General features: G+C 60.8%; 15 protein-coding genes and 2 long non-coding RNA genes across 41 annotated transcripts in view; 8 read left to right on the top strand and 9 right to left on the bottom strand.

The window, feature by feature from the left end:
• FZR1 (fizzy and cell division cycle 20 related 1) overlaps window positions 1-8025 on the top strand; it is an 18290-nt gene extending 10265 nt beyond the window's left edge. For 4 of the 5 annotated variants that reach the window (XM_039247567.1, XM_039247568.1, XM_039247569.1 and 1 more), the window contains 13 exons: window positions 304-426; window positions 1496-1621; window positions 1709-1772; window positions 1870-1997; window positions 2456-2538; window positions 2892-3075; window positions 3607-3672; window positions 4216-4318; window positions 4417-4601; window positions 4738-4971; window positions 5494-5598; window positions 6077-6178; window positions 6502-8025. In XM_039247567.1, the coding sequence (XP_039103498.1) occupies window positions 358-426; window positions 1496-1621; window positions 1709-1772; window positions 1870-1997; window positions 2456-2538; window positions 2892-3075; window positions 3607-3672; window positions 4216-4318; window positions 4417-4601; window positions 4738-4971; window positions 5494-5598; window positions 6077-6178; window positions 6502-6543 (1491 nt within the window). In that variant the 5' untranslated portion in view covers window positions 304-357 and the 3' untranslated portion in view covers window positions 6544-8025. The remainder of the gene's footprint in view (window positions 1-303; window positions 427-1495; window positions 1622-1708; window positions 1773-1869; window positions 1998-2455; window positions 2539-2891; window positions 3076-3606; window positions 3673-4215; window positions 4319-4416; window positions 4602-4737; window positions 4972-5493; window positions 5599-6076; window positions 6179-6501) is intronic. The other variant, XM_039247571.1, reaches the window with a different exon arrangement.
• Window positions 8026-9765: 1740 nt separating this feature from the next.
• CUNH19orf71 (chromosome unknown C19orf71 homolog) lies at window positions 9766-12680 on the top strand. The gene is made up of 4 exons (XM_039247538.1): window positions 9766-10045; window positions 11807-12045; window positions 12128-12235; window positions 12325-12680. The coding sequence occupies exons 1-4, from the start codon at window positions 9954-9956 to the stop codon at window positions 12498-12500; spliced, it is 615 nt and encodes a 204-aa protein (XP_039103469.1). The 5' UTR covers window positions 9766-9953; the 3' UTR covers window positions 12501-12680.
• A 19-nt stretch (window positions 12681-12699) lies between these two features.
• On the bottom strand, window positions 12700-21700 carry MFSD12 (major facilitator superfamily domain containing 12). The gene is made up of 10 exons (XM_039247535.1): window positions 21300-21700; window positions 17068-17278; window positions 15555-15693; window positions 15283-15465; window positions 15035-15127; window positions 14847-14939; window positions 14282-14452; window positions 14114-14208; window positions 13185-13315; window positions 12700-13089 (listed from the first exon to the last, which is right to left on the bottom strand). The coding sequence occupies exons 1-10, from the start codon at window positions 21595-21597 to the stop codon at window positions 13067-13069; spliced, it is 1437 nt and encodes a 478-aa protein (XP_039103466.1). The 5' UTR covers window positions 21598-21700; the 3' UTR covers window positions 12700-13066.
• Window positions 21701-27349: 5649 nt separating this feature from the next.
• On the bottom strand, window positions 27350-29436 carry LOC120242056. 2 transcript variants are annotated; one of them, XR_005531009.1, is made up of 4 exons: window positions 28711-29436; window positions 27935-28096; window positions 27607-27731; window positions 27350-27531 (listed from the first exon to the last, which is right to left on the bottom strand). It is a non-coding gene; the product is annotated as an uncharacterized LOC120242056 (long non-coding RNA). The 2 variants fall into 2 exon arrangements; XR_005531008.1 differs by having other exon boundaries at window positions 27350-27509; window positions 28711-29435.
• A 495-nt stretch (window positions 29437-29931) lies between these two features.
• On the top strand, window positions 29932-35197 carry HMG20B (high mobility group 20B). 2 transcript variants are annotated; one of them, XM_039247536.1, is made up of 10 exons: window positions 29932-29993; window positions 30276-30331; window positions 30679-30787; window positions 31306-31509; window positions 32096-32216; window positions 32544-32590; window positions 32826-32898; window positions 33161-33376; window positions 33851-33983; window positions 34516-35197. In XM_039247536.1, the coding sequence occupies exons 2-10, from the start codon at window positions 30294-30296 to the stop codon at window positions 34526-34528; spliced, it is 954 nt and encodes a 317-aa protein (XP_039103467.1). In that variant the 5' UTR covers window positions 29932-29993; window positions 30276-30293; the 3' UTR covers window positions 34529-35197. The 2 variants fall into 2 exon arrangements, with proteins under 2 accessions (XP_039103467.1, XP_039103468.1); XM_039247537.1 differs by lacking the exon at window positions 29932-29993 and adding an exon at window positions 30016-30085.
• A 3327-nt stretch (window positions 35198-38524) lies between these two features.
• GIPC3 (GIPC PDZ domain containing family member 3) lies at window positions 38525-42235 on the top strand. The gene is made up of 6 exons (XM_039247635.1): window positions 38525-38749; window positions 39512-39697; window positions 39835-40015; window positions 41424-41536; window positions 41810-41891; window positions 42019-42235. The coding sequence occupies exons 1-6, from the start codon at window positions 38525-38527 to the stop codon at window positions 42168-42170; spliced, it is 939 nt and encodes a 312-aa protein (XP_039103566.1). The 3' UTR covers window positions 42171-42235.
• Window positions 42236-46286: 4051 nt separating this feature from the next.
• Window positions 46287-58332, bottom strand: TBXA2R (thromboxane A2 receptor). Of its 5 annotated transcripts, XM_039247621.1 has the most exons (4): window positions 56872-58332; window positions 55900-56150; window positions 51475-52355; window positions 46287-46962 (listed from the first exon to the last, which is right to left on the bottom strand). In XM_039247621.1, exons 3-4 carry the CDS (start codon window positions 52258-52260, stop codon window positions 46717-46719), a joined length of 1032 nt encoding a protein of 343 aa, XP_039103552.1. In that variant the 5' UTR covers window positions 52261-52355; window positions 55900-56150; window positions 56872-58332; the 3' UTR covers window positions 46287-46716. The 5 variants fall into 5 exon arrangements, with proteins under 5 accessions (XP_039103552.1, XP_039103553.1, XP_039103551.1 ...); XM_039247622.1 differs by lacking the exon at window positions 55900-56150; XM_039247620.1 differs by lacking the exon at window positions 56872-58332 and having other exon boundaries at window positions 55900-56569.
• A 2718-nt stretch (window positions 58333-61050) lies between these two features.
• Window positions 61051-74557, bottom strand: CACTIN (cactin, spliceosome C complex subunit). The gene is made up of 10 exons (XM_039247637.1): window positions 74385-74557; window positions 71610-72081; window positions 69192-69287; window positions 68539-68684; window positions 67240-67402; window positions 67023-67137; window positions 63502-63694; window positions 62883-63005; window positions 62492-62775; window positions 61051-62293 (listed from the first exon to the last, which is right to left on the bottom strand). Exons 1-10 carry the CDS (start codon window positions 74543-74545, stop codon window positions 61803-61805), a joined length of 2244 nt encoding a protein of 747 aa, XP_039103568.1. The 5' UTR covers window positions 74546-74557; the 3' UTR covers window positions 61051-61802.
• Window positions 74558-76237: 1680 nt separating this feature from the next.
• On the bottom strand, window positions 76238-124369 carry PIP5K1C (phosphatidylinositol-4-phosphate 5-kinase type 1 gamma). 10 transcript variants are annotated; one of them, XM_039247510.1, is made up of 19 exons: window positions 124226-124369; window positions 103874-103905; window positions 102440-102532; window positions 101541-101671; window positions 100644-100761; window positions 96623-96775; window positions 94613-94912; window positions 93805-94010; window positions 92329-92412; window positions 90872-90920; window positions 89195-89279; window positions 88258-88431; window positions 87394-87532; window positions 87185-87217; window positions 86014-86118; window positions 82941-83061; window positions 81764-81841; window positions 79170-79250; window positions 76238-79064 (listed from the first exon to the last, which is right to left on the bottom strand). In XM_039247510.1, the coding sequence occupies exons 1-19, from the start codon at window positions 124317-124319 to the stop codon at window positions 79062-79064; spliced, it is 2079 nt and encodes a 692-aa protein (XP_039103441.1). In that variant the 5' UTR covers window positions 124320-124369; the 3' UTR covers window positions 76238-79061. The 10 variants fall into 10 exon arrangements, with proteins under 10 accessions (XP_039103441.1, XP_039103443.1, XP_039103444.1 ...); XM_039247512.1 differs by having other exon boundaries at window positions 88270-88431; XM_039247513.1 differs by lacking the exon at window positions 81764-81841.
• Window positions 115564-116372, top strand: LOC120242043. The gene is made up of 2 exons (XR_005531005.1): window positions 115564-115884; window positions 116114-116372. It is a non-coding gene; the product is annotated as an uncharacterized LOC120242043 (long non-coding RNA).
• Window positions 124370-128437: 4068 nt separating the features above from the next.
• TJP3 (tight junction protein 3) lies at window positions 128438-155912 on the top strand. 3 transcript variants are annotated; one of them, XM_039247491.1, is made up of 21 exons: window positions 128438-128588; window positions 140393-140449; window positions 140554-140663; window positions 141862-141964; window positions 142194-142518; window positions 143031-143134; window positions 144285-144444; window positions 144668-144776; window positions 147235-147293; window positions 147528-147594; window positions 147784-147940; window positions 148166-148274; window positions 148358-148595; window positions 148684-148895; window positions 150928-151023; window positions 153228-153298; window positions 153618-153828; window positions 153901-154001; window positions 154208-154483; window positions 155232-155278; window positions 155683-155912. In XM_039247491.1, exons 2-21 carry the CDS (start codon window positions 140402-140404, stop codon window positions 155783-155785), a joined length of 2706 nt encoding a protein of 901 aa, XP_039103422.1. In that variant the 5' UTR covers window positions 128438-128588; window positions 140393-140401; the 3' UTR covers window positions 155786-155912. The 3 variants fall into 3 exon arrangements, with proteins under 3 accessions (XP_039103422.1, XP_039103421.1, XP_039103423.1); XM_039247490.1 differs by lacking the exon at window positions 128438-128588 and adding an exon at window positions 136250-136401; XM_039247492.1 differs by lacking the exon at window positions 128438-128588 and adding an exon at window positions 137265-137652.
• Window positions 155913-156003: 91 nt separating this feature from the next.
• APBA3 (amyloid beta precursor protein binding family A member 3) lies at window positions 156004-163105 on the bottom strand. Its single transcript, XM_039247493.1, has 11 exons — window positions 162698-163105; window positions 161542-162131; window positions 161414-161453; window positions 158583-158728; window positions 158328-158414; window positions 158079-158240; window positions 157514-157693; window positions 157215-157427; window positions 156535-156654; window positions 156301-156441; window positions 156004-156202 (listed from the first exon to the last, which is right to left on the bottom strand). Exons 2-11 carry the CDS (start codon window positions 162115-162117, stop codon window positions 156131-156133), a joined length of 1737 nt encoding a protein of 578 aa, XP_039103424.1. The 5' UTR covers window positions 162118-162131; window positions 162698-163105; the 3' UTR covers window positions 156004-156130.
• A 534-nt stretch (window positions 163106-163639) lies between these two features.
• Window positions 163640-167039, top strand: MRPL54 (mitochondrial ribosomal protein L54). Its single transcript, XM_039247498.1, has 3 exons — window positions 163640-163784; window positions 164830-164995; window positions 165592-167039. Exons 1-3 carry the CDS (start codon window positions 163667-163669, stop codon window positions 165722-165724), a joined length of 417 nt encoding a protein of 138 aa, XP_039103429.1. The 5' UTR covers window positions 163640-163666; the 3' UTR covers window positions 165725-167039.
• A 1157-nt stretch (window positions 167040-168196) lies between these two features.
• On the bottom strand, window positions 168197-169481 carry RAX2 (retina and anterior neural fold homeobox 2). Its single transcript, XM_039247506.1, has 2 exons — window positions 169266-169481; window positions 168197-168535 (listed from the first exon to the last, which is right to left on the bottom strand). Exons 1-2 carry the CDS (start codon window positions 169479-169481, stop codon window positions 168197-168199), a joined length of 555 nt encoding a protein of 184 aa, XP_039103437.1.
• A 2983-nt stretch (window positions 169482-172464) lies between these two features.
• On the bottom strand, window positions 172465-179089 carry MATK (megakaryocyte-associated tyrosine kinase). Its single transcript, XM_039247588.1, has 14 exons — window positions 178983-179089; window positions 178400-178510; window positions 177615-177674; window positions 177208-177321; window positions 176993-177108; window positions 176697-176916; window positions 176132-176225; window positions 174830-174895; window positions 174030-174129; window positions 173869-173953; window positions 173709-173782; window positions 173353-173548; window positions 172984-173070; window positions 172465-172890 (listed from the first exon to the last, which is right to left on the bottom strand). Exons 2-14 carry the CDS (start codon window positions 178403-178405, stop codon window positions 172651-172653), a joined length of 1458 nt encoding a protein of 485 aa, XP_039103519.1. The 5' UTR covers window positions 178406-178510; window positions 178983-179089; the 3' UTR covers window positions 172465-172650.
• An 11485-nt stretch (window positions 179090-190574) lies between these two features.
• On the bottom strand, window positions 190575-231125 carry ZFR2 (zinc finger RNA binding protein 2). The gene is made up of 19 exons (XM_039247619.1): window positions 231067-231125; window positions 213381-213594; window positions 212300-212414; window positions 211653-211850; window positions 211335-211561; window positions 208771-208953; window positions 206835-206994; window positions 205611-205762; window positions 204410-204529; window positions 202822-202961; window positions 201881-202013; window positions 201307-201497; window positions 198656-198827; window positions 196215-196353; window positions 194381-194478; window positions 193943-194038; window positions 192612-192723; window positions 192338-192435; window positions 190575-191671 (listed from the first exon to the last, which is right to left on the bottom strand). Exons 1-19 carry the CDS (start codon window positions 231117-231119, stop codon window positions 191489-191491), a joined length of 2784 nt encoding a protein of 927 aa, XP_039103550.1. The 5' UTR covers window positions 231120-231125; the 3' UTR covers window positions 190575-191488.
• A 6950-nt stretch (window positions 231126-238075) lies between these two features.
• ATCAY (ATCAY kinesin light chain interacting caytaxin) lies at window positions 238076-268607 on the top strand. Of its 4 annotated transcripts, none has more exons than XM_039247642.1 (14): window positions 238078-238158; window positions 239823-239946; window positions 240492-240608; window positions 251479-251537; window positions 254133-254354; window positions 255621-255806; window positions 256057-256159; window positions 257190-257321; window positions 257730-257816; window positions 261007-261105; window positions 261738-261773; window positions 263137-263208; window positions 265759-265825; window positions 266379-268607. In XM_039247642.1, the coding sequence occupies exons 2-14, from the start codon at window positions 239852-239854 to the stop codon at window positions 266391-266393; spliced, it is 1290 nt and encodes a 429-aa protein (XP_039103573.1). In that variant the 5' UTR covers window positions 238078-238158; window positions 239823-239851; the 3' UTR covers window positions 266394-268607. The 4 variants fall into 4 exon arrangements, with proteins under 4 accessions (XP_039103576.1, XP_039103573.1, XP_039103574.1 ...); XM_039247643.1 differs by lacking the exon at window positions 265759-265825 and adding an exon at window positions 264521-264553; XM_039247645.1 differs by lacking the exon at window positions 239823-239946 and having other exon boundaries at window positions 238076-238158.
• Window positions 268608-269149: the final 542 nt, after the last annotated feature.

Raw genomic sequence — 269149 nt, 5'->3', positions numbered from 1 at the left:
GGGCGGCTTGTGGCTCTGGAGAGTCTGAGGGCAGGAAGGCAACGTGACGGGGTGCATGGATTGGAGGGGTGGACGGAGGCCGAGGGCCCTGGCAGAAGGTCCTTCAGAAAGCGGCCCTGGTCCCCTCCCTGTCACGTCTGCCTGTGGCTTCCCCAGCCTATGGGGTGTCCCCGGCCCCCCACCCTGGCTCCTGGGAAGGAGCGGGGGGGACTTGGCCATCACCGTGGAGTTTCCTGTGGTCGCTGGGCAGTGGAGGGGGCTGCTGACCACGGGCACTAACCCCTCCTGCCCTTCCTGCCCCAGGCTGACCTGAGCCGGCTGACCTTGGCCGGTGGGCCACGCCCGCCCTGCGTCACCATGGACCAGGACTATGAGCGGCGCCTCCTCCGGCAGATCGTCGTTCAGAACGAGAACACAATGCCCTGCGTGAGTACCGGGTGCCCTGCCCCAGCAAGCGGGGGTAGGTCAGCCTCCTGAGTGCAGGGGTGCTGGGCTGGTAAGAAGCATGTCCTCCCCCGGGCCTCTTGCTCAGCAGTGGCTCGGCCACACGCCACAGAGGCCTTCCTTGGGCCTCCTGCCGCGGGGCCACAGGGACCATCAGCTCCCAGGCCGCTGCTTCCAGTTTCCAGACAAGGAGCTGAAGGGCCCAGGGTCTCAGACCTGTGGGCGGGCCTGACCCGGCAGGGCCGTGGTGGCGGCTTGAGGTGGCCCTGTCCTCATCTGCGGAGCTCGGCAGAGTTTGAGGAGGCCTCCTGCCTGGACCCCCCCCCCCTCCCTGCAGCCACGCTGTCATCCTGGGGGCCCCGTTGGGGAGGCGGTGTGGCAGGCAGGCCTTGGCTTCCCGTCCCCTCCCCTGTGTGTCAGAGTCTCTGACACTCAGGGCACCAGGCGTGGATTTGGGGCCCATCCCACCCTGGCGGCCTCATCTTAACCGGATCACGCCTGCAAAGGTGGTGTCCAATGAGGTCCTGTCCCAGGTGCTGGGGCGGGGGGGGGAGGTGCAGCCCCTAGCAGATCCCTTAGAGAGAACGGACCCCCCCTGGGCTGGTTTTCTGGGAGCAGTGCCCCCCCATCCACGCGCCAGCTCCGGGGAGGGAGCCGTGCATCTGCGGGAGACTGTCCTTGCCTGATGGAGACGGGGCCCGCGGGGCAGCAGGGTCTCCTGCCCATCTGGGGTGGCTTAGATGTCAGCAAAGCCCTGTTATGGGCGCCTGTGCTCTGGGGCTCTGCCGTTCTCCAGCGGGTCGCCTCCCCGGCTCGGGGGACAAAGTGAGGCCCCACATGGGCGCTGCCAGCAGCGTTCGGCTCACTCGTCAAAACGCTTCACTTCTGCTGTCCGTGTTTCTAAAACGGATCCGCCGGTTCAGCGGCCAGAGGACAAGTGCAAAGAGGGGGGATGGGTCTGGCCTCAGGGTCTGAGAGGGGAGGCCGGGCTCGGCATTTCCATACTGGGGGGCTCTGAGGCACCAACCACCCCCCCACACCGTCATTCCAGGTCGCGGAGATGCGGCGAACCCTGACGCCCGCCAACTCCCCCGTGTCCTCCCCCAGCAAGCACGGGGACCGCTTCATCCCCTCGAGAGCCGGCGCCAATTGGAGCGTGAACTTCCATAGGATCAATGTGAGGGGCCGCCCAGGGGCCGGGGGGGGGGGGGTGTGGGCAGGTGGCCCCAGCTGACCCTGCCCCCTTTCTGCCCCTCGCCCTCAGGAGAATGAGAAGTCTCCCAGCCAAAATCGGAAAGCCAAGGACGCCACATCAGACAATGGCAAAGGTCAGGGGTCACGCGCCGTCCAGCCCCTCGCCCCTCTGCCCCCATGCAGCCCTCCCACCCCCCTAGACCCCCGCCTCACAGAGCCTGCCGCCTGCAGACGGCCTGGCCTACTCCGCCCTGCTGAAGAACGAGCTGCTGGGAGCCGGCATCGAGAAGGTGCAGGACCCGCAGACGGAAGACCGCAGGCTGCAGCCGTCCACGCCCGAGAAGAAGGGCCTGTTCACGGTGAGCCGCTCTCCCTGCCGGCACGCCCTCCTCCGGGCTGCCCGGCTTGACTTGGCTCCCGCGGCCCGTGCTCGTCCTCGGAGCCGCCGAACCCCAGGCCTCGACCCGGGCCTTTGCTCTCCTGGTGCCCCGAAGGCACGTGTCGGGTGCACGGTCCTGGGGCCGGGGCAGCCACAGGGCAGCGTCGGGAAGAGCCCGGCTTGGGTCCGCCAGGAGGCTGGTGGCCGTGGGTGGGGGAGGCCGGCACCGGGCGGTCGCCGTCCAGAGGAGGCCTCAGGTTTGAGCCTCGATTTGCTTCTCTGGATCCCTGGGACCCAGGCCATGTGTCTAGCCCGAGCTCCTCCCCCTGCACCCTGGCCTGGCCACCAGCAGCATGGGACTCCAAGGCCTCGGGCGTGAGGTCCCCGGGCGGGGGGCTGCGGCTCTGCTCAGCCGGTGTCCCCGTCCCCTGCCTGCAGTATTCCCTCAGCACCAAGCGCTCCAGCCCCGACGACGGCAACGATGTGTCTCCCTACTCCTTGTCCCCCGTCAGCAACAAGAGGTGAGTCTGGGGGCCGCGGCGGGCGGGCAGGCGGCACCTGGGAGTCTTGGTTAGTCCCAGCACTGTGCGCAGGGCACAGAGGTGGCTCGGGGACCTTCCTCAGTGGGGACCCACTGCAGGCTCTGTGGCGTGGAGCCCAGACAGGGGAGTCGAGGCGGGCTCCCCAGAGGAGGTGGCGGGCAGAGGGCATGGTGTGGCTGTCAGAGCTCAAGGCGGCCAGACGGCCCGCGGTCACCACCCACAGCTGTGGGGTCACGTGGGTGGCAGGAGGCGGGGCAGGATGAGCAAGAGACCAGGAGGGGGAGCCCATAGGTCACACCAACAGCACTCCGCGTGGTGGGCTCTCCCCACAGCCAGAAGCTACTGCGGTCGCCGCGGAAACCCACCCGCAAGATCTCCAAGATCCCCTTCAAGGTCCTGGACGCGCCAGAGCTGCAGGACGACTTCTACCTGAACCTGGTGGACTGGTCGTCCCTCAACGTGCTCAGCGTGGGGCTGGGGACCTGCGTGTACCTGTGGAGCGCCTGCACCAGCCAGGTGGCTCCCGCGAGCAAGCGCCTGGGGGTCGGGGGCCTCCGGGACCGGGTAGCACCCTGCTGCACCCCCTGCGGCCTCCCCTCGGTGTGCACGCTGGCCCGGGCCCCTCCCTGCCATGGGCCTCAGCCTCTGCTCGTGTCGGCTGGAGGGGACAGCTGTCCAGGCCTGGCCTGGGGATCGCCCTGAGGGCCACCTCCTTGGTGGCAGTCGTCAGCACCCACCCCGCTAGTAAATCTGTCAGGAGCTGCCGGGGTTCGAGGCCTGCTCTTGGCGGTGGGCAGGTTCCATGGGGACAAGCGAAGGCCCTCAGGGGGAGGGCCACGGCGGGGAGGGGCACCCGCGCTCCGGCCCCAGCTCTGTGTGGTCAGGCGTCCCCATGGTGCTGTGTCCCCTCCTGGCCCGCCGCCCCTAGGCACCCTGGCCACGTTGCCCTGGTGTTCGTACGCCATGAACGGGTGCTTGGGTGGGGGGACGGGCGCGCCGACAGGTGGGTGTGTGCGTGTGCACACTGACCGCTTCCCGTTTCCCCAGGTGACCCGGCTCTGCGACCTTTCAGTGGAAGGGGACTCAGTGACCTCCGTGGGCTGGTCTGAACGGGTCAGTGTGTGGGCCCCATCCTCAGGCCAGGCAGGGTCGGCACAGGGGAGATGTGACCCAGTCTTGCTGGCAGGGGCCCGCCCCAGGGTTGAGGGGCCCGCCCCAGGGTTGAGGGACCCGCCCCAGGGTTGAGGGACCCGCCCCAGGGTTGAGGGACCCTCGGGGACCCAGAGGAGCCGGCAGCCGGCCTGGAGGTCACTTGTCTAGGCTCCAGGAGTTCCATCTGCACCCCTGCCTGTTCCCAACCTGTAAAGATGGTCACAGTGGCCCCGGGTCAGGCTAGGTCCCCTGCACAGCCCTCCCCGCCCCCATAGCTGGCGCCGCAGCCGCAGGGGGAAACGCACAGAGGTACAGCGTGTGTGTCCCACTGGATTTTGACAAGCTGGTATGCTCCTGTGACCGCTCCCCCAGAAAGTCCCAAGGCAGGGTGTCCTTTCAGGTCAGAGACCTGTAAAGAAAGGGCCCCAAGGCCCTGCAGTGAGGGGGGGGCGGTGCCTGTGCCCAGGCCTGACGCCTGCCCCTCCTCCGTGTGCTCGGTTCTAGGGGACCTTGGTGGCCGTTGGCACGCACAAGGGCTTTGTGCAGATCTGGGATGCAGCCGCGGGAAAGAAGCTGTCCACGCTGGAAGGCCACACGGCCCGCGTTGGTGAGGAGCCACTGCATCCGGGGGGGGCGGGGGGGGGGAAATGGGCATGGTTCCCTGGGGGCCGGGCCTCAGCCTCGCTCCCCTTGCCTGGCCTCCAGGGGCGTTGGCCTGGAACGCTGACCAGCTGTCCTCCGGGAGCCGGGACCGCATGATCCTGCAGAGGGACATCCGGACCCCGCCCCTGCAGTCGGAGCGGCGGCTGCAGGGCCACCGGCAGGAGGTGTGCGGGCTCAAGTGGTCCACGGACCACCAGCTTCTCGCCTCGGGGGGCAACGACAACAAGGTAGGCGCCGGGGCCCTCGCCATCCTGGCCTCGGCTCCGAGTGGGGGCCACCGGGCTCAGAGTGGGGGCCACCGAGCTCTTCCGGGGGCGGGGGGGGAGGGGCTGTGCTCGGGGCCTCACGGCCACTGCCCCGCAGCTGCTGGTCTGGAACCACTCGAGCCTGAGTCCCGTGCAGCAGTACACGGAGCACCTGGCGGCCGTCAAGGCCATTGCCTGGTCCCCGCACCAGCACGGGCTGCTGGCGTCCGGCGGTGGCACGGCCGACCGCTGCATCCGCTTCTGGAACACGCTGACAGGGCAGCCACTGCAGTGCATCGACACGGGCTCCCAGGTGTGCAACCTTGCCTGGTCCAAGCACGCCAACGAGCTGGTGAGTGCGGGCACGGGGCTGCCTCCTCCCTAGACGGCCTTTGGGGCCCCTCCATGGAGAGCCGGGGGCAGAGGAGCCCGGGCGTGCGGGCAGGAGGTGTGGGCCAGGAGCTCGGGCCCGGCGGGGGCTTCCCGTGGGCCCTGAGGTTTAGCCAGACCCCCAGCGCCCCCATCCCCCACCCCTCGCCCCCCTCGCCCCCCTCGCCCCCCTCGCCCCCCTCGCCCCCCTCATCTTGTGAACCAGATGTGCCTGGAGGTGCCCGTCCTTGACCCAGGCACCCACGCACCCACGCCCAGCGCTCACCTGAGAGGCTCCCAGGGCCGTGGGACATTGTGCATCCGACTCAGCCCCGTCACCAGTCAGAGCACAGGGAGCACAGGCTGTCACCTGTGGCCTCTGTACCTTGCTTGTTTGGCGAGTCTGAGATGCAGGCTCGGGTGTCCTGGCATCAGAGAGCTGTCCTCTGAGCCCTGGGCCGGAGAAGGGGGGCCTGGGTTCCGACGGTGTCCTCTGCACCCCCAGGTGAGCACACACGGCTACTCGCAGAACCAGATCCTGGTGTGGAAGTACCCGTCCCTGACCCAGGTGGCAAAGCTGACCGGGCACTCGTACAGGGTCCTGTACCTGGTGAGCCCGCCCCGCCCCCGCTGCTGGGAGAAGTGCCCCTGACGGTACCCCACCCGGTGCCCCGGACACACAGTGTGCAGCCCTGGGTTGGGGCCCCCGGCCTGGGCGCGCAGGCGTCTGCAAAGGCGTTTGTGTTCCTGCACCCAGCCGGCCGTCTGCAGACGCACACGGTGGGAAACCTTGGTGGATCAGGGTCTGGGCACACGGGGGACCCCTGAGCTTCTCCCCGCACCACTGTTTGCCTAGTGTCGGAGAAAGGAGCTCCATCTCCAGATGTGCTCGTTTTTTTTCTTTCCAGAAAAAAATGTTTTGTGCTTAAACCGGCATTCTCTTTGTGCCGTCGGGGGGGGGGTTCCCCATGTTTCACAAGCGCGCCCTGGCCCTCCCCACCCCAGCCAGCGTTCCGCACTGCAGGTCTGTCCATGTGGGGGGCTGCCTGTGGGCCATATGGACAGTGGGGGTTCGTCTCCTTCCACAGGCCATGTCCCCCGATGGAGAGGCCATTGTCACTGGTGCTGGGGATGAAACCCTGAGGTTCTGGAACGTCTTTAGCAAAACCCGTTCGACAAAGGTAAAGTGGGTCGGTATCAGTGCCAGCTGCTCCCCCACGCGCGTCCCCCCAGCCTGTCCGGGGGCCCTCCCGCCGCCCCCAGACCCTGTTGGCCCTCATCTCCCCGGGAGGCTCCTGCGGGATGCCCGCAGCCGCCCCTCTGCTGCGTCGCCACACACACACCCCACCCCCGCCACGCGGCACGAGGCGCTCAGAGCCCAGCCGCCCCACGCACCTCAGGGTGCTGGCGAAGGTGCCTGCGCAGGCTCCTGTGGCCCCAGGCCTCCTGTCCCCCCCCCCCCCCCCCGGGGTGGAACTTCCTTGGCTCAGTGGCCCCTCCGTGTGCCCCGCAGGAGTCCGTGTCCGTGCTCAACCTCTTCACACGGATCCGGTAAACCCCCGGGCCTCGCTGTCCGCGTCAGAAGAGCACCGTCCCTCCTCGACGTGCACGGACCCTCCCCTCTCGCACACGGTCCCCAGAGGACGCAGCCAGGGGGGCGGGGAGTCGGGCTTGGAGAGACCCCGAAGATTCTCATTAAAGCCTGATTGCGAACCCTGGCGGCCGGTGTTTGGGGCAGGGGCGTGGCCGGGCGCCAGCAGGACAGGGGACCCGGCGGGACCACCTGTTCGGCCGCTCTGCTCGGAGCTCGACAGACGCTTCCTGGGACCCAGCCTGCTTCTGTCCATCACCGCGTTGTCGTCGTCGGACCTGCATGCCCTTCCCAGAAGCACGTGCTCGCCGCCGCCGCCCTTGCCTGCAGGACACACGTCCGGACGCCAGGCCGGTCAGCTGGGGCTGCACGGACAGCTGAGGTCGGCCCGAGGGTCAGAGGGACACGTCCAGGCGTCTCTGCAGCCAGCTCTGCGGCGCGGGGCGCAGCGTCCGGGGCAGGCTCTGCGCCCAAGAAGGCCGTCACCAGTGGACTTGCTGTTTGAGGAAGACGAGTCAGGTCCATTTGTTGTGTTGTGCCCACCCTAGCCCTCCACTGTCTTTGTCACTGATGGGTCGCAGCCCAGCCTTCTCCCCAGGCAGGACTTAGGCTCTTACAGCTTGCTGGGCAGCCAGTCGGGGGGACCCAAGGGCTGCATGGACCTTGAGGGCTCAGTCCTCCTCCCCACACCCCCAGGCCACCCCGGGGGTCTTGTCCGTCTGCTACATTGGCCGTGGGGCAGCCGGGGGAGCAGACACCGCGAGGGCCTCCTGAGGGTCCCCACCCAATTCCTGGTCCTCTGCTCTGTCCGCAGCTGCCCGTGGGCCCGTCCTCTCCTGCCCAGGGAGGAAAGAGGGCCTGGATGTGGCCCCAGGACCTGAACAGCAGTCCCCTCCCCCTCCGCAGATTGGCGGGGGGTGGAGGGGAGGGGGCTGTGTGCCAGGCGGAGCAGGTCTGGGCTGGGGGAGCCGCACAGATGCCCTCAGGTCCCGGTGGCCTTGCCTCCCTTCCACAGGCTGTGTGTGCACGTGTATATATGTACTCGTGGCTTTTGTTCGGATTTGCGTGTGTGTTTCTGTAGATGGGTCCCAGGATAGTTTAAGGGTGGTGGGGGAGGAGCAGAGCTGAGCCACTCCCGTGGGGATGTCCGGCTCCCCGTCAGCTGAGCCTGCCTGGCTCAGGGAAGGGACGGGCCAGGGACAGTGTACATAGATGTGTGTTTTCGTTGGTCAAGTTCTTATTTTTGTTTGTTTTTCTAAGAAAACCCTGACTCTGTCATGCTGTCGCCTTGGGCAGCTGCCCGCCAGAGCCCAGGGGCCGCCTGGGAGCCGGGACGGGTGGGGGGTGCCCGGTGCGGCCTGCGGGACTCGAGGGCGGGGGCCGAGCGCGTCCTGTTTCTTGTCCACTGCAGCATCGTTGTCATTAAACTGGTTGTGGGTTCACGCACAGCTGGGGCTGCCTGTCCGTCTCTCTGGTCACGTGCCCAGGGCCGCAGGTCCACCCAAATATCACAAACGGGCACAGACGACTCGCCCTGGGCGAGCTGGCTGTTCACGGCCCTGAATTCATGGTCCCCGGGGCAGAGGACACGGGTGTAGGCAGCCCGCGGGGGGGAAGAGGCACCCCCTCCTGGTTGCCGTTGGGAGAAAGGAGAGGAGCCGGAGGCCGTGGTCTGTGCCTGCATGGAGGGAAGGAGGGAGGGAGGGAGGGAGGGAGGGGCAGAGGAACAGAGCAGCACCGTGGGACTGGCGGTGCAGCGCCCACACGACAGCTCTGGGGTGGGGCACGTGCCTGGGTCACCTCCACCTGGCAGGTGGGGAAACTGAGGCGAGTGCAGAACGTCACCCACCCAGGGTCTCGTGCGGCGGGTGGGGGAGGGGGAAGGGCGGGGATGCCTGGCGAGATTTGTTTGCCCATCCTCGATCCTCAGATGTAGCTTTTTCGATTACAGGGAAGGGATTTAGTAGTGGTGGTGGATGAGGTGCGGGGGGCGGGGGGCTGCTGCAGGCGAGGACGGGGGCTGCCAGTGAGGGAGGCATCAGGAGCGGGGGCAGAGGACTCCGCAGGGACTGTGGAAGAGAAAGACCTGGAAGTGGCAGAGGGCAGCAGGAGGTCTTGGGGCCGGAGCGGGGGCAGGACCGGGCAGGTCAGGAGGCCCCAGGGGTCTCAGAGGGAAGGGTGAGCCCCCCTGCAGCCAGCACAGCACCCAGGCCCCTCCCTCTGGGTGAGGAGCCCCATCTGGGGCCGTGGGGTCTGGGGCCGTGGGGACGGGAGAGAGCAGACCATGGGCTGTGGCAAGAGTGGGGTGGAGCAGTGAGAAGCCCATGTGGCCATGACTCGGCCTTGGAAAATGTCACCTTTGAACCCAAGGCCTGGTAGGAGCGTGGTGTTTGATCAAGGTCACGGAGAGCAGGGGGCACCCAGGTGGAGCTGGTGCTCAGGGCAGAGGGCACAGTCCCCCCACAGGCTCTGGAGCAGATGGGAGGACGTGCGGGGCTACGGGAGGTGGGAGCCCAGGGTGTGCGCCGGGGCACTGAGGCCGGAGGAGGCGGGGGCGAGGGGCAGGTGGAGCCTGGAGGGTTCGTTACGTTGGCAGCAGCAGTGGTGGTAAAAGGCGCGCTGTGTACAGCTGACCATCTCGGAGCGTTTATCAGTGACTTAGTACATTCACGTGGTTGTGCTGCTACCGTGTTAGTTCCAGAACATTCCATCACCCCAAAAGGAAACCCGTCCCCATCAGCTGTCACTCCCTGTCCCCTCCCCAGCCCCCGGCCCCCACAAACCCCCTTCCTGTCTGTGGATGTGCTTGTTCTGGACGTTTCACATAAACGGAATCACACCCCGTGTGGCCTCTCATGTCTGGTTCCCTCCCTGAGCATCATGTGTTCAGGGTCCGTCCGCGGGGCGGCGGGTGTGGGCGCCTCGCTGCTGCTTACGGCCTAGGGACGTGTGCATGCATGGAGCACCATGGTCTGTGTCTGTCGTGCCGTTGAGGACGGGGCACCGAGCTGTGCACACACGTGTGAGGGTCTCACTCTGAGGGAGTCAGAAGCAGAGGGACAGGGTGGGGGGTGAAGAGGAGGGGCTGGGAATGTGGGGGCCCAGAGAGGAGGGGGGGGCCCAGAGGTGGGGGGTCCCAGAGGTGGGGGGCTGGGTTTAGGGCTGCCACTTCACTCATGGCCCAACCCCCAAGGCTTGTGCCTGCCCTTTGCCTGGTCCTCCCCCTCCTGGCAGCCCTCAGCTGGCTGGGAGGGAGCTGTCTGGACAGGGGCCAGTGCTGGCCAGTACCGTTGCCGGGACACCAAGGTGGCCTTTGTTGCTGTCAACAATGGCCCCACAGGCCTTCTGGGAGCCCTGGGGACCCAGAGGCAGACATGCAGACCCTGTGGTTGCAGCGACAGGAGGCTGCCAGGCCCTATGTCCCCCAGGGGACCCTGGAAGTGGCCTTCCCAGCACCTCTTTACAGGTGAGTGCGCGCCTCGCCTGGGATTGGGTTTGGTTTCTTTTCAATGTCATTGATTTTTGAGTAAAGGCATGCTGGTGCTGTTCCCCCCCCCCTCCCCCGCTGCCCCCATCTCCTCTCCCCTTCCTACCCTGGCTCCTCCCCCCATCTCCTCTCTCCCCTTCCTACCCCAGCTGCCCTTCATCTCCTCCTCCCTCCCCCCATCCTACCCTGGCTCCTCCCCCATTCCCCCCCCCCCCAGAGCAGGGAACATGTGGGAACCACAGGTCGGAGGCGCACGCGCAGCAGGCAGACCTAGCCGGGCGTCTCTAGGAGTTTCCTGCAGCTGCTCTGCCAAAACCAGGGGCTTAGACAATAGATGAATACCCCCCATACCCGCTGTTCTGGAAACCAGAAGTCCAGCTCCAAGGGGTTAGTGGGGCTGGTCCCTTCAGGGCCTGAGGGAGACTCTGTGCCACCCCTTCTCGTGCCTTCCTGGCAGTCCTTGGCACCCCTCGAGGACGCGCCACCCCAATCTCTGCCCTTTCGTCACATAGCCTTCGCCGTGTCCAACCCCCTCCTCCCAAGGACACCAGGCGCTCCCCCAGGGCTCCCCCCCCCCCCCACGGCCTCAGCTTTACAGTTGTGTCTGCTGAGACGCCTTTTCCAAATAGGGTTCTGTTCCCAGATTGCAGGGGGGTGTGGGTGACCCGGAGGAGGGCTGGGAACTGCACCAGAAAGGGGGACTGTGCGTGTGGCTTTAGGGACACAGCGCGTGACACAGCGTGAGGGGGCGGGTCCCCGGGTGTGTGCACAGGGCCAGCAAGGGCCAGCGCCCGCGCCCGCGCTGCAGGGGGGAGGCGGGGGCCAGGCGCTCGCACGCTGTCCTGTGAGGTGGCAGGAAGGCTCCGTGCTTTAGACCCAGGAGGCCTCCATCTGAGTTCTCGAGCTACACCGGGCACCCTTCACTTGTTTGTTAAATTGACGGATGCTTGATGTGAACATACGTGTCATTACTTTAGACCATTTTCGTGGCATTTTACAAATCACACACGTCTTACGGTTCAGACAAGTTTGTTTCAGAGGGTAGGGCGCGCAAGATGGTCTGGAAACCCCCTCGGGGGAGCGGCAAACCCCGTCTGTCGGTTTCCTGCGCCAGATGTTCCAGAACCTATCAGGTCAATCCCTCTTCGGGAGACACGGGGGTTCTGTGATCGGATGAACTGGAGCCGCGTGCAGGCGCGGGGAGGAGCCTGCCGGGGGCGGCCCGGAGGTCAGAGCCCCTGCTCCTGCCGCGTAGGAATGGCCATCGAGGCCTCTGCTCAGTTTGGCAGCTTTGGGGTGTTTTCTTCTGCTTTTACTGTTAACTGCGCCACGCTGAGGCTGTTTCTTACACCACCCTCTGCTACCCCAGGGCCTTTGTGCGTCCATCTAGCTCGGTGCTGCGGCCTCCTTAGAGAAGCCGTCCAAATGCCCAGCCCTGGACAGGCTCTGGCCCCAGAGGCCTCCCGGAGCAGGAGCCCCCCCCCCGACGCCACCCCGCATCCCCAGGGGACGGACGAGGGGAGCTGAAACAGGACAAGGCTTAGTGAGGGCTCTGGACGCTAGAGGGGAGGGGCCACGAAGGGCCGGCCTCCCGCTCTGCATGCCCAGGGTGGGGGTGGGGCCCAGGCCCAGGCCCCCTCCACGCTGGCCACACGTGGTGGAGGGCAGAAAGGCCCATTCCAGAGGGGCCGGAGGGCGGGGGTGGTCGCGGGCTCAGCCTCTCTCCCCTTCCCCCCTCAGCGATGACTACCTGTCCCTGGAGGGGCCCCGCTGGACACCGGCCATCAAGCAGGCAACGCGCTGGAAGTACACGCCCCTGGGGCGCGACGCGGCCGGCCAGCTGGGGTACACGGGCCTGACCAACGTGGACCCCCGCGAAACCTGGTACATGCTCCCGCGGGCCCCGGACAGCCCCTACCGCGAGGCCCACGCCCGCTGGCACGGCTGCCACGGCCACCGGGAGCGAAGCCTGCCAGCTGGTGAGTGCTGGGCCCTGGCGAGGCCGGGCCACTCGCCGGGGGAGGCCGAGGCCGGCGCTGACCTCCTCCCCTGCCCCTGCAGCCTACGCCCAGCGCCTCCGGGAGACGGCCTGGTACGACCCCGTCATGCCTGTGGAGCACAGGGCGCCCGCGGTGTGGAAAGACAGAGCCATCCAGGGCAGGGAGTACGGTGAGGGCCGGGGGCTCAGGGACACGAAGCTGCCCCGGGGCCGGACAGCCGGGGACGGGAGGTGACCTGGGTGTCCCCTGCCCCCGCAGTGGTCGACAGGCACCGACACGGCATGGAGCCACCGTGGCGGTCGGACCACGTGCCATACCTGTCGGTGCCACAGCGGCCGCGCCACACTGCCCAGGACTTCCGGCGCTGGAGCCTGGAGGCCTACTGCCCCTCCACCGGCCAGCGGGCCCCGCCCGCACCCCTGCCCACGCGCTGAGAAAGGCCCTGCCACCGCACGCCCCTCCCCACCATGTCTCTCTCCACTTCCGGAGCCCTGGGTGGCCAGACAGCCAGATAAAGGGAGCTACTGAGACCCTGGTGACCAAAACTCTGGGACCGAGGCAGACAGTCGGGGGAGGGGCGCCAGCTGTCCCCTCCCCTCCCTGGGCTCCAGGCACATAGCTGAGGCCATAGTCTTCACCGCTGGGTGGCTTTTTATTCATGATCAGCAGTGGCCTGGGCACAGGGTGTGGGACTCGGGTCCCCCCTCCACCCCTCAAGCCTGAGACTCCCATCAGGCCCAGGAATGACACACTTCATCCAGAGACCAGGCAGCACCTAGGAAACCCCGACCAAGCCTGGGGTGTGGGGTGAGCTGGGCGCACTCCTGGACCACGCGGCCAAGCTCAGTGTCGGGGCTGCTGACCGCCCTGCCCTCACCTGCCACCCTCACAGCCAGGTGAGGGTGGGGGGCAGGGGTGGGTGTTGCAGGGGGGAACACGGAGAGCTCGGCCTGGCCTGTAGAGTTCATGTGCACGGGACAGCAACCGTGGGGGGCGCGTGTCAGGCTTGGGCTCCAGGGTCCCCTGCAAGGGAAGGGGGAGTCAGTCTGAGAGGCCGGGGCCTGTGGGCAGGCGTGGGGGCAGCTGGTGGGCAGGGCTGGGGCGCAGCCACAACTCACAGCTGCGCAGGCGAATGGGCCAGACGAGGAGACTGCACAGGCAGAGGGTGGCGGCCACGCCCACGCCGCCGGTCACAGCCACCATCACCCAGCGGTAGAAGACGATGCAGGCCCGGCAGCAGAGCTCCAGGCTGGGGGCGGGGCAGAAGGGGGGGGCAGCCGTCCGTCAGGGCCCTCGGGCTCAGCTGCTGCGTGGCCAAACCCGGGGGTCACCCCTACCCCCACTCTGCCTCCCGCGGGTCCAGCCTCACCCTCACCTGCCCGGCCCCTCCTCCTGCTCGTGCCCACAGCAGCCACCAGAGGGCTCCCGCCGGCCTTGGCGCCCCGGGCCCTGCCCCCCTCCGTTACCTGCCCCAGCCACCCAGGCCTCCTCGGTTGTTCGTCCAACACGCCGGGCCTAAAGCCTCTGCTCCGTGGTTCCTCCCCCTTTACCCGCGATTCCCGGACACACAGCAAGTCTCAGGTCCAGGGTCACCTCCTCAAGGAAGCCCACCCTGACCTCTTGCCCAAGTCAGGCCCTCACAAGTGGTGTTTTCTACACACGTTGCATGGGTTTGGGTCACGCAGCTATGTGCTCATTAAAGTGGCTGGTGTTGCCCTCCGGTCCCTGAGGACAGAGGAACCGACCGCCTTTGTTCCCAGACCCCAGGCTTCTGCGAGGCTCAAGCTCAGTCAGTGGTCTAGAACCATCTGGGCCTGGAACCTGAGGTTCGAAGCTCTGGACCCAAATTCTGCTTTGCCCCAGCCCTGCCCCCTCCCCGGGCGCATCTGGGTGCTGTGTCCTCCTCGGCGCACAGCCGACTCCGCGCTTGTTTACAAGTCAGCCAGGCGACCTCACCCATGTGCTGCCCCCTGTCCAGGCTGAGCCCCCACACCCGGCGCCCCCACACCCAGCGCGTGTACCAAGTGAGGAAGCGAGCAGCACTCACGAGCAGGGATGCAGGCTCTGGATGGCCATGACCGCCAGCCCGTTGGCCACCTTATCCGAGAAGCTCATGGCACCGTACACGAAGGCCCCGCTGTGCTGGGGACACAGGCAGGGAGGTCACCCCTGCAGCCCGGGCCGACCCCCGCCCGGCCCAGACCCTCAGCCTTACCGTGTGGGGGCCGATGAGGTCGGCCGTCATGGCCAGCGAGGTGACGAGGATGGTGGCACAGCCCGCACCCAGCAGCACGGCGGCCGCATACACGGCCACGCCCAACGTGTCTGCCAGCGCCACCCAGGCCGCGAAGGCCAGGATCACCAGGAGGCCCGTGAAGTAGGTCAGCTGCGGAGGAGCGGGCCCAGGTCAGGGCCCCCCACCCCGTCTCCCCCGCGGGCCAGCCGCAGCCACTGGGGGGGGCCATCCCCCTGGAGCCCGTGCTGTGGAGCCACGGCCGCACCAAGTCCAATAAAGTTAAATAGAGTAAGACGTTCAGTCCCTCCGTCGTGCTGGCCAGAGTTCAAGGGCTCCACACCACCCCCGGCTGCTGCCCTGGTGGCCCAGCATTCCAGAGCTGCTCCAAAGCCGGGGCTCTAGAACTCCATTCCCAGACACCTCCCACCTCCGCGGCGTGGGTGCCGTGGTCCGGAGTCCCCCCCCCCCCCCCCCCGCCCCGAGCTCGCAGCTGTGGGGTCCTTCCCTTCCTCCACCCACACCCCCCACCATCCTGCCCACTCACGTTCCTCCCGATGCACTTGTTCACCGGCTTCATGAGGAAGGACGAGCAGAAACCGCTGACGTACATCACCAGCGGGATGGTGGCGATGAACTTCTGTAGGGGCAGAGCGCGCGCGGGCACGTCAGGCGCGGGCACGTCGGGCGCGGGCACGTCGGGCGCGGCCCCGGCCGCCCGCCGGCCCCACTCACCTTGGGCAGGCTGAGCGAGTAGGTGAGGTACATGGCTATGTACGTCTGGGACAGGTTCACAACGAGCCTCGTGCTCATGTACAGCAGGCCCACCTGTGGGACGGCCGGCCGGCAGGCAGGCTCTGGTCAGAAGGGCCCTCCCTGCCTCCCCCTCCCCCCACCCCCACCATGAGCCATCTGCAGGGCAGCCCGAGACAGAGAAGTCTGCCCGGGATGTAGGATGGCGCATCGCCCCCCCCCACACACACCTGATAGAAGGCCGGCTCCCGCAGCCAGTGCTTCCAGAGCAGCAGGGGCTGGGCGGTGCGGGGGGCCAGCAGCGGGCTGTGCTCATCCGGCTCCTCCGCCCGGGGCCGGCGCCCCTCCCTCGTGCCCAGGTGGAACAGCAGCGAGAAGACGGCTCCCACCCCGACCACTAGCAGGGACAGGTTCTGGAGGCCAGGCGGGGCCGGGGTCAGCCCGCGCCCCGGGCTCAGGCCCCCACACACACACCGCACCCCCACACCCCCACCCAACTCACCCGGAACACCTGCACGTCCTGGACCCCCAGCTGGTCCTGGACGTCCGGGGCCCCGTCCGTGTGGGGGGCGCCCTGCAGGCGGAGCAGCACCCAGGCGGCCCCGTACACGGTGATGTTGGCCACCACGGTGAAGGCGTACCTGGCGGGAGGCAGGCGAGGTTCAGCGTGGTGGCCTGGGGGGGGGGGGGGGCTCAGCCACCAGATGTCAGACAGCCCCAGGACAGCCCTCCCTCCCCGTGATCCAACAGGTTACAATGACCCACGGGTCCACCCTGACATCCGGGGTACCGGGACCGGGCAGGGGGTGCGGGGGGCTGGAGGCGCTCGGAAGCTGGGGTTCTGGGACTCTGCTGTGACAGGGCCAGGGCTCCCCGGCCCAGAAGCACCCAGGTTTGCTCCTGCTCGCAGCCCTGGAGCAGTCCCTCCAGGGGGTGAGTAGAGGGAGGCAGAGCCTCTGGATCTCACACCAGGACTCGGTTTCCCTTTCTGAAAGCGAGAACCACGCCCCCAGAGACCACAGTGAGGGCACAAGGCTGCTGGTAAAGCACCTGCAGGCAGAAGGCGCCCCATAGCCCGGCCTCCGCCCAACCCAGCCTGCCAGCAGGGCCCGCGGCGGGGGGGGGGGGGGGGGGGGGGGGGGGGGGATTGCACAACCCCGAGCTTGGGCGCCACGATGCGGAAGTCAGAGGTAGGGTTGGTGGGGGGCGAGGCAAGGCCCTCCTGAAGGTGCAGGAGGGGCGCACGCTTAGTGGGCACCTGCGTGAGCCAGCGCCCCCCCCCCCGAGGCTCCTGCCACAGGGGCCGCCGCCCCCTGACCAGCCCCTCTGCCCAGCGCACGCTCGCCCTACCCTCTCCCTGCTGCACACGGGCCATGCGGGCGGGCTCTGCGCCAACCCCAGCCTTGCCATGACGATTAAAGACCATGCAGCAAAGGGCCTAGACCTGTGTGCACACAGCAAGCACTGCATAAATGCCCCCACTGTCATATCCGGGGGAGCCTCTTTCAGTGCCTCAAGCAGCCACCAGAGAGGGCCAGCGCCCGCCGTAGCCACGTGCGGCAGGCGGGATTCCGCGTCGCCCAGGATGTCCCACAGGCTGGTCCCGTCCTCTAAACCCTCCCCTCGGGGAGGGGGTGGGGGACCATCAATAAGCGCCATCACTCCCACTGTTTCCATAAAAGTGACAAAGCGGTTCTGCAGATATCGGTAACAGAGATTATCCTGGGTGAGCCAGGCCTAATCAGGAGACCCTTGGAAAAACCCAAGCCTCAGATGGGACCCCAGCCCCAGCCAGCGCCTCGACAGGGGGGGGGGGGGGTCCAGATAGACCGTGGAGCATAAAGTACAGCTGAGCAGCCAGACCCGTCGCCCGCAGAACCCACGCGGTGGCGGTGTCCGAGGCCGTTCAGGCCGCAACAGCGGACGCGTGCGCCGTCTCCCAGGCGGGCCAGCTGGGGCTGCGGGACCCAGGGCCACACAGCCGGGCAGAGCCCGACGCGGACGGGGCCCCGTACCTGAGGGCCGTGAGCTCCACCTTCTCGTGGTCGCTGGTCGCGAGCTCGGGGACGAGGCTGAGGTGGGCGACCTGGGTGGCAGCCCAGCCGAACTGGAAGACCACGACGAAGGGCCCGTAGTACAGGAGGGCGGCCCACTCGGGGGTGCGGCCCCCGCAGCCCAGGCACGCGCTGAAGATGAAGGGGAAGGAGAGCAGGACACAGACGGTGCCTGAGGGCGGGCGGAAAGCGAGGGTCACACCACGGCGCTTGCCTAGGGCCACCCGCTCCCCGGGGTGCGACCCGCGGGGGCATGACCTAGGCCCAGAGGAGCCCCCCCAAGTCATACGGCGGGGTCGGAGTCAGCGGCCCGGCGCCTCCGGGTTAAGGGTTCCCAGGACTAATGGGGAAACCGAGGCAGAGGGGCCCGAGGTCGTGCAGCCCGAGAGGACAGCAGGGCCAGGCCTCCACCTGCAAGTTCAGCTTACCCCCCCCCCCCCCGGTGTCCAGCAGGGAAACAGGCCCATGAGGTCATGTGCTATAGCGAGTAGGGGGGCAGGGCCGGGATCTCCCCACACCAGCCTTGGGCTCCCCGGGGCTGCTCCCTTGGTGACAGGTGGCGAAAGAGAGGAGCCGGAGGTCACGCGGCAGGTTGAAAGGGCGCCGTGGGGGGTCGCCTGGAGCACTGCCCACCAGACACGCCACTTATGGCCACACATCCCCTTCCTGCTCGCCTGGCAAGACCTTCTCCCCAGCTCCTACCACGTGGCCCGCGGGGCTACCAGCGGTCAGGAGGCCAGGGGACGCCGGGCGAGGCCACACTGGGCCCTGCCCTCCCTGAGCCCCCGTGTCCCCATCAGCCCATGAGAAGGCCGCTTCCTGGGAAAAACCCAAAACTCAGAACAAGCCCATGTTCCCAAGTGGAGCCAACAGGCCCTGCGGGACCTGCCCTGCCCCCTCCTCCCTGTCCCAACAGGCTCCATCCCTGCCCCAGGGCCTTTGCACGGCTTGTGCTGCTGCCTGGAATGCTATTCCCCTCCTGTCCCAGCAAGGCTGAGTCCTCTCCGCCCCACTCAAACCCCGCATCCTCAGAAAAGCTCTCCCTGGTCCCCGCCCCGACACCGGCCGTCTGGACACGGCTTCCTTCTCACGTGCCTCAGCACGCACACGGATGCTGTCGTCTCTGCTGGCTTCCTGCCTGCCTCCCCCGCCAAACCGGGAGCGTGGGCAGCAGGTCTCTCTGGGTCACTTGTGCGGCCCTGGGCCACCAGCATGGAGCCTGTCACAGATTTTTTGAATGACTAATAACAGCGCCTTCTATGTACAGCTTGAAGGGGTGGGTGTTACCACCATCCCCCTTTGCCAGGCGGGGACACAGGCCCGTCGCGGGAGCCGCAGAGCCGAGAACCTGGCCTGCTGGGCGCCCCGGCCACTCCCGCCCTCTGGCTCAGGGCCCTCGCCCCCACCTCCCTCCTTGGTGGGCCCAGCCGCTCCCCTCCCCTCCCCTCCCCGAGGCTCTGGACCTCACGCCCCAGACCCGGGGCCCCGTGATGGGCTGCGGTCCCAGGATGGGGAAATGAAACCAAAACCACCTTCCTTTGCTATTTCTCTGGAACGGGCGCCTGGGAGGGGCCTCCTGAGCTGCTCCTGGGGGCCCCGGGCACAAACTGTACAGTCGGGTCAGAAGAATGTGCTGCCCTGGCCGGAGTCCACCCTGCAGCCGGCTGGGCCGGGTTAACCTTTGCCTCCACGAGGCTGCCTGGCCACGGGGCCTTGGGCAAATGGCTTTGGGCCTCAGTTTCCAGAAAGTGGAGATCACAAGAATACTTGCCTCATGAAGTCAGCGTGAGCTAACGTGCATGGGGCGCCCGGGGGGGCTCGGTCAGTTACGCGTCCGACTTCGGCTCAGGTCATGATCTCGCAGTTCAGGGGTTCGAGCCTCACTCAGGGTGGGCTCTGTGCTGACAGCTCGGAGCCTGGAGCGGCTTCAGATTCTGGGTCTCCCTCTCTCTCTGCCCCTCCCCCTCCCCCACCACTGCGTTCTGCATTCTGTCTCTCTCAAAAATGTTAAAAAAATTAAAATAGGGGCGCCTGGGTGGCTTAGTCAGTTAAGTGTCCGACTTTCACTTAGGTCATGATCTCGCGGTTCGTGGGTTCGAGCTCCGCATCGGGCTCTGTGCTGACTGCCAGCTCGGAGCCTGGAGCCTGTTTCAGAGTCTGTGACTCCTTCTCTCTCTGACCCTCCCCTGCTCACGCTGTCTCTGTCTCTCTCTCCTAGAAATAAATAAAACATTTAAAAAAAACTTTATAAAAAAAATTAAAATAAATAAAAAGATCAACGTGCAAAACCTGCCTCGGGAGCTTTAAAATTGGTATGTCACAGATGCACAGCTATCTCAACCGGCTGGAAAGCACGCACGCACGAACACGAACACACACACACACACACACACACACACACACACACTCCTATTCATCCTTCAAACCCCCAAAGCTAATGTCCCTTCCTTCAGAGCTCTGCTTCTCCCTTATGAAACCCAGTCCGCCCACACGCCCCAGCCCGGACCCCACAGCGAATCCCACGTCTGGCGCTCTCGCCTCTCGGGGCTGGGGGAAGCCAGAGGGCTTGTTCAGGGAAAAAGTGAATCCATCACCACCACCCACAGGCTCAGCGGCAAAAAATAGAGAAGTGGGAACTGTCACCAAGGTGGCTTTCACTCAGGTCCCCTTATCAGGCCTCAGGAGGAGCTGCCTCAGCTTCCTCTCTCCTCACATCCTCCCGGGTCTCCCCCCACCCTCCCCCTGCGGTGAAGGGGTGCAGGTGGCGGCCCGCAGCCCCCAGGCATGTTGCACATGAACACAGGGCCTTCAGCTCTTTATGTACAAAGGTGCCTAACCTTTGCTGGGGGGCCGCCGATTCTTCCTCTGGGCTCAGGGGGGAGCTTCGTGGAACCCCAGGCCTCCCACCGACGGAGGGGTCTCAGAGCTTTTAGACACGCGGCGTCCGCCGCCAGGGATACCTTCCCACGGCTGGCTCCGTCTCCCCAGGGGTGTCTCCCCTGTCGGCCCCAGGGAGAAGCCCCCCCCCACATCTGTCACCTGGCAGGCCTAGGAACTCTCTCGTTTGCTCGTTGAGGAGTAACCTGAACAAAACCGTATCTAAGGCTCTGGGCTCAGCTCCGTAAGCGATGGGCACCTCAGCCCGAAGAGGGGCACCTGTGTCCCCGTGGAGCCGAGCACAGGTCTGCAGGAGCCTCCTGTGTCCCCTGCTTCCCTCCCCGACTGCTACAGTCTAAGGTGACCCAGGAACAGCCGGCTGCTTGCAGATCTGCTGCACCTTGCAAAAAACAACAGGGCACTCAAAAGGGCCCGGGGCAAGTCACTGCCTCCCGGGTCACTGTTCCCAAGGGCAAGGAGGCAGCAGCCCGCCCCTCCTCACTTCCAGAAAGCTGCCGCCCAGAATTCACAGGACTGGGTGGGACTCCTGTTGCTGCCTCCTGAAATGCCCCGCGGGCCGAAGGCCCAGGACGGAAGGGCAGACAGCTCGGGGGCTAATCTTCAGGCCCAGGGGCCGTGGAGGCAGCCGAGGGACCGAGGGACGCTGGGAGGCAGGCCTTATCAGGGGTGTGCACCAGGCAGGACACCGCAGCTCCGGGCGCCCGCGCCCCCCCCCACACACACACAGGTGCTCCTGGCAGCTCCTCCGAACACAGGCCACCACCCTGCTGGCCCCGCGGACCCCAGCCCCCTCAGCCAGACAGTCACAGAGCCCTGACTCTTTGGTCTAACCTGCCCCCAAGTCTCTGCTCCGGGGACAGCACCCTCAAGCGTGCCAAGCCCCAGGTTGCCCGAGATGGGGCAGAGGACCGGCAGGAAGGCGCTGGAGACGCGGACAGACGGCTGCTCTGGGCAGCCTGACCCACACCCACGCGGACTTACAGACAGAGAAGCCAGACCAGGCCGACCAAGGAGGCGGCACCAGGCAGTCAGGGCGTTCAGGGTGCCCATGGGGGTCAGACAGAAAGACAAAGGGAAGTGACACTGGAGGGTCACATGGGTGGTCAGATGGCTGACAGAAGAAGTACAGGGCAGTTAAGCAGCCCGATGGGGAGGCTCGTGGATGGGGCAAAGTACAGGGCAGCTGCACACAGGAGGCTCAGGCCTAGGAGGGCGGCTGGGGCCCTGGGGCGGGCAGTCGGACGGGGGAGGCTCCAGCCGGCGGGCAGTCAGGTGGAGGCTCAGCCGAGACTTACCGACCAGATGCCAAGACTTCCGAGGGCCGAAGCGGGCGCAGCGGCCGGCGGCGTGGTCGGCCTCATAGCCCACGAGGGGCGTGCACAGCCCGTCGGCCACCTGGCCGAGCAGCAGCAGCAGCCCCGCGCCGCGGGAGCTGTAGGCGCGCACCGAGTGCAGGTAGAGCAGCAGGTAGGTGAACCACATGGACGCGCACAGGTCGTTGAGGAAGTGGCCCACGGCGTAGCTCAGCCGAGCGGCCAGCGACAGCGGCCGCGGGGGCGCCCCCGCTCCGGCCGCCGGGGGCCCCGGGCCCATGGCCGCGCCCCGGACTCCGGCAGGGCGGTCGGGCGCGCGGCACACGCCCCGCTCTCCCCGCGCCGCCGCCCAAGTCCGCCCCGCCGAGCGTGCCTGCGGCCGCCGAGCCCCCAAGCCCAAAATTAAGGCCTGGGAGGGGCGGGGCGAGGGATACTGGCGGCCGCCTCCACCAATCGAGGCCGCTCGCCAGGGCCAGGCAGCCAATAACCGGAGGGAGGGGCGTGGCCTCGGGGCTAGTTCGGCCTCCGGGCCCGGCCCCGACGAGGCGAGAAGGTCCTAGCGCCGGACGGTTCCCCTGCGGGTTAGAGGGACCTCCGCGGACGTGGGCGGCGACACAGGAGCGCCCAGACCCAGACACCGGCCTTCAGGCCCGCGCCAGCCCAGCCTGCCGCATACGAGGCCTACCGTGTGGGCCGGGCGGGGCTGGGCCGGGGCGCCAGAGGTGGGCGGGGGGCGCAGGGGATGCGGGAGCATTCTGAGTCTGAGTTCGCTCCTCCTTGGGGTCCGCTGACTTCTCGGCCCGGAGAGACCCAATCGGACGCGGAGAGGACTCATTAGTTCTAATTAATTAGTTATTTAAGGATAATAATGGGGATAATCATCATAATAAACACCAGCTGGTATTTAATGAGCGCCGGCTGTGCCAAATGGCCCACGTGGGTTTTCTCACCCAAGCCTGGGGGGAAGCGGAGCGAGTGTCTCCCATTTCACGGCCACAAACAGGCCCAGAGAGCGGAGAGGGTGTGCCCGGGGGCGCAGGGGGTCAGGTGCCTGCGAGGCCTGTGATCACAGTCCCTCCCCACCCTCCTCCACGGCCCTCGCACGACTGGGTCCCCACGCAAGCAGTTTCGAGTTCCCCCAAGTCTTGGGTGCAGGCGTCCCCCACGCCCCCAGCCCCCCCCCCCAGCAGCGGTTGAACACCTGCACTTTGGAGCCATAAACCCCACTCCCTCCTGGCTGTTACTCTGGCTGTTACAGCCTTTAACTTTGGGGGAGCCTCAGTCTCCCCAGCTCTGGAATGGGTATAATGCCCATTAAAAGTGATATGGGGGAGGGGTGCCTGGGTGGTTCAGTCCAGTAAGCTTCATCTCACGTCATGATCTCCGGTCCTTGGGTTCAAGCCCCGCTTCAGGCTCTGTGCTAACAGCTGAGAGCCTCGACCCTGATTCAGATTCTGTGTCTGCCTTGAGAGGCAGAGAGAGAGGGGAAGAGAGAGGGGGTGTGTGAGCGGGGGAGGTGCAGAGAGAGAGGGAGACACAATCTTAAGCAGGCTCCAGGCTGAGCTGTCAGCATGGGAAGTGGGGCTCAAAACCACGAGCCCTGAGATCATGACCTGAGCTGAAGTCAGAGGCTTAACCGACTGAGCCACCCAGGCGACCCTAAAAAAATTTTTTAAGTGATATAGGAGGGCCTGGCTAGCTGAGTTGGTAGAGAATGTGACTCTTGACCTCAGGGTCATGAGGTGCAGTCCCACACTGGGTGTAGAGATTACTTAAAATAAAACATTTTTTAAAAGTGATATCATGGTTAGCTCTTAGTCCCAGAAAGTCGACTCATCACCCCTTCCACCCGTCATTATACTGTACCCTGGGCTGCCCTGCATCATAACCATGACACCTGCTCTCCATCACCACCACACCCCGCCCCCACTGTAGCTGGGACTCCACTGAATCCCCACGAAGGCAGGGGGAGCACTATGTTATCTCCAGTAATGCCCGGCACATAATAGGAGCGCAAGAAACATCTGTCCACGGGGGGCCTGGTGGCTCAGCCGGTTAAGCATCCGACTTCAGCTCAGGTCAGGTTCTCACAGTTCGTGGGTCGAGCCCCGAGTGCTCTGTGCTGACAGCTCAGAGCCTGGAGCCTGCTTCGGATTCTGTGTCTCCCTCTCTCTCTGCCGCTTCCCCTCCCTCACCACTGCGTTCTGTCTCTCTATCTCTCTCAAAAATAAATTTTAAAAAAAACTTAAAAAAAAAATTATCTGTCCAATGATCAGTGGGCACGCATCGGCAGAGATTCGGAAGTGCAGACAGAAACTGGGAAACAGACCAGACCCCGCCGGAACCCACTGACAAGCCCAAGACTCAGGCAGCCAAAGGGGTCCCCACCCAGACCCCCACACTGCTGCAGACTGCCCACCGCAGTACCCACGTTTTTAGGAAAAGGAGCCTGAGAAATGGGTTCGGATGGGGCAATGGGGACTCAAGAGATAACCTAGCAGGGAGCCCAGAGATAAGAGGTCACTGCCTTGGAGGAGATAAACCGATAAGGAGAGACAAGAATCTGAATTCTTTCCTTCCTGCGGCTCGCACGCTCCCTTTCTGTTTCTCTGGGGCCGGGGTTGGGGGTGGAGGAAAGATGACTTGATATTCTTGCCTCAGCTTTACAGGACTTTTCAGAATACTCGCCTGAGCTTTTCAAATATTTGTTAAGTTTTGATTTATTTAAGTAATCTCTCCCGCCAACCCAACATGGGGCTCAAACTCACGATCAAGAGTGTCTTGCTCTAGGGACTGAGCCCGCGGCCTCCCCACTACGAGCCTCCCTCGGGGATCTTGCTGTGCCTCTTGCGGTGTCTTACGGGGAAACAGACAGAAGTCCTGGCCAGAGGGCACAGCGCAGCTCCAGGATCCCAGCTGGGCTCCTCGTGATCTCTGGCATCTTTGTGTTCTTTATTCACTGGCCTCGGGAGGGCCCACCTGAAGACACCCTTCCCAGCCTCCCGCTGGGTCAGGAGCCCACAGAGATGCTCCCGGCAGCCCTTGCAGCAGATGCTCCACGGACAGCAGGGGCTGGGGGTGGGGGTGAAGGACCATCAAATGTCCGGGTTTTCCTCCAAGGGGGCCAGCCGGGACTGCCTGGCCTGGACTGGGAGTGGGGGGAGACAGGGAGGCCGACCCGACAGGGAGCTGCCTCTGAGTGGGTCATTCGCTCCTTGTTTGTTCATTCATGCTTTCGTGGGCTCCTTCATTCAGTGAGTCTGGCCTCATGCTGAGCAATGCTGGCGCCCCAGAGATTCTTTTTTTTTAATGTTTAATTTATTTCTGAGAAAGAGAGAGAGACAGTGTGAAGAGGGGACGGTCAGAGAGAGAGAGGGAGACACAGAATCTGAAGCAGCTCCAGGCTCTGAGCTGTCAGCACAGAGCCCGACACGGGGCTCGAACTCATGACCTGAGCGGAAGTCGGATGCTTAACCGACTGAGTCCCCCGGGCGCCCCTGGAGCCCCAGAGATTCTGACGTCCTTGGTCTGAAGGGGGAGAGAGGTGCAGGGCTGCGGGAATCACACAAAGGCGGGCTGACTGAATGGCAGGTGGAGTCTAGACTTTACCTCCAGGCCCATGGGGAGCCACACAGGGTTCTGAGAGGAGGTGGGAGGGTGGAGACAGGAAGCGGCCCCAGCTGTAGGGGTTGGAAACCGGGGCAGGGCACACATGCCCCTCCCCCCCAAGTAAGAGCAGGAGTCAGATTTGCAGGGAAGATCAGAGAAGGTCTTGGCAAGGGGGAGGACGGAGGGTGAAGGCCCTGCCCTCAGGATGGGGCAGAGACACACTTGGGGTCAGGAGAGATCCAGCTTTGATGTCCCCCGAGCAGCCCCAGCTGCCCCCCAGCTCCAGCTGGAGATTGGATGTCCGGGGCCCCAGTGGGAAGAGGGGTTTGCTTTGATCTTCCCTCAGACCCAGCCCACTGGGAGTGGGGGTGGGGGAGGCGAGGCGGAGGGGAGAGGTGGCCCGAAGGGGAGAGAAGCCATCAGGAACTTCCTTCCATCCCAGGGTGGCTCTGGGGGGCCAGGCAGCCTCAGGCGAGCCCCCCCTCCCCCGCCTCGGTATCCCTTTTTGTAATGGGCCTGACAGTAGCCCATAGGGGGCACCAGATCATGCTTTGGGTGGGGGGCTGTCCGGAGCGTCGCAGCACAGGAGCAGACTCCCGCCCCCTCCAGGTTGGTACAACCAAAACTGTTTCTAGGCATCACCCAGTGTCCCCTGGGGGGCTCGCTTACCCTGGGTGGCAACCACTCACTGTGCTAGAAAATTCTCTGCAGCAGGGGTCTGACGCTGCATGGACAAAACCAGCCACAACTGTCAGTAACGCTGACCGGGCGGCCTGGTTCTGCAGGAAAACATTAGTCCAACTCCTTAAACCCGTACAAGGACCTCCTGAGGGTAGACTCAGTTATCCCACTTCGCAGAGGCGCAGACTGAGGCTCAGAGAGTTTGTAAATTGCTCAAGTCACACACGAATGGCTCAGGGCCACCTCCCTGCCCTGAGCATCTGAGGGTCCAGCAGCAGCACAGGGGGAGGGGTGGCGTGCCCCCTCCTCAGAGGTTTGAGACCCCAGCCCCCACACCCCTTCTTTCGAGCAGCTGTGACCTGTGTGTCCTCAGCCCTTCCTCACCCTTCACTCCCCTCCCCCGCCCCGTGTTAAATTTGTCTCTAAAAAAAGCCGGAGGAGGGCTGGGATGTCCTGAGAGAGCGCTAACCACCTTCTCGATTCTTCTGTGTCTTCCTACATACCCTGGAAAAGCAGTCCACGGGCCCCAGACAGCGGCCAGGGCTGCCACAGCACCGTGGTCACACCACCATTAGAAACAAGATGTGGCTTCGCGTTTGTACAGAAACACACACGTGTACGTGTGTGTGTTGTGCTTGGCATTGTGTCTCACCCCCCCCCAGACACAAATTAACGGGTGGGAGTCCTGGCTCCCCAGGACCCTGGAGCCCGGTGTGGATGTAGGGTCGTCACAGCCATTTGGCTTTCAGACAATGTCACACTGCTATCGTCCAGTATTGACCCCCTGAAGAGGGGACTCCGGGCACAGACACACAGGGAGAAGCCAAGTGAAGCTGAAAGCAGAGAGATCAGGGTGGCGCCTGATAAGCCAGGGACACCAAGGGTGGCCAGTGACTCCCCCCCCCCCAGCTGGGAGACCTGGCATAGGCTCCCTCAGGGCCTGAGAGGGAACCAGGTCCCATCAAGTCCTTGACGTTGGACTTCCAGGCCCCAGAAAGGTGAGGTGATATGTTAGCAGTAGTTTAAGGCCCTGGTTTGTTTAAGGCCCAGGTAGTTTGCTGGTGGGAACCCTAGAAAACGATCACTGTGTGTGCGTGTGCGCGTGCATGCGTGTGTGTGTCTGTGTGTGCGTGTGTGTAGGAAGAGTTTTAGTAAGAAGTGTAACAAGCTGACACTGGGGATTGTGGGGGGCTGTGGCGGCCCTCACCACACAGACTTTACCTTTGTACAAACAGAGCGGATTTCCACATCATTTACATCATCAGATTAATTTCAAAAACAAAGAAGCTGAAGCGTCCTTAATGGATCTCACATTTCCAGGTCTGCCAATTGGGATTCTATCCTCGGCTTCCAACGATGCAAATTTCCCAGTGAAATGCAGAAATGAACACAAAGAAACGAAAGCACAAAACTCATGACTTTAGACAGCTGTGGTTGTTTTCCTGCGAGCTAGGAATTGAGGGACCTTAACGTTGCTAAGAAAGAGCGGGGGGGGGGGGGGCGCCTGCCTGGTTCCCTCAGTGGAGCTGCGATGGGGGTCGTGAGTTCAAGCCCCATGTTGGGTGTGGAGGCTACTTAAAAAACAAAACAAAACCCGATTTATAATTTTGGGGCTGAAAGGATCTGCTCTTGTATAAATGCATGAAGGATGTAAAGTCAATTAGGATAAATGCTGCTAATTGTCTCCGTCGCTTGTTCGGGGGTGTGGGTGTGTATGGATGGCATGAAATGAACTGAATCCATTGCAGTCTGAAGACGCTTTTATATTTTTCTAGAACATGTCCATGCCACGAGATGTCTTCCTCGATGCCAGGGTGCTGCAAATTGCTTTCAGAATTGACCTCAAAACACTGCATTTCTTTTCTATGTACCAGGAGACCCCCTGATCTCTCCAGGTGGTACCTTGGGAGTGGGTAGACAGTTTCTTAGGCAACGCCTTGTCAATCAAGCCAAGGGGGCGGGGCTTGGAGGGCGGGACTTCCAGCGTGGACTTTCTTACCTGGATTGTTTTTACCCGAGCGGCGAGCAGCAAGGGGGCCCCACCAAGCAGCAGCAGGGGCTGGATGGAATCCGGGTCTGACAGGGTTCCGGGGCACGCTCGTCTTCCTCACCCCTCGGCTGCCTCTTAGGAAAACGGGTTTATTGCGATTTAATTCACATGCCATATAATGCATCCATTTAAAGTGTGCAGTTCCGTAGTTTTTAGTGTATTTATAGCTATGCAGCCAGCACCGCGGTCTAATTTTAGAACATTTTGATCACCCGCGAGGAAACTCCGTGCCCATTAGCAGTCTCCCCCCGTTCCCCCTCCCCGGGCAATCACTCACTTCCTGTCTCTGGATTTTCCCCTTAGGGACACTGCGTGTGAATGGAGCCACACACTTGTGGTCTTTTGGGACTGGCACCTTTCACCGAGCATCGTGTTTTCAAAGTTCACCCTTGTCCTTGCGTGAATCAGCAGTTTATTCCTTTTTATGGCAACTCGTATTCTATTGGATGAAGGGACCGCATTTTGTCTACCGATTCATCAGTTGATGGGCATCTGGCTTGTTTCTACTTTTCCGCTGCTGCGAACACTCGTGTACACGGTTCTGTGTGGACGTGTGTTTTCGATTCTCTTGGGCGGATCCCTACGAATGGCACTTCCGGATTGCATGGGAACTTGACTGTGTTCACTCCTTTGTGTGTTCCACAAATACGTATCGGGCAGCCCAGAGGGGCATTGGTGTTGGAAGTGTTAAAAATCACATGACCCTAAAGATCCACTTAGGTCAAGTCACCAACGTGGGGCTTCATACCTAACCCAATAGCAGTTTCAGCTGCCTCCCAGAAATGTTAAGTCTGAAAGGGTCAGCCAGGAACTTTCTCATAAGCACCGAGTGGGTAATTGGTCTCCAGGGCCCTCTCCACCTCAAAGAATGAGATAATCTGCATAATAAGACCCCCTGCTTAGGGAAAGTGACCTCGCAGGGGACAATCTTTTCTTTTCTTTTGCTAAGAACTTCCTTGCCCCGCCCTCCTTCCCATATAAACCCTCCATTTGTACAACTCTTTGGAGCTCCCCTCTGCTTGCTAGATGGGGTGCTGCCCCGGTAGCGAAGACCTTAATAAAGCCAATTAGATCTTCAAATTCATTCAGGTAAGTTTTTGTCCTTTAGGGGCTCCCGGCTGGCTCCATCGTAGAGCGTGTGACTCTTGATCACCAGGTGGTGAATTCGAGCCCTGCCCTGTGGGCGGAGATTACTTAAATAAATAAAGATTTAAAATGTTTATTTTGTCGTTGTTCTCTATCAGAGGAAACAAACATGTGGAGAGAACATAAGACAGGGTGTGCCGGGGAAATCTCATTGAGAAGGTGACATTTTAGCAAAGACCTGAAGGAGATCAAGCAGTGAGTCAGGCAGATAACGTGGAGGAAGGGCACACCAGTGCAAAGGCCCAGAGGTGGGAATGAGTGAAACGGACACATCTGCGTTGGAGGAGCATCAAGGAGGCGAACGGAGGAGGGAGATGAGGGCAGGGAGGTGATGTGGGCATGGGGTATGAGATCTAACAGGACGTGGGGCACAACCAGTCACCCCAACCGTCATCCTGGAGCAGGGCAGTCCCAGGCAGACCATAAGACCGCGCTACCACCCGGGGGTCCCCAAAATCCCAGAGCAGAGCCTCCTGCCCCTCCACCTTAAGGAGGTTCTTGCAGCCTTCCGGTCCCGGCCTCCTGGTCCAAAACATCGTGCAAGGTCCCCATTGCACAAGAGGGAAAGCCGAGTCCCCGGAAGGTGGGGAGAGCAGCCCCTTCTGGCTCAGGGCTGGAGGAGGCACCGAAGTTCAGTGAATGGAAAGCTAACTTGCCCTCCAGGTTTGCAAGACACTAAGAACAGGTCTCACCTAGTCCAGAGGCAGGGGGCTGCCTGGAAGGACCTTAACTCTTTCCCTAGCAACCTGCCGCTGTCTCCATGACAACTAGGGAGGGGCCCGATCTGGCCCAGCCGGTCCCGGGATCCCGCAGGGGCGGGGAGTCTCGCCTTCACCGGGAGAGGAGGAACCCGAGCCGCACCTACTAGCCCTTTAAGGGGCTCCGCCCGGCGAGGCCTCAGAGCGCCCTGATTGGCCCCGAGAGCGGCCGAGCGCAGCCGAACTTGACGCACCCGCCCGCAGCCTTTCCTCTCTACCTCCCACGCGGCCCAGCGGCTACCCCAGCCAATCGCAGAGCGGCGCGCCAACCCTCATCTGCATGGTCACACCCCAGGGAAAGACTGCACCCAATCCGACAACTCGAAGAGGCCGTATTAGCATGTCTGGGGCGGGGCGAGCGGCAGGGGCGGGCTCGGGGCGGTTGGTTGGAGCGTCGCAGCTGCGGAGAGGTCCGGGAAAGTTTCTTTGGAGGTGAAAACAGCCGCGGAACTCGGGGCCCTGCGAGGGGGTGGGGGCGCGGGGCTCCTGGGATCGGGGAGAGGCCCCTCCCGGACTGGAGGACGGTAGGCCCGGCCCTTCCGGGGGACTATCGCCCAACAAAGGATCCCCGGGGCGCCCGCCCTCGAGGGCCTCCCCGCCCCTGGATCCGGCCCCCTCCAAACACCCCGGGCCCGGCATTCCGGGGGGCTCCCCCGCCGGGCCACTGTCGGCGGCTCGGGCGCCCCTCACTCGGCCCACGCGTCTGCCTTCCAGGTGGGGCCGGGAGCGGCCATGTCCCACGGCTCCAAGCAGCCCGGCGCGGCCGCCGCGTGAGTGCGACATCCCCTCCCCCAGTCCACTCGGGGCTGCAGCCCAGCCCCCGCCCGCCCTGTCGGAACTCCTCGACCCCTGCCCCCCAGGGTCTTGACTCCCCTCAACACACACCCGGGGCAGGACCTCCCCCCTTGGGTCCCCGCCGGCCTCTTCCCCCACCACTGCCACTCCCTGGCCCAGCCCCTTCCAGAGGTCCTTGTCTCCTCTCTTGTGTTCCTGCCCAGCCCCGCGACTAATGACCCCGTTGGACCCCTGCTCCCAGGACTCAAGCCCCCTCAGTGCCAGCTCCGCGGTCGGGGGTGGAGGTGAGGGTGGGGGTGACCCCCGCGTCTCGTGGATCCAGGCCGGCGGGGGGCAAGGCTCCGGGACAGCATGGGGGCTTCGTGGTGGCTGTCAAGCAAGAGCGCGGCGAGGGCCCCCGGGCCGGCGAGAAGGGGTCCCACGAGGAGGAGGTGAGAGTCCCTACACAGGGGTGGGGGAGGCCCTGGGTCTCGCCCACGGCCTGGAAGCTCCACCCTGAGCCAGATTTGAATTCGCTGTGGCTCCGCCCACAGCCCAGATTTTCCTCCGGGAGCTGAGACCCCGCCCCATGCCACGCCCCCAAGGGTATCCTCGGTTCCTAGGTCCGGACCCCGCCCATCGCTCAACTCGGCTCCGCCCACTGCCCTGTGGGAGGCACCTTCCCATTGTCCTATGGGCCTTTGCTCCAGTACAGAAGCCACGCCCAGCCCAGAGACCACACCCACAAGCCCGCCCCATCCCGGGGCCAAACCCCGCTGCAGATGCCACGTGCCCAGGACCTCCGATCCCTCACTCGTGGTCGGCGTCCCCCTGACCCTAACCCCCACCCCCCTCCCGACCCTTCACCAGGCCGTACCTCCGGGCCCTCGCTCTTGGATAGGCCCCGCCCAGCCCTCTAGCCCTGCCCCAGCCCTCCAGACCCCTCCCAACGCGCGGTGCGGTTCTGCAGCCGGTGAAGAAGCGCGGGTGGCCCAAGGGCAAGAAGCGGAAGAAGATCCTACCAAATGGGCCCAAGGCCCCGGTCACCGGTTACGTGCGCTTCTTGAACGAGCGGCGCGAGCAGATCCGCACCCGCCACCCGGATCTGCCCTTTCCCGAGATCACCAAGATGCTGGGTGCCGAGTGGAGCAAGCTGCAGCCTGCAGAGAAGCAGGTGGGGACGGAGGGGGGCGGCGGAGGGCTGGCCCGGGACCACTGACCTTAACCCCGACCCACTGGACACTTTTCTGAAGCCGCATCCCCCACAGGACAGACTGCGGAGGGCCCTTGCTTCTGCCTGAGAGCTGACCACCCTTGAGCTCTCCCCCCAGCATGCTGAAGCAAGGAGGGGAGGGTGGCAAGAAGCGATGTAAAGTTAATAACCTGGATGCGTGTAAAGAAGGGGTGGGGGCTGGAGTCTTATGTGATACGTTCCGTTTTCAAATTCTGACACTTAACTGAAAATTGCAACAACATCACGGGAACAAAAAACACCACTGGTTTGCACCCTCTAAGTGAGATTCCGACAAGCAGAATGGGTGCAGGAGGGCCCTCCAGCCCACAGACGGGAGCCTGCGGTCAGACAGCAGGGAGTGGCTTATAAAGGCAGGAGTTTGGGGAGGTGGGAGGTCCCTGAGCAGCCGGCTTTCCCCTCGAAGGGCAGGCAGTAGGGAGCTGTGGGCAGGTTGGGCATGGTGAGCTCGGTGATGGAGGGGGGGTGTGGCCCTGGGCCGGACCGAGCCTTCCGCCGCCCCCTCCAGCGGTACCTGGATGAGGCCGAACGGGAGAAGCAGCAGTACATGAAGGAGCTGCGCGCGTACCAGCAGTCCGAAGCCTACAAGATGTGCACAGAGAAGATTCAGGAAAAGAAAATCAAGAAAGGTGGGAAGGGACCCAGCCCCTCAGGCAGCTGGGTCCGGGCTCTGAGTCAGGTGACCCGGGCAGACCGACCCGCCCTCCATGGGACTCACAGCCCCATGAAGATGAGAGACCCCCCTAACCAGACAGCTGTGAGTGAACAGGGTCCGCCGATGCGGACATGGGGGCACACAGACACTGGGGAGCCTAGGCAGGAGCCTGTCCCAGGATGAGTGGGCTAACTAGTGGGGGGAAGGGTATTCCAGGCAGGGGGAACGGCACTTGCCAAGCAATGTGCGGGGTCAGAAGAGACCAGCCAGGCTGATCCTGCCCTCCTCCCTCCCTCACTAGAAGACTCGGGCTCTGGGCTCATGAATACCCTCTTGAATGGACACAAGGTAAGTGCCCCTCCTCCAAGGACAGTGGCTGGGCGAGAAAGGTCTGGAGGGCTTTAGACGCCTGGGTGAGCCAGAACCAACTCTCACCGGAGGAAGCGAGTGGCCTCCTCCAGGCCACAAGCGGAGGTGGGGGAGCCGCATCGTGGGGATGTTGTTAAAAGGACTTCGACCCAGATCGCCAGAGGGGTTTTGGCTGCCCTCCCCCCCAAATCGTCACCTTGTCCTGTCATCCCAGGGTGGGGACTGTGATGGCTTCTCCACCTTCGACGTCCCCATTTTCACTGAAGAGTTCTTGGACCAAAACAAAGGTGAGCACCGATCAGGGGTTCTTGGGGAGGCGGGTGCTGGGAGAGGGGGCGGGCGGGCAAAGGCGGGAGGTGGCCGCCGGGGGGATCTACCTCTCCAAGCCGAGGTGCCCACGACCCGCACCCCCCTCCCCCGGAGCTGGGGCGTGGGGCTGGAGGCAGAGCAGTGGCAGACGGCCTGGCAGGGGGACACAGCTGGGGCACAGGCCGGGCAGAGGGAAGGGAGGGCGCGCCAAGGCTCTGATCCGGCTCCCCCACGCCGCAGCGCGGGAGGCAGAGCTGCGGCGCCTGCGCAAGATGAACGTGGCCTTCGAGGAGCAGAACGCCGTGCTGCAGAGGCACACGCAGAGCATGAGCAGCGCGCGCGAGCGCCTGGAGCAGGAGCTGGCGCTGGAGGAGCGGCGGACGCTGGCGCTGCAGCAGCAGCTCCAGGCGGTGCGCCAGGCGCTCACCGCCAGCTTCGCCTCGCTGCCCGTGCCGGGTGCGGAGGCCCCGCCCCGGCCCCGGCCCCGCCCTTTATCCTCCGAGCCCCGCCCCGCTGGCTCCACCCCCAGCTGCTGCGAGCCTGGAGCCCCGCCCCCTGCCGTCCGACTCCCGGCTGCGAATGACCCCTCCCCTCCCAGAGCCCTGCGCCCGCCTGCCCTGCCCCCCACCCGCTCCTCCCCGGCTTTCTACGCTCCGGCCTGAGCTGACCTCCGCCACCTCCTCGCCCATTTGCCCCCGTATCCCCCACCACGACCTCGCGCTCACCACTTTCCATTCCCGCAGCCGACCTTGACTCTGCTGAGTCTAGACGTCTTGGTTCTCCCACCCGACCCCACTGACGCGCCGCGCCTTTGGCCCCCTCCCCGGGACCCTGCCCTTGCAGACCCCCGCTCTCTGACCTCTGCTTCTGAGGATCCCCGCCTTCGTGGCCTGCCGCGCTGGGCTCGCGTGACCGGCCCCTTCTCTCCAGGCACGGGCGAGACGCCCACTCTCGGCACCCTGGACTTCTACATGGCTCGGCTGCACGGCGCCATCGAGCGCGACCCCGCCCAGCACGAGAAGCTAATCGTCCGCATCAAGGAGATCCTGGCCCAGGTCGCCAGGTGTGTGGCGGGGCGAGTCCCCGGGCTCTGCTCAGCCCAGGGGGGGCGGCCCGCGCTGGGCTTGGGGGGCTGCCTGGGGCTAGACTTGCCTTGGCGGGTCCCATGGAAAGGACTGGATTTCACTCTCCAACGTGGCTCCCGGAGTCTGTGGGCGCTTCCGGGTGGGATCCGGCTGTGGGTTCTTACTCCGAGGCCACCGCCCACAAGGGATCTACCAGGTGGGGCCTATTCGTTGCAGGGGCCAGCGGCCCGACCACTGGGGGGCGCTGAGGAGACCCGGTAGCTAGGTGGATATACCCGTCCCCCTTGACCGGTGAGATCCAACGCAGGGAGGAGGGGGGCGGGGACTAGAACTTCCTACAGCTGCTCGCTGGGTGGATTAGGTGCGATCGACCCCAGACCCCCACCGTGGCCTCTGTTTGGAAGAGCCGGGAGTTGGTCGCTGGCCTGTAGTGACTCCCCAGGATGGGCATCAGGGCTGGCAAACGACGAGGGTCTCCATGACGGGTCCCCCTCCTCTCTTCTGTCACAGTGAGCACCTATGAGGGTGTCCGCCGCCCCATGGATCCAGAAAAGACCAAGCTCCGGTCGCGGCCCCTTCTCCACCCCATGGAGGAGGATTGGGGGTCCACCCTTTGGGGCCATGCCTAATCCTGCACCTTGGGGGCTCCAGCCCCCCTCAAATTAAATTTCTACAGCATCCCTCTAGCTTTCAACTTCCCCAGCACCCCGAGCCCAGAAAAACCACCTGCTGTATGAGGCCGGTCTAGAACCCACAACCCCGAGGCCCAGCAAGGCCTGCTCCCCCTGCACATTACACTACAGGGACATGGGGACACCACACGTGGGCCGCGCGGCCCAGGACATGGGGGCCCCCCAGCAGCGTGCACACCCCATGTGGGGAGGGGTGTCCCTGCTGCACCGCATCTTGAGGACCGAGCCCCGGGACACAGGAGAGAGGAAAACCCACCGCCGACACATCGGGACTCCCAGCAGGGGCTCCCCACAAGTGCCCCCTCACAGGCACGCAGCAGGGACAAGCTTACACTTGGGGCGGGGCCCCCTGCCTGTCCCCCTAGATTCCTGCAGCCCAGCTCTGGGGAGGCTGGTACTGAGCAACCCTCCCTCATCCAGCTGAGGGACCCTTGTGAAGGCAGCCTCCGCCTTTGCTCAATCGGGACTTTTTAAATAAAAAAAAAAAAGTGGAATTTAAATTCTAGGTTTGTGACTCTTTGGGGGGGAGGGCAGAGGTGGGCTAGAAGACGTGGCCCCCAAGATGGCCCTGCGGGGTGTTCCAGACCTGCCCTCCGCCAGCTGTGGCAACCACTAACCCACTTAACCGTCTGGATTTGCCTGTCTGGACGCTGCTTGTGCATGGGGTCACATGCTCTGTGGCCTTTTAGGTCTGGTCCCCTCCCCGAGCGCCCACAGGCCAGTGGGTGTCGATGCCTTGTTCCTCGTGGCGGCTGAGTAACACCCCAGTGTGTGGATGGACCCCACGTTTAAACATTCGCCCGCTGGTGGACATTCTGGGTGTTTCCACCTTTTGGCCACTGTGAATCCAGCCGTGACCGTGTGCGTACAGGTGTTTGAACACCTGCCCGGGGCCTGGGGCTTCTCCCCGGGGGTGGAATTGCCCGCTCCCGCGGTGCCGCCGCGCTTCACTCTCTGCAGGATCCTCTCCGAGACTTTTCGCCTAACGGAATATTTAAGACATCTTAAAACTTTGGGAGGATAATTTGACCAACACCCGAATCATGGATCGAATCATGTTCCCTCAAAAGATACGCTGGAGCCCTAACCCCCGTCCTCAGAATGTGACCTTATTTGGAAATAGGGTTGTTGCAGCAGATATAATTAGTCAGGATGAGGTCACCCTGGACGGGGGGGGGGGGGGGACCCTGGTCCAATATGACTGGTGTCCGTATAAGAAGATGAAGATGCGGACACAGGCTCAGGAGACAGCCACGTGACCACAGGGGCAGAAAGGGGGAAATTACAAGCTGCCAAAAAGCACTATGAAGCGCTGGCCACCCCCAGAAGCTGGGGTGCCAGGGAGGCTCCACTGGGGTCTGCGGGCACCGGGGGAGAGCGCGGTCCTTGCCCATAAGCTGATGTCACACTTTGAGCCCCAGAACCGAGAGAGCAAATCCCTGTTGTTTTAAGCCTCCCAGCGCGTGGTGCTTTGTCATGGTGGCCCCGGGAGACTGTCACAGCCAGATACTGTCACCTCCCCTCCCCAGGCCCCTCATCCCACCTCTTCCTTGGCACAGGTAGCCCCACCCCAAACATGGAGTTTACCAGTTGGCTCTTTCTCTCCTTTTAGCCCATAAGTATGTCTTCCTAAAATAGTTCTTGATGGGGGGCAGGGTGGGTGTCTTCGGTTTTTAAAGGCTTTAAAGTGTGCAATTCTGTGGTTTCTCGTGTGTTTACAAAGTTGTGCAATCATAAACATGCTCTAACTGGAAAACACTTCCGTCACCCCGAAGAAACCCCGGGGCGTCTGGGTGGCTCAGCGGGTTAAATGTCGGACTTCGGCTCAGGTCACGATCTCACCGTCTGTGGGTTCGAGCCCCGCGTCGAGCTCTGTGCTGACAGTTCGGAGCCTGGAGCTGCTTCCGATTCTGTGTCTTCCTCTCTCTCTCTGCACCTCCCCTGCTCACGCTCTGTCTCTTAAAAAAATAAACATTAAGAAAAAGAAAACCTGCACCTTCAGCACACACACCCCCCCCCCCCCACCGCAGCCCTTGGCAGAAACGAGTCCACATTCTGTCTGTGGATTTGTCTCTTGTGGTCATTTCACATAAATGGGATCACACACTATGTGGCCTTTTGTGTCCAGTTCTCACTAAGCATTGTTTTTCTTTCTTTCTTTCTTTCTTTCTTTCTTTCTTTCTTTCTTTCTTTCTTTCTTTCTTTCTTTCTTTCTTTCTTTCTTTCTTTCTTTCTCTTTCTTTCTTTCTTTCTTTCTTTCTTTCTTTCTTCCTTCTTTCTTTTAATTTTTTAAAATGTTTTATTTAAAAAAATGTTTATGTTTATTTTTTAGAGAAAGAGAGAGGGGGAGGGACAGAGAGAGAGGGAGACACAGAATCTAAAACAGGCTCCAGGCTCCGAGCTGTCAGCACAGAGACAGACGCAACTCATGAACCGTGAGATCATGTCCTGAGCCGAAGTCAACGCTTAACCAAAGGAGCCACCCAGGTGCCCCTATATTTTTTTAAATGTTTGTTTATTTTGAGGGGGGAGGGACAGAGAGAGAAAGAGAGAGAGAGAGAGAGAGAGAGAGTCCCAAGCAGGCTCTGCACCACCAGCAGCAGAGCCCAACCTGGGGGTTGAATCTATGAACCCTGAGACCATGACCTGAGCTGAAATCAAGAGTCAGATGCTTAACTGACTGACCCACCAGATGCCCCTCCCCCACTGCTTATTATAAGAGCCAAAATTCTTGTTGGATGCCTGCTCCCTGCCCCCGCCAGCCTCCTTCCCTTCCTTCCTTTCTGTTTATTTTTGAGAGAAAGAGAGTGAGTGAGGGAAGGACAGAGATGAGGACATACAGTCCGAAGCAGGCGCCACACTGGCAGCAGACAGCGTCACGTGCGGCTCAAACGCAGCAACTGTGGGATCATGACTTGAACCAAAGTCAGATGCTTAACTGACTGAGTCCCCAGGTGTCCCTCTTCCCCCCCTTTTTCATCTGTAAACTGGAGGTCCATTCATTTCCTCACCAAAGACTGCCTGAGGGCCTGCTGTGTGCCGGGCACTGGGCACCGGGATTTAGCTGGGGAAAAAAGAGATCAGAGCCCCTGACCTCCCGTAGCTGACCTTCCCGCTGTGGGGACAGCCAGCTGGTATATCAGTCAGGTAGTACTCAGCACCAGGGAGAAGGATCTGGGGAAAGAGATTGAGAGGTGGAAGGAGAGGCAGTATTTGACCAAGCAGCGGAGGGAGGTGAGGGAGGGAACCAGCGGATGACTGAGAGACGGCACTCTAGGCAGAAGGAACAGCATGTGCAAAGGCCCTGGGGCAGGACGGAGCCCCGCATTACAGGAAAGGCGAGGGCCCCGTTTGGCTGCTGCAGAGCGAGGAGGGGGGAGATGGGAGGAGAGGAGGGCAGGAAAGGGTTGGGATAGGTCCTGCGGGCTTTGTGGGCCTCTGGAAGGACCTGCGCTTTCCCCCCGGGGTGGGGAGGACTGAGCACTGGGGGCGGCGGCGGAGCAGAGACAGGAGGTGGCTGAGATTCTCCTGGGGTTTGTCTTCCCACCTTGTAGGTTTGTTGCAAGACAGCTGTTTTCGTCCTCGTTGGTGATCCCGGTCCTCCCCCCACCCCCCCAGGGCGCAGCTGGCCCTGGCAGCGCCCAGACACCTGGGGCCGCCCCCACCCCCACCCCGCACCCCGCGGTGTCGCCTTCCCGGGAGGCTCGGATTCCCGGATCCCCTTACCCCAGCGGCTCGGCTGACAGCCCCGGGCCGGGGGAGGGGAGGCTGCAGGAAGCGGCGGATCCGGCGGCGGCTGTGGCCCGGGCGGCCGAGCTCCTCCGGCCATGGAGAGCGCAGCGGCCCCCGCGGCCCAGGGCACCGAGGCCGCGCGCCCGCCCGCGCCCCCGCCCTCGCCCGCGGAGCCCCCCGCCGCGCCCCGCGCCCGCCCGCGCCTCGTCTTCCGCACGCAGCTGGCGCACGGCAGCCCCACGGGCAAGATCGAGGGCTTCACCAACGTCCGCGAGCTCTACGCCAAGATCGCCGAGGCCTTCGGGATCGCGCCCACGGAGGTGAGGACCCCGGAGCCCCCGCGCCAGGGGCCCACCCACCTGACCGGGTGCGGGGGGACGAGGGGCGTAGAGGTGGAGCCTGGACCCCCGGAGTGGAGGCCCCGGGTCCCCCCCCCTTCCCTGATGGAGGGGATCCGATCACCAGGTCTCAGAGACGCATCTCTCTGGTCCTGGGGCGCCCAGGCTCCAGAGACCGTCTTAACCCGCCCTGCGCAGAAGATGCGCATATCTTAGGGTTAGTGGCTGCTTGGACTGTTCAGGAGCCGCGGGACCAGCCAGGAGGGATCCCAGCCTCGGGTGGACGCCCGTGTGGTCCCTGGGCTGGTTGGGGCGGGGGTGGGGGGCGGGAGGGGGTGCTGGGGCTCCAGGCAGCCCCTTTCCAGGTGAGAAGTAGGAGGCCTCCGGGTTCAGGGGCGCGGCTGCGGGGCGGGGTGGCTCGTAGCCCCCAGGGGGCGCCCGCAGATGAAGAATCGCCTGAAAAAGTTGGTCTGGGGTGTCAGGGCACCAACGGGGTAAAACTGAAAGTTTAGGGGTGAAGGAGGGGGTCTCTTCCTGCCCACAGTCTGTCACCCCATTCTGAGGGCCCCACGCCCTGCCCTCTCCCATGGACTGGGATCCTGGTGGCTGGGCCATTAGACTAGTTGCGTGCCTCTTTGTGCCTCGGTTTCCCTCTCAGGCTCCTGAGGGCACCCCCTCCCCTGGTCTGCACAGAGGGCGAGAAGCACTGTCATTAATCCTGGGGTTCCCCTCCCCTCGGGACAGATCCTATTCTGCACCCTAAACAGCCACAAAGTGGACATGCAGAAACTTCTGGGCGGCCAGATCGGGCTGGAGGACTTCATCTTTGCCCACGTGCGTGGCGAGACCAAGGAGGTGGAGGTCACTAAGACGGAAGATGCCCTGGGGCTGACCATCACGGACAACGGGGCCGGCTACGCCTTCATTAAGGTGCCCACGCAGGGAGGGTGACTGCCCGGGCGCTCCGGGACCTGGGATGAGCCACCGCCCCTCTCTGGTCTCACTGGGCTCTGGGGAGCTGCCTGGGGGGGGGGGGTGGCCCCCTGAGTGACTCTGGGTCCCCGCAGAGGATCAAGGAAGGCAGCATCATCAACCGGGTCCAGGCCGTGTGCGTGGGCGACAGCATCGAGGCCATCAACGACCACTCCATCGTGGGCTGCCGTCACTACGAGGTGGCCAAGATGCTCCGGGAGCTGCCCAAGTCACAGCCCTTCACCCTGCGCCTGGTGCAGCCGAAGAGAGCCTTCGGTGAGGCCCCGGGGCCGGGGGCGGGCGGTGCTGAGGGGCACGTCCAGAACCGTGCTGTCTGGATGCCCAGTACAGTGAAGGACGGGGGCCTCTGGTGACATGACAGGGAGCTTCCGGCACTGTGTCAGGCATAGGTGGACATTTTCTAGATTGTCACAGCCAGCCCAGGGATGGGGGAGGGGGTGGGAAGGTCGGGATGGGGCAAAGAGGTGTCTGGACCTATGCTTTTAAAATTTTTTTTTAACATTTATTCATTTTTGAGAGAGATAAAATACGAGCGGGGGAGGGGCAGAGAGAGGGAGACAGAATCGGAAGCAGCTCCAGGCTCTGAGCAGTCAGCTGGGACTCGAACAAACAATGAGATCATGACTCAAGCCGAAGTCGGACACTCAACCGACTGAGCCCCCAGGGCCCCCTGGACCTATTTTGTAACCTGGCTGGGAGCTTTCAACCTACTGCCTTTGGGCTCTGGTTCTAGAGAATGTTCTAAGTGAATTCTAGAATGGTGCATGCGACCCGGCCACGCGTCAGAGTGTCTCAGCCTGAGCACTGTGATGTTTGGGCCAGGTCATTCTCTGCGACGGGGCCGTCTTGGGCACCGTACAGTGTTCCACCCAGCAGATGCCGATGGCAACGCCAGTGTCACCTGGGGGGAAGCAGCCGCCCCGCTACCAGGCTGAGACCCTCTGCTCTGGAATGTAGACCATCCTGTTTAGGACTTTCTCAAGGACAGAACTGGCATGTCAGTTTCCATCCCGGCACCATCTTATTTCATCATGGGCTGCCCCCCCACCTTTTTTTAATGTTTATTTTTGAGAGAAAGAGCATGAGCAGGGGAGGGACAGAGAGAGAGAGAGGGAGGGAGAGGGGATCCCAAGCAGGCTCTGCACTGTCAGCGCAGAGCCTGACACAGGGGTCGATCCCATGAATTGCAAGATCATGACCTGAGCCGAGATCAAGGGCTGGACGCTAGGGGCCCCCCGGGAGGCTCAGTCGGTTAAACTTCTGACCCTGGTATTGGATCAGGTCGTAATCTCACAGTTTCATGAGTTCGGGCCCTGTCTCGGGCTCTGCAGTGAGATTCTCTGTCTCCTCCTTCTCTGCCCATCCCCCAATTGCACTGCCTCTCTCTCTGTCTCTCTCTCTGTCTCTCTGTCTCTCAAAATAAATAAACTTAGAAAAGAAAAAAAGTCAGATGCTTAGCCGGCTGAGTCACCCAGGCGCCCCTAGAGAGAGTCTTTTTTAAAAAGAGGAGCGATGGGGCGTCTGGCCTGCTCGGTCAGTGGAGCAGACGACTCGGTCTTGGGGTCATGAGTGTGAGCCCCATGCTCGCCGGACAGATTTATTTAAAAGGCTCGGCTGGTCGCTTCGGGTCGAGCCTTGGAACAAACGCCCCTCCCCCACGCAGATATGATTGGCCAGCGGAGCAGGAGCACCAAATGCCCTGTGGACGCGAAAGTGACGAGCGGGAGAGAGACCTTGCGGCTCCGTTCTGGGGGGGCCGCCACCGTGGAGGAGGTGGTGAGTGCGGGGGCGGGAGTCTGCAGGGGCTCGTGCACCGAGCACCCCGCTGACTCAGTGCGGCCTCGGGTAAGACCCTCCCCGTCCAGCCGGGTCCCCCACCTGCAAGATAGCTCCTGGCCGTGAGGCAGGAAGGCAGTGGCGGCCGGAGCCCCCACTCCTGGGAAGCCCCACTCTGCTCCCCCCGAGGGGCGGGGCCGTGGGGGGGCTGGGCGGGAAGGACCCCAGGCTTCTGACCCTCTGCCGCGCTCCTCTGTCCCCGCCCCGCCGCAGCCCACCGAATTTGAGGAGGAGGCGACCCGGAGGGTGGATGACCTGCTGGAGAGCTACATGGGGATTCGGGACCCTGAGCTGGGTAAGGGGCCAGGGTAAGCTGGGTGGACCCCGGGGGGAGGGCAGCCCCCAGGGAGGGGGCAGGGGCCCCAGGGGCATGTGGGGCCCAGGGAGCACCTCACCCACCTCCCCTCCGCTTTGGCCCCCAGCGTCCACCATGGTGGACACGGCCAAGAAGACGCTGAGCGTCCAGGAGTTTGCGCACCGTTTAGATTCCGTCTTGGGCGAGTTCGCCTTCCCGGACGAGTTTGTGGTGGAGGTGTGGGCCGCCATCGGCGAGGCCAGGGAGGCCTGTGGCTAGTCTGCCCCGGGGCCAAGCGCGGCCCCAGCCCCCAGCCCAGCCCCCTGCCCCCGCCCTCCCGGCCAGTTCCCGGAGCCCAGCCCTGCACCAGACCCGAGGCCCAGCCCCGCTCCAGAGCCCCGGCCAGCTCTGCGTCCGACTTCACCTCGAGAACCCACACCAACTTTAAGACCCATCCCAGCTCTGAGGCCAAGCCCCAGTGTAGACTCCAGGCCAGCTCTGAGGCTGGGCGCATCTCTAGAACCCAATCCACTTCTGAGACCCTACCCAGCTCAAAAACCCAGTCCCCCTCCAGGGCCCAGGCCAGCTCTGAGACCCAGCCCAGGTCCGAGGTCAAGCCTGGATCCAGAACCAAGCTCAGCCCTGAGACCCAGCCTAGCTCCAAAGTCCAGCCCTTTTCTAGAACCCAGGACAGCTCTGAAGCTAAGCCAAGATCTGAAATCAAGTCAAGTTCTGGAGCCCAGATAAGTTTCAAGACACAGCCGAGCCCTGAGATCAGCCCCATTTCTGGAAGCCAGCCCAGATCTATGACCCAACCCTGCCCTAAAACTCGACCAGACTCTGGAACTGAAGACAAGCCCATGACTCAGCCCAACCTAGACGCCCAATCGAGTCCAGGATCTCCCATTAGTTCCGGAGCCCAGGTCAGACTTAAGAAACAGCCCAGCCACAGCCACACCGGCCCAGGATTGGACGATGGCCCCCAAACCCAACTCTGCTCACGAGCCCAGATGCAAGCTGAGCTTCGGTCCAGACCCGGACCCCAGCCCTACTCTAACACCCAACTGCACTTAAGTCCCCACCCCCATCCTGGGGCCCAGTCCAGTTCCAGTGATGAGTCCAGCTCAGAGACTGAGCCCAGTTCTAGATCCCGACCGACTGCTACAACCAGGACCATCTCCAGAACTCACAGAAGCTCTGGAACCCCGTCCACCTCTGAGGCAAGGCCTGCGTCCAGAGCTCCGCTCGATGCCGAGCCCCGCTCTCACGGCCGAACGCACACCAGCTCGAGACTACCGTCAAACTCTGGGACCCAGACCAACTGCAAAGCCTGGGCAATTTCCGGAGCTCAGTCCAGCTCAGGCACACCACCCAGCTCTGGAACTCAGCTCAGTTCTGGAACACAGAGTGGGTCTGAGATCCCATCCGGCACCCAAATGCAGTGTGTTGCCGAGGCCCCCCTAAGTCCCAGAATCCAGCTAAACCCTGGAGTCCTCTCTAGCCCTGGGACCCAGACCAACTCAGCAACAGACTTACTAAACTCCACAAATCTGGCTAGTGCTGAGAGCAGACCTAGCTCCAGAACCCAGACTGGTCCAGGTGCTCAGTCAACCTCTGGGACTCAGCTCATCTCAGAAACCCTGCCAAGTTCTAGATACCAGCTCCAAGCCACAGCCCAAGGCAGCTCTGGTATTGAGCTGAACTTTGAGAAGCAGACTAGCTCTGGAACTCAGCTCATCTCTAGAGCCCAGCCCAGCTCTGGAACCCAGCCCACCTCCAGGATTCAGTTCAGCTCTGAGACCCAGCCCAACTCTGAAGCCCAGAGCAGCTCAAGAACCCAGCCTCTTTCTGGAACCCAACCAAGCTCTAGAACCCTGATCAGTTCTGGAACCCAGCTCAGCTCTGAGACCCAGCTCACTTCAGAGAGCCAGCCCAGTGTAAGAATTCAGCCTGGCTCTGGAGCCCAGTCTGGCTCCAGGATACAGTTCAGCCCTGAGACCCAGGCCAACTCTGAAACCCAGAGCAGTTCAAGAATTCAGCCCAGCTCTGGAGCTTACCTTAGTTCTAGAACCCGGCCTGTTTCTGGAACCCAACCCAGCTCCAGAACCCAGATCAGTTCTGGAACCCAGCTCAGCTCCAAGACCCAGCCCAGCTCTGGAAGCCAGAGCAGTGCAAGAATTCAACCCAGCTCTAGAGCGCAGCTCAGCCCCAGAACTCAGTCTAGCTCTGAGACCTGGCTCAGTGCTGCGATTCAGCTCAGCCCTGAAACCCAGCTCCGCTCTAGAACCAAGCTCAGTCCTAGGATTCAGTTCAACTTTGAGACACAGCCCAGCTCTGGAAGCCAGACCAGTTCAAGAACACAGCCCAGCTCTGGAACTCACTTCAGTTCTAGAACCCAGCCTGCTTCTGGAAACCAACTCAACTCCAGAACCCTAACCAGTTCTGGAACCCAGTTCAGCTCTGAGACCCAGTCTGCCTCAGAGAACCAGCCCAGTGCAAGAATTCAGCCCAGCTCTGGAGCCCAGCTCAGCTCTGGACCCCAGTCCAGACCCAGGATTCAGTTCAGCCCCGAGACCCAGGCCAACTCTGAAACCCAGATCAGTTCAAGAACTCAGCCCAGCTCTGGAACTTGCCTTCATTCTAGAACCCAGCCTGGTTCTGAAACCCAACCCAGCTCTAGAACTCAGACCAGTTCTGGAAGCCAGCTCAGCTCTGAGACCCAGAGCAGTTCAGGAACTCAGCCCAGCTCTGGAACTTGCCGTAGTTCGAGAACCCAGCCTGTTTCTGGAACCCAATCCAGCTCCAGAATTCAGACCAGCTCAAAGATCCAGCTCAGCTCTAAAAGTGGGCTCCACCCACAGATGCCTGGCCTTGACCTTAGAACCCAGGCTGATCTCACACGCTCAGCCCAACATCAGCTTCCAGGCCTGCACCCCAGAGCCCTGACTCTGGCCCCGAGCACAGTCTCTAGGCCTCAGCCCCAGCCCCATGATGGGGTACATGGAGCCCAGGCCGACATTGGCCTGAGCCAATGCCCACCAACTGCCTACGTGGCCCCTCAGCCACAGATCCCCTTGGCCGCCCGGAAACCAGCCCTCTTCCCCACGCCTCGGCTAGAACCCCAGGAGTCCGCCCCACCCACCACATCTGCCACCCCTTGTTCTGCTTCCGGGGAGCCCCTCCTGCGTTCCCAGCCCCCTGAATCCCTGACTCAGGGGCCAGCCCCCTCCCCCATGCTCAAGGAGTCAGAACCCCTCCCCCACCAAGGGGAGCTGTAGTTGGAGGATGACACTTGTGGCCTCCATGGTCCCCCCCATCCCGTCTCCTGCCCCTCCCAGCCTGGGTCCCCTGGAGGCAGCAGGTGACCTCATTCCCCCAGCAGGTTGCAGGGAGGGGGATGGGTGGTAGGGAGAGTGGAAACGGGGGCTTTAGTTTCACAGGCTCGGAGAGGTGTAAGCAGATCCCAGGGCTGTGGAGTGGAAAGCTGGGGGGGTGGGGGCTGCAGGCAGGAGGTGGAGACATGGGGAGCCGGAGGGTAACTCTGTCCTCATGTACCTCGAGGGCTCATGGGAAATAAAGGCACCTCCCACCCCTGAAGCTGGGCGTGTCATTTTTGGGGCGAGTTTGTGGGAAGGCAGAGGAAGGAACAGACACGAGAGGTTAGGGGGCTGACATGGCCCCACTGGGTGCAGCTTGAGCACCTACTATGTGCCAAGCCCTTTGCCCAGCGCTAACCAGGCGTGAGCTCTGGTAGCTGCAACCACGGGGTGCTCGGTAAAGGCTCAGCCGTCCGTTCCTTCCGCGGGTGTTTATTGAGCACTTGCTGTGGGCCAAGTGCCCTCTGTTCAAGGCCCTGGCGTCTGAAGCGGTGCTTGACCCGCTTCCGCTCTATGAGGGACTGAGCCCTGTTTGGGATGCCTCAGTCCTGCGTGTCTCCTCTCTCTTCCTCACCTGCAAATGGGTTTAATACCAGAACCCCAGGGACTGTAGGGGGATGACAGGAGGCCTGATCTACAAAGTGCTTAGTAAAGACTCAATAAAGGAGGTGAGGAGGGGCGCCTGGGGGGCTCAGTCCGTTAAGCGTCCGACTTCAGCTCAGGTCATGATCTCACGGTTCGTGGGTTCGAGCCCCGCGTCGGGCTCCGTGCTGACTGCCAGCTCAGAGCCTGGAGCCTGTTTCAGAGTCTGTGTCTCCCTCTCTCTCTGACCCTCCCCTGCTCACGCTGTCTCTCTCTCAAAAATAAAGAAAAAAAAACATTAAAAAAAAAGGAGGTGAGGAGTCAGAACTGGGCTCCCTCCTCCCACCCCTCCCGCGCACCCCAGCTCTGCCCAGGCTGCCGCCCTTCTATGGTTGAAGACTGATGCCATCTGGCCCCAGAGGGAAATAAAGCCGGCTGGTGGGGCTAAGATATATTTCGGCAAGGGGAGGGGGCGTCTTGCCTGTTCATATTTTCCAAACACAGCTTCTTCGGGTCGAGGCGTCAAAGGGAATCAACTGTACCCCAGTAAGCAGGTCACAGTCAGGGGCCCAAGAGTCCCCCCTTTCCAGAGGATTTCTGGAAGTGGAGGCTGCCAAGTCTGATTTCCTCAGACCCCCCCCCCCCCGCATGCCCGCCCACCCTTCCTGGGAGGGGGAGGGGGAGGGGCAAGGGGCTCAGGGAGGAGTCAGGGGGTCCCCAGGGCTGATGGAGGGCAGGGAGCCCGCCCTCCTGCCGGTCACGTGTCGGTCCCTCCGACGCCCCAGCTCCGTGACCCCCGGGGAGGACAGAGGTTCCGTGAGGGACACACGCTGGCTCGGCGCCCTGTCCGCCCGGCGCCCTCGGCCCTACTGCCCCGTGGGCCTCCGGGTGAGCTGGGGCTGCAGGGACAGCGACCTGGGCCGGGCGCTGAGGCGAGGGTGGAGGCGCCGGATCACGGCCCGGCGGAACAGGATGTACACCCAGGGGTCCAGGATCTGGTTCCAGGTGGCCACGCGCAGGTAGATGAGCAGCTGTTGCTCTGTGGCTCGGGACAGCTGTCCCGTCGGGCTCATGGCGGGCGGGCTGCGCAGCACCGTCTGGGCGATGAACACCTGCCGAGGGCGAGGGTCAGAGCGTTAGGGCCCCGCCACCGCCGGCCCCGCCCCTCGCCCGCAGGGGGCGCCCCTGAGACCAAGTGCGGTTCTGTCCCGCTTTGCTGTGTGACCTTGGGGGAGCTGCCTGACCCCTCTGGGCTGCAGGTGATGGAGCCAGAAAACAGCATGCTCTCCTGCCTCTGACCTGGGCACAGTTAAAATCGGTGGGAAAGGAGACCTTCGGAAACACTTCATAACTTACACAAAATGTATAATATAAAATTGTACTATAACATTGCACATTAAATACTTAATTTTTTAAGTTTATTAATTTATTTGGAGAGAGAGAGAGAGAGCGCCAGGGAGAAGCAGAGAGAGAGAATCCCAAGTAGGCTCTGCTCTGTCAGCACAGAGCCCAACACAGGGCTCAAAACTCACGAACCAGGAGATCATGACCTGAGTCAAAACCAAGAGTGCTTAACGTCTGAGCCCCCCAGGCACCCCTAAATACTTAATTTTTGTATCATATATTTATGTTAAAGTTTATATTTCATATTATTATATTTTTATAATTATTTTATGACACAACTTTATACTAAATAATTCTATATTAAATATTTATATTAAATCATTTAAGCATATTTTATTACTATTGACATTTATGCTTAACATTACATAATATATCATATAGGCTATTTACAAATATATAATACAATTAATAATTAATGTTAATTATAATATAGCATTTAAAATTATATATTGCAAGTATAATTATATAACTATAATTGATATAATTACATATAAATTATAATTCAATAACAATGTAATAATTATAGTGTACACTATATTTTGTAACTATAATGAAAATGTATATGATGTGAAGCATAATTATAATTCATATTGTGTTAAATTACTACATTAAAATAAACTATTATATTGAAATTATATTATTACTGGGGAGCCCGGCTGGCTCAATCTTAAGAGCATGTGACTCTTGATCTCAGGGTTGTGAATTCGAGCCCCAAGTTGTGTGCAGAGATTAGTTAAAAATAAAATCTTGAGGGGCACCTGGGTGGCTTAGTCGGTTAAGCGTCCGACTTTCGCTCAGGTCATGATCTCACGGTTCGTGGGTTCGAGCCCCGCGTCGGGCTCTGTGCTGACAGCTCAGAGCCTGGAGCTGCTTCGGATTCTGTGTCTCGTTCTCTCTCTGCCCCTCCCCTGCTCACGCTGCCTCTCTCTCTCTCTCTCTCTCCTAGAAATAAATAAAACATTAAAAAAATAAAAAAAAAATTTGATTTAAAAAAATAAATAAAAATAAAAATAAAATCTTGGGGTACATGGGGGGCTCAGTCAGTTAAGCCTCCCGCTTCAGGTCATGATGTCACCGTTCCTGAGTTTGAGCCCCGCGTTGGGCTCCATGCTGTCAGTGAGGACCCTGCCTGGGATTCTCTCTGTCTCCCTCTCTCTCTGGCCCTCCCCTGCTTATACTCTTTGTCTGTCTCAAAATAAATAAATAAACTTTCAAAAACAAAATAATAAAATAAAATCTTTTAAAAAATAAAATCTTTAAAACTTACATTAGGGGCACCTGGGTGGCTCAGTCGGTTAAGCGTCCGACTTTCACTTAGGTCATGATCTCGTGGTTCGTGGGTTCGAGCCCTGCGTCGGGCTCTGTGCTGACTGCCGGCTCAGAGCCTGGAGCCTGTTTCAGTCTGTGACTCCCTCTCTCTCTGACCCTCCCCTGCTCATGCTGTCTCTCTCTCTCTCTCAGAAATAAATAAAACATTAAAAAAAAAAAAGTTAAAAAAAAAACTTACATTAATATTGTCTCCTGAGCACCTAGTGTGTTCCGGGCGATGCTGAGGACAGACCGACCAGGTCCCTCGGCCGGCACAGCGTGGGGGTGACGCGGAGCCGCGGCGGAGGAGGTGTGAGGCCCGTGGAGCCCGGAGGGGGCGCCCGAGCTGCCCCAGGGGCGGTGCGCGGCCGGCAAGCGGGCCCCCCGGGGCGTCTGCAGGGCGCCGTGGGCCTGTCTTCTGGGGCGCCGGGGACCCGGGGGGCTTTAGAGCGGGCGTTGGCCGCGGGCCGGATCTGCCCTTCCACGTCTTTCTGTCTTATTTTGTTTGCTTTGTTTATTTGTCGGGTTTTGTTGTTTTGTTGAGAACGTGTTTACGTGTGTAAATAGTGGGAGAAAAAACAAAAAGGAGCATATTTGTGGCACGTGACAATGACACGAAATTCGAATCTCGGCGTCCACGGATGGAGTCCTGGGGGCGCAAGCCACGTGCATTCGTGTCCACGTTGCCTTCACGCTCGTCGACAGAGCCGAGGCTGTGACAGAGATCGTGTCTAGAGTATTTACCATGTGGCCCTTTATGGAAAAGTTTGCCCGCAAGGGTGACTTGGGAATTGTTTAATGATGCAGGGATTCTACCCGGGACGCCTCCCCCCTTCGGGCTAGCCAGCGAACTCCTATTCACGCTTCAAAGCCCCAGCTCCGATGACTCAGGGCAGGACGGAGCTCATTCTGGGTGTTCCAAGAGACTGGAGGCTGGAGGGCAGGGAGGAGAACGGAAGGGGGCGTGAGTCTGCTGGAGGCCGAGGCCAAGCCGAAGCCGAAGCCAAAGCGTGTGTTCCTCAGCGGGGTTCCAAGGAGGCTGGAGGAACCAGTTCCTGGGGTGGGTCCCAGCCACAGGCACCTATGGGTTCCCCCAGGACTGCCAGCTACAGGGCTGCGCTCCGGCTGACAGATGTGCCCTGGTCCTGTCGCCCCCACGCCCGTCTCGTGGATCTGAGGACATGTGTGTTCTCCAGTATCATCCTTACTACGCACTGGGTGGCACCTGAGTCAGGTCCCGGCCCCCTCTGCCCGCAGTCCTCCAGGGCTTCCCCCTCCCTGGGGTAGAAGCCCAATTTCTCCCCTCAGCCCCCAAGGCCCTCCATGACCTGTGCCCCCCCCCCCACTCTGTTCCAACCACACAGGCCTCCTGGCTGTTCCTCCAACACACTAGGCAGGGTCATGCCTCAGGGCCTTTGCATGGGCTGTGCCCTCTGCCTGGAATGCTTTTGCCCTCAGATCTCCACACAGTTTACACCTCCACCATCTTTGCTCAAATGTCACCTCCACCAAGAGGTCCCTGATCCGGATCTGCCCTCCAGCCTGCAATCTCTTGGGACAGACACCCAGAACGGGCCCTGCCCTGCTCTGAACCCTTGAGCCGGGCTCTGAAGCATGGGTAGGAGTTTAACTGCTAGATAAAAACCAGGAAGCGTCAGAGGTAGAATCTCCGTGAATCATTAAATGACTCCTGAGTCCCCTTTGGTGACAAACTTTTTTTTTCTTTTTTTCTTTCTGTGACAGACTTTTTCTTAAAGGGCCGTACAGTAAGTATCTGAAACGCGGTCTCTGTCACAGCTAAGCCCTCTCGCGTGAAAGCTACATGAACCTAACGGGTGCGGCCGTGTTCCAGCAGGGCTTTATTTCTGGATGCGGAAGTGTGGACGCCGTGGCATTTGCGCGCGTCACAAAATATGCGTCTTCGTACCTTTTCTCTAACCATTCACATATGTGAGACATTCTCAGCAAAACAAAACAAACACCAACGCAAAAGAACAAATTCGCAATCTTTCCGTTTGCAGATTTTTGGGTTTTTTTTTTTAAGATTTTTATTTTTAAGTAATTTCTACACCCAACGTGGGGCTTGAACTCACAATCCTGAGATCAGAAATCGCGCACTCGCCGACGGGGGGGAGCAGTCTAAGTTTACGGCCTGCCTGCCCCGCTGGCGAGAGCTCCCAGAAGCAAAGGATCCCTGCTGGGTCCTCCATGCCTCGAGCGGAGCCTGGAACACAGCAGTCACTCCGGACGTGTTTGTTGAAAGAACAAATGAGTGAGTGAGTCCACTGCACCTGACACCGAGGCTGGAGGAGGGGAGCCGGGGGCCACAGTCACGGCAAGTCCCTGTGGGACACGGGTGGGAAACCGAGGCTCTGACTTTAGATGCCAGACTTGTCCCGATAGAACAGAAATGGAAAGATAGCCACCCCGAACGGCACATTTACACCAATCAGTGGCAGGACTTGAGCCAACCTTCCCTGACTCGGAAAATCGGGGTAGGCCTGGGTTTCAGCCCAGAACTAGGCACAAAGTAGACTCAGGAAATGTTTGATGATTCAGTGAGACCACCTAGGATGTCTTCATTGGTTTTGTTTAGTAAGCAAACTCCTATTCATCCTTCAAAACCCCAGCTCCCATGCCCCTCCTCTGGGAGGCCTTCTCTGATACACCAGATAGAATCTCGGAGCCCCTCCCCGGGCATCCCAGTCCTGCCCCTGGTTTGGGGTTATCTGCGCCTTGCTCGTGAGCTTCTCGAGGCAGGACACCTGAACCCTGGGGTCTGTGACCACATTTTCTTGGGTGGGTGAGAACCTGGAGATTTAAATCCTTGTGGATGAACTGAAGCCCAGGCACCGGGAGCGGCAGGGACCCCGAGCAGACCCCTCCCCGACCACAGCCCGACGGCCACTCACCAGCAGCGGCATCCAGCAGATACTGGCCACCACCATGATGCCCGTGAGCTGAGCCATCATCTCGACCTCGCAGTCCCGTGGGCGCTGCTGGGCGGCCTCCTGCCCGTGGTAGACGTGGCACAGAGTGGCCACGCTGACGGTGTTGAGCAGGAAGGACAGTCCCACCGAGAAGCTGCCAAGGAGCGAGAACAGCAGGCCGAAGGCCACGTCCCCCGGCTGGGCGCCGAGCGTGAGGAAGCACCAGGAGCCGGGGTACTGCACCGTGTAGCGGCCCACGCCGAGCAGGGGCAGCAGGCCCAGCGCCAGCGCCGAGCCCCACACCAGCCCCACCGTGGCCCAGGCGCGGCGCTGGGAGGCGGCCGCGGGCCGCGAGAAGGGCCGGGTGATCCCCAGGTAGCGCTCCGAGGCCATGGCGGTGCCCAGCCACAGCGGGCAGAGGCCGAAGAAGACCATGATGACGCCCATGAACTGGCAGAGGCGGCAGCCGGGGTCCACGGCGCGCCAGTCGAAGAGGATAGCGTGCTGGGACACCACGATCACGCCGGTGACCAGCAGCCCCATGAAGTCGGTGAGGACCAGGCCGCAGAGGAAGGTGAGGAAGGAGGAGCGGGCGTGCGAGCCCCCCTGCCGCGCCCCCGCCAGCACGCTCAGGGCCAGCAGGTTGGACGCCAGGCCCACCAAGCAGAAGGAGGCGGCAAACCAGGGCGAGGCGATCAGCCGCCGCTCCTCCAGGGTGATGTTGGTCGGCCGGAAACAGGGCCCCGGAGAGCTGCCATTGGGCCACATGGCGCCAGAGTGGAGCGGAGAGGGTCACCACCCCATGGGGCCGAGGCTGCAGTGGGGACAGCTGGTGGGGACAGCCGGCGCAGGCTCAGGCACACCTGGGGGGGCAGACAGAAGATTTGCTGGTGAGTCACTCTGCACTTAAATCTGAGTGGGCCTGGCGAACTCCTACACAAGCTGCAATGCCCCAGCTCAAATGTCCCTCTTTTTTTTTAAATTTATTTTGAGAGAGAGAGAGGGAGAAAGAATCCCAAGCAGGCTCCGCTCTGTCAGCCCAGAGCCTGACACGGGGCCTGAAACCACCCACGGACGGTGAGATAATGACCTGAGCCTAAATCAAGAGTTGGACACTCAGCCGACTGAGCCACCACAGCGCCCCAGATAACCCCTCTTTGAAGAAACCTTCCCTGACTTCCCTCACTCTGGTACTGTTACTACTAGTGGTAGTGCTGCTCTCCCTCCCCCTCCTCCTCCCTCCTCCCCCTTCCTCCTCCCTCCTTCTTCCTCCCCCTCCCTCCTTCTTCCTCCCCCTCCCTCCTTCTTCCTCCCCCTCCCTCCTTCTTCCTCCCCCTCCCCCCTCCCCCTCCCTCCTCCCCCTCCCTCCTCCCCCTCCCTCCTCCCTCCTCCCTCCAACTCTCCTGCCCCAGTCGCCGTGACCCTCAAGGGCGAGGACCAGGCCTATCTCCTCTGTGGCCCCTGGAGACTAGTTAGGATTTTCCGGGTCTCAGAAGAGAACCAAGGGGCCCTGCGTTTGAACGGCCGCCCCGGGCACCCCCGGTGGGTGACTTCTTCTGCCCGGGCCCCACCGCCCCCTGCTCGCCACCCGTCCGAGCCTGTAGAACCAGGATGGACTTCAGCCACGGGGAGGCTGGACGCGCCCAAGGTGAGGACGGCGGCCGGAGGTGCCCGGTGCCGGCCGAGGTCGGCCTCTGGGCCACAGTCCGTGACGCGTGCACGGTGGGGGCCTCACACCTTCCACGCTCCGGGGTGATGCTTCTTCACACGTGTTGCAGTCGTGCGGATTCCCGCTCCCCCCGCCCCCCGTTTTCATGGCATTGTTTTTATAATTAGAAATAAGCCCAGAAATCCAGCTGCATTCTGGGAACAGAAACACAGCTCCAAGGGGTGACAGACTCCCTAGGGACGGGCTATAAATGGCAGTGAGAGGACCTGGCACTCGCTGTGGGGCCGGGGGACGACACTGGAGACCTCTGGGCCTGACTTCCGCGAGTGTGGACGAACAAGTACACCAGATGTGGGGACATCAAGTAGTCAAGTAGAAATGAAAGGATTGTTCAAAAAACGGCTCCCACTTCCCCAAAAGACGGGAAGTCTCCCTGTATGGGCAGCGGGGGTCCCCGGGGCGGGGCGGGGGGAGAGCAGGTGAAGGCGGGCAGACGAGAGAAGCCCAGAGATGCCAGGCAGGGAAAGCTCATAACGGTCCTACCATGATACCCATTTTGTAGAGGGGGCAAATGGAGGCACAGACATTAAATCTCCCGTCTGAGGTCCCACAGCCTGGCCTGAGTTGATCTGAAGTATAAATCCAGGTCTTGTTACATATAAATGATTCAAGGGCTTGTCAATCAGATGGGGGGTGTGCAATGGAGGTTTTCTTTAAGGGATAGAATTTTCTTTTTTTTTTAATTTTTAAATGTTTTATTTACTTTTGAGAGAGACAGGGTGCAAGCGGGGGAGGGGCAGAGAGAGGGAGACACAGAATCGGAAGCAGCTCCAGGCTCCGAGCTGTCAGCACAGAGCCCGACGCTGCGCTCAAACCAAAGAACCACGAGATCTTGACCTGAGCCAAAGTCGGACACTCAACCGACTGAGCCCCCAGGCGCCTCAAGAGAAAGAATTTTCTAAACCTCCGGTCAGAGCAGCCTAGAACCCGGGCTTTGCTGCGTACTCTCTCACTAACCCTGGTTTTGTGGCCCTTCCTGTAATGGGGCTGATGATGGGAATGAGTGAGTCTGCGAACAGGGCTCAGGGCCCTGTGGGTGTCCCCGGGGTGGTGGCCGGCCCGCCCTCCCCATCTGAATCGCCGTGCTGGCCCGGCCCCTCTGCTCAGCGACTCCTTATCGAGCCTCATAAATTACCCAGCTCCTGACAACCTCACGCAGCTTCCCTCCCGGGCCGAGCGCCAAGGCCCCCACCTCGGCCGTGGGGTGGGGCCTCCACTGGGAAAACTGAGGCCCGGGGAGAAGTGGGTCCAGCAGCACGACGGGGAGGGGAGGCTGGGGGGGGGGTCCTTTCCACGGTGACCCGCAACCTTCCCCTCCACGGCAGGGCAGGGGTGTGCGCTCTGCTCTCACAGATTTAGCCTGTCTTTGGATTCCCCTTGGGACGGGGCACTCTCTCCCTCCAGAGCTGGTATGCACTGTTTCTGGACATTCCTGGGACTTGCGCTGTGCCTGCGGCCACTGACCTAACCCCAGCCCAGAGCGGACACTGGCTGGGGGCCCCTCCCGCGTCCACAGCCCCAGCCCTGCGCGGGAGCTCAGGCGCGGCTGATCCAACTGCTGATTCACCCCGAGACCGCCTCACGCCTGCCATGGCTGGGACCAGACCTGTGACCTGGAGCACTTGGCTCCCGGGGGGGGGGGGGGGGGGGGGGGGGGGGGGGGGGGGGGGGGGCTGGAAACTGGCGCGACTCCCTCTGGCCACAGCCTCCGGTTTCCAGTCCCCTCGGGGACACGTGCAGGTGATAGCTGCTTTCTCGAGTTCCCCAGGCAGCCACGCCAGCCCAGCAGGGGCACCTGGCAAAGCCTCTCGTCCCCCCCAAGACTGGATGGGAGGGGATGGAAGGGCCCTCGCTCTGCAGGGACCTGTCCTCACCAGGGCGCGAGGCCCAGAATCAGCACAGTGTGGCCCGTGGGAGAATCCATCTTCCTCTCTGTGCCTCGTGGGAGGCATGAGCCTAGATTTGCTAGACTAGACAGATTCAGGATTCCATGGCCCAAGAGACGAGAGGTCTGGGCCCTGAAGGACCAGGGCTCTGGAATTCTAACAAGCTCCTGGCTCCAGAACCCACAAGGCCTCGAGTCTAGAATGCCAAGGGGCTGAGGTTCTAGAACTTTTTTAAAAATGTTTTTTAATTTATTTCTGAGAGAGAGAGAGACAGACAGACAGTGTGAGCAGGGGAAGGTCATAGAGAGAAGGAGACACAGAATCTAAAGCAGGCTCCAGGCTCTGAGCTGTCAGCACAGAGCCCGACACGGGGCTCAAACCTATGAACTGTGAGATCATGACCTGAGCCGAAGTCAGTTGCTTGACCAACTGAGCCACCCAGGCACCCCAAGGTTCTAGAACTTTGATGGGCATGTGGCTGGGTCCTGGATTCCAGAACCTCCGTCTCAGCTCCTGGCTCCTTCCTGGAGGACGGACGCTCAGCTGTGGTCAGCCCACCCGGGTGAGGCCCCCCGAGCCTGGGGCGCCAGCCCTCCCACGCCCAGCCCCCCACGGAATGCAGTCTCCGTTCCCAAGTCCGAGCCCCTCCTCTGCCTGTGGGTGGCTCTCCTCTCCGAAGAGCCAGCCATCTCTCAACACGACCCTCTTCCACTCGACACCTCACACCCTGGCTCGAGAGGCCGCCTGGCCCCACGCCCAGGCGCTCCCGGGCTCCGCGGGGGCGACGCTGACCTCTGACGGGCTCCCTGGAGTCCTGCGCTGGCGGTCAGCAGTGCCTCAGTGTCCCCCTCTGTGAAACCGGGACATGAGTCTCCTGCTGCCGTTCTGGCTGATTTCCGGGCCTGACCTGCTCCCCTCCGGCCTCCGCCTCAGCTGTGCCCCCGCCCGCTGAGCCTCCTGCGCTCCTGGGGCGGCCCCAGCACGTTTGCTAAGGGCTCTGAGGGCCATCTAGGTGACCAACAACGTCACCCTTTGCTGCCACACTGCAGGGACGAGTGTCACGCCAGGCCTGATGCAGACTCGCAGCCCCCGGGGGACCCCTCCGCAGACACAGGCCCTGCACACACACGTCGGTCCCCAGGCCTCCCCTGCCTCCCCTCACCATACCATGAGGCTTAATTTCCGGGAACTTTTCCTGTTTGTGACACCAACCCGGCCCCCACCCCAAAGGGTGTGAAGTGGGGCCTCCACAGTCAGCCCCTCTAGGTCTGAGCCCAGCTTCCGCCCTGACTGCTCCCCATGAGCTTCAGTTTCTGTCTCGGTACAGTGGGTGCCCTCCAAGGACGTGCCGGGAGAGGCCTGGGGGCCTTGGCTGTGGCTGAGGACGGGCACTGAGTTACAGCGACCGTACCGACGTGCGGTGAGACGGACCACGGCCTGAGCACACACATGGCACAGACACTGCTCGCCGCCTCGCCCAGCGCCTTGCACGACCCCCCTCACTCCCCCTCCCCGCTCCCCTGGCGGCACCACCGAAGGACCCTGAGCGCCCGCAGGCTCCCAGGGAAACACACATGCACACCCTGGGCCACAGCGGGCCAGACGGCAGGGACGCGAGGCACCCTCAGTCACAGACCTGGCCCCAGCAACGCCCCAGGACACCCAGCACCTGGCGGCCGGGGGACACACCCACGGCGGGGCGGGCCGCCGCAGGACACACGCGGGCCACTCACGCCCCGCCCCTAACCTGGCGGGCCGCCTCACCTGGACACGCTGCTGATCGGTGGCACGCGCTGGGGTCGCCCCTGTCGCACAGCCCCGAGGGCGGACGTGCGGGTGAAGGGCTCAGGCCGGGGAGGGCGGAGCGGGGAGCAGGGGGGCCGGGGCGCCCGGGGCAACCGAGTCAAGGCCGGGCGCGGGATGCACCGAGGACTCCGGCGCGGCCCCGTCTCCGCAGGGCACGGCTGGAGGACGCGGCGGCTCAGGACGCCGGGGTGCGCGAGGACCTCAGGGCTGCAGGAGGGGCGACGAGTCCTCCCCGCCTGGGAGCGGGGTCCGCGGGGGCTAAAAATAGCCCAGGACGGGGGCTCCGCGCAGCAGCCCGCGCCCTGCCGGTCCCTGCGTGTGTCTCCTGCGTCTCTTCCCGGCCCCTCCCCCTGGCGCTGGCCACGCCCCTCCGGCCTGGGCTGGCCGATGGGGGTCAGTGGGCGCCCCCCAGACGGCCGGGGACCCTGCTCGGCCCCCTGGGCGTAGGCACAGGGATGCGGTGGCCGGGGCCCTCTCGGGAGACTGTAGCCTGGGCCCGCCCCTAGCCAGGCCCCTCTGCGCTCCTGCCGCCAATCCTCACATTATTCACCATCTGGGCAGCACCCAAGATCGGGAGGGGCCGCCCCCCTACCCCAGGCCGAATCAGGCCCCGAGGGGCCCAGAGCTCTAAGTTCGTGAACCTGGTGGGGCTGGGTGGGCCTGGCACACAGTAGGTACCTAATCCACGCAGGGCCTGTTTGTTGGGGGGATCCTGCCGAGACAGGCTTTCCTGGAGCAGGTCGGTGGGCCGGGTGGGTCCTCACATTCCAGGGGAGGGGCCCGTGAGGACCAGGCCAGGAGGTGGCAGTGAAGCCAGAGCAGGGCCAGCCCCCGTGGGAGATGGAGGGGGAGGCCAGGAACAGCAAGCAGAGCTTGGCAGGGGGCTCCCAGGCAGGGTCCACTTCCTTGAAGACCCCCGGACCCAGGGCTCTGGGCCAGGGTCTCCGCAGCCACAAAGGCAGAGGGTGACCAGGCTGGAGGTACACTGTGCTAGTCAGTCTTTGGGGGGGCAGGGCGCCCGCGGGCTGGGGGATGGGCCTCGGGGCTGCGTGGAGGGGTCACCCTCGCTGGGCCCGCGTCAGGGCCCGGAGTGGGCCAGGACCGGCTGGTTTGGCCTTGACCCTGCCCCACCCAGAGCTTGGGTGTCTGGGAGCGAGGCCTGAGGTCGGGCTTGAGTGAGGACAACGGCTCCGCTGCTCTCCCACCATCCTTCCGGCCTCCAAGCCTTCACTCACACCCAGCAACCTTCCAGAAGGCCCCTCCCCTGCCCTATCCTATGGTCCGAGGCCAGAGGCAGTTAGCCCATTAACTCTAACTAATCCTCCTTGGTAGGGGGTCCCTGCCTGCTCTCCGACCTTCCCTCCGACCCTGCTCAAGTGCAATGCTGAGTCCCAGCCCATATGGCAGGACAACTTTGAGTCAGACCTGCCCTCAAGAATGCCCCCCCCACACGCCCAGCCCCCCAGCCCCGGCTGGAGAAAGATGGAGCTGGACACACACACAGCCTTCTGTGGTCAGGCAGGGCTTAGCGGAGCCCAGAGGTGAGCCAGGCAGGCGTTCTGAGGCGGGGAGGTGCGGGCTCTGGGGCTCTGTGGGATGAATAGGAGTTCCCCGGGTCTGAGAGACACGGTGGAGGCAGACACTCCCTGTTTAAAACTTCAGAGATGACAGCTCGAGGCTGCTGGGAACTGCAAGGCAAGCAGATGTGACGGAGAGGGTGCGGAGCGGGGCTAGAGGTGGCGGGGACTCAGGGAGGCTGTCCTCTCCCCACTTCCTCTGGCCCGAGATAACAAGGGCAGCGTCCCTTCTGGGAAACGGCCACAGCACGCGTCGGAGGAGGGCACTTAACTCGCATTTCGTCCGGGCCTCGTGGCAGCTCCTCAAGGCAGCGGGGAAGATGCTCCTTGTGAAGACGGGGAATCTGGGGCGCCGGGCTGGCTCCGTCGCTGGAGCGCGCAACTCTTGATCTCAGGGTTGTGAGTTCGAGCCCCACACTGGGTGTAGAGATGACATTGAAAAAAATCTTAAAAAAAAAAAAAAGACGGAAACTGAGGTGCGGAGGGAAGAAATGATGTGTCTACGGCCTCATGTGGGTGGGACGTGAACATGGGCTCCGGCTTCCACCACCTCCCATGCTCCCTCCCTGACCCCGCCCTGCTCAGCCAGGGAGGCCTGGGGGGAGCAGCAGTGGGAAGAGAGGCCAGGCTCAGGACGTGCCCCCCGTGGTTGTGGTTTCCGGTGGGGCCAGGAAGGGAGTGTCTATTCTTAGTGTCCACAGCCAAGGGCGGAAAAGGACCGGGTTGGGGGTGGGGGCAGCTTAACATGCTGGGTGGACCCCGGGCCAGGGTGGTGCCTCCTACCTGCCTGAAGGGTCTCCCTGACCCCCAAGAGGGGCCCTGTGCGGCTCACTCGTCAGCTGGGGCTCCCCAGGGCCCCGGGGAGGGTCCGGGTCCGAGGTTTGCGGTCAGCCCTGCTGTGACCCCACCCTGGGCTCACCTGCAGCCCCGCCCCGCCCAGCACCTAGGACCCTTTCCCGGGAAGCCTTCTGTGTTCCTTCTGGGGTTCCCCAGACCCACGGCCTGCCCCCGCCTCAGCCGGACTCCGGGGGGTGGGGCATGTCTGAGCCTGGCCCTCCTCCCCCCACCGGACTGGGGGCCTGGCTCCAAGCACGCACCTGGCGACTAGGGGTGGGGGGCATGGCCACTTTGTTCCCCCCCATGCAGCCGTCTCCCCCCGGGGTCGACCCCCACCGGGACTGCAGAGAGGGTGTGAGGACCTGGGACTCCCCGGGGAGCAGATGGAGAAACTGAGGCTGGGACACGGGCGGCGGGCTTCTCCAAGCTGCAGGAACCTGGACCCGGGTTCTGACCCCGAGCACCGCTCTCTGGTCTGAAGACGTGGTTTTGCTCCTCGTGAGCAGAGCCCTGCTGCGTGGAGCGGGGCGAGGCCCGGACACGCCTGCCACGGCACTTACCCATCCTGAGAGCAGGCGGTCAGCTGGCGCCAGAGCCTCCGGGGCCTGGCCCACTCAGCCCTGCTCCAGGGGCCTGTCCTGAGCTCGGGGACGGTGGCGCCGGCCAGGATCCACGGGTACCAACTGCTCGGATCCACAGGGGATTCTGAGGCTGCTCCGACCGCACAGTTGATCGGTGACGTCTGTCAAGGCCTCTGAAGGGGATGGACGTGCTCTGTGCGATGCCACGACTGGTGGCCTCACTGACCTAGACCACGGTCTGCGGCTCGGGGACACACTCCCTGCTGCGTCACAAGACCTGCTGCCCGGTGACCTTGTGTGAGGACATGGTTGGGAGCTCCCGGGGCCCGGGGAGGGCACCATGGGCACCGGGCCGGATGGTTGCCTGTCGTGAGGGCGCTCTGGGCACCATGAGGGTGGTTGTTGAACAGCATCCCTCCAACCCCACCCCAGTCCTAAGGACCACTGATGTCCCCAGACGTCCCTGTCACCCCTTGGGGCTTTGGAGGACAGCTACTCGTCCAGCACCTGCTCCTTATGGAGGGGGAGGGGCAGGAAGGCCTGAGGGCTTCAGGAAGCTTCCTGAGGGGCTACTGCTGACTAGTTCTCAGGATCGTGGCTATTTTTAAAGGGTCTTTCTCGGGGTGCCCGGGAGGCTCAGTCGGTTAAGCTTCCAACTCTGATTGCAGCTCAGGGCGTCTGGAGTCTGGGCCCCATCAAGCCCTGCGCCGACGGCTCAGAGCCTGCCTGGGCCTCGGTCTCCCTCTGCCCCTCCCCCGCTCGCTCTCAAAATAAATAAAACAAACGTTTAAGAAATAAGAAAGCAGGGGCGCTTGGGTGGCCTAGTCGGTTAAGCGTCCGACTTTCGCTCAGGTCATGATCTTGCGGTTCGTGGGTTCGGGCCCCGCGTCGGGCTCTGTGCTGACTGCCAGCTCGGAGCCTGGAGCCTGTTTCAGTCTGTGACTCCCTCTCTCTCTGACCCTCCCCTGCTCACGCTATCTCTCTCTCTCCTAGAAATAAATAAAAATATTAAAAAAAAAAAAAGAAATAAGAAAGCAAATAGATAAAAGGCCTCCTTGCTGTGATGTACGCCACCGGGGCTCCACGGATTAACGGACTGACGGCGGGGCCGCCGCTCTGCAGAGCTTCTGAGAATCTAGAAGTATTCTAAAATAAAGCGTTTATTAAAAAAACATGCAACTCCATGAATGGACGAATTAAGTGAAAATAAGATATTTCCCCACACCTAAAAAAAGTCATTTTAGAGAAACCACCTAAAATATTTCCAGATGGAGCAGGGCGCCTGGGTGGGCCGGCCGACGAGCCTGGGTGGGGTGGGGGTGGGGGGCCCTTACGAGGAAACGTCTCTTTGTAACAAAACGCTGGAAGCAACGTTTCTGGGGTGCCCCCATCCCCCCCAGCCCGCCACCCGGAGGCGCCGCACCTGTCGGGCCGCAGGGACGCGGGGGGCAGCTCCGTGGGGGCCGGGAGCCGATCTCCAGGAGCACAGCTGTCCCACCGTGGGCGGGGGGCACCCAGGCCAGATGGGGGCACCGCAGCTGCACGCGCAGAGGCCGGGCTCCCGGACCCGCTGGGGGACCAGAGCGCGGGTTTCCCCTGGGTCAGCCCTTCTGAGACGTCCTCGGACCACAGGCCAGCCCGGGAGAGGGCGTGGGGCTGGAGGGGGGGGTCCTGCCGCTGCCCTGCACTCAGTTTCCCGGCCCCCCCCAAAGCCTGGCACCCCAGCTCAAGGGGGGGGGCGCCGCGGGGCGGGGCTTGGGCCTCAGTGCCCCCGGGCCGTCCTGCACTCTCCCAGGCGGGTTCCCCGGGGCAGAGTGAGCAGAGTGAGCGCGGCCAGGCGGGGCCCGGGGCCCGGGGCGGGGGGGCGGCAGTCCGGGGTGAGGGCGCCCCGCCGTCACCGGCGGTAGCGGTAGCGCTTGAAGTGGAACCAGAGCTGGAAGATGCCGTTGGCGAACTGGCAGCGGAAGCCGTGGCGGTGGGAGTACTCCCACTCGCGGTTGACGATCTTGAAGGCGATGTCCTCGTACGGCGGCCCGGCGTGGAAGCGCAGCGTGGCGAAGTCCCTGTTGTCCGGGCGGGCCTCCAGGAAGTACTCGGGCGTGGAGCGCTTATCGATGAGGTCGGGGTAGAAGATGTTGAACTTGTAGCCCTGCACGATCTTGGGTGGCGGGTTGTCGAAGTCATAGTGCGTCTGGTTGTACTTGTTCCACTCGAAGCCCGTGTGCACGCGGTTGAAGAAGCGCGGCTTGCGCGGCCGGTACTTGTCGGCCCACAGGTAGGCCTTGCCCGCCAGCGGCATCTCCACGCTGAACTGCGCCTCGTCCTGGCCCATGCCCTCCTTGGCCCGGCGGAAGAAGATGTCCTCGGCGCTCTCGCTCGCGTCCCCTGCGGGCGGGCGGGGCGCGTCAGCCAGGCCCAGTCACCCCCACTGCCCTCCCCCCCCCGCCCTGGGGGAGTGCCCATGGCGCGGGGCCCCCGGGGCGAGGCTGCAGTGCCTGCCGGCTACAGGTGCGGCTGCGGCCCCGAGGGACCCTTCCAAGCCCGTGTGCAGGGCTGGGGCCACCCGAGGAGACGCGCCCTCACCTGTGACCTGCAGCTGCTGCCGGGACAGCTGCAGGCGCTGCAGGTCCTCGTCCGGCTCCAGCACGTGCGCGTCCAGCGGCAGCTCGTGCGCCGAGAGCAGCCGGGGGCTGTACTTGCCCGCGTCGTAGTCGTCCAGGCTCTGCTGGATCAGGTCCTCCTCCATGAGCACGGCCTCCCCGTCTGCCTCGCCCTCCGCCGGGGCTGCCACCTCGGCCTCTGGCTCCCCCGATCCCCCCTCGGAGGAGGGCCCGGGCGGGGTCGGAGCGGGGTCCTCAGGCTCCAGGCTGCGGGAGAGACAGAGACGTGCGGGGGCTGGGCGGGCTGCCCGGGGCGGGGGGGGGGGGCAAGAGGAGGGGGTACGAGGGGCGGCGTGGGGGAGCAGGCGGCCCACCTGTGGCCGGGGGATGGGGGCTCCTGCTTGAGGATGGGAAACAGCGGCTCGCTCTCCACGCCCTGCTCCTGCTTCAGCTTGTACAGCTTCTGCCGCAGCACGTCCTGGTGCCGCTCGCGGAGCCTGCAACGCAGCTGGCCGTCACCCCCTCGCCCAGGGCCCTGCCCCACGCCCCTTCTCGTGACCCGTTAGCTGGAGGACCTGGAGCCTGGGGGAGCATCAGGCCCCCCACCCAGGCCCGGGCTGTGGAGGACAGGGTGGGGCGGGTGTCTGGGTCCAGGGTCCAGGGTCGGGCAGTGAGGAAAACGGGACTCAAGGTCACAAACCCCGCTGGGGGGACCATTTCATGGAGGGGAAGGACAGGCGCCTGTACGGGGGACTTGTGTGCCTCATGAGCCACTGAGCTGGGCTGAACGGGACACAGGACGCTGGGTGGGGAGGAGAATAAACCTAGAGACGACTCTGCAGTTGGCAGCAGACACTTGTACACGGAAGGCGTGGGGTGGACAGAAGATGGGGGGGTGGGGGACAGGTGGCCTTGGGGCATGTGATGCTGGCGGACCCCTGCTCACTGCCCAGGCCCCTGGCCCGGGGGGCGGCACCCGGAACACCCGCTGACCTGGCGCGTGCCATGTGGGCGCGGAGCTGCTGCAGCAGGCTCTCCCAGTAGCCCATGTCCAGGTTGGGGCCCCCGGCCCGGATTTTGCCCTCGATGCCCTGGAAGATGACCTGCAGCTGGCTGTACGTCTTCCCCTTGAAGACCGACTGCACGTCGGAGCTGACCGAGGCGTTGACCCCTTCTCGCCGCTCGCCTGCAGGGGGTGCAGCGCATGGGCAGGGCTGGCAGGGGTCCTGACCCCCCCTTGGCCGGCTCGGCTCCTCCCTGGGCTCTGGTTCACCCCTGACTCTGGCTGGATCTTCCAACACCAAGGTGGCGCTGGGCCACAGACCCCAGTCAAGATGGTTCTGACTCAGTGGGGCTGGGGGCTGCCGGGCAGACATTTCCCAGCCTGGCGTGCCCGGTCTGCCAACCCCCACCCACACTGGAAGAGCGAGGAGGGATCAAACTCCTGACAGCCAGACTCTCAGGAATTCATAGTTTGCCCTGTTAGTCTCAGCTGTGTGATCTTGGGTAGGTGGTACACCCTCTCTGGACCTCAGTCTTCCCAAGTAAGGAGAGTAGCTCACTCCCCAGGCATTGAAGGAAATCCTGACACCGCCTGGAAGGCAAGCACACCCCCTCTCTGTCCTGCATCCGGCACTGGCTGGGGGCTGGCTGGGGGGGTAGGGACAAGCCCCCTGCTTCAGAATGAGAAGCCCCCGAGAGGAGGGCTGGATGCTGCCTGAGCCTCCTTGCTGCTCATCAAACACACCAAAACCCACCCCAGGGCCTTTGCACAAATATTGCTTTCCACCAGCAACATGCTCTTCCTTGTCCAGTCTGCCTCCCAGATCCCACCAGTGCTGAGCAAGAGAGTCCCATGGACCGGAAAGCCTTCCGGGACCACCAGGCTGCTCCCCTCGGCCTGCACACCTGACTGGCGGCTTCCCCAGGGCAGGGACCCTGCTGGGCCTCTGGCTGCTGCCTCCACAGTACGCCGGGCCTGCGAGAGCTCGGTGTGAAGCTTGTAGTGAGTGCAGGGGTGCAAGCAACATGCGCTCCCTGCCCGAACCGGCTTCTGACACCTCCACCACCGGGGACTGGCTCCCAGCGGAGCAGACAGGCTCACAAAGGGCCAGAGTCCCTCTGGGCAGCCACCGTGGGGCCCCGGAGTCAGCACCTGGACACTCGGCCCCTCCGCCAGGCACCTGGCCATCCCCAGGCAGCCCTCGTCTGATGGCACAGAAACGTCACGGGACCAAAGCTGCCCCCTGCGCGCTCGCACGGAGCGTGAGAACGTGCTCTGACGGGACGCGTGCAGACGTGTGGCGGACGACGGGGGTGTGGGAAGGGCTCCATTACTCTGGACCAGACCCCGTCAGGAGGGACGTGTGAGTTTATGTCGGAGATCTTCACGCGTGTCTAGAAAGCAGGCAGGAGGTGGTGCAGCTCAAACTATGAATTGAGAGGCAGCAGCACGTCAGCAAGAAGCAGGGATATTTGTGGGTTTTGTGGCCTGGACTCTGCTTTCGGCCTCTTTACGCACATGAGCACATCACGGGCTTCACGTGCAGGACGCATCACAGACGAGGGAGTGCCTCGTCCGAGGACGGGGGTGGGTACGTGGGGAGGGTGGGGTGTGAAATGGTTTCTACTCAAGGAGAGACGTCACAGCCCAGTACCGAGCGCCGGGCCCACTAGCGCACTGTCTGTGACGGCAGCTTGGGAGGGAAGGTGGCATCAAGGGGAGAAGCCACAGGGGATGGTCCGGGGGCTGCGGACACCCACCCTGTCGCGCATCCTCAACGTAGTGTCTTCTTAGTGAAGACAAAAGAAAAAGCCCAACTTAATTTAGAAAGACGACACCCGGCCCGCAAGGGTCTCTGGGAAGGATCTCGGAAATCACGCCGATAAGAGAAACAGAAACACAAGCTCATCTCTGAGGATGCCCGGAGCCAGCTGGGACCCCAGCCAGGACAGGGGAGGAGGGACAGTGGGCGGAGGAGCCTCTGCTGTCCCCGAGGGAAGGGACGTGGCCGCAGAAGGGGGCTGGGGACCGGGCGCAGGGGAACCATGGGAAGAAGACACCCAATGGGCAGTGCTCCATCCTCCGCAGCCGCGGGTCGGGGTCTTCCGTGTCCGGGGGACGCCCTGCCTCCGCCCCACCCCCGCCGGAGCAGAGCGAGGAAACGTTTCCTGAACTGCACGATGCCCGAGTGTCCTGGCTTCCTCCACAATTTACTGAGGACGTGTCCCACATGACGAGGGGACAAAGCATGAGAAAGGGGGACGTGGGGTAGTGACAAAGGGGCTCCAACACAGAGGGAGTGAGGAGGCAGTCAGTGTAGGGTGGAGGACACGGGGCACACGGGGTGGAGAAGGAGTCCCGTGGGGACCCTCTGAGGAGTCCGGCTGCCTCCCCAGTTCAGCTGGAGGCCTGGGGTGGCCGGTGCACCCGACACAGGGACCGGCTGATCGGCCTGGACTGCGCTCAGAGCCACACCTGGGCCGGTCAGGGCCCTTCGGCCCAGAATTCCACACCCATAGCCTGTCACCAAGGGAAGTCCCTCCGCGCATTTCCGAGAGCAAAGGATTTCCTTCTTTCTCCGGAAGTTACTACAGGATGTGCCGGCCCAGGGCTCAGAGGACCAGGGCTCAGAGAACGTGGAGAAACAAAGAAGCACTTAAAGAGATGATGAGGGGCCTTCCTCTTTCTAAGAGGAAATGACCTCCCCCACCCCAGCTGAGCAACAAGGGCATTTACGCGGGCCTGGGGGGAAGAGGGCCACTGTGGGGGCTGGCAGCCAACACCACAGCGACACAGGGTGACAATGGAGCCTGGTGACCCGCCCACGAGGCCCCTGGGGGTGGAGGGGGAAGGGGGGGGCGGTCGGTCATTAGCTTCTAGGACAGGGGTCTCAGCCGGGGCTGTGCTGTCCCCACATCTGTGGCTGTCACAACTGGGGGAGCTCCTGACGGTGAAGGGGTGGGGTCAGGGCTGCTGCTCAGTTCTCCCAGGTCCCCCCCACCCCCCGCTCTGCTCCACCGCGGGATCACCTCCCTGGACACTCTCTAGAGGGAAAGAAAGCGACTCAGAAAAGAACATGGGGTTCAACAGGCTGGGGCTCTAGGGGCCTCCCACACAGGCGGAGTCCTGCTCTCCCTCAAACACACCAGGCTTCTGACGAAAACCTGAGACCCAAACAAAACAGACTCCTGGTGGTACCACTACCAGGAAGCCAAGTGCTGCTAAGCCATCTTTGAAGGAAGTGGGGGAGGGGGGCTGCTGGCCTCCGAACCCCCCACGGCCCCCCCCAGGGCGAGCCCGGGGCCAGGACCCGCTGCTCCTGCTGCAGCCCGCCGCTGCCCCCTGGTGGCTCCTGGAGAGGCCTTGACAGCCGTGGAGACCTCAGATGGGGAAACCGAGGCGGGCAGAGAGCCTGAGGTGTCCTGGGAGGCCCCCCGACCCCGCTCCCAGATACGTGTCCCCAAGAGCACAGCGGGGGCTTTCGGTCAACCTGGCGCCAGCCCCGGGTTACCTGGGCCCTTGCCCGAGGCCTCCAGCTTGCGGAGCTTGGCGATCTCATCCTCCGTGATGGTGGTCATGTCCCGCCAGAAGTCAGCGTTCTTGCCCTGCTCCAGCTCCATGTACACCTGGGGCGGAAGTGCACAGGGGCGGGTGAAGGGGGGGACGTGCCAGGGGCCCAGGCGTTTGCGGCGAAGCGGCGGAGGGCGCCCCAGGGGCCCGGGCAGCACCTGTATGTCCTCCAGCAGGTCCTCCATGTCGGCCACGGTGAGCCCGTTGAGGAAGGTGTAGGGCTCGTGCATCTCCACGGCCAGGTCGTCGTCCTCGGCGCTGATGTATTTGGCCAGCAGATCGATGGGCTTGGCCCTCCCGTCCCGGATGCGGATCTTGGAGCTGCCGGGAGCAGGGAGGGGTCGTCAGAGCCCAGGATGCGCCCCTCCCGAAAACCCTGCTGGGTGGGGAAGGGCTCGTGTGGGAGCCAGGAGAAGAGCCTGGCCTGCAGTGGGTGGCAGACAAAGAGGTCTTCCCGGAAGAGGGGGCGTCAGGCAGCTGGAAGACATGGGCCCTGACGGAAGCAAGCGGGGCACCTGCGGAGCAGCAGGGGGGAGTGGGGCGGGGGCAGAGAGGACCACCTCCTCCCCGTGGACGACCTGCCCAGGGTGGAAGGTCTGAAGCATCAGTGCCACACCCGTGGGGACATATGTCAGGAACGGACACTGGTTCTAACCCAAGGGAGCCCCCGGGGCAGGCGCAGCTGGTGGGCGGCGGGACGGAGGGCTGGCAGCAGGCTCCTGGTGCACACGCGCCAGGCTGAGCCTCGGACACCGCCGTGCGGCTGCGGCTCCCCCACCCCGGGAACCCCGTGTTCCTGCCTACGCAGGGCTGAGGAGCACCCAGGCCTGGGGGCTGGCGGGTGCAGAGGGAGGGCCCCGGTCGGTATAGTGAGGGGCTCAGCACCCCGCTCGGCTCGTGGGGCAGGACGACGCGACACGGAGCAAGGACCACTGGGAGGTCGCCTCAGCACAGGGCTCAACGGGGGAGCCTGGGGGCACGGGGGGCGGGGTGCACAGCAGTGATGGACCGAGGGAGGAGTGATGGGGAGCGCGCAGCGGGGGGCAGGCAGGGGCTCCCCAAGGAGGCTGTGGGTGGAAATCTGAAGGGCAGGAGATTCCAAGCAGAGCAAAGGGCCTGTGCAAAGGCCTTGGGGGGAGGGGCCGCACACGCACCGCAGCTTGGCGGGGGGTGGGGGGGGTGCACACTGCAGCTTGGCGGGGGCGGGGGGGGAGCGCACCGTAGCTTGGCGGGGGCGGGGGAGGAGCGGGAGCGCACCGTAGCTTGGCGGGGGCGGGGGAGGAGCGGGAGCGCACCGTAGCTTGNAGCGCACCGTAGCTTGGCGGGGGCGGGGGAGGAGCGGGAGCGCACCGTAGCTTGGCGGGGGCGGGGGAGGAGCGGGAGCGCACCGTAGCTTGGCGGGGGCGGGGGGGGGGAACGCACCATAGCTTGGCGGGGGCGTGGGGGGGGGAGCGCACCGTAGCTTGGCCTGCTGCAGGTGGAAGTTGTCTTCCTGCTCCTCCCATGTCTTGAAGTGTTCGGCCTCCTTCTCCCGCTGCAGCATCTCCAGCTCCTGCTCGCGCATGGCCTTCTCCCGCTCCCGCTCCAGCCGCAGCTGCTTCACCTGGGGGCGCACGGAGGGCAGGGTGCTGGAAGCAGGCCCCGCTGGCTGGGGGTCTCTGGGGCCTGCCCAGCACCGTGTCGGGCCACGGGGTGCTCTGGCGTCAGGGGTGGGCCTGGCCCCAGCCCCGGACATGGACTGGCCGGGGAAGCCTGAGGCTGCAGACAGGCCTGGGCCAGGGGGCTTCTTCCTGCTGGAGGTGTGGCAGCCGGGGCCATGCTGGGCCCCTGAAGGAAGCTTCTGAGAGTAAAGCCCAGAAGCCAGCAGACCCGACAGGCGGAAGGCGACAGCCTGCTGGGGACACAGCCTGAACTCCTGGATCCAACTGTGCCTGAAGCCAGCCTCCCCTGAAGCTTCTGTGTACGTCAGTCCGGGCATCCCTTCACTGAAGCCATAGCGCGCAGGCCTCTAGCTCCTCACAGGGGAAGGTCCCCAGCCCTGCACAGGCCCCCGGCCCGCGCAGCTCCCCCACGCGCACAGGCCTCCTTCCCTGCGCCGAGGGCACCCCACCTTCTGCAGCTCCAGGCGATTGTCTTCCTGGATCCTCTTGTTCCGTTCCTTCAGCTCCTTCTCCTCCAGGTGGCTGATCCCCTTCTTTTCCAGGGCCTGGAAGGGCCAAGCACTCGGCACTGAGCAGAGCCGCCTCCCTCCCGCCTCCCCAGGCCGCGCCCACTAAGGGTCCCCTGTGCCAGCTCCACCAGGCCCAGGTGGGGACCCGCCAGGCCGCGCGGCGCCGCAGGATAGGGAGTGAGGCCATGGCCGTGGCCCCTGGGCTTCTGCTGAAACCGCAGCCTCCGCATGTGCAGGGGGGAGGTGGCCGCCCGCCCCCGGGGGCTCCCGAGTGCCCGTCACCCTGCACCTGCTGAGTGCCAGCTTGCTGGTGCCCGAGCCCCCCGCAGCTCTGACGCGGCCCCCGTGCTCAGGGACTCCCGGGGCAGCAGGCGACACGACAGATATCTCCTCCTGTGCCTCCCCTGCTGGGGGCGCTTGGGGCACAGGGGCTGCAGACCCCTCGAGGCCTCGACATCACAGTTACTGCCCGAGCCCGCACCTCCGGACGAGCGCGACCCCCGGCTCGAGGGCTGCGCCCCTGCACCGGTGCGGTGGCCTCCCCAGCCTCAGCCTGGGCCGCCGCAGGTGTTAGCGGTGACCGGACTCTTCGCCGCTATGGCCATGTGGACCGGCAGCCCAGAGCACAGACGTGGAGCCGGACAGCCCCAGTTCCAGTCACAGCTGTCGTTCCCGAGCGGGGGACCTCGGGGCGCCCCAGTGAGGGGAGTCGGCACGGGGACGCGCTGCAAACCATGCCGGGCACTCTGCCCGCCCGTGGCCCCGGGGCCCAGGGTACAAGCGTGTGGTGCCGCCCAAACTGCAGGCCTGTCCGGAGGCCCCAGCAGCTGAGCGGGGGCCGACCCCCCACCACTTATCATGGGGGGGCGGGCAATCCCCCCAGCTCAGCGAGGCTCCAAGAGACATTCTGAACCCTCAGGGAAATGCCTGGGCACATGCGCGTGCAAACCACGCCCAGCTCGTTGGTCTGACACTCGCTGAGTGCTGGCCGTGAGCCAGGCTCTGGGGACAGTGCTCGCCCTGTGTGGCTCACGGTCTGGCAGGAGGCACGCACTACAGATCAGCCCGCGTTCAGGTGTCTGCTTTGCGAAGAGACCTTTCTGGAACGGCTTGTTGTATTTTTTGATGAGAGAGCGCGAGTAGGGGAGGGGGTTGGCGGGGGAGGGAAAGAATCTCAAGCAAGCTCCACGCTCAGCGCAGAGCCCTCCTCCAGGCTTGAGGTCATGACTGTGAAGTCATGACCTGGATCAAAATCAGGACTTGGGCGCTCAACCAGCTAAGCTACCCAGGTGCCCCACAGCTTGGCTTATTTTACTTTTTAATGTTTGCTTATTTTATATCTGAGAAAAGGAGAGACACAGAGAGAGAGAAAGAATGATGCTCACGAGCTGGGGAGAGGCAGAGAGGGAGGGAGACGGAGGACAGCAGAGAGTTGGACGTGGGGCTTAAACTCACAAACCGTGACACTGTGACCTGAGCCAAAGTTAGATGCTCAACCAGCTGGGCCCCCCAGGTGCCCTAGACCGGCCGATTTTAAAGCCAGGGCACCCGGACATCTGGCTGCCCTCTCCCCCCGCCCCCCCGCGCTCTGCTCTCTACTCCACGGGCCCCCATGGGACCGCTGGCTCCACAGAGACCTGTGTCACTCCAGCTCGCGGACGCACGCCAGGGCCTACACGGCCTCCGGCACGAGCGGGTGCATGCAGCGTGTTTGCTGGTGAAGCGCTGGGAAGGGCGAGGCAGCACGGGGAGAGGGAGAGGGAGAGGGAGAGAGAGCGAGCGAGAGCGAGCGAGAGCGAGCAGGAGAGCATGCGCGCGCCTGCGCCTACGGGGCCGAGGGGGCCGGGCCAGCTGGGACCCTAAGGAAGGAGAAAGCAGCAGCCGCGGAAAGAGGCGGGAGACGGTGCCTGGAGCGCACGTGGTGAGCGGCAGACCCGCGGCATCTTACGGTGCACCCTGCTCGCGCCCCCCAGATCCTCGCCCCCTCACTCCCCCTGCAACGAATGGGTGCTGGGTGAGGGTTAAACCGGGTCCAAAAAGATCCATTGGCTTCCCAGCCCCGGAGCCGACCTGCAGAAACAGGGTCCCTGCAGGGTGACGGCTCAGACGAGGTCACGGGGCGTTAGGCTGGGCTCTAACCGATGACTGGTGTCCTCAGAAGACACAAAGGGAGACACAGAGGCGGGGGGCGGGGGGGATGCAGCCTCTGCAGCCAGGAGGGGGCACGGGAGGGGGCACAGGGCTTGGGTCACGTGCGCGAGACGGGACTGGCAGCTGAGGCACCGAGAACGAGGCGTCAGCAACGGGACCACGGGCGCGTAACTGGGGTCCCGCCTCGGGCGCCAGGGTCGCGCCCACCTTGTTCCAGATGAAAGTGCCCAGCAGGTTGTTGTCGCCGAAGGGGTTGTCGGTGTTGGTGTAGCCCATGTACTCCTCGCCCCAGCCCATCTTCTCACGCTTCTTCCGCTCCTTGGCCTCCTTCTTGGCCAGCCGCCGCGCCCGCTTCTCCTCGGGGGTCTCGAAGGCCTTCATCAGCTCCTCCTGCTGCTTCCGCTCCTCACGCAGCCGCAGCCGCTCCTGCAGGCTGTGCTGGTGGCTCAGGGCCGCCGCCGCCGCCCGCGGGCTCTGCGAGTGGTCGGGGGAGGCCGAGCTGCACGCCGAGGAGCCCGGGGACCAAGACCGCGTCCGCCGGCGGCGGCCCCGCTGCTGCTCCTGCCACTCCTCCTCGGAGTCAGACTGGGAGGAGCGGCCGCGGGAGCGCCACCGCGGGGGCGGCGGGCTCTGGCTCTGCCGCCGCGGCCGCTGCCACCGGTGTTCCTCCGAGGCTGACCTGGGGAGGGAACCCACAGAGGCCTGCTCACTGCCAGTCTTTCGTTTGACAGATGTTCACTGAGCATCTGCTACGTACGCCAGGCGCTGTTTTAGGTTCTGGGGACAGTGACCCCGATGGTCCCCCGCCTTTGGGAGGTTCGCATCAACAGAGAAACACGCAGCGTGACCCTAGATAGTGCTATGAGTCACAAAAAAGAGTGACTTCGCGGTAGGGGATGCAGCTCTGCGGGGGCAGCTCTGGAGGACGTCGGGGAGGAGGCTACAGGGAGAAAGTGATCTGGGCAGGAGGCACGGCAAGAGCAAAGTCCCTGGGCAGGGATTTACTCGGCGTGTTCGAGCAGCAGCGTGGAGGCTCGTGTGGCTGGGGAGGAGCGTGAACAGGGGAGTGAGGAGGGAAGTGAGGGCAGTGAGGCGGCTGCGTCCAGACGGCACAGGGGCGCTACGAGTAGGAACCAGAGGACCTGATCTGTCCGCGGCAACAAGAAGGAGCTCATGGGAGAGGGTGGTGTTTGCACTGGTCCCTCAAGATGCGCAAGAGGGACCTGGAGCAAGACGGGCGGGACTGAAGAGCCAGGGAAACACTGTGAGCAGGGGAGGGGGTGTGCGAGCCGTAGGGACAGATTCTTTAACGGTCAGGGCCTTTGCGCAGAGGAACAACCAAATCTCTTTATTTTGTTAGATGCTCCCCCTAATAAGCTCAGTCAGAAAGTCTACACGGTGGAAACCAATTTCTCTGGAGTCTGCGCATTTGATCAAATTTTCATGAACCACGTCGACTCGTGTTACAGATCTAGGATGGCTGATTCTGGTCATTCAAAAACCAGGAAACAGCAAGTGAAAGGTCTAGGGCACAACTCTGCCGTCCCGACTGCAAAAGCAGCCCCAGACAGACAGGAGAAAAGGGACACGGCTGGGTCCCAACACACCGTCACTTCTGCACCCCAAAACTTGCATGTGTTTGGAGATCTCACATGCTTGTCACATGTCATGAGATACTACTTTTGACTTTTTCTTTGCCATCTAAAAATGTAAAAACCAGGGTGCCTGGAGTGGCTCAGTTGGTTAGGTGTCCGACTGCAGCTCAGGTCACTATCTCACTGTCTGTGAGTTCGGGCCCCAGGTCGGGCTCTGGGCTCTGTGCTGACAGCTCAGAGCCTGGAGCTGCTTCGGATTCTGTGTGTGTGTGTCTCTTTCTGCTCCTCCCCTGCTCTCTCCCTCTCAAAAATAAACATTAAAAAAAATTAAAACGTAAAAACTATTCTTGGTTCACAGGCTATAGAGTTTGCCAGGCCCTGGTTTAAACCACCTTCGTTACTTCTGCTCTGCTGCCTATAACTTCTTGGGATTCCTGGGTGCAACAATCTTATGAGACTCACAAGAGAAAAACCACCTTCTCAAACGTAGAAGGGAATCAGCCGCGTCTGACTACAGTCACTCTGGCCACTGGGTGAACGGGCCAAAGGGATGGGACACAGGGTGTGCTCGGAGAGGCCCCATGGAGATCTTGAGGAAACTTGGGCCACAGTGGGGCAGGGACTGGCCTGAATGTCACAGGTCACACCCGGGAACCTAGGTCTGGAAGTTGGTCCCTGGCACCGTTCTCGTCCCTTGCTCTTGGAGGAGACTCCAGCCAAATCTGGACGGGGGTCCCATTTCCAAAAGAAAAGGGCTGCTGGCCGCAAGGAGCTGAGACCCAGGTCCTAGGAGTCAACCTCGTCCTGACACCTGTCATCAACAGTTCTCTGGTCTGACAACCACTTCTAAGAGCAAGTGTCGCCGCCCCTACTTATGAAATCCCTCTCCAATCTACCCATTTCCCCCACTGCGCCTCCCACTGCCTCGGTCTCTGACAGCCACCGCCGTCTGTTGCCTAGACAACCGCACCACCCTCCTCCTCCCTGTTGCCATTCCAGCCAATCTCCTCAGTCCCTTCTCCACGCGAAAACCCGAGGAGGAAGTTCCACCAAGTCCGACCACATCACAACCTTGCTCAAACTCCTCCCATGGCTCCCTATTTGCCTGGGTAACGGCCAAACCCGTCCGCACGGCACACAGAACTGCACGACCCGGTCTCCTCTTGCCGCCCCGACCTAGTCTCCTCGTCCCCTTGGCGCCTCGCCTCGCCCACTGCGCTCCGTATGTTCCCTCCGACCACCAGGTGCCCTGCCTGGAACGCCTCTCGCTTTCCCTTCGCTGCCTGATGAGCTGCGACTCGTACTCGACGTCCCCTTCTCCAGGAAGCCCTCTCGCACTAATCCGTGGGTCCCTGGCTCCCCAGCGCGGTTCACGCGGAGACCCCACCTGCGCTCCCGGCTCTGCCGCCTCCGCCTGCGCCGTACTTCGTCGTCCCGGCGCCGGCGGTTTCGCCGCCCATGGCTCCTGCTCCGACTTCGGCTCCGGCTCCGTTGCCTGCGGCCCCTGCGACCAGCCGACCGCGAGCGCGAGCGTGTGTCCCGACCCATCAGCTGAGACGGTGGCGGCAGCGCTGACACAAATATCCGGGGCCTGCGCCAGGGGCCTTCTTTCCCTGCGGCGCGCGCCTGGCTGCCCCGTCCGCGCCTGAGCCGGGAGATGGAAACCTGTCGCGCCGCCCCATCCCGCGGGGACGTCGATGCCCCGTAATCTCTCCACTGCCCTCAAAGGGGTCCGCGTGACGGACTCCCGCCGGACTTTCGTGCCCGGGGTTGGGGGCTCGCCCTTTAGGCAGTGCCAGGGGTAGCCCCACGTGGGTCCTCGCGCCTTGGTGGGGGGAGGGGGCTAGAGCTGTGGGCGGAGCCAGAGCGAACCAGGAACTGCACGTGGGGCGGGGCCTGGGGAGGCGGGACGAAGAACAATCGGCTCCGAGGGGAAGTGGACCGGCGTGGGCGGGGCCCCGAGGGCGGGATCGAGAGGAGGCGTGGCCTGGGGGCGGGTCCAAGGGGAGGCGAGCCGCGCTGTCGAGGTTTCTAGGCCGGTGCCGGCGCGAAGCTGCGAGGTCCTTGGTTGGGTCCAGACTGAAGGCGACGGACGGAAGCCAGGTCGGAGACTGAAAAGCCTTGAGGCCGGGCCGACCCTTGAGAGTGACCATCACGCTCCATCGCCCGTAATGAATACCTGTGTATTTTAAGGATTAAGTTAAAACACACACACACACACACACACACACACACACCCAGCAGGCAGGGCTGGAAGACCCTGAAGTCCCGTTCCAAGCTCCCCAGCCCACCCCAGAGGATGGTCCTTAATATTCTAGTTCTTCAAATGTTTATCGTAGAGGACAACTTCATGACCTCACCCTAAATGCCAGCTCTGTATGCTCTGCTTGGCACCAAGGCACAAAGTGGGGCTGGTGGCGGGGAGGACTTGCCAACCGCTTCTTGATAAGAAACCTGCTTGTCATGGGATCATGGGATGTGGGCTGAGGTGGGGGCGAGTCTGGCCTTGTGACTTTCAAAATGCAGATGTGTCTTTGACAATATCTGAATACTAACTTTTGAACGTGATGTGGTGGTGAGCACATTCCAGATCATCCCATCTTCAAGTCTAATTTACAAACAAGCTGTGTTGTTCTGTACCCTGACCTTATTTTTAAAAATTTTATTTATTTTTGAGAGAGAGAGAGGCAGAGCATGAGTGGAGGAGGGACAGAGAGAGACGGAGACGCAGAATCCAAAGCAGCTCCAGGCTCTAAGCTGTCAGCACAGAGCCGGACGCGGGGCTCGAACTCAGGAACCACAAGATCATGACCTGAGCCGAAGTGGGAGAGTTAACCGACTGAGCCACGCAGGTGCCCCTGCACCCTAATTTAAAAACCGACTTCCAAGGTCCTCCTTACACATGGGACCTTTCAAAGCAGCATTTCTCTGAGTGGGAATCCTGGGTAAGTATTTTCCCCATAAAAGGGGTCCATGTATTACTCAATTAGAGCAAGTCTGGCAGAACGAATACAAACTCTGGGGAGTGTTTGTTCTTTTGAGCTGGGCTGCACGGATGTCAGAAAGCTGTAAAAGTTTTCTGAACTGAACTGGAGCCCGAAGCAGACCATGGCTATTAAGGCATCCAGGTCCTGTTGTTATTTTAAATCTTACCAAGGCTTCTTTCTGCTCTCGTTCAAAGTCAGTCCTTAAGTTCCCAAGCAGACCACCGGCACACACAGAGGCAAAGAGAACGTGGGCTGATGCTTATTACCCGATTTATTAGAGAGATCTCTCCAACGTAAAAAGAAGGAGGGGTGGCGGGGACGGGGAGCGGGGGCCCGGGGCTGCATATGTTATTCGGGGCCAGCAGCGGCTGCACAGTTACAGAGATGCCCACGGCTCTGGGTTTGAGCTAGGCGGCATTCTGTGCCCGATGAGGCCGCGCTCCGGATTGTCACACACCAGACCACGGGGGCTGAGCACACGGAACCCCCTGAGAGAATTAAGACACACAAGGTTTGCAATTTTGTTGTTCTGAAATCAGTTCGACCATAAAAACGGGATGGGGGTGGGGGTGGGGCAGGCGATGCAACTGAGCCACCAGAGAAAAGGCGGTGGAGGGCGCTGGCCCACGGTGCGGTGCGGACCCAGGGGCTGCAGCGACAGTACCATGGCAAGGGACCCCACTGGAAGGGGAGTATTGCACTGAGCCAAGAGGTGGAGGCAGCGGGCGAGGGGGGTAGGACAGAGGCCGGCGAGGGCTCTCAGGAAGTTGCACCTTGTCAGTCTCAGGAAATGCCTTTCTTTTGCACAGTCAGCCAGCTGGCCAGCGCCCAGGCTCTCAGCTCTCAGGGACTACAGCCATCAGAGATGAGCCGGGAGGGGAGACAGGGTGTCACCACGAAGGAATTTAGATTTCTATGCTGGGAGGGGACAGCTGGCTGGGTCCAGAACCTTCCTCTGGGCAGGAGGGGCTGGGAAAGGCCATGAATTTGCTACACATTATAAAGTCTTGCCTTCCTGCCCCCCCAACCGGCCCGAAAAGAATAAGCAAACCCCTCCCACCGGCACAGTCTGCAGACCACGTTAGCATCCATGTGACAGTTCTTTGAAAAGGGACAAAGGATGCAACCAACACAAAACGGGTCTCCAAGGGGGTCTCAGGGACCTAACACAAAAATAGAGATGTCATGATATCCAGGAGGCTTGCAAACTTCTCTTGCAAGTCAGCATCCCAGCGGCGCCTCTGTTCTGTGGTTCAGGAAAGCCCAAAGGGGGACCAGCAGAGGCCCCCGCCTCACTCCTGAAGCTCCAGGTGGGCGCGGGCACCCTGGACACGGGGCACGCTGCTCCCGTCATCCCCGCGGAACTCTGATGCTGGCTTCTTGGTGACACAGCGGTCCTTGCTCGTCATCAAGGTCTGAGACGCACCTTCAGTTCTCTGCCTGCTCCGCTGCCATCCCCTTGGCGGGAAGGGGGAGGGACGGACTGGCCGCTCGCGGCATGCAGCCAGGACACCGACAGACGGATGCTGGGCTGAAATCCAGGTGAGGACGCTTCCCAGGGTCTGGACCAAGGCTTCTTGGGGAAGGGGGAGGGGACATGGTTTTGTTTCTCATCTGGGACGTTCACAGATGGGTTCTGATAGGTCCTCTGAGGGGTGTCTTTGCCCCAGGCTGCAGGCTGGCACGTCCCTGGCTGTCCCTGTGCCAGCAGCTGGGGGACAGTCCCCAGCGTGCAACCTGGTTCTCCAGGGAGGAGCGGCCAGCGGCCAGGCCAGCAGGCACCCTCTGGGTGCAAGGAGTGAGCAGGGTGAGGGTGCATGAGGGCCCGACACGGGGAGCCGTGGCATATGCAGCTCCCCAAGGGACTCGAAAAATCAAAACTCCTGGATCAGGGGGTTCTCCGCCAGGGAGGCAAGGGCTGGGAGGAATTCTTCCAGAAGGTGAGGCTTCAGCTCCAAGCCGGCTCCTGGCTCCCACATGAGCAGCCCAGTGGGCAGGGGGAAGCCACCGCACCGTGTCACCTCTCAAGAGGTGGGAGTGCATCTGTGTGGGGGCGGGACAGACCCTGCACTGCCGTCGGCTCCCCCGGCCACCTCTGGACACGGTGGGGTCTTTGAGGCCAGAAGGGACTGCCCCTGCTGAAAACGACAAGCTAAGAAAATTTTTGTTTTTCATGAAGAATTTCTTCTCTTCTCGTTTAACTCACAGACGCATTGCTGTCTTAACAAAAAAAAAAAAAAAACCACGCATCGCAGTCCTGGGGGTACTCGGCCTGGACAGCTGGGCAGCCTGACCTTGGGAGGGCTCCGGCTCAGGACGCGCTCTCTGGAAGTCCCACGGCCTGGGGGCCCGCGGTCTCCCTTCGCTCGGGCCCCTCTTCCAGATCCTGAGCAGGCCGCCTGGGGACCACCGGGAGCCCACAGTCCTGCGCTTCACCAGAGGGGCGGCAGCCCGGCCATTCTTGCTCATGGGTCACCTGGCAGGCGTCGTGGTGGGAAACAGATGTGGAGCGATTACAGGCATGGGGGGTGGAGAGCCGCCCCCGCCCACCGGTGGGCCTCCCCCAGGACGGATGGCCGGTGCCTGGCGGGACACCTGAGCCGGGAGGGCCTGCAGGCGCCAGCACCAGCGGGGGCCCCGTGGTCCCCCCTCCTCGGCACCCCGGCCCCGCGGAGAGGCGGAGCCTGGGAGCGTGGGCTTAGCTGGGGTGACCGGACCCCGCAGAGGGCTCCAGGTCCCGGAAGCCAACAGGCCTCGGTCCGACACGCATTCAAGCCCAGCAAAAAACCACAAGGTGCCGTGGGGGTGGTTTCTCTTCTTTTCCCATCGCGTCCTTTTTTTTTTTTCATCTTTTTCTAAAAAAAAAAATGCACACGTGTGCTGCCGTCTTTGTGCAAAGAGTTAAGGACCCAAAATAAATACATGATCGGACACTCGGGGAGGTTCACAGTCTCACAGGCGTAGGTAGTAGACGGGAGCTGGGGGCCGCGGAGCGAGGCCCGGCGGGCGGCGGCGCCTCCGGGGAGCAGCCGGGGCGGCAGCGAGCGCTCGGCTCTGGGTCGGTGACTGCATAGAAGTTACTGCGGAAGGCAAAGGTGCGGGTGAGGGCGCGGCGCCGGGACCCCGAGACGCCGGCCCCGCCCCCCGTCTGCGTCCCCGCCTGTCCCTGGGCCGCGCGCACTTACTGTGTCGCTCTCGCCGTCGGAGGCTGGGTGGCCCTGCGCATAGTGAAGCGGGGAGTACACCCAGCTCCTCTCGTCGGCGGGCTGCAGGGCGGGCGCGTGCAGGAAGGGCGCAGAGCAGGGTGCGAGAGAGGCGACAGGGAGGAAGGAAGAAACAGAAATAAAGGAGGCGGACCCCAACGCAGACGAGTAGGCGGCTCAGCCCGCGCTGTCCTCTCCCCGACAGGCCCCAGCCCCACCCGGACGGCCCCCTGGGCCCCTCGGGCGGCGGGGCTGAGCGGCGGCAATGCGGGTGGGCGGCAGGAAGAAGCGGTGCGGGTGGGGGGCGCGGGGAAGTGCAGGCAGGGCCCGGTGCAGGGGCGGGGCGTGGTCGGCTTGCTGTCCCCTCCCCTCCAGCTCGGCCCTCCCCTGGCACCCTCTCCTCCGTCCCCGCCCCGCACCTCGGTCCTGCCTGCTGTGCGGCCACAGGGGCCACCAGCTGGAGCAGGGCGCTGGACACCCTCCCCTGGGGGTCCCGGGTGATGCGGGCAGTCGGGGACACCGAGTGGAGCCCGTTTCCTCCTGCCCAACGCGTACAGATCAGCTGGCAGAGACCCGGGTGCGGGCCACCCGGACAGCAAGCAACACAGGCCCAGCCAGAGGGTGGGCTCTCCCGGCTGTGACGGGGGAGGGGGGCCGCCCCTCTGGGTCAGACTGGCGAGGAGGGCCCGTGTTCCTTCAGCACCCACACCTGTCCCTCCTGGGCCTGCTCCCTCCACAGGAATCCTCCCCACCCTGCAGCCCCCTGCTCCTTTCTCTTTCTCTTCCCTCCTGGGGACCCCCACCCCCATTCTTCGGCGCCTGTGGACCTACCCCCTTGCCACGCCTCTACTGGGAACACTGGGCCTGAGCACGCAACCTGCCCTGGCCACGCCCAAGTGGGCGTCCCCGGCCCCCCTAAACCCACGGGGCAGGGCACAAGCCAAGGCGCCCCCAGACCTGCCGCTCCTGGGTCAGGTCACCACAACCAGCCTCGCCTCTACACGGGTGGCTTGTTCAGAGCCTCGTGAAGGCCAGCGTGGGGCCTCTGTGCTCCGGGTGAGCCCCGGCCCTCCCGCCCCCCTCAGGGCCCCCACTTCTACCCACTCCCCCCGCCCCTCCTCCAGCCCTTGCTGCAGGACCTGCCCTCACAGGCGAGACCCCTGGGACCCGCCCAAGGCACGGCCCGCCGGGCGCCACGGTCAGCTCATTCTTGGTCAGCTCATTCTTGCCTCGGCACCGGCACCGGGCCCAGGGCCACACGCCGCCTGTGGGCGGGGCCTCTCTGGGGCGCGGGGGCGGGGCCTGCCTCGGGGTCTCCACGGACGCAGGACGCCAGGGTAGCCGCCCCCGTCTAGGGCAAGAACGTGGGCCAAGGGGGTTTCTGCCTGCACTCTGCAAAGAGCCTGCCTAGGGAAGGGAGGGGCGGTGGGCAGCAGGGCGCAGAGCCCCGTGGTGACCCCATTCAAGTGGAGCCAAGGCCACATCGTCCCGGGTACTGCAGGCCCTGGGGCCTGACGGTCGCCTAGCCCTCTCCTCCTGGGTGCCCCCCACTGGCTTCCGCTGTGCCCTCCGCGGAGCCCAGCCTTCCCTCCCCCACTTCCCCACTCCCAGCGCTTCTCTGTCAGGGTCAAGCCGTCTCCAGGCAGCCTCTGCAAATCACTCCCTGGGGGCCTCAGGGGCTGCCGTGTGTCCCCTGCTTAGATCACCGTAGGGGTGTGGCATCCCTGTCTCACAGCATGGCAGGAAGGCCTGGGGAAGCGGTTTCACTTCTTGGGTTTGCTTGGCAGTGCCAGGCACCCCGCGACGCTCAGGGGGAACCAGGGCTGGGGGTGTGAGCCTGTGAGGGGCCTCGTCTTGAGAACAGAAAGTCTTACTTCAGATACTCAACCCGTTCTGCCTGCCTGGAGTGCGGTGTGGTTCCGGGCAGGTTGCCTGGCCTCTCTGGGCCTCATTTATTGCTCATGAGGACAATTATCAGGCTCTGATGCTGGCACCGTCACCTGACGTCCACACAGCGCCCCAAGCACAGTAGGTAGAGGAGGGTCTCCGAGACACAGGGGAGGCGGGGGAGTCTGGACCCAGATTTTACGGAAACCGTGCCCTCTTGTGGGCTTCCTGGGGAGCTGAGGCCTTGGTCTCTCGCTGTGAAATGGGTATGGAAAGACCACCTCCTCCATCCTGCGGCTAAGGGCCTGGCTTTGCAGTCCCTTTGCTAACCTGTGTGACCACCCACTTCCGCAGGGCAAATGCCCCTTGGAGAGCCATGGGCAGCGAGGTCTGAATACGGGACAAGTGTCCACCAACCTGTCCCTGACTTGGGCGGGCTGGGGAGGGGGCAGAGGCGGCCAGGTCAGATGCAGACCCCACCACCTCGGCCAACTCCCCTTATCCCTGGCCGTGTGCCTGCAGGCCCAGTGGTGACATCACCAGGGGACACATGGCTGGCCTCAGTCAAGGTGCTTACTTCCCCAAGTCCCTTCTCAGAGGCCATGGGACAGCCAGGGCCTGTGGCTCCCCGCTGCCCAGGGCGGTGGGTCGGGGGCCGGGCTCCCTGGAGGCCTGCTGTGGTCACTTACAGTCCCTGAGGAGCTCAGCGTCACGGCCCGCAGTCGGCGATGCCGGGGGGAGTAAATCCAGTACCTCCCATCGGTGAACTGGGCGGGCCGGGCGAGCGGGGAGGAAGCAAACAGAGGACAGGATGAGGCAACAGGAATCCGGCGGGGAGGTGAGGCGGGGAGGGCGCTGGGCAGGGGCAGGTAAGCCGATGGCCAAGCGGGAGGTGAGGCTGGGGGTGGCAGGGTCCCGCTCTGGCCTGCACCTTCTCTGCTGCCCGCAGGGCCTGGCCGCCCACTCAGGTGTCAGGACCCAGACACGCCCGTGGGACACGGCCCCCGGGGCCGCCCCACACACACTGATACACAGAATGGGACACACACCAGGCCCCCAGAGATGGGGGGATGACGGCGGGTGTGGGGACGCACACACGGGGCCCCTGTTCCTACTCCGGGCCAGACAGAGGCCCCAAGCCAGAGAGCTGGGTGGTGGTAGCTAGCAGACAGAGGTGCAGCGGGCCCCCAGCTCACCGGCCCCAGGGGCGGAGATGAGATCACAGGTCTGGGAGGGGGACAGGCAGGCCCCTCCACTGCATCAGGCCATCCGGCCAGCCAGCACCCACCTCACCAGGCTCCCGGCCCAGCCAACCTGTCTGCCCGTGGGAGATGCAAGGGGAAGACGACCCCCAGCTCTGGAAGAGAGGTCCCGGGTCCCCGGGGGGGCAGGGCCCCTTCCTGCTCCGACAGACCTGCCTCCTCCAGGAGCCTGCCCCGCGCCACCATCCCCTTACGTCCCGAGAACAGGACCCGCCTGGCTGTGCCCACTGCCCAGCGGGAGAAAGGCCACACCGTCTGCAGCCCTTAGCATGGGGCTGCCCAGGACCGGGGGTGCCCATGGGGCTCAGAGCTCGAGGACCCCAGCTTCTGGGGAGATGCGGGAGCATGGCTAGGGCCTGGTGGTGGTCACGAGTCCTGGGGAGGAGGGACAGGGCAGTGCCCTGGACTTGGGGTGGCCTGGCATGGATGGAGCGGGGCAGGGTGCTCCCACAGCATGTGAGCATGTGGGTGTAAATGTGCGTGAGAGCACATGGGTGTGCAGGAGTGTGTGGAGGGGAGCGCGGACCAGTGGGCGCATGCCTGCGTCCACACGAGTGTGTGTCTGGTTGAGGGCCCGGCGACATCGGAGCCTCGGGGGACTTACAAAGTAGATGTCAGTGGCGGGTGTGTCCTCCTCATCCGAGGCCTGGCTGGCGGGCTCTGAGGCCTGGCTGGCCGTCTCTGCTTCGACAGCGGCAGAGGCACAGGCTGGGGAAGCCTCCACCCTGGGGACACAGGGACATGGGAGTCCTGGGGGCAGGGCCCTGGACGGTGCCCCCCTGGCCCTTCCCCTCCCCCGTGCGTCAGCACAGAGACAAGACTCAGGAAATCAAACAAAACCTCCCGCTACGGCTGAGGCCCCGGTGGTGAGCGGCCCTCCCGCAGACGGGTGGGCCCGGACCAGTCCTCTGCTCAAGGGCACACGTCAGTGGGCAGGCAGGTCCCGGCCTCCCCACTCGCTCCCTGTGCAACTCCGACGGTCCTTTCCCATCCGAGCCTCAGTTTCCTCATCTGTGGGGGAGGGACACCGGGCACCCAGCAAGTTGGTTCAGAACCTCTTTCTGATTTTCACTGAGCACTTCCTCTGGGCCAGGCCCTTCCAAGAACCTGCCTGAATTCACCCCATGACCCTCTGCCGGGGCAGGGGCTGCCCCTGTCCTGAGTTACAGACAGGAAACTGAGCTCCAGATGAAAGGTGAGGAGAATGACAAGCTCTGAGATGGGGGGGGGGGGCGGGGGCAGCACCTCTACCCTTGAGAGGTGGCTCTCCAGCCACGGGTGAGGATGGGCTGTTTGGGGGTAAAGACTACGAGACGTGTTATACTGTGAGAATTCAGTTAATGGGAAAAAGCCACTGTGTGCACACATGTATGCATACGTGTCAAATAAACTGTTTTGTTTTTTAAAGTTTACTTATTTTGAGAAACAGACTGAATGTGAGAGGTGGGAGGGGCAGAGAATCCCAGGCAGGCTCTGAGCCGTCCGAGCAGAGCCTGATGCAGGCAGGGCTCCATCTCACCAACCATGAGATCATGACTTGAGCGATCAAGAGCCTGACGCTCAACTGACTGAGTCCCCCAGGTGCCCCTCAAATAAACTCTGGACGGTAGGTGCGCCTGGGGGGTACAAGTGGTTGAGCATCCGACTTCGGCTCAGGTCATGATCTCACGCTTCCTGAGTTCGAGCCCCGTGTCGGGCTCTGTGCTGACAGCATGGAGCCTGGTGTCTGCTTTGGATTCTGTGTCTCCCTCTCTCTCTGACTCTCCCCGACTCATTCTCTGTCTCTCTTTCTCTCTCCCTTTTTCAAAAATAAACATTAAAAATTAAAAAAAAAAAAACAATAAAACAAAAAAAACCCAACCTCTTGGTGGCAAAGTGCAGCCTGGGAATGTGTGTGAATGCTAAGTAAGGTCTCTCGAAATGAAATGGAAATTTTAAAGAGCACGTAAAGCAGAAATCATGACAAAAACAATAAAAATTTGATAATGATGCAATTATAGAACCAAACACACCAAAGAGTAGAAACGAGTAAGGATGTAATACATCTGAATGCCACCAACCAATACGTGAGACAGAGTGGGCTCAGAACTTTCCAGCCCTTGGTCAAGAACACACGTTTCTCACACACGTCCACTGACATTAAAAAATGAATTCTGGGGGCGCCTGGGGGGCTCTGTCGGTTAAGCGTCCGACTTCGGCTCAGGTCATGTTCTCACGGTTCGTGGGTTCGAGTCCGGCGTCGGGCTCTGTGCTGACAACTCGGAGCCTGGAGCTGCTTCAGGTCTTGTCTCCCTCTCTCTCTGACCCTCCCCCGGTCACATATTTTCTTTCTCTCTCAAAAATAAATATTAAAAAAATTTTTTAATGAATTCTGGGGGCGCCTGGGTGGCTCAGTTGGTTAAGCGTACAACTTTGGCTCAGGCCACACACAACTCCTGAGTTCGAGCCCCATATGAGGCTCACTGCTGTCAGCACGGAACCTGCTTTAGATCCTCTGCCCCCCCAGCTTCTCTGCCCCTCCCCTGCTCGTACGTGCTCTCTCTCTCAAAAAAAAAAAAAAAATACACAGGACAAACAAAAATGGCTCAGAACCTTCCATCTCTTGACAGAGAACACTCATTTCCCTCACAAGTCCACCGTTATTAAAAAACAAATTCTGTGGGGGCCTGGGGGGCTCAGTCTGTTGAGCACCGACTTCGGCTCAGGTCATGGTCTCACGGTTCATGAGTTCGAGCCCCGCGTCGGGCTCACTGCTGTCCGTGCAGAACCTGTTTTGGATGCTCTGTCCCCCTGCCCCTCCCCCACTCGCATTCTTTCTCAAAAACAAACATTAAAAAAGATGAATTCTGTGTTTGACCATAAAGGCTAAGTTTATTTTTAAAATAAATACGGACATTTCAGTCCACTTTCAACTGAAAGCTGGGTAAGATCAGAAATAAGTACTGAAAATGTAAACAAAATAGTCTTCAAATGCTCCGAAACTGAGAGGCCCTCTTAAATAAACCTTGGAGCGGGATGTCTCCCGCCAGGCACCACGGGAGTGGGGACTGGATGGTTCTCTGGAGGCGTCTGGGGGGAGCGAATGGGGGCACATTTCTGGCCACAGGTGTCCACAGACACCAGCCCCGTGTCCTCTGGGGGCTGAGAGCCACTGCCTCAGTCCAGAGAGAACATGAGAAGTGAAATGACCCACTTCCTCCGCAGGCCAGTAGAGAAAAGCCGCTTCACGCGGAGCCCGGGGACCCGACAGCAGCCGGGGCTGTCCATGCAAGGCTGGGAGCGCCTCCTTATCAGAGAAACCGGGAGCCTGGACCCTCATGCACGGAAACAAACCAGGAGTTCAGGAATCACGCACATGACACGATGGGGAAAGCAGCCGAGTCCAATGTGGCTCCCTTGGGACCCGGAGCCCCACTCCTGCAGGCTCAGGGCTTGGAACCGGAGGGGCTGAGGAGGGATGATGGGGACCTGAGGCCCCGGAGGAGCCCCTGCGTGGACGGCCACCTTCCCGCTGCCCCTGCCCCATACCCTACATCCAGTGCCCCGTTCCTAGGCCCAGAATGTGGACTACATTACCCAGCCTGCCTTGTGGCCAGCTGGCCACGTTCAGCCAATAGGATCAGAGCAGGAGCCGCACGCCCGAATCCCAAAGACACAGTGGCCGGCTGGGGACTCACCCCGCATCCTCCTCCTTGGGGACCACGATCTCCACGCTGCACGCGGACTCCACCTGCACCGTGACCTGCTGCAGGTCCTCCTCCACGTGTGTCTCCTCCTGGGGCCTGGACGCAGTGGGACACGCACCTCACTCTCTCCCCTCACCAGAACCCTGCCCCCAGGGTGCCAGCCAAGGTCCAGGCCACATCCCCAGTCCCGCTGGGAAGCTGGGAGTCTCCGCGGGCTGCTGTCTCTGGTGCCACCTGACCAGCGCCCTGCACTGGCCCAGCTCAGCCCGCGGTCTGCAAGGGGGCGGGGGCTGTGTGTAACCCCAGTGCCAGCAGGGGAATAATGTGTGCCTGGTGGCCTGAATCCTGCCCACCGTTCTGGGGGCAACTGGGCCCTGGCCCGGAGCCTGGACTGGGAGTGGGGTGGCTCCAGGGGCTTCAAAGATCCAGGCCCCTGATGTAGACGGTCGGGTCAGAACATTCCGGCAGCCAGGAATGCACTCTCTCCGGAGAACAACCCCAGAGAGCAATATGGTTGTGCAGGTTGGAGAGGGAACTGCTTTCCACCAAATGTGCTTTATGCCCTAACTTTCCCCTGGCAGGAACAACTGACCCCAAACGAAGGAAAGCAAGCCCTGTGGTCATGTTGGCAAGATCAAACCAGTGGCACACAATCCAAGCTCCCCCTGAAGGCGGGCCAGGCGCTGCCAGGCGGAAGAGAAGGGGCGCAGCTCCACCGCTCACAGCCGTGTGCACAGGGAGGGCTGTGCGGGGGCACACACCCCTGCTCGTGTGAAGACTAAGGCAGAAACAGGCCGCACATTTGTTTTCTCATATGCTCATAAAACAGTTCTAGAAAGAGACAAGCCCGTGCAGGGGCTGCTCCCAGAGAAGGGAAGGGGCCCAGGGCACCGGGAGGCGTTTCACTAGATTCTCGTTTGTGCCCCTTAGAATGACGCATAGTTAATAGAAACAAGGATCAACACGCAGGTGCAGGGAAACGGGGCGGGGTGGGTGGAAAGGACGACAGAGTGGCTCGAGGCTGCAGTTCTAGACCCTAACTTAAACCTGTGTCCAGGCGAGCGGTCAGACAGGCGCACAGGCGCGGCTGCGGGTGGGAAAGCCGAGGGGAAGGGAGGGAAGGGGCGGGGCCGGGCGGGGGGCAGCTGGGGTCTCAGCTCACCGGCCATCCTGTCCCGAAGACTGGGTGCGCCGCCTGCAGAGAGACGCAAGCACGCAAGCAGGTGGAGCAGGCCGCCGCCCGCCCCGCCCCGCCCGTGGCCACGCCCCCGTCCCGAGTGGGGCCCCGCCCCCGCACGTGCCCCCGCCCCGCCCCGGGTGTGGCCGCGGCCCCGCCCCCGCCTCGCGGAGGGAGCCGCCCAGGCCCCTCACCGGTACCGTGGCTGCTCCGAGGTCTCCGAGGGAGATCGCTCCGGGATGGAGAGGGACGTGGAGGACAGGGTTGTGGCGATGGAGGCGGTGGTGGCCTCCTCAAAAGATGGCGGCGTGCAGGGCAGGAGGTCGGGCCGGCCTGTGGGGAGGGGGCTGTGGGCACCTGCGGGAGCCAGGCCCCCGGGGCAGTCCTTCCCGCCTCTGGCTCCACCTGCGGCTTCGCTCACCTTCCGCACCCGTGCCCCACCCCCACCTGCCACCCAACACTCCGTCCCTTCTCGGCAGCTTTAAAAGGGCAAATATATTTTATACCCCCCCGCCGCCCCCAATGGCTTCCAGGAGCCCACGACTCTGAAGTGCAAACCGCCCTCCAGGCCCACAGGTCCTGCTCAACCTGCCCAGTCTCTCACTCTGCTGTGACCACACAGGCCGCCTGCTGTTCCTCCGCTAGGCCCGCTGCTGCCCCAGGGCCTTCGCACAGGCAGTCTCTCCCTTCCTTGATGCTATTCCCCCAAGACTTCCTGTCTGGAATCTTTGACTCCTTAACCCTGTAAACTGGGAGGGACCTTCCAAAACACCAGGGCCAACCCCATCGGGTGCTTCATCCCTCTAGGTGTCTGCACACCTGGTGATGGGGTAGGTCACCTCTCCCGGTGGCACCTTCTTGTTCAGCTCTCCCTCCGCACTCCCCACATGGCTGCAGGTCTCAGGCTGGGCTGGGGCGGGGTGGCTGTCACCCAGGCCCCTGCCATCCAAGTGCCAGCTTGAGGGAACCTTTCCTCACACTGGGCTGCCTCCTGCATCCGCTCCCCTCTCCCAGCAGCGCCCTGATCTCTCCCGTCAGTGAGGCGCCCGTTCCCCCACCTGGCCGCTCACCTTCGTCCTCCAGCGTGGGGTAGCTGCGGGCCCCCCGGAGGTCATACTGTGCGTCTTCCCGCTCGCTGGGGATCTGGCTGGCCGAGAAGGCGGCCGTGGGCCCCAGGGGCTTGACGGCCAGCAACGCACCACGGCCCTTCTTGGACGGGGAGGATTTCAGGGCTGCGGAGAGAGGGGCGCTAGCGCTTAGGGCTGCCTGGGAGCCCCGGGGCAGGCCCCCCCAGCCCCCACCCGCAGTAACACCCCTGCCATCCGTTTCAAGCTCCTGACATCTCAGGACGCGGCGTGGCGGTGGCCCGATGAGCCAGCGCCAGGTGACCAGGCTGGGGCACGGCCCACACGGGCATGGCCTGGGCTGGGAGGGCAGGTCCCACGCAGGCCTTGGGCACAGACACTGAACACCTACTGTGTGCCAGGCCCCAGGCTAGACACTGGGGACACACAGTGACCAAGGCGGACAGGCATGCTGCCTTTTGGGGTGCAGGGGGGGCCTTCTGCGGGGGGAAGACACACAGGGAGAAATCCCCTTTCTGGGACGTGTACCGGGATCGGGGACCCGAGGCCCAGCTCAGACACCCAGGGGCAAGAGCCGCCTGTTTGTCCCGTGTCCTCCCGACAATGCCCAGTTCTGGCTGCCTCCGTGCTCACCAAGGCCGTGCTTCCGTGGTGACAGCATGAGAGGTCAAGCCCAGCTGCTGTGTGTGTACAGATGGGAAAACTGAGGCACGGAGTGGGGCATTGCCTGCTGGAGGTCCCCATGAGGGTGGTGCCCTGACTATCCTGTTCTGTGCACCAAGTCCCTGACCAAGGCCCAAGGATGACCCCGTGGCGGGAGGAGGCGCTGTGGGCCCTCTGGGCTCCTGGCCGCCCTACCCCCTTTCTGTACCCCCAGGGCCCCTCCTGCCCAAAGCGCCTGGGAGCTCACAGGAGTTCTTCCGGAAGACCGTGTTGCTCATGAACTTGAAGAAGCGCTCTGCGTAGAAGCTGGGCCGGTGCACAGAGACCGTGTCCTGGGAGAGAAACAGGCCCAAGGGCAGGAAGGCGTGAGTGCTGCCATCCCGCCAGGCCCCTCCCCCCAGCCCCGCAGGGCAGCCCAGGGCACACGCGGGTGGAGAGGGGGTGGGTCCCCAGCACGGGGTGGCAGGGAGACCCCTTCATCATCAACCCATCTGTATTTAAAATCCTTTGAAGCATGTGACTCGAACAGCTATTCAAAGAGGTAAACGAGGAAGTATCAGAATACAGAAACCGCAGCAATTCTCTAAAGCAGCATCGGCAAAGGGCAGCCGGACACCCTTTGTGGGTAACATTTGGTGGCGTGCAGCCACGCCTGTTGTGGGGACAGGTGGCCGCTGGCGTTCCTCGGTCCCAGTGCTTGTGTGGGTGATGCTGGGCACGCCGGGCTCCCCTCCAAGAGCAACAGGGAGGCTGGAGGCCACTACACTTGCCGGACTCAGGGGCAGAACTGCCGTCAGGGAGGGGACTCCTTTCTGCCCCCAGGGCCTGGCATCCCCGCCTCCCCTTGGTACTGCTGACATCACCTGAGCAGCACCCCTGCCCCCCCCATGCCAGGAGCTCCCTGGGGAGGGGGGGTGACCACAGAGGGGCCCAGACACGGCCCGGGGCCGCCTCCTCCTGGAATGAAACAGAACCCACAGGGACTCGTGGTGGGGACTGGCGACCTCCAGGGTGAAGGCCACATTCCCATCCTCGCTGCCACGAGGCGTGGCCCCAGGACCGTGTCCTGGAAGGTGGCAGGGGAGCCGAGGCAGGGACAGTCTCCACCTGGAGCATCTGTGGGAGGCAGCTACGCGGGTCATGCCCGGGAGTGTGCAGCGACATGGGCGGAGAAGCCGGCCCTGCACTCCACGGGCCACCCCACCTGCCCCAGGCTGCTCACACCCGTGCGACTACGCTGACCCACGTTTGGGCCCCCAGGAACTGAGCCAAACCCTGCTTTGGGGGTGACAAGTGGCCTCAGTAGGATTTGCAGTTCTCCTGGCTGCCATTGACTTTAAAATGTCACGGAAAGGCTTCCTGTCACCTGGACCCTCTTGAGGCACCTTCTGGAAGCTCCCATCTGGACCCCCCAAACACTCTCTGAGGGGTGTTTGGGGCCGGCTGGGATTTTGGGTTTTACAGACTGCACAAACACAGATAGCCCTTAGCACTTTAGTAACAACTGGTCTGAAGGGAGCCGTGGGAGCACAGGTGTACATCAAGGCCCCGGCCAGCTCGCCAGCACAGCTGGACTGGGGTGCCGGGGCTGCCGTCCAAGGTGCACCCTGTTTGGTCCCCAACAGTTGTCCTGCCCCATGGGTGTGGCCAGAACCCAAGCTCCCTCCATACTGCACATTTCCAGGACGTTCCTCTGCCCCTCACCAGCGGCTCAAACCCCCTTGCTGGACATCCTACAGCTAGCTGCCCGCACTCTCCCGTCCTGACCCTGACTCCTTGGGCTGCAACTGCCGGGTCACACGGCCGCCCCCACAGTGCACTGGCTCTGGGAAGGGGGCCTGTGCCTCTGGGCTCGGGCGCTCCAGCGCGTGGCTCCGGGCGGACCTCACGACTGTGGGCTGACGCAGGAAGGAACATCGCTCACCCCGTCGTGGACGAGCGCCTTCCAGGTGTGTTCCAGCTTCTTGATGAACCTGCAGAGACAACGAGGGGACAGAAGTGGCCGACACGGGGACACCTGTGGTCATCACGACTGGACGTGCTCCTGGCACCAAGTGGGCGGGAGAGCCCTGGCCTAGAGGAACGGAGCTGCCTCAGCCAGAGGCCCCCTCCCTCTGCCTGCCCCCCCTGGCCCCCTCCTCACCCACTGGCGGCTCTTACCGCTGCTACTCAGAGAGGAAGTGAAAAGGCCGCGGTGGGGGGCGTACAGCCAGCACGTCCCAGAGCGCGTCCTTCCTCTGTCGTCACGGCCTAGGCTGTGCCTGGGGCCTCTCTGCTGAAATCAGTGCCCTGCACTGTGGCTCTAACTAGATCACTGCACACCTGGGCTGGGGAGAACGGTGCCTCCTCCAGGCAGCCTTCCTGGATGCCCTCTAGTCTATGGGGTGGGGGGAGGGTCCCCCTTAGGACACCCCTAACCCAGGATGAGCTTCCGGTGCCTGACATGTGCTGGCCCACCCTCCTTGCCTCGACAGCCCTGCGGAAACCCGAGTTTGATGCTTCCAAAGCATCCCAGGGCGCCTGGCTGGCTCAGCCGGGTAAGCGTCCCACTCTCTACTTTGGCTCAGGTCATGATCTCACAGTCCATGAGTTAGAGCCTGTTACTGGACTCTGTGCTGACAGCGCGGCGCCTGCTTGGAACTCTCTCTCTGCCTCTTCCCTGCTCTCTCTCTCAAAATAAATTGAAAAACATTACGGCCTCCCACTCCTGCTCTAAATCTGGAGGGACGCCCCCAGGGACAGGCTGCGACCATCAGCATCCGACGGGCAGGAGCCGAGGTTCCTGCTTATGAAAGAGACAAGAAGAAATGACCCAGCGCCCAGTGGGCTTCCTGAGGGGCCGGGTGGGGAACGGGGACTGCCAAGCCCAGGGTCCCCCCTGTCCTGTCCCGACGGTGCATAAGGAACACATTCTACTCTCAGGAAAGAAAACAAGACATGCTCGCCCCCAAAACCTCACGCGGGACAGGCGCGGGGAACGGGTGGCCACACCCGGCTCTAAGCTGCGGGTTAGGCTTCGGTTCTGCGGCGCCAGAGACCACACGACACGTGGCCGCAGCCACGGTTACTTCCGCCCGTCTGAGCTGTCCCCAGACGCTGTGCTTTCTGGCTGCGGGGGTTTCTGTCCAGCGCACTTTAGCCGGACACCCGGCATACAGTCGATGCTCAACAGACAGGGCTGGACCAGCTGGCGACACCCCACACGCCCCACACCAGCCCCGAGCTCCATCTGACGTGGGTTCTCGCCTCGTTCCTCAAACAACCCGGAAGGTGGAACCGGCCTGTGGGGTCTGAATGCCTCCCTTACAGGCCCAGGGGCTGAGCAGCCAGAGGGAGCGATCCGGGCCGAGGAGGCCTGTGTGCAGGGGCGGGGGCACCCACCTGTAGGACTGCAGGATGTCAATGATGCCGATGTGCAGCAGCAGCCGCTCCCCGCGGCCGTTCACGGCGGGAATGCCGCCCATCCTGCCGAGAGAGACAGGGCCGGGGTCGTCAGCACCCCCACCAGCCGCCCCGCTGGGGGCGGGGCCCAGAGCCAGGGCGCGGGGAGGCTGAAGGAGCAGAGCCCACAGGCTCCGGCAGGTGGCAGCCCGGCTGGGGCCGCGCCGCTCTGCAGCCGCCTCAGACACGTCAGGCTGGAGGCCGGCAAGGGGTCCGGCCCCCACGCGACGGTGTGCACGCACACGCACGCCCTGGGCGGGGCCACCAGCACTTCTGGGTCCCGTCTGGGGAGTTAGTCACTTCACTCAGCCCCGGGCCCACACGCACCCGGCCCAGCACGTTAGTGAGGTCACACGATGCAGCGACTGTCCTCAAGTCCCCATTACCCCAGACCTGCCAGGCCCGGGGCCCCCAGGCTCCGCTCACTGCACTCCAAGCACTGCCCAGCTCACCTGTGCGCCCCATCATCCCCTGCCAGGCCTGGCACGGACCCTACAAACACCGAGACGGTGGAGGTCGGGCCAGCACGCCAGGCCTTTGGACACGCCCCCCCCCTTCGCTCCCCCACCCCACCGGGGCTCCTCCCCCATCTTCCCCAGCAGTGGGGCTCCCCCCGTCTCCCCAGCTGTGAGCCCCCATCTCCCCAGCTGAGCCCCCCATCTCCCCAGCTGTGAACCCCCTCCTCCCCAGCTGTGAGCCCCCCATCCTCCCCAGCTGTGAGCCCCCGGCTCCCTAGCTGACGCTGGGGGTTATGGCCCCTCCACGTGGGCCCCAGTGCTGGTTCCCTGAACGCTCGGCCTCGACCCCGTTTACAGAAGGGGTTCCCGCCGCGGACAGTCCTCCTCAAGCACTGGACAATGTCTGGAGACGTCTGTGGCCCTCACGACTGCGAGTGTCCTCGCACGGGGTGTAGGGAGCCAGTGCTCAGGAAGCCCCAGAGAACGACCTGGCCCAGTGTCCGTGGTGCCAGAGGACAGGGGGGACACCCCCAGGTGTGGCCCAGGCAGGGGGTGCGCCCCTCTCTGAGCCTGTGACCTCGTCCTCCACCGCAGGGGCTGTTCTCCCTGGGCTCTGGGTTCGGCGCCTGCTGTAAGTGTCGCCTCGGTCCCCAGCACTCAGCACTGCACGGCTTTGCCTCAGGCGGTAATTAGCGCCTTAACCCACTCTGGGCTCCGACGGGACGAGGGACGTATGTGTTCCCCACACGGACGGCGAACGCCCCGGGCATCACACACCCGGGGGGCTGTGCGTCCACCTGTGACCCTCACGGGACCGGCAGGCTGGCGCCCGGGTCCACAAACCAGGAACCGGCCGCAGACGGGCTTCTGGACTCATCTGCTCCCCATCTCTCGCCCTCGCGGCCAGCTCTCCCCGCCCGCCTCACTCCCGAGGGCCCCTCAGTCCCCGGCCACCTACGTGTCGTCCGACTCGATGGCCTCGCCGCGCGCGGCCCCGCCCTGGATGGACTCCATGGCCGTGGAGTAGAGAGCCTTCTGGCCCAGCGGCCGCTTCTCGTCCGCGGTGCTCTGGGCGCCCTGGGCCTGCCGCTCCCGCTCCTGCTGGTCGATGTTGTGCACGCCCAGCAGCAGGCTGTAGTCCATGATCTTGAAGCTCTCCAGCACCTGCCGGGGGCGGGGTCGGCAGGTCACGCCCCTGGCCCCCATCCCCAGATGCGGCCCCACGTGACCCCAGGCTGCGTCTCGGGTCTGTGACCGTTTGGTCCCCACAGCCACGCGGGGGGCCTGTCCTGACCCCCACTTCACAGACAGCCAGGAAACCAAGGGGGCGGGGGCAAGGGGCCAGGCCACGTGGGGGGCAATGGGACCTGGGGTGCGGCATCCACAGGGGGGCGGGGGGGGTTTCCGGAAACTCCGCACACAGTGTCTGCTCCTGGCTCCGAGGCCTCTGACACCTGGGCTCAGGGATGCCCCGGGGTGGGGGGTGGTCCTTGGGGGAGGTCTCGGGAGCCAGAGGTGGTGGGCCTTGGGGCCTCGGGCAGGCATGCCCCCCACTGGGCATCTGTGGCCTCATCTCTAGAGAAGCAGGCTGGAACCCCAAGGCCGCAGGGGGAGGAGGAGACCACACTGACGTGGAGGGAAAAGCAGGCTGTGGGCCTGGGGCTCACACTGCACTCGCTTCTACCAGCGTCCCCGTTTCATAGATGGGACAACTGAGGCCCAGGGAGGTGAGGGACCCCGGCCCGCCCTTGCCTGGGGCCCCTCACCAGGCAGTCCCGCTGCAGCGTCTTGACGAGGGCGGAGAAGGTGTCTGCGTCCAGCAGGAGCCCCTCGGGCATGTCCTGGATGAAATCCAGGTCCTTGTAGGTGGGGATACTCTTCTCCTTCTCCTTCTTGCTGGCCCGCCGCTTGTACGTGGAGCCCTTGAGGTCGAACTTGAGGTGCATCTTGACCACGCGCGGCAGGATGTTGTTCATGACCACCACACGGATGTTCTTGCCGCCCGACTGCACACAGTACAGCCCGTAGAACTTGGGCAGCAGCGTCCGCGGGTTCTGGTTGAGGTTCTGGGGGGCGGAGGAGGGGAGAGCGCCGTCGCCAGCGCGCTCTGAGCAGGACCACCCCTAGGAAGCCCTCCCTGACTACCCCCCGCCGGGCTGGCCCCACACTCTGACATTAGCCAGGTCCCACCAGACAAGGTGCTCTGGGTGTCAGGGCCCGGCTCCCCTCCGGGTCAGACCCTGGTCCCCACTGCCCCAGCCTGGGGTGACACAGGGTCACGCCTTCGAGGCATGGTCAGCACAAGGGTCGGCAAACTCTGGGTACAGGGCCAACTTCCACTCCCCGCTTATTCTCCCACGGCCAGCGGCAAGCCACGAATGGCTTTATGTTATTAAAAAGTTAGGGGGAAAAAGGAAAACACTATTTTGTGACATGTGAGAACAGCATGAAATTGACATTTCAGTGTAAGTAAATGAACTTTTCCGGGGAGCCTGCCCCTCACTCGGGGTCCATGGTGGCTTCCCTGTGGCGACAACATGGCTGAGCCACGGAGGCAGGGGCTGCCTGGCTCACAAGCCCCGGTGTTTTCTGGATGGTTCTTTACAGAGAGCTCGCCGACCCCCCGCGGTGGGAGCAGGGCCACCGGAGCCTCACACACACCAATGACTGATGCCCCGGGCGGGGAGGGGTCACAGTCCAAACAGAGCTGCCCAGAGAGGCCTGCTGCACCCATGCCAGGTGCCCACCGGGCACAGCGGGGGGGGGGTGGGCACTCTGACCCTGCCACCAGCCCTGCCGCTCCTGCTTCCACCCCCGCCCAGGCCGTGAGTCACAGGGAACGGGAACGGGAAGTGCCCTGGCAGCTGGTCCTCTGTGACACCCCAGCTGCTGGTCCGGCCCCCCTCCCCCACGCCTGAGTCACCAGCTACCAAGACACGAGCCACCAGCCATGATTTCTGGGATCCATGACTCAGGGATGCCAGTGGGGGGAGGGGAAAGGGAGCGAGGACTGCCCCCTCCGCCCCCACTCCTACTGCCCCCCATCCCCGGGGAAGGCCAGGAGGGCCTAGACGGCAACTCCTGCTTGCCGAGTGTGAGGGGACACGGGGGGACCCTGAAGGGGAGGCTCGGGACCCAGGCAGGCTTCCCATGGCCCGCCCAAGAGGGGCCTCCCAGACCCCCTCTGCCCGAGCTCTGCTCTTGGGACTTGCTCCGGACAGGACAGGAGACGAGCTAGGGGCAGGGTGGGCTCCTCACCAGGTAGTAGCGGGGGGTGGGGATGCGGGGTGGGGCTCCTCACTACGTACTAGCCGGGGGCGGGGCGGAGGCGGGGCTCCTCACACGTAGTGGCCGGGGGCGGGGCTGCGGGACGGGGCTCCTCCCACATAGTAGCCGGGGGCGGGCCGGGGGCGGGGCTGCGGGCCGGGGCTCCTCCCACATAGCAGCCGGGGGCGGACCGGGGCGGGGCTCCTCACCACGTAGTGGCCGGGGGCGGGGCTGCGGGACGGGGCTCCTCCCACATAGCAGCCGGGGGCGGGCCGGGGCGGGGCTCCTCACCACGTAGTGGCCGGGGGCGGGGCTGCGGGACGGGGCTCCTCCCACATAGTAGCCGGGGGCGGGCCGGGGGCGGGGCTGCGGGCCGGGGCTCCTCCCACATAGCAGCCGGGGGCGGACCGGGGCGGGGCTCCTCACCACGTAGTGGCCGGGGGCGGGGCTGCGGGACGGGGCTCCTCCCACATAGCAGCCGGGGGCGGGCCGGGGGCGGGGCTCCTCACCATGTAGTAGCCGGGTAACAGCTTCTGCAGGAACTCGGCCTCCTTGTGCATCACCGTCTTGATGATGAACTCGTCGTCGCTGGTGACATAGAAGAGGGAGCCGCTGGCGCCGGGGTTGGACAGCTCGATCAGTGGCTCGTTGCACAGCGAGTACTGGGGGGGCAGTGAGTGGGCAGGTGGGTCGCTGACGCCCCACACACCCAGTGTCTAGCGGACAGCTCTGGAACAGGTCACTGTCAGCTTCCTTTCACAGATGAAGAAATAGGCTCAGAGAGGGAGACCGGCACGCCTGAGGCCACACAGCAAGGAATCAAACCCCAGGCTAAGCCGCAGCCTGGGTGCCAATCTCCTAAGGCAAGGTCCCTCTCCTGTTAGTAACAGACACCCAGTCGTGCTAGGGTGTGCACCCATCTGGCCAAGACTCGCTGCCCAACCTTCCCCCACAGCTAGGTGACACTGCAACAGTCAACTCTGGCAACGAGCAGTCTGTAAAAGCTTCTGAATCCCTCATCGGGTGACACACGCTGGTGCCTCTCCCTCCTTCCCATCCTTCTCCCACCTGGAAAGCTGATGTGATGGCTGGAACCCCAGCAGCCACGCTGGACCACAAGACAACCTTTGGTATGGAAGCCACACACACAGGAACAGAGAGAAGAGCCTGTGTCTCTGGCGAGCAGCCCCCACCCTGGCCCCTGCACACCCTTCTCTTCCCTGTCTTCTCTTCCACGGACGTAGGCTTTTCCATGCTTGCTGCCCATCAGCCCCACACGTCCTCCCTACCAACAAGCCATAAATTCTGTGGCCCCACGGATTTTTAAGCATTTTTCTCACGAGGGTCCCTGGCACCCACGACAGGGCCCAGCACAAGGCAGGTGTCTGGTCCGTTAAGCAGGGAAGTGAGGCCCGCAGGCCGCTACCCCTAGGCCTCTCCAGTGAACGAGCCAATGAAGTGATTTTTGGGATTCAGGCTGTGTGGGTTGGGGGTCTGTCCCCTGCACCCCTAGAGTCCCGACTGAGCACCGCTGGTATACGGTAGGGGCGAGGCCACAGCTTGTCCCTGCTGGGCCACAGGGTAAACGCCGAGAGAACTCCTGCTGAATACCTGGGTGTAAGGACCCTAACCCAAGCCCCAGCAGTCAGCGCCCTGGCTGGACGACGACCCGGGGAAGCTGGGGCGGCCCCACCTGCCGTCTGGCCACGGCCAATCCCAGAACCAGCCGTGGTCCAGCAGGACGTGGTGCTGCGCAAACTACAGAGTGTGGCCCGGTGTCCCGGTGTCCCCGGTGTCCCAGGCTGGCCATGGTGGGACGGGCACCACCAGAGCGTGACTCCCCAGGGACCACAGGCGCCACCCTGAAAGGAGCCCACGGCCACAGCTACCGCCCCTACTCCTGTGACCTAGTGCCGACCACGGGGCCGAGAGCACCGCCTGGTACTGCCCGCTGCCCTGGTGCTGACCGGTCGGGTCACCTGGGGGGCGCAAAAGTTTCCCCCACTCCTGCACCTCAGGCCATGGAGCCGACAGCCCCTCCCAGGCCCCTCAGGGGGAAGGTGCTGGCAGAGTCCCCCACACGGTGACCGGCTCAGAAACGGCACAGGCTGCAGTGGGGCTGACGCAAGCCCGTCTATACGACAGGATGTGTGGACGTGTAGACGGCCGGAGGACAGGGTGCCCGAGACCCATCTGCACTGGGGGCGGGGGGTGACGGTGCCGGAGCCGTGTGGGGGCCCCACCCAGGGCTGTCAGCGGCCGGGAGCCAAGCCAACGGGCCTCCCGGCTGTGCTGACCAGAGGCAGCAAGAAGGCAGCTGGGGGTGGGGGGGCGGGGGGGGGAGGTCCCGTTTGCAGCCAGCAGGGCCCTCAGACCTGCGCTGCTCCGCCCACAGCCAGAAGGCACCAACACCCTTGGAAACACAGGCCCTGGATGCCCGTGCTCTCCCTCCTCACCCCTGCCTCACCCGGCCCTGCCACCTAAGGCAGCAGTGAGGGGCGTCCTGGGCCCCGAGAGCCCCCAGGAACAGGGAAACCCTGAGGTAGGAGAGGACAGTTCTGAGAGATGAGCGCCGAGGGGCGTGTGCGGCTTTCCGCAAAAGAAGTCTGTGAGCAGAGAAAGGTCTGGAACCAATGCCAATGGCAGCTGCCCTGAGGGAGCGGCCTAGGAGACGGCGTACAGGGCTCGGCCCAGCTGCCAAGGAGGAAGTGGTGGCACGCGCAGACTTCCCAACCAGGTGACCGCCGACCACTGGGACAGGGTCACGGGCAGACGGCCCCTGATGTGCCCCCTTCCCCCTCGGCGCCCCGGGAGGGTGTCTGTGGCCCGAGGCTGGCCGTCTGCAGCCCCCACCCCCACACGTGTCCCCTCTCCCCCCCTCCTCCCCCCTGCCATCCTGAGATGGGGACAGCCCAGGGCTCCCACAGGGATGGTGGGGGAGCACCCACGAAACTCAGGACCACCGGCAATTGCCACAGAAGTCTCTGGAGCCGAGGTGTGGGTGCCCACGGCCACGGGGTCCCGGGGGAAGAGCTGACAGGCAGGGGCGGGGCCTCTCGTCCAGGGGCCCGGGGCACCATCACTACAACGGAGCAGGTCTTCCCAAGGACGGAGGACATCTGCCGAGCACCCACTCGAGGCCGAGACCGGGCTGCGGCCAGCGCCCTGCGTCCGCTCTGCTTGTGTCCACACCCCGCCAGCCGACAGAGGCCACATGGCCACAGGCGTCCACTTCTCTCCCCAAGACCTAAAATCCAGGTCGCCCGGGCCGTTTCTACAGCAGCACCACCAGGCTGGCCTCGCCCCAGTAAGGCTGCGGGGCCACAGGGACCGTCATTACGGGGCCAGCGGGGGGAGGCACGTGGCAAGGGCCAGAGTCGCGGTCAGAGGCCCAGGCCTGGCCCCGGCAAGGGGCACCGTGACTGTGGGGCACCTGGACACACTCCTGGCCGGAGCAAATGCTGCTCCCTCTGGAGGACACAGAGTGGCTGAGGGCACAGCTTTCCCACAGACTAAGTGCCGAGGGGAGCGAGCGGCCAGGGACCCCCCGACACGCAGGGAGGCGAGTCGCTGCAGGTGAGAACCAGGGGGACTGGGGGTGCCGGGGGGACCGGGGCCCGAGCCCCAGCGACACCAGGCAGTGGCGATCACATGGAGTAGATGCAACAGCCATGGACGCGGTCTCGCACGGGGAGTCAGGCTTCCCGAACACAAAGTCGCAAAACAGCGAGCGGGCGGACTTCAGACAGACCAGCCAGACCTTTCGCAAGAGCAGACGGACCCACCCAGGTGAGGACCCCTGCGCACTCGAGCTCTAACTTCCAGGAGTCCTGATCCATCACTGTGAGATCGAAGGGTAACGCCTAGGTTCTGACTTTTCTAAACGTGTATTTATTTGAGAGAAAGAGACGGAGACAAAGAGAGACGGAGCACAAGCAGGGGAGAGGCAGACAGAGAGGGGGAGAGAGAGGATCCCAAGCTCCGTGCACGCAAGCGTGGAGTCTGACATGGGGCTCGAACTCACGAACCACAAGATCGCAACCTGAGCCGAGATCAAGAGTCGATGCTTAACCAACTGAGGCCCCCAGACATTCCAAGATTACTCTAACTGGAGAGACTAAAGCCACACCAGCACTGGAGGGGACGCTCAGCTGGTCCCCATGACCCACCTCCTCTAGAATGGAGGTGTGACCTGTGACGCGTCTCCAACCAACAGACGTAGCAAAGACGGCAGGACAGTCAGGTCCCTCACGCTCTGATCACGAGACCCGCAGGGAAGGAACGGACGCCCCAGATTGCGGACAGTGGGGTCCCGCCCACGTGGCAGTGGGCCTGGAGGCAGGCTGCCTCTCCTTCCGGTGCCCCAGGCTCTAGCCCCGCCCTCCACGGCAACCCTGGGCAAAGAACTGGGATGAAACGCGCGCGTGAAGTCCTGACCCACGGAAACCACGAGGTGACCGACAGGTGGCGCTGTGAGCCACCTGGCCTAGTGCAGCTTGTCACGCAGCAGCAGCTGACTGACGCTCTTACCAGGTAATCGTCCGGCCGGATCCCAAAGAGTTCCCGGAAGTAGCGGAAGGCGACAGGTGCATAGGTCTTGAACCTGAAGTCCTGGAAGTGGTGGGCGGGGGTGAGGTTGCTGCCTTCACTGCGGAGCAAGGAGAGAGGGGGGCTGTGAGGGACGGCGGCGGCCTCGTGGGTGCCTCCCCCACTCCCCCCACTCCCCCCACTCCCCAGCAGTGCGGACGCCCCAGACAGGAGCAGCGCCCTGGCCCCTGAGCTCCAAGGCCTTCTCCAGACAGCCAACCCAGACAACGGCGCGGAGCTCCCTGGGGGACAGAGAGCGGAGTGCCAGTACCTGACCGGGAGGGAGCCCACTGCCCAGCCTCTCCCGCAGCTATAGCTCTGGCCACACGACTGTGCTCAGCCAATGGGCCCTGAGTGGGGCAGAAACATGCCACTTCCCCATCCTGCCCTGCCTGGGGAGGATCATGTGCTCTCTTCCTGTGGCTGGTGGAATGCAGATGTGATGGCAGGATCTGAGGCAGCCACCTGAAACCCTGGGCTACAAAAACTGCCTATGAGGATGGCGGAACAGCTACAAGAACGCGGGACCCCAACACCGGGGAGCTGCCCGGCGGCCCTGGGTTGCCCATCAGTACTTTTCATGTGACAGAAAAGTAAACTTATGTCTCTTCCTGTTTCTTAAAATCAGTGCTGTGTTGCATCGCTCTGGGCAGCAAACTAACATCACAACCAAGACAGGGTCAGACCTTGAAGCCCAGAAGAAGCCAAGGGAGGCCGGTGCTGTTTCCAGCAGAGAAGGGCACTCAGAGAGCAGCAAGGCCGCTTTGCGTCCCTACCGCGTCTGCGCGCTGGGTGGGCATCCCAGGCGCCAGGCAGCCTCTGTGGTGCGGCCAGGCCTACCTGGGGAAGAAGATGCTCTCCACGACGTAGAAGTCCTGCATGAGCACGTCACGCTCTGGCTTGGAGCTCAGGTTGCCTACGGTGTAGCCGATGCCCAGCTGGATGGCCCCTTTCAGGGTGGAGGACGTGGTCTGCGGGGAGACCCAGCTGCATCAAGGCCCTTGGCTTCGGGGGCGGGGGGGAGGCTAAACAAGACGCCCCTCAGGGTGGCAGGATGGGGCGGCTGTGCAGCCTGCAGCTCGACCCTGGCACCCATCCCCATCATGGGGTCCCAGGGTGCCTGCCCCCCACTTGTCTGGGCCATTGCTGAGCTCACACAACCCCATGGCGAAGGGTGGCCTGGCTGAGACGCCAGTATCACCTCATGAGGCCCCCAGGCCTGTTTTCCATCAAGGTTCTAGAAGGTTCCAAGTTCTCAAACTGTCCCGATTCAGCAAGGGTCTATCTACCATCAAGATTTCCTTCTGGGGGGAACCTGCGTTTACAGAGTGACATCCTTTCACTTCCGTGACCCCGGACTGCTGCTACCCATGACGTGCACAGTCACGCTGGGCGAGCGACCCTACTGCTGTGCCTCGGTTTCCCCAGCCACAGTGGGGCATGTCAGGGGCTGCTGGGGACGAAGTCTGCCCACGCTGGAGCAGGAGGGGGTGGGAGTGAAAGCTCAGCCCGCTTCCCAGGGGAAGGGAGGAGAGCCACAGTCTCCCAGGGTCCCAGGAGGCTCCTGTGGCCGGGCAGGCGGTGCTGCAGCCGCAGGCGTGTCACCCGAAGCCTGTGATGGTGACAGCAGGTGAGGACCTCACTGGGATGGAGGGGCCGCACCCAGAGCATCTGTCTGCAACCCCTGTGTGGGGGCCCCCCCCACGCCGCCCCACTGCAACCAGCCGCGGGCAGAGAACCTTCTTGTAGGTGGTTTCGCCAGACGCGTCCACTCCCCGATGACCCAGCTTCTTCCCGTGGCCAGGGCCCAGCTGTCCAGTCATCGGCGGGGCCTGGAGAACAGGAAGCAGGAAGCATTAAGCAGCAGCATGGAGGCGCCACTGGGGCCAGAGAGCTCTGGAAATCCTGACCAGAGCGCCTGAGTCCCCGGCTGTCAAGCCGCATGCAGCAGAGGCTGGTGTGGACGGGCTCCAGGGCAGAGCAGGTGGCCTGTCCCTTGCAGGGGCCACATGAACGGTCTACCTCTGAACATCCAGGGGGCCCCGCCCAGACCAGACCTCCGGTTCCTCAGGAGCAGAACCCCAACCTCAGGGATTCCCCTGCCCTGCTGACGGGGGCGGGGGGGCTGGGTCATCCCCTAAGGGGCGTCTCATGCACTGTGAGCAGTGAGCAGCCTCACGCCGTCCTGACAACCACAGATGTCCTCAACGCCACACAGTGTCCTCTATCCCAGCCGAGACCCCTGGGCTGGAATGACTGTGAACCGGGGAGAAGTCCCACTGGCCTGGGGTCTGTGTGGGGACAGACAGGGCAGGAGAGACAAATTTGTGTGGGAGCCACCAGCACTGGCTCCAAGGGGGAGAATGGGGGAGGGGCAGGGGGGCTGCACTGTCACGGACGTTTCAGGACCATCTACTGTGTACCTGCCACCATCCGAACAGCCACGCAGCCCTCCGGCCCCCAGCTGGGGGCACTCAGACCAGCCCAACCCCCGTTGCCCCTCGGGGGTTCCCGGCAGCCTTCACTCCTGGGCCGGCTCCCGCGAGTTCCTCTCATTGGCCACCAGGGGGCGGGCCCTCCCCAGGAATCGGCGGCCTCGCCCCTGCTCTGCCCCCCTCGCTGACTCCCCACTGCCCCGTGGCCGCCAGGAGAGCCCTCCTCACAGGGGCCCCACGTGGCAGGTGGCATCGGGGGGACATGAGTGTCTGGCCCAGGAGGCTAGCGCAAGCGCAGAACGCCACGCCTGGGTGGTGCGCACAGGCCGCTTTCAGGACCAGGGACAGGGCCGACCCCCCACGGGGGCGGGGCGGGGGCAGGAGCGGCCACACCAGAGAACGCTCTCTGGAGACGCTGCACCAGCCATGTGGCCGCATCTGACCGCACAGCCCCCTCCGGGAGCTCCTCAAGGACCCACCTGGCCCGGCTTCCCACCGCTCCACGTCCCTGGCCCCCGGCCTCCGGTCCCTCTGTCCCTGGCTGTCCAGGCCGCGACCTCGCCCTTCCCTCCCCGGCAGCTCCCCCCCACCCCTCCGCCCCGAACCTCGGGGCGCTGTGCCTGCCACCTGCCTGCCCACGGGCCCAGGGAGGTGCAGCGAGTGGCCCCAGGCCGCACAGCAGGCCCGGGGCTGGTCTGCCTCCGGAGAAGTGGGTCAGCTGGGCCACAGGACACTCACCTCCGACGGGGCCATCTTCTTCTGGGCCAAGCCTGCAGAGAGAAGGGAGAGGCTTCAGCCGGAGACGGGGTGGCCCTCACCCCGGTTTCTCTGCCCTCGCTCAGGTCCCTGCGCCCCTGTGGAGGGAGAGCACCCCGGCCAGGAGCAGGGGTGTGGATGTCGACCCCGCACTGACCCCAAAGTCGTTGGGTCCTTGGCAGCAAATGGCCAAAAACCGCGGCCTCCCCCGCCGGCGGGAGCAGGGCTTAATCAGATCCTGGGTCCTGGGGCCGCGGAGGAATCAGGTGACCGGCTGGGCCAGGGGACGGGGCGGGAGCGGCTCCCTGGCCCGTTCACACTGCCCCCGGAAAAGAGGTGCTCGCCGTGGAGAGGCTCGCGGTGAGGGAGCCGGGGTTTTCATCGCTCGGGACCCTGCCCCCCAGCCCTGGCTCCCTGTGCAGGGCGGGCACTGGCCTGAGCCCTGGAGTCCTCACCCGCAAAGCACCTTCTGCTGAGAATTATCCGCTCAACAGGTATGGACGGCAGATACACCCCTGCCCCTACAGACGGTGGGCTCGGCAGGTGGGAGGGAGCCAAGGCCCTGAGGTCAGGGCCACCTGGGTTCCCGGGGGCCCAGTGTCCTCACGAGAGGGAGAGAGACGGGCGGACCCCATGCCGCAGGCCGGGATGTGGCACTTGTGGAGGCCGGAAAAGGCGGGAGAGGGTCTCTCTGGGGCCCCAGGGGGCGGGGACCAGCCCTGCCTGGGTTTCCCCGGGTGAGACCATCTTAAGCCTAGTGACCTCCAGAGTGGTTTTGGATCCAACTGTGGCGAACCGTCAGCCACAACAGAAACTCAACGCTGGGTACCTACGGTCAGGCCGGTAGCTGGCTTGGGTGACAGGGGAGGGGTCAGGTCAACAAGGGAGGACTTGAGCTTTCCCCCCAGGAAGGTGGGAGCCCTGGCGGGCTGTCGGCAGAGGGAGGGGACCTGACTCGGGTGCTCGTGGGCGCCCTCTGGTGGCCGCTGCAGGGAGGATGGACGGGGCAAGGGTGGAGGGGACTGAGCTGGTCCTTCAGGAGAAGATGGGCTGAACCAGGTGAAGGAGGCGGAGGGGGAGCAGGCAGATTTTGGACAGGTCTCAGGGGAGGACAGACGGGCTGTCCTCACTGCAGGCAGAGCGAAAAGCAGGGAATGCAGATGACTAAGGACTCTCGCTAAGCCGCTAACGGAAGGAACGAGTGGCCTCAGCTGAGACGGAGGGACGAGGCAGGACAGGTGTGGGGACAGTCGGGTGCAGCACGGCCGAGCGGAGTGTGAGACGCCCAGGAGCCCCCGCACAGAGACCTCCAGGATCAGCCGGACCCCAAGTCTGGAGCTCAGGGGGGTCTGGGCTGGAGGCACGGCTGTGCGGGTGTGCGGCCGAGACAGGGTTCCGGTGTCAAGAGTGGCTGAGGGCGCCTGGGGGCTCAGTCAGTTAAGCCTCCAACTTCAGCTCAGGTCATGATCTCACAGTTCGTGGGTTCGAGCCCCGCGTCGGGCTCTGTGCTGACAGCTCAGAGCCTGGAGCTGCTTCGGATTCTGTGTCTCGTTCTCTCTCTGCCCCTCCCCTGCTCACGCTGCCTCTATCTCTCAGAAATAAATAAAATATTAAAAAATTAAAAAAAAAAAGCAGTTGAGGCTGTGGATGGGGAGTGACTGTTAATGGGAATGGGGATTCCTTCAGCAGGATAAGAATGTTCTAGAATCAGTGGTGACTGGCACAACACTGTGAATACACAAAAAACGAAACCACGTGCTTCAAAGTCTGAATTTTATGGCATGAATTATACTTATTGCAAAAAGGAGACAGTGGCCGTGGGGCAAGCCCGGGTGAGCGGGTGGGTGACCAGTGTCCTCGTCCAGCGCCCAGGGCCACCACTGCGCGTGGCACATGCGTCAGAGGCGCTCCAGATGGGGACACGGAGGCTGGTGGGCGGCCGGCTGATGCCACGGTCACGGCTGCAGGGCCCAGCAGAGGACACCCCAGCAGAGTCAGAGCCGACAGACGGAGGCTGGGTCGCCTGCCCAAGGCCCCAGGTGCCCACCCGCAGACCCCCCAGCCTGGGTGCCCGGGCCCATCCTAAGGCTTGGCTAGAGGCAAGCAGGTCATAGAAGGTGCTAGAAAGCTGACATAATATTTTTGTTGGCCGCCCAACAGAACAATTCATGGTGTTACGTCCAGGGTGTGGGGGAAGGAGGAGGCGAGAGGGCAAGAAGCTGGCGGTAGACCAGGGCAGAACATTCTGGACTTCATCCTCTGCCGCTCCCAGGCCGAGCAGGCCCAACACGGAGGTCCCGGCCTCACCCCCGAATGGCTCCACCTGCTCCCCAGTTCTCCCGGCTCACTATCAGGGTCAGGGGCCTGCCCGGCCACGTCCACACCAGCCTCAGGGAGGAGGCCCCGTGGGGGGGGGTCCATCTGCCCCACCACGGCTCAGGCTCCGTGCCTCTGAGGACCCTCCCAAGTCCCCAGGGGGGGTGGCTGCTCACAGCAAGTCCCCTGCTGGAGGTCACGCGGCCCCGCCCTGTGCGGCCACCAGCCAGGCCGGTGGGACGACAGGCCACGATGTCGCTCCTCCCAGCCCAGGACGGGACCCACTCTCTTCTGAATGAGCCACCCCATTTTTGAGAAAATTAAGTTTTAAAAATAGCCTGGGGAGGGGGTGAGCGTGCCGTGCTGGGCCCAGGCCTGCCCCGGGACACAGCAGGGGGACACGGGACACAGCCGTGCCAGCCCCTGGGCGGGAGGCAGGGGGCACACTCGGGGCCCAGACTGTCGGGGCTGAGGCTGGGCTCTCCTGCTGTCCACCGCTGTGTGGCTTCAGCCGAGCCTCTCCACCTCTCTGAGCCGCTTTCCTGTGGTCTCGCAGCGCCTCCGTGGGTGCCCAAAGCTAGGGCAGCAGAGCTGGGCCCCCCTCCCCAGCCCGCCACCCAGCCCTACCACAGGACCCTGCCACAGGCCGCTCTGCTGGCTTCAGTGCGGGTGACCTCACAGCCACCCCAGGGCCCAGAGGAACAAAGGGAGCTCCTCGCGCCCTCAGGGGCTTCTCTCTGAGCCTGTTCCTCAGCCTGGAGAGGCCAAAGCCCATTCCTCCTGGCGTGCAGGGCCCACCGCCTATCAGCTGCTCCCTGCTCACGTGCTCCAGCTGGCCTCAGGGCCCCTGCCCTGGTCGTGTCTCTCCCCCCTCCCCCCTCCACACTGCACTGCGGGCCCCATCCTGCACACCCTGTCTTTTCCCTCCAGGCAACAATGACATCATATGTGCTCTTCGCAGGTGCCAGGGCCTCCCACCTCAGGGCCATGCCCGTGTGCGGGCTGACCAGGTCGGACACCACCCTCTCCCCTCCCCCCTGCCCACACCTGAGCTTCCACAGAGCCTCTTCTACGCATTTGTATGATGTGGAAACAAAAAGCTCAGGAAGGACCTTGGGCCCCTGGGACCCAGGGAGGACCCTGGTCACCTGTCTTTCAGCACAACCACCACCTGTGCCCTTAGAATCCACCCAAACTGTGCCCACTGACCCTGACCCTCCCAGCGCCGGGGCCACTGCAGCCCCCTCCACTGGGTCTTCCAGGCACTCGGCAGCCCCTGGTGCGCGTGTTACGTCTCCCCCACTACAGAGACCAGGTCCACTCAGTTACCCCGACAGACGCCTGCAGAGCTGAGTGCAGAGTCACCGCCGGGGAGGGCAGCGGGGGGCACAAGGCTGTCAGGGCTGCGCAAGGGCCTCCAGGGCGGGGCCGCTCCCAGGGCAAGGCTGCGTACACCCCGGTGGGGGGGGTGCTGGCGCCCCAGGACTCAGAGCGAGGGAGGAGGCCCGAGTACAAGCAGACGGGCAGCAGCCAAGAGCCAGGAGGTGGGGCCCAGCCGCGCACACGCTTCCCTGATGAGCCGGGGCGACCCGGCCCAGGCCCTGTGGGGAGGCGCGAACTCGGGGCGGGGGTGCCCCAGCCCGCAGGCTGGGCCCCGAGGGCGCTTACAGGCCACACTTGAAAATCCTCTCTCTGAATGGAAAGGCCCCGCAGCCGGTTCTCTGCAGCCACGTGCACAGAAGACACTGGATGACGTGGGGAAGGGTGGAAGCTTCTGGTTCTGCCCTCTGGGAGCCCTGAGCCCCAAGGTCCCGGCCGGGTCCCTGCCAGAGATCGGAGCCCCCCCGCCCCCCCAGTGAGGTGCGGAATCAGGGGCCGGGGCCGCAGGCAAACACACACGTGTGGGCTCGGGCCCAGGGCCTTTGGCAAAGGAACGGGAGGATCTGTTACCAGGGGCTTCTTTGCGGACGGAGAAGGGAGTTAGAACTTTAACTTCTCTTCTAAGTCCAACCTGAACTCGTTGCATTTAAAAAAGCATTAACTGGGGCGCCTGGGTGGCTTAGTCGGTTGAGCGTCCGACTTTCGCTTAGGTCATGATCTCGCGATTCGTGGGCTCGAGCCCCGCGTCGGGCTCTGTGCTGACTGCCAGCTCAGAGCCTGGAGCCTGTTTCAGAGTCTGTGACTCCCTCTCTTTCTGACCCTCCCCTGGTCACGCTGTCTCTCTCTCTCTCTCTCAAAAATAAATAAAACATTTTAAAAATTAAAAAAAAAAAAAACACTGCCCAAAGATATGCACCATCCAGAACCTTCTCCGGACTCCATTCCTTTCTGGCAGGCAGTGCTGTGAGGTGGGGGGGGGGGGGCTGAAGACGCTCCCAGGGCTGAAGTGAAGAACCCTACGGTCACATCTCAGAATCCAGAAAAGCATCCACTGTGGATTTCACTTCGCGTCCAAATGGCCCTAGAAACCAGAGCAACAAATAAACAGAAGCGGGGATTGGGGGGGGGGCACAGGCGGGGCAAAGGGCTGTAAGCGAAAACCCCCGAAAAACCCGCGGCAAACCGGCGGGGGCGCAGGGAGGGAGCCGGGGGGCAGCGGGGACGCTGGCTGGCACGGCAAGGACACAGAAAAGGAACGGACTTGGAAAGATGAAATTTCAGAAAACCCAAGAGCACCCCGACCAACGCCAGGACTGCGCGCAGCGGGGGCGCCGGGGCGGCGCGGGTGACCGTCTCGCGGGGGCGCGTCCCATGCTGGGCTCTGTGCTGACAGCGCGGGGCCTTCTTGGGACTCTCTCTCCCCCTCGGTCTCTGCCCCTCCGTGGCTCACACACTCGCTCTCTCTCTCAAAATAAATAAATGAACAAAAAAAAAAAAAAAGAAGAAGAACTAAACAGCGGAGCGGGCAGCCAGCGGCGTAACAAGGTCACGGGTCTTGGCCTGGAGAAGTGGGATCGGGGAGCCTCTGCCCTGTGCGCCCACCACCTGCTCTTCACAGGGCTCCGGCTTGAGGGGATTTTTATCCCTTAAACACAGGCGGCCCTCCAGGGGCACTAAAACCCCAGAGCGAGGGGGTGTGGGTGTGCGAGAGGGGGTGTGGGGGAGGGGGGATGAGGGGGAGGGAGGGGGGAGGGGCCATACATGGAACAGATGCAGCCACCGGGCAAGGGTAGAACCCAAGCAGTACCGAGCGAGTGACCACTGTCTGCTTCTTTCAACTTTTCAGTACAGTTGAAAAATTTGCTTTTTTAAAAAATGTTTTGGCGGCACCTGGGGGGCTCGGCGGAGCGTCTGACTTCGGCTCAGGTCATGGTCTCGCACTTTGTGGGTTCAAGTCCCACGTTGGGCTCTGTGCTGACAGCTCGGGGCCTGGAGCTGCTTCAGATTCTGTGGCTCCCCTGCCCCTCTCTGTCCCTTCCCTGCTCATGCTCTTTCTCATTCTCAAAAATTAAAATTTTTTTTTAATGTTTATTTCTGAGAGAGAGTGGGGGAGAGGGAGACAAAGGATCCCAAGCAAGCTCTGTGTTGAGCCCCGACACGGGGCTCAAACTCACAAACCATGAGATCATGACCTGAGCCAAGATCCCGAGTCTGATCCTCAACCGGCTGGGGCCCCAGCGCCCCTCAGCTGAAAATTTTCTGAATGCAATCTTTTTCCTCCAGGTTAAAGGTCAATCTTGCCCTCTGCCGCCACGTTTATGAGTGAGTCGGCCCCAGGAGTGCGCGTGCTTAGGCGGCACCGAGCGCCAGCGTGCCAGGAGCTGGGCTGCACGCACATGCACTCAACACACCTTTGAGGCAGCGGTTCCCACCTCACGGCCTTAGCACCCACCGTGCCCTCTGCCTCAAAGGCGCTGTCCCTACGCTGGCTCCTGTCCTCTGTCACTCAGCGGGTCTTGGCCTGAATACTGCCTCCTAGAGGGTCTGTCCCCAACATGCCGACTTGCCGCCTGGAGCAGTCCCCTGGCACCCGGACCCCTGCCCAGCCTCCACCTCGCCAAGTTCGTTGTTTTCAGGCCTCACGTCACTGAAGAGGACTGTCCTTACCAGCAGAGGGCACGCCGGGCCTGTGGGCGCCACGTCCCCACGCCCCCACCCAGTCCCCGCACGCGGGCGGCGGGAGCTGGGCGGGAGAGGCTGGGATGGACAGGGGGCGCGGATGTGGGGAAGAGCACGGAGCGACGACAGCCAGGACAAGGAGGTCCCCACTGCAAGCGGGAGGACGGGGAGGGCACGGAGCCCGGGGCGGGTCAGGCGGGCCCACCGCTGCGCCCGGCGCCCAGGGGAGGGACGCGGGATGTGGCCGGAGGCTCCCACGTGGGGAGCAGGACAGTGTCCACACGGGGCAGGTGCCCCGTCGACATCTCCTGTCAGGGACTGAAGGCGCAGACACCGCGGGACACGCTGCCCCGGCCGGGAGGGGCTGGGCTGGACCCCGGTCGCCTGGCCCCAGCGCACGCGGGACCCTCACGGCTCTGGCCCCGCAGCCGGGGGACAGCCCACCAGCGGGGCCCCCACAGGGGCAGGACCCAGGCAGCAGCTAAACTGCAAAATTCGGGCAAGTCTCAAACCAGGGCTTCGGGGTTAGCGAGACCCCGCTCTTCCCCTCGGACGGTTTTCCTCTCACGGTTCCGCGTGTCCTACTCTGAACCGCCGGGAACGGTGAGTCAGGGCAGGGACGGAATCACAGACTGCTCTTAGTGCCCACCTTCCCGAAGAACATTCCGTTCATTGTTCACTCATTCACTCGCTCACCCAAAGTCGGAGCACTTCCCGCGTGCTGGGCCCTGCTCCGGGGACGGGAGAGGTTTAGTAACAAAAGACTGGAAGCGCCCAGAAAAGCACAGCCTGATGTAACAGACACCAACGTGTCGGGCGCCTGGGGGGCTCAGTCGCTTAAGTGTCCCACTGGGTTTCGGTGCAGGTCGTGATCTCCTGGGCCGTGGGTTCAAGCCCCATGTCGGGCTCAGTGCCAACAGCACAGAGCCTGCTTGGGATCCTCTCTCTCCCTCTCTCTGCCCCTCCCCTGCAGCTCGCTCTCTCTCTCAAAAATAAACATTAAAAAATAACAAAATATTTCATAATAAAAACATTTACTGTATACCCCGTGTACTGCCGTCTTCTGTTTGCAGATCTTTGTCGGAAAAACCACAGGTGCGCACACCCCCCAGCGCTGGGCTGGCGCCCAGGAAGCACACCCCCAACCTTCTAACACTCCAGGGAGACTACCGTCCCTGGACCCACTTTACAGCTGAGGAGACTGAGGCTCAGAGGTCTGGGCAAGTTCAAGGTAGCTCAGCTGCAGGGGGTCCCTAGTCCCTGTAGACTCACTCTGCCCACAGGGCTGGCTGTCAGGTCGGCTCAAGGCAGCCCAAGCTGACCCGTCCTCACGGCAACTGGAAGCTTCCTCCCCTCTGGGTGGCTCTCCCTGACCCTCCAGGCTGCTCCTGAATGTGCCCCCAGCACCCAGCCACCTGTGTGAGCCCCCCACCCCCACGCCGGCAACTGGGCTCAAGGGCAGAGCTCCAGGCCACGCCCGTCTGCTGACCGACTTCTGCTGTGCGGCTCTCTCCGCCAGCACCAGCTTCGGTCGGTCCCGGCACAAGCAGCGGACACTCCGCCCAGGGTCACCCCTGCCTTCACGGGGACGGTGGGGGCGGGGGGGGGGTGGAACTGCTCCGCTCACAGGTTCGGACGCTGGGGCCCCAGGCTCGCCGTCCCAGACCAGCGCCTGCTGCCCGGCCTGTGGTCTCCCGTCTGGTCCTCCGCCGTCTGGGCTCCTTCACGGCTGGGGCCCTGGGCCCTCTCCCCACCTCCCCTCCCCTCTGCTCGGTAAGCGCCTTCCCCGTGCCCATCTTGGGACCTATAATTGTGAGTCTGACATCTCCTGACGGCCTCTCCCTGGGAAACCCACGCCACAGTGCCGCCTTCAGGAGTCTCCTGGCTCCACCGAGAGCCCCGCGGGGGAGGCCACTTCTCCCTGTCCCCCTCCATGACCCCCGCACCAGCTCCCAGGCACAGAGCAGGCCTCAGTGAGCATCAGCAGAGAAACCCTGGAGGGCTGCATGGAGGAGGCTGAGAGCAAGCACCCCCGGGAGCCTCAGGGGGAGAGCGAGGGGAACGTGGCTCTCACATGTTCCCTGAGCTGGCCATCTGAGGCAGGGTGAATGCCAGCAAGGCCACGACCCGTGGGGCTTCCCCCCGGCCCACCCTGAGCAATGCCTCTCATCTCACTTCTTCAGAGGGGGAAACTGAGGCTCAAAAAAGTGGTATTGGGGGTTTTGTGTTGAGACAGAAACCTAACTCACACTGTCGGAAGAACCCCGTATGTGAGGAAGAATATTTGTTAATACAACTCAGGGGCCAGTAAACTGTGCCCTGCAGACCAGACCCACCTCCTGTCTGTTGTGATTAAGTTTTATTGGCACAGAGCCACACCCGCCCCTTGTGAATCTCCGTGGTGGCTGCTGCACTACTATAACCGAACGCTTACATAGAGGCCCCCCGGCCCTTCACAGGACAAGCCTGCCCGGCCCCAACCTAACTGAAGAGGTAAAAGTGGGGCCGTGGGGGCTCGGTCTCCCGCCTGCCAGGGCTGCTGTCCTCCCCGTGACCCCCACCCTCAAGCCGGCGCCTGTGGGTCACGTGCCGAGGCCGCGTCCCCACCCAGGAGCCAGCAGCACTCTGCCCGGCTGTGGGGGGTGGGGGTTCCTCACGGGGACAGCAGGCAACTGCAGACCTCCCCTCGGGAAGGGCGGGGGAGGGGCGAGACCTGAAGACACAGGGGCAGGAGCACATCTGGGGGGGCAGCCCCTGCTGGCAGGTGCCCGACAGAAGATCACGTGCTGTCTCAGGGCCTGGGTGTGAGGTTTCTTGGCCCAGTTTTCTTCCCAAGTATATTTCTACTCCCCGGAAGCCAGGGCTGGGCTGCAGACACTGCACTTGAATTCTAAAACTCCAAGGGCCACCAGGCAGGCCGGTGCTGCTCGGCTAGAGGCGCCCTTGGCCCGGCTCCTGTCACTCATGGTAGGTGTGCACTGGCCAGGCGGCGGGGGGGGGGGGGGGGCAGGGGAGGCGGGGAGCCGGGGCTGGGCCTTCTCCCGACATGCCCATAACTTCCCGTGTGGGCCAGCGGCCCCGACAGGGCAGGTCTGGGCTCTCAGAATCCCCGGGGGCCGGAGCTGGCTGATACGGAGGCCTCAGGCCGGGCTCTGGGATTCCCAGGGACCCCCCGCACCTCGAGGTCACTCCGGGTCCGGCTCCCGCTGGTGCTGCACTCCACCCGGTGAGGCGAGGGCCGCGACCACCCCGCCTACAGAGGTCAGGAGGCTCTGCGGTCTCCGGGATGGCCCGCTGCAGCAGCCTGCGGGCATGATCCACGGGTCACGGCTGGGGTGGGAGCACGTGGCCTCTGACACAGGTCAGGCGCGGCCTTGGCCTGCCCTGGGGTCGCTCACCTGGGGAGAATCGGCCGTGTGGTGAGGAGGCCACCTGCCGGCAGACAGCAGCTTCTACAGCCCCAGCTGAGCCTTTGGATGAGGCGGGAGGCTCGACTGCAACCTCATCAGATACCCCACACCAGAACAGGCCACCCGTGGACTCCTGACCACAGACACCAGGAGGTAACAAATGCGAGCCGTTGTTTAAAGCTGCTATGTTTTGGGGTCTATGTCCACAGCAACAGCCATCTGATCTGCTTGGGGTTTCCACACGGCCGCTTAGAGTACAGAGAAGGACAGCGGGTGGGGGCTGTCAACCAGGATGGCCTCCCTGCCCTCCCCTTCCCCACCCCCTGCACTCCTGTCACACAGCTTCCTTGCTGTTCCCTACAGGCACCAGGCACAATCCTGCCCCAGGGCCCTTGCACATGCTTCTCTACCTGGGATGCTCTTCCCCATTTCACCGTTCAGGCCTGGATCAATCTCGGCCTCAGAGAGGCCTCCCTGCACCCCTGGTGAGGCCAGCTCCCTAACCCGTTCTCCGCCCCCCATCATAACTCCTGCCCCAGTCAGTTTCAACCTTCTATTTAATCCGCGGGTCCTCCAGTGGCTGCTCCCTTCGAGGCCCGGAGCCCCGTGAGGGCAGCACTCGCATCCTGCTCCACCACCACAGCCCGGGGGCCTGTGCTCACACCCATTGGCTGCAGCACCGGGACCCGCTCCCTTCTCCCTGGTGGTGACCCCGGGAGTCATGGTCAGGGGCCAGGGCACGAAGGGCATGGCTCAGGAGGCAGGTGGGAGGGAAGGGCCTTGGGGCACCACCTGCAGCACATCCCTAACCACTGAGCCACCGCTCCAACACCCCACTGGGCTCCAGGGACCGGCTAGGAAGCAGCAGGCATGTGGGCACAGTAACAAAGGGCTGGCATTTGCTGGGTCTGAACCACACCGTCTGACACATCCGACAGCCGTGCGAGGTGGGGGCCACGGCTCTGAGAGGCCAGGTCACCGGCCTGAGGCTCCCCAGGGAAAAGTGGAATGGACGCACATGACTCCGGGCAGCCAGGCCACAGGCTCACGGAGGGAAGGGGATGGGCAAGAGCCAGCCGTGCCAAAGGCAGCAGAGCCTCCCCGGAGGAAGGAAGAGCTGGTGCAAAGGCCCTGGGGCAGGACTGTGCCTGCAGAGTTGGGGAATCGGCACAGAGGACCAGTGGCCGGAACAGAGTAAGAAGAGATGAGGGTAGGGATGGGACAGGCCTTGTTGCCCCTGTCGCCGTGGGGACCCACGTGTGGCTGGCCTTCTCCAGGCCTTCCCAGCCTGGGGGCTTCCTGGAGGCAAGCCTGGGATCCACCCTGGTGGAGGCCAGGCCAGGGCTGGAGGCTGATCTAGGCGCTGAATGAACGCCCAAGCCGCCCATGCTGCTCTTGTCACGGGGGCAAAGGCCTCACTGCCCGGTGCCGGACGCTTCCTGGGCCCCTTCTGGGTTCTACCGGGCATGGGCTTCCCTGCGGGCCCGGCATACAGCGGGTGCTCAATAACGAGCCGATAAGCGGGTGGCATGGGTGACTAGTATGTATACAAGGGAGTATCATACAGCGTTTAAAAGAACCCAGCGGCTCTGAGCGACACCGTCAGCAGCTAAGAGCCAACCCAAACTTAATACGTGAAGATGTAAAACGCGGGAGGCGCCTGGGGACTCAGTCGGCTGAAGGGTCATCTGACTCTGGCTCAGGTAGTGATCTCATGGTTTGGGAGCTTGAGCCCCACCTCGGGTCACTGCTGTCAGCACAGAGCCTGGAGCTGCTTCAGACCTTCTGCCCCCCCACCCCCGCCCCTCCCCCACCCATGCACGCATGCGTGCTCTCTCCTTCTCTCTCAAAAATAAACAATGTAAAATGCAGAACAGAGTCGGAAGAATCCCATTTCCCCATTTCAATATGGCAGCAAAGCCACAGTAATCAAGGCAGTGTGGTCCGGGTGTAGACAGACGGGGATGCCCGTGGAATGGTCCAGAGTGCATCAGTGAGGACCCAGAACTTAACACGCACATTCCCAGCCTGCGGATTTCAACAGCACCCAGACGGCTCCCTGTCGGCCTGTGGCTCTAGGACATCCGGGTTTCACGCACAGCCTACCTCACGCCAGACGCTCGGAGGGCTCCAGAAGCAGCAGAAATCTAAGCCAACCGAGCGGATGGAGCCACAGAGCTCTCAGGAGAAAACGGGCAAATCATCGCGGTGAGTCGGGTTGTGGTTTCTTGGACGTGACAACTGAAGTCCAAACAGCCGAAGGAAACATAAACTGGACTCTTCCTCAAAATTAAAAATGTTTGCACCACAGGGCACCCGGCCAGCTCAGGCCGGGAGGCCTTGATCTCAGGGTCATGACTTTGAGTCCCATGTTGGGCAAAAAGATTACTTAAAAAATTAAATAAACTTAAAAATAATCTTTGCATTTCAAAGGTAGCCTAGCACCAAGAAATCGAAGAGACAATCTGCAGAATGGGAGGAAATATCTGCACGTCATAGATCCAGTAAGGGACCTGTATCGTATCTAGAATATATAAAAAGTGCTGACAATTCAACAAGAAAATCAACCCAAATAAAAAATGAGCAAAGATCTCAAGAGACGCTTCTGGCGGGAGAACGGACAAATGGCCGGCAAGCCCAGGAAAGCCTGCTTCGCGTCACCCATCAGCAGGAAATGCAAAGCAAAACCGCAGGAAGACGCCACCTCGCGCCCACCGGGAGGGCTAGGCTCCACGCGGCTCCAGGAGTGGGGGGATCAGGGCCCTGGGCCGGCGGGGCGGCCGCCGTGCAGTCGGGCGGCCCGCGGAGCTTCCATCTGCCCAAGGGAAGGGACAACACGCACGGGGCCTGGCGCCACGCTCGGCAACGGCAACGGCAACGTCATCCGGAACGGGCGGAAAGTGGGAACTGCCCAAAGGTCCGTCCGGCCTCGTGAGACGCGGGGCGTCACTAGGCCCCGAAGGGCAGCAAGGCACCGACACCGCCTCCCCGCGGGGACCCTGAGCACACGGCCGCGAGGGACACCAGGGTGCAGGCGCCCTAGGGTGGGGAGCACAGCCCACGGCCCTGTGGGAACAGGACGGGATGCTTTCGGGGAACAGAGAGCCAGGGCCGGGGTGGCGGGAGGGGAGGGTGCCGCTGGGGGGGCCGGGGGGGGCGGGGCCCTGGCCAGGCGCCGGCCCCGCCCCCCACGCGGAGGCCCGCCCCCTTCGGCATCTGCATCCCCACCCTCATCTCGGGCCCTGAGCGACTGTTCCCGGAGTGGTAAACAGGAAGCCTTGCAAAGGATGGGGGAGGGCGGCCACGAATCCAGGGCTCGGCAGGCTCAGGCCTTGGGCGGGTGGACGGAGTTCCAGAGAAGCAAGATTCCAGAACTTTCGCCACTCTTGCCACAGGCACGGTTGCACACACGTCCATGCCGGGCACAGGCCTCCCACGGAAGCCCAGGGCCTGATGCCCGGGGGGAGCAGGTGGGCTTCCCGAGTGGGGTCCCGCCCGCCCCCAGGCCCGGAGGGGTGATCCTGGGCCGGACCCTAGCGAGGGATCGGAGGCCGCCACCCGGGACAACCGTGGACGCACCGCCTGGGTGTCAGGCTCCTGAACGTGATCTCTGCACTCGGCGGAGGGGCGCCCGCAGCACCCGATTCCGCACCCGCGCTCACGCACCTAATCAATAATCAGGAGCCCTTCCGGGTCACCTGGAGGCACACGCAGGGGACTGAAAACTGTCACCTCCCACGCACCGTCCGGCCGAGCGCTAACCACGTCCCGGCTCCTCCCGGCTCCTCCGGGCGCCTGCTCTAGATCCGGGCCCTTTCCGTGAGCTCCTGAGAGCCAGGTTTTACATTCTGGGGCTGTTTGTTGGTGGTTTTCACTGCGTGCAATGCCCCCCAGGCTCAGAGCTGCGGAGTTAGGTGTCCCAGAGCCCAGGGGACCGCGACGCGCCTCTGTGTGTTAGACCAGCTTCCGACCGCAGGAGTCAGCGCTGCTCGCCATGAGGTCAGTGCTGAGGAGCCAACAAGGTGTATTTTAAAAAGGGTCTTTATGCAGAAAGGTTACATAGTGACGTGACCCGGTGATGGAACTCAGGACCAGAGGGACGCAGGGACCCGTGTGCCCCCAGAAGCCGCACCCCAGGATTCCCCAACTCCACGTTCACGGCCACTTTGCACGGCAGAACCCTGAATAATGAGAACCGGCCACACCTCCGAATTTAGGGACAAAGGGGCAGAACGTCTGCAACTGACCCTCAAAGCCACACACAGCCAATAACACCCGTTCAGAGAGAAGCTCAGCAGCGGGTGAAGCTCAGCTAAGGGCCTGAGGTGTCCACCGCAGTCTCGTGCAACTTGCTCTGCAGGCATGGATGTTTTCAAAATATGATGTTAGAAGATAAATAAATAAAAGGTATGTGTGAGCACAGAAAACCTCCTGAAATGACTGACGGTCACCTCCTCCTAGAAGCAGAGAGGGCGAGACAGAATCCCTCCCCTTCTCCTGACCACGGGTCAGGCTGCTGCTGCTTAAGGGAAACGTGTTATTACTCGTAGCTTCAGACTCGCCCGCTGCAAGGAGACAGGCACATGAGTGGGACAGAATAGAAAGTCCAGAAATAGACCAGCTGCAGGCAGGGATGCGGATGTAACGGAGGGGGCATCTCCCATCGGTGAGGGGAGCAGACGATCCAGGAAGAGTTGGGACGACCCTGAGCCCCCGGAAAAACGAGGAACAAGGAAATCCTCATGCAGGGCGCGGGGCACCCCTAGCAGGCAGGGCTCTGAAACTACCGAAGCACTAGCAGAATTAGAACCTCAGGACGGGGGGCACTTTTCCATCCACGACACCAAACAGAAACCATTAAAGGAGAGACTGATAAACTTGACCACATAAACACAAAGGTCCCTGCCTGACATTTATTGTCACAAGAGAAGGTGGGGAAAGACTACTCACACTTGAATCACAAATTTAAAAACACAACAAAAACCTTTCACAATATATAAAGAGCTCCCACAAATCAATAAGAAAAAGACTGGTAGTCCAACAGAATACGGGAAAGATACACCCCACGGTTCCCATAAAACAGAGCGAGTTCTGAGATGTACGTTATTAAATGTGGGGAGGGGTGAGCAAGGCCAAGCGGTCTGGCCTAAGCGCACCTTGGGGGGGTCCCTCATACGCAAATGCCCAAACAGCACCCCACTCCCTTAACCCTTCGGCGCAACCCCACGCATCCAGAACAAAGGGCAAGAAACATGTGCGTGGCACACGCGTGAGACAGAAAGCAGGGGTGACAGAACGCCGGGGGCTCCGTTTTCCAACCAAAGTCACAGGCCAGGTCCCCGAAAGGCCTTCGCTCTGGCCCAAGCCCTCCGGTGCGGCAGGTGCAGGGCCCCGCAGCTAATCCCCGGGGTCGGTAATCCCCACACAGGGCGGGGCGCTGCTCCAGGCCCTGCTGGCCAGCTGGCGGCAGCCAACCCCCAGTGGGTGCCAGCCGGCCCTGTCACGAGTGGTGACACGTGGCTCAGTCACAGCGGTGGGCGGCGCAGGTAGGAAGGCCTGGGGGCCTGAGACCCTCCAGGAGCCCGGGCCTCCCCGGCGATAAATGCTGATGTCCCGTAGCTGTCATTCACTGAGCGCCAGCTGGGGGCTGCAGGCCGCCCCTATCCCTGTCCCCCGAACCCCTGGAACCCCCTCTCATCTTGCGGCGAGCTGAGAAGGGGGGCAGGGACTTCACTGGCTCAGAGGCACAGCTGTCTGTGGCCAAGGCAGGGCCAGACCCAGGTCAAGACCCGGGCTTCCCAGCCCAGGGTCCTGGGGCTCCCCCTGTCCTGCCCCCACCCCAGGGCCCCCGCCTGCCCCTCCCACACCGGCATGAGCCTGCCGAACTTGCTCCTTCTCAGGCATTGCCCTCACCCCCCACCAGCTCCAGGGCACTGACCAATCCCTTCTGGGTTGCTCGCATCCCTCAACCCCTCACCCCCCAAGGCCTCCACGCAGGCCCCCAGCACATCTCGGCACCGCTCAGCTGGCGCCTGTACCAGAAACCTCCTTCCCAGCCAACCAGCCAGGGTGCTGTGCCAGGGCCCCCCAAAGGCCCCACATGACTGGCCCAGCCTGTTGCAGGCCCCCCCACAGCAAGAACTTTGTTTCTGTGCTCAAATGAGTCAAGCTTATTCCTACCTCAGGGCCTTTGCACAGGCGAATCCCTCTGCCTGCTAATCGGTCTCCCATGGCTATTTTTCTCGTGTAGGCCACTCCTCCCCGACCACCCAGGCTGCAGCTGGCCCCACGCTGGTGATCGCAGCAACACGGTCTCTTTTCCCTCCACGTGCTCACCACTGACCAGCCTGTGCTCACTTAGGGGTCAGCAGAATTATCCACGGTGCACAAGACCGTGCACATTTCACACTCTATGGGCCAGAAGGTCTGTAGCACAAAAGCTGTCAGACAGCATGTGAGTGGGTGGGCGCGGCTGTGTGAGAATAAAACTTTATTGACAAAAACTAGTGATGGATGGGAATTGGCCCCAGGAGCCAGTCTGCTGACCACTGGTCCCACCAAGTCTGCTTGTCCGCCCCCCTCACTCTGACCCCCACCAATCTGAGAGCCCACGGGAGCGGGGAGGGAGCCCCCAGACCACTGCACCTGGAGACTTGCTGCCCACGGCAGGTGCGTGAAAGAAGTTTAAGCAGCATTGTTCAAGGGCCAAGTGAGACGTGACTGCGTGTCCTCATGTGCCGTGCCGGGTTCTGCGGGGGCCCAGCGTATAGCACGTGGCCCTCTCTCACCCGCACAACCACCTGAGGCGGGAAAATCCCAGCACCCACAGGGAGTTGGCTACGCGCCAGGTGCACTTCTAAGGGCTTACATGTCAATCTGCTAGACTCGGCTCTAGAAGAAAGGTACAGTCATCGCACCCATTTCACAGATGGAGACGCCGAGGCAGAGTGTCCCTGGCTGGTGAAGGGTGCAGCTGGGCTGTGAGCCACGTGGTCTGGCCTGGTCTCCGTGGAGGGGACCAGACTGTCAGAGGGACACGTGTCACATTGCCAAGAAGCATCCAGGCCAGAATTGCAACTGGGAGGTTCCTGCTGACTGGCAGCAAGGGGATGAGGGGCCACTTGCCCACAACCACAGAGGAGGCTGCCGGTGATGGAGCCCCAACCCAGCCCCGGCGGCCCCTGTTGTTTCTCAAGTGCACCAGGCCTTCGCCCAGGCTGTGCTGTCTTCCTTTCTCTCCTTCAGGCCTCTCTCCAAGGTCAGGGCAGGCCTCACTGAGGAGACAGTTGAGCAAAACCTTGAAAGAACTAAGGAAGCAAACACCACAGGTATAAAGGACAAATGTTCTAGACAGATGGCGCAACATGTGCAAAGGCCCTGGGGCAGGACTAGGCCTAGGAGGAACAGTAAGGACCAAGGCCATGTGGCTGGAACAGAGTGGGTGAGGGGAAGACAAGGGGAGCGCAGGGAGGGGATGGGGCGGGTTGTGCAGGGCCTTGGGGGCCTCAGGGAGGACTTGGGCTTTTACCCCAGGGCAGTGGGAGCTCTAAAGGCCTGTGGGCAGAGGAGAGCAGGACCCTTCTGGAATGAGCCTCAGGGCGCATGGGACAAGACGAGACGGGGGACCAAGCCCGTGATGGATGATGGGGCTAGACCAGCACTGGCAGAGGAGGAAGAAGTAGGCAGACTCTGGGTCCCTTTTGAAGACAAAACCAGCATAATCTGCCACCAGATTAGATGTGAGAGGGGGCTGGCGGGGGGGCGGGGGGGACGCTGGGAACGAAGCCAGCTGCTCAGTGCTGTCACGCAAGCAGGAAGGACAGGAGGGGGACGTGGCTCAGAGCAGTGGACCGCAGCGCGGGCCCCAAACGCCAGCGGAGAACCCCATCGGGCCGTTTCTGGACCAGCCCTTGGGAGCAAGGAGCGGAGCGTTGAAAGTAACCAGACTAAACCCCAAGATATCATTTCACCTCCATCAGATCGGCCCCAAATCTCCCCTCCATCAGACTGGCCCAAATCACCGAGGCTGGTAACATTCGGAGCTGGCAGCGCTGGCCAGAGTCTCTCTCCGCCCCTGCCAGACCTTTCTGGAAAGCCAACAGGCGTCAGGTAATAATTTTCAATCTGCTCGCCACGACTCAGCCATTCCAACACAGGGACTTCAACTGCCGGAAAGAAGTTAAAGCACCAGTTAGGGGCCATGTTCAAAGATGTTTCCCACGGCACCGCTTCTAACGGCACAAGGTGGATGCCAAGGCAGCCGGAATGGCCCTGAGCAGATGCGGGAGGATCAGTCATGGCTGGTGCCTGAAACGCGCTGTCCCTAACGGGCATCAAGCACTGGCAGCGTGCCAACGCGTACTAACTCAGGCAAGGCTCCCAGCCAGCCCCAAGGAGATATAGGCGTCACCCCATTCCACATACAGGCTCACTGAGGCTCAGAGAAGCCAAGGCATTTGTTCTTCAAGGTCACACAGCAACTGAGCCAAGCCCAAGCAGTACGTCTGGAGTGCGCATCCTCTGATCATGCCCCGTATTCGCTCCCTCGGAAGGGAAATAAAAACTGATACCAACGTGGGGGGAAGATTCCGATTACTGCGGATCAACAGCAAAGCGAGTCACGGAGTCGCAGGTGAAGCGCAGCGGTTCCTCACCCAGGGAGACTGTGTGTCCTGGACGGGACACTGAGCTGTGTGTGGACACAGGGTCATCACCACTCAGGGGACACGCTCCTGGCCCTGCACGGGCGGGGCCAGAGTCTGCTCAACAGCCTCCGGTGCCCAAAACAGAGACTGTTGCAGCCCAAGCGTCAGTAGCACCCAGGCAACGACCCCCCGGTCAGGCGCCTCCTCATTTCCCTGAGCAGGAGGAGGGGCGGGGACACTTACTCCCCGAACTCAGGACTCAGGGGGAAGTGAGTTTGGAAGGGAAACAGCAGCTTTTAGTTTTAAAGTGAGTGAAATAAACGATTTGCTGGGGGCAGGGGGGTTGGGTTTCTGCCCATCTGGGTGACAGGCAGGCAGGGCTGACCCCTTATCTGCCCGGTCCGCACGCTTGGACCCAGCCACCGCCGGGCCTGGGGCTTTATCTGCCCCCATTTGGCCCACGAGCCCCCGATAAAATAAACGTTTGCTGTGTGGCTTTCTTGCGGTCACTGAGTCTTGAGCTGTTTTGTCTCTGACCCGCGCAGGCCAGAGGGTTCACGGTGGAAGTCAGGGGTCTGATAAAGGGGCCGCTGGGTCCCTGAACCATGTCTAACAAGAGCAACGGCGAGGCGACAGGATGGTGGAGGAAGCGGGGCGCCTCCAGAGCCAGGGGCCTCACTCCAGACATCCCCCTCCCCCCACCGCACAACGCGGACCGCCTGCCCAGGAAGCTTCAGGAGGTCTGGGGGAGAAGGAAGACGGATGCCCACGTGGGTGTCTGCAAGCGAGGGCTGCCTGAGGAGCGCGGAGGATCCTGCGGATCCGGAAACTTCTGTCTGGAGGCTTGAGAATGCCACCCAGAAGGAAGCTTGCAAGAGTGGGGGCCATTCGTCTGGGCAGCAGCTCCGCTCTGCAGGTGCCCTGGGAACAGCAGGTGGGGAGCCCACGGGCCGGGCCACCCACTCCCCCCACCTGCTGTTCTGAAGACTGAGGGGGGAGGCAGGGGCGCAAACACCAACAGCAACCCCGGGGTCCAGGCAGGAGGCGGGGGGCTTACCCCCCCACTTGCCTGCAGCACCCTGGCACTGAAGGTAGCGCCAGATGTCATGCCCTTAGCCCCCTCCTGTCATAAGGAGGTAAACTGAGGCCCAAAAAGGCAATCAATGGCCTGCGCTAGAGACCGGGGCTGGTGACTCCCACGAAGAGAAATGAGATCGTCAGGAGGCCCAGATGGCCTCGAAGACCCCCCACGTCCACGCTGGCAGCGCCTGCCCTTCGCCACCAATAAGATGTGCCCATACGGGTGGCTGCCTGTGGAAGGAAGGGGCGATCCCCGAGGCGGATGCCAGCAAGGTGGGCGGCCCCGCGGCGTGTCCAGGAAGGGAGGGCACATCTGGGGCAGTGTCACCTCCCTGCCATGCCCCCCCAGGAGGCATGGCCCGTCACCAGCACGGAGGCACTCCACCACCCCACACGCCAACGAGCCTGGGGGGATGCCGTCCCCAGGCGCCCTCGGCAGGAGGCGGCGCACCCACCCACAGCGTGGTCTCACCGCCTCCCCCAACCGCAGACCCGAGGACCGTCTTCCCCGCACGCCTCCGGAGGGGGCTGCCCCCCCACGGCCTTCCCGAACGGGGCCCCGCACCCACCCTCGCGGTGCCCCCGGAATCCCGGGGAAGGGCGGCGCCGCCCCGAGCCCCCAGGCGGGGCGCTCCATCCTCCCCCGGGCCCCGCGTGGGGCGTCCCATCCCCCCCGCGAGCGCCCCCGAGTGGAACGTTCCGGCCTCGCCGCCGCGGGTCCCGGCGCCCCTCCGGCGCTCGGGCGGGTCCACTGGGCCCCGGCGGGGGGAGGCCAGGCGGGTCCACTCGGGGAGCGGGGAGGGACGGAGGTCCGGAACCGTTACCTGCCGCCGCCCCGCTCTCCGAGGCCCAGGACGCCTCCGAGGTCACGGCCCCCGCCTCGGCGCTCTCCGCCTCGTCCGGCACCTCCAGCTCCATGGCCGCGCGCGCGGACCGGCCGGCGGCTGCACCCGAGCTGCGGCCGCCGCCGCCGAACAACAACCGCCGCCGGCCGGAGGGCGGAGGGAGGGGGCCGGGCCCGGGGCGCGGGGGGCGGGCCCGGAGGCGGGGCCAGCGTGCGCCGCGGCGCAGCGCGCGCGCCGCCAATCGGGGCTCGGGGGTGGGCCCGCGTGCGTCCCCGCGCCTCGCGCGCCCCCAAGCGCCCGGGGGTGGAAGGGCAGCGGCGTGCCCTGCGCTTAATCCTGTTGCCCTAATACTCTCCCAGGCAATACGCATGAGCGAAGTCTGCGATTAATCAAGTATCTACCGTCATATTGCAGATGACACTTACTCATGGCATATGCTCTGTCATAAGTAGTAATTATAATGGCTTAATAAATGAGTTTGATTTGTGTTATATGCACAGTGTATAAATGATGATGTGATATTAACATACACATACTAATATCACTGCTAAACAAAGTATGTTATTACAACACACATAAACTCAATAGACAATATGCAAGTATCTTGTATAACAAAAAACATCATGTACAGCATAATAAGTGACAATACATTTAAAAGCGTTAAAGCCTCTGCATACAATGTCTCCGTAAGCTAGAGACCTATTGGGGCGCCTGGGTGGCTCAGTCTGTTAAGCGACCGACTTCAGCTCAGGTCATGATCTCACGGTCCGTGGGTGTCGAGCTCTGTGCTGACAGCTCAGGGCCAGGAACCTGCTTGGGATTCTGTGTCTCCCTCTCTCTGTGGCCCTCCCCCTTCCTGCTCTGTCTCTTTCTCTGTTAAGAATAAGTAAGAAAACATTAAAAAAAAAAGTTAGACAGCTAGTTCTTGTTTACTTTTTTGTTTGTTTTTACTGTGAATACATTCCCAGTACCTAATATAGAACATAACACCTAGAATAAAATACATATTTGATAGTATTGATCAACCAGATGGGAACTATTATCATTTCCGCTCTACACACAAGAAGACAGCTCAGAAAGCTGAAGCCACTTGCTCAGAATCACAAAGAATCATGATCATGCTGTGAGTCAGTGTATTAAGAATAATTGTGTTCACACAGTCAGTAAAGTTTAATGGTGACTTTATTAATGACATGGCTAGGAGGTTACTAATTCTGAGGTCACGATTTGGAGAATAATAAAGGTTGGTATTATTAGTTTTATTCATGACTAATGGCTTCTGCTGGCGGGTGAGTAGGGGAGTCTGGACACCCAGCTAGTGAGGGGCAGACCTAGGATGTTTCCACCCAAGCCTGTCTGACTCCGGAGACTGTGTGGGGTGCTGGCAAGGTAGGTTGGAGACTGGGCTGTGGGGTGCCTGGCAATGAGATGTTAGGAAACCAGGAAAATGGAGAAGGTCCCAGTCAGAACTGGGGGTTACAAAGATGTTTCTGAAATGTTCTCCATCAAAACAAAGACACAAGTCAAGAAAGGGAAGGGATGGAGAACAAGACTCGGTGTGGTGAAAGGAATCCCCGGTTTAGCGGGCGTCAGAAGACAGCCCACCCTTGGGGGACTCAAAAGGCTTAAGGGAATCAAAAGACCAAGGACGAACACAGTGTGTCCATCCACACGTTGGAATATTATCCAGCCTTAGAAAAGAAGGAAATCTGAGACCTGCTACAACATGGCTGGACCCGGGACACTGTGCGCAGTGACAGAGGCCAGACACAGAAGGACCCATCCTGTGTGACCCCACCCACAGGAGGTCCCCAGAGGCGACCCGTCCACAGAGAGAGAGAGTAGATGGTGGGAGCTGGGTGTGGGATGGGGGGCGGGGAGTCCGTGCTTCATGGGGACACAGTCTCAGTCTGGGAGATGGAAAGTTCTGGAGACAATGGTGGGGGCGGCTGCACGACAGTGTGCGTGTGTTGACGCCGCTGAGCTGTGCACTTAGAAAGGGTGAGGATGGTACATTTTATGTTATGTGCATTTTACCATCGTTTAAACCAAAAAAAAAAAAAAAAAGGCTCCAGGAAGAGTTCTTTGGACACATGCCATGGACAGATCTCCTGAATCATCTAGAATCTGCTTTGAAAGACTAGAGCAAGGTTCTGCAAGTGTGGTTCTTGGACCCGCAGCCTCAGCATCACCTGGGAGCTGTTAGACATGCAGATGCAGCTGGTGGGGCCTGTAATCTGGGTTTCAGAAAACGCCCTTCACCCCCCACCCCGACCCTCCAGGCGATTCCGATGCCTGAGTTTGAAAACTACTGGCTCAGACACCTGGAGGATCAGGACCACGAAGCAAATACAAAAAAATCAACTTTCAGGTTGATTCGGAATCTCTCTGGGAGGGAAGTCAATACTAAAATTGAAAGCACCAAAAAGTGGCAAAACAGGTCTTATTTAGACGTGCGGAAGTGTATGTCAATCAGTTGAGAGATGCCAAAGGGGAGGAGCCTCTGGGAAGGGAGAAATTGTGGGGTGGCAGTGGCACCACTAAGTTTAGCGAATCTAAATGAGAATTGCACTCCTCGGAGTGCGCGCATTAAGTGCACCCGTTATTGAAAAAAAAACACAAAAAACACAAAAACAAAAAAAACCAAACAACCTCAAACGAGTGTTGTTGCGGGAGGCAGGAGAGCACGCGAGGGGAATGGGGAGGAGGGGCGGGGACGTGGGCGGGGACGCAGCCTCTGATCCCCCTCCTTCCGGCTCTCACATCCCCGCTCCTCTGTTCCCATTTTGCAAGCTGGGAAACTGAGGCTCGGGCTGGGGCCGGTTTCCTGGTTTCTGGCGCCCCCTGGTGGCCATTACCGTCATCACCAGGTGCTGCAGATAGGGATTCCATGCGTCCTCAGCCCTATCATTCATTCATTCATTCATTCATTCTTGCCACAGATAGCTACTGAGCACCTACTGTATACCAGGCATTGTTCCAGGCCACGGAGACCCAGGAGTGACCAAGACAAAACCTTAACCTCAATGAGGTGACAGTCTGGAAAGGCAGATAATCAGACACAAGACCCAAAGTCGTTTCAGGTGCTAATAAATACTTTGGAAATAACACAGACTTGGTACAGCGATGACAGACGGATGGATACAGGCGGGCTTAGCAGACAGCGCGTCGATATGCAGCAAGCGCCTGCCTCAGCGTGGTCCCATCCAACTACCATCCAAGCCAACTAAAGAGTAAAACTTCCAATGTCGTTTTAAATGTTCTAGAAATCACATTTTGAACAGGACAAATGACCAGGTAAGGTTAATTTTAACAGTAAGGGGCGCCTGGGTGGCTCAGTCGGTTGAGCATCCGACTTCAGCCCGGGTCATGATCTCACGATTCGTGAGTTCGAGCCCCGCGTCGGGCCCTGCGCTCTCTGTGCAGAGCCTGCTTGGGGTCCTCTCTTCCTCTCTCTCTCTCTGCCCCTCCCCTGCTCACTCTCTCTCTCTCAAAAACATTTTAATTAAAAAAAAGCAATATATGTCATTTAACCCAATACCTCCGAAGTATTGTCATTTCAACACAGAATCAACATTGAAAACAGCGAGGTTTTTACATTCTTTTTTGCTGAGCCTTTATTCTCCTGCCGGTGGATGGGTAGTGGCTGGAAGCTGTGGACCTACTGGGCGCCCACTTTACAGACATTCGTTCATTCATTCGACCTTCGAAAGAGCCCCAGGAAGCCGGCGCTAGGGTCTTCCCCGTTTTTCAGGTGAGGAAACCGAGAAGGTTCAGGGACTTGCTCAAAGCCGCCCAGCAGGGAAATGGTGAACCTTCCTGGCATCAGGTTCCCCCGGGTGAGTCTGGGCCAAGAGGCAGAATTTGCGCTCAGCTCTGTCCGGTGAGAAGGCTCTGCCGTACGCGGCGCAGCAAGAGCGAGGCCTCCGCAGGTTCGAGGAGGGTGGTGAGAAGGGCAGCCAGGCGTCGCCCGCCGACCTGCCCGCGTGTCCCGGTCCCCACGCTGACGCCAGAGGCTCAGGGTTCGCCAGAGAGAGCAGAGCGGCGGCTGGGCCTGGCCTCCGGGCGAGCAGGGGTTAAGGCCAGCTGTCCCACGTGAGGGCACCTTGCGACAGAGCCACACACCCAACCAGCTGCTGGCCTCTCGCTCCGTCCTGCACCTAACCCTGCTGGTTCCCCTGGTGCGGGACAGACTGGCCGCCTCCACGCGGGAGGAAGAGTTGGGGAAGCGAGTGGGGAGGCCCGAGCCCAGACTCAGGCCCTCTCTGTCCCCCCGCGCCGGGCAGGCACCCAGGCCCTGGCTCCTGCCACCTGCCCAGAGGCCACCCAGGCTCCTAGACGGGTAAGGCCCCCACCCTGCTCGGCGCGGACGGAGCTCCCCGGCCTCAGGCCCCCGGGACCTCCATTACCCCCCCCCCCCCGCCCCGCCCGGAAAGCAGGAAACTGACCCTGGTGCGTGGGCATCTGACATAGTTTCTAAGGGATTATCTGGCCGGCAGTTACTGCCCCTGGCAACCTGCCCGGGACGCCCGAGCCAGAGACTTAAAAGGGTCATTGTTGGCCCAGGTGAAGGCCAGGGAGGCAGAGGAGGCCGCGGCTGGTCTCTGATGCCCCACACTGAGGAAGGGAGGCCCGGGCCGGCAGGGGAGGGTGGGGCAGCCGGGTCCTGCGGTGCGTGGGGCCCTCCTGGAGGGTCTGAAGAAATCCCCAAGTTTCCAGACAGCGGCGCTCGAGCCCCCCACTGCCGGGGCCTGTGGGAGGGGGTCCCACGGAGGGCTTATCCCTCTCCTGTCTTGATTCCTTCCCGGGGCAAATCTTGCCAGGAAGGGGCGGGGGCGGCGGCCAGAGGCTGGCCCGCAGGGCAAAGGAAGCCCAGAGGACAGGCTGGGTGGCGAGAGTTTTTTCTGGGTCATTTGCTCCCCAAAGTGCAGGACAAAGAGAGCTTCCAGGCCAGCCAAGTGTCCGATTGCACCTCAAGTCTCTGTCTGGAACAGAGAGGGCCCCGGGGCCAGGGAGGCGCAGGCATATGAGTCTCGGGGTTTATAGCTGGTCTGGAATTTGGGATCACTCCTACGGAGCAGAGGGATTTCAAATCTGGGGTCTGTGGGGTTGGGAGGGGATATACATTGACTGTCACATCCCACCTGCCTGGGGTTTGGAGAGAAGACCTGTGGACTCAGGTAGACCTCGCCTCCAGCCACTTCGCCTATCTAAACCTCCACTTTCCACTCCGTAAAATGGGTGCGGTTCGAGTCACCACGACCCAGGGCTGCTGAGAGTGGCAAACGATAACGCGGGTAATAGGTTCTCAGTCATCGGGAGTCGGGGTGGACCGTCCAACCCCAAACTGGAACTCAGAATATGAGGCGAGTCGCAATGTCCCGTCCACCTTCATGTTAGACGGAAGTTGAAGTCGGGCTCAGAGAGGGGCAGCCACTTATGCAGGGCTGCACAGTAAAGTAGGGCAGAAAGGAGAGGACCCCCCCCCACACACACACTCCAGGCTAAGCATCTTGTAAACGTCCTGCCTCCTTGGCTCAGTGCTTCTGCGTGGCCCTGAGTTCTGGGGAAAGTCTGCTGCGGCGAATTCGGGTTCCCATTCTTCCTCCTCAGCCTGGCCTTGAGCCAGCAGGGCAGGGTTTGCCCAGGGAGGAGCCTGACACCCTTTGGAATGGGCTGAGGTTAGTGGGAGATGGCACTGGGAGGAGGGGCTGCCCAGGGAGTGAGCCTGCATTTATCAAGCACCTACTGGGTGCTGGGTGTCCTTCGGGACCTTGGGGAGTCAGCAGGGAACCAGACCAACAAAGATTCCTTGTCTTGTGGGCTGGGCTGGTATTTTGGTAGAGGAAGACAGACAAGGAATGAGAGACATAATGAGGAAGTAAATTGTATCCGGGGTTAAAGAGTGGTCAGTCTCACAGGGGGGAAACATGCGAAGGAGCCCCAAGGGCAGGAGTAAACCCCAGGCGGGGGGTGGGGGGGTATTTTACAACCTTAAGTAGGAAGATCAGAGGCAGCTTTCTTGAGAAGGCGACATCTGAGTGGGCTGGAAGGAAGTGAGTCTTTGGGGAAAGAGCATTCCTGACAGAGGGCACAGCCCGTGCAAAGGTCCTGGGGCAGGTCCAGGCCTGGAGTTGGAGGAACAACCAGAAGGCCAGTGCGACTGGAGCAGAGTGGGAGAGGGGAGGGGCGGGGCAGGCGGGGCAGGGTGCTGGAGGTCAGGGGAGGGCTTAGGCTTTTATCCCAGGGAGGTGGGAGCCCCAGAGGGCTGTAGACAGACCGGCAGTCAGGGTGGGACCTGACTTGGTGCTCGCAGGCGTCCCCTGGTGGCCGCTGCGGGGAGGACAGACCGCGGGCTGAAGAGCGGGAGCGGGGTTACCAGGGAGGCCAAGCCTGGAGCCCCTGCTAGATGCGGCTTTAAAACAAATAAGCAAAACATTTTATTCTGGAATCATCTAAAACTGACAGCAAAGTTGTCGACACCGCGGACTCAACTGCAGACTGTATTCAGAGAATGGGACTTGCCTCTTCTGCCCAGAGCTGCATCCGGGCCCTGTGGCTGTGACCTTGCTCCACGAGCTGCGTTGCCCGGAGGAGGTGCTCAGCGCCTCACTTGGGGTTTCCCCTCGTGGCTGCACGGGGAGGGGGAGGGGGGAAGGGCAGATTCAGGGCGGTCAGGTCCGGGCGGGCCCAGGAGGGAGGAAAGTCCCAGGGCTTGGCAACACCGGGGTGCCCAGGGCAGCTGCACGAGAGCCCCGTGACGTACGTAGGCGGGAAGGAAGGTGAGGAGGGGCGTGTAGACTCTTCCAGAAGCTTGCAGCGTATGGGATACAGCTGGAGGGGCTCACGGAAGGGATGCCCACGCCCCCAGCCCCCCCGATAGGAGGAAGCCAGAGCTCTGGAAGGAAACCGGGGACAGGAGAGCGCAGCTGGGGGTAGGACCCAGACCCTGACGCCCCTCTCACACCGTCCGCGGTCAGCCCGGCCTCCGTACCTGTGCCCGCGCCAGCTGCCCTCAGCCACCCCTCGCTACCGGTCCCCCGCGACCCCCGCTTGCCAATCCTCATGCGCTCGGTGGCCGAGCCCGCCGCACCCAGGATCTTCCAGAGTACACAGCACTGCTCTCTCCATGCTGTTCAGAGTCTCAGGTGGCTCCCATGGGCCATTTAGTCACTTATTAAGCACCAACTGCAACTGCATACCGGGCACTGTTCTAGATGTTTGGGATACTACAGTGCTGGAGCTCACAGACCAGCAGGGAGCAGACGCCTTCCAAAAAGAGTCCCATGAGGCAGAGAGCAGTTAATAAGCTGTGACTGGGGCTCAAGAACATTCAATAGCTCCTTATTACTCGTACAGTTATTGAATATCCGATCAAGGCCAGGCTTTGGCGTACGCTCGAAAACTGCTTCTTGATGGCTTTGAACTAGTTTACAGCCCTGTCAATTATAGGAAACGGGTAACATTGCATGTGATTCTGATCCATAGAAAAGCAAGTGAATGTTGTCCGATGGAAACTGCTGACTATTGCCCTGTGGACCTGCAGCCATTCACCAGCTTACCATCAATTTCTAGAAACTGTTTGTTTTTTATTTTTGAGAGAGAGAGAGAGTGTGAGCAGGGGAGGGGCAGACAGAGAGGGAGACACAGACTCTGAAACAGGCTCCAGGCTCTGAGCTGTCAGCACAGAGCCCGACGCGGGGCTCGAACCCACGAACCGTGAGATCATGACCTGAGCCGAAGTCGGACGCTTAACTGACTGAGTTACCCAGGTGCCCCACTTACCATCGATTTCTAAATTCATTTCAGCATTCATTTTTTTGGGTAATGTTTTCTCTTTTTTAAGTTTATGCATTTTGAGAGAGAGAAAGAGAAAGAGCAGGGGAAGGGCAGAGAGAGGAAGAGAGAATCTCAAACAGACTCTACTGTCAGCGCATCAGAGCCCGACACCGGGCTCGATCGCATGAATCATGGGATCAGGACCTAAACGGGAATCAAGAGTCACACACTTAACGGACTGAACCACCCAGGCGCCCTTCTTGTTTTTAATTTTATTTTTATCTTTGTGTTTTTATTTGACAGAGGGAGAGAGAGCGAGCGTGAGTGGGGGAGAGGGGCAGAGCAGAGAATGAGAGAGAGAATTCTAAGCAGGCTCCACGCTCAGCACGGAGCCGGATGCGGGGCTCGACCCCATGACCCTGGGACCATGACCTGAACTGAAACCAGGAGTCGGGTGCTCAAACCACTGAGCCGGCCAGGCGCTCCAGTTTCAGCACTGGGGTGTGTGTGTGTGCGCGCGTGTGTGTGTGTGTGCGTGTGCGCGCGCGCGCGTGCATGAACAGTCTGCAGTTGAGTCCACGGTGACATGGGGGGTTGGTTTCCGAAAAATCTCCCGCGGCCGCCAGAGACGGTCATGTGGGGGGAAGCCAGGTGAGGACCATACGGGGACTCTCTGAACTGTGTCGACAACTTTGCTGTCCGTTTTAGATGATTCCAGAATAAAATGTTTTGCTTGTGATTTTAAAGTCGCATCTAGCTGGGGCTCCAGGCTTGGCCTCCCTGGTCACCCCCCCCCCACCCCGGTTCAGCCCAGTCTGTCCTCCCCGCAGCGGCCACCAGGGGACGCCTGCGAGTGAGCACCACGGCGGGTCCCCCCCTCCTCTGCCTACAGCCCTCCAGGGCTCCCATCTCCCAGGTGAAAATGCCCAAGTCCTCAGTGAGGGCCCTAAGGCCCTGCAGGACCTGCCCCGCCCCCTCCCTCACTCCCCCTGGCTCACTCTGCTCCAGCCACACGGGCTCCCTGGCTGTTCCTCCAACATGCCCAGGTCCTGCCGCAGGGCCTTTGCACAGGCTGTGTTCTCCACGGGGAACACCTAGATCTCCCCATGGCTCCTCCCTCGTCTCCTTTAGGGCTAATTGTTGCTCTGCTTGGATGCCTCTCACCTCCACCACTCCTACAAACTCAGTTCTCCTTTTGAGTGCCCTTCCTCAGGGAAGCCCTCCCTGAGCCCCCAGCTCCTGTCGGGCCTCCCTGCTGATGCTCTCCGAAGTCCAGGTAGTACTTTTTAGTTATGTCATGTGACGATCCGGTCATTGTCCTGCTCTCCTGGGTCTGTCTCGTCAGTCCCACGTGTACACAGTGGGTGCTCAGTAAATGCAGATGAATGAACCAGAGCCTGCCAGGCTGCAGAGCTGCTACGGGGCGCTCTCGGGTTTGAGTGACACGTGTTAGGCCACAGATACGGCCTCAGCCTCCCGCAGCCCAGCAAAGCAGCCTCCACGGGGGGGGGGGGGGGGGGGGGACAAGCCCCTTGTGTGACACCCCCCCCAGTCGACTGAGGCTCCCACGTCTCCTGTGGCCACACTCTGAGGGGCCTCGGCCCAGCCCAGGCCGTCTGTGTGCCTCAGTTTCCCTCCAGGCGCCTGGAACGCTGGAGCAGGGTCCTCCCCCATCCCCCACGCGGTGCCCACACCGCCCCCTGCTGGCTGGACTTGGCACTGAGATTCCTGACGGGCAGACCCTGCCGGAGGGTCCCGCTCAGGCCCTGGGCGCTCAGTAGCGGCCGAGTCGGTCTTGTCGCCTTAGGGGCTGAATGAAAAACCAGTGACGGCGTGAATGACACGGACTGATGAAAAGCGGAGTTTTAGTCCCTTAAAGGGACGCCCCCCCCGGCCTCGGGGCCGCAGTGGCCACGCCCCTTCCCGGCCCTGCGTTTGATGGGCGGCTGGCCGGCTCAGGGGGTGGAGCCTCTGACCCGATCTCGGGTCGCGGGTTCAGGCTCCACCTAGGGCGTGGAGCGTACTGAAGAAATTAAATAAATAAAACCCTGCCTTCGAGCAAAAGGGCGTCTGGTGGGTCCTAGGGAGCCACTGAGGGTTCTTGAGCAGGGCCTGACTACACGGGGCGGAGTGTTGGGCTGGAGGAGGGCCATGGGTCTTGGGGTGGCTGCCCCCCTTCTTAGGGGGGCCCCGAGTGGGGTTTCTCCGCCTCGGCGCTGCTAACATTCCCAGCCCGGTCACTGTTTGTGGGGGACAGTCCTGGGCGCCCCCTGGTCTCCGCCCACGTGACGCTGAAGGGCCAGTCGGTTTGGACAACAACACGTGTCTCCGGGCGCCCCCAAGTGTCACGTGGGAGGCAGAGTCCCCTCCCGTGAGGGGCACGGCCTGGCCGGGGTGAGGCGGGGGGGGGGGTCCCACAGAGCCTAGTCCGGCTGCTGACGGACCCGACACGCGGGCGGCGCGAGCCAGGAGCCTCAGCACCCCGGACCCCCCCCCCCCGCGCCCCCGAGCCGGAGTGGCGACCTTCCCACCCCCGGGCCGCTCCGAGTCCTCTCGGCCACAAGCACCCAGGTGCGCGTGTCAGCGGCAGCGCGTGTGTTCTTCCTGTGATTCATGGACGCAAACACACGGCTAGTTAACACTTTTTTTTTGATCTTGCTCTTCCTAAAATCGTTGGCGGGGTCCCTCCCGGTGGCCAAACATGGCGCTGGGGAAACGTGCCCCCCCCCCCCCCCCCGGGGTTCCAGGCAGGTCCTCAGAGAGGCTTGGTGCAAAGGCCTACTGCCTTGGGGACCTTGGGGAGGCCTGCGGTGTGGAAGGGCTGAGAGGTCAGCTCTGGGGGCCTCAGGTTTTGATTACATCGTCTGCCTTGTTCGTTTGGCAAACTCTTACTCACCCTTCAAAACCCCAGCGGCGATGCTCCCTCTTCCAGAAAGTATTTCCCGATCCCCCCAGTTTCCTCTGTGCCTTGCTGTGCCCTTCCCACAGCCTGTGGGCGCTGACGGGCCAGGCGGGGAAGGGTGTCTGCGCCCAGATTTGCCCTTTCGACCTTGGCGTGAGTCGGGGCAGAGGAACAGAGGGGACGCAGGGCATATGTTTATAATAATATATTTATATTATAAATATAATATATAAATAAGATATTAATTGGGGGGGCGTCTGGGTGGCTCAGTCCGTTAAGTGTCCAACTTCGGCTCAGGTCATGGTCTCACGGTTCGTGGGCTCGAGCCCCACATCGGGCTCTGTGCTGACAGCTCGGAGCCTGGAGCTGCTGCGGATTCTGTGTCTCCCTCTCTCTGCCCCTCCCCCGCTCACACTCTGTGTGTGTGTGTGTGTGTGTGTGTGTGTGTGTGTGTGTGTCTCAAAAACAAATAAGCATTAAAAAATTGTTTTTTTAATACTTATTTATTTTTGAGAGAGAGCACAAGCAGGGGAGGGGCCGAGGGCGTCCCAAGCAGGCTTCGCACAACCACTGCAGAGCCCAGCACAGCTCTTGCACTCACACTGTGATGTGACCTGAGCCAAAGTCAGACGCTTAAGCGACTGCCCCTCCCCCCCCATAAAATATTTGAATATGTATTTAAAGCACAAGGGCGTGTGTGGTGTAGCCACCAGGCTCCAGCCCCCCGGGGTCCTCTCTCACTGACCTCCAGGCAGAGGTCTCCCCGCCCCGGTCCTGTCATTCCAAGATCTCACCTGAGGCTGAGGGGAAAAAATAAAAATACAACCCCCCCCCCGCCCCCGACCTTTGCTCCCCCGGGAGCCCAGCCCGGGTGGGGTGTGAGGGCAGAGCTTGTTCCCCGGCTTGAGGCCCAGGCCCCCGGGCGCCAGCTGCCAGTCTCCAGAAAGTCCACGTCTCTGACCTCTCGGGGCCTCAGTTTCCCCTCTGTGAAATGGGGGTAAACCTCCCGGAGATGGGGTGCCCTGAGAGAGGGGAGCCCTGTGGCCTGGACGTCTCCGGCACTCAACTTGCTTTTGATGCAACAGCCCTGCCCGCGGATCCTGGAAAGGTGCCGGGTCCGCGGACCGTCCGTGGCGGCGGGGACCCCACCCGCTCTCGGCGACGGCGGGCGGGGGCCCGGCTGGGTGGAAAGCCCGGCCTGGGATCCCCGCCCCGGCGCCCGGAGCCTGTGACTGGGGGCGAGGGCGGCCGCGGCGCGTCCCGGAGGCGTGTCGGCCGGGGGCGGGGCCGGTAGGGGACGCGGAGGAGGAGGAAGAGGGGCAGGTGCGCCCGCAGCGGCCGAGCGGCCGGACCGGGGCGAGGGCCGGCGCTCCCTCCGCCGCCCCCCTCCCTGGCCGCCTCCCTCACCCCGAGGTGGGGATCGGGGGTAGGGGCGCTGGAGAACCCCGGGTGCACCATGGCCGTGAGATTCCAGGCGAGTAGCCCGCGGAGGGCGGGAGGGGGAGGGGCTCGAGCTGGGGTCCGCGACCCCGGGGCCCCCGCAGATTGCAGATGGGGAAACTGAGGCCCGAGGCTGCGCAGCAAGGGGCGCGCCCCCGCCGGTCTCCGAAAGCTGCCCCTGGGGGTCTTTCTGTGCCCCAAGGCCTGCCTCTCTGGGCTCAGATCCTGACTTTTCCGTGTAACTTCGGGCCTGTGAATCAAGGCCTCGCCATACCTGGCCCCTAAAATGGGTCAACTTCCTTTGGGAGAAGATTGTAGGGAGGATTCTCAGAGGAAAGTGTGTTTTAAGCGCCTGCACGTATCAGGTGCCGTAAAGATGTTTACGCGGGGTGTCGGGCCGCCTGGGTCTTAAGCAACAGCGGATCGGCAGCAATGACTTCAATTGTGGGCTGGGGTGGCTTCGGTGAACGCCGCGAGGCTGCTGCAGAGGGTACCAACATTCATTGGGCGCCTACTGTATACAGAGCCGTTAACTTGCACCCCCGCGGAGACAGAGGTCGAGAGCCCCTTTTACACACGAGCAAACCTGCTGGGGGGAAGGGCTCTCCTTGTCTGTATTTTGGGCGAACCTCGTCCCCCAGGGACGGAGCTCGAGGGGACTCTCCTCGCCGCCGCGCCGGGTGGCAGATCGCGCCTGGAGCGGGACAGGGAGGCCGCAGGGGAGCGAGGCTCGCCCCGGACCACACTTCCGGGCCGTGCGGGTTCCCGCCAGTGCCCGACCTGGCTATGGGGAAGAGCTTCCAGAATCCCCTCCCCTTCCCGCCTCCCCCTCCCCTTCCTCCTCCCCCCGTCTCCCTGCAACCCCGCTCCGGCTCCGGGGGTGGAGATGGGGAGGGGGCGGGGAGCCGAGTGCCTGCGGTTGTGCGACTTGGTACCACCTGACCTGTCCCCCTTTGGGTGACTCTTCCTCTCCTCCTCCCCCCGCCCCTCCCGCCCGGGGCAGGGGGCGGGAAGGAAGGTGCAGGCCCCGCCCTCAGCGCACCTGGATGGGTAAAGGGCTGACTGAGGGGTCTAGGAATTCTGGACACACCCGGCTGAGTTCCTGGCTGAACAGGCCTTTTATCTCACCCTTCACCCATTCCTCCAACCCCTCCCCCCTTCTGTCCTGTGGGGACTATCCTGGGCCCCCAGGGCCCCAAGCCTGCCCAGCGAGGCCCCAGACCAGAGGGGTGTATGGGAGACAGCGGACGGGGACACCCCAGATGCCAATAAGCAGGGATGCAAGGTGCGTGGATGGGGCCGTTGAGAACCATTTTCTGGAGGAAGAGACATTGTCTCTGGGGCTGTGAAGAATGAATAGGAGTTTGCAGGGAGGAGCTTGTGCGGGGGGGGGGGGTTTGGAGTGAGGGCCAGTGCCCATCGCCAGGGTACCCTAGAGACACCGTCACCCAGCCTTCACAGCCCAAGAGGAAAGACCAGGAACTCTCAAGGTGATGAGCAAGCAGGATAATGTTTTTAATGTTAATATTTGAGAGAGAGAGAGAGAGAGCGCGCAAGCGCGAGCGCATGCACACGTGCGCACAAGTATGAGTGGGGGAGGGGCAGAGCCAGATGGGGACAGAGGACCCCAGTGGGCTTTGTGCTGTCGCACAGACCCCAGTGCAGGGCTCAAACTCACCAACTGTGAGATCATGGCCTGAGCTGAAGTCTGTCGCCTGAGCTGCTCAGTTGCCCCCAAACAGGATAACTTAAGATGATTTTGGATGCCACGATTAAAACATAAATAAAACAGTGAAGAGTGACAGGGAGCCAAGGAAGTTTGGCTCGCCCAGGAGGGCTCCCTGAGGAGGCAGGAGACCCGAGTGGCAAGGGCCAGCTGCCTGCAGGTTCGGGGAGGGGGGCTCAGGCACCGGAGACACAGGCAAAGCCGAGGAGGTGAAGGGAGCTGAGGGGGGCTGGGGGGCGGGTTAGGCTTGCCCCGTGGGTTTTAGACAAGGTCTCCAATGTCTAGGAGAGGGGGAGGGGACAAGCCTGGGCCACCTGCCCCTGTCCCCCAGGGGCCCTGGTTCCCTGCGGCTGTGTCTTAAAACAAGGCCAGGAAATCAGAGTTCCAGAGGGCACTTAATGATACAAAGTATAAAATCAAAGCAAGTCAAAAGAATCCGTTTTGAAAAATACGCCCAGAAGAAAAGCAACAAGTGGATGCTGGAGGAAGGGTGTGAGACCCGCGCCTGTGTCCACCTGTTCACGGTGTGACCTCGGGCAAGACGCTGGACCTCTCCGGGCCTCCCTTTGCTCTCCCTTAACGATGGGAATAACCGCGGTGCCACATCCGCAGGTCACTCAGGGTTAAACGAGTGGCCCGTTGGCAGCTGGCAGTGTGGCCCCGTGTTCCCGCTTCGTGTGCAGAGGAGGGAAGTCCAGACTCTTTCTGCTCTTCCCGCGCGGCTCCTCGCCCAGCTCCGGCACCTGGGCCCTGAAAGACAGGGTGCCTGGGGTGGGGGTAACCCATTCTACAGGTGGGGAAACTGAGGCAGCGTGCAGCAGGGAGGGTTTGAGCCTGGGCTGTGAAAGCTGCCCTCAGCTCTCTGGTAACCACGGAGCCTGAGCCAGAGAGCCCGGGATGCCCCGCCCTTGGCTTTGTTTTCCTCTCTCCCCCCCCCCCCTCCTCCCCACTCCCTGGGGGCCTGGAATGCTGCTCTCCTGGGAACCGTTAAGAAAAGGCACTGGAGCAGCGAGCGAGGGTTCTCACTGGTAGGAACCGCCCGCCTGCGGTGCCAGGCTGGGGAGGGGGACAGGGGAAGCAGGCCCCGTGTGGGTGCGGTGTGGGTGCGGGGCCCCACATCCCCGCCCTCTCTCAGGCAGGGTGTCCTGGAGTGTGGCCTCTACTCCCCCGTCCCCATCTGTATCATGGGCTTGCGTCTTGGCAAGTGACTTGGCCTCTCTGTGCCTCAGTTTCCTCATCTGTGACATGGGGATAAAGGGATCTCCCTTCAGCAAGTGGATTAGATGAGACAGTACCTGTCAAGTACCCCGGCACAAGGAAAGCACTTCATTCATTCACTCTTTCCTCCCTCCTCCCCTCCCCTCCTCCCTCCCTCTCTTCCTCCCTTCCTTGCTGCCTTCCTCCCTCCTTCCCTCCCTCCTTCCTTAAGCAAATTGTTACTGAATCCCTGATATGAATCCGGACTCAACTGCTCTCTGCCTTCCAGATCTGATGTTCTAGAGGGGAGATGGACAGACCAAAAACGTCCAGAGAATGTCACGGCTCACAATTCTATGAGCTAGGAAAGCGCCCTGGGGAGGGGTGGGTAAGGTGCTCCGTTGCGGAGCGAGCGAGAGGAGCTTGCTCTTCTGAACGGAGGCCCCACCAACAAACAAGGTAGCTCGGGGGCTGAGAAGAGAAGGTGAGGGAACGAGTCAGGGGGAGACCTGGGGGAAAGAGTTTCAGGCAGGAGGAACAGCACGGGCAAAGGCCCAGGTGCTGGAGGAATAGGGAGGAGGCCCCAGGTGCTGGAGCAGAGTGGGCTCCGTCTGCCTGGCTTGATCCCCCCCACGTGGATCCCCCCCAGGCCTGACTCCCCCTCCAGGCTCGACCCCCCCCCCCAGGGACTTACCTTGTCTCTGCTCTCACCAGTTCGGTTCACTTGAGGCAGGTTCTCTGCTTTGGCATACGGACACTTGGGCCTGATCATCCCCTGCGGGGGGCTTCCCTGCTCTGGGGGGGCGGTGAGCAGCATCCCTGGCTCCCCGCCCACCCCGTGCCAAGAGGACTCCTGATGGTGATGACCGCAAGCATCTCCAGCCGTTGCCAAATGTACTCTGGGGGGGCAGCATGGTTGAGAACCCCCGGCCTAAATCCACTTTGCAGATAGAAAAGCTGAGGCCTCCAGAGAGGCAGCAAGCTGCCCACAGGCTCGGACCCGGGGTGGCAGAGCCGGGCTCCCACCCGGGGCTGGGGACCCCTGCAGGCTCCAGCGGGCCTGCCGCGGCCTCGCACCCACCTCCCCTTCCTCTGCTGCCAGGTGCTGGACATGGAGGAGCTGACCATTTGGGAACAGCACACAGCCACGCTCTGCAAGGTGAGGCCTCCGTTTCCCGCGTGGCGCCGACGAGAGCGCTGTCCTGACCCCGCACTGCCCCACGGAGGAGGTGAAAGCTCATCCTAGGTCTCCCCCCCTCTCAGGACCCCCGGCGAGGCTTTGGCATTGCAATCTCTGGTGGCCGAGACCGGCCCAGTGGGTCCGTGGTTGTGTCTGACGTGGTGCCTGGGGGGCCGGCTGAGGGCCGACTGCAGTGAGTATCGGGGCAGCAGGGGTGTGGGCAGGGGCGGGGCAAGCCAGCAGCAGGGGCCTGTGTGGGCCAAAGCCAGGACCGAGGAAGGTGCCTGGTGCCTTCCAGCTCTGTCAACACAGGGCTCACGGCTGCCAGCAGCACAGAGTTGGCACTGGAGACTCACTCTCCCCAAGCCACTTCCTTGTCCTTCGCTGTAGGTCTCCGGGGTCATAATGGCCGTGCTGGAATGAAAAGTCCTGGAAACCTTTTGTGGCTGCAGGGAAGGAGACCCTGTGCTCTGAGCCCCTGGGAGCAGTGGGCTCCTGGGAGTTCTGTTGGGGGGAAATGGCTCTGGGACCTGAGTGGCTGACAGGTGATATGGTTCAGCCCAGAATCAAGGAACAGCTTCAGAGAGAGACAGAGACATTATGAAGCACAGACAGGGAAGGAGGGGGAGAAAAGCAGAAAGAGGGGGCTTGATCGAAGGATTGAGGGGTACAGAGACACTTGCAATCACAGCTTGCATTCTGTAGTTGTGTTCTATTTTTTTTTTTTTAACATTTATTTTTGAGACAGAGAGAGAGCGCAAGCAGGAGAAGGCCAGAAAGAGGGAGACAGAGGGTCCCAAGCAGGCTCCCTGTAGTAAGCCCAATGAGGGGCTCAAACTCACGAACCCATGAAATCATGACCTGAGCCAAGATCGAGAGCCAGATGCTTGGGGCACCTGGGTGGCTCAGTCGGTTGAGCATCCAACTTCGGCTCAGGTCATGATCTCATGGTTCATGGGTTCGAGCCCCGTGTCAGGCTCTGTGCTGACTGCCAGCTCAGAGCCTGGACCCTGTTTCAGATTCTTTATCTCCCTCTCTCTCTGACCCTCCCCTGCTCATGCTGTGTGTGTCTCTCTCTCAGAAATAAATAAAACATAAAAAAAAAAAAGAGCCAGATGCTTAACCAATGAAACTACGCAGACACCCTGGTTGCATTCTCTTATTATAGTGGGATTTATTATTGGCCCCATTTTACAGATGAGGAAACCGAGGCCAGAAGGATAAATGTCTTTGTGAGCCTGGGCGCACCAGTGGATTAGAACCAGGCCTTGTAGACCTGGGGTGCCTGCCTCAATGTCGGGCACTGGGGGGCATGCCAGGGGCTGCAGGGAAGGCCTGGGGAGAGGGCGCCCGTGTGAGGACTCCTCCCCCCAGCCTCCCTCTTCCCTCAGGACGGGGGACCACATCGTCATGGTGAATGGGGTCTCCATGGAGAGCGTCACCTCTACCTTTGCCATTCAGATCCTCAAGACCTGCACCAAGTTGGCCAACATTGTGAGTGGGCAGGGCAGCTCCCCCCCGCCCGGTCGGCACCTCTGCCCTCCCCCCCGCCCCCCGCCCCCTACCTGCGGGTGATACGAGTGGAAGCTTCTACAAGCACGTGGAGCCTGGTCCCCATTTCAGAGCTGAGACGTTGAGGCCTGGAGCGGGGCTGGGGTCGCCCAGGGCCACCCGGGGGTTGGGGCCGAGCCTCGAGCTGGCCCTCCCCCTGCTCCCCCCACAGACGGTGAAGCGTCCCCGGAAAATCCAGCTGCCCGCCGCCAAGGCCGGCCCCTCGGGGGCACATCAGGACTCGGACCGGGAGGCCGACCACGGCCAGGGCTACGAGGGCGACACGTCCAGCGGGTCTGGCCGCTCCTGGGGCGAGCGCTCCCGCCGGCAGAGGACAGGCCGCCGCAGCCGGGCGGGCGGCCACGGGCACCGGAGCCCGGGCAGCAGGGCGGAGGCCAACGGGCTGGCCCTGGTGTCCGGCTTCAAGCGGCTGCCGCGGCAGGACGTGCACATGAGGCCGGTGAAGTCCGTGCTGGTGCGGAGGAGAGAGAGCGAAGGTGAGCGAGGGGCGCCCGCCGTGGGCTCAGCGCAGCCACTGCTAAGTCCCTCCGACCCGCCTCCCACCAGCGGCAGCGCTGTGGCCTTAGAATTCGCAGCGTGCTGTGACGAATGGCACTGGCACAGCGGCCCCCCACCTTGTAATGTTTTTTGTTTTTTTTAATGTTAATTTTATTTTTGAGAGAGAGACAGAGCATGAGCGGGGGAGGGGCAGAGAGAGAGGGAGACAGAATCCAAAGGAAGCTGCAGGCTCTGTGCCGACAGCGGGGCTCAAACTCCTGAACCTCGAGATCGTGACCTGAGCTGGAGTCGGATGCTTAGCCGACTGAGCCCCCAGGCGGCCCCCTGCCTTGTAATCGTATTAACAAGAGTCACATCCTGGAAACTCACCAGGGTGTCATTAAAGGTGTTGGGGAGCTGGGATCTGGGCTCCGTTCCTTCCCAGGCCCCTGCCGTGGACCTTCTGCAGCCTAGACCCCAGGCCCTGCCTCAGTTTCCCTCCTCCCCCCAGAGTTCGGGGTCACCCTGGGCAGTCAGATCTTCATCAAGCACATCACGGAGTCGGGCCTGGCGGCCAGGAACCGTGGGCTGCAGGAAGGGGACCTCATCCTCCAGGTGAGCCCAGGCTTCTGGTCGGGGGCGGGACGGGGAGACCGAGGCAGGGGGGTGCTGGCGGCGGGGTGACCCAGCCGCATGGCAGAGCCTTGCTGCCTGCTCCCCAAGGCCTAGAGAGGACGACCCAGGACCCCGCCCCCATCTGCTGCTCCAGCACTGCCCAATGTCAGTTTCTAGCATCCCCAGAATCATGTGGGGGGTGGGGGGGGCGGCTGGCAGCAACACCGATCCCCGGACGATGGTCCAGACGCCAGGCTTCCAGGATCAGAGCTGGTTTCTTTCTAGACGAAAATCTGTTTTTAGTGATTCCTGGTGTTGGATGTCCAGACCCTTTCCAGGCGCTAGCTTCTAGAGTGTCCTGAGTTCTCGGTTTCCCGTGATCCCGAGGAATTGTCTGTTTCTAGCGGTTTGGGGCAGACACTGGAAACAGCTCAGTGCCGGGGGCGGGGGGAGGGCTCACCGTCCCACAGTAACTGCAAAGCCTCCCGCGGAAAATGTTACAAGGGATCCCTGGAGTGCGTGGAGCGGACAGTCAGTCCTTTCCCCAAAGTGTCTGTTTCTAACCCACCTCTAAACGCCTGTTTCTAGTATCCTTGGGTATTTACTCACCTACTCCCTAGTCAGACTGGTTTCTTTCTTTTTCTTCTTTCTTTTTCAAGTAGGTCCCACCCACCCCCATGCCTCCCCCCCCCTCAGAAAATTGGCTGATTCTGGAATTCTTTTCTTTTTGAGAGAGAGACAGCGAGAGCACGTGCGTGTGTGCGTGCAGAGAGGGGAGGGGCAGAGAGAGAGAGAGGCAGAGAGAGACGGAGAGAGGGAGAGCCCCAAGCAGACTCCTTGCTGTCAGCAGAGGGCCCGGCGTGCAGCTCAGGCCCACGGCCCTGGGATCACGAAGGAGCTGAAATCAAGAGTCGGACGCCTACCTGACCGGGCTGCCCGGGCGCCCCGGTTCTGTCATTCCTGTGGGAGCCGCTTCTGGGCGCGGCCCCCTCACAGCGGCAGTGCAGTTCCATCGTCCTCTCCTGAGAATGTCTGTTTTCAGTAATTCCTGGGGATTGTGTGTTTCTAGTCCCCCCGCCAAGCTGTCTGTTTCTAGTACCCCCTGCCTAGTGTTCACTCCCTCCCCGTCTTCCTTCCCGGCCCCTTTTAGATCAACGGGGTGTCCAGCAAGGACCTGTCTCTGAGTGACACGCGGCGACTGATCGAGAAGTCGGAAGGGACGCTGACTCTGCTGGTGCTCAGGGACCGAGAGCAGTTCCTGGTGAACATCCCGCCGGCCGTCAGCGACAGCGACAGCTCTCTCCTGGACGGTGAGGGGCCAGGGGGCAGGCCCTGTGGGTCGAGTGGAGGGCAGGGGAGGCAGAGAGTGCCAGGCAGGGCCTAGCAGGGGTGGGCGAGCCTGGCCCTGAGAGGCTCAGAGAGGGACAGGAACTTGTCCGAGGCCACACAGCAAGTCGGGGTGTACTGGCCGAGCCAGACCCTGGTCTACGTGGCGTGGGCTGCAGGCCTGACGGCACGTCCCCTGCACTGCAGACATCTCAGACCTCGGCTCAGAAGTGTCCCCGGCGCCGCCCTCCCACATCCCGCCGCCGCCCCAGCACGTGCGCCGGAGCTCCGATGCCAGCCGGACCCGCTCCTCCGAGTACGTACCCCCTCGGCCAGAGTGGGTGGGCAGGAATGGAACATGGGCATATCCTCTTCCACCAGAGGGCGCAGTCCTGGTGGCCTGCCTGGAAGAGGCTTCTCTCGACCACAATAGAGCCTGGGAGGGACCAACTTGAAGCAGGAGTGGAATTTTCTTCCCCAGAAGACTTCACAACCCATGAGGCCCCCTTGTAGGGATTTTCTCTTGGGGGCGAGATCGCCGCGGGTGTGTGCGGGGACTGGAGGGTGCCTGTTGCTTACGATGATGCTTATGGACGGGAACAGGTGGCGGTGACCTTGCATTAGTGTCCTGCGGTGGCCGAAACAAAGTGCCCCAGACTTGGTGACGTACTTAGGACAGGAGAAATTTATGGCCTCACCGTTCCGGAGTCCCAGATGCGGTGTGAGCAGGGCCACGCTCTCCCTGGAGGCTTGGGGCGCAGAGGCGGTGGGGGGGGGGTCTCTCTAGCTTCCAGCAGCTTCCGGCAGCTTCCGGCAAGTCCTAGGCTTGTAGGTGGCCACCTCCGCATGGTGTCTTCACGTCATCTTCCCTCCGTGCGTGTCTGTCTCTGGGTCCGAATGTCCCCCTTATATAAGGACACAGTCACACAGGATCGCCCCCCCCCCCCCCCCCCCCCCCCCCCCCCCCCCCCCCCCCCCCCCCCCCCCCCCCCCCGGGAGGAGCTTGTCAGACCCATCGGGACTGCCTGCCACCCGGCCGCTGTGCCCCTCCCCCCCCCCCCCCCCGGANCGGAGGCCCTGCTCTCCACCAGTTACATCCACTGCGCCCGTTTCCAAGCGCCGTCAGAGACGCTGGGGGTTAGGATGTCAGTGCAGGAATTTTGAGGGGACACAACTCCGCTGGAACGTTCTCCCACACGGTGTCTGGAGTTAGCTGGGTGCTTCTGATTCCTCGGTCCAGGGCTGTGGGATTTGGGGAGGTGATCCCCAGAGCACTCGCAGCAGTGGGGGCGGGAGGACTCACGATCCCAGAGAGACACGGATGGACCGAGACGGAAGCTGTTGCTCGTGACCTCAGCTCAGCACATGGTTCGTCCTGTGCCGTTCTCTTCCCGGTCCCATGGGCTGGGTCGGCCCCAGGGCTCGGCGGTGCTGAGGATCAGGGACAGGAGACGACATGTGTGGGGCCACAGTGAACGCCTGCTCCTTCCTACGGTTGCTACCATGCAGCAGGGCTCGGGGCCGCCAGGCAGCCCGTGTGCAAAAGGCTCAGGAAAATAAGTGCCAGCGATGGAGTGACACAGGGCGGGATCTCTCAGAGGGTTGGGGGGGGGGTATCTCTTGCATGATCGGACCTGGCATCCCACTCGCACGCGGGATGATCTGTGGGTGTGAGCAGCAGGAGCGGCTTCATGAGGCAGACCCCATATTCTGCCAGCCTGGTCCAGGGGGCGGGGGTGGGGGTGTGGGGCTGGCATTTTCGAATTTCTTTCCCTGGGGATTCACAGGGTCAATGTCAGATGCTGACATGTGGCATGATCTTCATGTTCTTACTTTTTTCTATTTTAAATTTTTAAAATATTTTTTGAGAGACAGAGACAGCATGAGCAGGGCAGGAGAAGAGAGAGAAGGAGACACAGAATCCCAAGCAGGCTCCAGGCTCTGAGCTGTCAGCACAGAGCTTGATTTGGGGCTCGAACCCACAAATCGTGAGATCATGACCCGAGCCCAAGTCGGATTCTTAACAGACTGAGCCTCACCCACCCCAGGTGCCCCACGATCTTGAAGTTCTTTCAAAAGTATACAGTCCCCCGCACCTGCTTATTTGAAAGCGTCGGATAGGTCTGCAAACTAACTCGTCGGTGCTAATGACTAGTGGGCTCTGGGGGACTTTCCTTCCTGTGCAAGCCTGTCTCTGGCAGCTCAGGCTGTGACGACAGATACCACACGTGGCGGGGAGGGGGGGGGTCTCGCCGTTCTGGAGGCCGCAGGTCCGAGGTCACCGTGCTGGCTCGGCGGTCCCTGCCCGTGGGCTCCCCTTGGGGCTGCAGACGGCGGCCCCCTTCTCGCCGTGTGCTCACATGGAGGACACAGCGCTTGGGCCCGCACTCCCTTCCTGACCGCCCCCCCCCGCCCCGACCTCACCTAACCCTGATCACCTCCCAGACGCCCCACCTCCTAAACCATTCCCCCGGGGTTAGGGCTCCAGCGGTGGGGGGGGGGGACACAGCACTCCGGCCAGATCACCTTCTGCAGCTTTTCACTAGTACTAGAGTAATGAAGGCGACCACTGGCCACAGGCTTGCCTCATCTTGAGCCTGGCCCCCTGTGGCCCTGACTTACGTCCCCAGCGTTCAGAGGGAGCAGCGGCCCCACCATCTCCCAGCTAGAAAGGAACAGAACCGGAATTTGAATCTGGGTACTAAGAAGTGAGAATTGCAGCCGTCGCCTCCTGGCATCCACTCCCACTTCACCTCAAATCTGTTTCCCTCCAGGGAGAGCCCCCCGCTTCGGAGGGACAGCTCAATGGATTCCAGAACCATCTCGGAAACAGGTGAGCGGACGTTGGGGGGGGTTGGCTCTGAGCATCCTTGTTTTTTCTGGTCCTAACACTGAGGTTGTGCCACGCAGGGTGGTGGTGGGGGGCAGGGGCCTGAGAGGTCAGGGACAGCGCCCTGGGAGGGACGAGGGCTGGGTGACAGTGCCGTGGGGCAGGGACACCCTAAGGCTGGGGTGTGGCGGCTGGAGCAGTCAGGGTGCTTGGGAAACACCTGCTGTTCCCTTTCAGACTCCCCCAGGCAGAGCAGCTACGGCATCTACAGGGTGCCCAGCGGCCAGAGCGTGGACGACCGTGGGTGTGTCCCCCCCCCAGACCCGCACATCCCCTGATGCACAAGCCTGCCCTCTGGCACCCGTGTGGGGGTGGGGCCGCCCTGTGGGGCTGCTGGGGAAACAGGCCCCGAGAGGGCGGGGCTCTCCCAAGGATGCCGGCATGCCCCGCCCACCCCCTCCGGCCTGAGCCCGCCTCCACCCCCCCCCTCCAGGTACAGCCCCGACTGGAGGGTGGTCCGCTTCCCCAAGGGCTCCACCATCGGGCTGCGGCTGGCCGGCGGCAACGACGTGGGCATCTTCGTGTCGGGGGTGCAGGAGGGCAGCCCGGCCGCCGGGCAGGGCATCCAGGAGGGAGATCAGATTCTGCAGGTGACCTGGGGCAGCGGGGGCGGGGGCGGCGGCCTGCGGGGTGGCCCCCGAGCCTGTCTCCGCCCCCGCGTCCCCCCGGGCGCCCCGATCCCAGGCCCCCTCCTGAGTCCCCGCCCCCCCCAGCCGTGTCCCATCCCAGGCCCCCTCCCGCTTCCCCCCCTCCCGCGTCCCCCCTCCCGCGTCCCCCCCCCCGGCCGCGTCCCATCCTGGGCCCCCTCCCGGCAGGTGAATGACGTCCACTTCCGGAACCTGACCCGGGAGGAGGCCGTGCAGTTCCTGATGGGACTGCCGCCGGGCGAGGACGTGGAGCTGGTCACGCAGCGGAAGCAGGACAGTGAGTGCGCGGGGTGGGGGTGGGGGTGCGTGGGGGCTGGGCGGGGGCTGGGTGCCCACGGAGCCTCCGCCCGCCGTCCACAGTCTTCCGGAAGATGGTGCAGTCCCGCGTGGGCGACTCCTTCTACATCCGCACGCACTTCGAGCTGGAGGCCAGCCCGCCGTCGGGCCTGGGCTTCACCCGCGGGGACGTCTTCCACGTGCTGGACACGCTGCACCCCGGGCCCGGGCCCGGCCACGCCCGCGGGGGCTGCTGGCTGGCGGCGCGCATGGGCCGCGACCTCCGGGAGCAGGAGCGGGGCGTCATCCCCAACCAGAGCAGGTGGGCCGCCCCGCTGCCGCGGCTGCCCCCCCGGCCCTGGGCTGCCTTCCCGCTGCCCTCCGTGCCCAGCCGCCTGCCGTCTCCCCAGGGCCGAGCAGCTGGCCAGCCTGGAGGCCGCGCAGCGCGCCGTGGGGGCCGGGCCGGGCGCCTCTGCGGCCTCCAGCGCGCGGGCCGAGTTCTGGCGGCTGCGGGGTCTCCGTCGAGGGGCCAAGAAGTCCGGCCACCGGAGCCGCGAGGACCTGTCGGCGCTGACCAGGCAGGGGCACTACCCGCCCTACGAACGCGTGGTGCTTCGGGAAGGTGCGTCCGGGGAGGGGGGCCTCCCAAGGCTCAGGGGTGCTGGGCCAAGTGCTCGTCCACGTCCAGCCTTCGGAGGCCCCCATCCTTACCTCTCCCCCCACCCAGAACCCCTTTTGGGCTATTTTAGGGTGCCTATTTCGGGGTGCCGAAGGGACGGGACAGGCTCTTTCCCTTTTCCAGCAGACACGCAAGCCACATACACCATCTCGGAAAAGAAGGGGTTACACATCATTTAAATAATTTACCTTGTTAACGAACCCCAAGTATTATTTGAATAGATAATAAGTTATTAGTGAGGCATTTCACACCCTCTTGTGTGTTAAGCCTTCGAAATCTGGTGTGTCTTCTGCACTTGGCCCGTCTGGGTTCAGGGGTTCAGACCAGCCACGTTTTAGGGGCTCCGCAGCGACATGGGGCCTGCGGTTGCCACGCCGGGCAGCGCCACCAGGGGGCGCTGTACACTCAGTGGGGGCTGCCGTTTCTAGGTTGTCCGCGGGCGCTGAACAGGCGCCCTTTAAATACACGCTTCCTGGGAACAGGAGTTAGACCCAAGGCTGAACGTGCATGTTCTCAGCAGCACGGCTCTCAACAGCCAAAACGTGGGAGCAGCCCCCATGCTCATCAACAGATGAAGGGGTACACAGTGTGTCCGTCACACACAGGAATGTCATTCAGCCACAGACAGGAGCGCGGCGCCCACCTCCCCGCCCCGCAGATGGGCCCTGAACACACGACGCTCAGGGAGGGAACCAGACACGGGAGGCCACACAGGGTGTGAGTCCACGTGTGTGACACGCCCAGGACAGGCTCATGGATGGACAGGAAGGGGCTCATAGGGGCGGGGGACTGGGAGGTGAATTTGAAAAAAAAAATTTTAATGTTTATTTTTGAGAGAGAGAGACAGGGTGCAGGTGGGGGAGGGGCAGAAAGAGAGGGAGAGACAGAATCCCAAGCAGGCCCAAGGCTCTGAGTTGTCAGCATAGAGCCCAACGCAGGGCTCGAATTTATGAACCCTGAGATCATGACCTGAGCTGAAGCTGGACACTTAACCGACTGAGCCCCCCAGAAATCCCTCAAAAATAAACTTAAAAATTTCTCAAAAAAACTTGCCCGAGGGAGGGGAGTAGTAGCAAGTCCCCCAGGACGGGAATGGGCTTGAGCTTGTTTTCAATTGCTGCTGAACCATCCAGAAGAGAAGAAAGACTTAAAAATAAAAGGCCACACACCTAATTTTGACCCCCAGCCACAGAACGTTTAGAAATCTGAATGTACTGAGCTTTTGAGAGAAAGAGACAGAGGCCTGGAGTCCAGGAGAGAACAGGAACAGAGTCAGGGTGGCCAGAGGGGCTGACTACTCCCCCTCCTCCTGCCACGGTGCGTTCTGTGCCCGTTCCGTTGTGGCCGAAATGGTATATCTGTTAGTCAAGTGTTTGGCAAACTCTTTCTGCAAAAGGTCAGAGACAGTGACTATTTTAGTCTTTCTGGGGCCAGGTAGTTTCTTTCAAAACGACCTCACTCTGCAGGAAGGCAGCCAGAGGCAGTACGCAAGTGAGTGGGTGGGACTGTGTTCCAATAAAACTTTATTTATAAAACAGGCAGTGGGCCAGATGTGGCCTGCTGGTTGTAGTTTGCTGTCCACTGAGTTAGACGGGTTCAATGCTATAACCCACCCCACGTGACAGCTGTAGAAGCAGAAAAGGAGCTTCTTTTTAAGTAACAGCCCCAGGGGCAGGGGGTTAAGGAACTGAGGGTGGTCTCCTCACATCTTGTTTTTCTGCCTTATGGTGGTCCAAGACCATTCCAGCCGGGGAAAGGGGCAAGAAGGTGAACAAGGCTCCTACCTTTCCCAGAAGGCTACAACTCACACAATTCTGTTTGCACCCCATTGGCCAGGAGGTAGTCACATGGCCACCCTGCCTGCAGGGGACGCTGGGAGATGTAGTCTCTAGCTGGGCAGCCATTGGGCCTGGTCAGGTCTAGCTGTCTTTGCTGCAAATGGGATCGTGATTCTCACCGTTTCTCTGCCCCTCAGCCAGCTTCAAGCGCCCGGTGGTGATCCTGGGTCCCGTGGCAGACATCGCCATGCAGAAGTTGACCGCAGAGATGCCTGACCAGTTCGAAATCGCAGGTAAGGAAGTGGCCTTGTTGGGAAAGATTTCACAACCACTTCTCCAGCGCGGGGGCCGAAGGAGGCAGCTTGATGAGGGGGCTGCCGCTGCCGTTTCGGGAAAGAGTTAAAACAGCCATGGCGAGCACGAGGCAGATGAGTCACCAGCACCCCCACCTAACACAGTTCCCCAGGCCGCCATTGCCAACTGACCCAACGTACCACGTGCCCCTCCATTTACTGAGCTACAGAGACAGCAGTGAGCAAGATAGCTTCCCCTCCGAGGACACCAAAAACTAATAACACCTGTCAAAACAAGCTAGAGTAGGGGGATCAGCAAATTAAAGGTCCGAGCCCAAATGTGGCCCATCAGCTGAGCATCTGCCGACTGAGAATAGTATCTACACACTTCAAACGGCTGAAGAGAAGGTAAAAGAAATATGATGTTACATGTGAAAATGATATGAAATTCACATTTCAGCATCTGTCGTCTATAAATAAAGTTTTATTGGGTTGCAGCCACACCCCTTGGTCGACACGCTGTCTGTGGCCTGTTTCCGGCAGAGAGGACTGTTTGCAGAGTGGATGCCCTTGAATACAGCGTCAGGTCAAAGCTGTGGGCTGAGAGCTTGCAGGAACCCCAGAAAGGAGGGCGGAGGGGCTTGTACCCCCTTGACCGGGGCTTCCGAGCCAGGCCGTTCTCTGGGCCACTGTCAGCCCAGCCAATGCCCACTCCTCCCGGCTGGGTGACCCTGAGCTGGTGGCCTGCCCTCTCTGAGACTTCACTTCCTCGTCTCTCAAATGGCGTTGTGCTCGGTGAGAGGAATGAGTGTGGGGATGTGAGAGACGTGTCTGGGGCAACAGCTGGTGCCTGAGGTTTCCGGGCAGGGTCTTCATGCCCGTGTGGGGGAGAGCATTTCAGGGGCTGAGGCCCTTTATCTGTTTTGCCTTCAGGGGCTTTTCCAACAGCAAACTGGCAGGCAGGGTCTGTGGGAAGGGAACTTGGTGGGAGGGCAAGGTCGTCACGAGTCACCAGGAAAGTGCCCATCAGAACCAGAGCGAGGCCGAGTGAGGCCCGGGAGGGGCCAGAGGGGAAAGCAGCAAAAGCAGAACAGAGCAAGTGTCCGTGTGGAAAGTGGGAGCCCTCGTGCTCGGCTGGGGGAGCGGAGACCTGGCGGCTGCTGTGCAAAACCATGGGCAGCTCCTCGGCTAAAGAGTCGCTGTCTGACCTGGCGAGCGAGTCCCCGTCGGGTCTACACCCAAGAGAAGTGGGGCCGGGTCTCATACGGGTACTTGCACCCCCACATCCCCCCACTGCCATCCACAGTGGCCCAGCAGTGGACACGCCCCGTGTCCGTGTGTCCGTCCACACCATAGAATGTGATCCGGCCTCGGGAAGGAGGGACGTCCCACCACCTCTGGTGGACGGACCCGGAGGACACTGTGCGCAGTGACAAAGGCCCGACACAGAAGGACACATCCTGCATGACCCCACTCACAGGGGGTCCCTAGAAGGGTCCCGTCCACAGAGACATAGAGTAGATGGCGGGAGCAGGGGGTGGGGTGGGGGGCGGGGAGTTAGTGCTTCATGGAGACAGGGTCTCAGTCTGGGGAGATGGAAGGTTCTAGAGACGGTGATGCAGGCGGTTACACAACAGTGCGTGTGCTTGACGCCACTGAGCTGAGCTCTTGGAAGTGGTTAAAGATGGTGAATTTTTATGTTCTGCACATTTTATAACAAAATAAGGTAGGGTTCCCCCCTTTCCTTTTAAGCCCCCCAGGGCAAGGTGAGTAGCCTCCATCAGCCTCATGGCTGTCCTAGAGGGCTTCCTGGAAGAGGAGGCAGTGCTCCATCTCAGGTCCTCCAGAACAGATTGGGGAGGGGAGAGCAGCTTCCTCAGACACAGCCAGAGCCAAGTTGGGGTCACGCAGGGCACAGCTAGTGTCTACACTGCATCGGGCTCCTTGCCCTGCTCCTTGTCGGCTCCGTGACCCCGAGCCAGTGACCAATGTTCAGTCTGCCAGATGGTCCATAGCAGTAGGCCATGGTCCGGATGGGAGACTGAGTCAGGCAAGTGGGTAGGGGAGTTGCCGCCGTGAGGCTTGGCGTCAGGGTGATGGGGAGCCATGGCGGGTTCTTGAGCAGGGGAGGGGCAGGTAGGCCTGAATCTGAGCAGCCAGGGGAACGCCCTTCTGAAGCTGCCGGCCATGTCTCCCCTCCCCAGGCAGTGTGTCGAGGACCGACAGCCCCACCAAGATCATCAAGCTGGACACTGTGCGCGTGATCGCGGAGAAGGTAAGCAGGGCCCTGCTCTGCGTCCCATTTCAAGGGTCGGGAAGCCAAGGCCCAGGCCTCCAACTTGTTCTCGCCCCACCCAGGCTGCCCCTCCTGGAGGCGCTGTGATGTGGCGGCTTGAGAGGGACAGACGCGGCGGGGGGGCCCTGGGCCGTCACAGCCCCTGCCCGCCGCGAGGCCGGGGCCCACCTTGACCTCGACCCTCCGTCTCCATCTCTGATCTTCTGACCTTTCACCTGCCTTCTGGCTTGTCTGCTGCTGTCTCTGTGTGTTTCTCTCTCTGCCGCACCCCCCCCACCCCCCCGCGGGCTGGGCCCAGAACAAGCACGCGCTCCTGGACGTGACGCCCTCGGCAGTGGACCGCCTCAACTACGTGCAGTATTACCCCATCGTGGTCTTCTGCGCCCCAGAGAGCCGCACGGCGCTCAAGGCCCTGCGCCAGTGGCTGGCGCCCGCCTCCCGCCGCAGCACCCGCCGCCTCTACGCGCAGGCCCAGAAGCTGCGCAAGCACAATGAGCACCTGTTCACGGGTAGGCGGCGGCCCGGGAGGCGGCGGGTCCTGGCCGTGGGTGTGCGGCCGCGCTGACGCCCCCTCCCCACAGCCACCATCCCCCTGCATGGCACGAGCGATTCCTGGTACCAGGAGCTCAAGGCCATCATCCGCGAGCAGCAGACCCGGCCCGTCTGGACGGCCGAGGACCAGGTACCTGGGGCAGGGGTTGGGGCTTGTCCACAGTCAAGGTTTGACCGGAGGGGAGGGTGTGGAGCGGCCCTGGGCGTGAGGCTGAAGGCCGGTGTCCTGGGTCGGGGGTTTGGTCTGAGATTCGGGGGGGTGGGGGGGGTGGGGAGGGGAAGGGGGAGGGGACCTGGGCTGGGGTCTTGGCTCAGCCGCCCCCCTCCACCCCCCAGCTGGACGACTCCTCGGAGGACAACCTGGAGCTCCCCCACCGTGGCCTGGCGGACAGCTCTGCGGACCTGAGCTGTGACAGCCGGGTCAACAGTGACTACGAGACAGACGGGGAGGGCTACACCGACGGCTACACGGACGGCGAGGGCGGGCCCCACACGGATGGGGACGAGGGTCCCGCGGCGCCAGCTCTGGCCCGGTCCTCGGAGCCTGTGCTGGCGGATGAGCCCCAGAGCCCGGGGGAACGTGGGAGAGCCTCGGGTCCCCAAGGAGCCCAGGCAAGCAGGACTTGGGCCGGGGCGGGGGGGGGGACACAGGGGAGCCCGTCTCCCACCAGGATGCCAATGAACAGAAGCTTCTCTGACTAGAACAGTATCTAAGACCCGGACCTAGGGTATTTGAGCCACCAAACAGCTTGAAACAAACGTCATCACCTCTGTATTTCCTTATCTGGGACATGATGAAATAGATCCCATCTTGACCTCACAAGGTGGTTGTTTAAACTCAATACACTTAGTCCACGTCCCAGCCCATACTAGGTGGGTGTTTAACAGCAAACATTACATAGCATTTGTTCTTAATCAAACTGCTCTTTACGAATTCGGCGAAGGCAATCTTCCTCCAGACTCCCTCTAGTTAAATATAAAAACGTACAAATCTATGAGGTCTCTAGTTGGAATTGTGCAGTACCCTGCCTGCTCAACTGTCCATGGCAGCGTGCTTATGGGGCAGGCACGATCCTGAGCACTTTCCATACACAAGCTTGTTCATGAACTCCTAACCACAGCCCTCTGAGGAATTCTGCAGCTGGGACACCCCATTCCCCCTTTGCTGACAGGGTAGGGGATCTCAGCCAAGGCCTTTCTCTGTCCCACCCCATTTCTCACTAAAAACTAGAGAGGAGTTGCAGACCTTTGGGGGGCAAGGAGGAAGTGGGGGCCAGTGTGGGAGGCCAGGATGGGGGTCCCCTTCATCCCACTTTGTCTTACTTTGGGGAAGTGCTGACCTCCTTTGTCCCCCTCCAAGGTGGATAGCCATCCCCGCCACGGTCAATGGCGACAGGACAGCATGCGGTAAGAGCCCCCTGTCCTCCAGACGGGGCCCCTCAGCCCTTCTCCTGGAACTCAGGCTCTGGGGGTAAAGAGACCAAGAACCAAGCTATGCCTTCATGGTGCCCCCAGCCCAGCAGGCGAAATGAAGGCAGATAGGGCCACTCCAACCCCATGTCATCAGGGCCAAAGAAATAGATGCCATCTTCCTACGGGTACCGACTGGGAAAGTCTCCTGAAGGACAGGACACGGGCTGGGGCTTTGAAGGATGTGTAGGAGTTTGTTAATGAGGCTCAGACTCCTAAACGCGCAGTCTCGCTCATCTCTGTCCACACCCACCATGCCCTACAGAGAGTCAGCCTCAGGTAAGGGTGGTTTGTGCCTCCCCCAACCCCCCACAGCCTCTATTCTATTTCCTGGTCCCCAGGACATATGGGCAAGAAGCTTTGAAGAAAAAGTTTACACGAGCTCGAGATGTGGAGTCCTCTGACGAAGACGGCTACGACTGGGGCCCGGCCACCGACCTGTGACCCCTCCCAGGTGGCCAGTGGCCCATATACCTTTTTCCTCCCTGGCGCTGGGACTTGGTTTCCCGTACAGAACCTGGAACCCCATGCCCTTTTGCCAGTCTTTAATAAATGGAGTATTTTCTCAGCACCAGCTTCCAGAGATTTCCAGGAAGGACACCGAGTTGAGAGTCGGTCGTTATCTGTCCTTTCTTGACCCCACAGACCTCCACCCGAGATTCTGCCCATTTGTTAAGCATTTAATCTTTTACATCAGAGAGTAACACGGAGCCAAGAAGCCTCCAGAAGCCCCGCAGGCGGAGTTCGAGGGCTGCTGGCGCCAAGGCACAGTGGCGGGCCGGTGGCCGGTCACAGGTACACCGGCTGCTCCTGACCTGTGAGCAGGCGGTAGGTGGCAGCTGGCATCGTTTTGATGTGGACCTGGGGGGAGGGGGGCGGAGAGGAGGTGGGCGGCTGGGGCGGACCTGAGCCAGCAGGAGGGCACCCCCCCACCCCCGACCCGTCCACTGCCTGCACACCTCAACGTGGGCCTCGGTGAGCAGCTCGATGATGCGGGCGTGTGGTGTGGCCACCACACTGTGCCCGTTGATCTCGATGATGCGGTGCCCCACGCGCACACCCCCACGCTCAGCGATGCCACCCCGGAGGAGGCTGCAGATCTGGAGTGGGGGGGCGTGCTGCTCAGGGGGCGGCACCAGGGGCTGCCGGTCCCCTCCCCGCTCCCCCCCCCAATCCTGGTCCCCGGGCCTCACAATGCCGTCCTCCACACAGAAGCCCAGCTGCTCACGGGCATGGGGCCGGCGGATGATGGCTGTGGTGACCGGCGGGCAGTGGATGATGCTCAGGGTCACGAGTGTCTGCGACTTCACCTCCTATGTAGGGATTGGGGGGGCGGAGGGGGCCTGAGCCAGGTCCCCAGGGCGAAGCTGGACCTTGCGGCGCACCACGGCCCCCTCTGGGCCTCAGTCGACCCACTCATCAAATGGGGCTTTGGAGTCAGGGCTCTGGATTCTAGAAGGCTCTTCGAGAAGCAGTTAGGAACACAGGCTTCAGCCAGGCGGCCCCAGGCCTGAGCTGTGCAACCTCTCACCCCCCTTCTCGAGGCCTGTTTCCTCATCAAGAGCAAGCTTCTAGCAGCGTCGGCCCTGCCCTCCCGACCTGGCCAAGTCCCTCCCCATGTCTGGGCCTCAGTTTCCCCATCTGGCAACATGGGTTCAGATTCAAGAAACACACTGCCGCCCCCTGGTGGAGGGGGAGGCCCCGGCCCTGCGGCTAGTGGGCGGTGCTCCACTCCTGCCTTCGCACCATCGAGGTGGCCCAGACAAGGACGTCCCCTCCTGAGACCTGGTTCCCCAGGAGCAGGGAGGACTTCCTGCTCCAGCCCCCGCTGCACTGGCCCCAGGAAGGCGCCTGCCGCCCTGGGAGGACTCACGCGGACGGCGGCCTGGCAGGCGGCCAGGGGCAGCCCCACCAGGCTGGTCCCGTTGATGGCGGTGAGGCGGTCCCCGATGCTGAGGGCCCCCGAGCGCTCGGCGGGGCCCCCGTGCAGCAGGTTGGCGATGACGGCCGTGGGCAGCAGGGAGCCCCAGCCCGACTCCACCAGGGCCACGCCCAGGCCCTCGCCCCGACGCTTCTCGATGCACACCTGGGGGGGAGACACACGGGGCAGGGCTGGGGGCGTGAGGGCGGCTCCGAGGGGGGCTGGCGGGGCCCCCGGGCCTGCACGCTCACCTCCCTGCAGTTCTCGCTGTTGGAGAAGTGGTCGAGGTCGCCGTTGTGGAGGTGGCCGGGGCCCACGGCCCCCGGGCTCTGCTGGGCGCCCAGCTGGTTGGGGTCGAGGCCGCTTTCTTCCAGGAACTGCCTGTGGGCCACGCCGAAGGCCTGGCCGATGGCCTGCGCGATGAGCTGGGCCTGGGTAGCGACGGGCAGCGTCTCCGGGGGGTGTCCCCCCCCCTTCAGGTCCCCAACCCCCTGAACGTCCTCAGGGCTGAGCCCTCCTGACCCCACCCCTGACAAGATGCGGGGGAGACAGCCCCATGCCCTGCAGCTTTGGGGACTGGAAACCAGCCGCTGTCTTGGGGAATCTACAGCAGGGGGAGACAGGCCTAGGGGGTGAAATTTGGGGGGCGGCCGCTCTGAGGCTTATGGGAAGGCCCAGAGGCTCGGGGGATGGGGGAGACCGCCGACAGCACCGCAGGGACAGCGTGAGCAGGGGGCTCTGGAAGAGGGCAGGGTCGGCCCCGGGTCACCCCCCCACCCCCACCCCGTCCCCGAGGGCGCCCGAGCCGGTGCTCACGTCCTCTGAGTGGAAGACGTGGCAGAGGATCTTGTAGAGCCTGGGGCTGTGAGCCTGGGGCGCCGGCCGCCGCGCCAGCCGCCGCCGGGTCAAGAGCACCAGCACGTTGCCTATGTCGGCGATGTAGGAGACGGTCTGCAGGGCGTGGTCCATCATGGCCTCCTGGGGGGGGGGGTGAGAGCAGGCCTGGGCGGGCTGTGCAGACCCTCAGGGGGTCCCACACCCCAGAGGCCAGCCCCGGCCCTGTACCTGGGAGTCAGCCGTCAGAACCTTGACCCTCTTGGTAGAGACAAAGAGGTCCACTTCCGTCATGGGCTGGGTCTCCCCGTCAGGGGCCTGTGGGGGTGGGTGGGAAGTGGAGGCCCACAGACACCCAGCCTCTGCCCCCGCCTCCCCCTTGCCAGGCTCCGGGGGCCTCAGAGGCCCTGGCCTGCAGCCCCCCCTGCCCCCACCCTGCCCCCCCGCTGGCCCTGGGGAACCCCGCCTGCCCAGCCCTGCTTTCACCTTGACACGGTCCATCGCCTCCCGGGCCTGGGCCATGCGTGTGCTGGGGGGCGGGTTCCGCTCGGACACCAGCTGGGTGGAGCCCAAGTATTTGGCCCCAAATATGACACCGTCTAGGAGGTCTTCATGGTCACAGGGACCAGGTACTAAAGGCGACAGTGGAGGAGGGTCAGCCCCTGAGAGCGCCCGGCCAGGCCCGGCAGGCTGCATCCCCCCGGGTCCCGGCGCCCTCAGGGGTCTGGAAGCACAGACTTCTACCCCACAGCCTAGCACTCTGGCCAAGAGGGTCCACCCACTGTTCCAGAACCATCCATCACCAGGAGCCACGGACAAGCAGCTTGGCCCTCACAGGTCTAGAGCCCTCTTGTCAGTCTAGAGCCAGCCGACTCTGTCCACGGCCAAGGGCTCCGGCCCTCTGAGGTCTAGAACCACGGCCGATCCAAATGAACTGCTCACGGATGCCTCTACCCTGTGTTTCTAGAAGTCTGTCATCAGACTAGAACCAGCCAGTCCTGTCTGTAAAACCAGCGACCTTAAAGGGCCAGTCAGCGCCGCTCAGTGGTCCTGGGACCCCCCTCACCCGTCTAGAGCTCCACCCACCGTTCCAGATGCCTCCCTCACCAGCCCAAGGCGACAGACGACGCTATTCCTCATAAGAACTGCTTAGTCGGAGCTGAAAAAGACTGCTTCTCACATTCCTAAGATTCACGCCATCCAGAACCGCAGCTGCACCTCCCCCCCCGCCCGCCGAGATTCCAGAACTCCTCGACAGGCCCCCGGCCACAGAATCCTGCAGGGCTTCTAGAAACACGCACCACTCCAGAACCATCTTTTCCCACTCTGTGATTCTGCAACTTCATTGTGACGACATGAGGTAGCGCTTCCTATGGTTCTAGAATGCCCTCGAATAGCTGGGACACTTCAGCTGCGCCCAGTGATTCTCAGACTTCTCGGAGCAGCCCAGAAAGGAGCGACTCCGTGGGAAGTTCTAGAATTCTTCCCAGCCCAGAGCCACACAGAACCCTGCCCTCACGGCTCTGTAATTCCCTGCGCAGCCTAGAACCAGGTGGCTCTGTCAATCCTGCAGTGTCCTAGCCAGGGGCTGTCGCTGTTTTGGTTTAGAGCGGCAGGTACTGGCCCCAGGGCCGGAGAACCCTAAGCTTTCTGGAACCACAGCCAGGTCTGAAGCTCAAGAACCACACCATCCAATCAAGATGCTAACGGCCAGGCCCGCATGGGTGTTGTGCCTCTGAAATAAACGTGCTGTGAGTGTAAAACGCGTACTGAATTTCGAACATTTACTATGAAAAAAACGTAAAACAACTGCAAGATACCGATTATACGTTGAAACGACCCTTTAAATGCATGGAGTTAATTAACATGTTATTAATTGGGGGGGGCCCTGAGGAGGGGGGGGCTCACTGGGTTGAGGGTCCGACTCTTGATCTCCGCTCAGGTCATGAGCTCACGGTTCGTGGGATTGAGGCCCACGTCGGGCTCTAAACTGACGGAGCGGAGCCTGCTTGGGATTCTCTCTCTCCCTCTCTTAAATAGATGTTTTTTTAAAAACTTAAAAAATAAACTATTACTAGTTTTACCTGTTTATTTTTTTTAAAGCAGATAACTAGGAAATCAAGTCACACGTGGCTCCTAATACGACTCTATTGTATAGCACGACTCTAGAACTTTCTGATCACTCTAGAATCAGACAGCCCTGTCCACGGTGCCAGAACACCCTTCCTTTGGTCTGGAACCAGAGATAAGCTGTTTTCCACCCATGATTAGGAAACTCCCGCAGTCTAGATAGCTTTGTGTGTTCCAGAACACTCTCACCAGCCTGGGTTTGTAATCCAGAACCACAGGCAAAATGCCACATTCTGGAACTCTCTGGGTGACTCATAGCTCCACCCATTGATTCCAGCACCTTCTTGGAACAATAGGTCCAAACCAGCTCCCCTTCCCACAACCATAAAACATGCTCTTTGACTTACAGCCTCAGTAGTTTAGGTGCAAATCCTAGAACATTCTAGATGCCCAGACTGGTTCTTTCCACGCCCACAGGGCAGAGGTTGACAAAGCTGCTTATGCAAGGGGACAGACAGTAAATACGTTTGTCTTTGTGGACTAGTCAACCCCTGGCCATTGTGACGTGAAAGCCACCATGGACAATCCGTAAATAAATGGGCATAGTTGTGTCTCAATAAAACTTTATTCGTGGATGCCGAAATCTGAGGTTGCGCATCGTTTTCATACATCAAGAAATATTCTATTTTTTTCCAACTGCTTAAAAATCTAAGAGTCGGGGCGCCCGGGTGGCTCAGTCGGTTAAGCATCCGACTTTTTGATTTTGGCTCAGGTCGTGATCTCACCGTTTGTGAGTTCAAGCCCCGCGCTCTGTGCTGACACGCGGAGCCTGCTTGGGCCTGTCCTTCTCTCTCTCCCCCTCCCCTGCTCGTGCTCACTCTCTCTCTCTCAAAATAAAGAAAAACATTAAAGAAAAAAAAATTTTTTTTTAACATAAGAGCCATCGTTAGCTCCCGAGACATGCCAGAACAGGCGGTGGGTCGGATCCGGGCGGAAGCCGGTAATTTGCCACCCCTGCTCTAGAACCCAGTGCTGCAAACGCCAAACCTGCCCTTCTGTCCCGTCCATTCTAGAACATTCTCCCTGCTCTCTCTCGCTGTCCCAGACTGTCTGGAATGTACTCGACCAACCTCAGAGCCTCGCTAGAAGCAACTCCCCACTGGCAAACTTGGTGCCGACTTGGGAGCCTGAGCTGAGCTATTCTGAAAGTGCCAAGGCCCTGGGGCCAGCATGGGCAGGACACTCACCCTCCTGGAGGGCAGGGTATGACCGCAGGGTCTTGGGGCTCTGGAAGAAGACAGAAGAGGGGCAGGGCTGAGTCCCCTGGCTTGGCTGCTGGCAGCAGAGGCGGCCCAGGAGGCGGGGCGGGCTCTACCTGGACGCTGGCAGATGGCTCTTCCGGAGTAACTAGAGGGACTGTCTCCAGCCAGGGTTCCGGGGAGCTACTGGAGCTCCGGCTGCCACCCTGCTCGGCAGAAGCTCCCTCCGGCCATTCAGGGGCGCCGGGCTCCTCGTCCGGGTCTTCTGGGGGCTGCAACAGGCGAGGCACGGGGTCTGGCGGCTCCTTCGGACGAGGCTGGGGGGGAGGACACTCCTGGTGGTGCAGAAGGCTCAGCAGGTCGTCCCGGCCGGCCTCGGCCGACAAGAGCCCGTGGGCATCAGCAACGTCCCGGGAGGTCAGGCCGTGGCCGGTGGCAACGTGCAGGGGGCAGGGAGGGCCGTCCGGGGCCAGGCTCGCCAGATCACCAGGCAGAGCCTCAAACTGGTGCACCAGTTCCTGGATACTCGGCCCGTCGAGGTCCATCTGATTCAGGCTGCCGGAGCCGCCCGGCACCGGGTCCCACGGGCAGCTGGGGGTGAGGTCCTGAGTGGGTGAAGGTGCGTCCCGGGGCTCCTCCAAGTCCATAGCTGGAGGGCCGGGGGGGGACTGGGGCGTCGTCAGGAATTCCATGCCTGGACCAGCATCTGGAAGACAGATGCAAAGATAACGATCTCCTGGGTGCCAACTGGGTGCCAGGCTCTAGGTGGGCGCCGTTCATGCAGGACACAATTTAAGAGGCACCAGACCCTGCAAGGAAGGGCCCCCTATGATCCCCATTGTATAGATGAGGAAACTGAAGCCCAGAATAGGCAGCTGTAAGACAGCGGCTTCACAGGCTCCAAGCCCCGGGTACCCCCGTGCCTGCCACCCCAGACCTCTCCCAGCCGAGGGCCCGGCCCACCCCAGCCTCGGTTCTTCCACATCTTCCCCCACCGCGACGTGTAACCCAGGTTAGAGGCACACCCTGACTCGACGCACGCGGTTGGTACAGGTCCCTGACACCTCGGCCTCCAGACCGCGGTGTAAGCCGAGATCCAAGACCGAGAAAGCGGAGCCTCGTCGCAAAACCTCCAATGTCAGGCTCCAGATCAACCCCAGACTCTGACCCGGACCTCAGAACCCAGCCCGAGGACGGCGCTCGAGCCTAAAGCTACAAGTTGAGACCCCAATCCTCTCGAGGACCCCAGACTCAACACTTCAGACTCCCTACCTCAGCTGCCGGCTCCAGACGTCGCTCTGCCCCGCCGGGCCACTCACTTCCCACACCGAGGTGGCCTCAGCCTGCACGGCCCCCAGGGCCCCACGCCCGGGGAGGACAGTCCCGCGGGGGCGCGGCGCCGGCAGGTCTGTTCGCGCAGCGCTCCCGGCCCACTGGGCCTGCGCGCGTTTGCAAGGCCTGCTGGGAAATGTAGTTTTCCCAGCCAGCTTTGCAACTCCGGAGCGCCGGGTGTCGGAACCAAGGGTTCGAGTCCAGGGCCTCTGTTTACACAGAGTGGGAGCCCGGACTGGCCTCTGGGCCCGTTTCCTCAATCACAAAACGGGGCTAGTGATCATTGCCTGCCATCTACGGCCGCGGGCATCATTCCAGCGGATGAGAAGAAATGGGATTGGAAAGTATTAGAGGGAGAGGCGGTCTCTTTCGACTCCAGGAACACCGGAAGCAGCGCCGAGACCCTATTGTACACGGACTTCCGGTTTCGCTCACCTTAGGGAAGCCGAACGGCGCGCCCTGGCGTAACTTTCCCTCCCTGAACTTCGCTTCCGCAATTATAAACTGGGAATAATAATAGCACCTACCTCCTACTTGTGAGGAGTAAACGAAATCGAGCTGGTTACAGATTTAGCAAAAGGAATGGAGGATAATGAGTCTATTCAGTATTAGCCAATTACTTGTAGTTTTTCAGTAATTGCTCATTGAATAGAGTCAGGAAGGCACAGAGTGTGACCTTAAAGTAAGTGATAAGTAACCGAATAAAGGCAATAAGCAAATGAAATATCTTTGGAAAGTCCCCTCACACAGTAACTGAGGATACCTGTGAAAGTTTAAAGAAGCCCCAGCGAATGCCTAAGCGTGGAGTACTACATTTCCCAGAAACCTCTAGGAGCCTACAACTCCCAAGCACCCCTTAGCCGCTGTCATCTCCCGGAAAAGTGCACGTGCGGGCAGCCGGCATACGTCATGGCGGCCAGGTGCCTCTTCGGGGCTACGCGGACCTGGGCCACCTGGGCGGCCCGAGACCTCCCGGTCCCTGTCGAGCCGGGGAGACTCCTTGTACGGGGTTATGCCAAGAGACCGGGTGAGCTGGGTTAAGTGGGACCCAGATGGGCATGGTTTGGGCCACTGGGAGTTAGTCGTGCGCAGGTGCTGCTTTGGGAGGTGGTGCCTGGACTCCCGGCGCAAGCGTAAAGAGGCAGACGCTGAGTTATTTGCGCAGGCGCGCCCTGAGGTCCCTAGGAAGTGATTTGGCTCACTGCGCAGGTGCGGGATGCTTTTGTTGTGGGGGTGCGGGGTGGAGTGTTATGAACTTGGGTCCCAGCTCTGTCTGTGCCCTCAACGTGACTGTGTGACCTTGGGCTACTCGTCACCGGAAATTCGAGGAAGCAGAGGGGCTCATCTAAGCATTAGCCATGCAGGCAAAGGCAAAATAAGCTGGATCTGATCTTCTTTCTTGGAAGGAGGGATCTGACAAAATGTTGGGCGTTTAAGGCACATACCAGCCCGTTCTCCGCGAAATAAACAGAAGGAATCAAAACAATTGGAGAGCAATGACCTGGTCACTCTGCGTGTCAGGGTTTATTGCAGTATCTGTGCTCCACACTTCAAGTCATTTTGGGTGCATGGGTGCCTGGTGGCTCGGTTGAGCGTTGGACTTAGGCTCAGGTCACGGTCTCATGGCCGGCTGCTAAGGATTCTCTCTCCCCTTCGCTCTGCCCCTCCCCTGCTCTCGCTCTCTATCTCAAAAATAAACATTAGGGCCGCCTGGGTGGCTCAGTCGGTTGAGTGAGTGTCTGACTTCGGCTCAAGTCATGATCTCACCCTCAGTGAGTTCGAGCCACATCAAGCTCTGCTGACAGCTCAGAGCCTGGAGCCCGCTTTGTATTCTGTCTCCCTTTCTCTCTCTGCCCCTCCCCGGCTCACACTCTGTTCTCTCTGTCTCTTGAAAATGAGTAAATGTTAAAGAAAATTTTAAAATAAATAAATAAATATTTAAAAAATCATTTTGGGTGCAGCAGACAAAAGTCTAGTCGGGGCCTGGGGCCCCCTGGAGAAAGAGAGGACAGTAGGGAAGGCTGGCCAACGAGGGCACAGCCGGACAGGAACGACTCTCTCCCACCCCCCAGTCATGAAGGGGGGCAAAGGTGGCAAAGGCGGTGCGGTCAGCGAGGCCCTGAAGGACCCAGACGTATGCACAGACCCTGTCCGACTCACCACACATGCCATGGGCGTCAACATCTACAAGGAGGGCCAGGACGTGGTCCTGAAGCCAGACGAGGAGTACCCTGAGTGGTGAGTGGGCCAGGCTGGAGACCCGGGAGACCAAGTGATGGGGTGAGGTTGGCCTAGCTGATCCCTTATGCTTTTCAGAGGGCTTCCCTGGGTAGCTGATGGGTGGCTCCAGACCTGAGTGGGTGGAAGGAGCTTTAAAGGCAGATGGAACAGCCAGTGCAAAGGCCCTGGGGCAGGAATAACAGGAAGTGAAGATGGAAAAGAGAGGAAGGTAAGGCAGGGAAGTGACGGATCCCGGCCCTTGCAGGGCCAGAGGGGATACGGAGCAGATTTTGCTCATGGCGCCAAGACCAGTAGCAAAACACTGAAGCCATTGACCTGTGCTAATCATCGCGCTGGGGGAGGTTGGGAAAGGTTGAGTGAGTGGGTGAGGAGGTGCCAAGGCGGACATACAGACAGCGGGCAGGAGGCAGGGAAAGACTTGGTGTGTGCCCACCTCACGGGCGCCTCCGGGATGGGGCAGCTTTTCCGGGGCCAGGAGCCGGGGGCCTCTGTAGGGGGCCCCATGTGCTGCTGCCTCTACCCGGGGTGCCTGGGGCAGGGGAGCTGGGGGGCTGTCTGCCGTGCAGCCCTGACCACTGCTCACACCCTATCAGGCTGTTCCAGATGAACACGGGCCCCCCCAAGAAGCTGGAGGAGCTGGACCCCGAGACCCGGGAGTACTGGCGGCTGCTGCGGAAACACAACATTTGGCGTCACAACCGATTGAGCAAGAACCGGAAGTTCTAGCGGGGACGGGCCCAGGCCACCCCGACCCGGCAGGGACCTCACCAGGCCCTGAAGGAGGATCCCGGAGGCACATGATTTTCCTGGAGAAAGCAGTTTCCTGAGAACAGAGGGGGTCCCCAGAGTGACGCCGGGCCCTGGGTGCCGCTGGGTGCCGTCCGCCGCTGGAGCCAGGAGGCAGGCAGGCAGGGGGCACCTCCGGCCTCGGGGTTCCGCGCCCTCAGCCTCCACCCTGGCAGGAGACATAACTTTCTTGGTTGTAAGCGACTCAACTCTGCTCCAGGCTACCTGAGACCTCCCGAAACCAAGGCGTCCGGGGTGGGCGCTGGCCTTGGGGACGTCAGTGTCTTCCATCTCTGGGTCCCCGTAGCCCCAGGGGCTAGTTCCCTTGGACAAGAGCAGCTCCAGGACTCCCGGCTGCAGCCCCCTACCCAGTTTAGCAAACCCAGCCAGAGGGGAGGGGCTTCCTTTCTTGCCCAAGTCACGTGTTATCCGCACTGGTCAGTCACTGGAAAGAGCCGGGGCCTGGGGCTCCCCACCACCCTCCTGTCCACCTGCCTGGCACCCGGGTCTCAGGCTCCCCCGCCCCTCCCTCCTCAGCCCCACCCCCCCAGGAAGTGCATCCTGGATTCTTGAACACCGTGAACCTGACCCCCAGACTGGGAACCCCAGCTCCCAGCAGCGCTAACCCCTGCCCTGCCTGGGGCCCCGGGGCGAGGCCAGGCCTTGCGGGGCGTGGAGAGGGGGTGGGGTGAGGGCCCCACGTGGGCGCTGGACCCGGGCCCTCCAGGCTCCTCTGCTTGTCTAGCTGGGTGGGCGGGGCTGGGGACTAACTCTGTCCCAGGAAGGCGGGAGGCCTCATCCTCTTAGGAAGACTGCCAAGCGGATTACTCGCCCTCCCTGGGGGCCCAGCCCAGAGCAGGCGGAGGGTCCCAACCCTCCCGGGGTCCCCTTGGCTCTCAGGGTAAAAACAAAGTTGTAGCAGCCACAAAGCCTTGCCAGGCCTGCCTCCTGGCCCCTCCCTGCGGGCGCCTCACTGCTCCAGCCACAGGGGCCTCCTGGTGGTTCCTCCCTCACACCTGCCCCAGGGCCTTTGGATGTGCTGTTCCCTCTGCCTGGGTGCCTCTTCCCCCCAGGTGTTCCCATGGCTCCCTCTTTCGTCTCCTACAGTTCCATGATGTCACCTCCCAGAGGCCCCCGACCACCCCGTTAAACCACAGTCCTGACTTGCACTCTAGGCTGCCTCTTCCGGTTTTGTTTCCTCCCAGCACTCACAGCCAGCTGGTGTTTTCCGTGTGTACGTATTTATTTAATTGTGCTTCTTGTCTGTCTCCCATCCGTTAGGGTAGGGGTTTTGTCTTGTTTTGCCCCCATTACATCCCCGTTGCTAGAGGATGGATGGATGATGGGTGGTGTTTGAATGGATGGATGATTATATTGATGGATGATGGATGGACGGACGGGTGGAGGGTTGGATTGATGGGGGATGATGGGTGGGGGGCTGGGCAGCAGGCCCGCTGCCACCATGTAAAGAAGACGGGGCCCAAGGGCTCATGTGACATGTCAGGCAGGACGGGGTGAGCAGGGCAGCTCGAACCCCAGTGGGTGTGAGGACCCGGAAGTGAACCTGTGGTTACTTCACGGACGGAGCTCAAAGGAGGGAGGGTGCTGGTCGCGTGTAACTCCTGCCTTCGAGCCCGTCCTCTCCCGTCACGTCCCCGGCTGCCCCGTCCCATGGGGAGGTCCCGTGTCATGCTGACGCCGGGTGGGCCTCAGGCCTGCTCACACCCTGTCCCTTGCCCTCGATGCCTCCTTGTTCTGGGAGGGGGTCCGTCACGCCCTGGGGGCACGTGGCTGGGTTGCATGGACAGATGTCACTGGGCCAGATGTGGCGGGTCTGTGGTCAGTGGGGACAGAAGCCACATTTTGATCCGTAATGGAGGAGTCCGTCCACGGGCTTCTGCCTGAGAACCCGCCCTTTGCACACGGCCCGGGTCCCCTTGCGTCCCACCCCAGTGTGGACTCAGCATGGCACCTGGGGTGACGTACTTGGGGGCAACAAGCTTGAAAACCAGCTCCACCCCCAGTGGCCGTGTGGCCTCAGGAAGCTGGCCTCCCTGGGCCTGTGTCCCCCCGTAGAGCAGCTGTCACGGGGGTAAAGCGATGGGCCCCGGAGGCACCCGGGGAAAGACACCAGGGACCGCGAGCTGCCACTGCTGTTCTGTGACGTCAGTGTCCAGGAGACTCCTCTGCTGCACAGGATGAGGAGCCGGCGGGGGGGCCTGGGCGCGCCGATGCCCGGGGCTGGTGACCGGGGCTGGTGACCGCAGCCTTACTGCCCCGAGCGGCACCGCCCACTTCAGCCCGGCCCGAGGACGGGAGGCCCAGGCCACCTCCTTCCTGAGACTGCCCGTCCCCCTGCAAGGCAGGGGTGGCCCCAGACGGGCCGAGGAGGGGGGGCCGGGCGGCCCCGACTCAGGCGGGAGGCCAGGCCCTGTCCTGAGCCTGCGCGTGCTCCTTGGCCAGCAGCCGCAGGGACGCCTCCTCCAGGGCGAAGCCCTCCGCTAAGGCGGGACTGAAGGCATGGGGCCCGAAGGACGCCTGCAGCCCCGGGCCTGGGCCCAGCAGGCGCGGGAGGCCTGGCAGGGCGGGGGGCCCAGGGCCCAGCCAGGGCTCCAGGGGCAGCGGCACAGCCGGCGGGCGGGCGAACGGCAGTGCTGGGGCCTCGGGGAGCCTCGGGGCTGCCACGGCCCCGGAGCCTGACTCCAGACGCTCCTGGCGGCGCCACTTGGCACGGCGGTTCTGGAACCACACCTGGAGGTGGCAGGAGGGGGGCCCCCGGTTCAGGGTCTTGGGGACGAGCCAGCCCGCCCCTCCCTGCGCCGGCGTCCTCCCTCGGGGCTCCGCGCTGGGGGGGGTTCTGTCTCGCCTCACTCTCACCTGCTGCCGCGCCAGCATACCCGCCTCGTGGGGATGCCCCCCCAGAGAAGGGTGCCCCACGCCCCCCATCATATCAACCTGGAGCCTTTTCTGAAACTCAGCCCCCCTCGCCACTCTGCCCAGCGTCCCCGCCTCCTCGGCCCCTCTCGGCCCCGGGCACTGAGTCCCAGCCGCTCAGCTCAGCATTTGACGCCCTTGACAAGCTGTTCCTCAGCCGCAGTCGAACTCCGCTTCCACCCGCCGCACCCAGCCCGACGGAAGCACCCCAGGGTGATCTTCCACACCTCTGCACACTGCTTCGCGCGCCTAGGGCCACTCCAGGCCCGCCTGCCTGCGCTCCCTCCTTTCGCTTTAAGGATTTTATCTTTAAGCAATCTCCACACCCAACGTGGGGCCTGAACTCACAACCCTGAGATCAAGAGTTGACTAACACGTTCTACCTGCTGAGCCAGCCGGGCCCCCCAACCCTTCCCCCTTCCTGACTGGCAACCTTTTACTCCAGCGCCAAGGTCTCAGTCCCACATCTCCTCCGGGAAGCCTTCCCAGTTTCCCGCCTGCCTGCGTGCCCGGAGGGCCCCTTCCCTGGGCTGCCGGGCGCCCTCACCTGCACGCGCACCTCCGGCAGGTGCACCTTGGCCGCCAGCTCCTCGCGGCTGTAAACGTCCGGGTAGTGGGAGGCCTCGAACGCCGTCTCCAGCTGGTGCAGCTGGTACGTGGTGAAGGTGGTGCGGTTCCTCCGGTGCTTCTTCTTGGGGGCGTCCTCGCCCGGGCCCGGCCCCCCGCCCTCCGCCGCGGGCCCCTCACCCGGGCTCAGGAACATGGCTTCTCACCCCCACCTGGCGGGAAGGGCAGGAGAGCAGCGGGTGAGGCAGCAGGTCCTGGGTTCTCCCTGCCCACCCCGCCCCTGTCCCTCCGGGACCGTCTCCCTCTCCCTCTCCCTGCGTCCCTGTCCCTCCTTCCCTCTCAAGCCTCTACCTCCACGTCTGCTTTGGTCTGTCTGTCCATCTCTCCTTGCGTCGAGGACCCCCAGGAAGGGAGGAGGCTGGGACGCTGCCCCCACAGTCCTCCATCCTGGGGGGCTCTCTGCACCCCAGCTCCCACTCTCAGCCCCCGGCCCAGCACTCACCACCCCCAGCAGCCCCTCGACGGCCCCAGGATCCACGCGGCCCCCGCCCCAGCGGGCCCAGCGTGTCTGCGGCTGGCCTGGCCCTGCCGGACCCGAGCGGGTTGGGGTCCGGAGAAGGGAAGATTAGTGCGAGGTGATTAATTGAGGCGGCCCCTCCCGCCCAGGCCCCGGCGGCTCTGAGCTGCAGAGGGAGGGTAAGGGGGGGCGGGGAGGAAGGCTGGGACTCCAGAGGGATGTGTGTGGGGGGAGGCCATCGGCCTGGGTCTGGCTCCCCTCACAGGGGGACACCAAGGGCCTCCCCCCTCTGGGCCTCAGTTTCCCTAGCTGTGGAAGAGTGACAGGACTGGCCTGGCGGCGGGGCCCTCGTGGGACAGTGAGCTGATGAAAGTAGGGAGCAGTGCACAGGGAATGGCATTCAGTAAGTGCTCAATGAATGTCCACTGTTAACTGCTTTCAGCAGCTGGGGCCAGAAAAAGGGCCTCTTAGATCCACGGATGTTGACGGGGGTGGGGAAGCTGAGGTTCTGAGAAGTGACAGCAGGGACGAGGGGCTTCTTCGCCAGGTTTGGAGGAACCTTACTGAGCACTTACAGCGTCCCAGGGACCGTTCACGGCGGCGAACAAAATAGACACACGTCTTGGAGCTGACGCCCTTGTAGGGGAGACAGACAGCCAGGAAATAGGATAGAGTGTCGGGTGCCTCAGCCTGGTGACACAAGTCGGGGGGGGGGGACAGAGGGTGGGAAGTAATCAAGTGGGCGGGGAAGTGGCTAAAATTCGGGACACAAGTGTGTGTGGAGGAGAGGGTACCAGGGAGCCATGGGAGTTTGTGGAGCCGGGGAGGGACGTAATCAGATGGCATTTTGGGCGAATATCTCTAGGGGGCAGGAGGGGAGGCCTGGTCAGGCTGCGGGGATGGCAGTTGGGGGGGAGCACTCCTGGGGGAGAAGGTCCGGGGAAGAGGGAGGAGCCGGTGACCCCCTGGGCCCAGTTTGGGGGACGGGTAGATGACAAGACTGTCCCAGAGGCAGTGGTCCAAGAGCCAGAGCAGGTTCAAGGGCAGAGACCCTGAAGCTGGTTTGCCCGCTCCCCACCCAAGGAGCTTGGGGCCGGAGAGGAGGGGAGACTGAGCCTGGCGGGGGGCGGTGAGGCCACGGCAGACGGGAGGCCCAGGCCCGAGCGCCCGAGAGGTGGGTGAGCCCGGGCCGCGGGGGTGGGGGGTGCTTCCCGAGGCCCGCTGGGGCCCGGGGCTCTGGGGAGGGGGGCACGAGGGGGGTCCCTAATGCCCTAATTGCTTCATCACTAACGAGCGGCTCTGGTCTCAGGCCCCAATTAGCTAATTGGCCCCAGGTGGGTTAAGAGGCTGCCGGGGGATCGGGACGGGGATCGGGACTCGGGCGCAGGGGGCTTAGCGGCTGGGGCTGGAGGTGCAGACGCTGTGTCAGCTTAGAGAACCTTAGAGAACCGGATTAGGGGCGGGGAGGGGCGGGGCCGGGCGTCCCCTCCAGCTGGCTTAGGTGGGGGTCAGGCCACTGTCAGCCCCACCAGCCTCCCGCCCCTCATTTCTCCCCCAGGAAGAATCCCTTGGCCCCTTCAGGTGCCCGTGGGGAAAATGAGGCCGGAGAGTGGGTGGGGCTTCAGGGGGGCACTGAAGGAGGTCACTGTGACCTTGGGGAAGTCCCTGGGTCAGCCCATGCTCAAGCTGGGGGGGTGGGGCAGAGGGGAGGGTCAGCCAAAGTGGGAGGCTGTGCTGTGGTCTGGTGTCCCCTCCCCGCTCTGAGGGGTCCTGGGGTGACGGCCACCCCAGCCTGGCCGGAGACCCCTCCAGGCGCCCTGGAAGCTGGCAGGAAACATCAGCGAGAAGGGATGACTGACAGTCCCGGTAGCCACTGGGCCCCGCTGTGCGCGCGGAGCCTTCCCTGGTGTGAGTCTTCGGGTCGCCCCCGCCCCCGCCGCCGAAAAGCCGATCCTAGAGGAGGCTGCTGGGGCCCAGGCGGGGGGACGAACCCCTGTTTGCCCAGATGCCCCAGCCTAGGCACGAATGTCCCCCCCACCCTGGAAATGTTCTCAGTTTGAGACGCTTTGTCGTGGCAGATCAGGGCCACGCAGCCGGGGGGTGGGGGTCAGGCTCAGAACTTGGGGGTGCGAGCCCAGAGCCCCAGCCCCTGCAGTCCGCAGTCAAGCTCCTCTGGACTCACGGGTCAGGCTGGTAGCTGGACCAGAGCCCTCCCTGCCCCTGCCCCTGCTCCCCACCCCCCCGCCATGGGCCACCACCGTGGCAGGCCCTCCCCGGGCTCCCGTGTGCCTGCCCTGAGGGGCACGGGCTGGCACAGGGGAGGCAGACGTGGAACGTGGCCTCCGTGGCCATGGGCAGCCTCCCGAGGTCCTGTGAGACTGGGACCCCACGGGCAGCCATGGGGACACCACAGTGGGGACCACGGGTGGGAACAAGCGTGCCCACGGGGTGGCTGTGATGCCTGGGGGCTCTCCTGACTCCATCCCTGGGGACTTGTGTCCCCAACGGTGGCCGCGGGGGCCCAGCTGGGGAGGCCCCTCAGTGGGCAGACTGCCGGCAGGCAGATGGCCCTGGGCTGAGTGTCGGGGGTGCCCCGGCGCTACCCCCTGGGGCGAAGGGCACCAGTGGCCACAGAGAGACTCAGACACCCTCAGTCCTTGGAATCAGTCTTTATGGAAGCGCTAATCCCTCGCCTCCCCGGGTCCGTGGTGTCAGCAGGCTGCCCGGAGCCCCCCACCTGGGCCACCTGGGCAGCGCGCTGGCCTTGACCCTCCTCGGGCCTGGCCTGTCCCCCCCACCCTGCACCCTCCACTCTGTCCTCTGGGGCCCGAGGCCCCACCAGGCAGGGTCAGGGCTCCTGGCCTCGGGGCGAGGAGGAAGTGTCTGTGTCCTGGGCCCCTGCGGGGGCCAGGGTCCCCACGCTGCGCAGCTCGCGGCCCAGCTTCTCCGCCAGCTTCCGGAAGGGCGGCCGGCGGGCGGGCTCAGCCTCCCAGCAGCTGCCCATGAGGGCGTGGATGGGACCCGGGCAGCCTTCGGGGGGCTCCATGCGGTACCCCTTCTCCACGGCCTCTGACACTTCCTTCAGCGACTGCGGGCAGAGGGCACGCCAGCACGGCTGGGGTCAGAGCCATGGTGCCCAGACCCGCAGGGGACCCGGCGCCTCCCCCCAGACCCCACTCACCATCTTGGGGTATGGAGCCCGGCCGTATGAGAAAACCTCCCAGAGAAGCACCCCGAAACTCCACACATCCGACTTGCTGGAGAACTTCTGTGGGGCCCAGAACTAGGGTGAGGAGGGAGCCCCAACAGCTTCTGCTCCAGCCCCTGCTTCCTCCAGGAAGTCCCCTGGGCTGACCTTCACTCTTTGGTCTCCTCCCGATAGACCGACCCCTCCAAGTCTTCCCCAACTGAGCGGAACTCAGACTCAGTGTGGGGAGGACCCTGGTTATTCTGGCCCTCGGCACTGAGCCCAAGGCTGTTTCAGAAATGGGGAAACTGAGGCCCAGATAGAGTCACAGAAGGAAGGGTCCCAGGGCAGAGGGGGGCTCACCCCGTGTTTGAGAGCCTCGGGCGCCGTCCACTTGACCGGCAGCCTGCTTGAGTCCAGCCCCTTCCGCTCGGCTTTAGCCAGGCCGAAGTCACTGACCTTGGCCACCAGGTCCTCAGAGATGAGGATGTTGCGGGCGGCAAGGTCTCTGTGCACCAGCTTCTTGCTCTCCAGATGCTCCATGCCCTCGGCCACGTGCCTGGGGGGGGGGGGGGCAGGGCACGGGGGCCGCAGGGCTGGGAGGATGCTCGGCGGCTGGACCGCAGACTCCCAAGGCCAGGCTCCTCCCACTTTGCGCCTCAGTCTTCCCTTGACCTTAGAAAGGACCCCCCCCCCGCTCCCCCCGGAGCCCCACTCACAAGGAAAACTGCAGGAGCTGGGGCGTGCTCACAAGGGCCCGGCCTCGCGTCCGTAGAAAGTTCACCAGGTTGCCCTGTGGGGAACGGAGATGGGCCTGGGGGCCTCGAGGCCGCTCCGCTGCTCCCCCAACCCTGGTCCCTCGTCCGGCCCCACCCCCACCTTGCTCACGTGCTCCATGACGATGTAGAGCCCCTGGTGCAGAATCACACCCAGCAGGCGCACCAGGTTCCTGTGCTGTATCTTCCTGGGGGCCAGCAGGCAGGCCGTGAGGGCGCGCCGGGGCCCCCTCCCCGCCTGCCCTCCCCCTGCCCCGGACTCACGTCATGACCGCCGTCTCGTCCAGGAAGGCCTGGGCCGTTACATCGCACTTGATGTTCTTCACGGCCACCTTCTGTCCCAGGTATTCGCCCTGCAGGACCGCTGGGGGGGGGGCGGGGGGGGACAGGCGGATGGAAACACCCACCACACCAGCCGCCGCACCCACCGGCGTGGCTGTGGGTCCCCGGGCCTGGAAGACCCCTCAGCCCTGCAGGCCGTTCGAGGTCAGCGGGTCTGCAGCTGCAGCCCGTGGGCCAAACCCAGTCGTCTGCTGCCTTTGCGAGGCCCACAGCGCTGGGAGCACGTTTGACATTTTTAAATGTTTGGGGGAAAAAAATCACAAGAAAGATACTACTTTGCAACAAACAAAAATGACGTGAAATGCACATCTCGGTGGCCGTCAATAAAGTTTTATTGGCACATGGCCACAGCCATTCCTTCACCTGCGGCAGCTTTACCGCTCCTAAGGCAGGGCTGAAGAGACGGACGCAGACTGGCCCCAAAACCCTAAAATACGTGCACTCAGGCCCTTTACAGAGAAGGCAGGCCAACCCCGGATCTAAGCCCCAGAGCCTTCCGGAGTCACAATCTCCAGGAATGGCGTTTCCAGCGCCGGGCCCGGAGGTGTGAAGGCGTCATGCCCGATCACCGTGATGTCAGCCCCCTCATGGAGGGAGACGCGGGCTCACAGCAAGCAGGTGTTAACACGGGTGTGGATTAATTCACTCCTCCCGAGTCCTAAACCTGGACCGGAACCCCCGCCCCTTGCTTCCTTCAGCCCCGGACCCAGGCCCCCACTTACCTCCAAACTCACCCTCTCCAATCCGCGCGCCCAGCGTCAGATGCTGCAGGTTCAGCAACCAGCCGGCTGTGGGGGTAGATACCCGGTGAGAAGGGAACCGGCTCCGCCTGGCGAGGGGCAGCGGGTGTCTCCCACAGCGCCCCAGCAGGGACACACATTCAGGTGGCCACCATGCCTAGCAGTGGCCCAAGGGCTTGTCCAAGACACCCACTCCCGGTCCTGGTTATCAAGTGCTGGAAAGTGACAGAGCCTGTCCATCTCGGGCCGACCTTGGGGAAGGAGCTTACTGGGGGGTAAGGGCCCAGCCTCCTCTCCAGGAAAGCGCCATCGAGCCCCAGGGGGCAGCACCGGGGCTGCCCTTCTCTCTTCTACTGTGTCCCTCCAAATACCCCAAGGACTCTTCCCTTTAGAGTCTTTTTACCTCGGGCTACCCAGGGACACACCACAAAAGATACAACAAACAGAGATGGTCAAAGCTTCTGGAATCTTCTCATAAAGGTTTGGGACTCTTCCAGAATCTTCCAGAATCTTCCAGCACTCTAAGTGGTCATCTGTGGTCCAACCTCCCTGACCCCTTGTCTCAAACCTGCCTGGGTTCCCCCTTCCTCTCTACTAGGTTCCAGAGGCCCCCTCCCCTTCCTCCCCAAATTCCCATTCCACGATCAAGCATGGTGACACCAGCCTCCCCTGGAGGCCATCCCCGAGGTGTCCAGATTTCCCTGGGACAGACATGCTTCCAAAGAGACAGACACAACTGTCAGGTTCAGAGGGGGTGGCCATGGGCGGGGTGGGGGTGGTGCATTGGCTTCGGACCTTGAGCATTGAGGGTTTCATTTCTAGGGCCTGGAACAGTACTTGGGAAGAGAACAGAAGGGGCAGCAGCACAGAGGCATAGGAGGAAACAAGGAGGGAGCTGGGGGACAAAGAGGAAGGGCCTTGTGGATGAGGCAGGGAAGACAGCTCAGCCACGAGGGAAGGTTCTAGAAGGCAGGGGAGCAATGTGGGTGGGTTTTCATGGTAGAAAGTCACCCCTGGGGGCACGGAGGCAGGGGTGTGGTGGGAGGACCTAAGGCTGGGGCTGGACGGCCAAGTGGGTGGCTTGAGGCTCAGGCCCACGTGACAAGGCGGGTGACGGAGAGAGGGAAGCAGCCGCAGGCGTGGGAATCCACCCCACGTGGGTTGGCGGGTGTCTGGGGCGCCCCTGCCCGCCCCAGGGCAGCCCCGGGTCTCCTGCAGGCCCAGCAACAGGCTTGTGGGGAGCGGCCTGGCAGCGGGCCGTGGGGGGGCAAGGGCAGGCCGTACCTTTGGCCAGCTCCTCCTCTGCCGACTTGGTGCCCTGCTTCCTCTTGGGTTTCACTAGCTTCGTGCAGATGGCGCCCTTGTCCTGGCTGTAGTGCTGTGGGGGTGGGGGTGGGGTGGGGGCAGGGCAGAGGCCGGTGAGCCCAGCCCCGGGCGGGGAAGCCCTGCGTTCTGTGCCCTGAACGGGGTGGGCAGGAGCTGGGGAGAAGGGGGGTTTGCTTCCCTCCAGAGGAGTTGGGCTGGTTTCCATGGAAACGGAAAGGATGCAGGCTAGGAAACAGGAGGAGCCGGGGGAAGGTGGGGCGGTGGTCTCCGGATCAGTGTCAACCTGGAGGTTCCCAGGGGTCCCTGGAGGGGCCACCCCAGTGCCCCCCAGAGGTGGATCCAGAGGACTCGGGCCACAGGTGGGCTTGGTGGTCCACGGAGGCCAGCCCCGCCTCCCACACCAGGGGGCTGGCAGCGAAGCCCCACCCCCACCCCCTGCCCCCCGCGTTGCCGTTGCCGGGCTGGGGCAGGGCCTGGGGTGACCGCGCGGCTCCGGGGGTCGCGGGCCTCGCGGCGGCCGCACCTCCACCATGTCCATGAGGTTGCAGAAGCAGACGGCCTCGTCGATGGTCAGGTGGCCGTCACGATGCAGCACCCGGTAGTGGATGACGTCGCGGCCGAAGCTGACGCATAGCACGTAGTCGCCCGGATGCCGCGCGGACTCGCGCACGAGGAACAGCCCGTCCTCCGGCGGCTGCAGCTGCTGCACGGCCTCCTGGCCCGAGATCTTCCCGTGGAACCACCTGCAGCCGCCGGAGGACGCGCTGGACCAGGCGCCCGGGGCCCCCGCCCCCCGCCCCGGGCGCCCCCGCGACTCACGGCATGAGGCTGAGCTTGGGGTCCGCCGACAGCGCCTCCCGCTCGCGCAGCGCCGCCGCCGCCAGCAGCCCCTCCTGCCCGCTGGCGTGGTGCTTGGCCCGGTACCAGCTCTTGCTCTGCGGGAGGGACCCCGTGTCTGTGTGTCGTGGGGGGGGGGGTGTCCTGGCAGAGACACACCTCCCCAAGCACCCTCGGGGCCCCAGGCTCCCACTCACCTCACAGGCCTCCAGGATGGTGACAACGTCGCCCTTGTGGAAGGCCAGCTCTCCCGGCTTGGGGCGCGTGTGCTCACACTTGGTGATGCATTGGGTGCCTGGGGCCCAGCGCCTCTGGGGGGGAGGGGCAGAGGGGCATGAGAGAGATGCCCGGGGAGAGGAAGAAATGGAAACTGGGCAAAAGACAGCAAGGCAGAGGCAAAAAGAACACAAAAGAAAGCGGGAGCAGCCAGGACAGAAGTATCTGCTTCTGCGAAAGCAGATTGGGAAGAAAAGGTGACAGAAACGCAGCACCGGCTAAAGGGGACACGGTCAGAATGCAGCCCCCTGACTGGTGCTGGGGCCCTGTGGGTGTGGACTGAGCAGGGGACGGCGGAGACATGGGCACCCGGGGTGGCGGTACTCACTGTTGGCATCCTGGCTGAGATGAACGTGGGGCGCCAGGCACGGAGGAAGCGGGGGCTCACCTGGGTGAGGGGCAGAGACCAGCTGGAGAGCCAGGCCGGGGCCATGACTGACTGACCACTTCCAGCCTTGGCCAGGTGGAGGTGACAGCCGAGGGCATCCCCACGGGGGGGGGGGTCCCTGGCGATGGGTCCCTAAGCCCCTCTGGGGAGGTGGTCTTTATCCACAGGAGTTCTTATAGTGAGGCAGCCGTGAAACATCGGCGAGGAAACCACAGGCTCTACGCTCGCCATGGTCCCAAAAGGGAAACGGAGGCACGGGGTGGGCACAGAGCAAGTAGCCATATGGTGGGGAGGGGGGAAGCGCCTGGCTCAGCCCCCAGCAGTCACACAGTGGGTGGGGAACGTGGTGTCACCTAACCGAGCTCGGTTCTTCCTCTTTTCTGGTAAGTGGGCAGGGGCAGGGCAAGGAAACAGAGGATGATTCAAGGTCATTCCCAACTCCCTCTGACCCTGGGGTGGGGCAGGGACGTGGGGGGGGGAGGGGGCGTGCAGCGCTGCTGGGCTCCTCTGGCCATCAGCTGAGCCTCTCTGATTCCCCCCCCAATCCCAACACCAAGCTAGGACAGGCACACAGTCTCCTGCTGCTGCTGGGGTAGGGGCTTTTTGGCCCCTTTTCTCTGCCGTGGACCCCACAGCAGGTGACTGGGCAGTGGGCACGGCTGGGAGATGAGCCTCTGCCCCTCCAATGTTGCCCCCCATATATCCCCCGCCCCCTGTGTACTCACACGCATACTGATCCATGTACACACGAGCACACACAGAAATACATGGGGCTCGGACACAGGTGGACACAGGTACCCACGGGCACGCGGGTATGCAAGCAAAGGCACGTTCACCTAGAGACAGGTGTGCACACGTCTACACATGTGGACACACGAACAGACACTCGGACATCCAGAAATGTGTGTACCTGTCTCCCCCAACACACACACAGAGACCCACACTTGAACACCTGGGCGCCAGACGCTGGGCCAGTGGGGCACCCGGAGCTTCACGAGCTACAGCAGGGCCGCGCACACGCATCTCGGCCACACGCGAACACCCCTCCACGTGGACGCGCGGATATACACACCCGGGAGCCTGCAGACGCGTACACCCGCACCCAGAAAAATACCCCCCACCCTGCGCCCGATCGCCTCTAACCACCCGCTACCCCAGCCGCGTACCGGCCGCGCACGCCGGACGCGCACACTCGCGCTCCCACCGGCTGCTCCAACGCACGCCCGGGACGTCGCCGGGGCCCTCGGGGTCCCCCCTCCACCGCCACTGCCTCAAGGTCTCTCCCCTTACCCCCGCCACCGGGCTCACCTGCTCAGGGGGCGCCCCCGGGCCGCGCCCCGCGCCCGCACCCAGGAGGGCCCCCGAGCGCTGGCTGGGCACCCCAAGGCAGCCCTGGCTGCACAACTTGGAACAAGTTGCTCCGTTTCCTCATTTTGTGGGGGGAGGGGGGCTGGGGGGAGCGGGGGAGCGGGAGGCGCCGCGGCCCGGGAGGCCCCCGCAGGTCCTAGCGCCGGCCGCACTGCGGTCTGCTCCGCGCGCCGCCGCCGCCGCCGCCGCCGCCGCCGCCGGCAGCCCCTCCCCGCCCCGCCCCTGAGGCCCCCCCGGCGCCTCCCGCTCCGTCCGGGCGGGGGCCCGGGGCGCTCGCCTGCTCCACGCCGCGCCCCGGTACGGGGTCTCAGGCGCGCACCTCGCCCACCCAGGGAAACAGAGGCCTCCGAGAGCGGGTGCCGCGCGCGGGGCGGGGGAGTGGGGGGGGGGGCGATCGGGGAGAGTGAGCTGCCCGTTTGGGGAGATAAGCAAGCCGCAGCGCCCAGACTGTGCGTCTGGACCCTTCTAACTCCGCGATTCCAACGCCCTCACTCACCTCTGCCTGAAGGATTCTTGGTGCGGGGCGCAAAGTGCTCAGAAAGGTCAATGGTTATCAGTATTATAATGATCATCATCGATATTAGGGGGAAACCTGGGCCACAGGAAAAAACAATCACGAGGAACGGGAGGCCTCCTGGTGGAGGGAACGGTGAGCCTGCCTCCCCCCACTCCCGCCAAGCTGGCTGCGCCTGGGCTTCCTTCTCTGTAGGTCCCTCTGAACCACCCGCTTCGACCTCAGAAAACGGTTTGACTGGCATTTGATGGGCGCGCACTGGGTGTGGGCCCGGGGCCCAGCCACTGGCCGGCCTCTGATGGATGAATCTGCCTGGCAGGACAGAGCTGTTAGGAGGGTGGGGAGCCAGGGTGCCCGGGGAGCCTGAGTCCTGTATTCAATCTTCCGTCACCCCAAAGGCTTCTTGGAATAGAGGCCGACTTGCAGAATTAAAAAACATTCTTTTGTGGACTATTACGGAACAACAACTAGGAAATTCTATGTATTAAGGTCCTAGAATCAACAGTTGTTGAAAACTGCCAGCCAGCACCAAGATGTGACAAGATACAAATGGAACCATCCTTTGATGTTACACAGGACGGAAGAGGTCCAAGGGGAAAGTTCCAGAAGGGGACCCTCCAACCGGCAACAGGTTATCCCCAGGGAGGGCAGTGGGCGGGAGGAGAGGGAGGGAGCAGACCTCTTCCCTTCCAGGGGGCTGTTTGCAGGTGGTAGTGTTTGCAGGGAGCATTCCCCGCTAAGCAGCAGGGGTCCCCAAATCGGATCATGCTGTGGGACAGCCCCAGTGTGGCCCCACCTCCCCGCCATAGGCGCTGCTCTGGACCCAGGGCTGGAGACCCTGCAGCCAGCATTCAGTTGGGTCCTGGGGCCGCCATATATGGCAAACCATCATCATTTGCCTGAAATAGAAACACATCAAAATAGCCACAGGAAGCCCAGTAGCACCATTAGATGCAGACCAGAGACTGCGCCCAAGGCCCTCAGGGAGACTTTTTCCTCCATTCAGTTGAGAGGTGGGAAGCGAGTTGGAAGGGGCTGGCTCGCTCCCTCTGTGACAATACTTAGTGTCTGGGTAATGCCTCCATCTTCCCCAGGACCCCAGGGATCCTTGTCCCAACTCTGGACGTGATCGGAGGAGCCAAAGGTGGAGAGGGACAGACTTAGGTAGACAGTGCTGGGTTCTCAAATCTCCAAGGGCTGCCTGGGGTGCAGCCCCCCCCCCCCGCCCCAGCATATGGGCTCGGGGCATTGAGCTGCACCTGACTCTAGGGAGACGGGTTTTGAGTCCAGGGTTTATTTGGGTCAGAGCTATAGGTGAGGTCAAGTCCTCAACCCCATTCAAAGACATTCAAGAGTTGGCCATGTGGAGGGCGCCTGGGTGGCTCAGTCGGTTGAGCGTCTGACTTCGGCTCAGGTCATGGTCTTGCGGCTCGTGGGTTTGAGGCCTGCGTCGGGCTCTGTGCTGAATGCTTGCTCAGAGCCTGGAGCCTGTTTGGGATTCTGTGTCTCCCTCTCTCTGCCCCTCCCCTGCTCAGGCACTGCCTTACTCTGTCTCTCAAAAATAAACAAATGTAAAAAAAAAAAAAAAGAGTTGGCCACTTGGAAGCTCAAAGACTAGATGGGTCTTTCGGTCCCCAGGAGTGGCATTGCCAATATCGCCTCCTCCTGCCAGGAGCTGGGGTGAACTTGCCCCTTCCTTCCACCAGCCTGAAGCCAGCTGGACCCCAGAATCACCCAGTCCCGGGCTCCTCACTGTCCAGATTTCAGTCCTGTGGAGCCTGATTCCAGAAATTCTCTGATGCGCCAGACCACCTGGCCTCATACCGGCTGGAGGCTCAGAAGCCCCTCCCTGGCTTCGCAGCTGCCCCCAGTTTCCCTCTTTGCTGCCACCATTCACCTTCCACTGCATGGCTAAGGATGAAAATGTGACTGTGGCCCTCCCCCCACACTAAATCTTTCCATAGCTCCCCATTGCCTAAAACGCTCCGTACGGCATTCAGAGCTCTTCACGTTCAGCTCCCAGCGGACTTCCCTGGCCTCGTCTCTGGCTCCCACAAAGCACCCAACAGTCTAGCACCTCCTTGAGCCTGGAATGTCCTTCCCCTTTGTCCCGTCGGCATCTCTAGCTCACGCCTATCTCAATTAGCACCATTTTTATGAAGCCGTCTAGGATGCACCCACCATAGAAGCAAGACTTCTATGCCCCGAAAAGACCCCTCGCTGGAGGCACTAGCTTCTTGTCTCGCCGAGTGATGGGTGTGGACCTGGCCTTGGTGACTGAGCCTGTGAGCCTGCCTGGGAAGGAGGCCAGTGCAGAGAAAGCAGAGACTGAATCCTGAAGAAGGAATTCAAATCCTCAGATCCAGCCATGTCTCGAGTTCGCGCTATGACGAGTCTTGGAAGCCACTCTTTGCTTTTTTTTGGTTGCTCCTGAAGGTTTCTGCCACTTGCGAGCAAAAGGATTCCTGATGCTGAAAATGGGGCAGGAAGGAATATCCATGCGTGGAATTGGCGAGTCTGATTAGATGGCCTTGAACCCAGCTTGGAAGTGTGATCTCTGGGGCGCCCCTTTCCAAGATCCAATAAATCTTCCATCCATCCACTGGGTCAGGTGGTGCTATCTTCGGTCAGAGGAACCCTGAGGACGCACCCCCTTTCCCTCCCTTCTTTGTTTATTCAAATCTCCCCGTTCTTCATGTCCTACCTTTCTCCTACGTGGGCTGTTGCGATTTGCATAAGCCCCTGTTCTCCAAACTCCTGGAGACTTGGGGTCCAATCCTGAGTCCCAGAGAGGCAAAGCTACTAGTCTGTGGCCACACAGCTGGCTGGGGCTGGAGGTCAGGCCTGCGGACTCACTCAGTGGGGTTGTAAACTTCTCAAAGGCACGGCACATTTCTTACTCTTCTTTACTAATATGGATGAAAATCGACGTAGGCAATGAACAAGGGGAGTCATGTGACGTGCACTTTTATGCAAGGCATCAGTTAGAATTAGGCTTGGCTATATCAGATGGCGGACCCTGAGTGCTAGAGGCTTGACTTAGATAGAAACTAATCTCTGAGGAATGTGCTCCTGGGCAATGTCAGGAACCGAGGCTCCTGCCATCTCATTGCTCTGCCTTTCTCCGTACATGAACCGTTACCTCTTGAGCTAATATGGTTGCTGAAGCTCCAGCCCTCCCATGTGCAATCCAGCCGACAGGAAGCGGGAAGTTGGCAGAGAAAAGTACACCCCTTCCCTTGAAGGGGTCTTCCTGGAAGATGCACGTGACATCTTTGCTCTATTCCATTGGGTGGAGCTTAGCCATGTGGCCAAATGTAGTAGCAGGGGAAGCTGGGAAACATAAGTCTTTACAGCAGGGGCCAAGGATGCTTCCTCAAAGTGCCCAGGCATGTTCTCACTTCAGAGCCTTTGCATTAGTTGTGCCTCCTGCCTGGGATACTTCCTCAGACATACCCATCATTCCAGCACCTACAGAATATTTCAGTCGGCTGACACTTAACACCCCCTCTGCTTATAGCTCTATGGAGCTACCATGGTCTAACTGACCGTATATCTTACTTGTTTTGTTGCTGGCGGTGGCGGTGGTATTTACTGGCTGCATCCTCTCTAGAACATCAGCTCCCCAAAGACAGGGATTTCAGACAGTGTCATTCACTGCTGTGGCCCCTATACCTGGCACACAGGAGGGGCTCAGAACATATTTTTTAAGCCAGTGAATACTGGGAAGGGAGAGGTACTGAGCAGTGACTGACACCAGTGAGCTGAGCGCTTTCATTGTAGCCATTTCACAGATGAGATAGCCAAGGCCCAGTCGGTTCCTGGGCTTGCCCCAGGACACAGAAAGTGGTGGGCTGCACTTTCAACCTTGATCTATCAGGCTCCAGGGCCCACAGGCCAGCTGCAGGGCAAGGTGTTGGGCACATGATGGACCCCTAAAGAGTTTTCCAGATGGAAGGTCTGAAACAGGCTGAGGCAGGACAGCATCAGCCAGATGTGGGAACAGCTGAGCAGCCCGGGGGTCCCCAAGGATCCTCCGCTGGAGCAGCGGGCCAGATCAGACTGCCCCAATTAGCACACCTTTAAATTTAGCTTTCTCCTCCCTGCCAGGGGACTTGGGGATTCAGTGGAGGAACACTCCGCTCTTTCGAGGAAAGTTGCTGCATTGCTCATTCTGCAACTGGACACGTGGTCTGATGGGCCATTCTCCACTCACCGAATGGCTTCTCAAAGCGACTGCTTTGGGGCACCAGGAGGGACGTGCCTTTGATGGGAGAACCTGTTTGCTTCCCTCCCCCACATCCCTCACCTTGTTTTTCTTGTTCTATAGGTGGAGCTGAGACTGCTTGTAGGTTCAACACATGTCAACTGGGTCCGTATCATTTCTTGGCTTAAAATCTTTGCATGGCTCGGGGCGCCTGGGTGGCTTAGTCGGTTAAGCGTCCGACTTTCGCTTAGGTCATGATCTCGCGGTTCGTGGGTTCGAGCCCCGCGTCGGGCTCTGTGCTGACTGCCAGCTCAGAGCCTGGAGCCTGTTTCAGTCTGTGACTCCCTCTCTCTCTGACCCTCCCCTGATCACGCTCTCTCTCTCTCTCCTAAAAATAAATAAAAATTAAAAATAAAAAAATAAAAAAAAAAAAAAATCTTTGCATGGCTCTACTATGCTTGGGATAAACCCAAGCTCCTCACAGTGACCCATCACAGCTGTGTCTGGCTGCTGTCACCTCTTGCTCCCAGCTCCCTCTGCTTCCCTTGGCTGAGTCTGTACCACTTCCTCTGCTGGCTCACGCTGTTCCTCAAATGTTCCAGGCATTGCTTGACCTTGGGGTCTTTGTGCATGTTATTTTCTCCTCCTAGTATGTGCTTTCCACAGCTCCTCTCAAGCTTGGCTCCTTCTCAGCATTTCTGGATCCTCCAAGAGACCCTACTGACCACCCATAGTGGCCACCCACCACCTGAGGCTAAATCACAACATGTTACCATGTCTTACTCATTTTTCTTGATTGCCCTCCTGATTTGCCTTTGCCCCCTCGACAAAATGTATGTTCCATGAGCAGAGGCAGGGATCATCTCTAGCTTGGTCAGTCATTTATCTCTGGAGCCTAGCATGCAGTAGATCTTTATGTTATTATATATAACTTGTTCACAGTGGAATAATGTACACTAAGGAACACTTATTTTCTAGGCCTTGTTTTGTTATTTTCCTGGAGTTAATAATTGCCTTTGTTTTATGTATCTATGACACTCTCCTCCAGCCTTTCCAATGGATCTCCATTCAAGGTCAGATGCAGACCAGCTGTACTCTTGGCTCCTCTTCAGCACCTGGGGGATTCCTGGGAAGTAGCTCCTGTTTTTTGGGTCCAGGTCTCCCTGTTTCTTGGTCTATGCCTCGTTTTGGGAATGTGTACCCTCTAGGTACTTCCAGAGAAGGTAGTTTCCCTCCACCTTCCTGTGTGATTGGTGGTTTAACTGAAGATACTATTCTGAGTGGTGGCTAATCTCCCTTTCTTTGTGTCTTCCAGCTTCTAGCCTTGGGCAGTTGAAGAACCTGAACCTGTCCTGCTTCCTCATTGTCTCCTTGTCACATTGTTTTCCCTCTCTTTTAAAGCTTGTAGAATCTTCTTATTCCACACATCCTGTACTTTTAAAGTGTGGGTTTGGTGGGTGTCTTTTTTCAACTGTTGTGCTGGACATTTTAGCGGGCCATGTCATGTTTTCCACTCTTCTCAAACTCTCTTAAATGATGTCACTGGTGACTTCTTCCTCTTTGGTGTTGCTTCTCTATTCTTCTTTATCATACATTGGGATTACCGGCTTGGTCTTCTAATTTTCTTGTCTTTTTTCTTTTTGTCTTCTCATTCCACTTTTTCTTCCAAGCCTGTTGACATTTGCATTTTGACTACCAGGTTTAATTCCCAAGGACTCTTTATAGTTTCTTTGAATGTTCTTTTTCTTTTTTAATATTTTTATTTTTAAGTAATCCCTACACCCAACCTAGGGCTCGAGCTCACGGCCCTGAGGTCAAGACTGGCATGACCACTGACCAAGACAGCCTGGCGCCCCTGAATGTTCTTTTTCAAAAGGCAAGTGTAAACCTGCTTCTTGGCCATCACATCATCTACAAGCTGAGGACAACCTACATAAGGGTCTTTCGGCAACTGCTTTCTTCTGTTCTCATGGTCTCTTTCCTCCAAGTTACTTTCCTTCTCCCCTTTTTGGGTTTTAGTCTCTCACTAGCTAACATTTATGAGGCGTGTGCCATAGAGCTGGCAGGACGCTCCTTGCCATTGGGGCAGCTTCGCTCTGGGTCAAGTACAAGGCACTGGCCACTGCCCCAAACACCAGTGACATCACAGGGCCTTTCTCACAGCCTGGCGGCTGATATTCTGGCAGCTGAAGGGGTCATGGTTTCCTGTGTGACTTTCACCTTGACTGCCAGTTTCCATCTTCACACCTGCCCTCCGCCATGCCTGTGTCCCTGAGGCTGAAGCTTTCTGTGCAGCAAGTGTTAGGGAATCCATTTTATTACTGGGTTCTTCCCCGGCTCTGCCAGGCTGGCGCTGCTAGTTTTGATTCAATGTTATAGAGGCTCGGGGAGGCGAAGTGAACGGTCCTGACACCCCCAGCTCGTACGTTCAAGGGCCACGGTGGGACGAGAGCCTGGAGTCACCCTCACTGCATGAAGGGAGTTTCTGGTTCATCTCTAGGTCCTCCCAAAGAAGGTGGTGAGTGCTTGCTGACTGAATACTGACTACATTTCAACACTCTCAGCAGCAGACACAGGGAAGCACATGAGTTACAAAGGCCCATGGCGCATGCTAGGTGTTCAATAAACGTGGGTTGGATAAAAGAAACTAAAACAGCAGCATGGGATACAAGACATCACAGAATGAAACCTAACTGCTAGACTCATGTCCACGCGAAGACAAGATTTTGGAGATGAGAAGACAGTCCTGACTTGGGGGAGGAGACTCCTTCATTTACAACAAGAGGGAAGCCGGCAAGCTTCGGATGGATCCCAATCTTGCACATGGAAGGTTCAAATGCCTTCAGTGCCCATGCCCTTTGGTCTAGAGGTTCCATTTTTGGATATCTGTGGGAGGGATAGAACCCCAACTGTGCAAGAGAGCACGTTTGCTGCGTTGTGGCTTATAACTTGAAAATAATCTAAATGTCCAGATGTAGGGGATGGTTAAGCAGATTAGGATACGTTAATTTTGTGAGGTTTTATGCATCTATTAAAAATGACATCTCTTCGGGGCGCCTGGGTGGCTTAGTCGGTTAAGCGTCCGACTTTCGCTTAGGTCATGATCTCGCGGTTTGTGGGTTCGAGCCCCGCGTAGGGCTCTGTGCTGACTGCCAGCTCAGAGCCTGGAGCCTGTTTCAGTCTGTGACTCCCTCTCTCTCTGACCCTCCCCTGCTCACACTGTCTCTCTCTCTCTCTCCTAGAAATAAATAAAACATTATAAAAAAAAAAATGACATCTCTTCCTAGTAGCCGAAAAAGTGGTAAAGAAAAACAAATGTCCATCAATAGATGAACAGATAAATAAAACATGGTCTACACATGCATGTCCCTCGGCCGCGAGCAGAAGCGAGGCGCCCACACCCGCCGCCCCGAGGACGGGCCCTGAACACACAATGCTCAGGGAGGGAACCAGACACGAGAGGCCACATAGGGTGTGAGTCCACGTGCGTGAAACATCCGGAACAGGCTCCTCCACAGACGGGAAGGGGCTCGTGGTGCCAGGGAGCTGAGGAAGGGGAGGGTAACAGGAAATGGGGACAAGGCTTCTTTTTGAGCTGATGGAATGTTCTGCAAATAGATAGTGGTGATGGTTGCATATCTCAGCGAAAGTACCAAAAACCACTGAGTTGTACATTTTGACATAAAGCAGTCAGTTGTATATTATGTGTATGTTACCACAGTGAAAAAATCATGTTGTAAGGTCTGTGGAAGAATTAAATTGGAAAAAGCCTATGCACACAGAGAACAAGGAGGAATCAGAGTGGAGACAGCGTCGTGAGAAGAAAAGCAGGCATCAGAATGGCACAAAGAGTCTGCCCGCTACCAAGAGAGCGTGAGAGACCAGAACGGAAGGAAACACGGGGTGCCCATAGTACTCGGCCTCGTTTCCACACTTTCATTTTTCTGAAACTTCCAAATGTTTTGTAATGGGAAAACCCAAAGCGCTGAGGTTCTCTGGTGCGTTAAAACAGACATAAAACTCACCGTCTTCAGCTCGGCGGCGTCAAACACGTGCACAGTAGTGCACCTACTCCTCTACCCGTCTCTAGAACCTTCCATGTCCCCAAACTGAAGCTCTGTCCCCGTGAAGCACAGACTCCCTGCCCCCACCCCACCCCCAGCTCCCACCATCTACTCTCTGTCTCTGTGGACGGGATGCCTCTGGGGAACCCCTGTGATGGGGTCACGCAGGACGCGTCCTTCTGTGTCTGGCTTCTGTCACTGCGCACACTGTCCTCCGGGTCCGTCCACGTGGTGGCAGGTGGCGGGACGTCCTAACTTTTTAGAGCCGAGTAATATTCTGGCGTGTGGGTGAGTGGGCCACATGGGCTTGTCCAGTCATCTGCTGATGGGCACTTGGGGCGTGTCCACCACTGGGCCTCTGTGGATGCTGGTAATGGGGGGGGGGGGGGCAAGAACCCGTATCGCAGTATTTTTTTTTTTTTTTTTGCAGAACTTGAACAGAGATCGACAGGGCACTACCCCCCAACCCAGGTTGCCTTCTCCACCGTAGGAGAAGCATGGGGCCTCCAGCATGTCCACTCAGCAGAATCGTAATCTGCTTACCTGAAACATCTCAGGCCCGGCAGCCAAATTAAGAGGCAACCGGGGAGAAGATGGAGCCGACATTCCCCCCAAAAGCCTTGGGGATGCTCCCTGTGCCCCTGGGGTGCGACTTATTTGGAACCAGGGACGCAGCGGGTGTTCATGGGTGTCAGTGTTCTCAGGGACTCGGATGGAGCTGGCTTCCATTTTTGTCTTCCCTGGACTGCCTGCCAGGTTCGGCCCCAGCCCTGCCCACACTGCCCACGTCATCCCTCCCACACTCACCGCTGTCTCCTAGCAACCGGGCTCGCCTGCCAGCATCCTGCAGCCGGCGGTCCAGGGATGCTGCTCCGGGGGGCCTGGTCGCCGGTCTTCCCGCCTGCCCCCCGGCCGGCTCTGGGGTCCCCTGCCGGTGGGATGAGGGCTGGGGAGGAAAGATCAGGAGAGACGGCCCTGCAGGCCGGCAGCGAGCTCAGTCGCCTAGACGGACCCAATCCGGACCTGATGCTGCGCTAACCAGCGGCTTGATTTCCTCAGAGTTGCTAGGGGGAAAGATTTAACTCCGTCAGCAGGGCTGGCTTTAGACCACCCGGTGGTGAAGATACGGTCCGTCCTCCCCAGGAGCCAGGGGTGGGGGCAGCAGCCCCGTGGGTGATGAGGTGGCCCCGAGCCGCCCCTTGCCGGGATCTGAAGGAGGAAGTGGGTCCGTGGGCACGTGGGTGCAGGTCATGGCAGCAGGACACGGGGCTTCCCGCATCCTTCCGTGCCATGGCCCGGCCTCAGCACGAGCCCGTGCCCAAACCATCACAAGTCTCCTGGGATGCGGTGGAAACAGACTGCACCTTCGCTGCCAGGAGGCTCGTTCCTGACAGTGAGACTCCTCTTGGGGTGTCAGAGCACAGTTTCAAGCATGTAACATACTTACTGAGCTACTACGTGCTTGGTGTGTTCTAGACCTGGGGATACCACGGTGAGTAGAACGGATGTGCTTCCTGCCCACAGGGGATTCATGTCGCTGAGAGAAGGCAGGCGGCACGTCATTTTAATCAGTGATGTGTGATATAAAGAAAATACCACCTGGTGGGTCTGAAGGGGAGTTACAAAGGGAGAGGGTGGCAGATGGGCTTTTGGGGGCCCTTGTAGGGGTTTGAGGGTCTCCTGAATTTTATCATGAGCTCCCACTGCTGGAGGGCTGAAGGAGCAGAGTACCACTGTGAGTGGCAAGCAGAGGTGGTGCTGACAGTGATGGCTTGGCCTCAAGCACAAAGGAACCCAGGAGGACTCCCTGGTGGTGGTGGTGGTCAGCCTGGGGGACTGGGTAAATGGCAGAGCCACCACTGCAGGAGGTGGACAATGTCGGGACCCTCCCCCGGACCCATTCCCTGTACCCCATCCGTGGCCGCAGCCAGGACCAGCTGAGGGGCTGGCTCTGACTCCTAGGGATTGTTGGGGTGCCTGGAGGAGGCAGGGAGCCGCTCCCTCAGGAAGGGCACCCGGGGCCGCGGGGGCAGAGGAGAGGGGCTGGCCCTCCAGGGAGGTAGTGGTGGTTAGGCACTGGCCAGCTGCTTCCTGTTTCCAGTCGATAACGCCCCCATGAGAACTAAGCAGGGCTTCGCTTGCCTGAGGGACTGAGAACAGGGTCCTGGCCACCTCCCCGGCCTGGTCTGGGTGCAGCCAGCCCGTGCTCTGACGGGTGCACCCCCACTGGAGGCCCACGCCCCCCACCCGTTGCCTGGGGACACCCTGGGGGCTTGAAGCTCAGCGGTGACTCGTCTCCCCCTCTGAACCCCACTCTACTCCCCGAGGTTTGTAGTGAGGATTTGGGAAAACTCTGGAGAACTCCTGATAGGGGACCTACGGGCAGAGAGCTCCCCACCAACTCAGCTTGGCCAACTCCTCCTCCAGGAAGCCCTCTGGGCCCCCAGCCTTCCCGATGATGGTCATTTCCAGGACCAGGCCAGGACGGGCTCCCTGAGTGGTCGTGGGGCCTGTGCAAGATGAATGCTTCTTGGGTAGTGTCCCCAGGGCACCCTGGGGTGGGAATGACCTTGGAGACCAACAGGTGGGGGCGCAGCCTCTGGGCAGTGCAGTGTTCACACTCACGGCCTGGGTGTCAGAGGGAAATGCTGGCCGGCTGGGTACCCCCGCCCGGAGCCCTGAGGGGGTGGCAGGAGGGCGGGACGGGGAATCTAGGACCCCAAGCAAGGACTGCACAGTCCACACCATGAGACGTTATTTGTTTATTCCCTGCCCACTCAAACTTTTGGGTCAGACACGAAGCCACACTCAGACTGTCCCCTAAGTAAGAAATGAAACTGAAGGAATCAACTGACCGACCACAGATGGCCTTGGTCCAAGGACGGACCTTCTCCTTTGGTGCTGGGGGGCAGCTGGCAGGGAAGCTGGGGCACGGGGGGCCCTCGTCCACCTGTGCTCCTGCACCAGGCGCGGACCCCAGACCCGGGGCACCGGGGGGTGGGGGTGGGGCATGAGGAGTGACAGAGTAGCTCCCGATTTAAGTAGAAGGCACTCGGTGGTTCAGGGTCGCAGACGTTTCTGGGGGGCAGGGGCGTGCCCAGCCTGCACCCTCACCACCACCGGCCCCCCCCCCACCTCCCTGAGGGTGGGCGCTGGCCAGAGAGAGGCCAGCTCAGGCCCTGCAGAGCTCTGGAGGTGGGGCGTCTCCAGGATGGGGGTTGGGGGGGTGTTTGAGGCAGGCTAGGCCCAGGACCCAGGGAACCTGGCCTGGGTGCGCCCTCAGGCTCGGCCCACACCCCCCGGCTCCCCCGGGCCTGTCCCCGTGATTTCAAGTCCATGTAGGGCTGGGGCATCTATGGGGAGCGTTCTGGAAGCCCACACACTTGGTGGGCTGCGGGGGGAGCTCATAGCTGGCGAGCAATGTCAGGGTTTCGCCGTGCTGCCCCTTCTATCCCGCTGCGGGGCGGGGCAGGCCTTGGGGTGCTGGGTGCTGCCCCAGGCAGCCCTCACCAGGGATAATGTGATTTCGAGGCGGATTTAAGCACAAGTGTTTTTAAAGAAACCCACGGGTCATTCCGGAAAGGAAAACACGGCGTCCAGCGATGGGATGAAGCGGCTGTGGTGAGGACGAGCCGGGGGGTCGGCTCCAGGGGGAGGCTGCTCACGAGGGCCCCTCTCCCCCCTGCCGGCCCTGCTTCCTGGGGACCTCACCCTTCTGGGCCTCGGTACCTGCCTCCCGCAGCCTCTTCCGGAAGCGCGCCCCCAGCCTGCTTTTGGGGGGCGGCAGAGGGTCCATGCCCAGGATCTTGTGGATCTGCCGGAACGCCAACAAACGCAGGGCGTGCTGGGGGCAGACGGCCAGTCAGGACACCCGCTGCTGGCCGCTCGCTCTGCGCGCCGCGCCGCCCCAGCAACCAGGGAGCTCTGGTGCGCCTCAGGCTTAAAGAGGCCACTGCGCTGGAGCCAGCTGACGGCGGGATGCTCCGGGGGAGCCCTGGGCATCGGCCCCTTTCCAGCCTCCACCGGGACCCTGAGTCCCCCATCGCCACTCAGCTCTATCTTGAGCAACTTGCCTCTTCCCGTTAACGGTGATTCATGACCGCCAGGACCCACGTGGTTTGGGGAGACCTTACAAATACACTTGCCAACAAAAGGGAAACCACAACGGGGGGCCGTGCAGGCCGAGCTTGAGGCCATGGCTGGTGTTGTCACACCCTGAGGCACGGGCCGCAGGACAGCCAGGAAAGTCCCAGCCAGCGGGGCCCCAGGGGTGTACCTGCCTCCCCGCAGGCACAGCCTGGGTCCTGAGCCAGGCTGGCCCTGCCCCTGTCACCCACAGGCCACCCTCCCACAGGCCACCTGTCTCCACAAAGGGAAGGAGAGGGGGAGGGGAGCCCCACACCGTTTCCGGGTCCACTGCGCGGCCGCAGGCGGCAGGGACCTGGGTGCCACGCCCGGCCTGTGGGAGTTGGCCCACTCGGAGCCACGCGCGCCACACGGGCTGGCCTACCTGGGCACTGGCCGTGATGTCCTCGCGCTGCTGGGGGGTCATGGGCCCGAGGGCATCCGTCTGGTCTCTCTCGCAAGGATCCTGGAGCCCAGGCCCGTCTTGGCGAGGAGAGATGGGGGCAGCAAAGGACAGAGTACCCGGGTGAAGAGACCACCACAGCGGCTGGGGGCACGCAGCGGCCGGGGCGGGTCCCACGCAGGGCCCGCCCACCGCCCCCACGTGCGCACCAGCCACACCCCTGCGTGCGCCTGGGCTCCCCAGCCTCCGGACTGACCTGCCAGGAGCATCCCTGAGGCTACACACTCCAGGACACGCCTCAGGCCACCCCCGGGGCTCAGGGGCCCCTTTGCGCTGCTCAGGGCCTTCTCCACCAGCAGCTCCATGGCCTGGACCCCGTGGGGACAGAAAAGAAGACGTCGTGCCTCAGAGGACAGCACTCGGGCCAGCTGGCCTCCCACCCGGACGCTGCCGCAGCGCACAGGGTCTCCAGCAGAGCCTGGGCCGAGGCCCCTCCCTGCTGCCCCTCACCCCTGCCTATCCTCGATTTCTGGAGAGGAGGGTGATCCTGGGGTCTCGTCTGCGCCTCCCAGGGCACGGCTGCCGGCAGGTCTCTGCATCGTCTACACCTCCCAATTCTCCACCAGCAAACCCCAGGCGCAGTAACACCGCAAACCAGTGTCATGAGGGTTCAAAGAACTGCTCTCTGTGACCCTCATGCATTTAGCAAGGCTCGGACGACCCACTGACCTGTTGAGGCGTGCCCCTCCCCGGGGAGCCACCCTGCCTGCAGGGAGGGGGCTCTGGGGGCTGGACCAGGACAAATGTGCTCTCCTGGGGATGCTTCTGGATTTACGGGAGACAGGCTCCTGGGGAATGCGGGGCTCTCTTGGCGCCCGAACGGACTCACGTGTCCCAAAGGGGGTGGCGCAGAGAGCAGCGTCTCCTCTGGACACTGGGCAGGGAGAGCCCTTTGTCTGGGAGACATCCCTGTGGGTGATGAGGCCAAGGGTGGCAGGGCTGGGGTGGGAAGGGTCCACTTGTCCAAGAGCACGGCTTTGTGGGGAGAGGCTGGCAGAACTGCACGCGGAAATCACATGTCTCCCAAAGTAAACGAGATGGACTCAGACGTGAAAACGGGCACGGACACAACACAGCCACGGAGGGCTTAGGGGCACGGGTGCCCCTGCCTCTGTCTTCTCCCCTCTTCCCCGCAGGGCTCCAGGCTGACTGCCAGGGGGTGTCAGAGATGTGGGAGGCTCCCCTTCAGAGGAGAGAGGGCGCGTGCCAGGCGGCCCCGGGGCCAGTGTCCCGGGCACCCTTGCCTTTGTGTGCTCCCTGGTTCTGTCTGTGCGGCTGTGGGTTTAAGATAACGGCAGTGGCGCGAGGCTCTGCTCCTCCGCAGGCCTCTTCCTGGCCCCGACGCACCCCTGGGCCACCCCCTCCCCATCTATACTTCCCGGCTGCTCAGGCTCAGCCGGGCCTGTTTTTGGAAAGGCCAGCACTGGGAGGGGGGACATCTGTCTCAGAGCAAATGAGACCCGTCAAGGCTGTGGAGGCCCTCGGGGGGCTTCCCGGGGCGGGGCCGGCCACCTGTTGCTGCCTTACCCAGGCCGGCAGGGCCCCCCAGGTGGGCACATGCTGGCACAGGTCACGAAGGACCCTGAGGATGATCACGCATGGCTGTAGGCCACTGGCTCGAGCCTGTGCGGGAAGAAGTGCGGCGTTAGCTCAGGGAGCCACGTACCCACGGCCTCCGGGACAACGGCTGACCCTTGGGCAGTGAGCCTGGCCAGGAGGGACTGGGGTGGCACAGGCCCACTGCTCAGGCCCATTCGGAGCCTCCGGCGCCCGCCATCAGGTGGCGGCACCCCCACCCCCAGAGCAGTCCAGGTCACCCCCTCCATGTTTCTGATAAGTGTCAGGAGGAAACCCCGTTGAGTCAGTGCTTGGCAAGGAGACGTGGGGGACGTCCCCCAAACTGTATTCAGAGCCCACTCCCGAGCGGCGGGACAGATCACGGCGGACCCCCTCCAGCCCCCTGACCTGGAACCACTTGGCGCGGCGGAGGGCGGCCAGTGACTGGAGGCACTTCTCTGGGCTCAGGACGTCTTCCGGGTCAGGCTGAGGCACCTGTCTTCCTTCTAGAAGGAAAGGGCATGTGGGCACGGAGCCCCTCACCCCCCTCGCCTCCCCAGGCCAGGCGGCCCGCCCCCTCCTGGGCACCATCCTGTTATCTGGAAGGCCCAGGGCTCCAGGCCGCCTCTCCTCCAGAGAGGTCACTTCTGTGAAGGCTCTCCCTCTGTGGAGCGTCCCCAGGAAGACAGAGTGCAGAGCTGGTTCCCGAGCGCCCTCAGTGCCAGCGCCCTCAGTTAGCAAGTCACAGTTCAGGTGGAAAACTATGAAGTAGGCCAGATTTCCAGACACTTCCATGTGCATCGCAGCAAGGGAGAGAGCAGGCTGGACGGGAACAGGCATCATCCTCGACAGCGAAGGCCCCGCGTCTGGGAGAAACTCAGGAGCCTTTCCCTGCTGTCTGTCCTCTGCCTCACGCTGTCCTCTCCTCACCCCGGGAAGCCCCAGGTCACAGAGGTCAGGTGATGGGACACAGCTTCACTTGTGCATCAGTGTCCCCATGGTGGGTCACAGGCCAGCCACTGCTTCATGCTGCGGTGGAACAGTCCAGGGTGTGGTGAGGTGAGGTGAGGTGAGGACTTCGCCTCTGGTGTCGCCCTCTGGTGATGGCCAGCCTGGGGCCTGGACACCCTTGTGGGGGACACGGATGGCCTCTGCCTCCTGGCCTCGGACCGCGCACACTGTCTGACGCTCCCAGGCTGCCCTTGTTTGCATTTGGGCAAACCCTAGTGGGGCCCACAGCCAGGACTTCATGACGTTTCCGCCTTGCTGTGTGTACTTCTTAGAGGGCTCTGGCAACTGGTGGTGGTTCCCGCCAATGGCTCAAGGGTTCTGCTCCCCAAAATTTAAGTGTTAAAAAATGAATTGATTTAAAGAAGAACATTGGGGAGGGGGCGCCTGGGTGGCTCAGTCGGGTAAGCATCTGACTTCAGCTTGGGTCATGATCTCATGGTTCGTGAATTCCAGCCCCCCGTCGGGCTCTGTGCTGACAGCTCGAAGTCTGGAGCTGCTTCAGGTCCTGTCTCCCTCTCTCTCTGCCCCTCTCCTGCTCACACAGTGTGTGTGTGTGTGTGTGTGTGTGTGTGTGTGTGTGAAAGATAAACATTTTTTTAAAATGTTCAAGGAAGAAGGTTAGGAGTTCGTGGCCCTCTGCTACGACGAAACAATCACAAAGGGGGTTTAAGAATGGCCGGAGTTTGGAAACCAGTCCAGGGACTGCTCCACGAGGTTCCGTGGCTCAGTAGGCCCATGGCGCGTTCCTGGCGGCTGGCCTTCATTGTGCGGCAGTGACTCGGGGCCCTTGCTGGCCCCTGGCCTGGCCCTGTGCCCTTTCCACTCTCTCGGCCAACCTGCCTCAGGTCCCCAGAGCCCCCATGTCCCACATGAGAGGACTTGGGACTCGGGGTTGGCTGTGGCCCCTGCTTCACAGAATCAACTGAGGTCCTGGGGACCCGGCTGGTCTCCCCGGGGCAGGGAGGTGTCCGTGCAGGCCTGGAGGCGAGGGGAGGAGGCCGGTGCCCTGGGGCACACCGCGGCCCGGGCTCAGAGCCCATCTGACTGTCACCACCTTGTTTCCTCTGCTGCCCCAAGGCCCAGTTCCTATCTGCCAGTGGCACTCTGGACTAACAGCAGTGCCTGAAGGCCGGTGGCCGTGGCCCCCTCCCCACCCAGAGCAGAGGCAGATGCTGCGCTCGGCCAGCAGGGAGCATGGGGAGTGGGGCTGCACGGAAGGGCCTGGCCACACCTTGGTCTGTGGAAGGGTCCTCCCGCATCAGGGGCGAGGTGATGGACACAGTGATCCTCATCCTGGGCTCCTCGCAGGAGGAGATGATGATGTCGGTTTCGGGGTCAGAGGACACCTCGTACTTGTCTTCTGTCACAAACTGCGAGGTACAAACGCAACACAAGCCCATGTTAGTGCAGCTGAGAAGCAGGTGTGAACAGGCAGGGGTGCGGCCGAGCGCCAGGCCCCGTACTGGGCGCCCATAACCTCCCGTGGAGCGAGACATGGCTCCCGCCTTCCAGGAGCACACACGCGGAGAAATGCATACAGAAGACAGACCCTGCCTATAGTGCCTTCACATGTAAAGAATGCCCACAGTTCAACAACAACAAAAATCTAATTTAAAAAACCCACGACACCGGTGAGTGATGTTAACAGGCAGTTTGCAGAAAAGAAACAGGAAAGACCCTTTTCCACGACGACACAGGTTACTCCTACAGTAAGAGAAAAGCAAATTAAAACTGCAGTGAGGCACCAGCATCATCTCTGAGGACAAACCTCAAGAAGTCGGAGGTGAGCCGGGCTGGCAACCCCCTGTATAAACAGCTGGTGGGGCTGGCCTGGCAACATCTACCAGAAGCACCTGGCCTCAAGGCTTCAACCAGCAATTCTGCCCGAGACAAGCTCTCACGTGTGCACAAGGTCACCTTCCCGCTGGTTACGCGGCATGCTGGCAACAAGCTGGATGTCCAACGGCATGGAAAGACCCAGGTACGGACGCACCACAGTGAAGGATTCAACAGCCACAGCACACAGTGATGCTCCTTAAGTGTGCATAAGGGATCTGACCCACAAGGAGGCACCGCTAAGTGAAAACAGCAAGATCCTTTAGCGGGTCTAACCCACTACCTCTTGGGCATCCTGGGGGAGAAGGATGCTTTCTCAGGACCCTGGACAGCTGCCACCTCCAGGCAGGACCCGCCCTCCACAGAGGCTCAGGCACATGGTGGACACCCTGAGCGGGTCACCCTTACTAGCAGAGCCTCAGGGGAGACGACACCACCCAGGTGGCTTTGGTGCAGTGCCCAATGCCCAGAGAGGCCTTTCTGTGTCTCTTGCCTTGTTCCGAGCTCTCTGAGACATTCGGCCAGTGTGCCCCTGAGCTGGCATGGAGCTACAGGCAGCTGTCCCTGCACCCCTGCACAGGCCCCCGCACCCCGGCTGCATTACCTTTCTGCACCTGGCTGGCTGGGGGCGCCCGAGTCAGACTGTGGGTTCAGAGGCCTCCCCATCAGCTCACTGGACTTCTGTGCTTCACATCTCTGTGTGGGGATCAGAGAGCCCAAGGCCCACCTCGGGGTGCCTGGGGCCTTCAGCACAGAGATGTGCGCCCAGCACCCACAGTCATCACCACCCCACCCCACCCCCCGTCTGCAGGTGCCCTGAGGCCAGTCTTGGCCTTGAAATGCACCTTCCTCCTGCCCACTATCCAGTCCTGCTCGGGGCCTCCTGCCGGGGCGGCCCCTGCAGCCCCGTCCACACAGCTGGGGTGGGGGCGCTGCCGGTTCACTGACAGCCTGGGCGGTCTTTGCAGGCACCCTTCATCCCTACAGTAGTTAGCAGGACACTACCGTGTCATGGGTGTGAAAGAAACGAGTGTTTAATCAACCAAGTGGCGGCACGCCACTCCTGTGCTCAGAACCCTCCTGTCTTCCCACTTCCCTGAGATCCCAGGCTTCCTGCTTGCGTGGCCTTCAGGTGACCCAGGCCCCCATGTGCTCAGGCTCACGCCTCCCCCAGGCCTCCTGCCTCGTGGCCGCTGCACATGCAGGTCCTTCTACGTGTAACACCACTTCCCCATATTTCAAGCCCCCTCCCCCCCGCCAGTGCTGCCTCCTTGGCATCAGACTTCACGTGGGACAGACAACACACGGGAAATTAGCTTGATCTTGTGTATGTTCATCACCTCCTGACCAGAGTGGGGGCCCCAGAGGACGGTCCCCAGTGCGGGACTGTCCGGGGAACAGAGACAGACACACCAGGAAGGAGACCCTCCTCCATCCCAGGAACTGAGGTTTTAACCTGAGATGACCCATTTAAATCACGACGTGCTCTCAGCCCTTCCCCAATTACTGCTGCGGGTGAGAAAGTCCCAGACCGGCCAGGGGAGGGGCCCAGGCCACCTGCCGCCGTCCCCAAATGGGTTTTCACGTGGGTCTGCGGCCCCTGGTCTCCCTAGTGAAGGGGGAGGGTCCTGTGCAGGCTTCGGTGCCGCTATCTCTATGGTGGCTGGTAAGTCAGCATCCTCAGGAACGGGACGTCGACATCCTTTCTGAGTTTGACTCTGAGCTCGCTTTACAAAGGAGCCCCGAAGTTCCTCCTCTTACCAACTTTTGTACAAAAACAACCTGGTCTGTGTCTGACAGCCACGCACATGCCCTGCACGGAGGCCGGGCTCTTACCGGGAGCTGCTGGGGCAGCTGCCCCGAGATCCTCCGCAGCAAGGCGTGGGTGGGCTTCTGCGAGCACAGCAGGGTCAGCTGCACCGTCCTGTCCCCCCGCAGGAGGAGGCCTTTTGCCAGGAGGCCGACCCGCATCACGCCCTTCAGGACCCGAGCCGTGCGGGCGCTGCTGCTGTGGAGACAAGGCCAAAAACGCGTGAGGCCTGCAGGGGAGAGGGTCTAGAGAAGGGGGTGCTGCCGGGGTTCCCGCTCCTGCACCCTCGGGTGTCTTGCTGGGCCTCTGCTTCAGCTTCCCTATCTGTGAAATGGGCATGTGCGCCTTGGAACAAGAATGGCCAACTGCGCGTGCTCAGTAAGGGTGGGACTTGTCACTACTTGCCGATCTCTGCGTTGTGAAAAACGGCCACCCATGGCCATCCCTGTGGCCCCTGGCTCTGTGCTCCTCGGGCGTCTCCGGGGCCACAGTGCCCCACCTCAGCTCCTTGGGAGGAGGCCCAGCCGGGTGCTCAGCCAGGCATCTGCCCTCTGCCCTCAGGCCCCGCGGCCTCCCGACTCCCCGAGCAACCCCCTGAAGCTCAGGCCAGCTTTGCGCAGTGTGAACCTGACGATGGACTCTGCCCCAACACGCCCCTCCTGGTGCCACCCCTCTGACCCGCAGCCGCCATCCTCTCCCACATGCCACCCTCGGTCCCTGTGTCCCAGCCACGAGGCCGCTTCCCTGGCGGGGCCCCCTGGGCCTCTCCCTCCGCAGATCTCTACGCAGAGTCCACCCCAGGCTCCGAGAGCTGCCACTGTTTGTTTTGTGACACCTCCCGGGATAGGAGGGGCGCTGATCTATTCAAATCCATTTACGTACTTCTTGGTTTCTGGACCACAGCATCCTAGAGCCCAATGTGACCTGAGAGGCCCAGGCCCAGGAGGCCACCAGCTGAATCCAGCCGGAGATGGCTGCATGACTGGGGGCCAGAACCAGACTCCACAGACCCAGCTCCCACGGGAACAGAGGGCAGAGAGCGGGGGAGGGGAGAGAATAGCAGGGGGTGGGGTGCGTGGAGACAAAGAGATGCAGAGGTCTGTTAATCAAGTTCGATCCCAATCCACACACACTGTAAAACGGAACGACCCACATCCTGACCTCTGTGGGACAAAGGGAAATTTCGACCCTGCTTACTTGACAATGTTAAAGGGTGACTTAAAGTACAATCATGTAGGGGAGCCTGGGTGGCTCAGTTAACCGTCTGACTTCGGCTCAGGTCATGATCTCAGGGTTCATGGGTTTGAGCCCCGCGTTCGGCTCTGCTGACAGCTCAGAGCCTGGAGCTGCTTTGGATTCTGTGGCTCCCTCTCTCTCTCACCCTCCCCTGATCATGCTGTCTCTCTCTCTCTCTCAGAAATAAATAAAACATTAAAAAAATTTTAAAAAAAGGTATAATCGTATTGTGGTTTTGTTAAATCAAGAGTCCTTGCTGTTTAGGGAGAGCTGCTGAAGTCCTAGAGGGCGCGGAGTCTCACAGGGCTTCCTTCCAAGAGACCGAGAGGCCTGGTGTGGACACCAGGGCTTGGGCACGGCCCCTGGCACTCATCCGGGACTCGCCATTCCTTCAACTTTTGTGCACACTGCGGGGCCTCCACAGTGCGAGACAAACACCCCAACCTAGCGTGCCCTCTGCAACAGTGAATAAGGGAATAGCCACAGGCAGCTCACCACGATCCATGTAAAGAATGCATTTCCGAGGTTTGAAAGCTAGCCGAAGGACAGAACACACGGCGCACCGTAAGCGTTACGAGTGGAAGAGGAGGGCTGCGGGCAAGCCTCACCCTGGGGAGAGTGAGCCCTGGCCCGGCCGTCTCTGCGAGGGCACCCCCGCAGAGGCAGAAGGGCGCCCCTTTGCCCCCGTCGCTGTCCTAGGGGAGGTCTCAGGTCTGAGCCCAGGGCTGAGCCTTCGGAAGTCGCCCACAGATAGCACCGTGTGCTTCCTGAGGGCACAGCCACTGGTAACAACCAGGCCCCAAAAGGGCAAACGCCACAGGGCTCCTCTTCCACTCGATGCCCAGATCAGACTGAGCCAGGGGACAAGAAGGACACAGCACCGGGACTCGGGAATTTACCAGGGACAGATTTCTGGTTGGGGGCAGGGAGGGGAGCAGTTTTGGAAATAGAAGGTGGTGAACGTCCTCTGTGTCGCCAAATCGGACCCATGAGAATTCAGGCGGCAAATTCCGGGATGTATTCTACTGTCAGGGAAACGACCCTGCAGGGAGAGAAGAGAGGAAAGGCCGCCTTCCTCTCCCACTGCAGGCAGAGGGGCTTTCCGGCCCCAACAGTCACGGGAAGGATTCGCAGTGATTCACGGGGCGCTGCTGCATCTCCCACTGGAGGCCCTCGTCTCCCTGTGAATCACGCTTATCTCCGTTTTGCAGATGAGCAAACAGACGCCATTAACCCTTTGTGAAGGGCATTCTAGGAGTACCTTCCATAGGAAACGTCAGTCTGGGGAATTTTCTGCCCAAGGCCGGAAAGCCCCAGGGACCGCGGAGAGCTCAAAGGCCATCCAGGGTGAGGCCTGCGCTGCCCTCCTGCCTGCCATGTTCTGTCCAGAATGGCGTGAGGCCACCCCTGGGCCCTGGGAACAGAGCGTAGCCTCCGCTACCTGCACTCCCCGCCTTCCCGCTCCGGGCTTCCAGAGCCCTCCTCGGCCAGCACATCCGACACCAGCTTGAGGGCGCGCTCCACGTGGGAGACGGCCTTCTGGACGGCCAGGAGCTCCTCCTCCGTGGGGTAGATGGCAGCGTGCATCCACATGACGTGCCGGTCATCGCTGGTCTCCGGCCGCCGTGTGGACTGCGGGGACAGGGGCGAGCGTCACAGGCGGGCTGAGGGGCCCCGGGCACCTGGCGGGTCGGGGCCCCCCAAGGCGGTGAGCCAGAGAGGAGCTGGGACGGTGTGGGGCCGCTGGGCTCCCCTTTGCAGCGGTCTTACACTTGAGCCACAGGCTTCGCAGCCAGCTCAGCAACCCCCCACCCCCGGCAGTGACTGGTGATGGGGCTGTGGCCCTCAAGCCCTCCAGCTCCCACCCCTGGGCACCCCTTGGGGGTCCTGCTTCAAAGTCATGTTCCTCGCTCCTGGAGGATTCAGGTCCTTGCAGTGAGGGCCTGAGAACCTCACCCGCCCGCAGGGCCTCCCCCTCTGGAGGTGTTCGGCACAAAGACAAGGCCACCACCCACCCGAGGTGAGCCAGTGGGCACCCCCGGCCTGCCCATGATGGAAGGAGGGAGCTGGTCAGGCGGCGAGGGTCCAGGGTCCTCTTCCGGGGCCTGTGGCCCCTCCTCCAGTCGCTTCCTGCACAGCTCGTACTGCCTGTTGTGGGGAGGGAGGGACAGATTGCTCTAAGCAGCTGAGGGTCCCCTGGGCTTGTCACATTGGAACGATGCTGGGTGAGGCTGGGGCTCTAGGACCCCCGGGGACAGACACAGCAGCCTGACGGGGCCCTGGGAGCCCACAACATGGGTCCTGCCCAAATGTGTCAGGGAGACTGAGGCCAGGCAGATCAGGAGGACACAGTCCAAGGGGCACAGGCCGGGACAAGGGACAGCTGCCGCCCCAGGTCCGTCCTGGGTCTTGCTCCCCAGCATCGACACTGCCCGGGCCTTCCGACATTCAGACACCACATCAGTAATGCTTTGAACCTGCTCCAGAGGGTGAGGGAGGATGTGACAAGTGCGTGGGTGGTCAGGGGACATGAGGATTCAGGGGGACATAACGAACACTTAGGTTCAGACCAGAGATCAGGGAGACGCAGAATATCAGGGGACACCTGGGTCAGGGGTACACAGGAGGTCAAGGGGGGACATAGGTCAGAGAACACCGGGGTCAGGAGGACACAGAAGGTCAAGGGGACTGAGATCAGAGTGACACAGGAGGTCAGGGGACACTGGGGTCAGGGCTCATGGAGACACGGGGCATCCCCGTCTCAGAGTGCCTGCCCCGCGGCGGCTGTGGCTGCGCCATCCTGCGTTTATCACGGATGTGAACGCAGACCCTCATCCTGACTGTCTCTGCCAAGGGCGGCGTCCCCGGCCCACCTCGCAGGGGTGGGCACCCGGGGCCTGGGGCTGAAAGGAGCAGAGGGCGTCAGGGCGGGTGAGGCGGGCAAGGGCCCGCGCACCTCATCTGAGCGTGCCAGCGCCGCGCCTCCTCCAGCCGCCGCTTGCTCAGCCGCCTCTGCTCCCTCAGCCTGTCCTCCAGGAGCTTCCGGGCTCTGGCGCTGGGCGCCACGGCGATCGGAAGGTCAGGGTCCACTTTTTTCTGGAAAGGGCAAGAAGGGCTGTGAGAGGGGAGAGCCTCCTTTAGACGAGTGCCCGGAGCCCAGGGAGCCCTCACGGTCCCCTGCGGCCTGTCGCTCCGTGCGGGAGGAAGAAGGACACTGGGCGGCACCGCGAGCCGCACCGCGAGCCAACAGCGCTCCAGTCGCTGCAGAGCCAACGCGAGATGCTGATTCTGATCAACGTGACTCAGGCGGGTGGCATTTGCGTGAAGCCCGGCAACCTGCATTTTCAGAAGCTCCTAGGTTCCCTCCTGGACTCTGTGCTGAGCACTCGCTTCCCTCGTCCAGAAAGGGCAGCGCTGTCTGAGGAGCGTGGGGTGGGAACGGCCCACAGGCCCACTGACGGAGGAGCAGACACTGAATCCATCGCGCACAGGAGCGAGGCGCCCACATCCGCCACCCCGCGGACGGACCCCGAACACTCGACGCTCAGGGAGGGAACCAGACACGGGAGGCCACACAGGGTGTGAGTCCACGTGTGAAACGTCCAGAACTGGCTCCTCCACGGGCGGGAAGGGGCTTGTGGGGGAGACTGTGGGGGTGACAGCTCATAGGGGTAAGGCTTCATTTCAGGGTGACGGAGTGTTCTGGAATTAGAGACAGGCGATGGCCACAGTTCCGTGCCCATGCAGCAGTAAAAGCCACGAACCCGTATGCTCACGTGGGTAAATTGTGCAGCGTGTGAATGACACCTCAATAAACCCGCTAAAAAATGTTGACTACCCAGAAGCTGTGGTTTACCACGTGTGCTGTGCGTAAACACGCTCAGGCGTGCGCATGTGACAAGGCCTGGTGCCCTGCACGCCTGAGAGGGAGGCAGCCCACAGGGCTGAGGGACCCAGAGAGCCACCCCCTTGGGTGGGGAGTGGAGCCCCTAACAAGGACCCTGCTGGAGCTGGAAGGCCATCAGCACCCGCCACCCAGGCTCCTTGGAGGCCCGGCTCCCTGAAAATGTGGCTCAGCCCCGACGGCCTGATGCCCCCATGTCAGTAGCAGCCCCTCAGCCGTGACCTCCTGGCCCCCAGGCTCCTGCTCAGCCCTGTGCTCGTCACAGCTGCATGCCAGCTTGCACTCCTGGGCAGAGGCCAGAAGAGAACAAAGATGCGGGGGTGGGGAGAGAGGGTGCCCCACATGCCCCAAGATGCCCTCCAGCAGCCCTGGGGGGAGAGGGGTGCCCCGCGTGCCCCGGGACGCCCCCAGCAGCCCTGGGGGGGAGAGGGGTGCCCCGCGTGCCCCGGGACGCCCCCAGCAGCCCTCGGACACAGTTTTCCCACCACACGTTGCTCAGCAAGAGACCAGCCATTGCGGGGAAACACTTCTGGGTATTCATCCCGGCAGCGGGAAACGCAGGTCTGGACGCCACAGCTCCGACCCAGGGGACAGAGGGTGGGCACGGGCCCGGCAGGTGAGGCCCCCCAGCCCCTCGCACCTTGTACTGGAGCCGGTGCCGCCGTCCCCTCACGTGCAAGTCCCTGGCGGTGCTGTCGTTGAAACTGCACTCACACAGCCGGCAACGGAAGCGGATCACCTTGCCCTCATCGTTACACACCTGCGACACACTCGTCATTACACACCTGCGACACGTGGCTCTGCTGAGTTGGGAATGCCCCAATCCGGTCGGGTCTCTGGGCAGGGCCGCCTCCCGTCACCTCCAGGTGCCCGGCCCTCCTGGGGGTGCTCAGGCCTGCGTGCTGGCTGCCCGGCTGCCGGGCGGGTGTCAGGGGAGCTGCCATTTCACCAACACCCCCGCCGGGGCCCCCGGCCACCTCTGCCACGGTCCTGTCCCCCTCCTCCTCCCACGCCCCCACCCCACCCTGGGTGCCAGTACCCGCGGCCCGGGCCGGTCGTGTAGGACTCCAACCTCTGCTGTGTGGTGATTTCCGCCCCTCACAGGCCCCCTCTGTGCTTCTTCAGGCTTTTCTGCACCTCACTGCCTCCCCACAGGCTCCCCCACCTCACTCCCTCCCCACCACCCACCACAGGGCCCCCCACCTCACTCCCTCCCCACCCCCCCCAAAGGCCCCCCACACACAGGGCCCCCCCACCTCACTCCCGACCACCCCCAACAGGGCCTCCTGGAGGCAGCAATCTATCTGGGTTATTTTTCCTGACCAAACACAAGATGCTGAATTGGTGAAACAAAAACATCAACCTGCTTCCCTTCAGCCTCAGAGGAGGAAGGAGGGGGGGAGGAGGGGAGGCTGGGACTATGGAAGTGGCCGCGGGAGGCGGCTTCCGAATCTGGTTCTAGAAGGCTGCTGGAGGCAGCCCTGCAGAGCTACTGCCGGGCTCTGGCCGGTGGACAGACGGCGGCCACGCAGCACGCAGGGCGCACGCCGGCTCCTAAAGCCCGAGCACCTCGTGCCTTGGGGCGCGGCTCTGCGGGCCACAGACCCCTCCCGCCTTCCTCCCAGCGCGAAAAGGCGCAAGACGTGCCGTCTGTCTCAGGATGGGGAGCCCAGGGCCTGGGCCTTCTCATGGGCTCCGCCCGTGGACAGGCGTGTACACGGCAGGTGGAGAACCGGGGTGAGGGCTGAAGTCTGAGCCCCGCCCAGGCGCCTTGCCACAGCCCAGCCACGGGGTGGGCGCACAGCGATGGCCCCAGCACGGCGCTCGCCTGGCAGAGTTACCTCCTCCACATAGCCTGGGCCCACGGGCTGCGCATCACAGCTTCCAGAAGCTTCTGCAGGGCGTCCTCGGGTGGGTGGTTCCCAGGGTCTATCTGATACGAGGTGTGCCCCCTCTGGGGGTCTGCTGCCCGCTGCCTGTGGCTTGTGGGGCCCTGGAAGGGAGAAGCGTGTTGCTTACAACCTGCTCCAGCACACCAGGGCCAGCTTCCGGTCCGCCCGTGTGGAGGGTGGACCAACCTACAAACCGAGGTCCCGCTGCCCAGTCACCCCCCGCCCCCGTGACGTCAGTCAGTCAGATCCAGGTCCCAAAAGGCCCCTTCGTGCCAGCCTGGGTCACAGGCGAGGAACAAGGCCCATGCGGGGTTGGGGGGGTGTCCGAACGCATCCAGAGAGGCCTTGTCACAGCCCCCCCCCTGCGGAGGAGCCCCCCCACCTCTGCAGCCCTCAGGTGATGGAGGACAGAGCTCCAGGTGGCCTGGGGGCACAGTCAGCCCAGCCCCGGGGGGCAAATTCACTGGGTCCCACAGGGGAGACCGTCTGTTAGCACCGCTCTGTGGTTACACTTCAGGACCGCGTGGTCACTCAAGCCGGGCGCTGCCGGGGCTCCCAGTGAGGGGAGTCCTGCCCCCTCCCCCACGGTTCCGGGGAAGCAGGGTGGGGAGCGCAGAGCCTGCTGCCCTGACCTGGTCTGAATCATACCTGCACCCCATGTGAGGTGGCCCGGGGCTGGGGCCTGGGCCTCACCTCACCTGTTTCCCTCTGCAAACTGGGATCATGACAAAAGCTACTTTGGAGAGTCATGGAGGGCGAACCAGGCAACGCGGTGAAGCGGTCAGCTGAGCGAGTGCGTCACACGCAACCCTAGTCACCCGCTCAGTGGGTGCCACCAGGCTGCCTCCATGGCGCAGGCCACAGCGGGAGCGCCCCCACCCAGGCGAGGCGGGGCTGTGGCGGGACAGGGAGGAGCCCCCCTTAACTTCCCGGGACCCACCTAACTCATCAGAGCCCGCTCTGTCCACCGCAGCACTGGGGTGTGAGAGGCACTGCCACCAGGGTGCCCGAAGGCCACCTGCCTCTCCCCGTCCCTGCCCTCCCTCCAGAGCCTGGTCCCTCCAGAGACGGGCGAGCATGCGCACAAGTTCACTGGACAAGCGCCTCCCTGAGATCCCAGCGTGAGGCGTGAGTCAGGACGTGGGTGGCTGGCCGTGGCGCATAGACATGTACCCACGCTCGAGGCCTTCCGGGCCGCCGGTCTCCTGGCCTGCGCTGGCTTGCTGGGGCCGTCAGAGGCCGTGGGGGGCCTGTCCGCGGTGAGGCGGGAGCTCCCCGGCACAGGCTCGATGGCGGGGATGGGCTTCCCCAGCTTGCTGTGCAGCCTGAAGACCTGGAACAGACGAGGCCCCGTGTCGGCCCCTCCGGCCTCGTCAGGCTTCCTCGGGAGGCAGGAACGACACCTCGGTGGTGTGCTGGTGTGCGGGGCTGGGACCCTGGGGGGCGGCCAGGCGCTGGGCCCACCCCAGCCCCCGGTGACACGCCCTGGGCTCTCGAGCACCATTCCTTCTAGAAGGTCCTTCCTACCTCCAGGCCCTATGAGTCCTGTGCAGGCGGGGCCCATAACAGGCCAACACCCTGTGCTGCCTATGCCCACCCCTCCTCCGAATGGCACGGACTTGGGCTGAGAGGGCCGTTTTCTGCACCCGAGCGCCAGCCCCGTGCCCACCCCAGATGGGACACTTGTGTGGCCAGATGTGTGGCCAGAGGCCACGGCTAAGATGTAGGACTGGCCACATCCATGGGTACATTCCACCTTCTTCAGGGATGTGTGGACACGTCCCCGACACAGACGCACCCAGGATCTGGTCACACCCCGTCCGGCCCCCAGGCTCCCCATTACCCGCACTTACTGGAAGGACTGACTGTTCTGCCGCCTGCAGCGTCTTCACGGACAACCGCCTCAGACCCGTGCTCGGGCTCCGAGTCTGACGCTCACAGCTCAGAGCCGCCCCCACCCAGAGCTGGCTGCGGGCTCTCCCCGACCCCCAGAACAGCCCACCCCCTCTGGGGCCCCAGCTCTCCCGCCTGCACCCCTGCGCAGCCAGGCCTGTGTGTTCCCTCCCCCACTTCCTCCACCGGCCTGCTTCCCCTCCCCCACGGGCCGGTCTTTCCTTGTGGGCTTTGTGGGCCCCCTCGGGCTTTTGAGAGCCTGCCCGGCTGGGCCGGAGACACGCCCCTGAGTGGAGGGGGGAGACAGGCCCCGTGGGGAGGAGCAGGGGGGAGGGCCAGCCACAGGGGAGGGCAGGAGCACGGCGAGCCCGGGCACCTGAGGGAGGTCACACGCGGGGCCTCAGCGAGGGCTCTCCGGACCCTCCTGCCTGGTAACTGTGCAGCCCGAGCCTGGTTCCCCGGCCCCCGCCCCCGCCCCCCGCGCACGCGCCCTGGGAACAGTCGGCCCGCAGGTAACCACCACCATCCGGGAAGGGGCTGCTGTCGGGAAGCTGGCTGTGCAGCGTGGGAAGGGCAGGCCTCCCGCCAAGTCCCTCCGTAAGAGGACACGTGGAAACGCTGATGTTAAATATGAACATGGGGCGCCTGGGGGCTCAGTCGGTTAAGCATCCGACTTCGGCTCAGGTCGTGATCTTCACGATCTCGCGGTTCGTGAGTTCGAGCCCCACGTCAGGCTCTGTGTTGACAGCTCAGAGCCTGAAGCCTGTTTTGGATTCTCCTTCTCTCTCTGCCCCTCCCCTGCTTGTGCTCTGTCTCTGTCTCTCTCCCTCAAAAATAAACATTAAAAAAATTTTTTTTTGAAGTTAAGCATTAAAAACAATTTTTTAACTTAACATTTTCATATTAATTTAATTTGATCTATTTATCTTTAAAAAGCAGCACCCCAGATGGAACATGCAGTTGGATCTCATCAACACACAACTGCTTGTTTCTATAAACACGTAAAACCACCTAAGACCCGGAACAGTTCTCTCTGAGGTCCGGGGATGAGGCCCAGGCGCTGCTCCCTGCTGTCGTCCTGTGGGCGGGGGGGACTCTGACAGCAGGGGGAGCGGGGAGACCCCTGGGTCCTGAGGAGAAGCTCCCTGCCTCTGGCGGCTGCCCCCTGCGAACCCAGGCCATGGGGCCACCGAGCCGGGCCGGGGAGGACCCCTACCTTCCGGTGCTTGGCCCCCCGGAGGTGAGCGGCGTAGGCGTCTGCCCCAGTGCAGGACACGGCGCACAGGCCACAGCGCAGCAGTGTCTGCGCCCCGCTCCCGCTGCTGTCGGGCCAGGTGCACATGTTCTGAGCCGCCTGCTTCTTCCTGTGCTTCTGCCCTTCTAGGTGCTCGAGGTAGGTCTGCGGGCAGAGAGGGAGAGAGGCCTGAGGGGCATGTGCGCGCTTCACTCGCAGGGGAGACATGGGCCTGCCCCCTGCCCCCCAACCCACAGGCCTCGAAGCCACTTCGTTAAACCCTGTCAACGAGCTCGGAAGCTCAGGCCGAACAACGTAAAGTCTTTCTCTAAAAATTGATGCGCAAACGTCCTCACATAAACACACATGAAGCCTCAGGAGGTTCTTCGGAGCAAAATTCTGGCGGTTCAGAATCTGACCTCAGAAAGCACTCAGGGACGCAAGAGACTGGAACAGCACGGGGCACATTTCCTCGTGGGAGCGCGGCCACCGAGGGTCCCCACACGAGGGGCTGCCCAGACTCACAGGCCTGTGAGGGCAGCACCACTGAGCCCAAAGGATCTGATGGTGTCTGGCAAGTGACTAGACCCCTCCCGGGGAGTCCCCAGGATGAGGCCAGCGCAGTCAACACCCCGAGTGTGGCCCCCCAAGCCCACGCGCTCTGACCACACCAAGAGTCAGTAGGCCTACAGGGATGAGATCTCGGGAAGACGCACACGGGCTGGTTCTGGGGCAGGTGGGAGGCGGGGCAGGGGCGGGAGGCTCACTCTCTGGGACACAGGAAATCTGTGAACATTTACCTAAGCAACAGCGGGCCTGCACGCGCACGTGCGCACACACACGTGTGCGCACGCGGTCAAAGCCTGTGGAGCAGAGAAGGACAGCCCCCGTGGTGTGCAGCGAGTGTGGGAGCCCTGGCCTGCCGTCCCCACGCACGACCCTAGTTGAGCCACACGGCTTCCCGCAGCCTGGGCCCGATCTCCAGCTTCATCGCGACGGTAAGTGTGAGTTCCTGGGTTCCCGGCCCCCCTGAGCCCCAGGCCCGCCCCCGACACGGGGAGGCAGTGACGCCGCAGGTGTAAGGATGAGAGAGCCAGCAGGACACGGGGTCCAAGCTCAGAGTAGGAGGAAACGTCTGCAGCGGCCGCGCAGCCGCTGCAAACGTGTCTCATGTGTGAAGGGAGGCAGGAAGAGACACGGCAGGGAGGAGTGCGGGGAAGAGGCCCCCGTGCCCCGGGCGCACAGTCACCTGGGCCGCCCCAACGGGGAGGGGCCACTTAGACCGACGCCCAGGGTCCACGGGAGGCCGGGGCCCCTCGCACAAGCTGACAGAGTGCGGGCGGGGGGAGGGGCAGGGAAGGGCTGGGACGCTCAGGGCCCCGATGGTGGTGGCGGATGTGGGAGCCCGCGCAGGTGACTGAACACAACGCAGGCACACGTACAGGTGAGGACAGGCAGAAACAGAGTGCTAGGCGCCTGGGGGCCCCGTCCGTTCAGCATCCGACTCTCAGTCTTGGCTCAGGTCATGATCTCACAGTGTGTGGGACCGAGCCCCACATTGGGCTCTGTGCTGGCAGTGCAGAACCTGTTTGGGATTCTCTCTCTCTCTCTACCCCTCCCCGCTCACTCTCTATATCTGTCTCAAAATAAACAAAAATAAACCAAAAAAAAAAAGTGCTTAACACCAGCCAAGACACTGGGCATGATGAGTGTCACGTCTCTGTGGCAACTGCACGCACCAGATGCTGGGCCGAGTGGTGACGCACTGAGGAGACAGGCTCGGAGTCACCTGGTCAGAGGAACCACGGGTCCCCATGACGTAGAACAAAACTCACACAGAGAAGTGAAGACAGAAGCAGAGAAAACCAACCTCCCACCAATGAGCGTGGAAGCACAGGAAAGCTTCTATCAAGAACAGAACCTGGAATGATGGCAGGAGACCCGAAGGTGCCCTGGCCTGCCTGGGTCAGTGGGGCCTGGGTGCGGGGTTCCAGGGGCTCCCCACGTGTCCCCCTAGCTGTGATCCCACCGCGCCCAAGCTGCCTCCCAGAGCATTAACAAGGAGACGCCCAGGGGGCTCAGTCGGTTAAGGGTTCAACTCTTGGTTTCGGCTCAGGTTCGAGCCCCACATCCAGAAGACAACTCTGTAACGATGGAGCCCCAGCATCAGATGACCTTTCCTGAGCACCAGCCAGGTGATCTGTGAGCAGGGCTGGGGGCCTCCCTCTTAGGCAACGGCACACGCATGCACACACACACCCTTGCCCTCGTCCACCAGCCACCCAGCTCAAGCAGCCCTGCGACGAAGGCAGACCAGCCCTGCTGCCTGGAGGAAGGGGCCTGCCTGCCCCGCCCGCCTCCCTGCCTCCAGCAGTCAGCACTGCTCGCCCATGTCCTCCACGAGCATGCCAGAAAGGCAATGCTGCTGCGCTCTCGCCGCGGCCGGTCACGGAGCAGGACGCCCCTGACGTCTGGCTGCCCAAGGCGGCGGGACGGTCCCCAGGACGGTCCCCGGGGCCTGCTCAGTGGGGCCGAGGGCAGCTGACCTGGCGGCCGGGGCAGCTGATCCTGCAGACGTCACAGTAGTGAAGCGGGGGCTGTCTGGGTGTCGGGGGCTTCCCGGCGAGGCTGCGGGCAGAACCGGCCCTGGGGCCACGCCACGGGGAGCCCATGGGCTTTGGGAGTGGGGGGCGCTGCTGGGGGGGCAGCGGCGAGGGGCGGCGAGGGCTGGATGCCGAGGGCTCAGCCAGGTCACGGCGTGGATCGTTTGGTCCTAGGAGGCAGAGAGAAAAACGAGCTGGGGCACCGGCTGGCTGCGGGCACTGCGGCAGGTGGAGCAGTGCACACTTGGAAGTGCGCCTTACTCGCGTCCGGGGCAGACGTGGGGCTGCAGGCCGGGGTGTCAGAAGGCAGGGTGGAGGCAGAGGCCGCGGGCAGAGCGCTGGTGGCCGGCAGGTGGCTGCAGTTCTCAGCGTGGCTCAGGGCCAGGACGCTGGCCGCCTGCTGTAGGGGCTGCGCTCGGCTGTGCCCACCACTGGGCTGGACGTGCGTTCCTTTAGTCCCTGAGGGCAGACAGAACCTCTCCGCAAAGCCACCCCTTTGCCCGCCCCCAGCAGACAGTGGGCACCCCACCTCCCCCCATAACCATGGCAGCTGCCTCCCTGGCTGCCTGGAACCAACATGGCCCAGGGGCTACTGGCCACGAGCCCCCTGGAAGTCTAAGCTGCGGCTGGAGCCCAGAGCCCCGGCCCCTCCCATCTCTGAAGTCCCAGTCCTCGGCAGAACCCACCGTCTTCCTGATCTCCCTCCAGTTCTCTCTCTCTCTGCCTCTCTTTCCTGCCCGCCCCCTCTCCCACAGGCCCAGGCCCTAGCTGAGCCTTCAGCGCATATTTGAGAAGGCAGCCCTGACAGTCACACGACTCCTGGACCTCCTCTGAATTGGGCAAGTTTAAAATGTGGCTCCGCGGCAGCTGCTGCCACAGTGAAGCCAGCGGCCCCCGCAGAGCCCCACCTGGCTGGCGCGGGGTGGCCGAGGCCCGGAGCTGGGGCTCGACGGCAGCCGCCAGGTGATCCTGCTTGTTCTCGTGGCTGCCGGCATCTGTTGCTGGTCCGCGGGTGTAACTGTCCTGCGAGGGGGTTACGTCAAAAAGACACAGAGGAGGGACAGGGGCCCTCAGCGCAAGGGCAAGGGGTGCCCATGCCGGCCCCACACGTGGCTCGTGTTCGCAGCTCCCAAGCTCCCACTCTGACAAGCCGCTCCAGGAGCCGGGGACGCGGCGACCAGCGAGCTGCACGCGGCCACTCTTGTGCAAATGTTAACGTCTGAGGGCAGAAGTGCCGCGAGCAATGCCCAGCCTGAGGCAGCTCGCAGGGAAGGAGTGCAGGGAGGACCACACGGGAGGACGTGAGGACAGGTTCCCCGCGGGGTCAGGACGCAGAGGCCCCCACGTGGAGCCAGCTGGTGCGCTTGCAGAAGATCAGATGCGGTAAGAGCAGGGGACCAGAAGCGCTGTGGCCACTACCAGGAGAGGGGCCGGGGTGACAGGTGGGACCAGGGGCTTGGGGGGCATTCAGGTGGAACAAGACCACAGGCAGGTGCGCCCAAAAGCAGGGGTCAGGAGTGGACCCTGGGGGCTGGGCCGCAGGGAGAAGCCCCAGAGGCCTTGGGGAAGCAAAGGCAAGGGACAGAGGAAGAGGGCGGAGCCACACAGAGCGAGCTTTGCCAGCAGGGCAGCCCGTGGGACTATTTACTGATGTTGGAGGGGACAAGCAGCGGGTGGCAAAGGCTCAGGGGTTTGGGCCACATCTGGCAGGGGACCTGCCGGCAACTGCGAGCGGAGATGCAGCAGCCAGACCTCTAGGCCCAGAGCGCAGGGTCAGGGCAGCGGCAGCAGCAACAGCAGAGGTGCAGGATGCGCTCACGCTTGTCCCCTGCCCACTGTCGTAGGCAGGGACAGGGGCAGGGCAGGGAAGTCTGTGCGCCAGCCCATCCGCTGGTGCGGGCCACCCGGGCCACCCTCTGCACGCTCCCACGTGACATCCTCCCTGGTTTCAAAGGTGAGGTGCTAGTCAGAGGGCAGTCAGGCCGGTACCTGGCAGGAGGGAGCCGTGCCGGGCACCGGGGCAGGGTCTGGGCAGCGGCTGGTGCAGGGCTGGTACCCGCCATACCCCGCCGTGCTGACAGGCCCCGGGGGCTGGGCGACCGCAGGAAACGTCGGGGTCACAGAGGGACCCATTCCAGCAGTGGGTCCCGAGGCGAGGCTGGCTCCGGCGGCGGGGACGGGAAAAGCCATCGGAGGCTGGGTGCTGGAAGCACACACACAAGAATCACATGGAGTTCTAGGGCACCTCGTGGGGGCCCGCAAGTCCCATCAGACCTGGACGTTGGCTGCTCCGGAGCCCGACAGGGATTCTGGCTTTCTCTAAACACTAACCTTTGTTACAATCTTCCTAAGAGAACAGGCTTGGCTTTAAGCACTTTTCATGAATTAACACAAGGTCCTAACACCTCTGTGCGTCGGGGACCCTCCTTGTCCCCGCTATACAGGCGAGGAAACCAAGCCCCAGGGAGTGGCAGAGGCAGGACCTGAGCCCACTAGTCACCTTCTCAGCGAACTTTTTCTGGACGTCGACAGTCTTCTGAGAAAGCTGGACTTGAACGGTATTATGTGACCAAGGAGCAACTGGATCCCCCAATTATTTAAAAAAAATTTTTTTTAATATTTTTATTTATTTCTAGGAGAGAGAGAGACAGCGTGAGCAGGGGAGGGTCAGAGAGAGAGGGAATCACAGACTGAAACAGGCTCCAGGCTCTGAGCGGGCAGTCAGCACAGAGCCTGACGCGGGGCCCGAACCCACCAACCGCGAGATCGTGACCTAAGCGAAAGTCGGACGCTTAACCGACGAAGCCACCCAGGCGCCCCTCTTCTGTGCTTTATAAAGAAGGTTTTCCTAAAAATTTTTTCAGATTTCCTGATATTGCTTAATGGAATTAGGATATGGAAAAAATCAGTTTACAGATGTTATAAGGAAATTCTTATCCCTGACAGGTTTTTTTTTTTTTTAACCCAATTACGGTATCGATGATTATGTTTGTTTTTCCCCCTCCCCCCTTTTTTGCCCTAAATGTTACACATTTTGTACACTCAAAAGATAAATCATTAAATGTAAGCAATTTAATGTTTGTTTCCCTTATGTTACTTGAAAAAACACTTAATTGATCTTCATTTTGGGGAAAAGGCCTTGAAAGAAGTGAGTTTTTCTAAGGTTTTGTGACCTAGTAAAGGTAGCTGATCAGCAGCCCTTCCTTCATCTTTCACGAAGCTGAGCTCTGCCGCGGGACTAGGAGCTGAGCTCCAAAGCACGTAAGCTCACCGCGCTCACTGCTCTGCCTTCGAGACCTGGTCTCCGCGGTGTATTCCGTGCGCTTGACACCTGGGATTTCATTCTTTTTGGTAGAAATGTCCATCAGTTTAATTGTAGCAAGCCTGTTTTCGGACCAGAACTTTCACTTTTGCCCTACAGTTTTCATTACTCCCATGGCTAATGATTTCCCTTTTCTCTTTATTTTTTTTTTAATATTTTTATTTATTTTTAGGAGAGAGAGAGAGCGACGGCATGAGCAGGGGAGGGTCAGAGAGAGAGGGAGTCACAGACTCTGAAATAGGCTCCAGGCTCTGAGCTGGCAGTCAGCACAGAGCCCGACGTGGGGCTCGAACCCACGAACCGCGAGATCATGACCTAAGCGAAAGTCGGACGCTTAACCGACTAAGCCACCCAGGCGCCCCGGATCCCCCAATTATTAAAATACAGAAGATCAGTTAACATGAGACTAAAAACTCTTAGTCACAAGAACAGGTTTCACTGCCACTTGCCCCGCAGGAAGCACAGCACTGAGGCCTCTGTCTCCACCGCCCCGTCCCCGCCTTCCCGCCACAGAGAAGGCGCCACTGTGTCCATCTGTCCCATTTCTGAGTGAGGAAACTCTGAGGACCAGTGGCACAGGTCAAGTGCTTGATTCAGACCCAGATCTTTGTGCTCCAAGGGCTCCCATTCTGCTAAATGTCGTCCTCGAAGGTAATAGTCCATTCGTCTGGGAAAGGCATCAGCAGAGGTTTTAGCCGACACCAGTGTGGATCACAGAAGAAAGTTCCCGCAAAGCCTGCAGAGGATGAGGGAAGGTGTGGGCGTGTGCGTGTGCGCGCGTGCGTGCGTACTCCAGGGCAGGTGGGCCCCAGTACAAAGGGACTACGGTCAGCACTTCTCGAGCCTCTGCTACCTCCGCACACATTCTGGCCCAAAGCCAGGCACACAGTGACTGCTCCTGTCCCCCGCAGTGGCGTGCTGCCCAGCTGGAATGACACGGGGAGCACCCTCCAGGCTGAGAGGAACGCTGGGCGTCAACCACACAGGGTGGGTTCCTCGCAGGAGCTGGAGGCCGGGCAGAACCTGGTACGTCACCCCCGCCGGGACGCGCCGTCTCCTCACTGGCATCCTGGCAGCCAGAGGGGTCTTCTCACAGCCCCCTCACCCCATCCCCTCCTGTAGGTCGCTGCTCGGATGTCACCTTCGTGCAACAAGCCCTCCGTGAGCCCGTGTAGCACAGCAGCAGTACTCTGTCCCCTCGCGCTGCTGGGGCTTTCTTCCTGGTACCGCCTGATCGTCTCTGTCCCCTGGTGGTCTCCTCCCCCGCGGGGTCTCTCCCAGCATAGCAGGAGCGTCTGGCATGCAGCAGGTGTTCGGTAAATACAGACACGGAGCAGGCGTTTACGCGAGTCCCTGGGGGCACGTGTGTGGCAAAGGGCGGGTGGGGGCGGCCCCTGCGGCTCCTATCTACAGGCACTTCTAGATTCAGTCTGGGGCAGTGTCCTGGACATTCCAGCGACAGTGTAATAACGCCACTGTCCAAGCCGGGAATCTGCAGCTCTACAGCAAAGTCAAAACCCAACATCTGTAACAGCACGTGTTCTCATCCCAGGAAAGCAGGAGCGCCCCACCTGTCACAAGGGACACGTAGGTTCAAGTCGGCCCCTTATGAGATTTGTTTCTCCTCTTACTGTCTTACAGACTTTCTTGGTCAGAAAGCAGATCGAGCGGGTGGCTGACTAGCCCTCTGAATTCCCTCAGTGCCGAGACTTTTCAAACACGGAATACAGCGCACAGCGCGGAGAGGTAACAAGCGGTCATATTTTGCCACATTTGCTTCGGAGCTTCTTTAAATATTGAAATCTCAGCCCCCTCCATCAGATCCCCTTTCCTGCTGGCACTGGCCATGGTTTCTGTGCTTTTACCACATCCAAATTGAGTCTTCACACAACACACTGTTGTTTTTCAATGTTACGTTGTGTGTAAGGCTACGTCCTCAGTATACATCTCACCCGGCACATGCGCCCCCACTCCAACCCCAGACCCTCAGGCTGCCAGGAAGGAACCCAGATTGATACAAATACTTGTGCTTCCTTCATTTTTGACTGTTAGGCCCATATAGCCCTTCTGCTTGGGCCAGAGGGACCCGACACAGGCCCACATCTTAGAGCTGCGCTGTCCAATATGCCAGCACTGGACACTGTGGCCCCTGCACACTTACAATGCGGCTCAGGCGGCAAAGGAATGGAACTCAAATGTCGTTTAATTTTAATTTGGGTTTGGAGAGCCACATGTGGCTATGGCTACCACGTTGGAAGCACAGATACAAAGCATTTCCTTCATCATGGAAACTCTGATGGGGCAACACTGCATTAGAAGGCTCCACCCAGGGGCACCTGGGGGCTCAGTCAGATCTTTATCTTGTGGTTCGTGGGTTCAAGCCCCACATCGGGCTCTGTGCTGACAGCTCAGAGCCTGGAGCCTGCTTTGGATTCTGTGTCTCCCTCTCTCTCTGCTCCTCCCCCGCTCATGCTCTGTCTCACTCTCTCTCAAAAATAAATAAATGTATACAAAAAAAGATTAAAAATTTTTTTTTTAAAAAAAGAAGGCCCCACACATCACAAATGCACAGACCTTTACTGAGAAGGACAAAGGCATCTCTGTCCCCACCTGCTCCTGCTCTGGTTCAGGCCCTGGGGAGACCCTTCTCCCCACATCTTGCTCTGACATGAAAGGAAAATATGGTCTACACACTCACACACACACACACACACACACACACACACGAATACGATCCAGCCTCAGAAAGGAAGGACATCCTGCCACCTGCCACCACGTGGACGGAGCCGGAGGACACGGTGTGCAGTGACAGAAGCCAGACACAGAAGGACACGTCCTGTGTGACCCCACTCACAGGGGGTCCCCAGAGGCGTCCCGTCCACAGAGAGAGGGTAGACGGTGGGAGCCGGGGGTGGGGAGTCAGTGCTTCATGGGACAGAGTCTCAGTGTGAGGAGATGGAAAGTTCTGGAGACAGATGGTGGGGGCACACTCTGCACGACAGTGTGAGTGTGCTTGGCTGCTGAGCTGTGCACTTGGAAATGGTTACATCTTATGTTGTATCTTTCTCACCAGAACAATAAGAAAAATACAATCATAAACACTACAGTCATTCCTCATCTCCACCCCTATGTTTTCTTAATGTTACTATATTTTTAATATTTTAAGAAACTTTTTAAAAACACATGAAAAGTTATGCTGATTTCCCCGTGTTTTACACTCACTCGTCATTTCTGATGAGAATACGTCTGTTTTGTACACTTCAGCTTTACCCGCATCTCACGGTGAGAGCCTCATCTCAGCCGTTCTCAGTTGGGCAGAAATGCAGGCCGCGCGCCCAGGCGGCCACATGGGTAAGAACGCACACCCCTCGGAGGACCTGTCCCCACGGGGACTCGGGCTCCAGATGCAAATCTGTCCCGTGCGCTGCAGTCGGGAGGGGGAACCCAGACCGGGAAAGGGCCGGGTCCCTCTGCCACGGCCGCCGTTACGCGGTCCCACTGGGGCGGTGGCTCAAACACCAGATACTCATTTCCCACAATTACACAGGCTGGAGGGCCAAGATGAAGCAGCTGGCAGGGCCGGTCCCGTCCGAAGTGTCCCTCCCGGCGTGCAGACACCGTCCTCTCCCCGTGCTCGGCCATTCGTCCCTCCGTGCGTGCCTGTGACCTCGCCTCGCCCTACAAGGACGGCAGTGACACCGGATCCTTGCCACTGCACTCGGACTCAATCACCCCTTTAAGGACCCCCGTCTCCGAACAGTCACGTCTGAGTGGGGTCTTGGGGGTTAGGACTTCCAAGAGATAAATTTTAGGGGGGCACAAGTCAGCCCATCGATGGCAGCTGCTTTGGAGCATTCTTGTAACAAAACTCGAAAAGATATGAGAATCTGGGTTACAGCAAACTTCATTCCTGGTGAAACTGAGGCCCCTAAGGTAAATTTTACCAGATACAGAGTAATTTCTGAGTTAGTAGGTGTTCATCTTATTTAAGACATCCAGGCAGCACTAGCCCGTCCACAGCAGGCCGGCTCGCACAGCACGAAATACACTGTCATCTTTGGCGTTCTGCCAGCCACAGAGCCCTTAGCCTTTTTGTTGTGGTTGCTAAAAAGGCATGTTTGTCAAGGTAGGTGGGACACACGTACCGTATTTAACTTTTTGCCAGCTCGCTTTGCAATGTTCAAATATTTAGACACCTGGTGTGCAGGCTTCCATTTGTAGTTTCATCCGGGGGCCTCCCGACCTTAAAGGTTGATTACTTACTTACTTGTCTGAAAACATCACACCTCACTGGCCTACCTTCCCAGCGGTAGAAGTTTATGATGTGTATTAGTTGCATGCCGCGGAGTCAAAAAGTCTCCCCAGTGATGTGGTTTCAAACAGGAATATCTATCTTCGCAGGTTCTGTGGGCCAGGAACCCGGGAGTGGCTTGGCGGGGCTCTGGCTCACCGACCTGAGGAGGTTGCCAACTAGATGCTGGCCGGGATGGCATCGTCTGCAGGCTGGACCGGGGCGGTGGGCCTCAGGCGGTTGGCAGCTCGGGGCTGGTTCTCTGCGAGAGGCCTTGGCTCCTCCCAGGCAGCACTGTCTGTGTGTTCTTATAACACGGCTACTGGCTTCCGCCAGAGAAAGAAGGGAGACACCAGGGGCGGGGGTGCCTGGGCGGAAACTGAACTTGTGACGACCCAGCCTCAGACATCATCACACGATCACACGGCACAACTCATGCCACACTCCATTGGTCAGATGTCAATCACTGCATCTAACCCATGCTCCAGGGCAGAGGTCAGGCCTCGCCTTTTGAGGGAGGAGCATCAAAGAGTTTATGGGCATCTTTTTTTTTTTTCATTTCTTTTTTTTAATGTTTATTCATTTTTGAGAGACAGAGAGACAGAGCATGAGTGGGAAAGGGGCAGAGAGAGAGGGAGACACAGCATCTGAAGCAGGCTCCGGGCTCCAAGCTGTCAGCACAGAGCCCAATGCAGGGCTTGATCCCACGAACCGCGAGGTCATGACCTAAGCCAAAGTCGGGCACTTAACCGACTGAGCCCCCCAGGCGCCCCCATGGGCATCTCTTTAAACCACCAAACATTATTCCAATCTCCCTGTGCTAAAGCCATGCTGCAAGGTATGTTCCACGGACATTCTCCATGTGTCTTCCAGTGCTGGGCGCCTGTCCAGCCTGGGTCCCACCCCACCCACCCACAAGCCAAGCCGGGCCTACAGAATGGGCTGCCCCAGCCCCACCCGTGTCCTTGCTTAACCGTAATGACTCCGTTAGAGGTCCTACCTCCAAAAACACTGCCACTGGGGGTCAGGGCTTCCTAGGAGTTGGGGGCGGGGCAGTTCAGCCCATAGCACCACCTGAGCATCCCAAAACAGGACAAATCTCGTGATGAAATTATCTTGGTGACTCCCCATTGCTTACTGCATAAAACCCAGATTCTGCCTCGCATCTGAGAGCCGTCCAGCCTCCTGTCACCCCACATGTCCTCTGTCCCTTGGGACACAGGACAGTTTCCCTGTCAGCCCATACGCTGCTCTCCCATTTCGATGACCACGGCTGGTCCCCCTCTGGCCTGCTGGGCTGCATCCAAGCCCCACCCACCCAAATCCCAGTCACCTTTCCCAGCAAGGCCTCTTCTGGCCACGGGGCGGGGCAGGAGGGGGCTCTTGCTGGCGGCTGGCACACCCACCCTTCCTCCTTCAGGGCTCCACAAACACTTAAAGTGAGGCTATGCAGAGCAGTCAAGGGTAGTGAATGTTTGATGACAATGATCAAAGTGGTGGCTGTCATCACTGGGCCCACCTTCTCCTGAACCCCATGACACCACAAGGGTTCCCGCTGGCGTTAATGGTGTGGGAGGATGGATGCCGCCCCGCCTTTATTTAGCTAAGTGAGCTCTACAAGGAAGTGGAATGTGGGGTGCCCCGTCAGGCTCGGGAGGGCACACGCATCTCATACCCACTCTCAGGAGAGACATGGCACAGCGGAGCCCAGGTGGGGAGAGAGAGGGAGGAGAGGGTTTTAAGCAGGGTTTGGCAAGGGACAGCCACATCTGCCCACTGCCTGCTTCCATGTGGCCTGCAGCGGAGTGGTTTTCCTGTTTTTAAATGGCTGGATAAGGGAGTAGTGTTTCAGGACATGCGAAAATTATGTGAAATTCACGTTATGGAGTCAAAAACTAAAGTCCCAATGGCACAGAGCCACACCCACTTGTGCCCTGTCCTGCGGTGCAGAGATCAGTAGCTGCCATGGGCACGGTGTGGCCTGGTGTTGGGGACTGAATATTTGTGTCCCAAAATTTGGATGTGGAAGCCCACCCCTCAGTGTGACAGCGTTAGGAGGTGGGGCCTTTGGAGGATCAGGATTAGACAGCGTCATGGGTGCCCCGGAGTCACAGAGGAGACCGCTTCCTGGCCCCCACCTCCTCCATGCGAGGGCCTTCCGTCCGCAGATCCCAGCCCCGCTGGCTCCCTGGTCTCAGATGCCCAGCCTCCACAAGCGCGGGGATACGTTCCCGCTGTTTACAAGCACCCCCCCACCCCCCACCCGGAACTTGGTTACAGCAGCCTGAACTCAGACACACAGAAAGCTGCAAGTATTTACTCTCTGGCCATTTACTGAAAAGGTTTGCTGATTCCTGGCTTAAAACAGCAATTGCTTGGGCCGCTTGGGTGGCTCAGTCAGATAAGTGACTGACTACAGCTCAGGTCATGATCTCATAGTTCGTGGGTTCAAGGCTCATGTTGGGCTCTGTGCTGACAGCTTGGAGCATGGAGTCTGCTCCAGATTCTGTGTGTCTGCCCCTCCCCTACTTGTGCTCTGGCTCTCTCTCTCTTTCAAAAATAAACATTAAAATTTTTTTTTAGAAAAACAGCACTTATTTCGCTCATGATTCTGTAGGCTGGGCTACCTTGCATCTAAGGTCAGCAGTGGGCAGGCTGCTTCTGGAGGGCGGCTGGCTATTGGACGGCCACCACGGCTCTCGCCAGCCCCAGGGCCAGCCTTGGGTCCTTCGTGCGGCAGCGTTTCTGAGATAGAGGGGACAGAGGCAAAGGTTCTAGAGGCTGAAATCCAAGATCACCGTGCTGGTGGATTCCGTGTCTGTGAGGGACTGTGTGCTGGTTCACACACCAATGTCTTCGTACTGCGTCCTGGCATGGAGGGCAGGGCGAGGACACCCACCCCATTCATGGGGGCTACACCCTCATGACCTAACCCCCTCCCAGAGGCCCCCCTCCTGATACCATCACCCTGGGAAGTAGGTTTCAGTTCGGGATTTGGGGGGGGGTGGCGCCGACCATCATCTATGGCTGTGTCACTTCCACTGCTGTGTTAACAAGACAAGGTGCAAGGAAGCCCGGGTTCAAGGTCCAGAGAGCCCGACGTTATTTCCAGACATCACAGGCTGCCAGGTCATGGTGGACGGGTGAGGACATGAGAAGAAATAAAGGACAGGGACATTTTGGCAGCCAATCCGCCACACAGTGGTCTGAGGAGCCGAGGGAGCCGGAACACAGCTCACGGGAAAGAATCCCTAAGACGTGGCCCGTAGGTAAGCTGGAATCCAGCAGAAGGGCTCTTCCCTGGGGTGACGCCACCCTAGGGAATGTGGAGTGACACTGGGCACATCTGAGGTTGTCACCTGAGGTTGTCACGACTGGGGGTGCTCCAGCCAGGGAGGCTGTCCACACCCCACACTGCCCACCCCAGAGTGACCTCCCTGATGTCAAAAGTGCTGCTGGGAACCTCAGACCCACAAAAGCGGGTGCAGTTTGGGGGTTGAGGGCCTGGACCAGCAGGTGGGGGAAAGCAGCCCATCGCGCCCAGGCCCCCTGCCACACACCAAAAGAGAGATCACCCCACACCCCCTCTCAGGCTCCTCTTCACAGAAGGCCACTGGTCACCTCATCTTCGCTTGAGCTGTAATGGGCTTTTTTTCTGGCTCCTTTTAAGAATCCGGCGAAAGCTGGGACTTCCTGCCCCTGGTTCCCTGGACACGGCGTCGTGCCTGCGATCGCCTGGGCTTCACGGCCCCGGTTAAGAGGCCCTACTGGAATGGGGGCACCAAAAAGCAGTCGTTGGGGTGAAGTGGCGAATTTTACGTGGCCCTGTGTGACGTGGCATGTCCCCGTCTTGGGAACTGAACAGGGTCCTCACCCAGGCACCTCCACAGACCACAGTCCCACAGGCACAGGGGGGACACCTTCAAGCAAGGTGGCAGGGAAGGGAGGCTGAGCTGAGGCTTCTGCATGAGGACCGGGTTGGAGTCACAGAGGCTTCAAGATTAGGAACTAGGAGGAGAGTCTCAGCCCAGGGGGGTGCACGGCACCGGAGCCAGACCAGCCTGCTTCCAGTCCCGGCTCTGCTCACTGGGGCTACGGGCAGGTCACTTACTTCTCCTACCCTCGCCTTACTAGCCTGTAAAATGGGAACACCCGCCTTCTCAGAAGGCGGGACAGTTAAACAGGAGCTCACATGCTAGAGCACCTTGCACAGGCAGGGGCCTGGAATCCAGCCCAGGGTTGCCAGGTAGGATTTTAGTAAGGCTAGAAACCAGGGTTTTTGCAAAATCTCCCAATTTTTATTTATTTCTATTTTTTTAAAGTTGTTATTTATTTAAGTAATCTCTATACCTAACGTGGGGCTCAATCTCACGACGGGAAGATCCAAAGTCACATGCTCCTGTGACTGAGCCAACCAGATGCCCCCAAGTCTCCCCATTTTTAAATACAACCAGGGTACCTGGGTGCCTCAGTCAGTTAAGCATCTGATGATTTCGGCTCAGGTCATGATCTCCCGGTTTGTGAGTTCGAGATCCGTATCGGGCTTGGCACTGTTTGGGATTCCGTCTCTCTGCCCCTTCCCCGCTCATGCTCACTCTCTCTCTCTCTCTCAAAGTAAATAAACTTAAAAAAAAAAAAAAAAGATTAAACACTAACAACCAATTCAAAGAAAGCAAGCAACAAGCCCACCGCACAGGCGGAAGAAAGCAGGCATGAGAATCACACACGGTGCGCCGGCTGCCACTTTCCAGCCCCCGGTGGACACCAAGGGTTTGGGAGCGGTGGCTGCAAAACGGGAACGAGAAGCCACACATGTGCCCTTGGTGAGGCCCCCCCTCAGCCAGGACGATAAACTCTGTGCTGCTATAGTTGGAAGTCACCTGTTGTTCGAAGGGAGGGCATTGCACGGCACTACAAGGCTGAGGGCCCATGACAACAAGGACCTGGCTGGTGCCATCTGCCCCCCAGGAGAGAAAGAGCAGAGGCTGGAAGCTGGGGGGCAAAGCGCTGGCACCTGCAGGCGCAGGAAAAGCTGTGAATCTGGGCTGGCACCCTCACCTGGGTCAAGGCAAATACCTCCTCGCGGTTTTTTGGTCTAAATGTTTGCTTGGGGGAGTCAGGATTTTTTTTTTTAGTAAATCATCTAGATGAGATTTTAGAATGCAAGGCTGGCCAGACGCATTGAGACCATTTTGCCCAGTCACCTGATGGAAGGGGACAGGGAGGGCTGGAGATGTAAGGGACTCTCCGAGATGCCAGGTTCCCTGACCCAGGGGGCTCTCCTCTGGGACGCGCTCTTGCCTGCTCCTAAAAGACCAACCATAAAAGACACATGGAGCCTGGAGTGCCGACCTCAGTCCAGAAGAGTGATCTGAGGAACCCACAGCAGGTAACAAAATGTCGTTCTGAGGTTGCTGTAAGAGTGATTTCCGTTACCCACCACTTTCAACGGATCACACTCAAAGGGAAGGGGCACACACGCACGCGCACACAACCAGAAACATGTAGGGTCTGAGAAAAAAATCAAGTGGAATAAAAGATTTTCCCGCAATCACAGTGCTGAGAACCTTCACTCAGTGGCCTCCTTTTAAATCCTTCCAGAACATAAACTCTTTACCTATATATCACCCCTCCTCCTACCACTCCCCCAACTGAGATTAAATCCAAGAGCCAAGCAGCTGGAAATCTCCATGTCAAAGACCACCCACTCTGCGGTGCCTGGGGGGGAGGGGGGGGAGACTGGGCTCCAGCGCCCTGACCTGGTGCAGTTTGCCGGTCACACCTGTGACATTCAGGTAGCCGGTGCGCCACGAACCGTGATCGCTGACGTGGCCATGAAAGACATTCACCAGGAAGGACATTTCCGAATCTGTTTTATTGCCGGTAAGACCATGCACAAGTACGTAACATGCACACGCACCATGAACACCCAGGGGTTATTTCATTTGGCACTTCGGTTCCTGAGGTTTTTGTACTCAAAATCTGTGACACGTGGTACACATTCATACCCATAACAATTATATTTTTTTTATTTAAGATTTTATGTCTCTTTAATTTTTTAAAGTTTATTTAAGTAACCTCTATGCCCAACTTGGGGCTTGAACTCAAGACCCGGAGATGAAGAGTTGCACGCTCTACTGAAGGAGCCTGCCAGGTGCCCCACAACTCTGACGTTTCAGCAGATTTTTTTTTTTTTAATTATGAAAGCCTTATGTGCCTTTTCGATGTGAAATGTCCATTTCAGGTCCGGATATCCCCAGAAAAACATCTCATCATCCTGGAAACGGGTTTCATGAGCTAAATCCTTGGACTCCTGAGAAGATGACAGAGGATTTCATCCCCCAAATGCAACCTTCTTTAAACCATGGTCAAGAGCTTCCAGCTCCAGATCAGGGCCAGCCTGGCTCCTCACGGCAGGGCCACTGGGCTGCTCGGCATTCCCGAGGCAGGGACTCTGGGAACCAGTGACAGGGCTTCCCCAGCCTCCCGGGGGAGCTGGCTTCTGCACTTGGGAGCACAGCTCCTGGAATTCTCTTCCATCCGCCTGCAAAGGAACACAGTCCCCACGCGGAGGTGGCCACAAGTTTAGCCCACCAGTCAGGTGCTCAGACACGCCGTCCTGACGACGCTCTGCTGGGCAGCTGAAGGGAAAGGCCATGCGCACGCCCTCCCAGAAGCAGCGCCGAGACGAAGACTGTCCGACCAGGTTAAGACGGCCGCGCCACTCTACTGCTGGGAGCCCAAGTGATGAAAGGCCCATGTTTGGGGACTGGCGAGAGGTCATCTGCGGCTCCAGCCTTTTCTTGCATAGCCACGTATACGCTGGTCTAACACGCGTGCCTCATGTGGACGGGGAGGCAGGACTAGACAGCCAATGTGACGTTCTCACAAGCAAGTATGACAGATGTCCAATTGCCAACCCTGAATTCAAGCAATGACACTGACATCGAGAAGAAGCCACCAGCTTTTTGAAAACATTCACTGTGAGGGTCATTTTGCTTCCAGAGAGCAAAACTCATCCAGGAGTTAACCTGTCAATGGAAAGGACTTTCCAAAACACAGAATCAAAGCAAAACAATTCTCGATTCTTAGTAAACGAGTGACTCGGGATATGCTAATTTACAAAAGTACACGGACCATGAGTGGCACAAATGCAGTTTACCGTTGGGGGGAAAAAACTGCCCAAAGCAAAATATGTACCAGAAAAAAAAAGAATCCATTTCCCAAAATATTTACAAATGACGTTTCCAGCTAAAAGAAATCCAGCAACCTTAAAATTATCATAGAACACAAGTATCATCAGAAAAGAAAAGGCAGAGAACTTCAGTTCCCCGCTGGTGGCAGATACCCTGGCAGAAGGGACATACCTAGGAAACAATTACCATCCATCAGAACTTGGGTGGTCCCAAACCCCTTCTTACCACGATTCTAAAGAATATTCCACAGGTAAACAGCACACTCTCGATTTGCGGTGTCACCCATGTGGGAAGGACATGCAAAAAGCACAAGAGAGGGGCGCCTGGATGGCTCAGCCGGTTGAGTGTCTGAGGTCATGATCTCATGGTTCCTGAGTCTGAGCCCCTCATAGGGCTCTGTGCTGACAGTGTGGAGCCTGCTTGGGATTCTCCCTCCTTCCTTCTGTCCCTCCCCCGCACACGCATAAGTTGTCTCAATCAATAACGACGACACGTCCAAGTACGTCCAAGTACATCCCCCACCGTGTATCTCCGCCTCCCTGAGATGGGCCTTGACAAAAGCAGCAGTAACCACATCTGACAGGAAGGTCCCCTGCGGTGCTGATGCAGGGCCACCTCCCCATCCAACCCACCTGGGAGTAACCGGAAGGTGCTGCTCAGGTGCAAACATTTGTCAGGATGGCTCCACTCCCCTGGGTGTGTGGCAGGAGTCCCACTGGCCCCTGAGGCAGCGACACCAGATTCTCCCCGGCAGCCTGTGCTCTTTGGACCTAAGCTCAGGGGACAGGTGGTGGGTTAGGTTTACTCTGGATACTCTGGATGGTGTGGGGACCCACAAGGAGCAGATGATGGAGGCAGGCCGGGATATGCACGTGACCGAGAGGGCTCTGAATGTGGCTGCAGCCATACCTGGCAGAGCGAGGGGCTCCCGGGCAGAGCAATCCGTCAGCCGGCACTGGGGCTGCCTGCGCTGCTCCCCCCGGCTGGCGTGGGCTCTGCTGTCTTTCCCAAGCTATGTGATGTCTCTGGGAGAGACATCTGAGACACGGGTTGGGGTGTCATTAGCAACCCGGCAGCACCAGACCAGACACTCCATTGGCTTCCCCATTCTGGGGAGGATAGTTTTTTAAGATCTGAAGAATCTGGCCCCACGCCACAATGTGATGGGGACCTAAATGAGGGGGACAGGACAGTGTAAAGAATGGCAGCAACCTGGTCTCCACCAGCAGGTCTCACGGCTAGGCTGCTGCTCTCAGGCTGGGTTTTGCCACCACAATCGGGTCCAGGATTCAGGGACATCCCACCATGGGGCAAGGCCTGGCCTGGGAGCTGGGCAGCCTGTAGCCCCAGCCAGACCCCAGCACTTACCACATGGGGACCTCACACTAGTCAGTGCACCCTGAGCCTCTTTTTCCTTACCCACAAAACAGCCACCGTAACTACATCAGAGGATTACTGTGAGGGTCCCATGAGCTGCCGAGTGCCCAGGCCTACAGGATTCAAGAACTGACAACCAGCAATTTTTATCCCCACTCACCACTAACGGGGTTCGATAGGGTTCCACCCACCAAACATCTTGCATCCAGATGAAGGAATATGGGCTGTTAAAATTTACACCAAAAGCTTCTCTTGACGGGAAATCCAGCATTACCCCCAAACCCGGCAGCTGTCTTATTTGGACTTAACGAAAACGGGAAGGCAGACGGAGCCGGGTGTACTGCACGTGTGGATGTTCACAAACCTGCTGCACGAAGAGGGAAATGTAACAACAGAAATGGCCCACCCATCCTGTTCCACTAGAATGACCTCCAGCATATAGCTCTGAGTTCTAGATGTTTCCATGCCAGCTCTTCAACTGTTCTCCCTGAAAGCTGCACTCGGGGCACTGCCAAATTCCATTTTCCACATGGGGTTACTCCTTCATTGTGAGTATCTGCAGCACTAACTCTAACTCTGAAAAAGTCTTAGGAGATTTAAAAGACCACATAATATCATCCAATAAATGAAAACCATCATTAACGACAAGTAGTTGTTAGTTTTTTGTATACCTTCAAAAGTGAATGTGCCTCCGATTCCTACCAACCCCCAATTCCTAAAGTTCAGATCCCCACCCTGACGATGGACAACAGTGTGAGGAATACTCCTCCCCGGGGCTATGCTTATCACTTAAAAGCCAAGAAAACCTACTCGAAATTCCTCTAAGAAAAACACTGTGGTTTTCACTTGGCAATCTGTAAAACAGGCTTTGTAAATACTGTCGTCCCAATGCTACCCTCAAGCTGGGAGGCTCTCTCGTATTCTACTAGTTTATCCACGGCACATTACACAAGAAATATATACTCTAGAAGCAGCAGAAGGTTCTGAACAAAAGTCATTTCCTACAAAAGAAAATGTGTAAAGTCATTCAGTAATGGAGATGGTCTCTTTTCAAGATTTTGTGAGACTGGAATTTCTTTCATTATGATCTCCATGTTTCAGTTTCGGTTAAATTTATACTTTTTAAAAAATATTTTATTTTATTTTATTTTTTTTTAAATGTTTTATTTATTTCTAAGAGAGAGAGAGAGACAGCGTGAGCAGGGGAGGGTCAGAGAGAGAGAGGGAGTCACAGACTGAAACAGGCTCCAGGCTCTGAGCTGGCAGTCAGCACAGAGCCCGACGCGGGGCTCGAACCCACAAACCGCGAGATCATGACCTAAGCGAAAGTCGGACGCTCAACCGACTAAGCCACCCAGGCGCCCCTAAAAAATATTTTATTTTTTAAAGTAATTTCTGTACCCAATGTGGGGCTTGAACTCACAACGGTGAGATCAAGAGTCGTATGCTCTACCCACTGAGCCAGCCAGGAGTCCCTACTCTTTTCTTAAGGAATAACACATACTTGGGGCGCCTGGGGGGCTCAGTCGGTTGAGCTTGAGCGTTGGACTTCAGCTCAGATCATGATCTCACTGGCTTGTGGTTTGAGCTCGGTGCTGGGTTCTGTGCTGACAGCTCGGAGTCTGGAGCCTGATTCGGATTCTGTGTCTCCCTCTCTCTCTGCCCCTCCTCCCCTCGTGCCCTGCCTCAAAAATAAACATTTTTTAAAAATTTTTGTAAAAAAGAACAACACACTCTTGGAGACAATTCTAAAACACAGACTGATGTGACATTCCCTTCAGGGCGGTTTCACATCTTTCCCGGACGCGTGAGCACGTGCACACACTGTCACCTAAGTCCCCGGAATGCAGATGGAAGAGCTGGGCTATAATGTGTCAGTCCTTTTAATTAAAACGAACGACAGAAACATCTGTCGAGGTCCAGCGATCACCAACTGTAACGGTGTCAACAGTCGGTCTCTCCTCTGGAAGGCGGTCAATAGCACACAACTTGCAAGTGATTCCCACGCACGACCACGGGGCGCGCTGGAGAAAGACGACGAGAAACGAGAGAGGAAGAAAAGTGCTGGCCAGCAGGCAGAGGGAGTGCCTCCAGCGTGCCTGCAGGTGCGGGACACCCCAGGACGGCCGCAGGGAACCGCATGCCCCCCACGGCTGGCCCCCCACACCTGGCGAGGCGCTCCGGGGCGGCATGTGAGGGGCGCTCCCGCCTTCCTTCCGCAGCCCTGGTTCCCAGCCTTGCTGTTTCCTTCTGGTCCCACGGGAAAGACTCGGCAGCGTCACGAGGGGGCTGAGGGGTCGGCCCGCACCTTCCACTCCTTTCCTCTCCCCCACCGAAACCCGACTCCAAGCAGCAAGTCCCCCGTGCGCACACACTGTCTCCCGGGGGCCTGGGGGGCGGTCAGCGCCTCCGGTTCCTCGGGGTCCGGTAGCCACTGGTCCAGGGCGTCAGCCCAGCTGCAGGCGGAAGCCGGAAGCCGCCACAATGAAAAGGGTGGGCTGGGGGCGGGCGGCCGAGGGTCTCGGTTCTCCAGGGTCAGGGTGAAGGACGAGACGGCAGAGCCGCTCTAAGGAGAGGCCTTGAAGAAGGGCGTGCGGAGGGTATCTGTGCACTTGGGGTACAGCACCCCCATGTGCTTCTACCTGTAGATCCCTCCTCCCCTTGGCTGCTTCCTATCCCTGCCCCCCATCTGTTTCTTGGCTCCTCCCCCTGCCCCCAAACGCGTGGGTGTCTGTCCTTTACAGGACCTTAAAGATGCGAACACCTCCTCCGCTGACTCTTAAACTCCTTCCTGTTCCCCCTCCGCTGGAAGCCCACCCTCCTACTGGGTCGCAGGACTTCCCTCAGGTCAATTCCGCCCCCCCAAATCTCCGCCTGAGCCCCCAATCAGGTCTCAATCCCCCTCGCCAATGTCTCTCCTTCTCTCCCTCCGGTAACCCCACCCCCAACACCCCCAACCCCCTGCCCCGCCAGGTACCCTCCCGAGTCAGTTCCCTCCTAAGTCAAGTGCCCTTTCCCCTCCCCCGTCCTCCTCCAAGGTCCTGACTCCGCACCCGCCGCCGGCATCACTTCCCGCCCCCCCTCCTGCTGCCCTCAGGACCCTCCCGGACCTCCGGACCTCCGTCCCCTCTTCCGCAGCCCCCCCAACCCCCCCCGCACGACCCCCGGGGGTCCCCGCGCTCCCGCTCTGCCCCTGCCGCGCCCGGACGGGCCGCCTCCCCGCTCTGGCTTCTCTGCCCGCCAAAGTGCGCACCGCCCTCCCCACGTCAGGCCCCGCGCAGTGTCCGCGCCCGGACAGGCCCAGGACCGCCTCCCGCGTCAGGAGCCCGCCGCTCTCCCCTGACAGACACGCGTCCCCGACCGCGCGGCCATCTTAGCTGGCGCAGGCCAAGCCACCCGCGTCCCGCCCGGCTCCGGCCGACACGCCGGCGCGCGGCTTCCCCGGGGCCGGGGTCGGGCCGGCGGCGCGAGCGGCGCGGGGACCGTTACCTGTACGGAGGGCCGGCGCCGCGCGCGAAGCCGGAGCAGTCACTCGCCGCCATCTTCACGTCTCCACGGCGCGCGAGCGGACCCGAGGCGCGAGGGGAGGGGCCGCCGGCGATGACGTCCCTGGGCCCCGCCCCCGGGCCGCGTGCCGCTCGCGCCCCGCCACGCGCCCCAGGCCCCGCCCCCCTCGCGAGGCTCGCGCCTCCTCGCTTCTCACTGCGAGTCTGCGGGGGTGTCTCTGCCTCAAGCCCCGCCCCTGCGTCAAGCCCCGCCCCTCCTCGGGGCCTCGCCTTCCCCCCCTTTGCAGCTCAGCATCCGGGGACTCTGCCGCAAGCCCCGTCCCTTCCCAGAGCCCTGCTTTCCCTTTAACCATTCAGCTTTGGGGTTCTCTGCCTGGCACCCCAAGATCCGCCCTGAACGCGAACCTTTAAGTGCTTTATACTTTGTGTCCCACTGGGGTGGGTTTGGGAGTTCCGCTGGCCTCTCTGGCCGGGTGCTTGCGGCCCTATAGATACGGCCAAGTCATACTTGTCCTTTGGGACCCGCTGGTGGGCAGCCTTTCGTGGGGCCTTAAAATTTGGTGACCCTAAATAGTGGTTCTCAACCAGAGAGATTTGCCCCCAGGGGACACTAGGCGGTGTCTGGGGACATCTGTGGTTGTCACACTGGGCAGCTCCTTGCATCAAGTGGGTGGGGGGCAGGGATGCTGCTTAGCCCCACATCGCCCCGGATGCCCCCACAACAGAACGACCCGGTTCCAAAATCACCCAGTCCCCAGGCTGAGAAACCCTATACTAACTGTAAGGCATGTTGAGAGATATTTCTTGACCCACCTCCTACAAGCCTGGCCACCTAGGGGGATGCAGCAGTGAGCAAAACTCCTTGGTGCCAGGGGCGCCCGGGTGGCTTAGTCGGTTAAGCGTCCGACTTTCGCTTAGGTCATGATCTCGCGATTCCTGGGTTCGAGCCCCGCGTCGGGCTCTGTGCTGACTGCCAGCTCGGAGCCTGGAGCCTATTTCAGAGTCTGTATCTCCCTCTCTCTCTGACCCTCCCCTGCTCACGCTCTCTCTCTCTCTCCCCTAGAAACAAATAAAAAATTTAAAAAAAAAAGAAAAACTCCTCGGTGCCAGTCCTCTGCAGGACTTAGAGTTAGGCAGGCAGATGGTAACCAAACTACAAAGTATTAACTACAATTATGGTCCTTTTTGGTTAATAACAGCTTTACCAAGACAGAATTTACATAACATATCCTTCACCCATTTGAAGTGTGCTATTCAATGGTTTTTAGTACATATACAGGATTGTGTGACCCTCACCACTGTGTAATTCCAGAACATTTTCACCACCCCAAGTAGAAACTCTGTCTCCATCAACAGTCATTTCTCAATCTCCCAGCTGCTAGCAACCATCAGTCTGCTTTCAGTCTCTATAGGTTTACCCGTTCTGCACATTTTGTATAATGGAGCACTACTTAGCAACAAAAAGGAATAAACCCTTGATATACACAATCTGGATGAAACTCTAGAGAATTATGCTGAGTAGGAAAAGCCAACGCAAAAGGCTTTGCTTTTACATACTCCTTGCTTTACGTACTCCTGTGATTCCATTTAAAACTCTTGAACCATCAAAGTTCACGAAGTGAAGAACATATTTGTGATATCTAGGGTTAAGGACATGGCAGGAAAGGATATGGGGTGTGGAAGCTCTATAGAAGGACGATGTGAGGTATCCTGTATCCTGTAGTGAGGAAATGTTCTGTATCTCGACTGTATTGAAAGCAATAGTGATATTGCAGTATAGTTGTGTAAGATTTTACCATTGGGTAAATGGGGAGGGGAGGTACACAGGATCTCTCCATTACTTCTTACTACATGTGAACCTATAATTATTTCAATTTTTAAAAAAATAATTTTAAAAAGTACATTTATTGACTGTGGTGGGTTGGGGTTCCTTTCCTCCTTCATATGAAGCAGGCACAGGGCTAGTTAATTCTTGGACAGAAACCATGGCAAGCCCAGGGTGCCAAGGAAAGCGTATGGCATTAATGGATGGCATTCTTCCCTTTGTGTCTTCATGACCATGTGTGATCACCAGAAACAATCTAGTGGGCCTGGTTTGCCAGCAGCTCTCCCACCATGCCCTGGCTAAAGCTCAGAGTGGTAATTACACAAGGCTTTCCTCCAATTCCCTGCAGTTCTTATTAGGTAACAAAGTCTACATGCTTTATACAAAAGCTGGCCTGTTTTAATGTTTTCTCTGGGTTACATAATACTTTTCCCCTCTGTTTTTTACCAGCAGCATCATGTTCAACGCTTTGCATGCACGATCTTATCTAGTGCTCACATAGCCCTCAGAAGTAGATACTCAGAAGTTGATTCTCATTATTGGCAGCATCTCTGTCCTATAAAGTTGCCCTAAACCCTGGAATAGGGAATCCTGAAGCCCCGCTCCTGGGGAAACTTGGGTGAATTCCTGCAAACTTCTGTTCACGTTATTTTTCATCAGCTGATCAAATGCATAACCTTGTGTTCTGTGTGCTTCTGTCTCAAGACATCTTACTTCATATACATTACTGATTCATGAACAGCCAACAGCACTATAACTCACACCTGAATGAAGCTTATCTACCACTCATATTTTCACCGCAAGGTGCATCCTGACCTTCTTGTGCTTGGGAACACTAGACAGCCCTCAGGACCGTGCACGGGGGCCACTATAAGCAACAAAACCACCAATGTAAAGCACAAAAATCATGGCGCTAAATAAATCCCAAAATCGGCAGTTTACAATGTGGGGTGGAATCAGAAGGCAAAGTGGCGCCTTATTCAAGCTCACCTAGAAGCATGTACCCCCAGCACTCAAATTTTTCATCACTCTTCCTCATCTGCAAATGACCCTGAAGGCACCTTGAGTATTAGTTTGTTACAAACGTTACCCAAAAATTTCAGCCAGTAGGCAAATTCACAAATACAGAAATGACTAATAATGAGGATTGAACGTCCGTGTATAATCCCTTTTGCAAATCATGAAAATGACACTCAAGGAGCATTAGCTATTTCATTGCCTCCATCCAATGTAATGAGATCTATGTTTTAGGTGTTATTCTCAACCCACACTGTTGATGTTTGGGACCAGGTAATTTTCTGTCGTGGAGAGTTATCATGTGCGTTGTAGAGTATTTATCAGGCTCTCTGGTGTCTACCCACTCGTGCTGGTATCATCATCATCCCCCGAGTCACGAAAACCAAAAATGTTCCCAGATATCACCAAACCTCCCATGGGGGACAGAATCCCTGCCCCACCGTGAGAACCACTGGCTAGGGATCCGAGAGACAGCAGTGACAAAGTGCGACATCTCTGATCTCAAGAAGCTTACATTATAGAGGAATGGCGAATGGGGAAAGTGGGTGAGAATTTAATGGGGACAGTTTCAGTTTAGGAAGATGAAAAAAGTTTCCAAGATGGATTGTGGTGATGGCTGCACATGGTGAGTGCAATTGATGCCACCGAATTTCACGCTTAAAAATTATCAGAATGGCAAGTTTTACATATTTATATATATCTTTATAAGTTATATATATATATTTAAAATATACGGTGAAAAGTAAACCAGACAAGAGCCGAGCTCGGTTCGCGCGCCGGTCGCCGGGGCAGCGGCCCCAGCACCACGGACAGCTCCCCGCGCGCTCTCATGGGGGAGGGGCTGCCGCTTTGCAAATACCGCTGTGTCCAGATTGCAGTTCTCCGGCTTCTTCATCCATCCAACTCCTACTCACTTCTCAGGGCCCAACTCACATAGTCACTGCCCACCCTCCGCCCTGGACGTCTTCCCATGGGCCCTCCCTCAAGCCATTCTGCTTCAAAGATGTCTCTAAATCAGCACAGACTCCTTTGCCCATCTGCTTCTCCAAATGGGAGTTTTACAAAAGCAGTCTTTCTTATTCACACGCTGGACTCCAGCGCCCAGCACAAGGACTGGCCTGGATTTCCCACTAAATTAACACAAGCATCTTTTCCGAGAGCCTCACGTTTTCCAACCAGGGCACATAAAGCCCGATGGATCCTGAGCTTCAGGCTCTTGGCTCTCCTCCCCCGCTGTGGGGCAATGTCTTTCTGCCTTTGGCTTGGAGGGACACAGAGCCTGGTGCAGTGAGTGAGGCAGCAAGGTGAGCAGTGTTGTCTGGTGCCCACGGTGGGGAACCAGCGTCCACACGTTCTACCTGCATCTCCTGGACTTCCCCTTTGTGCCAGGTGCGGCTGCCCTCTGCAGAGAACAGAGCAGGGTACAAGACCGACCCAGTCTTGTTCATCTTCAATTTTACATTCTAGCTAGGGAGTCAGAGAATAAGCAAACAAAAAATAAGTAAACAATTTTAAATAGTGGTAAGTGCTGTGGGGGGAAAGTCAAGCTCCTTAGTGTATGACCCAGCAATTCCATGCCCAGGCATATACCCAAGGGAATCGAAAACAGGGACCCAGATAAGTCTGTGCACATCCATGTTCACAGCACACTCTTCACGAGAGCCATACAGTAGAAACAGCCCCAATGTCCGTCCACTGGTAAATGGGTAAACAAAATGTGGCACATGCACACATTGGAATTTATTTTCCAGCCATCAAAAGGATCGGAAAACTGACCCCTGCTGCAACGTGGATGATCCTTGAAAAATTATGCTCAACCAAAGTGGCCAGACACAAAAAATGACATAGTGTATGATTCCATTGACTTTTTTATTTTTTATTTTTTTAATGTTTTATTTATTTCTAGGAGAGAGTGAGAGAGACAGCGTGAGCAGGGGAGGGTCAGAGAGAGAGGGAGTCACAGACTGAAACAGGCTCCAGGCTCTGGGCTGGCAGTCAGCACAGAGCCCGATGCGGGGCCCGAACCCATGAACCCTGAGGTCATGACCTAAGCGAAAGTCAGACGCTTAACCGACTAAGCCACCCAGGCGCCCCTTCCATTGACTTTTTTAAATGTTTATTTGTTTTGAGAGGGGAAGAGGGGCAGAGAGTGAGGAAAGAGAATCCCAAGCAGGCCTCAAGCTGTCAGCATGGAGCTCGACATGGGTCTTGATCCCACAAACCATGAGATCATGACCTGAGCTGAAATCAAGAGTCAGACACCCAACCGACTAAGCCACCCAGGTGTCCCCTGATTCCATTTATGTGACATGTCCAGGAACAGGCAAAGCCACAGAGATAGAAAGTAGATTAGTGGTTGTCAGGGTTTGGGGCAGGGGGATGGGAAATTAGTGTCATGGGGACAGAAGTTCAGGTTTGGGGAGATGAAGAATTCCTGGAAATAGTGGCGGTGGCTGTACAACTATGTGAGTGTGTTTAATGTCACTGAACTGGACACTTTCCAGTGGCTAAAATGGCAAATTTTATGTTATGTGCATTTTACTACAATTAAATATATATATTTAGTGTGTATATATGTATATATATTTAGTGTATATATATATATATACTTTAAAAAATCAGACTGGGCACTGAAATGGGGCAATGAAGTGGGGGGTAAGGTAGGGATGGTTAGGGAAGGCCTCTCTGAGGAGATTAGTGAACATCTGTGGAAGAGCATTCCTGGCAGAGGGAACAGCATGTTCAAAGGCCCTGTGGCAGGGATGAACTTGATGTGTTCACAGAACAAGTGAAAAGTCACCACAGCGATCAAGGGAGGCAGGACAGAGCAGTAGGCATCGGTGGCTACTCAGGATCATATATTCATTTCCTGGGACTCTGTAACAAAGCACCACAAGCCAGGTGGCTTAAAACAATAGAAATCAAAATTCTCTCACAGTTCTGGAGGCCAAAAGCCAAAAATCAAGGTTGGTTCCTTCTGGAGGCTGTGAGGGAGAATCCATTCCATGCCTGCCCAGCTTCTGGTGGTTGCTGGTGATCCTTGGTTCTCCTCGCCTTGCAGATGCAAAGGCACTTGCCCTTGGATTTGGGATTCATCCTAAATCCAGATCACGTCACCTCAAGATGAGAGTACCGATCCTCAGTTCCATCTGCCAAGACCCTTTTTCCAAATAAGGTCATATTTCCAAGTTCCAGGGGTCAGGACAAGACATGATACATCTTGTGGGGACCAGCATTCAGCCTGCTATACGTCTAAAGATAGAAAAACAGCAAGGGCAAGAAACAGTGTGCTATGTGCACTGCTACCTGATTTCACGGCCGAATCGGCCGGTACCATGTTTCCATTTCACAGATGAGTAAACTGAGGCCCAGCAGGCAATCAATCGCTCACCCCTTCGTGTCTCCCAGCTAGTCGGCCTCCTAGTCTGATTTCAGAGTCTGGCAGCACCTTATACCATCCCCCACCCACCCACCCCCCGTCATCCGGAAGCCCTCCGGGCCAGGGGCGCCCAGCACACAACTGCAGGGGGCGCCTTTCGGTCGGTGGCCGGAGGCTCAGAGACTCTGCCTCCCCAGCACTCGGCCCTGTCCTCGGCCCACGGCTCCGGTCAGCGGTGAGCGGCGGGCGGGGGGACCCCTGTGATGGGGTCCTCAGGACAGTTTCCCTTCCTCCCTGCTAATCTAAGAAATGAGGCCATCGCGGTCATTTGTTTGTTTGTTTGTTTGCTCCCTGTTTTGTTTTTAAATCTGTGATGCGCCATCAGGAAATCATTTCCGCTCCTGCCCCCGGCGAGGCTCTTGGAAATACTCCCCTTTCAGCCAATGGAGAGCACCGGATTCTGGCAGGGGGCTGTGCTTTTCGGTCAGCCCTGCCCCCACCCACCCACCCTGCACACAAAAGCAGCATAATTAACTGTGTAAAGGCGGCCGAGCCTCCGCCAGCTGCGAGCCCGCAGGAAGGAGCTCCTCGGAGGCTCAGCCGGCGAGCCGGGGCCGGGGCCGGGGCCGCTGGCCGGCCGCTAACTGCGCCCGCCCCCCACCTGGACAAAAGCGCCCCCACCTGCGCCGCCACGTTGCTCCGGGTGACCTTCCTCGGGCGCGGAGCCCGCCCCTGCTCGCGTCCTCCTGCGATGCTCTGAAGGCCCAGGAACCGCGCTCCGAAGGCGAGGGATGCCCGGCGGCTTGGGCGCGGGGCTCGCCTTTGTCTGCGCGTAACCGGCACAGGCCGCGGAGGTGAGTCCGCTGTCCTTTCCCCCAGCCCTGCCCGGGCACGCTTGCTTGTCCGGGGACGTCGGCTCTTGCAAACCCCCTTCTGGCAGGTGGGGCGGCTGGGAGCGGGGACCCACGGTCTTGTGATTCTGTGGGTGACAGCGCAGCCCGGTCTCCCGGAACCGAGGAAAACCTCCCGCGGGCGTCCACACCCACAGCCCGCCCTCCGCGCCCACCGCTCACCAGGGAGGCAGAGGAAGGCACCATTTTCAGGACGTGCTTGGAGATTAGGCTGATAAAACCCTCAGCAGCCTCTCTCCCGGACGCTTCCTAAGAGACCGAAATGTACACGCCCCACCTCTGTGCATTGTCTATTTATAACACCGTGAGCGGATTTGGAAAAGAGAGAGAGAGAGAGAGAGAGAGAGAGACTTGATAGATGTGTACATGGAGGCTTGCCTATGGGCGGGGAGGCAGGGAGAGGGTGGAAGACGGCTGCCTCCGGCTCCGTCTGCATCCGGATGGAGACCCTGACTATTCAGCCACAGCGCGAGGGCTCGCCTCTCCGCTGCCCCTCACTCCGCCTCACTTTCCATCCTCAGACTGATCGCTGATCTTAGAACAGGAGCCTGCAGGGCCCACGGGGGACCCACCCACACCCCACATTTACAGGATTGTGGAGCCGGCCTGCGGGGCTCCAGAGCCTCCGCTGTGGGTGGAATTGGGGGGCGTCCTTCCTGGGGGTCTGAGGTCGCACTCCACTTAGGATAAGGAAAACAGAGGCAGAGACCACCCTCTTTGGAAAGAAAATGAATTTCCATTGACCGGAACTTTCCCTTGCAGTGAGGTCCTGGGTGGTGTTTATCATCCCAGGCATCAGGAAGAGAGGAAGAGATTTTTTTTTTTTTTTTTTGGCGTACTGCGTCTTACTGTCCCTCCTCCATGAATGAATGACGACATTCAGAACAGTGACAAGAATCCGGTGGGACACTCTTACCCAAGTGTGTGTTGGGGGGGAGGGAGGAGAGGGTCTAATTTTAGCCAGCCACCCCTCCCCCCTGCCTGGCCTTCTGGCCCAGGCTTCCTCTGGGTCCCCCCTCTCTGTCCCACAACCCCAAATGCAGACCCCACTTTCAGGGGCTGCTATCCGGTGAGGCTTCAGACGACACACCCAAACTGTTAGCCATGCACGGCTCGCGGGCAGCCCTGGCGTCCTGAAGGGTGAGGGGCTGGAGGCAGTGCTATGTGAGAATAACCCCTCAGGAGCTAGCTGCTTGGAGTATGGTGTGCAAAGGCACAGTGGGCCCTCTGTAAGGACTGTCAAACCCTGACCGGGGACCTTTCGCAAGCATGCAGTTACAACCCAGTTTCTCAATCGCAGATCCATGGACATTGGGGCTGGATCATTCTCGGTCCTGGGGGCCCACCTTGCTCACCTAACGGCGTTCAGCAGAATCCTTGCCCTCCACCCCCTTGATCCAAGGAGCCCCTCTCCAAGCTGTGACGACCAAATGCCTCCAAACATTGCCAAGCATCCCCTGGTGGGGAGGGGGAGGGCAAAATTATCCCCAGTTGAAAGCCACTGTTTAAAAGCACAGAACCCATGGTGTTGACTGAGTTAGATCCTGGAATGTTACACCCAAAAGGTATCATAAAGATGATTTCTAGTCCAACTCTTTGATTTGCAGATGGGGAAACTGAAAGCTGGTATGGGTGAATGGCTGAGTCTCCCATGCCTAGGGATAAACCCAAATTCTGCCCCCTTCTGCAGCTCCTCAGAACAATAAAAACAAAACTTGAGTCTTGTGATTGGTAAGAATTATGACCCCGACTTCCAACCCCCTTCTCTTTCCACACTGCCTTCGTTGACCCTAAGGTCTGCAGGGTGTCAGGATTTGCTTCTTTATTAGGGGACAGAGAGGCAGGGCAGGTAGGCTGGAGAAGACAGAGGTGGGGTTTGAAAGTGTCAGTCCCAGCAAGGAAGCTTATGTGTATCAGTCACTAACACTTCAGTATAAATGATTTTAATTGGATTGATTGCTTCCCAGTTTAAGTCCAAGGTAAGAGAGGGATCATGAACCCTAAGGAGCACGGACTTCAGAACTTCAGAGAGAAGGGGGCTTATATCTGGGGGTTCAGCTCGTCACCTGGGTTCCAACTTCAGACCCACCTCCAGACCTCAGCTCTCTACACCTCTGTTTTCTCGCTTGCATCATGGGGAAACCTCACAGGCTGGGCAACGATTCAATATAATAATGGATCCAACACTCTGCTTATTGGTCTGAGGTGCCACACATGGGTGGGGGGTTGTTGTTACAGTGACTGTCCAGTAAAACCTCCGCATGGCTCTCCTTCAGGACTCAGCTCTGCTTCGAGCCAGCACCTCCCTCAGTTCCCATGGGGACCACGGAAGCCACGCTCCGGATGGAAAACGTGGACGTGAAGGAAGAATGGCAGGACGAAGGTCTTCCGAGGTACCGCGTCCCCGTCGCCACGTCAGCCCTTGCTGGGGGCGGGGATGGGAGGGGCCCGAGATGCCAGGCACATAACGAATATTTGCTAAATTATTTAAGATGGATTTCCCACCCCCGCCCCGCCAGAGCGCCACAAAGCTCCCATTCCCATGCTATTTTAAGAATCCTGAACGTTCTTCTGCAACCATCTCATGGACTATTGATTCTCTTACGAGAGTTCCCATGAACCTAGATGATGGCATATTCTTACCTGTGGCAGCCGGAGGGATCTGGTCCTACCCTTGCTTCAAATCCCTGGCGCAGATGCCCACCCCAAAGATGTCCATGCCCTAATCCCGGGACTCTGAACATGTGCCCCTACGTGGCAAAGGCACTTGCAAGTGTGTTTAGGCTGAGTTATCCGAGGGGGGGGTGGGTCCTTCTGAGAGGAGGCCAGAGACCTGACTCAGGAGCAGGGCCAGAGGTGATGGAAGTGACAGATTGTGTCACGGGAGGGAGGGGCCACAAGCCCAGTGGGAGGGCCACCTCCAGAAGCTGGAAAGGGGACAAAAACAGATTCTCCCTGAGAGCGTCCAGAAGGAACCAGCCCCGCCTTCGCCCTGCCTGCAGCCCAGTTGAAACCTAGTTCAGACTCACTTCTGGCCCCTCAAATCATAAGAGAATGAGTCTGATGTTCTAAGCCCCTAAGTGTGCGGTGGTTTGTCACAGCAGCCCCGAGAAATGCTGCTATGAGCCTAATACCCTAAATATTTTACGTGTTTCTCTCGTGTGTGGTCTGTTTCCCCCACCAAAGGGAGCCCTGCGAGAACAGGGCGCACCGAAGATACGGGGTGCGTGGGGGGCAGTCACAGGTAGGGAAAAAAAACCATGTAAGAAGGAAGCCATGGGCATCCAATGCCAGGATGCGTGAGCCACCAGGCCTGTGTCCCTCTCTGTGCTCTTCTGGGTGGTGATGGGTAAGAGAAAACACGGGTTGGCACAGGCTCCTCTAATCCAATGGCTGGACACACAGCCCATCTCCGCCCTCGTTTAACGCAAGAGGTTTACTCCAGGGGATGAAGTCCAAGAGCTCATTATATAACTGTCTGGAAAGGAAGAGATGAAGGAGTGAGGGTGTTCACCCTTGAAAAGAGCCCAGTCGCTGAGGGTGATGAGGGCTTCCTTGTGCCTCAGTTTTCCTCTCTGTGAATCGGGATGATAAGCCCTCACTGAGTTGCAGGAAGCATTCTCTAAGGCGCACAGGGCAAGGCGGCTGGGATGGGCTTTCTAAATGACGAAGGCTGCCCGAATCCATTGTCCCCCCCCACCATTGCTCTTCTTAGCTGTATCTTGTTCACTCCTGTGCCCCCCACCCCTATCTTTTAAAAGCTATCCCCTCTCTCAAGCCCTCCTTGTTGAGACAAAATGCGGCAGCTGCGACTGTGATTTCTAAGTGAGTTTCTCCCAGCTGCAGAGGCTGGCTGTCCCTTTTCAGTAGCCCAGTGTCTGTGGCACAGTGGCCCTGCTGTGCCCCGGGGCGTGAGCCGGTTCTTTGCCAAGCCTTCTGCCTTCCTCGCCCCGGAAGAAGTGAGTACAGCACCTTCACACAGCACCCAGCTGCATCTCCACATAAGCACCTCTGTCTGGTGCAAGACAGCCCACGGCTCTGTTCCTTCCAGCTCAGTGATCCCCTTCCCAGGGGCTTCCCCGGGGTGCCAGAGGGCTTTCCCTGTGCCCGCGGCCCCTCCTGTGGCCATGACCTTGCAGCATCTTCCTTCATCTCCTGCCTTTCTGCAGGTTCTTATGGATCCAAAGGGCAGCCCAGAGCTTATGTAGCTTCTCTGCCTTATTTCTCCATTCCTTCTCTGTAATAAAATGCACCAGCTATATGCCAGGCCCTGGGCGAGACACTCGGGACACGTGGCGAACAAGACAGGTGCCCTCATGGGGCATCCACTCTGGGGCAGGGACAGCTGTGTTATTAACTTCACAACCCAACGTAACAGTGCAGCTGGGGTCATGGTACTTGCAGAGTGCCTGGGTGGAGTCTGACCAGTTTGGAGAGATTGGAGAGGCTGGAGAGGGTGCTGGCCCTGAGCTGTGACGGATGAAGAGGGATGAAAAGGAGAAGGAGACCATGGGTAGGTGCTGAGCATTCCAAACTCAGAGCTCAGTATGTGCAAAGGCCCTGAGGCCAGTGGAATCAGGTTGAGGGGCGACAGAAAAGCTGAGGGGAGATCTTGACCAGTGTGTCACAGGCCAGAGGAGGCAGGTGCAGGGATAAGGTATCTGACTGCCATCCCAGCCCACCTTTCCCTTCAGAAGCAAGTGGCTGTGGGTTCTGTTGCTTTGTACCTTTTTATTCTGATATAGTCTCCAACTTTGGGGGAAAAAATACAAGAATCATATTTGTAAACCTGTCCTCAGATTTGCCAATTAACATTTCGCTCCTTTTGCTTTATCATTCCCTCCCCCCCTCCCTCCTTGCCTCCTGTGTCTCTCCCCTCTCTCTGTCTCTCCCTTCCTCCTCTGTCTCTCTCTGCCTCTTTCCCCCAGCCCAGCACGCACACCGAGCTAATTTTGTGTTGCACACACCTCGGCAGGTCCCAAAATATGTGTGCAGCAGCCATGGGGTCAGGGCAAGAACTGCGCTCCTCGGCTCCGCCCTTCCCCACGCCGGGCTCATCTCTTCTGGTCCCCTCCTCTGTCTCAGTCTCAGCCGGCTTGGCGCCCCTAATGACCTCAGTTCACCTTCATTGCTTCTTAAACTCCCCAGCTCCAAATACGGTCATATTGACGGTTGGTCTTTCGATATTTGAATTGAATTTGAATTGATATTTGAATTTGAATTGGCAGGGGTGAGGGAGGGGGACACGCAATTCAGGCTGTGACATCCTCAGCAAAAACAGAGCTGACTGCTGGGGGTGGAGCCGGGCTGCTGGGGGTGGAGTCAGGCTGCGGGGGTGGAGCCGGGCTGCTGGGGGTGGAGTCAGGCTGCGGGGTGGAGTCAGGACTGCTGGGGGTGGAGCCGGGCTGCTGGGGGTGGAGTCAGGCTGCGGGGGTGGAGCCGGGCTGCTGGGGGTGGAGTCAGGACTGCTTGGGGGCGGAGGCAGTCGGGGCTGCAGGGGCCCTGGGGCTGTGGTGCCGCTGTCCGTGGTTCTGCTTCCTACCCCAGGCCCTGTGACCATCCCAGAGACAATGGTGCTGGGGGAGACAGGAGTGACAGGAAGGGACAGGGGTGTTGGAAATTGCAGAGAAGGAAAAAAGATACATTTATTTGTCTGGGCATCTAAAAACCACCAAAGTGGCCAAGAAATAATTTTTTAGGCCCCAGAGAAGTATCCCCTCTGGTTCCTTTGCCTGAGCTTTGCGGGTATTGCTAAGCCTCAACGTTGCTGGCCCAGCCTGGAGACTCAGAAAAGCGTGCCTCTACCCAGAAAGAGACTGTGTGGTTGCCGGGCATCAGAAGCGGTCAGGCAGAAACCGAGGCTGGGCCTCCCCTGAGCGGGAGACTGAGGAAGCAGTGCCCAAGCTTGATGCCCTTGGAGCACAGGTTGGGGGTGAGGGTGGGGGGCAAGAGGCATGGTCGTAGTTTATTCCCAACTCCCTTGCTTCACACCATGAGAAACCTAAACCCTGAGGCTAGAATCTGGGGGTACAACTGAAGCCACAGGTATAACAGACCTTCTGGGCTGCGCCTCCCCGACTCACGTGATATGCCTTCATTCAATGTCCTTCCACGAGCCACTTCTTTGAGGGCCAGCCTGTGACTCACCAAAGCAAGATAAGGAGAGGCACTTCGTCCCTTTCGGCTCACAGTCTGCCCAGGAAGCAAGCGATTAGCACACAGTACCACAGACTCAGTGCTAATGCTGAGTCCTGGGGCAGAGTGCAGGGTGGGGTAGAGGCCAGACTCAGTCAGAAGCTCCTGGAGGACACTGACCCGGCCTTAAAGGCTAAGCAAATTTACTCTAGACAGAGGAGTGAGATGTGCAAAGGCACTGGGGAAGAAAGGTCTTGGCATGGTAGGGAATGCAGCACAAGAGCCCAGCTAGGTTGTGGGAAGGGTGTTGGAGGGTTCACTGATGCCACATCCTGGTGGGAGGCTCAGCTGAGACACTTGGAATTCATACCACAGAGGGTACATGAGTTTCCTAGGATGGCCGTACCGGGGGGCCTCAGACAAAGAGGTGTATGCTTCACACTTCCGGGGTCCATAAATCCAAAATCAAGGTGTCAGCACCGTCCCGCCTCTCCCAGCTTCCGGTGTGGCCAGCAGTGCTGGGTGATCCCAGGCTTATGGACACATCTCCCCAGTCTCTGCCACATCCTCACATGTCCTGTGTCTGTGTCCAAATCCGCCTTTTCCCATAAGCACAACACTCACTGGCCTGAGCAACCCCTTAATCCACTATGGCCTCTTCCTTTTTTATTAAAACATTTTTTAATGTTTGTTTAGGGGGTTTTTGTTTTTAATATTTTTAAACGTTTTATTTATTTCTGAGAGAGAGAGAGAGAGAGAGAGACAAAGCGTGAGCAGTGAAGGGCCAGAGAGAGAGGGAGACACAGAATCTGAAGCAGCTCCAGGCTCTGAGCTGTCAGCACAGAGCCCAACACGGGGCTCGAACCCATGAACCGTGAGACCATGATCTGAGCCGAAGTCGGACACTTAACCAACTGAACCCCCAGGTGCCCCCGTCCCCTCTTATTGAATTATTTTTAAACTGACCTCATCTTAGCATAGTTACATCTGCAATGGCCCTACTGCCAGTAGGTCACGTTCCAAGTGCTGGGAGGTAGGACTTGAATTGTGTTTTGGGAGAAGGGGACAGAATTCAACCCAGCAAGAAAGATACAAGCCCTACTGTGCGCCTTGTGTACTGAAGGAAAGCCCATTGTAGGTGAGCAAGTGTGCCGGCAGCCATCGGGTCTACTTTGCGTTTCCAGGGAGGCTCAGCTCTGCACAGGATGAGCCCTTCCTGGGACATGGGGAGCACGAAGGTTCTACCCAGCCTGAAAGCCGCAGCCCGTGGACGGCAGGGGGGTACTTGCTCGGCCTGTGTCGGGAATCAGCGGCTTCTTCTCCTGGAGTCGTGCTGAGTCGGCTGCTCTGGGTCAGGAGAAGTTCTCTGCTTTCTGGTCTGTTCCTAGGACTCACCAAGCTTCTCCTGGCCTCAGAACCTCTGTCCACGTGGAAGGCCCTTCCCCCAGTGTTCTCTCCACACGAAAGTCCCTTCTGGGGGCGCCTGAGGGCTCAGGTCAGGATCTCACCGTTCGTGAGTTCGAGCCCTGCATCAGGCTCAGTGCCGTCGGTGCAGAGCCCTCTTTGGATCCTCTGTCCGTCACCTTTACCACCCCCCTCAAAAATAAACATTTAATGGGGCACCTGGGGGGCTCAGGCAGTTAAGCGTCCAACTTCGGCTCAGGTCATGGTCTCACAGTTTGTGAGTTTGAGCCCCACCTTGGGCTCTGTGCTGACAGCTCAGAGCCTGGAGCCTGCTTCCGATTCTGTGTCTCTCTCTCTCTCTCTCTCTGCCCCTCCCCCCACCCCTCTCTCTCTTGCAAAAATAAATAAACATGAAAAAATTTAATAAATAAACATTAAACATTTTTTAAAAATTAATTTTTTAAATATTTTTTATTTATTTCTAGGAGAGAGAGAGAGACAGCGTGAGCAGGGGAGGGTCAGAGAGAGAGGGAGTCACAGACTGAAACAGGCTCCAGGCTGAGCTGGCAGTCAGCACAGAGCCCGACGCGGGGCTCGAACCCACGAACCGCGAGATCATGACCTAAGCGAAAGTTGGACGCTCAACCGACTAAGCTACCCAGGCGCCCCTAAAACAATTATTTTTTTAAAAGTCACCTCCTCGGGGCGCCTGGGTGGCTCAGTCAGTTAAGCGTCCGACTTCGGATAGGGTCATGATCTCACGGTTCATGGGTTCGAGCCCCGCGTCAAGCTCTGTGCTGACAGCTCAGAGCCTGGAGACTGTTTCAGATTCTGTACCTCCCTCTCTCTGACCTTCCTCTGTTCATGCTGTCTCTCTCTCTCTCTCAGAAATAAATAAAACATTAAATAAATAAATAATAAAAAATAAAAAGTCAGCTCCTCAAAGAAGCCTTCCCTGACTGCCCACAACTGTACCTCACCTCCTTCCTCTTCTTCCTTCTAATTTTCCTTGTTGCAAGTATCACCTTCTGCCTCCTTCAACTGTCTGCACACTCAGTGTTTACATCTCTCCCCTCCTGTATCAGCCACACTTCTGCAGAGAAACACAACCAACACTTTTACATTCTATACATATATGATGTATATTATTAATCATATGATATATTTAAAAATCGTGGTTTAACAATCCTATAATATGTCATATTTAGAATTGTATATTTACATATAAGTTATTTATATTTGTGTTACTGTATTTATTAATGTACATATTCTTTATTAATATAGTATTGTATTTTTTGTGTTACACATACAATTATGTGCAATTCCATATAATCGTATATAGAATTATGTGTTTTTACATGTCATATAAAGTATAAAATATATTATGTACTTTGTACATAAGTATTTTATTTTTAAAAACTTTGGGGGGGGGGCGCCTGGGTGGCTTAGTCGGTTGATTTAGTCTGACTTCGGCTCAAGTCATGATCTCGCGGTTTGGGAGTTCAAGCCCCTAATTGGGCTCTGTGCTGACAGTGCAGAGCAGAATTTAGAATCTCTCTCCCTCTCCCCCGCGTGATCTTACTCTCTCTCTCTCTCCCTCAAAAATAAGTATTTTAAAAAATAATAGAATAAAATGTTTTTTAATGTTTTATTTATTTCTGAGAGAGAGAAAGAGAGAGAGTGTGAGCAGCGGAGGGTCAGAGAAAGAGGGAGACACAGAATCTGAAGCAGCTCCAGGCTCTGAGCTGTCAGCACAGAGCCCGACGGGGTTCTCGAACCCACGAACTGCGAGATCATGACCTGAGCCCAAGTCGGACGCTCAACCAACTGAGCCACCCAGGCGCCCCATAAAATATTTTTTTAAGTTCATTTATTTATTTTGGGAGAGAAAGAGTGTAAGCAGGTGAGGGACAGGAAGAGAGAGAGAATCCTAAGCAGGCTCCTCACTGTCAGCACAGAGCCCAATGCAAGGGGCATGAACCGCGAGGTCATGACCTGAGCCAAAATCAAGAGTTGGATGCATAACGACTGAGCCACCCAAGCGCCCCACGAGTATATATATTTATATGCACGTGACTTACTCCAAGGCACCGGCTCACACATTGCCGGGACTGGCCAGTCTGAAATGCAGAGGTCGCGGCTCCTGGCCGGCTCACTCGGTAGAGCATACGACTCTTGTGAGTTCAAGCCCCACACTGAGAGCAGAGATCACTTAAAAAATAAATCTTTTAAAAAAGATGAAATGGAAACCAACTTGACAATAATTTTCAAAAAACAATAAAATAAAAAAATGAAATGCGTTTCTGTGTCAGTTAGGAAGGGCCCTGGGTTTGAGAATAGCTCCGATTTCCGGTGCTTTGAGGAAACCTCAGATGCCAGGCCTTCTGGCCAGGCGTCTGCGAGTTCATGCTGCTGGAGCACGCGCTGCGCCCCCGGGGGCTGTGGCCAAGACGGCGGCTGCAGATTCCTCCGAAAATGACGATTCTGCGGAGGATTTTGAGACGAAGAAGGTTGGCGCCCTCAGAGTGCAGAGCGGTTCTGGGATGCAAGGGATTTCTTGTGGGCTGAGTTCCGTGGAGGGGCCACTGACCTGTGCTCCTGAACTGTGGAACGTGAATGCTGGGTTAGGGAAGAGTTTCTCTTGACCAATGAACTACCCAGTGCCGTGGGCGGAAAAGGCAGAGGGAGGCTGGAAACGCAGGGGCGATTGGTGCTGTGGTCCCTCCTCAGGCAGAGTCGTTCCTCAGGGAAACCTTGATGCCTTTCATGAGTTGCATGAGACCCTTATTGCCCAGTGCAGTCTCTTTATTTTTTTAAAAAAACGTTTAATGTTTTATTTACTTTTGGGAGAGCGCAAGCGGGGGCGGGGCAGAGAGAGAGGGATCTGAGCTCTGCAGCGAGCTCCATGCAGGGCTCGAACTCTCGAGATCATGACCTGAGCCGAAGTGGGACTTAGCTGACTGGGCCACCGAGTCAGGCCTAGTTCTGTTCCCATTTTAGAGATGTGGGAAGCAGGCTCAGAGCGGCCCCCCCTCCGTACACCCCCCCCCCCGCCCCTGCACAGCGCTGGCGATGGGGCTGTGTCTCCAGGCTCCCAGACATCTGTTCTGTCTCCCTCGGGTCCTCAGTTTCCCAGGGAGGGAACGAATCACAACCTGATGAGAACCGGGCATCCTGGGCTGCAAAAACAGCACAGCTTCCCTCTGGCAGCGGGAGTTGGTGGCAGAACAGGGGGTGCAGAGGGCCCCTGGCTGGGCGGAGGACGGGGGCGCCCAGACCAGTGGAATTTTCCCGGATGTCCCTGCTGGGGTCGGTGCACATGCGCTGACCAGACACAAGGGGGCAGTAGAGGGCAGTGACAAGAATCCGCTTTCCCCCTGGGTGGTTTCGCCGCCAGCCTGCGGGGCCAGCCTCAGTTTCCTCCCCTGGGCAGTGGGCTCCCACCCGCCTCTGAGGGTTGCTGTGAGGAGCAAATAAGATCATGCCGCGAACATTCCAACCCCGCACACAGCGAGTGCGCTGCCCATGGGGTCGGTCGGGATTGGGACTCTGGTCTAGACCAAGGTTTGCAGCTTCAGACACTGATGGGCGCTGTGCAAGCAGGTGCACATGGGAGAAGGGACCAGAACAGAAGCCCGACCCCAGGTGAGCAGGACTAGCCCACAGTCAGCTCCGGGGGGCGGCGGGGGGCCGTGACCACTCATAGGGCAGGTTCGTAATAGAAGAAAAGATGGAAATCTGAAACTTTTGTGTCACGTCTCTGATTCGACAGTAAATTTAAGATGCTTTTAAGTGCCGTGGGGGCAGAACAGGTGCGTGATTGACTCTTCAGCCCCCGTCTGCCCTTCTTCAAAGCGTGTTGGTTTTTCTTTTAATTGAGGGAAAATTCACATAACATAAAATCAACGGTTTTCAGTGCACAACTCAGTGGCATCTAGCACATTCACAATGCTGTGCACCTGTCACCTCTATCAAGTTCTGGAACATTCCATCTCCCCCAAAGGAAGCCACGGCCCCATTAGCTGTAACCTCCCCCGGCCCCCACAAGCCCTTTCCTGGCCATGGAGGAGCCTGTTCTGGACGTTCCACACACGTGGACTCACACCCCGTGTGGCCTCTCGTGTCTGGTTTCCTCCCTGAGCGTCGTGTGTTCAGGGTCCGTCCGCGGGGCGGCGGGTGTGGGCGCCTCGCTCCTGCTCACGGCCAAGGGACCTTCCGGTGTGTGATGGACACGCTGTGCTTATCCCTTCACCCATCCATGGACATGGGGTGTTTCCACTTTTTGGCCTCTGTGAATCATGTCGCACTGGAGTGTGGGGGTTTTTTTAGGTTTATTTATTTTGATGGGAGGAGGGACAATGAGAGAGAGAGAGAGAGAGAGAAAATCCCAAGCAGGCTCCACGCTGTCAGTGCAGAACCTGACGCGGGGCTCAAACCTGCAAACCGTGAGATCCTGATCTGAGCCGAAGTCAAGAGTCAGATGCTTAACTGACCAGACCGCCCGGGGAGCCGGGAGTGTGGTCTTCGTGTGGACACATGTCTTCATTTCCTTTGTGTCGGTTCTATTTTGACCTTTGACCTGTGTGACAGCAGAGTGACTTCCCGACTGCTCCTGGGAGGCGGTGGCCACTCAAGGAACGTCCTGTGAGTGGGAGGAAGGGCGGCCGGGAAGGAAGGCTGAGCGCTCGCGCCCTGAGAGGAGCAGAGACAAGGGGGTGAACAGCTTTGAAAAGGAAAAAGCATTCCATCCTCCTCCCGGACTGGCTCTGGCTCCCCATTCTGAGCCCGCACTGCCGAGTTGCAGGGGTGCATTAGGGCTTCCCTGGTCAGCGCCCCCTGCAGCCCCGAGCTCTCTGCAGAACTTCTGTCTCCCCGGATTGAATATTTCCCCGGGGGCACAGGAGTCGGAGCGCCCGGGTCAGATGCGCAGCGTCCAGCTCCGCAGAGTGGTCCAAGCGTTGCCAGGAAACAAAGAGTCTTACTTTGCAAATCCACGCTCCACCAAGCATTAAGGGGCACAATTGCATAGTTGGTGGCATCACTTTAAAAGATAAAACTTAGGGGCGCCTGGGGGGCTCAGTCGGTTAAGCGTCCGACTTCGGCTCAGGTCATGATCTCATGGTTCCTGGGTTCCAGTCCCGCGTCGGGCTCTGTGCTGACAGCTCAGAGCCTGGAGGTGCTTCAGATTCTGTATCTCCGTCTCTCTCTGCCCCTCCCCTGCTCACGCTGTCTCTCTCTCTCTCTCAGGAATAAATAAAACATTAAAAAATGTAAAACAAATAAAATAAAATGAAAGATAAAACTTGGGGCACCTGGGTGACTCAGTCAGTCGAGTGTCCGACTTTGGCTCAGGTCACGATCTCGCAGTTCTTGGGTTCGAGCCCCGCGTCAGGCTCTGTGCTGACAGCTCAGAGCCTGGAGCTGCTTCAGATTCTGTGTCTCCCTCTCTCTCTGCCCCTCACTCACCCACACTCTGTCTCTGTCTCAAAAATAAACATTTAAAAAAAAAAGAAAGAAAGAAAGAAAGAAAGAAAGGCTTACTAGCCATGAGGTGATCCAGAGGGAGCCCTCTGGCACCAACGTGCTAGCATTTTCTGTGCCGATGTTGGTTGTCCTCTGTCCCAGGGGACCCCCCACCACCACCAGACTCACCAAGTCTTGCTGCTGTTGTCTGTTTGCACGCGCACTCTGGTGGCTGATACCTGCTCTCTGCTGGGTCCGCAGGCCACTCCCGGAAGAGACGGGGATGGACCCGCTTGGCAGTCCCACGGAAGACACGTCCTGTAAGTTTCCCCGTGTGTGAAAACGGGCACGCTGTGTCCAGGTCTGGCTCTGCCTGAGGCTGTCACTGTAGAAATGCCAGAGGCCACGCCTCCTAGGCCACACATCAGGGAAGGGGGTCCTGCTCCGAGGCCTGCAGGGAAAGCAAGCATGGTGGGTGAGAGGCGCGCGGGCCCTTCGTGAAGTTGGCATGTGGTGTTGCTGTGTGTCTTTGAGCTGGTTCCTCAGCCCTTCTGTGCCTTCAAGTCCTTATCTATTAAATACAGGTAGTGAGCTTCCCATAGAAGGGAGGTTGCAAGGATTAAATGAAGGGGCCTGTAAAGTGCCCAGGGTTTGCCAGATGCAAAGTCAGCCCTGGGAGGGCTCTGCTGGCCCAAGCACTCAGGAGGGCTCACAGCTCTAAGGATCCAAAGCCCCAGAATTCGGGGACGGGGGTCCAGGACAGCCAGAGGAGCTGCCCTGAACGTGTGTTCTCCTCGGTGGCATCACAAGGTCTTGTGGGGGGGCCCCCCCACTCTGCCTGCATCTCCCCCCTGCAGCTCATCACAGTGCCTACCCTTTCCGAGGAAAGACTGACCAGAGAGGGACAGCCACATCCCTGATGTTACACAGCAGTAAGAACGAGGTTGGCCTGTGAGCCAGATAAGGGGACCAGCTCGTCCCAGCTTTCTGGGGCCACTCGGAGTGATTGGGCCCCCGAGAGTACCAGGCCTGTTTCTGACCTGAGCACACGGGCTCTGCCTGTTGGCATCCACAGAGGGTGATCTTGGGGGAGTCCCTTGACTGTACTGGACCTCTGTTTCCTGGTTCAGTAAAACAAGAGGTGTGTAATAACAGGGCCCCCCTTCCTCGGTGTGGCTGGTTGACTAACAGCCCCCCAAACATATCCAGATCCTAATCTGGAATCTGCGAATCTCCTCTCACGTGGCAAAAGGGACTTTGCAAGTGAGATTTAGTTAAGGAGATGGAGAAACTTGCTGGTTAATTTTATGTGTCCCCTTGGCTGGGCCACAGCACCCAGAGATGTGGTCAAGCATTCTTCTAGGAGTTTCTGTTGAGAATCACTTTTTTGATGAGATTAACATTTAAATGAGTAGATTCTGAGTAAAGCAGATTGCATTCCTAACATGGGTGGGTCGTATCTAATCAGGTGAGGACCATAAGAGTAAAAAGACTCGGCAAAATTCCTCTTCAGCTGCTCAGCTGGGAACACGTAAAACCCATAAAACCTGGCAGGTTATCTGCTTCCAAAATATGACAAGCATGGGATAGATTCCTCATTCCAAAAAGGAGAAATGGGACGGAAGAAAGGGATCATCAGTCCCAGCAAGTCTGAAATTTGGCAGGACAAATTCCATCAGATTTTTTTAGTGCAAAATCTATTGGATTGTTTTTAAGTTTATTTTTGAGAGAGAGAGTGCAAGCAGGGGAGGGGCAGAGAGAGGGGGAGAGAGAGAACCCCAAGCAGGCTCCACGCCATCACCGCAGAGCCTGACACGGGGCTCCAACTCCCAAACCATGAGATCATGACCTGCCAAAAGCAAGAGTCAGACGCTGAACTGACTGAGCCCCCAGGCGCGCCGTGATTGTTTCATTTTTGCCATTTTCTGCCAGAGCACACATTTACATCCCAGTGTCTCAGGAGGCCGTCACCTTGACCGGTGACTTAGGGCTGGAGAAACTCAAAGAAAAAAAAAGTCAGTTCTGTCCTCACTGTCCACCGATGATTTGGGGGGAGAGTTCCCAAGACCTCGGAAAGAGAGCCCGTCTCCCTTGAGCTGACTCGGGGGCACCTGGGGGCTTTCCCCTCTGAAGGTAACCTCCGTCACTTCCGTGCTCAGCCAGCTGTCAGGTCAGCTTTAACTGGAGATGGCCCGGGGGTGGGGGTGGGGGAAGCCAGCTTTTACAAGGAGACCAGAGTTCAAGCTAAGGGGATCCAGGAGGAAGCAGTTCAAACCATGAAGCAAAGCCACTCTGACCAGCTCCAGAGAGATCCGGAAGGACCTCCACTCTCTGTGCCTCAGTTTGCCCACCTGGTAAAGGGGATAGATAATAGCAGACCTTGCCTTGTATGGAGATTGCAAAGTCGAAACAGGAAGATGTTTGGCAGGGCCGGGGGGGCGGGGGTGCTTCCAAAGGGCCTGGCCCGTGTGATGTGATCAGTAAACCAGCGGTTAAGGAGGTGAACATCACCGAAGGGTGAAAAGTAGAACGTGGGCGCTCTGCCAGCCGCAGCCAGAGGTGACTGGTCACAGGTGACGGCCGGTCCAGAGCACCCCATCTGCAGCCAGGCAGGCTGCCCGGGGTCTGGTCCGCAGGCCATCATCCGTGTGGCCCTGACCTCACACGTGTGAGTCCCAGATGGTGAGACGGAGTCAGGCTCAGAGACGTAAGGAGGCTCTGCTGTGTCACAGGGCCAGGGAGCAGTGAGGTCCAAGTGCCCGCCCTTGACGTCCAGGCGGGAAGGTCACGGAGTAAAGGGGTGTCCTCTGACTTGCAAGCACTCGCCATGCGGGGCTGACCTCTCGCCAGGCCCGGAACCGGGGAAGGGGAGGAAGAAAGAAGCCACGGTTGTTTTGTTTTCCTGTTTTCCAAAGCCCCTCCCAACACATTGAACTTCAACGGAGCTCACGGTAAGCGGAAGACGCTGGTCGCCCCCGAGATCAACATTTCGCTGGATCAGAGCGAGGGCTCCCTGCTGTCTGACGACTTCCTGGACACTCCTGATGACCTGGACATCAACGTGGACGACATCGAGACCCCGGACGAGACCGACTCGCTGGAGTTTCTGGGGAACGGCAATGAGCTGGAGTGGGAAGGTGAGGTCAGGGCTGCTCCCTGCGCCTGCCCGCCCGTCCCCCCGGGCTCAGCTGGGAGGGGGCTCTCGGAACAGCCCTGGGAGGGGACAAGGTGGGGCATCGGCACAGGCAGAGTGGCTCACCCGAGGGGTGGGCCTGCCCGGGGGACACAGGGACGTCGGGGGACGTCACGCTGGGGGTGCCCCGGCACTGCGTGGGGTGGCTGGGATGCCCAGCCGGGGCGCCCCGAAAGTGTGCGGGGCCGAGAGGGCGAAGGACGGGGGTCACCTCTTCAGATTTGCTGGAGTTCAGCCACGAAGCCGCGGGGCCCTGGCCGTCCGTGTACCCGGCAGGCTCCACCGCTGTTCCCATCTCCCTGCGGTTACGGGTCTGTCCGGACTTTCTGTTTCTTCCTGAGTCGGTTCTGCGTTTGTGTGTTTCTGGTGGTTTGAATGTTGCCGTTTCATCGTGGCCACCCGACCGCGTGCGGTGACCTGTGGGATTCGCTCCTCATTGTTTTTATTCCTGTCGCCCCAGAGGGGTTTCAGATGGGGCGTGGCACGGTCCCACGTGGGTTTTTATTTATTTATTTATTTTAATGTTTTATTTATTTCTGAAAAAGAGAGAGAGGACAGCGTGGTCAGGGGAGGGTCAGCGAGAGAGGGAGATACAGAATCGGAAGCAGGTTCCAGGCTCTGAGCTGTCAGCACAGAGCCTGACGTGGGGCTCGAACCCATGAACCATGAGATTATGACCTGAGCCGAAGTCAGACGCTCAACCAACTGAGCCCCCCAGGCGCCCCCCGACGCGGCGGGGGTAGGGGACAGGCCAGAGGGAGGGGTCAGGACTGGATGAATCGTGGGAGGCTGAGGACGGGTCGTGGGGAGCTGGGTCCACGCTAGGGGCTGGGCGAGCATGGATGGGGAGGTGGCACCAGGCTGCATCCCTGTGCCAGGCTCCCAGGAGGGCACAGAACGAGAGTGCCCATGGCCTTGAGTGCCCTCACGGTTTGACGAAGCAGACAGACACGTTCACAGACTCTGAGCCCCAAACCGACAGAGCAGGCCCGCAAAGGAGGTGCCCCGGGGGGGCTTTCTGGAGGAGGTGGCGCTTGAGCCGGGTGGTGAAGGGAGAGCAGGAGGGCGCGTGGACGAGCAGGGCGCGGGGCAAGGTCGTGGGGGCAGGAGGAGGTCTCGCGCCCACAGGCAGCAGAGGGAGGGGGGCCTGGGCGGGAGGCTGGGACAGGACACCTGCTCTCAGACGCCCCTCCCCCGCACTGGCTCCCAGACGACACGCCCGTGGCCGCCGCCAAGAACATGCCCGGGGACAGCGCAGATCTGTTCGGGGACGGTGCGGCCGAGGATGGCGGGGCCACCAACGGGCGTCTGTGGCGGACGGTGATCATCGGGGAGCAGGAGCACCGCATCGACCTGCACATGATCCGACCCTACATGAGGGTGGTGACCCACGGAGGTGAGCCCGCGACCCTGCAGCCCGCCCCACTGAGGTCCTCAGAGGCTCTCTCTGAGCCTCAGTCTCTTCATCTGAGCCACAGGATTGGAAGCCCGGCGTCCCCGTCAAAGACAGATCAGGGGGCTGCTGGGTCCCCAAGAGCTCCCGCGACTCTGGGCCAGGCTGGCTGGGGCGGCGGGGGTTGGGGGGCACCGGGGGCGGAGCCTGGGGCAGCTCAGAGCACCAGCCACTCACCGGCCGCCTCTCCCAGGGTACTACGGCGAGGGCCTCAACGCCATCATCGTGTTTGCTGCCTGCTTCCTCCCGGACAGCAGCTCCCCCGACTACCACTACATCATGGAGAACCTCTTCCTGTAAGTGGCCGCCCCTGCGCCCCGCGCCCATGGCCCCGGGGAACCCGGCCTGCGGGCCGCACAGGCTCCGAGGAGCCCCCTCCTCACTCCCAGTTACTGGGCATGTACTCTGTGGCGGCCACAAGGCCACACGGCACGTGTGAAAGCGCAGTCCACACCCCGGGCAGACCCTGTCTCTGCTCCTGCACACATGGGTCAGGTCGTTCCCCGGGACTCATGGGTGTGGCTTTGTAATGACGGACTGAGGCCTGGCAGGTGACGAAAGAGCTCAGCGAGTCGTGCCTCACTTCTATCCCAGTCACCGCGGGGACCTCCTCTGACTCGGTGGGGCCCGGGGGCCAGTGGTTCAGAGGAGGGGGGCACTTGCCGGAGGTCAGAGCAGGAAGCAGCCCCAGAAACCAGGGAGCCCCGCCTCCCCAGCCCCCGCGTACGGGTGGGGAAGTAGAGGCTGAGACAGAGGACAGAGTTTTGCTGGGGTGGCTCCTCTGGTTAAACCTCTGACTTCAGCTCCGGGTCGTGATCTCGAGGCTCGTGAGTTCAAGCCCCACGTCAGGCTCTGTGCTGACGGTGCATCCTCTGTCCCCTTCTTTGTCTGCCCCTCCCCCACTCTCTCTCAAAATAAATAGAAATTAAAAATGATAATAAATAGAAAGAAAACTTTTCTAAAATTGCTCAAGGAGAGGATGGGGTTGGAACGGGACCCCGGGCCCGTAATAGCTGGTGCAGTGGACTGTTCACTGCAGGTGCCTCTTCCTTGGCTGTATCTGGGGCTCAACGATCAAGAGACACTAGATGATGTCATGCGCATAAAACAGTTGGTGCCTAATAAATGCTCAGTGAAGTGGTAACTCCCGCTATCATTATGCCCACGGGCGCTGCTTGGGGTGGGCTGGGGTCTGCATCTGCCCCCACCCCAAATAGCTGTGGCCGTCCCCAGGGCAGGCGGGGGAGGTGCCCACAGGTGCTCTGGGGGCTTCCTGACTCTGGCCCTCCTGCCCCCCCCCCCACCATCTTCCACACATGTGACCAGGTACGTCATCAGCAGTCTGGAGCTGCTGGTGGCAGAGGATTACATGATCGTCTACCTGAACGGAGCCACCCCCCGGCGGAGAATGCCTGGCATCGGCTGGCTGAAGAAGTGCTATCAGATGATCGACAGGAGGTGAGTGCGTGGGCTGGAAGGGAGTTGTGAGAGCCACACGGATCAAGGGACCCCGGAGTCCCGGGGAAGGCGGCGGAGCCATCAGACAAATGACCACGGACTGGACGGCTAAACAGACGCCCCCAGCTCTGGAGGCCAGAACTCTGTCGGCAATGACTGTTTTCCAAATGACGCCCCGTTGCGAGGCTCACAGGGGTTAGGATTTGGGGGCCGGGTGGGGGGCGTGGTTCCACACGACCACAGCAGGTGGTCAGAACCAGGGCACCCCAGGACGTCTGTCGGGGAAGGGGGGGCGGCGTGGCCCCCACGAACTCCGCAAAGAGGACTCAGCCTGACAGACAGCCCTGGGGCCTGGGCCGCCCCCCGGAGCACCTCCCTCCCCAGGCTGCCTTCCTCCGCTCCCCACAGGTTGCGGAAAAACCTCAAGTCCCTCATCATCGTGCACCCCTCCTGGTTCATCCGCACCGTGCTGGCCATCTCCCGGCCTTTCATCAGGTGAGGCTGCGCCCCCGCCTGCCTGCGAGGCGCTTCCCGGAGCCCATGTCTTCCGGCTCCTCTGTGTTGGATACGTGTCGTTGCTTCAAGCTGTTTCCATCATATGTGTTGTCAGTATTAAGGGACGAACACAGGAAAAATAATAGCAGACCGGCTCTCACGTGGTAAAGGCTGGGCACCTCTTTTCTTTTTTAATTTTTTTTTTTTTTTAGTATTTATTTATTTTTGAGACAGAGAGGGACAGAGCATGAGCAGGGGAGGGGCAGAGAGAGAGGGAGGCACAGGATCCGAAGCAGCTCCAGGCTCCCAGCTGTCAGCACAGAGCCCACACAGGGCTCGAACCCACGGACCGTGAGATCATGACCTGAGCCGAGGTCGGACGCTTACCCGACTGAGCCCCCCAGGCACCCCTAAGCTGGGTACCTCTTAATGTTATAGCCACAACCTGAGAGGCTGATGCTATCACACCCATCTCACGGATGAGGGCTCTGGGGCTCGGAAGGGTCAAGACACTCAGCCAGGGTCACACAGCCAGGTGGCCCCCCTGCCCCAGAAGTGAGGCCGCCTCCATCTGATCGAGAGCCTGTGTGAGGACCACTGGCACACGAGGAGGGTCTGACCCACTTCCAGCAATAATGTCACGAACCACGTGTGTTTAGGGGTGGTCCCGGGGACCAGGAAGGACCCCCAGAGCTCAGAAAAGCCGTCTGGGTCCCCAGCCGAGGAAGGACACAGCCCAAAACTGGCAAAGGCCGAGGGTGCATGTGGAGGCCCAAGCCCCGCAGTCGTGCCCTCCCCAGGGGTGGTGGCAAAAGCCCTTCATCGTCCCTGTGAAGATGTGTGACCATCTGCAGGAAGCTCACTCGAGGGTTTTGCTGAGGTTGACCCGCGTGGGGAGGGGGTGGCCACGCCGCTGACCTTGGTCTCTGACTTCAGCCGCCCTAGGGGTCACGCCACTGAGATGTGCCCAAGATCCACACTGTGAATCACGTCTTTTTAATAAGCATATATATTTTTCATATTTATTTAATTATTTTGAGAGAAAAAGAGAGAGACAGGGTGAGCAGGGGAGGGGCAGAGAGAGAGGGAGAGAGAGAAACCCAAGCAGGCTCTGCACTGCATGTGCAGTGCCTGATGTGGGGCTCGAACCCAAAAACCGTGAGATCATGACCTGAGCCGAGACCAAGAGTCGGATGCAGGGCACCTGGGGGGCCCAGTCGGTTAAGCATCCAACTTCAGCTCAGATCATGATCTCACGGTTTGTGAGTTCGAGCCCCGCATCAGGCTGTGTGCTGACAGCTCAGAGCCCACTTCTGATCCTCTGTCCCTCTCTCTCTCTTTGCCCCTCCCTGCTTGCATGCTCTCTCTTTTGCGCTCTCTCGCACTCAAAAATAAAATTAAAAAAACATTTTAATAAAAAATAAATAGGTAGATAAATAAATAAGCCAAGGAAAGTGAATTTAAAAAAAAAAGCCAGGAGGGGCGCCTGGGTGGCTTAGTCGGTTAAGCGTCCGACTTTCGCTCAGGTCATGATCTCGCGGTTCGTGGGTTCAAGCCCCACGTCGGGCTCTGTGCTGGCTGCCAGCTCAGAGCCTAGAGCCTGTTTCAGTCTGTGACTCCCTCTCTCTCTCTGACCCTCCCCTGCTCACGCTGTCTCTCTCTCTCTCTCTCCTAGAAATAAATAAAACATTAAAAAATAAAAAAAAAATAAAAAAAAAAAAAAAAGCCAGGAAAGTGGAGGCAGATTCTGAGCGACCCGCGGCCCTGAGGGTTTGTGACTGTGACCCAAAGACAACTCCAATTTGTCCCCTGATGATCTGACACTGGGCAAGCCCCTCACCTGGGTGGGGAACTCCCTCTCCAAGAGCTGCCCCCCCATCCCAGGAGACAGGAACCTGGCCCCACAGGCAGACAGAGCCTTGTTACCTCTGAGACCCAGGTGTCCCGGAGCCGGGGGGGGGGGCTCACCGCCATTTACGGCCCAGCGCCCCCACCAGCAGGTGCACCACAGAATCTTTTCCAACGGATCACATCTCCCCACCTTGGAGCCGATATATTCAGATCTGCCTGCCTGTCTGAGCTTCACACCTTGCCCATGGGCCCCTCAAGCCATTGGGAGGGAGGTCTTCTGCTCCAAGAATAACTGGGTAACGGGGTTGTTTTTTTATTTAAAACTGTGATTTGAACTGCACGAGCGCAGTTGGATTGGCTCATTCTGCCACACGTGGCCACTCTGTGACTCTGTGGGGAACGTAGGTCACGCCTAATCAGGTACCATCGGCCTCTGCGGCACCTGCTTTATTTTGCCTCATGGCCACTGGGAGCGTGTAATTCATCCTGTGTCTCCCTCTGCATCGGGCGCCGGAAAGCCCAAGCCGAAGTTTTATCTCCTTTCTCACAACAGGTCTGAAACGACTCAGCACACTTGTGTAGACACCTGCCTTAAGCTTCCTTTTTTTTTTTTTACCATCACTCAATTATTTTATTATTTACTGTTGTGCTACATTCTCTTGGCCTTCAGTTTGTCATTTAGAAAAATGATTTTGACATTAAAAAAAGCATTAAAATTTTTTTTGATGTTTATTTATTTATGAAGAGGCAGAGAAAGAGAGCACGAGCAGGGGAGGGCAGAGAGAGAGGGAGATACAGAATCGGAAGCAGCTCCAGGCTCTGAGCTGTGAGCACAGAGCCCGATGCGGGGCTTGAACCCACGAACTGTGAGATTGGGATCTGAGCCAACATCGGACACTTAACCGACTGAGCCACCCAAGCGCCCCAATAAAAGCTATTTTTTAATGTTTATTTTTGAGAGAGAGAGAGAGAGAGAGCAAGCAGGGAAGGGGCAGAGACAGAGGGAGACAGAGAATCTGAAGCAGGCTCCGTGCTGTGGGCGCAGAGACTGACAAGGGGCTCAGTCTCACCAACCGTGAGATCATGACCTGAGCTTGATCGACTGAGCCCCCCAGGCGCCTAGAAGAAGGCTTATTTTGTACTTCACCAAAATTAGGTTTAAGTTAGATTTTTAAAAATAATAGTAACCGTGAGTTCGAAGCCACGTGCTGGTGACAGCACCCCGTGGTGCCCGACTGCCGGGTCCCGGTATGGGCTGGAAGAATGGGGGGGCAGAGAGTCTGTCAGCCTCGCTCCCTCTGGGCCTGGACTTCACACGTGTCCCCCCTTCTCCCGCCAGCGTCAAATTCATCAACAAGATCCAGTACGTGCACAGCCTGGAGGACCTGGAGCAGCTCATCCCCATGGAGCACGTGCAGATCCCCGAGTGCGTGCGACAGTGAGTGGCCCCGCCCCGCCCCCAACGCGCCTCCCCTCTCGGTGGCCCGGGAAGCAGACACCAGGCGCGAGTGGGAGCCGCCGACCAGAGGGAAACACGGTGAACCAAGCACACGGGAGGTCAGAGAACACATGGTCCCCGGGCCTCTGGTGCAGGGCGGGGGCCAGTGAGAGTGGCCCACGGCTTGTTTTATAAATAAAGTTTTATTGGCACACGGCCACACCCATCCATGGCTGCTTTGGGGGCTACATCGGAATTGAGCAGCTGTGGCTGAAACTTGCCTCCAAAGTCGAAAATATGTACGACCTGGCCTTTCATAGACAGACTGCCCTGACGGAAGGCCGTGTAGACAAACATGTAGACAAACCCGCATCAGCAAGGGTGTTGCTTTCTGATGACCCTGTTCAGCAGAAAACCAATCTGCTGAGTCGCATCTACACCAGACGCTGGAATACGCCAGCAAAACAGATACTCCCCCCCACCCTCAGTTCCACTATCTTCCTGCGCTAACGCCCTGCATGTATTCATACATGACGAGGGGGCTGTTTCTCCGTGTCCAGAAGGGACGGGGTCCCCCGGGCAGCGCACCTGTGGGGGAGGAGGGCTCTGAGGGGTTGTCCCTTGTCTTCCAGGTACGAGGAGGAGAGGCTCAAGGCCAGGAGAGAGAGGTGTGTGGAGTGGCCGCATCGGGGCCGCGTCCGGGCTGGGCCCACATTTGGGGGCAGCTGGTGGCTTCAGCTCCGCAGGGACCAGTGACACCTGCACGTTTGCTGAGGGCTTTGGGTCAGACCAGGGCTCGATTCCAAGCTCCCTCCCCTCCCCTCCCCTCCCCGCTCTCCCCTCCCCTCTCCTCCCCCTTCCCCTCCCCCCCTCCCCTCCCCTCCTCTCCCCTCCCCTCCCACACACTGACACAAGGCCAGTAAAGAGTTCACGGCCGCCGTGGGGGCTACTGTGAGGAATCAGGACAAGGGGACCCGCTGGTCAGAAATGGGGGCCCCTGGACTCATGACAAAATAAGTCGTCCCCTGAGGGACGGGGCACAGGCTCCATTCTCGGCCCCACAAATGCCCCTTTGCTCACCAGCCGGCTCAGTTTTCACTGGTGGCGTCACCATGGATGGCGGCCACAGGGCCTCGGAACTGTCCCATCCCCCCTTATGCCACCCCCTGGATGGGTTCAGATTCCACCCTGCCCCCCAGAGCTGGGCGGGGCCACGATTCCTGACAGCATCTTACAGCCCAGAAATCCGAGGCTCAGAGAGGGCAAGGCACCTGGCCAGGGCCACACAGCAAGCCGGGGAGAGGGCCGGGGCCTTCTGTAGGCCGAAAGGTTGCCAGGCCAGTGGCAGCCTCGGGGAAGCAGGTGATGAGGGTCCCGGCCCAGGGGCTTCTCAGATGGCAGAGAGAGGGGCGCGTCGCCAAGTGAGGAGCGCGGGTCCCTGGAGGGCGGGGACGAGCCACGGAGTGAGCAGGCGTGGTGGCTCCACACCGTGTCACTTAGTAACCACGGGCCACACGGCGGGAGGCCGAGAGCAGGCAGGATGTGCCGTCCGTGCAAATGGCCCTCTGGGTCTGGCAGCAGGTGGTGGGGGTGTCGCTCCTTCCTGAGGCCGAGGAACGCTCCAGCGCGTGGATGGGCCACACGTGTCCTTCCTCCACCGAGGGGCAAGTCTCTCTGCCTCTCCCTGTCTCTCTCTGTCTCCCTGTCTCTCCCTATCTCTCTCTGTCTCTCCCTGTGTCTCTCTGGCCTCCCAACAGCACCTTCTCGCCGGAATCAGGGCACAGGTGACAAGGTCCACAGAGCAAGGGCTGGACGCCTCTGGGGTGACAGCTGAGATGAATGTTCGGGGTCGTTCCCCCTCCCCTGTCCTGTCCCCCCCCCGCCCCCGCCGCTCATGCCCCTCCCCCCACAGCCATCTCCGCCGTCCTCACCCCCCATGATCTCTGCGTCCTTGGGGCCGTCCCGGGGCAGTGAGGTGCCTCGAGGCTGCAGTGGGCCCGCTGGTCACCCGCGCCGTCTGTCTGTCCCCAGCGCCAGGCTGCCGCCCGAGTTCGTCCTGCCCAGGTCTGAGGAGAAGCCGGAGGCGGCGCCGCGGGAGGACAGGTAATGCAGGCGGTCGTGGCGAGGGCTGCCCAGGCCACACGGCGGGGGGGGCTCTGGTGGCCAGGACAGCAGGGCGCGTGTGGATGGGAGCACGACCCCGGCCGCGTCCTCACTGCGCAGTCTCGGGCCCTCTTCCCTCGGCCCAGGCCATCCCCACGGGGACACCTGCCGAGGCCAGAGTTACATTTAAACCCACAGTCGGGGACTCTTGATCTGAGGGCTGTGCGTTCAGGCCTCACGCTGGGAGCAGAGATCCCTTTAAAAAAATAAAATCTTAAAAAAATTTTTTTTACATTTTTTATTTATTTTTGAGAGACAAAGTGAGACAGCATGAGTAGGGGAGAAACAGAGAGAGGGAGACAGAATCTGAAACAGGCTCCAGGCTCCGAGCTGTCAACACAGAGCCCGACATGAGGCTCGAACCCACAAACCACAAGATCATGACCTGAGCCAAAGTCAGATGCTCAACCGACTGAGCTGCTCAGGCGCCTCGAAATTTTTTTTAACGTTTATTTATTTTTGAGAGAGAGACAGAGCGTGATCGGGGGAGAAGTAGAGAGAGAGGGAGACTCAGAATCCACAGCAGGCTCCAGGCTCAGAGCTGTCAGCACAGAGCCCCACACGGGGCTCAAACCCACCAACCATGAGATCATGACCCGAGCCCAAGATCAAGAGTCAGACTCTCAACCGACTGAGCCCCCCAGGCGCCTCCACAATGAACAACGTTATTTTTTTTTACTTTTTTGTTAATGTTTTTATTTATTTCTGAGAGAGAGAGAGAGCGTGAGCAGGGGAGGGTCAGAGAGAGAGGGAGGCACAGAATCGGAAACAGGCTCCAGGCTCCGAGCTGTCAGCACAGAGCCCGACGCGGGGCTCGAACCCACGAACCGTGAGATCATGACCTGAGCCGGAGTCAGACGCTTAACTGACTGAGCCCCCCAGGTGCCCCCGCGATGAACTTTAATGTGCGCTTTCCGGTGTCCTCTTTAGGACGCTGGCAAAGTGGTGTGGGCAGCACCTGTCTCTAGTTCCAGAACGTTCCATCACCCCAGATGGATCCCATGCCCATTAAGCACATGCTCCCATTACTCCCTCCCCTTTTCTGACACCCATCAAATACTACGATGGGCCCCGGTGTGGAAGACATAGCGGGTTCTGCCCCTCCCCCCTTCTCCCGACTGCTGGGCTCACTTGTTATGCGGCAGGCGCTTGCTTTGTACCAGCTCAAGGTGACGCCATGTCGCCCACACGGGGCTCATGCCCCCCCCCAAAAAAAAACACACAAATAAGGCCGCGCCGTCTGTCTCCACAGGTCTGCTCTGGCCGCAGAAGATCAGGAAACAAGGTGGGTTTCTCCAGATGTCCTATGCGGGGCCCGGCCACGTGGGAGCCGCCCCATGACTTCCTGCCTGGGGGTGGAGGGCTCTGTCCTGGGGAGTCTGAGGCTTGGCTTGCCTGTCCCGGCGCCACACGGGGGCGCCACTGCACGACACCCCCAGCCATCCCCCTCAGCAGTGACTGCAGCCCCGCCCCCACCGCTGTCCAGGGGCCCCGCCTGCTCCGGATGCCAGGGGTGGCCTCTCTGTGGGGCTCATGGAGGCCACCCCCAGGCTCACTGCTTTGCTAGACGTACCCACAGAACTCGGCGAAGTCGTTTCGCTCACAATTACGGTTTAATACGGTGGAGGGATGGATACGGGTGAAGACGGCCATGAGGACAGGGGTGTGATGCCCGCGCCGGGGACCCGGGGGGCGAGCTTCCAGGCGTGGTCTCCCAGGGGATTCCTCCAAATAGCCCTTAATTCGTCCAGCAATGTGTTGCCAATCAGGGACCCTACACCCACATCCAGGGTGTTTCTGGGGTCAGTCCCTTATGCATAGCTAACCACTCACATGGGTGACTTAGTCTCTGCCCCTCCAGAGGTCGAGGTGATACCCCTCCCCCCATCACACTGCAAACCTTCGCTACCTCACATGACACCCGGGTAAACAAAGGCAGTCTTATCGGGCAGGGCACCCCAAGGGCCGGGCTGTCTCCCAGGAGCCGGGAATGGGCCCTACCTTCCTGGGGAATGTGCAGTGGTAGAGGGCTAATCCTCACCCACACTCTGACCCAATGCCACCCATTTGGGGCACCCGGGGGGCTCAGTCATTAGAGCGTCTCATGATCTCACCATCTGTGGGTTCGAGCCCCGCGTCAGGCTCTGTGCTGACAGCTCGGAGCCTGGAGCTGCTTCGGATTCTGTGTCTCCCTCTCTCTCTGCCCCTCCCCCGCTCGCGCTCTTATCTCTCTCTCTCTCTCTCTCAAAAATAAATAAACATTAAAAAAATGTGCTTAGTCTAAACGGTCTTAGACCAGGACACCCCTGGGCGCACTGAATCAAGATCATCTGAACCTGTGTCCGCTGGGCGTGACTTTCACCCCCAGACACAGGACTCGCAGGGAAGTCCTGCATCAGGAGCAAAGCCGGCAGAGACCACAAAACGCAGTTCGACCCTCCGGGAATCCGCAGGTAGGGTGATACGTTAAAACTATTTAAATTATTAAAGACCCAAAAGAAGAAATTGTAGGAAGCCATGGATGGACGGACAGACAGACAGGCGGACTGATGGCTGGGTGAGTGGGCGCAGGGAGGGGCAGAAGGAGGCTGGGTTGAAGCTTCCCTCTGGGCTGGTTGGTGGCGTCAGCCCCAGGGCCCATTCTGCTGAGGGTCCGAGAGAGGGGGGGGGCCCTTTGGAACCTCACCGGGAAGGTGGATGGCAGGCAGCAGACCCTGATGGGCTGGCCCCCTCTCGCTGCTGAGGGCCCCCCAGAGCCGGATCCAGTTCCAGACACATGCACACATTTTCCTTACATTCTTTACTTTTTTTAAAGATAATCAGATGTTTTATTTTTATTTATTTATTTTTTAACGTTTATTTGTTTTTGAGAGAGAGAGAGAGAGACAGCATGAGCAGGGGAGGGTCAGAGAGAGAGGGAGACACAGAATGGGAAGCAGGCTCCAGGCTCCGAGCTGTCAGCACAGAGCCTGACGCGGGGCTTGAATCCACAAACCGTGAGATCATGACTTGAGCTGGAGTCAGACGCTCAACCGACTGAGCCCCCCAGGCGCCCCCATCGTTCTTTAAAAACAGTAACGACAGCCTGGCCTGTGTCTATCCCTCTCTAGCATGTCCTGAGGTGACAAGACTACAGAGAAGGACAAGACAGAAGATTCCAGATGCCAAGAAACCTCTGTCAGCCGCCCTCTGGCCCTGGACCGCATCCCCGCCTTGTCCTGATGCCCCGTCTCTGGGGGGGCCCGTCTCCTCCATCCAGCTCTGAAACCCAGCTTCCGTTTAAGCCACTTGAAAACGTTTTTGTTTGCTTTTGTTTTTAAACAACGCAGTATCTGTGTGTTCCAGAAAAGGACCTGGGTCTCTGCCCTCCACACTCCTGAGCTCGTGGCCGAGAAGAGCCAGAAGCTCAGGGCGTGGCCCGTGTGCCCTCGACGGCTTCAGAGACCCCCCCCCCCCTCACTGCACAAAGTCCTGGTTCAAGACCCTTCTCTCGCTTGTCACCTGGCCCACCCTGGAACCTCGGATGTCCACCAGCTCCTTGGCCGGATCTGGACTCGCTCTTGTGCCTTTTCTCCTAGAATGACCCCTCCCTGCCCCCCGCAGCCCTGGGCACGTGGCCCAGAAGTTCAGCCTCCGCCCCCACTCCAGCAGCGTTGTGCCCCGGGGACCTCCTGTCCGTCCACCTCATGGATTCACACTCGACCAGCTCCCTTCCCCTTCATCTCCGTCTTTGGGATTAATGGCATCCACGGCACATGCGAGCTGCTGAGAATTGTCCCTGCCCTACAGTTACAAACCCGCCTCCCACCTTCTAGAACATTCTCAAGCCCCTTTAATGGATGCCACACCACAGGGCAATCCTGATCATTACCCCCTACTGAGGGAATGAAGTGTCCCCACTTTCCTGATGCACCCCCTCCAACACAAGGTTGGGATGAGCCCCTCGGGTTTCCCACCAAGGGAAACGGGCTCTGAGCCGCGATAAAGGAAGGAAGATACAGCTGGTTGTAGGTTTTCAGTGTTTTGAAGTTCACTTGGGAAAATAAGTCCCAGTGGGCTGGATGCCACAGAGACCTGCAAAGGAGGCAAATGTACCCCGGACGAACGACAGACTTTTCTAATGCGGTCCACACACCTGTCAGGCGGCCTTTAGAGGTAGTGAGTTCCCCATCTGTGGAGGCATTCAAGACAAGGCTGGAAAGGGCTTGCAGAATGTGGTCCTCTGCCGTCCCCTCCCATCCCAAGAGTTTCTGTTTCTAGAAATCTGAGCAGAAGTTGGTGGGCACCATCTCAGGACCCTCTTCTTGGCCTGGTCACTGGCTGCCTAGTGGTGCCCTGGGTATGAGGCTCTTGGCCTGGGGGTCCTGCATGTCGAGGGGCCTGTCCCAGCCCAACACCCAAGGCTCCGCCTTGAAAACGCTGAGTCTCTGAGCCGAGTCAGGCCCGCATCTTCTGAGTCGGCGCCGCTCTGCCCTGGGAAGGCCGGGGTGCCTGGGCCAGGGGGGCTTTTACGTGTGTGTTTCCGCCGTTTCCAAAATGTTAAACAGAAGATGGGACCGTGTTCCAGGCCCAGGCGTGTCCCCTGGAGCAGGAGGTGGCAGAGGCCAGCGGATGGGCCTCTCCAGGCTGCCCCCCCCCCCATTCTGCCTGTCGCCAGGCCGCCCAGAACTCCAGGCCCGGAAGGCGGGCTCTGCGCACCCGGGGCCACACGTGGCCTCCGTGAACACAGCAACTGGGGCGGAGGCTGGAACCTGGCTGCAGGCTGAGCGCCAGGAACCGCTGCCGTATGCCCAGGGAACGGTCACCGAGCGCCTGCACAAGCAGGTGACAGAGGGACAGACAGGCCAACCCCGGCCACTGGGACGCGCCTGCAGCCACACGAGAAATTCCAACAGGTTCCCCGTGGCCCGCCCGCCGCCCCCTGGACCACCAGCAGCCACAGCCGGCGGGCAGGCGGGCCGAGGACCCCAGCTCGGCCGCGGCGGCCCCTCCAGGACAGAGAGGCCCTGGGGAGGCTGTCGCCAGGCGTGAGAAGTCCCGCCGCGTCCCCGCGGGCTGCTGCCCGCATCTCTGAGCGGCTTTGCGAAAGATGTGTGTCTCCAGGGCAGTTCGGCCAAGATGTGAGGGACCCTGAGCCCTGGTCACGAAGGGACAGCGGCTTTTCCTCCCATGACACCAGGATGTGTCCTCAGACGCAGCTCACACGCCCACCGTAAGGACGGCCAGTTTGTGGTTTTCAAACACAAAGCGAGTCGTTATGGTTCCTGCCGTGAGGCTCGGACATCATTTCCGTGGGCTTTGGGGGCTTTATGTGGAAATAAAGACGCGGCAGCTGAGAAGGGCGGGTCGTGCCTGGTGCCCACTCCCCCGAGCTGCGACGCTGGCCTGGGTCCGGGGACAGAGGAGCAGCCCCGATTCCGCACCCGGCGACCTGGGGCGACCTCGCCGCAGCCCTGCCGGGTCTGCCTCTCTGTGACTCAAGCTCCCTTCCCGACCCCAGTCCGCTCGGGAATCAAACTCGGTCAGCGGGTGACACTGGGAATAATTCCGTCACCGGGGGCATGTGGATTATTGTTCGTGTTGCTGAAAGAGAAAGCTCTTTCCTCTCTTACACTCACACCGTTTCCCACACCAGACTCGGGGACGGGGCCCCCACCCTCTCCAGCTCCTGGGGGTCCCCCCGGCATCCTGGGACCTAACTCAGCCCCCACACCGGGCAGACCCCGCAGGTCACCCCCACCTCGGGCGCCAGTCGTCAGGGGTGGGCCCCCAGCTCACCCACACTTCTGTCCCGTGTGGCCAAAACCCAGGGGTTCCCACAACCTCCCCCAGCAGCTCATGGAACTCAGGAAAAAGGTTGACTTGCGTCTTACCTGCTGAT

The sequence above is a fragment of the Hyaena hyaena genome, unplaced genomic scaffold (genome assembly GCF_003009895.1).
Source record: "Hyaena hyaena isolate Hyena2069 unplaced genomic scaffold, ASM300989v1 scaffold_296, whole genome shotgun sequence".
NCBI lineage: Eukaryota > Metazoa > Chordata > Mammalia > Carnivora > Hyaenidae > Hyaena > Hyaena hyaena.
This window is presented reverse-complemented; position numbering and strand designations above follow the sequence as displayed.

Excerpts from the sequence above, each read along its gene's own strand:
- CUNH19orf71 (XM_039247538.1), top strand. The coding sequence starts at position 9,954 with ATGCAGACCCTGTGGTTGCAGCGACAGGAGGCTGCCAGGCCCTATGTC. Across the intron at positions 10,046-11,806 it reads TTCCCAGCACCTCTTTACAG|CGATGACTACCTGTCCCTGG; the intron begins GTGAGTGCGCGC and ends TTCCCCCCTCAG. Across the intron at positions 12,046-12,127 it reads GGAGCGAAGCCTGCCAGCTG|CCTACGCCCAGCGCCTCCGG; the intron begins GTGAGTGCTGGG and ends CTGCCCCTGCAG.
- MFSD12 (XM_039247535.1), bottom strand. The coding sequence starts at position 21,597 with ATGGGCCCGGGGCCCCCGGCGGCCGGAGCGGGGGCGCCCCCGCGGCCG. Across the intron at positions 17,279-21,299 it reads GAAGTCTTGGCATCTGGTCG|GCACCGTCTGTGTCCTGCTC; the intron begins GTAAGTCTCGGC and ends GCCCGCCCTCAG. Across the intron at positions 13,090-13,184 it reads GCCCATTCGCCTGCGCAGCT|GGGACCCTGGAGCCCAAGCC; the intron begins GTGAGTTGTGGC and ends CTTCCCTTGCAG.
- HMG20B (XM_039247536.1), top strand. The coding sequence starts at position 30,294 with ATGTCCCACGGCTCCAAGCAGCCCGGCGCGGCCGCCGC. Across the intron at positions 30,332-30,678 it reads CAGCCCGGCGCGGCCGCCGC|GCCGGCGGGGGGCAAGGCTC; the intron begins GTGAGTGCGACA and ends TCGTGGATCCAG. Across the intron at positions 30,788-31,305 it reads AGGGGTCCCACGAGGAGGAG|CCGGTGAAGAAGCGCGGGTG; the intron begins GTGAGAGTCCCT and ends GCGGTTCTGCAG.
- GIPC3 (XM_039247635.1), top strand. The coding sequence starts at position 38,525 with ATGGAGAGCGCAGCGGCCCCCGCGGCCCAGGGCACCGAGGCCGCGCGC. Across the intron at positions 38,750-39,511 it reads TCGGGATCGCGCCCACGGAG|ATCCTATTCTGCACCCTAAA; the intron begins GTGAGGACCCCG and ends CCCTCGGGACAG. Across the intron at positions 39,698-39,834 it reads CCGGCTACGCCTTCATTAAG|AGGATCAAGGAAGGCAGCAT; the intron begins GTGCCCACGCAG and ends GGGTCCCCGCAG.
- TBXA2R (XM_039247621.1), bottom strand. The coding sequence starts at position 52,260 with ATGTGGCCCAATGGCAGCTCTCCGGGGCCCTGTTTCCGGCCGACCAAC. Across the intron at positions 46,963-51,474 it reads TCTGCTGGATGCCGCTGCTG|GTGTTCATCGCCCAGACGGT; the intron begins GTGAGTGGCCGT and ends CGCCCTCGGCAG.
- CACTIN (XM_039247637.1), bottom strand. The coding sequence starts at position 74,545 with ATGGGTCGGGACACACGCTCGCGCTCGCGGTCGGCTGGTCGCAGGGGC. Across the intron at positions 69,288-71,609 it reads GCACTTTCATCTGGAACAAG|GCCCTGGAAAAGAAGGGGAT; the intron begins GTGGGCGCGACC and ends TGGCCCTTCCAG. Across the intron at positions 62,294-62,491 it reads GCAGCAGCTGCAGGTCACAG|GGGACGCGAGCGAGAGCGCC; the intron begins GTGAGGGCGCGT and ends GCCCGCCCGCAG.
- PIP5K1C (XM_039247507.1), bottom strand. The coding sequence starts at position 124,319 with ATGGAGCTGGAGGTGCCGGACGAGGCGGAGAGCGCCGAGGCGGGGGCC. Across the intron at positions 94,913-96,622 it reads TGTTACCCGGCTACTACATG|AACCTCAACCAGAACCCGCG; the intron begins GTGAGGAGCCCC and ends TCCGCCCCCCAG. Across the intron at positions 86,119-87,184 it reads TCTTCGGGACAGGATGGCCG|GCCCCAGGAGGAGACACACG; the intron begins GTGAGCTGAGAC and ends CACTGCGTCCAG.
- TJP3 (XM_039247490.1), top strand. Across the intron at positions 144,445-144,667 it reads CGACAGCTCTCTCCTGGACG|ACATCTCAGACCTCGGCTCA; the intron begins GTGAGGGGCCAG and ends CCTGCACTGCAG. Across the intron at positions 144,777-147,234 it reads AGCCGGACCCGCTCCTCCGA|GGAGAGCCCCCCGCTTCGGA; the intron begins GTACGTACCCCC and ends GTTTCCCTCCAG.
- APBA3 (XM_039247493.1), bottom strand. The coding sequence starts at position 162,117 with ATGGAATTCCTGACGACGCCCCAGTCCCCCCCCGGCCCTCCAGCTATG. Across the intron at positions 156,655-157,214 it reads CCTGCCAGGCCGCCGTCCGC|GAGGTGAAGTCGCAGACACT; the intron begins GTGAGTCCTCCC and ends ATCCCTACATAG. Across the intron at positions 156,442-156,534 it reads TCTGTGTGGAGGACGGCATT|ATCTGCAGCCTCCTCCGGGG; the intron begins GTGAGGCCCGGG and ends CCCCCACTCCAG.
- MRPL54 (XM_039247498.1), top strand. The coding sequence starts at position 163,667 with ATGGCGGCCAGGTGCCTCTTCGGGGCTACGCGGACCTGGGCCACCTGG. Across the intron at positions 163,785-164,829 it reads GGGTTATGCCAAGAGACCGG|TCATGAAGGGGGGCAAAGGT; the intron begins GTGAGCTGGGTT and ends CCCACCCCCCAG. Across the intron at positions 164,996-165,591 it reads GACGAGGAGTACCCTGAGTG|GCTGTTCCAGATGAACACGG; the intron begins GTGAGTGGGCCA and ends ACACCCTATCAG.
- RAX2 (XM_039247506.1), bottom strand. The coding sequence starts at position 169,481 with ATGTTCCTGAGCCCGGGTGAGGGGCCCGCGGCGGAGGGCGGGGGGCCG. Across the intron at positions 168,536-169,265 it reads TGCCGGAGGTGCGCGTGCAG|GTGTGGTTCCAGAACCGCCG; the intron begins GTGAGGGCGCCC and ends TGCCACCTCCAG.
- MATK (XM_039247588.1), bottom strand. Across the intron at positions 174,130-174,829 it reads TGGAGAGGGTGAGTTTGGAG|CGGTCCTGCAGGGCGAATAC; the intron begins GTAAGTGGGGGC and ends CCCCCCCCCCAG. Across the intron at positions 173,954-174,029 it reads GACGAGACGGCGGTCATGAC|GAAGATACAGCACAGGAACC; the intron begins GTGAGTCCGGGG and ends GCTGGCCCCCAG.
- ZFR2 (XM_039247619.1), bottom strand. The coding sequence starts at position 231,119 with ATGGCGGCGAGTGACTGCTCCGGCTTCGCGCGCGGCGCCGGCCCTCCG. Across the intron at positions 208,954-211,334 it reads TCAGCTGCCCCGGCCGCCAG|ACCTACCTCGAGCACCTAGA; the intron begins GTCAGCTGCCCT and ends CTCTGCCCGCAG. Across the intron at positions 205,763-206,834 it reads CCGGAAGGCCTCGAGCGTGG|GGCCCCACAAGCCACAGGCA; the intron begins GTACATGTCTAT and ends TCTCCCTTCCAG.
- ATCAY (XM_039247642.1), top strand. The coding sequence starts at position 239,852 with ATGGCTGAGTCTCCCATGCCTAGGGATAAACCCAAATTCTGCCCCCTT. Across the intron at positions 251,538-254,132 it reads TCCCACGGAAGACACGTCCT|CCCCTCCCAACACATTGAAC; the intron begins GTAAGTTTCCCC and ends TGTTTTCCAAAG. Across the intron at positions 256,160-257,189 it reads ATCATGGAGAACCTCTTCCT|GTACGTCATCAGCAGTCTGG; the intron begins GTAAGTGGCCGC and ends ACATGTGACCAG.